This window comes from Anser cygnoides, chromosome 2 (genome assembly GCF_040182565.1).
Source record: "Anser cygnoides isolate HZ-2024a breed goose chromosome 2, Taihu_goose_T2T_genome, whole genome shotgun sequence".
Taxonomy (NCBI): domain Eukaryota; kingdom Metazoa; phylum Chordata; class Aves; order Anseriformes; family Anatidae; genus Anser; species Anser cygnoides.
This window is the reverse complement of record NC_089874.1, coordinates 19,459,106-19,727,402: the sequence shown is the minus strand read 5'-3', so window position 1 is coordinate 19,727,402 and position 268,297 is coordinate 19,459,106. Positions and strand designations below refer to the sequence as shown.

The following is a 268,297-nucleotide window of genomic DNA, read 5'->3' as shown; positions in this document are numbered from 1 at the left end:
AATTTGCATAAGTTATCTTCGAGATGGTAATTTTTTAGAATTTGAGTTGAACTAAAAACCAGTGGATTCTGTGAGTTTCCTCATCTGACACAATTTGAAGGAATCTTAGAGAAAGAGGAAATTACAATGTCTCTCATGACTGTACTAAAACTGTTGATGTCATTTTTGTATAATACTTAACTGTTAATATTGATATTACTGTGCTGCATTCTGCAGTCAGCTCTATAATTTAGCTAGTGAAAATACTAATTACATTATTACCGCTGTACTGTATTTCTAGATACTGCAAAAAAGACTGAATTAGAAAATACATACAGGCAATGCTAAAGCATAATTTGGTGAGTATAATGCCTTTTAAACCAAGTTATTTCGATGTGTTACCTTTCACAAGAAGTTACACTTACTTAGGTTAAACGTTTCTTAGCTGTTGGTGTTCCCTCTCCCGCAGAGGTCCGATGGTGAGGCTGGCTGAGTGCTCAGCACGGTGCTGAGGGCCATCTAGCCTGTTGTCTGGAGTAGAAACCAGTTGTGTTCCCTGTGATGCATCAGCAGGCTGGGGAGAGGAACAGTGCGGATATGTTAATGCCATCATCCGAACGGATTTCCAAGAGATTTTGATAGCTTGCTTTTTCTCCATAAAAATACACTTGTTCCTGCTAATTCCTGTCTCCAAGCTGAGTTAAAGGATAGGTACCTGCCTCAGCTTGGGTTGTTCTACGTTTTATTCCTTCTAACACAAACCCAACATTTTAGGGTGGGGAAAAGTATGCTAATGTCATTCTCTAAATCAAAGCTCTTGATTATTTTGGTGTCAAAATAGGTGATAGGACTCCTCATGACCTTGTGACAAGATCCGTGCCCTTTGCTCCCCGAGGAAAGTTTTGTCTTTGTTGCTGCAGCCTAATGGTGTGTTTTACCACTGTTGTCTTATAATTAGGTCCGATGTCCGCTGTGCACATTCACCTTTCAATATTAGGTCAGTGTTAAAGCTATTATCAATCTAAAAGGTCAGATTAGTACCAAGATTTGGCTTTTGTTACCCCCACAGTGCTATAGTTATATTACAGTCTATTGTTAAAAATTAATAGTATGCAGCATAGAGGCCTGATGGAATCATGTTAATGAGAGCACTGAAGCTTCATTGACTTGCAATATCATTAGAGCTCCGAGACAGGTTTATAGCCTTGTGCAAAGTATATTTGTGTTGCTTTAGACACAATATTTATTTGGTCACACCCAGCCAAATGTTTCCTTACTAAATTAAAATAAATGCTGGCTAGTTCTCTGAGCTACAAAGATATATAGTGTAATTTCAGGTTCTCAAGTCACAGAAAATGAGCCCCAACAATGGAAATCAGTAGAGGATCAAAAATGATGGATATACTAGAGTGAGTAAGAGCAAAGAGGAAAGGGAGTTTACAGAGTTGAAAGAAGTTGATTTTGTGTGACTCAAGCAATGTATATAATTTGGAAGGAACAGCTCCCATTTGTAGGCTGTTTCTGATGTTTATGTAACCCCTCCCCATATACACACAATACACATTTGCAAGCATAGTTAATAGAAATGTGATTGTTACAGTTTCTGTCTTTGCTTTCACAAGACTCGCCTCTGTAAAGCATCTGTAGTGGCTGGGGGAGAATTCACTGGCAGGCCCCCTGAGGGCTTGGAGCACACCAGAGGCAGTGACATTTGGCAGTGGGAGGCTTTCCAGGGTTCAAGGCATCGTGCCTGTGCTCCTTGTATACCATCACAGGCAGGGAGATGGAGCTGAAGGATACATCAGTCTGTTCTGACAGCATGTACCCATAGGGATGAGGGGAAGTATGGATCCCTCTCCTCTATCTCCTCCTCCTCTTCCTCCTTCCTCTCCATTTCCTCCTCCTCAGGGTGTCCCAGGGTGTTGCGGGAGGCTTCAGTAGTGCTCTGAGGTTGAGAACTGGTGTGAGTGCTAAGTGTTATTACTGTTTACTGATGTGATTAATGTGTAGATGACCTTAATTCATTTTCTTGTGGTAATTCCCTTGGTTAAAGCAGAGAAAATGAAAATGTATTTTAAGAAGCTGTCATCGCAGAAGACACAGCTATGCCTGACATACCTCGTCCTGTCTGACAGCAAGGGCGTGAAACCTGGCTTTCACCATGAGATGTGGGCTGCAGTTGGACCATCTCCCCGTATTTATACATCTTTTTATATCAGGCATGATTTACTATTAACAAAATCTGTTCAAATTTTGCCATTGGCTCAGTTTATCATGAGGTCATGAATCATTATTTTAGGTCTAACCTTTCCCCCCCAAGTGTTTTTAAAATCCCGATTTTGTGTTTATGCTGGTGCAGTCATGCAATGGGAATGTTTGGTAAACTCGCTGTTTAATTTACAGTGCTCTAGCAGCTGCTTTATAACAGTTGAACTACTCTGACTTAAATGACTGTTCTTAAGAGATTAAAAACTAATTGAAAAGGTGAAAAAGTCCAGGACTGTCTTTTCTCTCTCTCTCTCTCTCTTTGCATTTCATGTGTTTATTTTTAAAAACATCTTTGAAACTGCTTTATAAACGATTTGAGTTCCTCTGCATAATTTAGATGGGAGAGGAAGGAATGCCAGTTTGCCGGGACTTGTTCTCTGACCACCTGAGAAAAAAAAAGAGTTTTTCATCCTCTTGAACATCATCTGGAGTTACAATAAAATGGGCTCTCAGCTGGATTCCTTCTGTGTGCAGATAGACAGAGCTACATCACTGCACACCTAAAGCAAGGACACGAAACTACAAAAGCAATCTGAAGTCTGGAGCTTGCCTGCTCCTCAGAGACCACAAGCAGTTTTCTGTAATCTCACCAAAAATGATTTGAATCTTGAAGGAGAGATGTAGTTCTCCCCCCACCCCAACCTGAGCAGTCCGAAGGACCAGAGCTGGAGATCCTTTTGTATGTAGGAAAGTCACCTGTCTGGGCCAGTGTGAAAAACCCTTGCAGTAGTTATTGGAGGAAATTAAAAATCCACAAAACTAAAAAGTAATTTAGAAAAATTCAATAGTAGGATCTTATTAAAAAACAAACAAACAAACAAACGAAAAACACCAAGCTAATTAAATTTCTGTTGAATTTTCACCCCAATCTGTGGCAGATGACTGAAACGTGCTGCTCGTTGTTGGTTGAATCCCAGGGCGAGAGGCACATGAAGGATCCGCACAAGATGGCTGTGAGTTAGCTGGTGCTGCATGCTGCTTGTATGGGGAGCTGATCCCGCAAGCCCTCAGCCAGGAAAAGCTTTTGTTGCTGCGAGGGTGTTTGGTGCTGTGAAGGGAAGGTTCCCGGGCATATGGCTATCAGATGAGGGCGGCGCGGCTCCCGCGATGTTCGGGGCTGCTGGAATGGCTGGATGACAGAGCTGTGCAGCTTCACGCAGGCACGATGTAATCTGAAGCCGTTCTGCAGGGAAACTGTAGGCAGCAAGTACAATTCTGAAGCCTGATATAAATTCCTTCCTGTTCAGCTGCCAGCAGGTCTACTGCTGCACATTAGCAAACCATTGTTCCATAATGTAATTGAAAAGTTCCTCGTTAGAGGAGCATTTTCCATAGCCCCAAACGCACAGTGGTAAGGTCTTGGCTGTCTTCTCTTGCCATATTGTTGTGCCCCGAGCTGGTCCATTTGCTCCATTCCCTTTCTTCTGCTGAATGAAATGATGGTTCCACCACTTTCTTCTGGATTTCCTCCATCTTGCCTCCCATCTTTTTTTTTTTTTTTTTTTTTTTTCCCTTAAATAGTATTATTTTAGTTAGTTAATTTGCTTTAACTCAAATTCATTGATATATCCATCTACTACGTGACTTTATCTGTGGAAGAGATGGAATTCTCGCCTTTAGCTCCTTCATGATGCTTTTCTAGACCTCAGGAAGAAAAAAAAAACGAACTCTCTGTTCCTTTCTTCAGAAAATGTTCTTGCATGTTTCCAGGTTGTGATGCGTTTTAATAGTTTGCCTTGTGTTTTTGTTTATTTGGCTAATTGCTCTTCAGATTTTCTTTAGCCCTCCTAAACTACCACTCCATGTATTGCTTGTCATAGTTCATGCTCCTTTTAATTGACCTTGCTTTTTCTAAGGCTAGTTGCTGAGTCTTGGCAGAATAGTTAGAGCCTCTCATCAACAGCCAGTTTTTGCTGTGACAATAGGCTGATGTGTGCCTTGAAAGCAAGCACATACAACTGCATATTAAATGCTAACAGTGTAGTGACAAGCACAAACACTTTTTGGAAATCCTTAAAAAAAAAAAAAGAAAAGAAAAAGAAAAAGTCATATATATATATAATATATATATATATAATATATATGTATAATATATATATATATATAAAGGAAATTATTGAAAAGCCACATTCCCAAACTGAGGAGCATGCGTGCTTGAGATGGGCCACACAATTTAATCAGCTCTGTGTAAAATCTCGAAGAAAATCTCTTGCAGTGAAAGACTTCAAGAGCAGAGGAAAGCATTTTGGGCCCCACGATGCCCTGTGCATAGGAAATGTTGCATGTGGGTGCCTGCAAGATCTCTGCTGGTTTGCATCCCAGTAAAGGATTCACGGAGCAAATGTAGCTCCCCTTCCCCAGCAAGGCAGGGTGTTCTTACTTTGAGAATTTATTCATTGCTTCAGATATGCTTTTATCAGACAATGTCATCAGGATCCCTGTGTGTGTTTTTTTTATGACTGCTTTGTTTCAAAGCTGTGTGGAGCCAGCTACTGCCTTCGCCTTTCTCCCTCCTCTCCTTCTCTCTCCTCCACCTTTCCACTACTCCTCCCCGCTACCTTCGGTGCAGGCCGTGAGGTACATCTGTCGGTGGGGATTTACTTTCCCAGCTTTTCTCTGCAGCCGTGTGTCTGTAAATGGCAGGCAGCATCACTCCTAATTACACGTTGCCCCCAGATGCTCCGTGGGTGATGCTGATGGATGGCTGTGTGGGTGGTGCTGGAGGGGAGGGGGAAGGGGCCTGGGACGCAGCTCCTGCAGCGGTAGCAGAGGGCTCTCTTTGGGCTGGCTTCGTCTGTCCTCCCTCAGCAGAGGAGCCCAGGAGCCTCCCAAGTCCGCTGCTGGGCATTGGCAAAGGGGACACGAGGCAGGGAGGGCTTTGGGATACAGCCCAAACCGAGAGGGAAGCAGGAGCAGCTGGGACAGACTTTACCCATTTACCTTTTACCCGTCACTGTGGAAACGACACAGCATGCAGGGCTGAGGAGCTGCCATGGACTACAAGAGCTGCTAAACCCCTTCCATCTCTTGATTTCAGTCCCCCCATAGTCCTGGCTTCTGAGGGCCTGTCCTGCTGGCTGCATGGGCCCTGCTTCATTTAACGAATGATATTTCTGACAGCAACCTTCTGCACGGATTAAGGTGTCATGGAAGAGGTCAGGCTGTGCTTTGGAACCGCATCGGGCCATTTCTGGGTACCAAAAGCACGGCTGGGTATCTGGCGGGCTGAGCCACTGCCTTCCACCAGCCGCTGGCTCCAGGGCTGGTCTGTGGGGGCTGTGGGTGGAGGAGAGGCAGGAGCGAGCATCAGCAGAGCCTGCCCGTGAAAGACCTTCCTGCACCATGGGGATGGACGTGCCTGTGTGACTGGAGGAGGAATGGAAAGCCGGGTGATCCCGCACCTTGAAAGGATGCCCTCTGCACACCGCAGAAATCCCAGGAAAGGTGAGGAGGTGGAAGCGGGAATGTCCAAGCCATCGTTTCGTACACATCTTGACTCTTCAGGGGCTGCTGATGGAGGAGGAGGAAGTGAGAGCGTGCACGTGTGAAAGCGCATCTGCAAAGGCTGGTTCCTCCTCTCTAACTGTCCTGCGGTCCCCGAAGGGTGTTATTTCTTCATGTGCCCAGAAGGTCAGCCTGACGGTGGGTAAGCTACTGGCAAGACGTGGGTGGAGGCAGGCAGCACTGGCTTTGGGAACTGAAGCAGACGGGCTGTGTGGGTTTTTATGCCTCAAGCTTAGTGCCAGCCTGGGAATTCAATCCCCAGAGTGTGCGCTGAAACTAGAAGGCGTCTTGGGACGGTGTGCGGAAGTTCATTTAAAACCGAGGACGTGAAGTGCAGTGTCAGACCGATGGTCCCTCCAGCCCGGGGTCTGTCCCCAACAGGATGACCCTAACCGCAGGCACAGCAAGCACAGGAACCCGGTCGTGTCCTGCTGTCCCATCGCCAGCCCCGCAGCAGGAACACCTTTCTGCTGCTTGTCCTCCACTCTGAGAAGTGACTGTGGAGCCTTACCTTTTGCTCAGGGAGCTGCCTGCCGTTCTCTAAGTGTCTTTCCTCCCATCCTGTGGCAAACTATTTTCCTGGATAACCCTTGGTGTGGAACCCTGTCAAAGCCTTTTGCAAAACCAGACCGCCCCGTGCCTGCTGGATCCCCTCTCCATGCCCTCACAGGAGCACGCCAGGACCCTGGTGGGTCGGTGAGGCAGGGTTTCTCCTTGCAGAAGCCATGCTGTGTCTTTTCCAACAGATCGAGCATATCCTGGCTCCAGGGGCTTTATTTTTACAGACCCTACTGCCTTTAGCAAGGATGGGCTTCAGACTTCCTGGGCTGTAGCTCCCAGGATCCTTTCTGCCAACCTGTTTGTGACTTGGAGATGCAAGGGCAGCTTGGCAGCCCCCTGGCAGCCCTCTGCTTGCAGTGGTGCTGGGCGGCCTTCCTCATCCCACCGACGGCAGGGCTGAGGGGTGAGGATGAACAGCAGCCAGGGAGTGAGTGGGGCTTTACTCAGGAGTGGAAACCACCACCAGGAGAAATGCTGGTAGCTCATTGTTTTGCTTCGAAACACACTTGCTCAGTTTCTGAAGTGAGCGGTTGTTCCCCCCTGCCCTTCTCTCCATGGGGACGCGGCGTTTTGCACGGCTTCTCGTCCCACAGCCCGCAAAGTGCAGGGAGTGCGTACACAGGTAAGGCGATAACATCGCTGCTGTCACAGTTCTCATGTGTCGTAGCTCTTTGTTTGTACATTGCGGGTAATTGATGGGGATATTTCCTGCAGCGTGAGGAGATGTCTGCATCGACAGCACACTGGGGTAAAGGGGGAGAGGGAGACTGCAACTCGATGCTGAAATCATACGGATTAATGGGAGAAGTGAGCACAAAAGTGAAGAACGTAGCTAAATACAGGCCCTTTGGGCTAAAGAAACATAACAATGAGAAGTTTTTAGCCCAGCTATTAAACACGGATATTTCTTACATGCCATCCGATGAGTGACGGATGCTGCTAAGGACACTTGAGGACCCAGCTGGGCAAGGAGGCTGGGAGGCAGCTGAGCCCCCCCTGTGCCCGCAGCACGGTTCTGCAGGTGATGTTCTTTGCCTACTACCAAGATGGCCAGAAAGGAATAGGCAGAATCAAAAATAATAACAGTGAACAGTAAATAAAAATACAGGAGGCAGCAGCAAAAGATTTCATTTTTTTCTTGGGCTGGATGTGGCCGCAGAGGCAGCTTTGTTCTGGGAAGAGAAAGTCCTGCAGCACGACAAGCGCACCTGGCTTGGGCGGCCTGTCCTATCTGTCATCATTACGAGCACGGACAGATGATGATGATCTCCCCATTCTGTTTCTGCTTTCCCTCGGTCTCCAGAGATGCTCATCCAGCTGTTTTCACCACAAAATTTATTTGGCTAATCTGTCCATTTTCCTTCCTTGCTTCCTTGCAGTGCTTCGTACCTTTATCAAGCTGTTGCTGCCCTCTCTGTACCCCCTGCTGCTCTCAGCCCTTACCGTTCGTGTTAACATCAGTGCTGGATGGTGTCTTGCTGTCTTCCTCCCGCCCTGATGTCCAGCTCCCCGTCCCTGCCCCATGCAGCATCCCGCGCTGCACGAGGTGGGTGCGAGGCGAGGGAGGAACAGGGGCTCTGCTTTTTGGTGGGACCCTTCTCATGAATACAGGCTCTCCACACGTGGCTCCATCCCTGCACCCATGTTTATTTTCAGGGCCTCAGCCGTGCAGCTAAAGCCAGGCAGCCAGTTCACCTGCTGCCGTGAGAGTGCGGAGACCAGCAGGTTTCACAAGGCTGCAGCGCTCACCTGCAGTGCCTTAAAACGATGACAGTCACCTGGGGAGCCACGCTGAGGGCAGGCAGCCCTCCTGGCCGGGCTGTCCTTACCTGCTCACCTGCAGAACAAACGCCCAGCAGCGCGATGAAAGCAGGGGCGTGATGGATGCTTTCCAGGTGTGACCTCTCGCCTCTTACGGTAGCCAAAAACCTTTGTGGGAAAGGCGCGTGATAGAAGATTACGGGACAATAAAATAAAAGATCAATCAGGTGAAGGATTCTGTTGTTAAGAACGTATTAACTGTTTGTAAAACACACAGCCACCCGACAGGCCGGGCCACACCTGGAGGGGCTCGTGATAAAGCCACTGGTGGCTGAAGTGGCTTGGTCCAAAGGGCAGCCCGGTCTGGAGGCGTACACGGAGCGTATCTGCTGCAAGTGCTACGGTGCGTGCAAGGAACCGAGCACGCGGCCCTTTAGCAAATGCCTAGTGGAAACGTGGCACTGCAGCAATGCGACACAGTTGTTTTTCCAGAGGCATGGGACTAAAATGCCCCTCTGCCGTACCTGACCCAGTGCCATCCGTGTCCGGCCAAAACGAAAGGGGAAGGGCGTGATTTTGGTGTCTGCTCTCGGCCTTGCTATTTGTAGCGCCACTAAGGAGAGGGCGCTTCTTTTTTAGAGAATGTAACAAAGCCCATGAGTCTTAGAATAAAAATATAATCACGAAGGACAGCATCTCTGCTGTTTCTTTGGTACCGTATCTCTGATAGCCGCTGTGCATCCCTCGCATTGCCTGGAACCAGAAGCAGCCGTCACTGGCATTACGAAACCTCTAGCTGCTGCAAACCCACAAAGCCTCCCAGGGTTTCTGTAGCCAAAATAAATACTGCCCAGGAATGAGAGCTTCTTAATCCATCCCCATCGCTTACAGAAGACAACGTCTCTAGTCAAATTTCCATGCCACGTGCAAGAGGTGTTGAATCACGATTTTGGAACCGGTTGTGTCTCTGTTTTGTGCTGCCACCTTCCGCAGCTGTGGTAGTCTGTAAAATACAGATTCAAATACGTCAGAAAAAAAGTGGAGGAAGGGTTATGTTGTCATTCCTTTTCTCTGGATGCTGCCTTCTAAGAACTGCATGCATTCACATCCCCTCTCCCCGCGGTACAGCTGCCATAACGTGCCTTGCGCCTTTAAATGTGCGAAGCACCATGTCTGTCTTGCAGGGCCGTCAGATTCAAGATGGGGGAGAGACAGGCTTTGTTTTCTCTCTTATGGAGATTTCGCATTTGTTCCTCCTTCACCACTACCTTGGCTTGCGGAGCGGGTTAGTAAACAATGCCATCCTGCTTGCCGGTGTCTTTATATTTTCTGCACGCAGGAAGCGAAATGCACATTTTCCCTCTGCACAGGAGAACGAGAGGGAAGGAAGACGTACAAAGCTCTCTCAGGGAAGCAGTGTCTCCTGCTGCAGAGCCTTCTTGCAGCAGACAGGCAGCCCGAGCTCTCTCCCTTGAAACTGCAAAGTGCAGAAAATAAACAAGCAGCTGCATATTCTTGAGTGCCTGCTGACTATTTCTGTCCTTACCTCTACTGTCATTTCATTTTCAGGTTGTTTCATATTTTTTTTTTTTTTTTTGCCCAGCTCACCCCTATTATAGAGTGCAAGACACCATTGGAGGTTGTTCTTCACCCGTGGTAGGTGCCTGGTTGAATTAAGCAAAGGTCTGGCTCTGAACCCCATCACGGGTGGGCACAAGAGCCCGATGCCATCAGCGGGGAGGGGAGTGGGCACCTGGAGGCTCCCTGGGGAGCCAACTTTGGGGGGCTGAGCCCGGATCCCCTCAGAGGAAGGCGGGTTTCCACGCAGTGTGGTGACTCGGTGCCAAGAGGAGGTGCTTTGTGCGGTCCAAGGTGCCGGCAAGGCAAAGCGAGTGGAGCCACGTTAGCATTAGAGCTTGTCTGCATGCTCAGAGGTTTACCTGTGCTGTCGGTCCCGAGGAATTCATGGGGCTGTCTGACAATTTGTGGGGAGGCCTCCAGGTTTTCTGTGGCCAGAGCTGTGTCCTTTTTCCCCCCAGTGCGTGTGACCTCCTGGGGGAAAAAAAAAAAAGTTATGTCAGGAGGGTGCTCCCTATTCATTAAATAGGGATGCAGCTGCCGTGTGTGTGGACGTGTGTGTACGTGTGCAAGCAGAATGGCGGCTCCTGTACCAACATCCTCCTTCACGAATCCCATTGCAGGAGGATGGTTATACATAACTCTTCGGCCTCTATGATTGCTCAGCCGGGACAAGCTGCCAGAGCAGCGCACCGACTCAGCACGTGCCCGCACAAGAGCCTCTCCCCGGCAGTGCCTCCCACTGCAGGCACCTCCCCGACACGTCCTGGGTGCCTGGTGGGGTGGCCGGCCCCGTCCTGCTGCCGAAGCCAGGCTGAATCAGATTAAAAGCAATGCTTAGGTGTTTTTTCAGTACCCCTGGTTATAATTCCGACTGCCGCAAGTGCTGTGTGTGCCTTTCCCAGCAGTGATTCTCTTGGTGTTTCTCCTAGAAAAACATGCGTTGTTCTTCTTGCATCTTCACTGATCCAAGTGAGATGGTCTGGTATCAGCGGGTGGGACAAAATTGTCCCCCGTGTTACTGTTCTTAAGCAAATCTGCTGCTATGGTGGTTCTTACACCTCTTCTTCCTGACGTAATCCTGCCAAGAAAACTGCCTTGCCCAGTACCAGGTAGGAGGCTACAGTCCGACTTCTTGCTGCCACTCCTCAGACATATGTGTATATATATGTATATACATATTGCATCATAGACATTATATATACAATTATATAGCCTTTTAAAAATTATTTTATTTTAAAGTTACCTTAAAATAATAATTAGGAAGCTGTTGTTGTACTTTCATTCCAAAGCAGGTTCCACATGGATTAAAGAACCTGAACACGTGATTTGCTGTTTAGCACTTAGAGCACCAAAATGGCTATAAATAAATTCAAATGTAATTTTCTTGAGAAAATAATTCCTCTGTTATACAGACCCTATCTGCTATATTCTTCAGAGCCTGTTTTACCTATGTAATTTGAAATTATTCAGGAAAAAACTACCTTTTTTTTGATGCAAATCTGTTTTGTTCTGCTAAATCTCAGTCTCGAAGATGGCTTTTTCTACTGTTATTAATTCCCACAAGTAATTGGAAAAGGCTTCTATCTTCAGAACGCCACTTCAACCTTCCAAGAACCTATCTGCACATACACACCGTGTTCCTTTAACTACCTGGCTCCGTTTAAAGCAGTGCACTTGCTAGCTAGATGCGCATGTATGCTAGTATGCTGTTCCTATATTGCTGCATCTCTTGCTTGAAATGGAGATGGCATCATGCATACTAACGCATCAAACATTGATATGAGTGGAACTGCATGTGCAGTAAATGTTTTACCAGTATAACCACCTTGGTAAAATAAAATTATACCCCTGCCTAATTATAATGAAATAAAAGCAGGCTGTAGACCAAGACACAGTGGTTAATTCATTATTACGGCATGTTTCCAGCTGCAACAGAATATAAATATCACCTTTTCCCATGTGGGTTATTTTAATTTTTTTTCCATAATGTCAAGGATTTCTTATTTCTAAATGCAATCACGACATCAGCTACAATGGGAACATTTTTATCTTTGCCCTGTGTGCCGTATAGACAAACCTCTGTAAGGCAAACAGCAAGCTTGCAAAAACGAGCTTATCTCCGAGGTTAAACAAGGTGTGGCTACACCGACGTGGGTCTCCCACACCATGGGAAAGTCATTTTTCCAGCCCCTAAGAGTGGTCCTCAGCCTATAACGTGAAGAAAGTTTTATAACTCTATATTTACACGTTTTTAGCACCATCGTATACTTTGTTTTCAAAAGAGACGTTATATTTAGAAGTTGCTCAAAATGTGGAGCATGTGTTAAATTTCTTGTGCGTAATCTGTCAAGACTAATTTGATTCGAGACCAGTGCCTCTTTTCCCCCCATCTGTTTGGAAAAGTGCAGTTGTAGAGACATCAGTCATGTAACACTTTCCGTGGAACAGCTTTACTGACAGTTGGGAGTTGTCAGTAACCATGTGCATTTCAAGCTCTCAGTCTGGCTACGAGAAGAAAAAACCCTCTGACACATAATTTCCAGGGAGCAGCAGAATTTAAGGCCGGAAGGACCCGGCGCTATCGTCTGAGTGACCTCCTGCCTCGCCACGCACGGAGGAACTCATGTTTCAAGCCTAATAGCCGCAGAAAACACCCGTGTTTAGGCCAAACACACACCCCACTTAACAGCGTTCGCTCACCAGTCACTAGTAATTTATTTCACTAGTTAGCCACCATCGTTCAGCTCGCGTTGTGTACATAACTGGGCCTTGCTTCCTGTTTAAACTGATGGAGCTTCAACTCCCAAGCTCTGCGAAAGCTTTAAGAGGTGTTGGATCTCTGTTCCTCGTCCCAACACGGGGAGACCAAGGCCTGCGGTGGGTAGGAAGATGCTGGAAGATGCAAATAGTTGGAAGGAGCAAAATAGACCCGTGGAGGGAAAACCACGAGCCTGGGGCCGGTGCCCGCAGCCCTGCTTTGAGGTTGCTCCTCCAGCACCGGGGCAGAGCCAGGAGCAGGGCTGGCAGGGCTCGGCAGGGCTCCCTGTGCTGCCTGCCAAGGGACGTGGAGGAAGGGGCACAGAGGTGCCTCTGGAAGCTCTTCGGTTTTCAACGAGGAAGCAGCAAACTCGGGTCTTGTCCCTGAGCTGCTGAGAAATTTGGAGTTGTTTCTCTTGGAAACAGTGAAGGAATGGTCATCGTGTTAACCTTCGGAAAGCTAACATGCTGAAGGGTTTCTCTCTCACAATAAGACATTTTCTATCCTCTAGGACTCTTTTTTCTCTTCATTTATATCCTGGGCCAAAGGAGGCCAAGTCAGAATAGCTACCATATCCTACTCGGCATTTCCTTTTATCCATTCTGGTGTGCACCAATCTTTATATTTTATCTCCTTTTGTGACGACAACGTGTTCTGCAAATTCAGATTCATTTACTGCACTCTCCAAGTCTTTTCCCTGAGCAACCAGCTCTGGGTGGCCCTGCTCGAGCAGGGGGTTGGACCAGATGGACCCAGAGGTGCCTTCCAACCCCAGTCATTTTGTGATTCTCTGGTACCCTAACCTCTACAGATCAGGACGGCGTCTCTGCTGGTGAAAATCTTTAACACTTTTAAATATTTGAGCTTGCTTTTAGCTGCCTTGGAAAGGTTATGGTTTCACTATGCCCCTGCAAATGTTGATGTTGACTCTTTGGGTGTATAGTCTTTCCTTCTGGTTATTTACTCTCCCCCTGACCTCTGAGATTTTTTAAAATGTTGCTCGGGAATAGCTGTATAGGTTCTTCCAATGCAGTGCAAAAATATGAACTAGAACATTTACAGTTACCTTTTTCCTGCAAATTGGATATAAATCTGCTTAATCGTATTTATATTTTATTATAATTTTCATACAGTTCTTATTTCAATTAGTTAACCGCTGAATCAAAGGCCCTCTGGAATTCACCCAGTCTAACACTCTGCTTGCAGGGGGCTATCACCAACAGCGGGTGAGGCCAGCCATGGTCCAGCTAAATCCTGAAACATCTCCAGGAGCAGAAGTTCCACGGCCTCTCTGGGTGACCTGTTATGCTCCCTTCCAGGTGAACATTTCTTCTCAAGTCCAGCCATCAGGTTGTGGCCACCATCCCCTCGTACAGCCTCACGCACTACGAAGATGAGTGGCTCATCCCGTGCACTAAGAAGATGAATGGCTCCTGTCTGCATAGCCACGCTTCAAAACGCTACGGGCAGCTGTTCCAGCAGCTATTAGCCTTCCCTTGATTAGATAAAATTAGCACAGCTCCCTCAGTCTCCCTCAGTCCATGCCTCTGACCATCCCAGCAACCTTCCACTGGACCCTTTACAGTTTCTCCACGCCCCTTTTGGACAGCAGGACCCCCAAATGGGTGCAAAACTGAATAGATCTGGCCACTGCCCTCATGTAGCCCGGTTTGTGGTTTGCCCTGCTCAGATGAGGACATGCTGGTGATTCATGCTCAGCCTCATGCTCCGTGTAGCCTCATCTCCTTTTCACCAGGATGACTTTTCAGTGAGGTGCTTCCCAGCCTGTCGCTGATGCACGGGGTCTTTCTGCCTGATGTGCACAGTTTGCAGGTTTCCTTGTCGAACCTCTTGAGGTGTCCATTGGCCCAGATCTCAAGTTTATCAAGGAGCCCCTGCTCTGAAGCTTTGCCCTTTGTTCTGTCAGTCCAAATAGTTGAGTGTCATCAACGCATATGACTGTGCCACCATCGAAGTTGTCGATGAAGACATTGAACAATGCGGATCTCAGTACTGACCCCTTGGGTGATCCTCTGGACACTGGTGACCACCACACATGGAGCCATTGATCACCACCCTTTGAACCTGGTGTTTCTGCCAGTTTCCAGCCCTTCGTACAGCCTGTCCTCACAGCCCACACACTGAGCTTCCAAATGACGATGTTGTGGTGAGATGATGTCAAAACCCTACTGAAGTCGGGGTAGATGACACGCAGAACTTTCATCTTCTTCACGCATTCAGTCATTTCCTCTTAGAAAGCACGCGGGTTGGTTGAGTTCAGTTTGCCTTCAGTAAATCCATACTTACTGTTCCCAAGTCCTTCTTGTCCTTTATGGCCTTGGAAGTGGATCCCAGGAGGGATATGCTCCATGATCTTCTAGTGACTGAAATGATGCTCATCAGCAAATAGTTCCGCAGTTTCCTTTCCTGTGTTTCTAAAGGCAGATGAAGTTTTAGACCTTTTCAGCTATCAGGGACTTCCCCAGTCACCACAGTTGTTACAGACAGCAGGCAGCAGTCTCACAACCACCCTGACCAGCTCTTGCAGGAAATTAAATGTGTCCATCTCTGGTATGCTCCCTTTCTGCATTTTGCACCATCAAGAAGATGCTCATGTAGCCAGTCAGGTCTTCTGCCACAATTCCATCTTTGCGCAGAACCGGGTTGTTTTTTTTTTTGCTGAGCTCTTGGTAAATTTTCTTTAAAAATCATTCAGATCCTCTGGGCATATTTCCACTTCATGGTTGCATCCCAGGAGACTGTATTTAGCGAGTCCCTGAGAAAACTGCAGTTTGTTTTCCTGAAGTCCAGAGCCTTTGTTGCTTACCTTCCCAGCCTTTTTCTACACCCTGGATTCAGTTCTGGTCTCCTAGGACAGATCCTGACACAGTGACCACATTTGCCACCAGCAAGTCACCAGCACATAACCCCTGGCTCTCCCCTTCTGCTTTCACGGTAAGAAATGATCACCAGCACAGTGTAAGAGGCCCCTGGATTGCCTGCTCATGTTGTGTTCCCTTCCAGCACATGCCTGGATGGGTGAAACCCTCCGTTAGGATCAGGAGATTTCTGCCCATCGTCTCTAGAAAGCCCTGTGCATGGGATCCTCCTGGGTGGGTGCTCTGTGAGCGGCAGCCCCCTCTCCACTGGGACTGTCCCTCTGCTCTTCGCCCAGGGACTCCCCTGCTCTCAGCTTTCTTGCTGGAGCTTTCTTGCTGTTGGGGGGCTCCTTAACAGCGAGCACAATTCATATCATTCGTGTTTGATTCACGGTGACTCACATCACCTCGACTCATTCTGAATCTCTTGATTCACGTCATTCTTGTTTCCTAATCAAGGTGCCACCAATTTCCAACCTTACAGTCAAATGCAGTTGAATCTCAGAAATCTAATTCCTTTCCTTATTATCTGGGCTCTGTGTAGAACTGTAATAATAATAATAATGACATATATTTCTTTATCCTCAAGCTCTTTCAACCTGACCTGCACAAAATCTAGCATTCTCTGACATACACACTGTGACAAACTGACCATAGATAGCTGCATTTGCACCCTAGCACGTGGCAGCTGTGAAGGTGGGGGCTATCAGAGGGCGATGTGAGCTACACTTTGCACTGATGAAAGTACAACACCAACGTTAACACCAGGCTGAACAGGCAGAATTTTATTCCTTTATTGGTTAATCCCCCAAAGCCCCAAACAATCATGCAAAGAATAGACTCTTTTGAATGAAAGTCACATATTAACTTTATATTTTGCTTGCCCTCCAGTTGAGTGCATTTTTTTCCTCCCTCTCCCACTCATTCATCTGACCAGGACTGTATATACAAGAAGAACAGAAGCGAAGCTCACAAGTCCTTGTTTTAAAGCAAAAATCCTGATGCAGAGCTTGGGCTGCTCCTGCTGCCAGCAGGTAGTGCAGCCTGGCTCTACGGTGACTCATGGCCCTGTGCCACATCGCAAATAATGCTGGTATTAATCTCCCCTTGCTTTGTTCTGCCCCCCTCCTCCCGGTGTCTGATTTCATGGGGCGGCATAGCCAAAGGTCAGATAAACTACATGATGGCCAGAGCTGCTACTGAAGGAAGAAATCGGAAATGCCTCTCCCAGCATTTTCAGCAACAGGGATGGAGAGAAAATAAAATTTATTTTGCTATCAACCTGCCTGATTTGTCATCTCTTGTTGCTGTTTCAGTACAGAAAGCTGTGGTACAGCCAAGGGGAAGTGGCCAAGACCAGCTCTGTTAAAAATGTTTCTGGGTCTGCCTGGCTCAGTACATTTTTTCCTCAAAATGTTCTTTCTCTGGGTGTTTGATCATTTGCAACAAATGACAGTCCCAAGCTGAAAAAGATGCTGAGCTTTGCCTATGAGCTGGTTTTACCGACTGATTCATTAATTACCCACTTTTCCCCAGGTTTGATTCAACGTGCTGTTCACAAAAAGATAACTAGCCACGAATTAGTCAAGCTGAAGTTTGATGCGCTTTGCTACAGGGCAAATTTTTTTTTTTTGTTACCAGTTTCAGATGACTGATTGCTCCTGTGAAACTCGCAAGTGCTTCTTGCATGTTGTTTCTTTTCCTCCATGACTACCAAAAGGGCTTTTATTCAAATGAGGCAGAGCCCACAAGCACGGGGCACTTTGTGAGCAGCTAGCAAGGATGGCGGCTCAAATGGGTGTGCTTTGGTTGCACGTTTTTCCTCGCTTTCCTTTGAACCAAGCTGCCTGGTGGTTTCCGACGACGGCTGGCTCTCCGCTACAGGCACTGGGTAGTGCTGACACATACAGGACTTAGCTGGAAAGAGAGAGAAGAGCAGAAGACAGAAATCACTTCCTGTGCACGCAGGCTTGTCTTTTTCTGTCTAATGTCAGGAACCCGTCAAAGCTCCTTCCCAGAGAAACTCCCCGGGTCGTGTCTGAGCGACTTCGGGGGTGAGACAAGTCGCCTGCGGTTAGGGAGATGCAGAGAGCAGTGGGTTCGTTCTTCAAAAGCTTCACAAAATCATGGGCAGGCATTTCAGCTCCAGCCTTGCCTTGTGACCTTCAAGACCACACGTAAGCAAGCCTGCAGCGTGCAGGGCTTTTTCTTGCAGCCGGGCTCTTGCTGTGCACATGGGCATTAGACTGCTGTCGGCCGGAGCAGGCAGCGTTTCATTCCCAGCTTTCGCAGGTGTGTAAGTACCGGCACAAAGCACACAAAGGAGGAGGGATGGATCCAGGCAGTCCACTTTTAGCTTGGCCTCTATGGCAGTCGGCACCAGGCATGGCACTGCAGTGAGCAGGGCTTGTTCTGCTCGCGAGGGGAAGGTCCCCGATCTCACTGCCCCCTGCCCCAGCAGCCAGCAGCTGCCCCGGCCGAGGCTCGGCAGGACCCCACCCCACTGCTCACCCCGGGCAGTCTCCTGTCAACCCCGTGGCTGGATGGTGGAAAAACTGTGTGGGAGCCCTTCTCTCTTTGGTTAGCTTACCCAGGGGGTGTTACTTTGTGGAGAGGGGTTATTACCGCTCCACTTTTGTTCTTTGTCATTGGTTCTGCCTTATTTTTACGTGGATTAACTGTTAATAATAATGGGGAGCGTTAAGCTTTAGCAAACAGCTGAGCTCTGCACAAATCCAAGAAAAATGCAGCCGTGGCCATGCAGGAGCCCCAGCGAGCCAAGCCCCTGGCCGGATCCACCACAAGAGGTGCAAAGAGCAGGCAAGCACGTGCAAGCTCTTCGTGGGCCTGGGCATCCCCCAGTGCTGTCCTGTGGGCTTCTTCCATCCCCCCCTGCCCCTCACCATTGCCCAGGGAGGCCGGATCCTGCCCGGTGCGGAGGGAGGGGGAGAAGCACGAGGAGAGCTGGCCTTGGCCGTGGATGCGGCCGCGGAGGGAGGCACCGGCATGGGAATGTGGACGGACAGGCGGAGGTGATTAATGGTGATATGTGTTATTTTAATTGAGTCATGTTTGGCTTCTCGCTTTTGTCAGCACTCTATTTTTTGCTGTTGTGGTGGTGTGAATTTGGAATTAATGTAAAGTATAACAAGTGTCCCTCAGCTGGCAAACATGGCTGAGACTGAAAATTAAAATGCTATGTAAATCTCACAAGATTAGGGCATAAACTGCGGCAGGCGGTGGAATGGCTGAAGCCTGAAGATGCTGGAAAGCTTCTCTCTACATTAGTCCTGATAATACAAAATCAATTTACATTGAATACATTTTTCTCAAATAACCATTCACCCTGTGCTATTTGATGTTACTAATGAATGCAGGAATTGGATCTTAATATGTTCCATGGAAATATTCTGCGGAGGTTTTATTAGTTCTAAAAATACTTTGTGGAATCGCCGTACTTTGTCATTAAAATTGCCAGGTTCTGTGATACAGATATACTGGAATTGTAATTAAAATGCTGCGGCACTGGCGGCGGCATCATCATTCTGAATTGAAATCCCGGGTCCTTTCCGAGGGCTTTTGAAGCACCGTTTATAAGACCCTACTGCTCTCCTGCTTTATCCCCCGTGGTATTTATTACAGTGTAGGAATTGAATAGACCCCCGTGAGGCAGGGTGGTGATGGTACCCGGGGAGGTGTCGGGCAGAGTCGCACAGGGAGCTGAACTAACACATGACAGTTGTCCGTGAGGTGCCTCCTCCTTTCCTGGTGCCCACGGAAAGACAACCACAGCCAACTACACCCCTGGGATGGCGAGGAGATTTGGGGCCGTGACCTGCGGGCGAGCGGCGGGTCCCGTGTGTTGGGTGGCCGCGTGCGCCGGCAGCCCACAACTCCCCAGGGAAGAAGGGAGGCAGTCCATGGACATGGGGGCACGTCGTGCGTGGACGGTGAGGGACCCCACCGGGCCCGGTGGCGAGAGGCAACCTCCAGCGCCGCAGCACGCCTGCCGCTCGCGATCCCTGTGACAAGCGGGATGGCTGCTGAGATTAAAACCTTCTGGCAGGGCGACCGGGCTGCACGGGAGTTCCGTACAACGATACAGAGCCCTCTGCTTGTAGGTCACCAGCTTAAATCTGCCTTCAGTTAGGAGGAGGTGGAAGTCCCTGCTCTTTGACAGTTGCTTGGAGCTCCATCTGCAGCACTGTTGGGGAAAATATCATTTCTCCTGCGCCGAAGCAAAGCTGCAAACTCTTCTGCTGGGGACGGGTTCGGTGCTCGGCAGAATACGGCCGCGCTGCGGGGCCGGAAGCAGGGCCCCGCTGTGTCCCGCGGGGCCGAGCAGGGCCGGGGCTCTCTCTGGCTCACCCAAAGGTGCTTCCATTGCTTCGGGGCCCCGTTGGTGGGCCTTGGGACACCCTCCTCGCCTGCCCGAGCCAGCTGCATGGCCTCATGAGCTGGGCGATTGCCGCTGCCCTCAGGACCCCGGGGGCCAGAGCGGCCGAACAAAGCTGCGGGAGAGGGCCGCACGTGGCTCTGCTTCCCGTCAACATTCCCCTTCTTCGACTTTCTACCCATAAAAGTGAAGGGAACTGAATGTGAGGCACCTAGAAGAGAAAAATCCCGTGGGATCTCAACGGGACTTTATTTGTGCAGAGCTCTCTACTGTCTTTAAATATGTTGTTATGCATATAGGCAAGCACCCCAGGCTCTGGCCCAGCTGAAGATTAAGAGTCCCAAAACAAAGACTGTCAGAGCAAAAGTGGGGAGATGACTTACAACAGCAGCATTAATATTTTTCAAATCCTTTTCAGCCATGCTTACTGCTCCCGTTTATTCTGTCACTGATTAATTTGATCAAACATCGTGAACAAATAATTTGTATTAAAAATCATGCAAGTTCCACCCTTCGCGTAGTTCACTTTGGGCAGGTATTTATTGGATAACATAGTCTCAGACTAGTGAATGTTGACATTTAATTAATACAGAAGCTTAGCACTGTGAATATGAAGAATAGAAAAAGGCCCAAGAAAATCCTGTGATAATGAAAGGAGATGACAACCAGGTTCTGCTAGTCAGACATTTCTGTTGACATTGAAGGGTCAAATGTAGATATCTGGTGGAGGGCTGCAAATAACACACTGCAGGTCAGGGTTTGCATGTACAAATAGTTTCGTATGACGCCTGACTTATACCTGCTTAAGCTGTTTGCACTTACACTGGCAGTGCTATGCTGGGTATTTTTGTCATGCCTATACACGGAAGATGCTACCAAAACAGGGGTGTGCGTGGTATCACGTGCCAAGACAGCACTGTGGCTGTGAATGTGCACCACACAGCTATGGAATTGTTTTCCAGAAACTATCCTGGTGAAAAAGCAAAATTAGGCGAGGAAAACTGCATCTATATTAGGGGATTAGCTATCATGACCTACATACCTATGCTGGCAGAACTCTGTAGTAGCTCATAAGCACTTGTGTGCTGTCTAAATTGTGACGGGTAACATCCGCCCACGCAAAAAGCAAACAAACTGAAAGAACTTGATTGTAATAAAGGGAAAGCATTTTATCATAGAAATCTACGGGAACGGTTTCTCTTGTCATGCATAAATCAGGAGCATGAGCTTGTCTGAATTTTCCATTCCATTAACTCCGTAGTTCTTGAGTTTAGATGAAAATAGTTTCGGAGAAAGGAAACAGAAAGAGCTATTCTGTGCTGCACGCTGATGGTACAGCAAGACATGCTAAATTGCCCAGCCACTTTGTTGGGCATAAACCTACCACCACGTTCTGTTCAGTCTGTGGCTCACCTTAAAACAGTAATTGTGTTCAGGATACAGTTTATTGTGTGTGCAGGAAGTATACTATTTTTTCCTTAGATTATTGGGCTTTATAGCTACATCCCTATTCTTTCATCCATTTCATGCTGAAATTTGACAGGGGAAAAAAAAAAAAAAAAAAAGATGTGTCTTCTTCTCTGTGTCACATTGAGATTCGACAGAGAGGTTTCTACTGAGTGGAAACAGATATTCCATTAAAAGTCCACTGCTGCTGTATAATTTAAATGCTTTTTCAACACCACAAACTACCTCAAGCCAAACAGCTGGTGTTGACTAAGAACAGTATTTCAGACTGTTACATGCTGTGATTATTACTTCCCAAACAAGAGTTTATACTTCATTTTCAGTGAAGATTAAATTAATTAGGGTGGCAATGTGATATGGGAATAAGAAGGTGAGTGAAATTAACAGTTTTCACCTACTCTGAGGTTTGTTTAATTAACTATTTCCATTTGGAAGTGTTCTTCTGGGACTGCATTTTAGCAATCATACCTCTTTTTGAGCAAATAGACTTCGCAGGTCCCCCACAAAAATACACAAGCTCATCAGAAAGAGTTACTTCTATTTTGACTACATGTGACATAGTAAAAGAAAAACGTCATATTGAACAGACTTGCAAACACTGTCTTTTCGTAGCATGTATTGGAAAGTGGTAGTACACTCCTGCTAAGTGGGAAGAATGGTGATATACGGAGAAATTGTATTCTGTTCCTTTATTATATTTGAGGAAAATCTTTTCTCATGTTGCAGGAAAATTGTCACACTACAGAGGGCTACTAATTCCTCTTTTTCTGATTAAAATGCAGTGGATATTATCCTAAACCATCAATACTGTTCGGAATGCTTCTCTCTGCACAGACTAAGGATTATTCCTCCACCATCAATAATGGAGTTTAATGTTTAAAAGCTTAGTTCTGCATTCATAACACACTGTTGATATAACAAATCTTCACTACTTTTACTGTTGTCTCAGTATTCCATAAGTCGTTTAAAAATGACATAAACATGAAAAACTTCTGCTTTAGAGACCATCCCCTAAGAACGTGATTCTACAAAAACGCTGGTTGCCCTCACATGCCCTTAATGACCACTTATTGGCAGTAACATAACTTAAGGATTGAATTGATGCTCAACCAGGCTTTTGACTTCACAATAGCATTTGTAAAAAAATCTAATTATCATGATACAGTAGAAATTAGAAAGCAATTTGTAAATCTTTTGGTCAATGTGGTTAATACAGTAACACTAGAGCAGCCTAAACATGCATGTAGCTTTACTGGTGGGAGTAGTCTGCATCTAAGAGGACTATCTAAAAATATAATTGCAGATTCAGAGGTAAAACAGCATCGGTCTGACCGGGTTTTCATTACCACAGAAATGTGTTATACAATATAACCTATATTCCATCAATTCTGTAAGCATAGTTTGTATTCTACCAATTATATAAACAAAATTAATCTATTTTCCTATCTGAATGATAACTGTGAATACATATAGAGATCTGAATATATATTTCTTATTTAAAATCATATAAATAGTACAGAATGACTACATCTTAGTTTACAGTTTCTTCTCAAGAAGTTTTTGATGACCATTTAGACATTTGAGCTGTTTGGACTGGACCCCAAGGAATGTTTCTTTCCCCTGAAACAGGCTGGAACCGGAGTTTCCACCATTCATGGCAGTAAAATCCAGACTCATTTTTTTCTGAGTATTTTTCTATTTTTGGTTAAAAACGACTGTATCAGTGACAGTCTCGCAGGAACTGGGCAATATTTTGTCCCTCTGAAGTACATTTGAAAACACTGGATACAAAAAGCATACAAACAGAGTGAAAACAAATGAATGAGAGAGCAGAATTTTTTTGAAGCATTATTCTAACACAGCGGCCGCCTGTACTCCCAGTGCTCTGCTTTAATACCCGCCGTCTCAAAAAAGAGCAATTCAGGGGATGCATGTGCTATTTCAAACAAGTTAGAAAATCTTTAACCGTGCTTTGCTTATATATGTACAGTTCCTTAAAAAATCATCACTTCGCATTCACTGACCAGGGTTATTTTTGCTCATCTGCCAAACTGCGCTCATTCTACGCAAAAGCCAGCCATTAGCATTGCGCAGCAGCGGAGGACCGGTGTTTAAAATCAAGCTTTTTGACAGGATTCTTTTAAAAATTAGTTTCCTTTTGTGATTTGGATACAAGCTGAGCCACCTATATTTCATAGAGACAGAGAGGACAGAAGCATTTTGTTTCTGTGCAGCACGGAGTACCTGTTTTGAGTTAGCTCTGGCTCGTCTGACTCCCCTGAATGATTCTATTGATTTCAAGGGGTCTCCTCGCCTGAGAAAAGAGAGCAGCAGAGACTGGATGCTAGTTTTATTGTTTCATCCAACGCAGATTCATTTTCTGGGATCAGTTATTCTGCTTGATGAATGGGAAGTGCAACTAAAAAATTGAGCCTAGAAACCTAATGTTAGCGGAGACCCTATGAAAGTCTGATTGTGAAATATGATCCAGAAGGCATTTACTAACAGACAAAATTTGAGAATCATTTCTCACACAGGCAAGACTGTTAAAGTCAGTAATACTTTGCTTTTCCATTACAGCCAACAGGAATCCTGCTGCACAAAGGCTGACCAAAGCAAAGACAGAAAGATCTGGTGCTCGGAGCAGCAACACTTTCATTTACTGAAACCTCGTGCGTGCAGAAGGTGGAATTAATTTAATTGCAAATAAATGTCAAGAAATAAATTAACGGAACAGTGCTAAATTTTGCATCAACGATACGTTATGGGTAAGATATTCTTTTGTGTCAGTCATCTTAAAGAGAGTGAGACAAAGGAAACAGGGTAGGGGGAAAAAGGCTGTACTGAAAGCACATAGAGAAATCAAACACAGGAAAACTGTTGGGGACTTAATAGTGCTAGAGGTAAATTGGCCACTATTCTTTCTATCAGAAAGAGATGAGAGTATTTGATTAAGTTAAACAGGAGCCATTTCTTTGTTCCTGAGAACAGAGAAAGAAGCATTTCAACCAGACAACTGAGACAGGGAATCCAGGAAAAAAAATCTATTAAAGGGATAACAAAAGAGAAAAACAGTTACACTAATTCTGTCAAAATTCATAAAGCATCCTGAGAGGCTTATAAAGGTGGTATTCACCTCAGGCACACAGAGACTAGACCACAGCAGAATATTTGAGGTAGGTCCAAAGGACTAGTGATTTCTTGGCATTTTTAAAAGTTGAAGGCCTTGTAATGCCTAAGAAATAAGCTACGCAACTAAATCTTCTGAAGACCAATAAAAAGGCACAGCTGTGTGGATCTGAAATTAAATGTTACAAAGACAAAAGAACTCCACCTCCATAATATTTCAAATTATTTCACGGGGTAGTGTAGAAAGGCCGGCCAGCAGATCTGCTGAATGTTTTATCTATTTCACCTGGCACAGGCAGCTCGCACATTCTAACGAAGGTCCCAGCACCAGCAGCATTATAAACAAGAGCGTAAAAAGCCGTAATTTCTTGAAATCAGTCATGTCACATCAGTAGCCTTTTACCTCCACGATAATTTATAATATTTACTGATCAGATTGTAAAATAAAGCAAAACCTTTGCCTGCACCTATATTCACCTAAATCACTGTTCAACTTCAAGCAAAAAACAATTCCAGCCATCGTCTGTTATTTATTCTTTAGAATTTCATAAGTGTTGAAATCGTCAGTTATAGTTAAAAAAAAAAAAAGTCTAATTCTTCTACTTCTGATAAATTCATGCAGAATGTATTTTACAGCAATCTGCATACTGAACACATTTGGTGCTTGATCTTACTGGGACTAATTTAGGATAGATAGTGTTTTAAGAGCAAAATATAGCCCACCAGCTTCCATATTTAGGTTAAATGCAAAGATTTATTAGTCCTCTAGGTAAACATTGACCTTGGCTTCACCTTGGTCAATATTTACTTCTCAGGTTAATAAATCTTTATATTAACTGCAATTGAAGTCACTCTCTGCTTAAGAGATAAAGACTAAACAGGACCTCATATGAAGACAGCATTCATCAGATAAACTCTGCAGCTTGATTTATCTTCTTGCCCACTTGTCTTAAAAAATGCTAATCCACAGATAGTGAAAGATATTTCTCTTCTAGAGGGGTAGCTTTTTGTTTTTACCTGTAGTTTTGTGCACTTCACCTACATTTTAAAGTAAAGAGACAGCTTCGTGTCTCTTGCGCTTAGGAATGGCAAGTGTTTCCAGGAACATATCCTCATCACTATATCACTTTGTTGTCTGGTTATCTATGGACAAAACATAGACTATTTTATCCAGTGATGAGCCCTCTTGAGTTGGTTGCTATTCAGTTCGAATAAGGTGGCAGGTCTGACGTTTTGGAATACATAATTATTTTGGAAACAAGGTGCTGAGTGGTGAGAATGACTGCAATCAAACAGCAATAATAAATGAACAAACTAATGGGTGATGACCTTGAAAAACTGGAAATATTGAACTTACCAGAAGAGAAGACACATCAAAAATGACTTAACCCAACTACCAGGAATGGAGATCTCCATTCCTGTACAGGAAATTGTCATGAGAAGCAGCTTGAGAAGTAGAGGATGAAGTTACAGTTAGAGATTCCCTTGAAATTAACAGTGAAAAGGAAAACCAGAAAAGAACAGGTTTATATGTCTTCTCTTTCCACAATGTCAAACACCATTGCACTGATTAAAATCTCACCATGATGTTTTCTCCACGTTTAAGATGTACTTAAAGAAAAAAACAACAAACAACATATGTTTTTTCCATGGATCTGATTGAATCCAGACTAGATTGTACCTTATTTCAATTTAAGTGGATTCTGTACAGTATGAAGTATTTCTGCTTAACTGTTGCCCAAAAATTGAGGAGTTGTAGAAAGATAATTACTCAGATTATGGAGATATTAAAAATGACACTTTCTGAGAAACAGAATCAAAGCAGCATTAACCTTAGAACCGAAATGGCCAAGCAGTGGATTCCATTTTTTTTAAATGGATCTCACTTAAATAAACATCAACCACTTTACTCATGCAAGATTCCCTTTGAAGTCAATGGGATTAGCAATGGATAAAATTCAGCCTAAATTCTGTGTAGAAAGGCAGGTACAAAGTCAGTGAATCATTTAAATCCCACAGATTCTCAGCATTAGGCTTAAAAGCTGCAGAAGTCCGTGTTTGTCCTTTGCACTGGGTATTTCATTATCCACAAACAGGGGTGCAGGATGTGTCCTCTCTGAAATACACTTAACGTTAGGAATCTCCACCTACGTTCCTCTCTTCCATCGAGGTGTGTTTTCAGGATCCCATTGTTTTTCTCCACGCAATGCTGATGAGTTTACAATGATGTCTCGATGCCTTTCTGCGGGCAGTGCAGGGAAATGTCGTGCAAACTCCATTAATAAATCATTCTATTGGCATAAAGTGTTTGAATGGCACAGCCAGCTCTTCTAGCCAGACAATGTATTTTCATGGCTACGTGTGGGTAAGTGTGGGTGTGCAAAAACTACACAAATATATATACTCATCTTCCAAGCCCCAAATAAACTGATCTGCATATCTTTTTTCTTTTCTTTTTTTTTTCTTTTTCCTTCGCTGAAAAGAGCAGCTTATTCACCAAATGACAAGGCATACAAAAGGATACGAGCTGCATAAAGCCAGTGGTGGCTGGTATAATACACCTCTGACTTTCATTGTAAGTGACGGCGCAGTAACCATTCATAGCTGTATTCTCCCTGCACTTTCTTATTTCCAGTTCATGAAAATAAAACGTAGGTAGGAATTCAACATGGCTGCAAAATCAGCCGAGACTTTAAGAGAATTCTTTCTAGGATAAGCATCAATAAATAAAGACGGTTTTCCTCGATTCACTGCCGCCTGAACCCCGGGACGCGAATTTAACTGTTTGAAGCCTACACCGCGGCTAAAGGGGAGCCCCGAGAGAGGGAAAAGCAAACAAACTCCGGCTGCCGGCTCCCAATATCCCGCTTTCAGTGCCGGGGGGCGTCTCGGGAGCCGGAGGGGAGCCCCCTCCAGGGGCACCGAGGGGGCGGCGGGGACGAGCGGGGCGCCGCAGACCCCGACCCGGGCTCCCCGGGGCCGGCAGCCGCTTACCCGGGCGGCCGACGGAGGGGGAGCGGACCCCGGGCCCGCCGGGGTTGGGGGGTCGAGGGGGAGCCCCGACGGCCCCGGGGGGGGGGTTTAAGCCCCTTTCTTGCCCCCCCCCCCCCGAGCCCTCTCCCCACCCCAAAGCGGCGGCCGCCCTACCGCACCGCCTGCCTGGGGAGCCGGGCGCGCGGGGCGGTCAAAGGCGCGTTTGTGTAATTAATAAAGTAAATTAAAGGGTTTTAAAAATTAATTCTACTCATTTAGCCGCCAATCTGTTAATGAGGCATGGAAACCCCCGGGGATCGATAGTCGGGAGTAAAAACGAAGTAGGTGAAGGAGGTGCCTGCTGAATGGTAAAAGGTTTATAGAGGAAGTATCCGTATCTCGGGCGATATAAATATATATAAAAGGATCCGTATAAATCTTTTCCTGCTCCGGCGGGGTCTGTTTTCCATCAGCGCTATGGAGGCAGCCGCGGTCTTCCTGTTTTATGGGGCTCCAAACTTTCCCCTCCCGCGGACCGCGGGGCTCCGGCCCCGCCCGGCCGCATCCTCGGGGCCGCCCCATAAATATTAATACCCTGCGCGAGGCGTAATTATCTCCCCCTAATTGCGAATGCAACCAAAAATTGAGCCTGCTGTCATTCAGGCACCTCTAAATTATCGTAATTAGGGTGGTTTCTTTTTTCTTTTTTTTTTTTTTTTTTATTTTTAATGTCAAGTGAATCCCGACGCTGAGCGCGAGTCCTTGTGTGCAGCGGTGCAAGGGCTGAGCCGTACGCCGTGCCGAGCCGAGCCGTGCCGGGCGAAGCCGCCCCCGGGCCCAGGCTCGGCTCGAAGCGAGCGACGGGCCCGGCGCCGCGACATGGCGGGGACCGCCCGGCCGGGAGAGCAGCAGCGCCCCGGCGAGGCCATCCCCGGAGCCCCGCCGCGGCGCCTCGCTCCCGTTCGCCCGCCCCGAACACGGCGGCGGGGCCGGGCCCACCCGGGGGCCGAGCCCACGCCGAGGCGGCGGCGCGGAGCCCCCGGAGCCGGGCAGGAGGCGCCGCGTGTGCCCGGAGCCCCGGCGGTGTGCTCGGGGCCCGCTTCCCGCCTCCCGCCCCTTTGTCTGCCGCCCTCAGGCGACGGCCGCCATGGCCGCCGGGCGGGGCTCGGCCCCGCGACGGGGTGGCGGGGAGGGTTAGGACCGAGGAGGGGTTGGGGAGCCCCCCCCCCGACAGCCCAGGTGGCGAGGGAAGGTCCTCACCGTGTGAATTGAGGGAGCAGGGTGGCCTTTGAGCCCACCGGGCAGCCCGGAGAGGCACCAGTGCCTTCGTGAGGTGTTGAAGCATGGCTGGCGTTTAGCGCTGATAGGGAAAGTGGCACCTGCAGGTGCTCTCCAGACTGCTTTCTGTAATATTTTGGGATAGGGGAGTTACTCAGTCCCCTACATAAATCCTTTGAGGTGTCAGATACGGCGTAGCTGAGGCTGACCTCAGCCCAGTGTGGTGCTGAGGTGTGTGAAGAACCACGGTAGTTGTGCTTCTCGCCTTGGCAGCTCCCCAAAAACCAGAGCTCTTGATGAGGAATTGGGCACCCGGGCTCTGGGTCCTCCTTCAGGCTGATGGAATTAAGCCCCATCCTCGCCAGACCCAGGCTAAGGAGGGCACTGGTGCTGCCGAAGGAGGTGCACCCCTCTGGGTGAGGGAGATGGTTTGGTGGGTGACATTGGTATTACGGGGATGGTTGGACCAGATGATCCTGAAGGTCTTTTCCGACCTTAATGATTCTATGATTCTAAAGGGATACCAGGTTTGTGAGGCTGGTAAGACGGGAAACAAGAAGGGAGTGCGCAGTCCATGCTGAGGACCTTCTGCCAGAGCTGAGGGAGCCTGCGATGCTGTCCCCAGCCAGACCTCAGCCCTCCATGCAGTGATTCTCACACCAAATGAGCCTGCCCAGGTGCAGAGGTGCAGTCTGCTGAGGCTGCCGTCTGTGAGATCTTAATGCAGGCTGAAAGCGAGAGAACTCGTGTTTTGTGTGGTGTGTTGTTTCTAAGTGGGAAATGGGGCATCAAGCTATCGGAAAAGCTTGAAAACACAAGGTTAGTTCGTACATTCATCCTCGGGAAGCAATCTGTCACAGTGCCAAATATAAGAGCCATGGGAGCACACCGTTTTGCTAGCCAGAAAGGAGATGCCCCTCGCTCTGCGTCTGCTCTCACTTTTGGTGGAAAGACTTTGTAAGGAACTCTTCCCTTATCTCTGGTTTATTCATTCCTGCCCTTGTGCTGCCAGCTGTGCCGTGCTTACGGAGCTGTTTGGCCATGAGTGATGCAGACTGAAGAATTGTTATGGCTGTTTGCTAATTTTCCTGCCAAATCAAATAACTGAATTCTACTGGAAAATTGTGCACCCCTCTTTCCTAGGCACACCCCTGCTCCGTCTCTTCATTAACAGAGGTCACACACGACCCACCTGCAGCTTCTGATGTCCCAAGGCAAATGGAGTATGGGACAGGTAGAATTATAATCAATAAAGAGCTTATTTTCTCAAATACTGTCAAAAGAATAAGTGTATAAAAAGAAGCATTCAGAAATTAGGGAATGCAGGATGAAGCTTTTCTGTGCAAATTAATGCAGCCTTACTCTAACGAGCTTTTGGTCCACTTTGATTCTGAGAGTTGACATCATCTCTGCTACAAGACTCCGTCATTAATGCTGAAGATAGACCGTGTCCTTCAAGTGAATCGGGCTGTACTTAAATCACTGTCCTTGTAAGCCCGGTGTTCGTGCAGGCTGCAGTGTTGTGTGGTTTGCAGGACAGAGCGGCGTGGGAGGAGCAGCACTGTGGGCAGCAGAGCAGTGCTCCTTAGCAGGCAGCTGCAGGTCTCTGCTGCCTGTCACTTGGGCAGGTTCCTTCAGGGAAGTCTCCTGAGATGGCCATTTCGTGTCGTTCTTGGTCCTGGTGCTCAGGGGGCACCTGAGACCTGAGCCAAAGGGGGTCTGATTTGGGAAAAGTATGGGGCTACCTTAGCTTCCAAGTAGTCGAGGGCTATTCCTTGAACACACGAAGCCCTACAGGACATTGAGACTTCACAAGAGCCCAGCTTACAGTGCTAAGGTCCAAAACTGATCCCAGCCTGGGGCCATCAGTCCCTGCCCCACTGCTGCAGTAGGATGCTGGTCTCCAGCTCCCCACAGCCCCGTGCTGCCTGGATGTGGCAGGTTGTGGACCCGTGGGCTGACTTCCCAGACCTGCCTCGCCTCTGTGGGCCTGATCAGCAACGGCTGATCTCAGTTACCCTCATAAGGCCTGGTCTGGATTTGCTGGCTTGCACTTCTGGCTTTACCTGGCTCATCACCGTGAATTTTCTGATGATCATGTTTGAACCTGTCTCCACGGCAGGGCTGCCCTGCATGCCTCTCTCGGGGCGGTGGGGCTGGCCACCTGCAGTGAGGTCCCTGCCCTGCTGGCCCTATCATCCCCCTTCCCAGCCCCACCAGCCCTTCTTGCGCCCTGACAAAAAACTGTTTGAGAAATCTAATGATTTGGCTTGAAATTTTGTGTTTCTAGGTCTTGTATGTACAAGAAGAGAACAATGCCATCTTGCCTCATAGTGATGTAGTGCAAATATTTCAGTATTTCTAATGAAATGAGCTAGCAAGGTGGGAAGACCAGAGAAAGACCCTCAGAGAAATGACTATGGCGGGCTGGAGAGCCTCTGCAGGAGCGTGGTAACAGCATGTCTCATCTTAGAGCAAACACATGGGAATGAAGAACTGTGTGTTTCTTTATTTTTTTTTTCCTCTTTGCTGTTTTCTTAACCAGCGAAACTGCTTAAAAAGAGGTCCTTCAAAAGTCACTAGGAGTGTCGGCTGTTTAAAATAATCCTACACAGGAATATTTTTCAGTATGTAGTCCGTTACATCCCTCTCCCCATATTCGGTTTGCTGGAGGAGGATGCAGTGGCAGGGATGACAATCTGGCCCCATGGAAGTCAACGGGAGTTTTCCACTGACTCCAGGAGAGTCAGCATTTCACTCGGGGCAAAAAAAAGTTCCACTCCTTTGCTTCCTTAAATTAAGCCAAGGTCAGTGCAAACTTGGTGAGCCCCAAGCGTTACAGAAAGCTGTTTTCTCAAGCCCGCAGACACTGTCCATGTTTTAAGTAAACCAGATTGTTTTAAATTCCAATTTCAGTAGAAAACACAGATGTGATAAATGCCACCTATGAGCAGGAAGCTGATTGTGTATACGGATCAACATGTTGCTTAGGCTTGGTCCAGAAAAGCATTTTGTTTATGTTACAGGAACCATAGTTTGTTTAGTAGGAAAGTTTGGTACTGTTTTTAGGTTAAATCTTAGTCTTTTAACAATAGGTATAGGCCAGTACTAGGAATGTGGGTATGACTATTCATAGTACTGGCCATATAAGACGGACAGATGAATACCATCTATGAATAGTGTTTTGCAGCTATTTGCAGCTACCATTTATTAGCACGTGGAGCTTGGTCAGAAAGCCTGGCTGTGCCTTGCCCTCGAGCTGAGCTGTGGCCCAGCAGCAGCATCACGTCCCAGCGAGCAGCGTGGCGGGAGGGCTCCTCGAGGAACCGTGCTGGCTCTGCGGTGCCTGGAGGCGGTCTAATGACATGTAAATGGCATGCAGGTGTCTCCCGCCTGCGTGGCGGTGGAGGAAGGAGTGAGGGTGAGCTTCCAGAGAAATGAGGACGCTTTCCCTGAAGGCACGGTTTTGCACTGGTAACGACTTTCCCCTGAGCACCTTCACCAGGAATGAAAAACAGTTAACGAGGTGCTGAGATGCTTTTTGCCCAAGCACCCACGTTGTGCTCATTGCCGGAATCCAGCCCTCACTCGCTGTGCTTATGAGCATCACCAAGTCTCAGCCCAGACTTTCTTTGGGTTGAAAAAAAAAAAAGCAATTTTTGTAACAAAGCCTTGTACCGTACCAGCTCAGAGCAGGAAGCCAGGGAGGGACCGTATCCCTTGGAAACTGCAGGGGGCACAGTGTCATTACTGGAGTTGCGTTGGGCCAGGATATCTCGCCTTCCTTAACGAAAAGCTAACATGGGATATTTAGTGTCAGAAAATCAAGTCCCGGGCTTGGTGAGTCATACAGATGCCGACATCTGACGCTGGTTTGGTGCTTCAGCTCATCGCCAGCCAAAAAAGCCATACCTGTTGGAACACCTTTTTCCCTTTCAGCAGCAGCAGGTCATCCGAGGAGCTCGTTTGTCCAGGCAATCCTTTGACCTCACCCTGTGTAGCACAAGGTGGTACAACTGCAGGTGTGCTCGCAGCTACAGCACCGTAGCAGGCCTCGAAGCGGCGGTCAGCGCGGGCAGACAGCGCTGCTAAATCAGCACGGCGCGGTTCCTCCAGCAGCTGGGCCTGGTGAGGAGCCAAGAGGCAGCTCCGCAGGCACCAACGCAAACTGACGGTGCGGCCTGTCGAGGAGCCCCGTGTCACATCAGGGACAGAGCTGCTGTCATCCTGTAACGCGGCATTTGTTCTGGGCTCGTCAGAAGGAGAACGCGATGCAGAGGGATTTGCTGAACACCCAGCATGAGGGATTTGAGGGAACAGGTGCACTTCTCCTTTTCAGAATGGTCAAAAGCACTTTGCATTGAATATATAAAAAAATATTATTAATCGTAATACTTTCTGCTAATAAACAATACTTTGAAATATGTTAGTTTGGAAGCTGAATATATTCCATGTTACCTTGGGTGCCTGCTTCTTACATGCAGCTGTGGGAATCACATCCCTCTCACCTGCTCTGGTACAGAAGTATGAGGGATTTGAGTATGCTTTCATTGTGTGGACATAGATGTGGTCATTCAAATGTTTGTTTTTTTTTCCCTCTTTTTTTTTTTTTCCCTGCAGAAATGCCTTGTAGAGCTGACATCACCAGTTCAGCAATCTACAGTGCTGAATAATCGTAAACATGTTTGTCCTACTTATTCCCCTGGAGGATTTTTCCACTTAAAATATTTAAAGGAATACGTACTTGCTGTGACATAGGTATATTTCAGAAATATTGTAAGATTATACTAATTCTAAATTTCATAGATTTAACAAAGACTTTTCCACAATTAAAATCCAGCAGGTTTTGCCTGTAGATAAAGAACTCTTTACTACTTCAAAATGTTATAATTGTCCAAGCAAAAAACATTTGTTTTATTTATAGGAAATCATCATGTGGCATTAAATACATATGTGTTAAGAGACTGTTTTATGATCTTCAAACTGATAAATTACCTCTAGAAACACTGGCTTCTTGGCGGGTTATCTCTGCGAAGTACAGCTAGGTGAATAAAGAGTTTGGTTTTGCTTGAGAGCTTGCTTTTGCCATGCACTTGTGATAGTTTTAGGTTATGCAAACCTTTCACCTCTAACTAATAATTGTCTGAAGGGATCAGAACAGAAAATACAGACTTTTTTTTTTAAAGGTTTCTATGAAAAGGAAAGTTAACAAGAGAAAATCACTAACAGTTTTGAATAACAGTACAAGGATTGCGTGCTCTTGTGTAAGCTTAATGTTTATCCTTTGGCGTAGAGAAGAAAAGAGAGAGAGACTGGGGAAATGGTGTTTCCAGAGCTGCTGGGAAGCACTCTTAATAGCTTCATACAATTTGTTGTAATACGTGTTAGCATTTCAACACAAATGTTAAGAAAAATATAAAGGCAGAGTTAACTTCTTATTTTTTGTTGGATACTAGTGTTGTTTGCAGCTTATCAGTCAAATAAATATCCCGAGAATGTCACGATTTATTCAGATACTTTTCTGCAAAGGTAGTTCATTAAGAAAGTTCATTAAATAATATCTGAAAAATAGTACCGTTTTGTACCAGCACAGTGCTTGGGATTGTATACCCTCCTAGTCCAAAAAATGGGATTTTTTTGCATTTATCTTGCCCATCTGTAATAGTTTAGTTTACAACAGAAGGATACATTTCAGTCGGTAGAAATTCCACCTATATTTAGGTGACTACATTTTCAGATAGCAAACTGGTCAGATCGAGCAGAAACTGCCGGGTACTTTTCATAGGTGGAGTGACTGAGAATCTGGTTTCAAACCAGACAGGCTCCCAGGATGACAGGGACCTGGTTAGGGAAACTATGTGGTGCTGACTCCTGCAGGTGAATTGCAGTTTAGGATTTAGAGATCAAGCCTCCCCAAGGTCTCTCCCCTCTGACTTGAAAGAAATACCTTACCCCAGCTCGGGCAAGCATTGTAACCATAAGCGTTTGAGCAGCTGCACCAGGCAGAGACCTGAGGGGATTCTTTGTTCCACCTCAGTTCTGTGCTGTCAGCACCTTTCTGCAGCTGGGGCCAATCTCTGGTATTCCTGAGGCAAACCAAAACAAATAATTCCGTTAATCTGACTTCACCAGCTCCAGCACTTTCTGCAGATCTATGTTTTGTGATTGATTTCGAGCTCTGCGTGAAGCTTTGCTGTGATTAGGATATTCTTATTGTGCCTTGCCTATTAGGGACTAATATCTCGAAGGCTCGAACTTCAACTTCCCCTAGTGTGGGGTGCTTACGGAGTCCCCCTTTTCTACCTGAACACCTGTTTCAAAGAAAATGTGCAGCAACTCTGTAGCTGAAAGTAATCTGTACTCCTCTGTCAAATTTGGTTAAAGCTGGCCAGAAGATTTGGATGATTACCGGCTCGTACACATACAGAGACACATGGTGCCTGTACGTCTCTGCTTCCTTAGGAAACGAAGCTGCAAATGACATCCGTATCTTTTCCTAAGATCAGAAGCCAAATTATTACATCTGTGTGCGTGGGGAAATCCTTCCTTTATGGCTCCTGTACTTAGTGGCAGAAAGCTTGAACACAAAACTTGAAAAAAGAATTGCTGTCTTAGAGGAAAGCTGCAAAACTTATGAACCTGGCCAGTGTCCATAAAGGAGCTGGGCTGAAAACAAATTCCAGGGTCAGACAGGACAGTGGCTATCCAGCCCAGCCTAGCTGTGCATTTGTTCCTTGGCTTGGGTTTTTACAGCTTGTTTTCCAGATTTTTATTACTTTTATGGAGCTGTCTGTAAGGAAGATGAGAGGTTTTTGAGAAGTGGACATCGGGACTGAGCATAGCAGCGGTCTCAGGAATGCATTGCACTGTAGCAAATTAATTCCTATCACTCAGCATTTCCATTTTCACCCTGTGCTGCAAGCCTGTGTTCTGGTGCTTGTTTGAACTGACCTCTGCTTGGCTCTGAGAAGCTGATTCTCAAAGTAGTTCTCTCCTTCCAGCATCACCTGCATTTCTGATCACCCTGTGGCTGTTCCAGAACATCCTGCTGGGCTATGGCCGCTCAGCACAGCTTGGAAGAGTAATGTTACCTTCATTGCTCTCTGCAGCCCTTAGTGCCATGTGCTGACCAAAATCATTGTGTGGATCATTGCCGACTACATTAAAAAGCAGTAGATCTCTGGTTCCTCAATCTCACACTTCTGTTGCAATCACCAAATACCAAATAGCTGAGAAGGTTTCTGGCGAGGTGTGTCTTTCGTTCCCTTCCAGTGTTGGTCCATGCAGATATAAAAACCTACTCTTGCTGCCAGTCACTTTCTTACCCTAGGTTAGTTTGTGGTGGATCTAAGGATGTCAGCCTCAGTGGTGAGCCCTGTGGATCAGCGTGAGTCCATGTGATACGATCATTTTTTTTTTTAATTTTTATTTTTTAATTAAGAAATATCAAGCATAAAGCATGTATGAAAAACTATTACTAAAAGTGCAAAGTCAAGCCATGGAAAAAATTCTGTAACCTCAGAAATGAGACTAACTGGAGGATTTTAACTGGGCACTTGTGGGTCATTCCCTGGGTATGGATTTTGATTCCACGTTCATGATGTTTTCCTGGATCCTCGTTGAGCAAGGTGCCTCCTGTAGAGAGTATTCAATGACACACATTGAAATAGGCAATGGACTGTAGTCTGATTTCTTCATTTGTTATAGAGGTGATAAAAGCATTGTTAATGATTACGGCAGTTGAATGATATTCTGGAGAACTGGAGTCCATCCTTGCCATTGCTGCAGGACTCTTCATTTTCCTGGACGTATTATTTTAACAAAATCTACAGGTAATCACTGTTTTCATGTTTGTGAAGTAGGACTTGTGGGAGTGCTAGACACTCAAAGGTGAAGGTGGCCTAATGAGAGCTGTGCTTTGAATCTGTGAAGTCCTATGTAACATCAAATACTTTGAAAAAGCAGGCTGCTGGCATCTCCAATTATTATTTATATTTTCCCCTGAATCTGTCTCTAGTTCAGTTCATGTTCTGTAAAATGGGAGTGATAGTACTGGTTCCCATAAAAATATGCAACAGAAAAATAGCAACATATTAGAGAAATGTTCCGATATAGCAATAAATGCTCATGAAGAAATGACTGATTCCTTTCTTGATAGTAGAGTTTAAATAGCGTGTAAAAATAATGCTTTGGGTTATACCTTGAATAACAGGAAGAAAACAAAACGCTAAGCTTCTGTTCATTAAATTAACGCTGTTTTATCTGCACTGAGTAATGTAGAGATCTTGTGGAAGAACACTGTGCAATTGTGTAACCAGAAATCATATACGAAAATCTGATGAATATTTATGATTCTGGAGGCAAATCAAAATTGTACAGATATTTAGTTCTATTTTTTTCCCAAATTCAGTGGCAGTAATCCACTAACATATCAACTATTTTTTTTTTTTTCAGGAAACAGCATGAAAGATTATTTATCAGGAAAACAATGTAAGGAACATCACCAGGCATTGTGTGTCCATTTCCATGTACTCCCTCCCTGCCTGTTGCCATATACATATCGTAAATCCTCTACATTGTTGCCCTCTAAGGAACTGTGCAACTGCTTCATTGTTCGCATGTCAGTTTGCATATGCAAATGACACGATGCCATACATTTCCGCAGCAGAAAAAGCTGTTTCTATAATCAGGAAAACTAGCAATTAATGAGCTGGGAGTAGGAGCAGATCCTGCTACAGGCAGGAACAGCGGGCTTTTGTGCCCTCTCTTCTATGACTTGTTGTATATCTGCTCGGTTTTTCAAACTGTTACACGGCTGAGACAGCCCCTGGTTGTCTTTCTGGTTAATTCTGCCTTCTGAGGACTCGGCGCTGTGTAAACACGCAATTGAAAGCTCATTGACTCCGAAAAGGAATTTAAAGGTGGGGGGACTTGATGTGAAAAAGTACATAACAGAACAGCGAGCTTTCAGAAACCTGATTTCCTCAGCAGATGTGTTGCTCTCCAGGCTGTCTTACAGCTGAAGGAAGGAAAATAGGAAAGCAGCAACAATTGAGGCAAACTTTCACCAGTGGCGAGCACGTGTATGAGCTGGGAGATGCTGCATAGAGAGAACATTAAGAGGAGGCATTGCCTGCTGGAAGCTTGCTCTGCCATACTTTCCGTATATACTTCCACATAATCCCTCTATTCTGCCACTTTTATCTAATAGCAGCCTACTCTGGTACAAACGAACAAATTTTACAAATGCTTTTGGATTGTAGCATGGTATTTAAAAGGAAACACAGATGTTAGTGAACAATTCAGAGAGGAAATGAAAAGAGGAAGAGCATCTGGAGGCTTGAGTCTGGGCTGGAGCTCTGTTTGTTGGTTGATTTAGTACTCCTTGGCCTTTGCAATCAGATCTGGCCTTTGTGATTTTGAGTAGGTGCCCCGAAGTATTGCACAGCATATCTGCCTCTGCTCTGCTCTGGGCATGCTGCTGTGCACAATGCTAATTCAAGGGCTTGGAAGAAGGACAGCTGGATTTCTTCGGCATCAACTCCAGTTGCAACAGTCACAGCCACGAGTTTTACATCCCTCGCAGTTCTCATCGACCTCCTGGTAATGCTGATGCCCAGAGGCAGCTGTCCGCAGTTAGAGAAGTTTGGCAAAGGACAGTCCTCCAAAGGAAAGGGGGTCTGGGGACTCTCGTCTACCCCAAGGGCTTTGTGTTTCAGCCATTGCTCTGGGTTCAGGTGAAGGTGGTAAACCTGTTCCTTTTATAGATTTAATGGAAAGGTTTGCGAGTGTCTGCAAAACAAACTGTTACACCACCTGTGGTGATAATAAATATTTTACGCTCTGCAGAAGTGAATTTGTCTTAACAAAGCTCTTGGTTACAGTTACCTGCGTGTTTCTGTTTTGCTCGTGCATGTTTACTGCATCTGCACATCTGAACAGCACTGACAGAAATTTCTTGCCTGCATTCAGCTCCCCTCAGACAGACGAATACAGGGTTTGGAAGCAGCTGTATGTTGGGCACAAAGTAGTGCAACGTTATCACAATTCCTCGATATTTCTTTGCTTAACCTCCCAGTACCCCTCTACTTGCTCTCCCTCAGCCTCTTTGTCCTCGGTGAAATGTGAGAATCAATGCGCAATAAGGCTTACATACAGGGTGAGCCTCGCTTTGGATCTAAATTTTACTATTTAAAGAAACAGTTTTCTATTTTACACTCTTCCGTTGGCTTTGTCAACGTGTCCTGGAAATACTGAGTTATCTTTTGCTATCAGGGATGTAGTTCATGTCTCCTAATAAGTGATATAGGCGTTATCTGTGTTTAATGTAGAAATGTCTGCCTTTCCTTGAGCCTTGGTGCTGTATATTGTATGCTATCTAGATGTAGTCAAACTTAAAAACAACGTAAAAGACATTTGACAGAGATCAGCCTGAAGGTCAGTTCTTTGTTGCCTTTGGAGCTTGACATGAATAGTTGGAAGGAGAGGGTACAATCGGTGAGATGGGAAGGGGCATGGATTTTTTTTCAGATTTTTTTCCCCCAATTTATATTTAAAATGATAAAAAGCCTCATTAATATAAACTATAAAAACAAAAAATTCCTCCCCTTCCCCCTTTTTAATGTAGTGATTTCTTCTTCTCTCTCTCTCTCTCTTTTTTTTTTTTTAATTTATTGTTATTATTTGAGGGGCATTTTATTCTTCTCTGGGGTATTGATGGTTCTAATCCTCAAAACACACTATTCAAACCTCCTGGAGGTTTCTGCCAGTACAGCTAATTTGGGCTTCTAGGGCTGCAGGGGGAGGAAAGTATTTAGAATAGATGCAACACTTGTGGAGGCCAAAGGTATGAGAGGGTTCAGGGAGGGGTAGGTCCACCGAGGGCTATTAAACGTAATGGTCCAGATGCAGTTGTGTTGTGAGTGGAGATGTGGCCTCTAAATGCAAACTGCTTGGTTAGATCAGAAGATTTTGAAGTATTCTGTATCTGTGTTTGAAGATGGTTTTATTTAGCATGTGGCTGTTTTCTAGATGGCAAAATTGTATACGAACATTGTAAACATACTAGTTTTTTTCCTTCCTCAAAATACGGAAAATAAATTGTGCCGAGCTGTTTATGCCCTTTATGAAGCTTCCTCTAAATAATATATAAAAGAGTATAATAGCTTCAGGTTTAGGCAATGCAGACAATGTTCTTTTTTGAGTGACCTTTTCTGTTCTTTTTGGAAATCTAGTAGAGTCTTAGCAACACGAGTAGGATTGAGCCTTAAATGCTTAAAAATTAGCAATGTGCAATACATTAATTTAGGTAGTCACACTTCCATACAGTAACAAAAGAGAACCGAGTATTGCTAGCAGAACAAGTAAAGGAGTGTACATATGGGTTATGGTGAGTTTCAGTATTTAGAGGAAAAATGATGAAAAGAAAGAAGAAAAGCAAGCTGCTTATGGAAATCATTTTCTAGCTATCCTGAGTCATAAATAATTTGTGCCAAAACATGAAGAACTAAAAATATTTCTTCAATACAGGTTTGGCTTTTCTTGTATTGGACCAGGCAGCTGAGTTTGAACAACTGCTGTGTGCATATACATATTTTTAATTATAACAATTAATTATACTATCCCCTAAGGTCTAATGGAATATCTATCAACTAGGCCACAGATACAAGTCTAGAGCTTTAACATTTTATGAAAGAAAAAAGGAACTGCACACGTACACAAAAAAAAATAATTTCTTTATAAAACCAAATCACACCATTGTTGACTATACACGAACATGTGCTGTTGTTGTTCTTTTAACCCGTATTCATTCTCTTTTAAAGATAATGCAAGTTTTGACGGTGCCTTTATGTGCCATCGTTCTCTTCATAATGTGAAAAATGCTTTCATGTTTCTGATAATTTGCAATCTTGAAGAGATTGTCACATAAAGGAGATTGCATGTACTGAACTGCATGTGCTACACAGATGAGGTAATGTCTGTGGTGCACGCTTCAGATTAACCTGGTTGGAGCACTGAATGCCATTTTAATGATGAATTAAAAAACAAAGGGGCGTGTGTGTGTGAACATATTACTTTGGGCAAAAAGGTGAAGTCCTTCTCAGGGAAGGTTAAATGTGAGAGAAGGAAGCTATGCTGCAGAAATGAGCCGGGGAATTAATGCGTTGTCAGGGGGAGTTTGGAGAAAAAGAGTATCGTCCCGAGTTGACATATGACTTAATGAGGGGCTAAAGAAATGTAGTGGAGGTGTAGAGGGGAAACAGATAAAAATAATTCTAGTTTCCTCTTACCATCAGAAAGCCAGGTGTTATATGTTTTCTTTGCCTCTTGAGTCTAATAAAAGACTTGTGGGAGTCAATGAAAATATTTTTGTCTCTGTGTTCTATTTTCCCCCAATAATAGAAATTTTGAGAAAAAAAAATGAAACACCGTTGTAGTCCTTAAGGCATTTCTTTAGATGATGCAGATTGCAAATTATTTCCTTACTGGGCAAACAGTACAATCCTAGATCATAGCTCAGCTTTTAAACAAGTTTTGATTTATTTTCACAAAACAAAGACTTAAGAAATTTAATTGCCAGACGTTTCCAAAATCTACTTACTATCGCACGTGCTAAGTTCTGTTGAAACATACCCTTTCAAGAATAATTTAGGCACAGTGGAAATACTACCTGAAATAAACTGCTTAATGTACAAAGTGGGGGAAGAGCACGTTTCATAGATTACTGCACCGAGGCTTTAGAAATGCGGCACAGTACTGAATATCTATATCATTTTTAGCAAACGCTGAGACTTTGTAGCTTAATGATTGAGAGTATTTACATTTTCCAGATGGTAGGAATTTCGGGCTCTGTTGTGCAGAAAAACTTTTTGCTTTAATTATATATATTTCTTTTAAACTGAAATCATAAGCTGTTTCACTGACATGCTCCATTTATCATAGGGGTCCACCTTCAAAAATAGATTTTTCATAACTGCAGAAGTGGAAAGAAAAGCTGAAAGATCAGCCTTTATTAATTAAAGTCAGTCAGTCTTGATGGTAAACTTGTGTGGATAAACACAAGTGAGCAAACCCTCGCTTGCCTGCTGATGTGCCGTTACCAGGAGTTATGATGAGATACATTTATATTAACAGTCTGAACGTTTATGTTAATATTATAAAAGTCTTTAAATAAATGTTTATAATCGACTATCATTCTCAATAGCCAAGTGGCTATTAAACAACTGTATTTAATGTCAGTAGTTTTATGCCAGTTGATGTAAATCCTTTCCTCCAGGAACACAGCTGGGAATACAGAGAAAAGCACGATTCGGGACTCCACCGCAAGGATTTTTCCTTGAAGTTAAGCTGCAACTGCGCATGAAAAGTGATTTCCATTAATGCCCCTTCCTGCACAAAGCCTAGAGAAGTGAGAGCAAGGAGGCAGTGCTCCGTGTTGTGCTCCACGTTACACAGAATACGGGTGGTTCTCCTCGTCTCTCCCAGGCCCAACACCATCAGCAAAGCAGCTGCCATTACGTGTTTCATTTTGGCTGCTGACTTAAGGCTACCACCACATCTTTCGTGTGCAGGGGATTTCCCAGGCAGAAATCTCTACACTTGCACAGCGCAGAGCATGTGCGATGAGCCTGGGGCTGCTGGGAAGCATTGGAGTTACTGTAAATGTGCAATAAATTTGGCACTCGGGGGGTGTTTTGGCCTTAACTGTGAATGTGTGAATCAGCCATGCGGCGTATTAATGGCAAATCCGAAGCTTCCAGGCAGTGTCTGACTTGGCGCCTGTGCACGTACAGATGATCTGGACAAGAGCTTCGGCAATGCCTTGCCTTCCCAAACGACAAGTAGCTGGAGGAAGGGGACACGGCTGGGGGGATTCTTGCAGAGCAAGTCGGTGCCTTCCAGCCACCGGCATGCTTCGGGCTTGTCTTACGCTTGTGGTTCCCTACAGTGAAAACCGTGGGGCAAGGCCGCATGAAAGTCAGAAAGAAAGTTTCGCCTGTTTTGATAAATCAGCTGGGAATTGATTATTTTAATTTGTTTTATTTATTTTATCTGGTTGGGAATTATTTTGCCCAGTCTCGAACCTGGAAGCTATTTTTAATTTTGAGAGGAGTTCTCCCTTGATGAGGTGATAACCTGCAGTGGTATAGGAAGATCTGGTGCAAAATGTTTTCATTCACAGCCTCTGTTTTGTGAAAAGTCGGCTTCGTCAAGCCTACTGGCAGAAAAAGGAAGCTTGAAAAGAAATTCTGAACTTTATAGATCTAAGGATGTGCTCACTTCTCTGCGTACGTGTGTATATACAATTCTGAACATTACACTACAAATTATATGGTTAATTATTAATTAAATGCTTGATCTCATGCTGTCCTTCAGGGTTATAGGTTTTCGGAACCTTATTAAATATGGAGAAATACACATACTGCATAAAGGGCACCTCGGGGAAAAAACTAGGAAAAACTGCCCAGCAGAGCACAGAGGATGCTGAGGAGGGACTCCTAACAAGCCACTGAAGGAGATTGGCACTAATTACAAGACTGAGGCACAAACAAAAGCAGGAGGGCAGAAGGAATGTCACCACGTTTGGAAATACGCACTGACAGCTAATGCTGCTGCTGCGGCTGGACGTGCCTGCACAATAGCTGGTGCCTGCCCCCAGTCGGGGTTTCTGCCCTGCACGCAGCTGGCCGTGGGTGGTGGAACTGCTGCCCTGCAGTCACGTCGGTCCTCTGCCGTCCCGTTTCCTTCCCGTTAATATTATAATAATAATGAATAGAGATTACTATTTCTCTCTAGAATGATGGTGACTTCCCGAGACATCCTTGATAATGTTTCTTTGGCACGTGCACAGAAGTTATCTCAGATTTTTTTTTTCACTTTGTTTCGAGATGAGCTGCCCACTTCTTTCTGTTTGCAGCCCCCCCCATCCCAAGGACATGAGACCAGGCTGAGAGCTTCTGAGTCAAGGATCGGTCCCTTAACTGCCCTAAAAAGGAAAAAAAAAAAAGAAAAAGCCAACCTCAGTGAACTTTGGCATATTTTTCTAATTGATGTGAATGAGATGAAAGGGAGAGCTGACTCCTGTGACCTCTGCAAGATAATTGTGTATCATGTGTTGCGTGAATAAAGGGGTGTGCCATAGCTGCAAAAATGTGAACTGACACCGTTCTCCCCTCCAACAGCACCCTTCGGTGTGTGTCCTCAGAGCAAATTAACAGCTGTCGCCCTTCGTTTCTCTTCTGCTCACCTCCCACATACTTTGGTCATTTGCATGATGCAACTTGGTGCGTTAAAAAATGTAATGCTTCGAATTACCAAGGTTCTCGTTCCAATTTATTTTCATTTATGTAAGTGTAATTATTATTATGCTGGTTCTCCATCTGTACCAGAGCAAGACATCAGGACGGATTTGGCAGAACACCTGGGCAGGTTCTTACTTGCTTTGTGCTACTGTAATCTGTAGGAGGAACACACGGACATGGGTCTGTAACAGTTAAAAACTTACCAAAGGAATCGGTTCTTCAGCGGTGCAAGCTGCCATATACAGTTAGGTTTGAGATCTGCTCTCCATTTTTTTTTTTCCCAATAACATCCTTTTGAGCTGATTTTTTTTTTGTATTTCTTAATCAAAAATGAGTAAGATTGAAAAGGCATAACTGCATAACTGGTTTTACATTATACGTTTGTGAAAGAATTATGCTTCCCATGTTTTGATTTCATGAAAGCTTTTGTGTCTGGCTCTAAACCAAGCTTCTGCTCTATCTTTCTCCTCATTGAAGGTTTTGGAGCAAGCCAAGCTGAAGTGCATCCTCTTACTACACTGCTTCAGTCAATTCAAAGTTGAAATGCTCGTGCTTATGTTTTAAATTACATATTTAAGCCTCTTTCTTCTGGAATTGAGAAGGTCTATCACAGATTGTATGAACTCGCTTTCCTTGCCCTCGGTTAGGATAAAGAGTTATCCTGTTGCATAGAGAAGCTGTATGGTACTAATTATGCTATAGGAAATCTAGCACATATTGTATGTGTGTGCTGGAGCCTGATTTGTTCTGCTCTCATCTGGTCTGTGGGAATTTATTTTACAGTTCAAGGGATGTTTGAGCTGGCTGTTAAGTACTGTGGGAGCATTAGACAAATGGGACTGAAGATACCATTCAGGGGAAGGTCTGTCCAAACATCTGTCTTGCTAACTGATTGTACTTAATATAGTTATACTCAATTAAACCTTTTGGTGAGTTTTGACTCTCGGTTTGCAGCTGCAGTTATGCTGTGGAACTCCAGAAAAGATGCACTCATTCTGTGCAAAGCAGGCTGCACTTCAGTAAGCATCCTAAATAGATATTGAAATATGTCAGTGCTTTCGCCATGAGGTATCTGGATCCATAATAAGAGAAACTGGAAATATGAGTTTATGCCGGCATTGTTAAAACAGCAACACCTTCTAGTTTAGCAAGGACAAATTGCTGTGAGTTACTGATGATGAAAATGTTATGCTTGAAGAATCTGGTTCAATACCTATTGTATTTAGAGGGAGCCTTTCCTGGGCTTTGGATCGAATTTTAATTTCTAACTAAAGGCAGTTGTAAGTTAGAAGATATTTCAAGTGCCTTTGGATTTCTTTTGATGTGTCAAATGTGTTATAAAGTAAACAATAGCTTGAAGGAAGGGCTTGTACATGGCAGAATGGACTTCCAGCTTTAGAAATAGTACAACTTACTTCTTAACACTGCAAATCTTGGCTACAGGGTGTTAGTTAAAGCAAAACCCGGCTGTGGCTATAGGGTGGTCAGTGCAAGGGAAGTAGGTGAGAACTACTACCACAGTGATTAAAGACCAGAGCAGTGCACTCAGGGCTGTGAATTGGTTTGGAAAGGTAACAGTACAAGTTGTGGGAGAAGCAAGAATAGGCGAAAGCACTTATTGCGAGCAGCTGGCTTAAACACAAAATTAAGCTACATGGGAGGTCTGTTTAAAACCACTTTGTTTAGCAGAAAAGGAACAATTAAGATTAAAAACAGTTTGCTTGCTAACATCCAGAATTAATTTCCTGGCTGTGACTTCATGTTAATATCTGTATCATATGAAAGACTTGAAACCATACTTTGGTTGAACATGCAGAAAGTATCCAGAAATGTCTTTGTATTAGATGCCTGGCCAGTTTCTTTGAACTCATTGAAGTTTTCCACCTTTCATTTTTGGGATAGGCTGTGAAATGTAGCCCTCCAGTTATGCCTGGCTGTGAAATTACTTTTTCTACTTGCTGAAAAGTCCTCTAAGTGTGCAGACCCTCTTCTTTAGTTGCTCCATGTAATGAGAGAATGCATTTTTTTGGAAACGTGATAGCAGGTTAAGTCTCTTGTGACCACTACTTTCCCCCCTGACATCTCAGATGCTGCTCATAGGGTTTTATTCTAGAGCACAGCCCCCGTCTTTATTTTGTTGGTCTGTGGCTACCTTGCAGGAGTTGCACGTGCCCTGGTGCTCACGAGGCTCAGTGAGTTTAATTTTCTCTTGGCAGGGCTTTCGGCAGGGTGCCTGTCCTGGTCACAGCTTCTGCAGAGCGCAGGGACTCCCTGACTCCCTGCGTTACTGCCATCCTATGACATCCGCTTTCCTCACATTGGCTGCACATAAAGCATGGATTAATTTGAACTGATAGTTTTGGTTTTAAAGCACGTAATGGCAACAAAGCTTGGCTGTTTGAAGAGCATCTTCAGCTTTCACCTTATGGGCACCTGTGGTTGGCTCTTTGCTTAATGTTTCCCACCTTTTTGCACCAAACACTCATCTTCACTAGGGTGCAACTTGCTTTGTCTCTCACCTTGCTGAAACAGCTTCTTTTATTTTTAGTATGCGATGGGATTTGATTACTGATTATTAATTACTAGCTCTGTACCTTTTTCCCCTCCTTCTTTTGAGCCTTGTTGGACAGGAATCGAACAAATGCTGTCTTGGTGTTCTTGCTGATAAATCTTGCAGTTGCTCAGAGGTAATTTAGAGCGCTAAAGGAGAGGGTTTGGACAATGAGCCCCGATCATGAGAACATAAGGGAGAGCGGCTCTTTTCTGGGTGTTCATGAGTGCAGGGACTCCAGCACAGGGGAGCATTTTGTGCTTAAACCATTTGTATTCTGATCTTCTAGAGTAGCCACACGTTGGAGGCCTGAGCTTGCCCCGGGTACATAGAGGCCAGGTCGGGTGACTTCCCGGCCACCAGCCGCGGCCTGCTCCCTCGCTGCAGTGGCGGTTGTTGCATCTAGAGGCCTGGTGAGGTGGCTGACGCCCCTTCCCCAAGAAGAAGGCCAGTCAGGGGGATCCCAGTGCCTGAGAAGGAATGGGATGCTTCATTGTGGACCTTAGGAGACTGACAATCCTTTCACATCCATCTTCTAATCTGAAAAGCTCGTTTCTTTAGAGATTAGCCCCACCTTGCCAAAATGTGCCTGTGGAACCCATCACCTGCTTTAGGCCAGACACTTCGGTCCTCCGAGTGAGGCCAAAAAGCGTGGCTGTGGGGAGCATGCTTGATGGAGGGTCAAGAAGGGGGTAGATCAGCAGGCATGAGGGCATATTTCTGGTCTGTCAGAAGAAAATCCCATCCAAATAAGCAGTGCTTCCACAGACGCGTTTGGTTTATTGAAACGGCTGACAGCTGAAATTAGTGGCAACACTCAGAGAAACCCCTCAAGGCAGGGAATATTTTGTTGCTGTTACGTGGTTACAGGGTACAAAGGAAGACAGGGCCGGGCCCAGAGCGTGAAGTCCATCTGAGCACCATGTGCCTAGTTAAGGCTGGCACTAATTAGTCACACCTACTGGGGCAGAAAGGATCCTCAGGCACCACTTGAGCCCTAGCAGTTGGGCTAAGCAGGTGCATCTCGGGGGGCACGGGACTTTTCCCCAGCCAGAGTCCAACGCGAGCCTTTCATCCACAGCTGGGGGAATGCAAACTTAATTTCTGTCAGCACAGAAGGCAGCTGGCCCTTGTGTTGGGTTTTGTATGCCAAATAGGCTGGGGACAGAAGAGTGTCTGAGATTCTCTTATAATGAAATGTTTTTTACGGATCCACTTAAAAGTACATAAAAAGGAAAAGAAAGTAAAGAGCTTTGGCCTTGGGCTACTTACGCAGAGGCAAGGGGAAAGAGTGGGAATGGAGACAGGCAATGAGTTAAATCACGTCCCTGTCCTGTATGGCATTGTCAAACTGCTGCAGAACATGAGGATTTCACAAACTCCATTTACTCCAGTAGGATACACCACGCAGCTACATCAAACAAGCCAGTATGAATTAATCAGGCTGACTGGGAGCAAAGCAGGAACCCTTTATATAAACTCAAGGCACACTGGGCAATAACTAAAATGTCCAAAAATTAGTCTGAGCACTGGGCAAGTGTAAATTTATGCCAGCTCACAAAGAAGTATTTTTCATATCTTAATTATCTATGACCAGATAATTATTTCATATCGTATCACTGACAGAGGTGAGACTAGAAGCTTGGAGAATGGGGAATATCATTAGGAAAACAAAGATCGTGGTATCATTTGCTTTGGTAAAAAAGGAAGTAGTTGGTATTTTATTGCAGTTGTAGCAACAGCTACAGCCAAGCAGTATCTGTGTGCTCCTTTTGAGATTGTGTTCTGTTCAAACAGCAATCATCACAGTTTTGGGATTAGACAGTACATGGATTACTAGGAAAATCTCAAAATACATATTTGTAAATCTATTTATAAAATGTGACTGACAATTGAGAAGCACCATTTTATTTATTTATTTATTTTTAATTGGGCATTAAGACGGAATAGGTCATTCTGTCTGGCTCAAACTATTTTGATTATTTTGTTAAATAAGGAAAGGAAATATTCAATTTAATATGTGCCAAAGCTAATATTTGCATTGTTCAGTATATAAAGGCAGGATCGTATTAAGAGAGACTGAAAGAGGAAGAGAATAAACTGTTCTCAGGGCCTGCTGTAGATAGAACAAATATTAATGGGCTTAAATTGTAGTAATGTAGAGTCAGGAAAGATATTAGAAAGAAGTCTATCTAATGTTATAGCTAGTGAGGCCTGGGAAAGGCTAGCAGAGGGAAGCCATGGACCTGCCCTCACTGGTAAAGATTAAACCACTTCTTGCTATTGTTTATCTGCAGCTGGACTGCTCTGGGACAGACCATAACTCTTTCTTCAAGTCCTTGCCGGTTCTAATTTCCAATGCTTTTAATAAGGTTACTGTTAGATTGTGATTCTTAATCTCACACAAACCATCTTCACCACTTGAAGCTGCGGCTCTCAAGCTCTTTCTATCACTCGTCCATGCACATTCCCTTGTAGCACGGCACTGGATCTCTGATCCCTCGTGCAGCAGCCTACCATTACTGGCCGCACGAGCCCGGAGCCAGCACTGCTGCAGCTGCGCAGCGCCTGCTCTTTGCTACGGCACCGCATTGTAGGGGGTGTGCTGGTTTCCTGAAACAACAGCTGGCACAGAGAAATTAAGATGGAAAGGAAGGAGTGAAGCAGATTTTTTCTCTAAGTTAACTGCTTTGTTTTTGTTTCTGTTCCCATTACGTGAGAAGTGTGAAAGTTTGAAAGAAACCAAGAAGCAGGGGACAGCACACACAGAACAGACACTGAGTAACGGAGCACAAGAACATCAGAATGACACGATTCCCTGTGCTGCGGTACTTGCTAACCTGTACTGCACTGGGAAAGGAGATGTAAGCACAAGGGAGTAAGCTGGAAGTTCAGATTATACGTTTACATTATATAGTTTATCCAGAAAAATTGTTTCCATGAAATTTTAATTTAAACATCTCTTTTGCTGCAGTCCCTGCATTAACGTGACGGTTGGCTCTCATACCTTGAATATCATCAGTGCTTTCAGGTTTTCTTCAGGTGAGAGAGAAAACATTTCATCAGAAAAGCTATTCTCTTCCTATGTGTTGTCATATGCACACCTTTCCTGAAGACAAGGGCCTTCAACTGCTTGCTGGAGCCAGCAGCCCCTGTCAAACACTGCTTGCCCTGTGGCAACCTCCCCTGAAGAGATTAGCAATCAGTCACCCCTGGTGATGCAGACCAGGCAGGAGGGGGATGACCGTGTGCTGGGAGGCTGGGATGGGATGGGCAGGATGGCCACAGGTAGCTGCAGCCTTGTGAATCTCAGCTCTGTAACCACACGGAGACAACCGAGTGTCAGCAAGGGGACAGTGCTGTACCAACAGGAGCAGTTCCTCACTAAGAACCATCGCTTCAAAGGATGGGCTAGCTTAAAATTTAAATGTGCTTACTGCAAAGTGAAATTTAAGCATGTCCAGAAGTCTTAGGAAAAAAAAAGAGGAGAGCTCGACATGCTGTAAACAAGCAGTAACACCTCAGCTGCTGAGCAGTTTGTTGGAGCACGGCTGGAGCACGTTCTATCCCACTGTGCTGGGTTTGTATATTAGAAACTTTTATTGTATGAGCATCCATATTATAAAACCAGCACAGGAGTGTGGCAGCCCGGTCAGAGGATACTGCAGGTTTTTAAGTGACAAACACAGGGAACTGGCCTGGGAGCTTGCTATCCACCTCTAGCACATCCAAGTAACGCACGCAGCAGTCCTTGAGCACCATGGTCATACTGAAGCCTAAACAGCTAGAACAGCTGTGTGATGTGCAGGCTTAGATTAATACTGGAGACATCATTAAATGAGTAATTAAGAAGATTCTCTCCCCTCCCTATCACTTCACCCGCTTTTAATAGAATAGCTCCTCAACAGCCTTCCCTGTGGGGAACATCAGCTTTATCATTAAGTCTGTCAGGTGTATTTTATAGGTAAAAGTATTTCTGAAAACATTGTCTTGCTACGTCTGTGCCATAAACCAAAAAGAAGTAAAAAATGAGAAATGCATTAAGAGAATTAAAAGTCCGTCAGGATAAAGAAAAAAGGCACTTTTCTGCCATTTGCCTGGGCTGTGCGGTGCAGGCTGCGTCATGTGCCAGAAGCCCTGACAAGCAAAGCCCTGAAATGCCCGGACATAAAGCCCTCCTTCCTCCCTGTGAATTATCCAGGCTTGTTCCCAAGTATTTTTTAAATAATTTGTTTAGCTTAAGGTCTTACACACATTAGCAAAGTTCTGCCAATCTTTATATCAATTAACTGTTGTGGGCCATCTTCCTTTTTCTGTAGCAATGCTAGGATTTAATGCATCGCACCGTCACTCACAAACCTCTGTATTTGTTCCTGGAGCACAGCCTAAACACAAAAAAGCAGAGGCTAAACATTTCAAGCCACTTAAGTAAGCATGGAAGGAGCAAGGTAAAATGTAATGCAAAAGTTTAAAGTGTCTTCTTACGTTTTCTTTACGATATAGTCTACACGCTCATTTTAACATCCCAAGTTCATCTGTAAGTGATCAGAAATGTAGTTGAAACACAAGAACAGAAGATTTACCTAGTGAGTCATCAGAGTGCTTTATTTTATAAAGCCTTGCTCATGTTTGGAGTGTAATCTAAGCACTAACATACAATAATGAGTCTTCTTTGCCCTGTCCAAATAAACAGTTTATCAACAATAATGAGTGACAAAACTGCTACACAGACAAAAAGAATGCTTTGTTGTAAATTTCTAAAATTGTCTAAAAATGTACACTAATTGGCCGCAATTAAATATTTACTCAAAGTACGTGTACCTCATTTTTAGTTCAGGGTCTCGCTGTGGCCTCACGCTTTAAGAAGCCGCAGCGTACTTCAGGAAATGAAACACGGGTGATAAATGTAGACAACCGGGGTGTACAGGGAGAGAACAAAAAAAATACCAAGCCACAGTACCAACTTATTTAAATACATACAATACAAAAGTATACACATACATTACAGTGCTGCAGACATCACTAAGTCAAATGTAACAAAAAAAAAAAATCCTGAAGGAAAGGTAGGGGAAAGGAGAATAAAATTAGTACACAGCAACAGGGATAGTATTGCCTTTGGCCACTGAAGAGAGTGTAATGGGTTGCTATTGTATAGGCTCCTCTGCAGTAAAACACTACATACATTATGCACAGTTGCAGGCTTAACAGCACTGACATTAGTTATGGAGAAGGCATGCTGGCACTCCTGATTTGAGTTAGAAATGATGATGGGGAGGGTTTGACTTCTTTTAAATTGCCTATAAAATCTAACAATTTCAATAAAGAAATTTCAAAGGCACAGCTTTAGCACAGTGTATAAGTAGATAAACTTTAAGCATATGTAAATTTGTCTTTCAAGCATGGAGTCTTTCAGGGAAAAATACAAGAGAAGAAATACAATGTCGTGTTTTAAAAATTTTAAACAAGTTAAACATGATCAGCACAGTTTTAGGCAACGTACTATACAATCAAATTTGAGTAGATGGTAGGACAGGCCATTTTGTTGACGAAAGACGACCTTGGGAAGAATCCCTCTGCAATAACCTTTCTCTTTTTATTGTAAAAGAGTCTATCACGGAAGTGAGCGAAACATTCACTTTAGTACACTACTGCACGTTACACCTTGGAAGATGACAAACATTACTTCATTTGTACTGCAAAATAACTTTACATGTAAACTCAAAAATCATATATTGTACACAAGTCTGAAATTCAGAAATATCCCTGCTTTCCTAATAATGTAAACAGTAAAATTCAGGGTTATTTTTTAGAGGGATAATCTATAATAAAATACCACTGTTTAAACAGTACAACATAAGCATTTAAACTTCAAATTCCCATTAAATTACAAGAGAATGGAGTTTCTATCAGTATGCACATCTCTCGTGGGTGAAAGATGTAGCTACTATTGCCCAAAACTATGCGCTTCTTCAAATAAGCTTTTTTCCACTTGTAACATTATTAGTTCCTATATTGCAAGAATATAAAACAAATGAAAACTTCAGGTAACAAGTAAAAGAAGCAAGGTTTTTCCCTTAACATAAGTTTACTGTAGCAAAAATGTACACACAGCATGAATTACATGTTAGCTCTTCGTAAGATAAGAGACATCAGCTCTCAGGTGTCTGAAAGCCTGAACTTCCTGATGCAATGTGCTGAAAAAAAAAGGGAAAAAAAAGGGAGACAGAGGGAAAAAAAAAAGGAAAAAAAAAAAAAGAAAAAATCCAACTGCAGTGAACCTGATGGGAAAAGCCTCCGGCACCAAGGGCTTACTGTTGCAGCTGTTTTTTAAGGAGTGCCAGTGTGCATGGTGTAAGTGTAACATTCGCAGTAAGGTTTTTATTATTATCATCATCATCATGAATACTGTCATGTATCTTTTAGTTCAAAAAATAAACTGATCCACAGTTTACAATTTGATATCAATATTGTAGATTTAACATGCATTTACTCTTCCCCACCCCCACCCCACACCTCTTTGCTCATTTATTCCGTTTCAGCTGGTAGCATCAGAGTATGACTGTCACAGTGCACTCTGAGTAAGCTGTTCTATTTATTTAATTTAATTATTATTATTATTTTTTTTTTTGCACACACAAAAGAGTCAGAAATAGCTAGAACTATGCTGGGAATATCAGGCAGCTGTTAAAGCGAGTATTCCACCCCACTTCAGTCATCTTTGCCAGCAGATGTAAACAAAGGGGTTGCTTTCTGCAAGATGAGCACTTCTCTGAGTTCCTTTTTTCCGTACACTTGTAGCCACTGCTGTTGTCCCCAGGTCTTGTGTCTGTCCCATGTAACATGATAGGTTACGTCAAGATGTTAGCAATAAAGTCCAAGAAGCGCTTTGAATACTGTTCAGGATTAACGGTTGAAATTTCTGCACCAGCCTACGGGGAGAATTGGGAGGGAAGAGGAAAGAAGGAAGAACAAGTGTTTCATTTGATGCTTTGTCACGGACAGTGTTACTTAACGCACTTCATTTGCAGTCTCAGGACCAGGTACTACACATACAAAATCTAATAACCCCGGCAAGCAGAATCTTAAGGATGCTCTCCAGGCTCCATGCCAGGACAGGGACGCTAGTATGGTGGTTGGTGCTCACCACCATAACCCTACAATATCCACCTTCCATTTCTGAATAGCATTCTTTGCTCCTCTTTATTTTCACTGTACTTCAGTCTCCTGCATAATATCTACCACACTCATTTAACCACGTTATCCACAGATTCTGGTCTCTTGAGCAGCGGTGTCTTCATGGTGAGAAGACTGAACTACTGTAGTCAGATCTGGTGTGTCACTACTTGCTTAATGTGTATTGCTATCTGAATACTAATTTACCTGCTTTGGAATACATGCTAACAACAAGTAACTTTTTTTTTTTTTTTAACATATATTAATCTAAACCTGCACTCCCTGAAGAAGCTGTACAATTGCTACTTCAATGAGGTCATAGTTTCATTCGTATTTTTTATTGGACATTTTCAGAGAATTAGTCATTTATATTAGTCATTAGTCCTTTATATTTATAGTTCCTCATTTCACAAAAGGGAAAAAATGCATGCATGCAATTACTGAACAAACTTCAGTGTCAGGTGGCTGAGGATGTAGACAGTGAAAGAAACAAAATGTTTACACGAAAGTAATGTTCTGTAGTAAGTTCTAATCACAGTCAGCTTCCACGATCATAGCTGCTATTTACAATATTACTTTATCCCTTATTTAAGCCAGAAGCATGATTTTTTAAGTCTGCTACATTCAACGTTAATTAGTAATTGCCAGATAATGGTCCGTGTCAACTTTCATCTGCTTTGAGAGCACAGAGATTAATGAACACATTGTTTTGGAGAGACAAAAAACACCTTCTGCAAGCCTGTCCAGGGCTTATTGCTAAGTGTTCTAAATCACCTTCTGCTGGAAACTGAAAAGCTCTGAACTCTTTGGTTAAACCCCCCCACAGTGCCCTGATCCTTAGATACTTAGACAGAGGGGCTTTGGCCTCATAGATGATAAAGTTCTTTTTAAAGAGTTTATGAAATTTGAACATTAAATCACTATATGGTGATAATGGAAGATACCAATCTTAATTCTGTAAGACTGGGCTGCTTCACCACGATTCTTTGGTGTCTGCTGCTGGACAGCAATTTCAGTCAAAAATAAATTAATGGTAGTCAAACAGGAGCCTTCATTGAATAGTATCCAAGTATTTGATATGTACATTTTATACTTAATTTTGCAAAGTGGACTTTTTAAAATATATTTTAAATATATATTTTTAATGAAACCTTGTAAAGTGAGCCACATTATATGCTGAGGAATTAACTTTCAGCAGGCTATACCCAATAATGAAACCATCACTAGGGAACTGCATCTAGAATAAGATTCACAACAGCTTTCACAGAACTGTATACTACTACAAGTGCCTGGTGAACAGCTTTGATTGCAATAATAAGGTGCATCACACAAATATAGTACAAAGTCCTAAATAGGCAGCATCTCATTAGTCTTCATTATTGGTAAGAAATATGTGTACAGCTGAAATGGGACTTTTACTTGTAGTATGTGATGTGTAGCAGTTACTCTGTACTTTTGTATTACTTATGAAACCAGGAATAAACAATTTCCCCTTTCCACAGATCTCCTAGACTGTGTACTAAACAACAAAAATGCAGAACTATAAATGGTACCAGACAAAAAATATAACAACAGATACTTACCCCATGCTTTACCGTTTTTGCAGCATGAGCAGCTTTCTTTTTTGCATCATAATGAGTAAGAATGTCAATAATGGCCATAAAGTATATTTCCTTCCTAGGTGCATCTGCAAAGGGCAAGTACGTGACAGTAAGAATGACTTTTGAGACATCTTAGTCATGAGTCCTCCTTCTAACAAAGGAGACTTGGTAAAGATCAGTCAGCAGCTCAGGCAGGTTAATGTCAGTCAGAATCACAGTTTTATAAAGACCACAGGCCCAAGATGTTCTTAATTGAGACTTTAACTGCACTCGAACATGAGTCAACCCCCCCCCCAAATGAGTGCAAAATAAAACACCAGCATACAGAAATAGGAATTATTGCTCACTTAATGTGGATTTCAAGTTCCTTCATAGTTATGTAAACAAGTAGGGAAAAACTAAGTTTTTTTATGAAAGGTAGTGCTTCTGAGTCAAGAAGAACATACATACTTTATTTATAAATAAGAACACGTATTTATTAAATGCTGATGAAAAAATAAACAACTTTCCTGTCTTGAACAGCTGCTGAGAACTGCAGTGTCTGAACAGGTAAGCCAGTATATGGGTTGATTGTGCAGTAGGTGAACTACTTGACTGCATCCCCACACATCACAATATCTAAGAAATACGTTCAGTACCAAAGCTGAGCATTACAGATGTCTTCTGCTTTCGCCAAACAGCTTGGTGAAAAAGTTTGATGTTTGCTTACACCAAACAGCTATCAATTTCCTCTCCTACAGAGTGAATTTATATTGTGCAACGTAACTTTGCTTTTACGTGGTTGTGAGATGTTAGGATTCTGGTGCAAGAATCAAAATATCTTAACATCCAAATGTTTATTACTGCTTACTTTCATGGGATTTTATTCCATAAACATCAATAGCTGGATCAAACTCCCCTGGAGCCAAAGGCAACGAGCTGTTCAGCGTATTTCCTGGGCTGTCCGGAGGAGTTCCAATAGGGTGGGTCCCATCACTTTCACCTTCGTCTTCTCCATCGTTCTCTTCACACTCTACTTCTTCTTGTTCAGCTCTTTCAACATCATGAATTCCAACCAGCAAGCTGTAGTCCATGAGTTTTAGCTGAGCAAGGAACTAGGAAGTGATAATAAGCAATTTATCAATACCACAGAAAAACGTAAGATCAGCTTTCAAATACGAGAAGTTACACAATGCCATCAGTCGAGGACATCGGTGCTTCTGAGAGGAGCAAAATGGAGGATTAAGTGATAAAGCTAGTAAAAAGATACTTGAATTTATTAAGATATACTAACAGCACACAGGTCACTTGCAACTTATATTGAAAACAGCTGTAGGACACTCTCCCAAAATCCTCAGGGAAAAGTAATTTTTCGTGTGGTGAAGACCAGTGTCTGTCATTCCAATCTGGTGTTTTAATTAGGGCTACTCTGCTAACCACTCGGTGCCACACCAGCCTCCATGCATCAGGCTCATGGGCTGCTAGAGCTGGTGCTACGTCTGCCTCCTCACGCCCTTTCCAGCCTTGTTAAAGAATCAAGCCAAAATGTTTAAATATTCCTGCACTGGAAATGTAGTGAAGGTTTACATCAAGAAGAAACGGAGCAGTGCTATATTCTCTTCAGAATGAAAGGCTCCCAGTGTTAAGTCACATAAGCAAAATGTGAATGTGAATGAAAGGGTATTTTTGAATAAAGGTGAGTTTGAAGAAAACTAGAAAATGAATACATTTGCCATATAGACAAATTGTTATTTCAATTGACTGGAACAGAATAAGGCAGGAAGTTAAGAGAGGGAGATGGAAATAAGAGATGTATAAAAGCAAGAAGAAGGGATAAACAGTTCAAGGGGTGAGGGGCAGGCAGGGCAGCGCCGTGCTGCAGCTTCAAAGCGATCCTGGGATTTTGAACTTGCCATAGGATGACCCGTGGAGCCTCTGCTTACGATATGCACAAAGAGAGCCTGAAAATACAAATTGATTCAGCTTTTAGAAGCTCTAAAGGGCTACAAAACAGAAGTTAGAGCAGACCAGAGGAGAAGGGATTTAAGCCAGACTTTGGAATAGCAGCAAGGATAAATGAGTATAAAAACATGGGGAAATAAGAAACGACAGTCAAAATCCTGATTCTGAGGAGAGAGGAATCAGAGATAACAACGTGACTCTGAATTCAAGTGCCAGAAATATATTACAAAGAGTGAGATTGAGAAGAGGTTTTAAGAAGAAAGAAGAAATTGGTTTCTAACCATTTCAGTATAATAATGCAGAAGATTGTTCACAAGACTAGAAGAGATCTGAGCTGGAAGAGATGATATACAATGATATACAAGAAGAACAGATGAGATTGGCCAAAGGCGATGGAGTGGAAAGTGAAGGAGTGGAAAGACTCCAGGCACATCATTAGGTACTTGATAAATATCAAGAGAGAGAGGAGAAAAATCTACCAATAACCATAAAAAATAGCATGAAAGAGAACAGACCCTTGGGAAGAAGAGTGAACTGCAAATTAGAAGAAAATGGGTCTTCGGGAAAAAAAAAAGTGTGCTGCTGATGACAGCAAAAAGATTTAGGAAGATCAGCACAAAGAAAAGATCATCTGATTTAAAGTGGAAAAAATACCCTGATGTGCTTTTTCTCAGGACAGTTTCAGTGGAATGAGACAGCAGGAAAATGAAGCAGGAACAAACTGAGAAAAGTCACGGACAAGAAGCCATCAAAACAGCAGCAATGTGCCTGTTTGAACACAAGAAAGAGATGTAAGAATCGATTATGAGAGAAATACAGTACAACAAAAATATTTAATGACAAAAAAGAATGGATACAAAGTCATATACTTAAAAAAACTACTCCATAGTATGTTTAACAGGAAATAGTGGTCCATGAGATACTCATATGCTAAGTGTTGTGCATTTTTTTTTCATTGTGGTAAAATCTGAGTGCCTAATATTAGGTACAAAGTGCATGCTATTAGTCGTCTAGCAAGGGCAGAAGGACCAGTAAAAGCAAAACAAGGCTGAGGAATAGGTTGCTGTTGTTAAAATCAGGTGTCAGATCACTTCACACTAGTGGTGCACATTATGTTTAACTATACTCTGTATAAATTTCAAAACCATAAAACACAGCCTCTCAAGACATTATCTGGAATCTGCCATTGTATTTACAATCCAGTAAATGATGTAGAAGATAGCACACACAGTCCACATTCTGCAACAATGAAGTATCTTCTCTATTCCTTGCACATGTTTAAGATCTTGTCTGCAACCTGCTTAATGTAAAAGCTTTAGTCAGCAACTGCAGTACGTTAAAAGGGCACAAAAGTTTAGCTCAAATATACCTATCTCTAGAGCTGTGACATTGACAGCAGTTTTCTAGCGCAATGCTCCAAATATAAAATAAGCACGTATCGATATTTCACAAAATACTTACGTTTTCATAATTATCATCATCATACATTTCTCATCATTATGATAATGGGAAATCAGATTTCTTCAAAAGCAAATGATTGTGAATTCTAAAGTTCCAGTATTGTGTTCAACTATTGAGCTTTTAACAACACTCAGACACAGATCTGAAGAACTACACCAGTCAATTCACAGAGCCGTTCTGATAAAAACAGCTGAAAGCATTATTAAGTCACAGAAACATCTTACTATCAGGTCTCTTCCAACAAGGCAAACAGATCTTAGGCTTTGAGTATAGGGACTGCAAAACACTGTGCTTAGTGATAATATTTTGACTTATGGAAACTGAAGCCAAGTTATATGAAGTAGACAACCCAAAATTTAGTTTACTTGCTGAGTAGCTAAATCAGTTATAATAAATATTACATTAAATTCATATAGTAACACTTTTCTATTAACTACTGACTACATTCAGCCAATTACAAATTTATGATATGACTGCACTATGATAATGAGTCCACCTGCTGTACACAAACTTCTGAGGCACTCTGTTCTGGTGATATAAAAGAAGATTTAAAACTGGATTACTAATATAAAGCAAATAGAGCATCACAACTGTAAGCAGGGGAAGCTACATTCTCTGCTACAGACTACAGTCCATTTATGGATCCAGCTTAAGTCAGGTAGTCTTGGTGTACCTCCACCTGTAAAATACAACCAGCAATACTCACCAGGGGCATTTGGAGGTACTATGCTTTTAAAGCACTTATGTACCAAGTAGTACCATCAGTTTAACATCGCATCATCAAGGCAGGGACAAAGTATGGCCATCAGCTATGCCATCAAGCCATTTATCACATCAGCAAAAGCAGTGATCAACTCCTGAAAGTTTAAATTATGTTTCATTTTAAACAGTCAGTGCTTATAGTCTTGCAAACAAGAGCTTTCATTTATGAATTACAGGTATGGTTTCCTGGGCTAGCTGTAATTTGGCACGTATTTTTACTACATATGAACAGGTGTACTCTTACCTCAACGTCCTTTTTGAGCTTCTCAAGGAACATCTTTTTGTTATTTTCATCAATGTGAATCTTTTGGCCATCATTAATAAAATCATTGTCTTTGAATGTCGGCAACTCTTTGGCCTAAAATAAACAAAAACTACTGTAAGAGTCAGAATGCAAACAGAAGCACATTGAAGTTGCTGGTTCAGCATGGGTACAGAGCAAAAGCTTCCCCAACCCCACCAGAGCTAAACCTTCAAGCCTTCCAAAGTTCAAAAGGCTCTCCAAGGCCCAAAAGAGGGCATTAGCGAGCTGTCACAGCTGAAGGCCCCACCACTGCTTCTGCAGTTGAAGCAAACACACCTCCACTGCATGCAGCTGTTCATAACTGCAAACAGAAACCCGTTTCCTTGGTTTATCAATGCCGTGAATAGCCTAGAAGGTGTATGTTTACTGGGAATGATGTAAATTTTAGTGAGACAAAATATCAAACTCAGCACTTCATTTGCATCTAACCTTCAAGTCCATGCTTCTTCCAAGATGTCATTTGTCAAAGTGACTGACAATAAGTGAAGTCGAAACACAATCTGTACCTCATAACAAAGCACTTCTGCACCAGATCTTATAGATTTAGCTGGATTGGATTACATTTTATGTAGCCACCTCAACGTTTGTAAGTGCCTAATACCAAATAACTGTTTATAAAGTATCAAGTGAACATGAATTATGTAATGCTGCTTAGAAGTGGTGAATGTCAGAGAAGATCGCTGCCTTTTAAATATGTAATTAAATATTCTTGTGATGGGAGCATTAGTTGAATATCTTCATCTTTAACTCTCCCACGAAGCGATTTGCAACAGCATTAAGGAAAGCCAGAAACTCTCACATGAGCACTGCAGATACAGTAACCACTGGTTTTAGCACTAAGACCCTCAAGTGGGCTCTGTTTTCAGAGGGCAATGACTGAAAGCTCACTTTCAAGAAACAGCAAACCAACATAACAAGGAAAAACCCAGTTTCTCTGGGGTATTTGGTCAAGCAACCCAGAAGTAATAGTAACTTCTGCAATCAGAGCCTTGAAAAAATTTGCCCATTAAGACTGATGAACAGCCTTTCTCCCTGCCCTCACCTTTAATAAACATTAGAGAAGAAAAGGGTTGGTTTACGCAGTAAATGTTGCAGAACACCTCAGTGTTAGTCTTCATATGCAAGTCTTTCCACTAGGAATGGAAAGCAGCTAGCAGCAGCCTGCTGGAATGGCCTCCAGGAGTTTAATCAGTAAGACACTGCTTGCAAATTTAACATGGACAATAATTTTTCTTTATAAGTTTATTTTCTTTCTACAACACAGTAAGGAAAAGCATCACCAAGGTACTTTTCTCCCAAACATATGTCTTGGATTGCACTGCCTTAAAATGTGAGTATCAGAGCAGACCCTGCAATGCCTTTCTGCATCTTCCCAATGGGTAAAAGTTCCTTCTGCTGTTGGGCTGTGCACACAGGTGGCTCAGTTCCCTGACTGTCCGAAATTATTTTCTTGGACCTGGAATTCATGAATTGCTGAAGATCCCACCATACTCCATTTGTTTAGAGAAGTGACGCTTCTCTTTCAATAACTGCCCCAAACATTTAAACAGTTGCATAAGATTTTAGTAGTTATGAATCCACGTTAAATCCATTGCACCTACGAACTTTGCAAAAAACTAAGGTCCGTGCCTCACTGCTCTGACTCGTTACCGCGTCGCGTCAGGAATTTTATGATGTATTAGAATACCCTCTAGTGTTGCTCCAGAGACTCCGTCTATTTTAGCTGAAAAATAAGAGGAAAACCCCGCCTCAGGCAGCTGAGATGGAAGCACAGCCGTGCGTCCAGCCCACACGGCTTCCCTGCACGAGTCGCTCTGAAGCGCGCGGCTGCTTTGCTCGCAGGCACCGTTAGGTGCTCCTTAAAGCAAACAGCGGATTGTTTACTGCTCTACGACAGCACGGTGGGCATCGATTTTCCTTCTGGCCTACACAGTAAGTGGTTTAGGACGAAGAAGAGTGGAGGAAATATCAGATAAGCATTCTGGACTGGCAGCTGCAGGGATTATCATACGCGACTGAGCAAACTGCCCCACAGACGAGGGCTAACTCCGCAGAGGCGGGGCTGAGGATCCAGGGATGCTGCCAAGGCCAGGGGATGGAATCCAACGCGTGGGATGCTTAAGAATGGAGAGGAGATTTGGATGAATTAATTTAGGCTGGAACAATAATGAAAAGAATGCAGGAAACCAAGCGCCCTTCCCTTTTAGCACCAAAATCACTGAAACGTCCTTATCTTAGATTATCTTTGCACCTAGTATATCCCACTAGGCAGAGGTTAAAGTGAAACAAGCCCATCGATTCTGAAAAAAACCCTATTAATGCTGTTTAAAACTGGGGGAGGCAAGGAGGAAGGATGTGCCTGTGGTTAAGACACTGACATGTAGGTTCAGCGCCAGGCCCTGCCGCAGACTTCCTGCACAACGCCGGAGCAGCTGATGAGACCCTGCTGGGGTGGGAGGGGAGGCGTGCTTTTCCTCTGAGGGCAGGCCTGCCTTCAGTAAAAATAAACCTAAATTGCAAACAGCGTTTTGGGAAGATATTATGATCCAGTAGCGCAGGTACCACACGCCACCCTCACCTTGCCAGTAAGCTATTTTTAATAAAACTGAGCTACCAAATCTGACACAGCTGCATCTTTTGCCTGTCATCACAAGGCATGGGGCGCTCCCAAGGACGTTCAGGGCAGTGAATCAGCTCTCCCAAAAGCTGGACTCTTACCAGCCTTGTAGCCTCCCCCATCCTCAGTAATCGCCCTGAGGATTTTTATCTGAGGTCATGTTTCTTCACCTTCATTCTTCAAATGCCCAGAGCAGTGAAGACTTGGCAAATACGGACCAGAAGAAATCAAAAAGCCAAAACTGACGCATGGAAACAAAAGGGAGGAAGTAAAAGCAGCAGGTACAACATAAGAAACAGGAGCTAAAAAGCTATGTGTCGGTGGATGCTCTCTCACCACGTCACTTGTATGATGCCTCCCAGCCTGGTCTATTCCTTTACTAGACAAAGATATTTTTTTTCTTTTTCTTTTTTTCCTGTGCTAGGCAATATAACTCCACATTTACTTAAACCTTAATAGCCCTAGGGTACCGTTGCAATACCAAATAGTACTCCTGACAGCCAGCACAAGTAGCAATTCTAGTAGCACTTATGCTGAAATTAATGGCTTAAAGTTAATTTGTGAATTTAGGAATTAACGCCCATGAAATATGCAACCAGGAGGGGCTCTAGTATTTATTTAAAATTCTTAATGTATGTATTCTTACTGAAAAATTCAAACACGGACATTTTCCTCTTATGCACTTGAATAAATACAAAGAAAACCACATTGTGGCAGTTTGAAACACTATCTGAACGAAAAAACTGAGACTTTGCTTTAATGAAATAATTGATATGATCAATTTTTAATGAAGTCTCAAATATTTCCAATGAAGCAAAATCCTTGTTGGAAAAAGATTCTCCTAGAATGTAATTCATTATAATGAACATATTACTATCATTAAAGAACTAAATATTTTAAGAGCTGCACAGGAGATGAACATCTAACTACTTCCACTAAATTAATAATAGATTTTCTTTCTGAACCACCTCCATCATTTTTAATCCCCTACTTAAAGATGCAAGGAAGGCATACATAGACAAACATAGATTTTACAAATACGAAGTATTTATTTACTAAAAAAGCACGCTACCAACACACTTCAGGTTTGCATTCTAAAGTTTGCCATGGTCACAGACAGTTTTAATGACAGGAAAGTTTTACTGTCTTTCAAAAGGCTGAAAAGCAATAAAGGTTTATTTGACTAAGAAGACAGAATATGTAAAGCCAGATACAAAAACTAAAATTACTGTGAAACAGTCCACTGACTTAATGTTTTTGTAAAAAAAAATATTGAAAGGTAAGAACCAGAGGTAAGGTTTAATTTCAGTGTGAACAAGGATCTAGTTTTTGCAGATTTCTTATAGGTCTCAATTCAGCATATTAAATATTAATATCCCAATATTAAAATGAAGATTTTTTTTTCCAAAGGGATTTTTGTACATCATGACCTCGAATAATGATCCTGGCTAGTATTAATGCTGGTATTTTGGAAGAAGTTTGCTAAAATAGCTGTGGGACAGCTAAGTTTGAGAGTCTTTGACTGGAGAAGAAGAAAAGACTAACTTCACAACCTGGCAGCAATTCCTCACCTAGCAAAAGCAAAGATTAGATTACAGGAGAAATGTTGCATGGCAATCCTTTTTGTTTGGAACTAGTCGCCAGCTAAGCTATTCACACAGGTAATAACTGACAAAATTGGGCTGATAGTTTATAACTTTTGGAAGTGGTATAGAACATCTGCCAGGAGCGATGTTCCACACCCTAGGCTTCCTTTCACAGTGAATGGCTCCCACGCACTTAAAAAAAATATTTTATATTTAGTAAGTTAGATTAACTTTAAATTTACCGTGCTTACCAGCATACACAGCATTTTAAAAAGGATATTATGCTACATATAGTTTGCAACAATTTGGCACAGGTAGTTTTGAACTGAGACAAAAGTCTGAGGTCACCAGATCCGCAAGAAGAATAACTAGAGCCTCCTATGGAAGTCTGCAGCATTTGGCGTCACAGGATTGCAAATGGCAAAGGAAATAGAGATGTAACCCCAAAAATGGGATTTGAGAGGGAACACTGGAATAGTTTTAAAAGCTACCAGAGAGGTTTTTGTAGGACAAAAGATTGTGCAATAAGTTGGATTAGGAATTCAAGCATGTACCAGAATAGTAGCTATACAGCTTTTAAATGCTCAGGAAAATGCATGCACAATTATCCCTAAAGTTAATGTTTTCCTACTGCAAAACAAACATGCAACATATAATGCAAGACAAATCTGTTGTTTTTATTTTATTTTATTTTTTTAAATATATGGAAAACAGACTTTTAAAAAAATAAACAAACAAAACCCCAAAACCAACCTAACAAAGGGAAAATAATGACTTGTTTTGAAAAACAGCAAGGGTTAGTGTCATGTGAAGGCTGAACACTGAAAAAGGAATCTGAACTCTGAATGTTTATTGCTGTCTTTGCAATGTATTGCAGTGTGAAGTTATAAACTCTGTATATGCCCACTTTAGATTCATTTCACAGAGAAGACATGCTTCACGCCTGTTGTGTGAGATTGGCATATGAAGCAGATTGAAATCATTAAAAGAAGTAAGTAAAAAATGCTGTTCTGGCATTAGCAAATTTTAAATTAGCACGAAAAAAAAAGCTCAGTTTTGAGGATGATCTACCTTGGATCAAGTTTTACCTATTGACATCAGAAGAAAAAGGGTAAGCTTGTAAACAAGTAAACTTGTTGCTATGCTCCTGTGCCAAAATCCTAAAAGAAAAATTGTCCTCTCAGAAATCAGGTAAGTTAAGTACAATATGTTGTAATGTTAAGATACAAAGTTAAGATAAGAAGTGGCTTGTTTTATCTAGCAGCATCTCCCAATCTAATTACCAAAACTATGTATTTTGCATACAATTCAACTAAAACGTAACATAATAGCTGTTAACTATAGCATTTTTTTCCAAAAGGAAACTTAATTAGAAAATTCTTTGTTCAGATATATTTTCTGTCATTTTTATGCATTTATGTGTTATGAAAAAATATACCACAGAGGTGGCAATGCAACCAATTTTACATTAATTTAAAGACATACAATTACCAGTCTATGACATTCACCAAGAAAGATGAAATAGGGTAGGCTTCACATCAGTTAGGTTTTATTTTTCTTATTCAAATTTCCTTCTGACTTGCTCACTCACTAGCAACATCCTAAAGTTCTTTGTAAGTACAAGTATACTCAGCTGTAACTGCTAATTTGATGTCATACTGAAAGTGCAGCATAATTATGGACAGACCACCAGGGGAGATCTGCATTATCCTTGTTTCACTTAAGAGGGCAAAATTGTCCCAGGAATGAATAGAAAATGCCCACTACTAAAAAAAAAAAAAAGAGTGAGAGAGACAACTAAAGACTAAAAAAATAAAGGAGCAGCTGTCAGAACTTGACAACTGTTGAAGCATACTGTTCTTTTTAAATTCAAGACATCTGTAAGTGCATGTTATGATACTTGTTGCCAAGAAAGTGATGCCTTTATTATTAAAAATATCACTTATAATGCAAATGAGAGGAATCGTGTGTTAAGGTGAAATCTTGGGGATGGAGCTTGTCTCCACACTGATTATCATAAAATATTGAAATGACAGTTTCAGAGTTTATCATCAATATGTTGGAATGTTAAACAGTTGAAAGCAGTCAAAAAGAGGATAAACTGCGAACAGGACCGAAAGTAACATTCTCAGAGTCATTCCAGTCAGCTTTTCTTCCTAAAAACTGATTAAAATGTTTGAATCTTAATACCTATTTTACGCTACAAAACTAAAATAGAGAAATACTTTTTTTTTTCTGATTGCTTACTTTATGGTCCATTATTTTTTTCTGCATAATTGACCGCCTCATATTTATTAACTAAGTAACAAAGAGTAGCTTGATGGGAAAAAGATTCGAGAACATCAAAATTTTAGCCTTTTCAAAGTAATTTATTTAAAATTTGCTATCTGTTAGAAAATGACTGAAAGACTGCATTGCACAGCTGTAAAGGAAGCCAACTTACTATACTCAATATTCTGAAAACCTTTTGATTACTTGAATACTGGTATTTCAAATTACTTAAGAGCCCATTAAAAACTACAGCATTGGCAGACATTTTTAGCCCTATATTTTAGCACCAAAAGCTTCCCGTCTTTTATTACTTTTTTGTTATTCAGATGTGAAGAGCAACGGCTATCTTTATAATATGTAATTAATTAATGCTGCCATTAATTGGATTTCTATTGTTATTTATGTCATTTCAGGGCAACATTAATAAATTGATGATTTAATTTGCCTCTGGCTAAAAGTTTGCTAATAAGCTGCTACACCAGATAGATATTTGAGAATTTTTTTTTCTAGAAGAACAATTGAAGAGCAGTTTCTTCCAACTTAGGAGATTTCAACACAATCCTCAAAGTCTTCAATGTAGTGACACGCAAAAACACATCTCCTGATGGCAGGTCTTAGCACTGCTTTAGAGCTTCAAAAACCAAGCTTTCTTTGTCTGTTCATATCACTAAACAAAAACTTTTTTATTTAATCTTAAAAACTGCTCTTTAGAAATACTTGAAGTAGTTTATGTGAGTAAACTAGTGCCTATTGCAGGAGAGATTCAGATCACAATGATAATGACTGTTCCAAACATCTACAATGAAGACACTTGATGGTGCATTCTTCTCACCCTTTCTAGATCAAAAGATAGATTCAAAAATTTACACAGAAAACATGTAATAAGCAAAATATTAGTTTTTCCTTTGCTTGGAATAATCTGCAAGATTCTTTCTGAATGTATTTGTAAAATTTTGTTCCCCCTATGATGTTAGCAGTCTGCCCAGTTCATTCTCTTGCTCTGAAATGTTTGTTCTGATCGGTAGCTTGTCGCCTTCTTGCTGCGCTGTATTGACATTTGAGGGGAATAATGAGTAATAAAAATCTGTTCTAGCAGCCTGAGACTGTTTGCTTACAGCTTTGATAGGCTTAACATACTTCTGCCTCCAAGAAATCAAATTCCTTTGAAAAGAAAATGATGTCTGAAACTTAAACTATCTGGAGAATTTTGGGGGAGCAATTTTTGATATATCTTTCATACAAATATGCAAAACGGAAGAGGAGGCTCTAGACATATTGAATTTCATAGGAATTTTGTCACTGACCTCACTAAAGTTAGAATTTCATATTACATATGGAGAATAATTTTTCTGTATAGTTATACAAAACTATACAGCTTAGTTTCAACTTTGCTATCAACTCCAATAGTAATTTTGCCATGGACTTGAATGGGAACAGACTTAAGGCAGTGTTTCTTTCAGGTTCTCACTCAGTTTACTAAGTGACATTATATCACTTAGTATTACTATATAATATCTGTGTATTATTATTTATGATTATGAGACATATTCCTAAAACTCCTCAAAATATCTGTACAGTATCACCTCTTGTATAGCTGAAAATGTGTAATATTGTTAAATTTTACATTATTATTCCAAGTATTAATTATAATCTGAAGTAGTCCCATCCAAATAATTTGCCCTCCTCATTTATACCGGATTATTTTAGTACTACCAGCAGAGGTTTTCAATGACAGTAGGTATCACTTGCAAGACACTGAAGGGTTAATCTCTTTGCTTCAAAAACACTGGAGTTGTGCTATTAAACAAGAACAAAAACAGACCACAAGAAAAGAATGAAGACCATTCAAGACATGATCTTGAGGGCCTAGTACAGCAAAGGAGACCTAATGCAGATTACTGCAACTGCAATTGGCATTTGGCACATGTTAGTTGTGTAATGCTGGAAGAAGAATTTAAGTGTTGAGTCATACCTTAGGAGGAAGTGGAAAAACTTAGCACAGAGTTTTTCTTGCAGCTAGAACTGCAGCACTGACAGCTATTGCATGCCCCTTACCCCTTTCTGTAGTTGTGTGATTCACAGAAGAGTTAAAGAGGCTGGTATGGTATGACTAATGCTTAGGATAAAAACAAGTGATCAGAATGGAATTTTGGGACAAACCAAAATGAAGTCTTTTAAGCAAATTGCTGAATGATCTTATGCAACAGCATAATTCAGACGGAATATGGAAAACTTAAGAAAACTAGTGGTATGGGTTCCTAGACTTCACTCAAAATTTGGAAATCTAAGAAGTCTTACAGAACAGGGACTATATCCCACCTTCAATTATCTGCAGAATCTTTAGACAAACCTCTCCTCAAGTGCCATTGGTGTATTTCACTGGAACCTCAGATAAATGTCTGTTTTGAGAATGTTCAATTTTCCAAATGAGCTGAAGTTGGAGATGGAGACAAACAAGGCGACCAACTTCCTTTTAGAGCAAAGTTCCAGCTACAGAATTTGAAGGAGAATTGCTCTCATTATAGATACATATACATCTAAGTCTGTCAGTTGTTGGCTTGTTTATACGACCTTTATATAGCAAATGGTTCTCACAATTCAAGGTTTGATTCAACTTTGCATTCACATTAGAAGTGGTGCCATGTCACATCTTTCCATTAAGTGACATGGAGTGTCCATAAATCTCTACATTAAAGAGCAAGAAAAAGAAGATGAAGAAGCAAGAAGAAAGAGAATGAAGTTCTTGATGTTTTCCTACCACAGGGCAGGCCCTGAAGAAACTAAGAAGAGAAGAGAAAAAAGGAAAAGGAGGAGGTAGAGGAGTGGCTCACTTACCTCTGAAATTTCAACACCATTGCAAACCAATAGTCAAAGGTCTGCAGTAAATATGGGAAAGATAAAGGAGGGAATAAGGTAGAACTCAAGAGGGGAGAATATGACAGAAAACAGAAAAGGGGCAGAACAGCACTGATTATGCTTGTCCTGACACTAGCTAGCAGTTTAGATAACTGAATAGTAAACAGAAATGCACCATACCTTTTCTTTGTCACTGGCTTCTCGAGCCACAGTAGAGCCCTGAAACAGAAAAAATGGATCTAAAAATGTGCATATGTCAGAAACTAATTTGAAATCGTTACGATAACAGGTCAAAAAGTGGATGAACTGCATCTTCTGAACTTGAGAGCTGTTTTAAAGAAAGGTGATACAGGAGGTAGAATGTCCATAGCACTGAACTTCTGCCATCACTTGAAGAAGATGTATCATGAGAGAAGAAAGATGGATTAAACCCTCAAATGCTCTACATCTATTGTTCCCCTGACTGTTGGGTTTTCTTCCTCACCTCTCATCCTAATTTTGAGACAACTTTGGAAGTTCAGTTGGCTTGCAGACTTCTGATCTTTTTGTGCCAATTTAGCTGTATAGCTGTGGAATAGCCTATTTTATATAACTACTTGGACATATGTAATACACATTTGAAAAGGATGTCACAATATAAATACATACAAATATTTAAAAAGATCATAAAGTACAAACAAGAACAATGTACCTCAGTGCGATATGAAGTCAAAAGAAGAGATGAGATCAACCGTGGTTTCACAAGATTTACAGTGTTTGCCAATGGCATCTTGGATATTTAAAAATACTAGTTATAATCATTAAAAAATTATGTAAGTTATATGGCGCTTTATGAATAAGCTTTAAGTGACCAAAAAATGGCTGTATATATTTCCTCAATTTTTTTGGAGCAGGACCACACCTTTAAGTACCCAGAGTTTATCTATCATAATAGCAGTGCAAGAAATAATAACTATAGTTATATCTTCATTAACACAGTAACATGATAACCATTGGATATTGAAAGATGGGTAGATCAGCTCTCTCTTGTTGGAAAGTATGCACTGTGTAAAGAAATGCTGGAGTGGAGTTGCACTAGTTTAAAGAATGTGAGGATTCCCAACCACACCTTTTCATACCCTGCTTGTTCTGTTTGCAGAGACAAACTTAGAAAACTCAGAAAGGATGGAGAGAAAAGATAAATATGACAGTACACCCTCAGTATTTTGTATGGACCAGAAAGCAGGGATTTCATTTCATTATATATTTATCTGATAAAACAAAACAAACAAACAAACAAAAAACTAGTGAAAGTCTATGATATTTTGGTTTAGTGATGATACATCTTTTACATTGTGTTCTGTGCTCCACCTGCATAACTATTGGGCCTGGACAAAGGTGAGCAGAAAACCAAACTGGAGAAAAAAAGAGGATTTACAATAGTAGAAATTATGGAGGTTGTCAAATGCTAAGAATGCTATTTATATTTCTTTTTGTTGTGCTTTTGTCCTAGTTTTTTAATGCCTCTGGACATTATGATGCTCTAAAACACATGCAGTTCTCTCAAATTTTTGGAAGTTACTCATCTCCAATTCAAGTATGAGATCGGTCACTCCTTCTTAGTGGCACTTTTGAAGAAAATCCTCCAAAAGAAGCCAAGTTATGACTGAATAGTTGATTTCTGCCCCTCTACTAGTCATGTCACTCATCAACTGGTTAATTTCAAATGAAAAACTGCTTAAGCCTGTGAGGGTAAATTAAAAAAAGAGCAAAAACAAAATGAAAAATATCTTTCTCTGGTACGCTCTGCTGAACACTGAAAACCAAAAAGTCAACAGTCAGGAAATCAGTTCTTGCAAACCAGGTTCAGTCAACTATCTAACCAATTTCTAGGTAAATACCTGACAGTAAGGAAGGATGGTGCAATATGTCTCTTAATATACAATGCTGAGAAAATATCTTAAAATAAGTTTGCAGATGCACTTAGTGGTTCAACACAGAAATTAAATGCATTAGAAAGAAGTAGATTTCTCAGGGAAACTGTATGGTGGAAATAAAAAACCAATCCCTTAGAGACAGGAAGACTAAGACAATTTTTTGGGCATTCATTTTAAGGGCCTTATATTAAATATTGAGAAAAATTACATTGTGGAGCAAAACTAAAACACACCTTATGAGAAAAGCAACAGAAATTCCGTACTAAGAACCATTCTCTTTTTACTTGAATTATTTTTAAAACACAAAATGAAATATGAAGCTTCCATAGTAGTGACGTACTTAGTAGCATAACTACTTTTTTAGTAGTTGGTTTATTAATAACATTATGACATTACGCATTCATTTTATAAGTCTTCTGCAGAATCAGCTGTGGCTTTCCATAATGTTGATAAAAGCCTATAGTAAGCAGAATTGTTATTTTACTTGTGTAAAGTGTTTTACCCGTAGACATTTAGTTATATTTAACAAACATATTTGGGTAAATTGCTCCATTTAAAACATGCACAGTACAGATAAATTTTTACAATTTCTATGAAATCATTTTTCAGCTTTTCTAAACTTAGATACAGAAATAAACCAGCAAATGCTGGGTGTAACGTAACACAGTTTAAAATTAATTACAATTTTGAGCAATCTTCAAGCATCAGCAGAATATAGTATTTATATTAAAGGTTTTCAGACACTTTGTCAGTTATATTATCAGCAGTTATGTCTCACCTTTAGATCATATTTTCTATAAACAGATAAACGATGGCTGAACACATTTCTTGTAACAATCATATATATTTCAACTCCATCGACAGTGAGCCGGTACATGCCCAAAAACTGGGGAAGAAGTGTATTCCCATGACACTCCACAATAAACTGCAGAAGCAAAATAAAAAACAGGAATGAGGATGGGTATACTTTATATAAATATATATTTACACATTTTTAAAGATGAAACAACAAGAAAGAATATATCTATTTACTGAATACATATTTGTGTGGAGACAAACCTTTGAAAACTCATGCCAGAAACAAACACTTCAGCAGGAGGCTATTCTGCTTTTAAGCCAGTGTTTAAAAAATAAAATCTTGAACTGCAAGTTACAAGTTAAACTCATAACTCTCAACTTTTACAGATGATGTTATTGAAAGAGCAGGCTCCATGTGGCAGATCTGTCCACTTTTATGGTCCAAAAGTGCACCTAATGAAGATAGCATATCTGGTAGTGACATCACAAAACAGAAATACTTTTCAAACATCACAATGCTGTATTTTGTACTGTGTTGTCCCCTATTTAATTTGTATATTTCTCTGTTCTTAGTATTTGCTTATTATGATGACCATTTACAGTGCTGTCACCAGCAAGGCGTATCATTTATTATCAGCAGCTATCTGCAGTTCCCACGTGATGGCTGCATTTCAGGGTTAATAGAGTTGAGCAGAGAAATGAAAGATCTCTGTATTCTTTTCTTATTTTTTTAAGAATCATTTCACACCCTTAAGGTTGCCATATTGAAATACAAACGTGCTACCAATATTGGAAAGTTTGGTCAACTGTACCTGAAGCCCGACTTAATATATATATATAGATATTTATTTAAATCACCTGTCTTACAAATATTAGTTCACTACTATTTAACAACCACTGGAGGAAGCAGAAAAAGTACAGACTACATTGATGATGAGAACTATTTAAGGATGAATATTTATTCCTACAGTAGGAATGTCCATACTATATTAATCCTAAAACCAACTTGCATATATCCACTGTTAAGTCACAATGATGCAGAACCCAAAAGCAATCAACAGCTTTGTTCTTTCTGTTATTACCAAGTCTCAAACAGAGGAACTTGGAGAAAATTTAAAAATAATTTTCTTAATAGGAAGCAAGAAAACTAACCAACAGTCAGCTTTCAAAGCCCACCAGATTTTAAATATTTGTTGAATAGTGAAACCTCTGTTTCTTTTGTGCCAAAGTGACCTGGTTATTAGAAACACATTAAAACACAAGAGACTTCAGAACAAATTGACAGAATAAGCAATTTGAATTGTTTAACAAAGATACTTTGCTTGATGACAAATTATCTAACAGAGCTCTTGGAACTATGAAGATGTAATTTTTTGTTATTTATCTGACTGTAATTTTTGGCTGTGCTAGTTTTAAGGAATTTCACTAACTTTATTCTGGAATCTGCGCATGCCAAATACAGACTCTCCTTTTTTAAATGACAAAATCAAAATAGCTTTTAATAAAGATTTAAGAGTCCTGAAAACAATCCTATCCGCCATGAACCAAAGTGAACGAACACAAAAGCCTGAAACTGTTGATGGTGTATTGAACAAAATTTTGGCTAACAACTCTGACACACAAGCTCTTGAGGCTACAACTGTTTAGGCTGTGACATTTTCTGTCTGCCCTGCAGCTTTACTGGAGGTTGCAACACCACAGAGATGCCACACATGCTCCAGTCTAGCATTTTAAGCTCAAACTGCCTATGAATGGGCAAAACACCCTAAGCCACAACAGAGTCTCAGCAAAAGCAAATCAGAACCTCAGTAAAGAAAGACGTATCCCCCCCGAATGTAAGCAGCTTGGCAGCCAAAAGGCCACAAAGGCAATTTCAGTACTGAAGAGTACACAAAGATTGATCGCTTTGCATCTGAGAAGCGCTTCTGGTTTTACCAGATGTGGAAGCGCAGTTGTTGAATTAAAGGCTTTTTGCTCACAGGACTGTTATCAACCTCACAAAGCAGTTACAACGTGTTCCAGGACACATAGCTCATTTTGACTGTCAGCAATTTCTCCTAAAGATCTGATCATAAAGTGAAATTACAACTATTAACGCTAAGGTTACAGAAAACCTATTTAAAACAGTAATTCCTGTTATTCAGGCTGCATTGATTATGCTGTTATAAACATCTAGTACATGGTATATATTCTAAAGGCAAATGTCTTTCTAATCCTTTAAAAGGTGGGAAGGATTGTTCTCACAGCAACATTCACTGGATGATTCCTTCTATAAGATCTTTAGTTTCTGTGACAAATCTAGCTTCCAAGAAGAGCTCCGTGCCACTGAATTTCAGGCCACTCAACTGCATAAAGGATCCATCCATTTCTAATATTACAGCTCTTACTTTAGAAAGTTTGAGTTCCCATGCTGTAAAAGAAACACTATTATTCTAGATTTCCAGAAGGGGAACTGAGATGCAGAGGAAACAGGGAGTTTGTGCCTCTCGAACAAACGGACCGGGACATGTCAAGTACCAGGCTAATCCCTGTCTCCCCTGCTGCCTTTCCTCCAGCTGCCAGGGCACAGTTTTGACACATTTAAAATCATCTCTTCAACCCCAGCTATCGCCAGCTCTCTGATTTTAACCTTTCTGGCCCTGAGAGTCCCCATCTGTAAAACAGCAATGCCATTAACACAGAACACGTACAAAATACCCGCCGTAACAGCATAAAATAAACCCTTTGGTTGGCAGTATACAGCCATCTCCCAAACTGTTCTGTGTTATGTGCCATGGGAAAAGGCAACTAATGAGAGTAGCTTAAGTCCTACTTGAAAGTTGGAGTCAGTCATTTGCTAACGTGGTCGTTTCATTTTAATACATTTGCTAACGTGGTTGTTTCATTTTAATATTTTGCTAACATGTCTTCTGAAAAGCCCATGTCACTAGCATGGAGCACAGGACATCTGATAAAAAGGGATTTGGCTGTATGACTGTGGACTGCTAGGAGAACTTCCTTCCCAAAACAGATCAGGTACTGCAACCATTGTTTCCTACTTGCTGTTGACTGTGCAGACTTGTGCCACTGCAAGTTAAAGAAAAGCCCCTAAAATTATTTCAGTGCTTTCCATGACAGCATTTCTTATCCTGATGGGGAGACAAAGGAAAGAGGGAGGAATGCTGCTTGCTTCCAGAATCTACAAGGTTGGTCTAGAACTTCCTACCTTTGAAACTATCAATCCCCCATATCTGCATCACAGAGGAGGCAAAACGTGTCATCTGTTTGGGTGGGAGTCCAGCAGGACTTGCACTGGTGACTGTGGTTGGTAGATTTTCAATTTGTCCATCTTGATATAAATGAAGTAGCAATTTAGTCACCCCAAGGTGCTTTTTAGGAATGATTTCCTGAAGTTTCCCACTCACAGCTGGAATAAAAGTGAGCCTAGAAAATAAGCCAGTACATGCTTAACAGGACTGCTAAATTTCAGTGAAAGAAAAGACCTTCACTCCTTTTTGTTAATTCTTTCCAAAAAGAACATTAAAACAATTCTATCAAGCACCCTTGCTAAACAATTCTATAACACTTAGCTAATACATTTACAAGTCCTTCTATGTAGTAACAAAATCCATTTTTTAAAGAGTGTTCCAATAAACACCCTATCATTTTTTCTTATTAATTCAGACAATTTTCATTTTTCTGCACAGCATGAAGACAGTATTACCATTAACAAAATAAAGTATGATCAGCATGTTGACACATTTTATCAGCTGTGCAGCATATAGTTTTTAAATATGTAATTTTCTGAGCTCTCTTGAATCCCATGCTTAAAGCTGAAAATGAGTAAGAAATTCTTTATGACCTTATATCCTCATTATTCTTTGTATAAATACAGCCTCAAAATTCCTTAATAAGAACAGAACTTATCCTATCTCATTTTACATGAAAAATACGACTCTTAGCTTCTTACTTCCCCTTGGTAATGCTAGAAAGCTATCAGGAAGACTAAAAGATAACATGGTGCACATAATTGTATTGGCAAATATACTATGCCATTTTTGGCTCATAAAAAAAAAAAAAGGGTAAAATTCCCGTTTTTGCTATTTCTCCTCTTCTCCTTGAAAATAATCTGGGGAATGAGCTTGACATCAGTGAGGACTAACTCCTGAAGTAGAGCTATCTCATTTCTTATGTGAAAAATCAACATTGCTGTTTCTGACAGGTAGCTATCTGGAAACGTTAATTCAGAAACATACAACACGCTCATTCTCTGTTACCCCTTTATGTATTATCTTCAAGATTTCCCACAACTTGATAAAGGGAACACTGCGCTTATCAACTACTTAGATGACAAGTCTATAAATTCACTAGGACACTTTCATTAATTGAACTGAATGGTAAGCAATACGTAACTATTTACAAATGTTTTGGACACTGAAAGACAATACTCCTTTTTTGGGCTCAACTTTCACATCCTCTTGCCCACAATCAGAAAATATCTTCCAGCAATATGTTGTGTGTACATGCATCTGCATGTGGGATCAGCTCCCAGAAAGGAGGTTGAAGAGTTGTCCAAAGAGTTATATCAAGTTTCAGAATATTCAGATTATTGCTATTTACTTGAACCCTGCTAATTTCACAGAAACTTATGCATTGGGTACATATGTCACCCACTGAAAGAATTAATTAGGTGAATTACAACACACAACAGGAAGTAATAACGACATTAGATGTAGATTTTCACAATATATAAACTTGTTTTACTCTAGTAAATTATCTAAGAAAGTAATTTTATTTCAGGAAGTGTTCAATAAATAAACAAGTTTTAGCATACAAGCCCTGTGATTCACAGCCTTATATTTCATGTTGATTCAGACTCGGCCCAGAGTTTAATTTACTGTCAAGTGCAACGTAATCTGAACATGACCAACACCTGTGATTATCTAGGCTGTATATCCGCTACCAGGAACATTAGTCTTGATAATGCTACGATCAAACGAGTCAATTGCTGGTGTCTTCTGAAAGTGCTCTGCACAGCATCAAGAGCAGAATACTAAATATACTGAATATACAAGGAACAGCTGCTGGTGAAATCCGGGCCTCAACAGAGACAGTTGAAAAACCTCACTGAAAGATGGGATATCTACCTATGAAATATCCCATCTTTCAGTGAGGTGTTTTTCAGTAACAATTCCAGTCCATGGTGGTCTGGCCCATTTGCATAGGTTGAATTCCATCCAATGCCCTTGCTAACAAATTTCTTACCTTTGTGGTCACTTCTACTATAGGAAACGGTGGGCCTAGTGACGGAGGTGAAATGTAGTCTGTTTGGATGAGAACATTTCTATTCCTATCTCTATTTTTTATGCTTCTCCTGGTTTTTTGTATCAAAGCTGCTTTATAAGATGGTTATCGTGTCACAGGGCAGAAGACCATGTTCCATACAGCTTCTTGATTCACACCAAGAGCTAGCAGAACGGCTTTTCCAAAGCATGCTTTTAAGCAAAACCCCCATAAATCCTACCCTCTTACTACACTGGGGGACACATAGAGTCAGGGTCACTGTTAGATGGAACGTATCCTTCTTCATAAAGGTTTGCATTTAAATAATAGCACATCATACCGCATTGCTTTGCCTTTTTACTGACTCTTCCCCTTCTTTTTGTCATACATACAGATGTAACTCAGGAAGAAAAAGGGAGGAAAAACAAAACCCTAGCAATTGACAACCCATGCAAGTAATGACATGGATGGAGGATGACACAAACTTAAACATAGCTCTGCCTTAGCAAGCTACTGGCTTGATGCTAGGTTACCTCAGCATGAATTACTAAATACCTCGTCCCTACCTGCTTTTCTGGGATATTCCCCAGCCTAGGCTGTCACCACTTTCGTGACAAAACTGCTTTTAGCCTGCAGTAATGATTCTCCATCTATTTATGATTATCATGTTTTCACTTACCTCCCACTCAATAACCTTGCGCTATTCCTCGATTTGTGAGCAGCCCTGAACCATGCACTCTTGGTACATTTTCTCCGTTTTTCACATTATTGTCTATGATTTTTCCTTTCAATTTTTTTCCTGTTTCTTTCACATTTTTTCCTCTGCAGAAGTTAAGGTCGTATTTTTTCTGCTTTTATTTTCTCCTTTATGCTGTTGTCTTTCCCTTTTAGCTCCTTCGATCCTCTCCTTTCTTTTCATTCACTTCCAGATCACTCCCCTGTTCCCTGCCTCCAGTAAACGGGCACTTTCTCTCCTTTACCAGTGTGCTGCATCTACTATTCACTTCTGCAGGTTGCCATAGAAACAGGCAGGCAGTGCAATAGGTATCAGTTCTGCATGCAATTACCTGTGCATGGAAGAGAACATGCAGTCAGCAGCCAGCTACGGAAAACCTGAAGGATACCTACACTCGTTATTAGTTTTATACTCAGAAGATTGTATGCTAACAATGCCCTCTTGTTCACTTGGTTTGAGATGGCTTCTCAATTTCTTTTTCCTTGCAAAAACAGTTAAATCATCTGGGTGTCAGCAGTGAGGAATAGTGCATCCCTTCTGAAGTCCGTTTTAATGAAAAAAGGTGTGCAAAAGGTGTTGGTTTTTATGATAAACAACCTAAGTTGTTTTCATTTTATTTTTAAAAATATCCATCCTGTCCTTCATCTATTCTCGAAGAGGACATTGATTTACACCAATTTAATCTTTAAAGCAAGTTTAGCTTGCTGGGAAGGACAGCATGTCTTGATTCAGACAGTTCAAAAACAACATCTTTCTACGGAATTTTGTTCAACTGACACTGATTGTCTTTGAAAATATTTGTAGTTTATAAAATATCTACACTAGCATATTCTGTATTTTACGTAAATGACTTGATAATTTTTTTGCACAGGGCAATACATCCAAAGGAAACATATAAACATAGCTCGAATGTGTACTTAAATTAAATTTTTTCTTTAAGGAAGACACAGGATATACCTGTTCTTATACACAGGTTGAAATCCTGGCAATGCACTTATCACAGCAGACTTTGCTGAGCTCTCCTTTAACAGTGACAAAAGGAGCTGTAGTCTAAACTCCAGTTTTCTGATCTGTGCTTTTGGCGTCTGAAGCATAGGTTTTAAACAAAACATCACTAGCTTTGAAGGCATTTCAAATGAATATTTGTTTTTGCCCTCAAAAACTATTTAAGTATTTAACGTTAACATGCTTGATGAACTTACACAATTTTAAGTTGTTGAACCACTAAATGTAAATAAGGCCCACACAGCGAGGACTTTTCCAGTATGTCGAAGTCTGACCCACTTGACCATATTACAATGGTTCTAGCATATTTGACAGGTAAGTGATGTTCAGCTGAAATAGTGCCTGAAGAGCAGCTAGGAGAGTTCTACTAATAACTGATAGCATACCAATATTCTAAGCAGCCCAAACTAAATACGACTAAAAGCAGTATTTCACGCTATGTGTCAGAAAATACTATAGTAGTTAAAAACTGGCTAGCAAGGAAATTCATAGCAGAAGAACTTAACATGTGATACATGTCTACATTTACCATTGTGCTTAGAAATCTAGCTGGTTCACAGTCTAGGCCACTTGGTTTCTAAATGTAGATGGAAAGCTGGACGTGGACTTTACACTTGTTATAAATGTCAGCATCTTTTGCAACTTCAAGCATAGAGAAAGGCTTTAATCCCCCTATTTGTTTAGGCCAGAAGTGGTGGGCTTAGTTGTTTATTTTTTCCCCTGGATTTTCTTTTTTCAGATTTGCAAGAAAAAAAATAATGAGCTCTAGTGTTCTGACTCAGTGCTGAAAGCATCAGACTCATCTGATGAGTAGACAGTAAGTGTGTTTAGACTGAAGTGTTCACCATCTGTCTGAGGTTGTAGGCCTGACTGCCACTAACAAAAAACCAGGCGTCATGTCAGATGGGGTGAACATATGAATGCAACTCACAATTCTGGACAGTAACTATAATTTAAAATTGTAAGAACTATTATTTACAATTCAACAGTTTTAATTTGGGTTTGCCATATATACTTATATGCTGTTTCTATAGTAACTTCTCCTGATACCCCTTCAAGCCTGGTTCAGTTTTAGTTATTTACCAATTTCTAGTATGTAGCCTTAGGCTTGGAGTTCAATCATTTCATTTTTAATATTGTTAAAGTTTTTATTATTATTATTTTAAATTTTAAATAATAGTAGTAGCAATACTGTAACTTGGGAGGCATCTAACTTGACTACTTTTGAAAAACACCACCCAACATTGCATTAGAGCCTCTACCCAGAAAGGAGAAAGCTGTTAACTCAAACTCACATATTTTATTTTCACTCTTAACAAGTCACTAGCCATTCTGTTTCATGGAAATAGCCCAATTTCTCTAAGTTGTCCAGTCGTGTCGGTTATAAGTTTGGTTCATTAAATACCAGGCACTCTACACTGGATAGTGGCAGTCTACATGTCTATTTTTGATCTTTTGGTGATTTAAAAAAAATCACTGTTAGTTGGAGGTGGATTTCAGAGATGTTCATGGGAAAACTGCCCTGCTGCACTTCTCTGCTGACCCCACTATCTCCCAGATACCTCACTGGTAGCTCAGTAATTCAAAAAGGTACAAGTGGAATGACAGCTATTTTGTAAGCGCCAGGGATAACGACTATTTTCATGAATGAAGAACATATACAGTCTCTCACACCTCTTGACTTACCTTGACATAATCCACTCCCTAGTTCTCTTTGGTTAAAGATAGCTACCCAACTGTATTTATTTTTCAGAAATTCAGGAAATCTTGGAAACCATTTGGTAAGGCTTATTTGGTTCTAAGCAAGGATGGCATTACTTCCAAGGCCTAGAACGATTCTGTCAGCTTGGAGCTGTTAGCACGAATAAGAAAACAGATGAGTAAATGTTATGGTTTACATGAAACTCATTCAGAGTTTCAACCTGTGGAAGAAACCTGAAGTGAGTCCACAGAGGTGGGAAAAAAAGGACTGAAAAAGAGATAGGAAAGAGATGATCTGTCACAAATAGTATGCATTTCAATCATAATCATGTCAGAAGTAACTGGAAAATAATTACTGCCTTCCTGGACAGGTGGAAGAGGGTGCAAGACACAAAGTGTTTAAAAGTTACTGTTCATAATGGACAGATGACCTAACGTCAGGCCCCTTGGAGGTACCAATATGACATGAGAGACTTGGGAACATGGAAAACATCCACCTGAATCATGAAATTCACATGAATCACCTCCCTAGTCTTCATGCACCCAAGAAAGATTACTCCTCCTGGGAGAATCCCTGCACTACATAACTGGGTCTCAACATGTCTGCATGCTCCTCTCCTAGGAAGACTGAGTGTCCAAACACAGCTCTGCTCTGAGAGCCACCTGGCACGGGGTCTCGTGTGAGGCCATGCCACATCACACTTGGGCTGTGGAGCAAACTGGGTCAGAAATTTTCACATAAGAGGTGAGTGTTGCTGGCAATCAGTGAACTGAAAATGGAGGAAAGCTAACGAGCAGACTTTTCCCTAAAAATGGGATACTTTTGGGTGCAATTACAATTAGCCTCTTCAGCTGTAGCAATGATTACAGTTCAGGAAGATACTGGGCAGTAAGTATGTAAATCAGTAGATTATATATATATATATTTACTCTACTGGCAGAAGAGAGTAGGTCAAAATAAAACAGAGCTCAAGAGAACTTGTTTTATTGACAAGGATTTCCACAAGGGTAGCAGTGCAGTATGTGAAGAGTCCTGCACTACTGCAACGAAGCCATCTGACAGAACCTGAAGGTACATCCATCTGTCCCCGTGAGAAATGGACAGACCATGGACTGCGCTCTGGAATCGATTCTAGCTGGGATGGAAGAACTTGCATCCAAATAATGAAATCCTTCCCTAAAACAGGATGGCCATGTTCAAACTCCAAAGTAGGAATAGCAACTGGCCTAAGTTAACACCACTGAATAGTTTGCTAGTACAGAAGCAGCCTAAGGCCCACCTGTGTTGGATGACTTGGTCAGCCACAACTATTTGAAGACCTGCTCACCAGGACAATGGGTTCTCTGGATTTTGTCAAGCATGCTAAGTTATACTTCCCTTGTCTGAAAAATGTGCAGAGAAATGAGTGGACAAGATGCTGTACTTAATGATACCGAGCTTGTAATTACCAGCAGCAAAACACAGGACATGGTATCAGTCACCTCACCAGAATTAGTGGGATTTAATTTAGATTTTCTTTAATTAATTAGAACAATTTTGTTCTTTCAACAGCACATTACTGAAGACATTGAAATTAATTTATTTCATTAAAAGTCCAATTATTAAATTGCCTCTGTACTTGAGTTCCTTGGCATTTGTAAAGTGCTCTCAAGTTCTGAGACAAAAAGAAATATCAGTTGTATCTTTATGAATCTTTTGGAGGCAACACTGAAAGCTTTCAGACTCAAGCTATTTAAGATACATAATGATGTGTAAGATGTTACTAATACTACATAAGCACATGCTTCCATTCATATATGGACGTTTGCCAGTAAAAAATCAAATCAGACGCCTGGTACAGATAACTTGCAAATCATCATTACTTGTAACCTAGCCTATTGTGAACCCTGATGTTTTGAAAGCATTAATGAATAAATATTACAATAATGGTTAATTCACGTTAGCACTGCCTTCATAGACACACTCTTGAAAGGATGTGACTGTTTTGAAAAGTAATATGACTTCTCAGCTGGATTAACGGTCTCAAAAATCTGGATCATTACTATTAGTTACTAATGCCAAACATGAAATGGACTAAAACTTTTAAATTTCCCGCACTGCTTCAGAAGTGAAAAAATGTTTTCGATTAAAGCTAAAATTGTAACTTTGAACATTCTAATAGGCAATAACCCCAAAATTACAATTAAATAATAGTTTACATTTCTGGTTAGTAAAATAGTAATTAAAAGATGGTCTTCTGAAGATTTCTGATAGGGACAATATTTGTCTGTTAAAATAAATACATGCTTGTCTTACATTTTATTTAAACAGAATAACAACATGCAGAGAAGAAGGAGTTAACATCTATCTCACTGAAGGCTTCACAGCCACTCTGGGCTTGCATGGGACTCACAGATCTTACTTGAACACAACAAAAGTGGAGAGGGGGGCAGATGGAAGAAGCACTGCAAGGATGGCTAGCAATTCCTTGCACCCCAAAATCATGCCTTTTTCTCTCTTCTTCCTCAAAAGATGGCTTTAAAACTGGTTTTACACGAGTAACAGTATAAAAAAATAGTCAAGCTGGGTACTTTATATTCACTCAGTGTTGCATTCAAAATGGAGTTTGTGATTTCTATTACAGTTGCTGAAACTATCAGAAAATGACTGAACATCACCACAAGACAAGATAAGAAAAAACAACAAAAAAACTGATTGTCCTTAAGTCTTTACCTGGAATCCCAACCCACGGAAGTGAGCAGGAAAGTGGAAAGAAGGGAAAAAAAACACCTTCTTTTGTAGGTTTATATGATAGTTTATATGATTTTTAGTGTCTTTCCTGGTTTATGCAGCTTTAGAGCTTATTCAAACAGATCTGGGACTAAGTATGTTAGTACTGATTTTTATTAAGTCTTCTTCTGTTTCCCAACTTTTGCTCCCTTCTGTACCATCCACAGAAATCATACACTGGCACAGTACCAAAACCGCCTGCGGTGATTTGAGGGATCTCCTCACTTTAAAGCAATTTATAGAAACGCACATGGGCAAAACCTGTTTTTTTTTTAATAGCAATAATTTTACATTAATTATACCGTTTTTAATTTCTCATACAATATAACATTTATTATTTGACATCTGGTGTTAGTGTAACACATTCAGTGATTAGACCAGGAAGAAAGAAGTCATCTGCAGCATTCATACACTTCTACACAGAGACCTCCAAGCTAGCCCAGAATAAAGTAGCTTCAAGACTGGAACGCAAAGAAAGAGCATCTTCCTAGTAAGGAAAAGGAGCTTACTCATTTAAAACTTTTAACACTCTAAAAAAAAGATTGGTGTTGTAATATATAAGAAGAGTTCACACACCCTGACAATAAATAGTGTATTACCTGATGGTATTTCTTCAGTATGTTGTGCATTTCTGCTACATCTTCACTTGTTATAGTTTTGATGATATATCTTTTGTCATAGGATGTATGAAACCGGGCACCACTGCGTGCTTGGGAATCATTGGCAAGCGGTGCACTTCTTGTCAATGAGTTCTGTCAATCGATTAAAAAACACACATAATCAGACAAAAATATGCAAGTTTTAATTAAATGAAATATAAAACATTTATATTTATTTCAAAATCTTTTTCAATATGCATCAAGCTGAATTCGGCAAAGCATGTAATTATATTGCATTACCTTGACAAATCATTTTAAAAATATTTTGAGAACAAGAGTGTTTGGGGAAATGTACTGACCATCACCAATTTAGAAGTCAATGAAAATTTACTGCCCTTTGTTATGGATATGTTATTAACATTTTGGAAGAAAACATATACTCCTTAAAATCCAAAAGAACCACTTTACTACACCATAGTAAGTATATACAGAGGATTCATCTCTAATAACACGATCATTTTACAACCGAGCAGGACCTGTTCTTGAGCCAGTGCGATCTGGTACATAACAAGAGTTAGATTTCCAAGTTCTAGTAACAGAGCTATTCCAATGATTTCCTAACTAGTATTAAGCAAGCGATATTATTGTATTTTTCTTCTTTTGGCAAAATAGACACATCCATCTTCCCACAGGCTCAGGAGGGGAAGATCAGTTAATGACTGTGCATAGCAGTCAGAAGAAAAGACAGTTGGAGGTTAGTGACCATTTTTGGACTGAAGCTTGAGACGTGTGCTTCAACAGCAGCAAAATCTGCTGCATTTTTTTTTCAGAAAGTAAGCAGTATTCAGATCAGAATTTTTATAATTAAAAATCACAATATTAAAAAAAATAAGTAGTAAGAGCAGTAGCACAGCCATGAGAAAACACATGCTTACACCCTACGTGTATTTCCTTAAACATGGCCCATACTCTGTAAAGATTAAACAAGTTAATTACAGCCTGCTGGAATATAGTCAGGGACTGTAGTATTTCTATGCTTATGCAATATACCTGCAGTAAGCCCATTTGGTATATCACTCCTGGTAAAAAGAAAATCCAGTTCCTGCTATCATTTCTCATTGTACCACACCGCACCAACAGCTGTTGCTAAACTGAAACACACTTCCCACCTTCCACACTCAGATGAAATAATGTTTTCCCTCCAAGAAGAAAAGCCATTTTCGCAGAAAGAGGATGTAATTAAATTTTGTATGCAAGTGGAAACTTTGCAACAGATTTTACAGATTCCTAAATATCAGAATTTCAATTCCAGCAGCTACAGAACACTATATGTTCTTGGGGTTTGATAAGGCACCGTGAATCAAGTCACAAAATACTTACAAAGTAATTACAAATAGTCTCTCCCCACCACCACCTGGCACCCAAACCACCAGAGTTTTTTTATTATAGGAGCTGTATCTTCTTTGGAAGGAAGATTTATGCTTTCATTCCAGCAATGCAGGAATCCGCGATCATGAGCTCTAGGAGCTTCAGCAGGAGCTGCACATGCAAAAGTGTCCAACCACAGTGCCAGGAGGTCAGCACAGGTGCCAATTATTATTAAGTAGTAACCTCAACCGTGAGATGAGGGCAACTATAGCCCCAATTTAAGTAGGCACTTGAACACACGCAATTACAACTCCGTATTTCTAATTGTGTACAGGAATCCCATTGGCCTCAATAGGCCTTCAGAATATTTAAGTCCTGTCCCAAATGTGGGATGCTTTCTTAAATCAATTTAACATGAGGTAAGAACATTTTCCCACAAGCTTACTTTGTTCAGCTGAAATACTCAGGAGTAGTAGGAATAACATTAAATCACCTAAAAGCACACAGCTCTATGAGGCCTTATGAAAATGAAAAGCTTCGTTATGACACGTAGGAGAAATAAATCTTTGCATACTTCTCCCTTCATACTTCTAGACTTGCTCAATGAATTAGTCATTACTAATATCTGTGACAAAACGTGATGCTTTCCTCTGTAACCCTCTCTGTCCACTAAAGAAGAAAAGTATGTTAATGCTTCCCTAATGCTTATTATAAATAAACAATTTCTCTAAACTGAACAGAGCTTTTGGGACAACCACTGAAGACTCAGTTCGTGCTCTGCACTGGCCTTTGATAGCCTCTTTCAACAGATGCAAGCCCTGATACACTGAAGATACTAGATATGGGAATTTAAGCATTACTGTAGTTTTCCATACCTGCTTTCAGATGTTCCTTATTCAAATTCATTTCCCACCACTCCATCACTGAAATGTTTTTATGTACAGACAATGTCTACTCAAGAGAACACGTACTATAAATTGACTGAATTTTCTTAGTACTACACTTGATGTCAGTACTCCATTAATTTTAAAATTGAATCATAAATCGAGCTAGTCTTAGAAACCACCCTCTGTTGAAACCTTCTATGTTCTGGAGTCAGAACTTGGCTTTATTTCCAGGGCTTATATTTAATTGTTTTAAATGTCAAATTGATAATAGTGGTGTTTTTTTTCAAATACTATGCAAATACAGTTACTTTCATCACCAACTCTGGAAAATACGATGAAACATAATAATTATTCTTAGTTTTGAAAAAAGCTAAAGCATGGGTAATCATCAGCGTATATAATGAATTGAACTACTGCTAAATTATTAGGCTATAATTCAGTTAGCAATAATAAAGGCTACTGGGTAATTATTTGTTATTGTTCCCAGAAGAAAAAGGTGCATTATTCTGAGGTTAACTGTTGCAATAAAGCTAAACTACTTGTCAGTAACCACAGTTTTCTGAACGTATTGCTCCCAGAGAATCCTACCCTTTAAACTGTAAGCCATGTGGTATAAATCTTGAAAGCAATTAACCTAGGGGGAGCCTTAAGTTGTTTTGCTATAAAAAGTTGCAAAATAGTATACCTGCCAGTCTGCCAAGGAACCTCAGAAGGAGGAGGGAAAGAGGGAAGACAATAAGGAGAACATGGACTAGCATTATTGTCCAAAATTTCAAGTACTCTTAAGGTATATTCCAACATTCTTCACCAAAAAGCATGTCAGATTTGAGTGAAAGAAAGATCTGGGAGTACTCACTATGAGAGGAAAAAAGGAGTGGTTTCATTACGAGTAGAGGCACCCTGCATCCAAAAGTCTCTCTGAATCTCAGTACTGCTGGTAACATCGTGGCTGAGATGCAGCCCACAGAAGATGCTGCTTCTCTGGACTTTTCAACTGCTGAAGCTCAGTCAACAATTCTGTGCCCAGAATGGGACAAAAATAAACCATTTTTACTACAAACCACCTCACTGCTATTCCTATAACCCTTCACTCCTTTAGAATCTGTCACCTTTGGTCTTCACAAGCACTAATTGCACTCTTCAAAGTGTTAGGCCTTAAAATAGTTCTTCCTGCTTTTCAGGTACAGTGTTCCTGCAAACACAACCTCCTTTCATATCATTATTAACCAGGAATATATAGTATATATTTATGTATCAACCCATCAAAACCAACACATATATATTCTCACTCTTATTATTATTATTTTTTAATATTTCCTGTTGGAATATGGTACTCAACACATTTAAAAATGCAGACAGTGTAAGCAGTAAGACATTCTAACTTAAAAAGAGTGACAGCCGTAAAAATAAGAGAATGAATTATCTACTATTCCTTTTATCATGCTTCTTTCATTACAATTCAAGCCAGACATAAAAAATAGAAACTAGTCAGATTCAAATAGAAATTAATAAATTTAGTCATATTCTAAATCAACTGGACAAAACCTCATTAAGTCACTTAGTTTTCACTGATTCTTGTCTTCTCCTGCAATAGCTGTTTTTTCTAATGGAAATGAATTCCGCCTGATTGCTAACTGCAATGACAAGTTAATTTGCAAATACAACTATCATACCGAACACATTTCTAACAATAGAATATAATACATCTGTAGATAATTATTTAGCGTAGAATTTACTGCTTCTTAATGTTTTAATAGATTAGAAATGGCGAGGCATTTATTTTTGAGTAGATGGCTATTTTATTATTAGTTATCTATATCAAGTTTAATTAAGAATGCATGTAACTATCATTTTACCACGTACATAATTAAGTTATTAGAATAAACCAAACAACATTGTGCTAAGCAGCACCACTATATACAAGCACAGGTAACCTGACTGCCTTCTCTACAATACTCTGACTCTAGTAATAAATTAAAGATCAGATGTTTAAACATTAAACATGTTGAAGATAAGAAAACCCCTCTAATTAAATTGTTGACACTTTGTTTTTACTAACTCTCCATTCCTGTAATAACTCTTTCAATACAATGCTCTCTTCAGAGGCAGACTACAGCTCCTTTGAACACTGAAAGGAGGTGGAAAATGAAGGATATTTAAGATCAATGATAACTGCTGTGCTTTCTTTTGATACTTGTGTAAGTTTAATTAATAAGTATGTTTTAAAAAGATGAAAAATTAAAACTAATGCCATCATATTGGGCTTATTACTAGTCATTGTATTATCACTTTCCTCTGCTGATTATGCATGGCTCAGCATTGTCTGTGGACAGTTTTCCTTGTCATGTTTCACACTCACTTCTGTGAACAGAGAAAAGTTCTAATTCCTCTAAAGCTGCTATGTACCATGCAAAATATCCTACCTTTCAAATATACTGATCATATTCCTTTATAACTAAAAATCAGTGCAAAATTTCCTACCTTTCAAATATATTGATTATGTTCCTTTATAATTAGAAATCAGTCTTCAGTAAAATACATGTCATTGTTGCATGATCATTGCAACAATGTATCTTTAAAAAATCACAAAAATTGGTTTGCACTTGACAAATCATTATTAGCAAGTAAATCAATGAACAAAGTGGAAACAATATGGCTACGTAAAAATATCTTAAAAACACCCAGGTTGAATGGGGCTTTGAGCAACCTGATTTAGTGGGAGGTGTCCCTGCCAATGGCAGGAGGTTGGAATTAGATGATCTTTAAGGTCCCTTCCGACCCAAACCATTCTATGATTCTATAACACTAAGATCCTCCAATTTTGAGGTAAGTGTATTTAATTTACCTGTTTGACCCAAAACTGTTAAGTGTAAATCAAAGCATTTTGCACCCCACTCACCCTGACAAACAAATCTGCTATACTACACCAACAAATAAATAGTACATATATTAGACATGGAAGAGATTCTTTGCCGGAAAATACAAAGTCTCTTCTAAGTTAGCACATAAAGTGTCCAAGGAGGTCCTGCTAAAGTCTCTTTCATGCACAGACACTCGTAAAGCCGAAACTGGTAAGACATCCCTGACAGAAATATCAGTAACACCCCGTGTGGTGTCTAATATGCACAGTTTACCACACAAAGCGTGGAAAGTTTGTGGAATTTTCTCATTTAAAATTACATATTACCCCAAAAGACATATCTAGATGAGGACATAACAGTAGAGCAGAGCAGAGCAGAGCAGAAGAGAAAAGAGAAGAGAAGAGAAGAGAAGAGAAGAGAAGAGAAGAGAAGAGAAGAGAAGAGAAGAGAAGAGAAGAGAAGAGAAGAGAAGAGAAGAGTAAAATAGTAAGTTAAGCATCTCCTTTTTCCAAATGGAAAATAGGAGCAGGTCTGAGGGAGGGAGGGGGAAGGAGAAGCAGGAAGAGACAGATGATGGTTAATGCCAGACTGAGTTCCCTCAGGCTCTGCTTCTTAATTAGGGGAAGACCAAGCGGAATATGAGCAGATAGGACAGGGGCCTCTCCTCACTTAGAACAGATCTGTGAGCCGCAAAGAGAACAGGGAGGATAACCTTCAGGCATAGGAAAAAAACCTTCTGAGTTTCATCCTCTAAAGGTACAGGTTCGACGTCCTAACAACCCTTTTACCATCACTCACTGCTGCTACCTACCTAACTCTTGCATACTGCGTGAGGAGACAGAGGAGTAGCCGTACAATACCTGAGCACTAGTCAGAACAAGGTAATAAAAATCACCTGCTTACACTATATCTTCAGTGAGCAGAAAACTCAGAGAAAACAGGGTCACAGTCCCCAGTTCATGTTTTCTCAGCTGTCTCAGCCTCTGCCTCAGCGTGCCTCGGTCCTCGCCCTCACGACTCCAACATCTGCCAGCCACACGCACCCTGCTCCACTTAACAGCTTCACTTAGCAGCTCTCCTGAAGCCTACTGCTCTGAGTGGCGGTGCTCTGCCAATTCCCCATTCACCTCTAATTTGTGAAGTTTTAATCTTGTGCCTGCTGGCTTTTGGTCTCAAGAGAATGGAAAGGTTTTGTACTTCTGAAGTGTGAATACTTTTATGAGGTCATTTAAAGACTACGCTAAATTACTTGTGTAATTACTTATACAACTGAAGACACATTTAGCGTGCCAAGTTCAGAGATACCTCTAGCAGATACATTTCTCTTTTGCATACCTCCCCCTCTCTCCCAGATAGTTTCCCTCTGAGAAACAACTGCCTGAAAGTCTCACTGCCCTTACATAAATCAATATAAAAACTATCAGCTATATTGCACTGAATAGCAGGCAACCAGAAATATTCATCTGGTCTTCCAGTAGTACTAACAGGCTACAAATAACAAAGAACTTGTCCCATATCACAGAATTAATTTCTGATGAAATAATCTAAGTACAGCTTTAAATATATGAATATATAAATAAATGAGTAAGAGCTACACCACTCACTAGTATGTCATTTCCCAAAGAGTTCTTGATACAGAAAGTTAGTCAGCACACCTAAATTATATCATAATTCCACCTAAGAATAGCTTATTCTTTAACAAGTTAATTAAAAGTTCATTTCTTTTTACTATAGATCCCTTCTCTTCCCTCAGCATCTCTGTCAGCGTAGAATTTTATCTTACTTGCTACAGTGAAAGTGCATTAGTTAAGGAAAATGTGTTTTCTAGAGGTGCTCTTGGCACCTGATCCAAAATCCTTTGAAGCTCAGAGGAGCTCCTCTGGAGCCTTCCACAGAATTTCACAAACTAGAATCCAACACAAATGCTACACATCACAAGCCATTTCATATCACCCAGCTTCTCTTAAATTGAACTCCAATCTTGGCTTTTGGTCAAAGCACAACTTCGAGAAAGACAGTCTTGATTTTCCAACTTCAAAAGGCAAAGATTCACCACTACAGTTGTTCTAGTACTTAATCATTTATATTGCTGAAAAGATGAGTTTAATTCTGAATTTGAATGATTTTCAGTTCCAGTCATTCTTAGTTATCTAGTATCTAGAATTGTTTCTCTGCAAGTATACTCACATGCTACTAACTTCTCTCTCATTTTTACAAATGAGGCAGGTCAAGCTCTGTCACTCCCATCACAAGGCATTCTCTATGTTCTTAAATTCCTTTGATGCCATTTTCCCATATTTCTTTTATATCCAAAATGTCAACATTCTTTTTTTTTAGATGACTAGCACCAAAACTATATACAGTATTAACTTCAAGAATAAAACAAATAGATGTTCAAGAAAGTTATAGTGCTTCCTGGTCTTATTTTACATCCTCCAGTATATCCACCCAAGGGAGCAGTTATTCCTTCTCATCAGGAGCTCACACTAGTGCTAAATTCTTGTCCTCTTTGACCTTTTGTTCCTTTTCAGAGCTACTACCTCCTCAAATGCAGCCTTCCCCTCTGTAGTTCTGCTTTCCCTTTTATTCATATAATTATTCATCTGACTGTATTAAAAGGCATAACGTTTGGACAGGCTCAGAATGCCCGGTGATCCAAGTTGTTTTGTATGAAATCCTTGTCTTTATCACGCTTTGCCATTTGGACAGATTTTGCGTCTTCTTCAGGTTTTCACTACATGAAATGTCAATTGCTCATTGACAATTAAATTTTGATTGTTGTCATTTAATCATCTATTATTCACGTAATTTTTACTTTTTGATTACAACTCCCCCCCAAATAATTAGCATTTTAGAAAATAACCAAGTCACAAAATATCAAGCCAAACACTTTGTAAGAGGCATCCTCAGTCTACTTTTACCTTGCACATTGGTCAATAAAAATAGCAGCCTACTGTAACTAAGAAATTAATGTGTAATTGATAATGCTGGTTATACCAACACTAGGTAGCAAAAAAGGTAGCCCGATTTACAGAGATGTTGGTTGCTTCTATCAGCAGCAAGTAAAGCTGCTTGGAGCTGTATGTTCCAAATGAAACAATTTTTGTGAGAAAGCACGTAGGGCAGAGCCATAGGCCCTGCCACTGGATTACAGGAAAGGTTTGCCTCCCCGTCCATAATTGCAAGCTGTATTTATAACTGGCAAAGCAGTGCCCCCATCTTCAAAGACGAACTGCTGGTGAGGCTCTTCCTCCTCTGCCCACTTTGCTTGAAGCGTTCACAGCAAGGATATTTATCTCCACAGTGGGAGGCCAAGGATTAGCCATGGCCTCTGAGAGGGTGGGGAGATTTAAAGGTCAATTTAATTAGCTCATTCTAATCTTTTACACATCTAATGGAAATGTCATTGTTTTTTAACTACTGCTTTAGCAGACGAGATTATATTTTAGAAACTTTGAACGTGTGAACTATGTTTCGGATGTAATACAAATACTTCATGTAACTAATCTAAAAAGAGAGCCTAATAGAAATCGTCATTGAGACAGAGCTTTTCATAAAATGAGAAAAAGGGCAATAGGAAAATTCTGGTGATAAAGCTTGGAGAGATTTAGAGGAACAGCAATTTTTCTAACTGACTGGCTTAACAGCTTCTCATTGATTTAAATCTTTCCCATCTTGCGACGTCTGGACAAAAGGAAAACAACAGCTTCTGGTACTGTGATCTCATTCAGAAGTCGTGGGATGCTAAAACAAGCGTCACAAGACATTCCCCTACTATTTCAACCACATACCCCAAAGACAAATCAGATCAAATCCCAAGCTATTTACGAGCGCCTCTGGGCAAGCTTTGCATGAACGAATAGGCAAAAACAAGTGCACAGATGATGCTCTGTGATGACTGAAATCATAGGTCAGTGGGAAAGCCTGGCAGGGGTTCGCTGCTGTTAGGGGAATTACGTACACAGGATCTGGCTGCTCTTCTGTGACACTGCCTGAGCCATGCCCAGGTTCTTACGAAGACAAGCTCGCAGCTTTCCCCAACCTTTCTTCATTTCATTTTTAAAAGACCTTGGGAATCATTGATGTGGATGAAGTAGACCTGGATTACTGATTAAGAAGCATATCAGACAGAAACAGCGTCATGCAACTGGATGTAGAGCCTCCGAGGCTCGTAATTTGAGTTGTAATTTGAGTTATAACACCAGAAGCATCAAACCCAGAGGTGTATGGTTTTGTCACACAACGAAGGGTAGGGAAGACTTTGGGGTTTACTTTGAGTGTTGGCACCACGCATTCTACCATTGCTGTTGAGCACATTCATATCTGCAGTAGGATAGTACAATGGAAAATACTTCACAGTAACTTCTTTTTTTTTTCCTTTAGAAGAATAGCTTTAAAGGAAGACATTTCTCTCCTAACATATAAGTTGTCATGTTAGGAGGTGGGAAAATTGCTTTTGCTAGAGCCTGTGCTGATAAATTTTCTGGAAAGGACATTCCATTATATCTGCAGGTTGAATCTGTCCGTCAGTCTATCAAGAAACACTGATCTCTGACACCGACATATGTCTACGAAGTCTAGCATGTAGCAATGTATACCTGACCACTAACATATCCTGCAAACACACTCAGTGTGTTTGACCTCCCCTTACCTTTGGCTGATGTATAGGTAACACTACACTACGATTTCTTGTCAGCTCAAAAGCAGGGCTCCGAAGAGCTATGGTGAATGTCATGGAGGCTCCGAAAGAGAAAAACAAGCCACTCTGGTCCTAGATTCACGTGTCAGAAATATCAAGTACCTTATATGGTCTCATTCAGATGTGGATGTACACGTTCTGAACATCTATGAACATTCAAAAGCAAATTGCATTCAGGGAGTCATTACTGTGGTGAAAGACATGAAAATCTTGAACAGACAAAGGTGAAACACAAACTTTTTCTTCTTTTTAGCACTGAGCTATTGCTTTGTGAGCAAGGTCATGGGTTCTTTGACTTGGTCTAATGAGAGCATAATCAAAAAAATACGAGATTCTTTCCTAAATCAAGTTACCCTATTCAGACTGTCTGGATATGGAGCTGCCAGTTTAAGGCATGCACTTGCTTTGGAAAGGGTTAGGGATCTTTATTTATGAGCCTTTCTCCTTCAGCCCTGCAAAGCTTGGCTTGGTGCCTCATTTTCAAGGGCTGCCTCTATAATTGCTCAGGGTGCTCCTATTTTTTGCTCTATTTTTTGATGTTGCCCACACATGCTAAATTACTTTTTTTCTAATTTGAATACCTAGTTGTGAATGATATTTAGTTTAGGCAAGACACTGCTGAAGACAAGGCAATATAATTGTTTGCTCCAGGGAAGACTAAGAGAAAGCAGAGGTTAAAATATCTGTAGAGTTGTCATACCTACTAATGTTCAGTCCCATAGTCCCTAAATCTCTATTTGGACTCACACTTGAGGCACCAACTCCTAGAACATCATATTCACATTGCGTACTTTTTCACATGCTAGAAAGACTAGAAACACCACAGTTTTTGTTAGTACAACTGGCTCAACACCTTACTACCACTACCACACGTGCCCATGTCAAACAAGATGTCGGCAGCTCTGACCGTCTTAGTGCCAATGTCAGTTTTGGATACACAGACTGATGCTCTGCTGCAGGTCCCTCATTTGGCAGATGAACTCAAGAACTTTCCATGCACAGATTTAGCATGCTAAAATGACCAGCACAGAAATTTTCTTTCAGAAGCTTCTTGCTTCCAGGACTATTTATGCATTTTATTAAATAGTCAGTGAAAGGATATTGTCTTAGGAAAAAGATCCGACTCTAAACGTAGTTGTTGCAAAGACATTTATTGCTGACCTTGTTGCCTGTAGTTTGGTGTTAGAGGCATCTTGTCCCTTCCCAAACCAAGGGCTGATAAATGAAGGAATCTCAGTGCAGACGCATGAGCAAAGAGCTCTATTTTAAGCCTTCTAAGGAAATGAATTGGACATGGGAAACCTAAAAGACACGCATTCGTCTGGATCATTCTGCCATTTACAGCCCCCCTCTCTCATGCAGGAGAAATACGAAATTACTAAAATGTACCTTGGACACTCCCAGCTGATTCAATCACAGAGTCACAGAATGGCTGAGGTTGGAAGGGGTCTCTGAAGGTCACCTCCCTCATCAATCTAGCCATCTAAGACCTAGCAAGACTTTCACAGCTCATTTTCATGAGTGGGAGACATTTAAGATCACTCCTCACTGTGCATTTTGTTTTGAAAAAACAGCAGCTGATTAAAACAGTGGCACTACTGAGTAACACTTAATCACTGATGGCACCAGCTGTACACATCATCCAGAGGTGTTGTGAGGAATCTCAAATTACTTACGACATAGGGGCTGACACTTCTGTTGAGGGGTAGGTCTCTATAAGAGGATTATATGCACAACTTTTGCATGGATTTTTTTTTTTTAAATACATCTAATTAAAGACTGTAGTTACAACAGATGAATATTAATAATTCACTTTTCCTAACTGTAATAGGTAAGTTGTGCCTCCCTTTCAAGGACTGGGGAGCACAGACACTTCAGAGAACCATTAATAGCCGTGGGGAGTCTAAAGAAACCAAAACTCTCCTTTATGCCTTCATCTGTGGTGAGCAGCCAGCTCAGGACACTGCCTAAACAGCAACCACTGCTCAGAACAGCCTGGCTTTCTGTGCATTGAGCACACAGCCATGCGCTGAAACTTGTTTGACATAATTGACTATGCAGACAGATGTGGCAGGTTGACCCTGACCAGCAGCCAAGCACCCACACAGCCGCTCACTTATGGTCGAGAGCAGATCCAAAACACAGCACCATACACGCTGCTATGAAGAAAGTTAAATCCATCTCAGCCAGACCAGCAAGGCACTATCCTGTTCCAAAAAGGTGCACCACCGCTGATGGATGTTTTTGTTCCAACAAACACATCATATTAGACTGTAAAATAGTTTGTAAACTCCTAATATGTTATCTTGGAATTGGATAAGTCACACAAAATGAGCAAAAATGTTCATGGGTTGACAAGAATCTTGGTGATTTGAAATTTAAGTACCTCAGAAGGAAATGAAATTAAAGGATAACTTCTGAAAAATTAACCTAGAATTTGCAGTATTTACCTGATGCCATGCTACAGTCTCGACTACAAACTACTTCAAGAAATTCTTCTGTATAGAAAGCTGTGAGAGATACTGAAACTTAAGGAGAGATTCACATCAGGAGAAGTGAAGGATACTGAGTTCATATGGTTTTTATTATTAAGGCAATCTCAATTTTCATTTTTGGATTTTAAGCTTTTATATGAAAAAATGCACATGCAGAAATAACAAGGAGCTCTACACTAAAATGAACTTATGGACCATCTACAAGTGCTTTATGAATTGTTTATCTTGCACAGACAGCCTCTACAAATTGCTCCTGCAGACAGGCAAAGCGAGAAGTGAACATGTCTCCTATTACACTAAGTAATAAAACTTTAAGGAAAATCAGTTGCCCTCTCCCCCATCCCCAGCAGAAGGATCATTAGGTACAGCAGGACATCAGTGCCCTCTGGTATGAGAAATTCTATTTTATAGGGCAAGAACCCTCTTTTGCCTAGTGGAATCCAGATGTAGGATTCAGCAAGAACTTTAAACAAGAACAGATGTGTGAGAGGACAGTACATTAAGTTTTTTTTTTTTTTATTTTAAAAAAGCAACAGAAGCAGAAACACTTGCAACAGTAGTAGACCCTCTTTTTCTGGAGTTGGTTGGAGGAGGTGTCAGTTAGCTGCTAGCTTGCTTATCTGTCATAATTTTACAGTTTCCAGAAGCCAGTCCTACAATTCTTGACAGAATTGTTTTAATGGATTTTGTTAGGTAAGAAATTATGTCAAACAAGTTGAAAATAAACTCCAAGGTTACCTCAGTGACTCCATACATTTTGGGAAAAAGGCATTTTTGCACAATAACTTTTGCAAAACCAATATCTGAAGCTAAGGGGGAATGCAGAAATTAGAAATTAATTTAGGACCGTAGTGAGTGATTTCCTTTACTGATTTTTTTTTTTCCCCTGCTAGGAACAGTTAATGTTCTCAAATATTTTCCTGTCAATGTTATGACAATCTTTAGAGTTATGGATTCCTCTTCAATGAAATAGAAGACACTAACAAAAACAATAGCTCAAGATAATTTACCCTATCAAGGCAAAATTTGCCACTATTTAATGCTCTGGGTTGTGGAATTTCTTTGACACTTAGAAATTATCTTCAGTATGAGATCTAAATCACACAACAGCACAAAATCTCCTTCACTTTGATAATTTATCGTCTATATAAGTGGTTAAAATGGTTTTAAAGGTTTTACAGTACTCAAACGCAATTTTGATTCACACTAACTAATCATCGCCTGTGTTCCCTTTTACAAGAAAAACAGCCAGACAATTTTTATTTGATGCAATAAATACCCTAGTAAGAGGTGATCAACAAAAAGGAAGGTCATGGTCCAATAAAGCAATTTTTGACATACGAACAAAGTTTCTTAGCTTAGGTTAAGGACGTAATATGTCATAAAAAGTTTGTAATCTGTCATAACAAAGGCAAACTTTGAATAAAACCCAATGTTTAACTTCGTACTATATTCTCCACATTGCTGTCCATAATAAAGAATGAATCACACGTGTCTCTAGGAAACTAATCCTACCTCAGTACTAATCAAAACATCTCTCAGAGATGCCCAACTAGCTATGAAAGGGAGACAGATGTAGGATAGGTTACCAAAGATGCTTCAACAAAAGAAGTAGCTTTTCATCATGTGAAAGGTGGGAGCCCATTACAGGAACTGTAATCGTCGTGACTAGAAATGGCTTCCTGCAGGGCAGGAACTATGTTAGTTCTCCTGACTCTGAAGTTGGATTGAATGCAGGGAAAAAACGGTACTTGATAAGACTTAAATCCCTCTTCAGGGTTAAGAGATCTCTGCGGGGAAATCTCTGTATTAATCACTCTGAATGCGAACGAAGTCTGTCTGCGTGTTAAGCATTCCACCAAACTACTGTACAAAGTAAATAACACAATGTCAAGAATTAAAATGAGTATGGCCTAATAACTAGATCATACACTAACAAATTCTTTTCATGAGGTAGGGTTTTTGCTGTTGTTGTTAATCTTTCCTTATGAGTTAGCACTATCTGCCCCCTGGAACAACTCATCAAGGAGATCTGCAGAACACTTCGAAAACAAAAAGGTTTAAAAGGAGTGTTCTGCCTAATTTATACTGATGTGTCTGATTAATGAAGATGGTAAATGGCTTTATTTATCTACACCAGTCCTGTCTTGCTCAATAACGGGAATGACATTGTTCATAATTGATTGAGACTCCTTTCCTGAAATCATTTTGTAAGAAACACACTATGTAGAGAAAGTTATGTGCTATCTCTTCCCTAAACTACCTCTCAGTTCAATATTGTGTTTTTCCATACCATGTTTGGTTTCTGAGTATAAGTCAATCATTTTAATCAACATTCATTGGAATAACTTCCTGAACACAAATATTATCTGAAAATATATATATACATATACAGTCAGCTCCCTTTGTCAAATTAGATTCCTTTTCTATATCACAGGAAATGTAGCATTAAAATGAAAGCAACTTCTACTTTTAATGGGGGTAATCCCTTTTTTACATACAAGGCCAGGGTGACATGAATTTTCATTTATGTGTATTCCTGTAAAAATAATTTAAGTTTAAAAATGTGTTCAAAACATATTACTACTCTGAGTATTTTTATTTTATTAGAACAGTCCAGTAGAATGAAAATTCAGTGATAAACTGCTTGGGTTGAGAAACAAAAAAAAAAAAGAATAGTGAATGCAGATATTGTCTTCCCTTTGGTCAAAATTATATTAACTAATCTTCTCTTTTATGTTAGATATACTTGAAATACTAAATAGCACTGAAGATGTTTTTTGCAACTAACACATAAGTGTTGAATCAAAAAACAGGATGTGGTTGTACTTTCTTCTTTTGTATTGTTGTTTGGCTACATTGTCATAAAAACTCAAAACACATAACTAAAAAATACTTTATTTTTAATCTGAAAATTAGGACATTTTATTTAGTTACAATTAATAAATCCAATCAGTAGTAGTTACAACACAGGAATTCCAGATTTGGCTAGAATAGTACTAGAGATGAAAACAGCCCACAATACTGTGGTATGCACAATTTTTTATTATGCTAATTTTACTAGCTTTAACTAATGACAGCATCTTCTAATAAATATTTACTGAAACATTAATATATATTTACTGAAATACAACTTTGCCTACTGTCATTAGCCCATCTTCTCAAAGGTACCAAGCATGAGCTGACATCATAATTTCAAGGTTAGGACCAATCACATCATCCTCTCTGACACACTGATCCTTGCCCTTTATCAAGAAAAAGGAAAACCTTCATATAAAAGGATCGTATCTTCCCTAACAAAGCACATCTCTTTGGTCCACCAGGAAAATTGTACCAGGAATGCAACCTGATATTTTTGCAACAGCCCCAGCTGTTTCAGCTGTTGGCCAAGTCTTGGTGTATTTCCCCTTAAGCAGTTCTTCAGTGAACAGGACAGTGAGGAATCATGCAATAGGCTCATGACAGCTTTACCAAAAGAAAATGGAAAAGGAAAAGGAAAAGGAAAAGGAAAAGGAAAAGGAAAAGGAAAAGGAAAAGGAAAAGGAAAAGGAAAAGGAAAAGGAAAAGGAAAAGGAAAAGGAAAAGGAAAAGGAAAAGGAAAAGGAAAAGGAAAAGGAAAAGGAAAAGGAAAAGGAAAAGGAAAAGGAAAAGGAAAAGGAAAAGGAAAAGGAAAAGGAAAAGGAAAAGGAAAAGGAAAAGGAAAAGGAAAAGGAAAAGGAAAAGGAAAGGAAAGGAAAGGAAAGGAAAGGAAAGGAAAGGAAAGGAAAGGAAAGGAAAGGAAAGGAAAGGAAAGGAAAGGAAAGGAAAGGAAAGGAAAGGAAAGGAAAGGAAAGGAAAGGAAAGGAAAGGAAAGGAAAGGAAAGGAAAGGAAAGGAAAGGAAAGGAAAGGAAAGGAAAAAGAACCCCCCTTCTCCACCTGCTGGCAAAGTTAGTGGTTATATAGTGAGATTCATACCCTAATTTCTACCTGCATTTGTGCAAGCATATATTGACCAATGTATGCATTTTAACACATTGCTTCATATTGAGAAAGGGGAAAATCAGTGAAGAGGACAGCTGAAAGAATTAGATAGAGATTTGGGCTGCAGCATTCAGTCTGCTCTATGTAGCATGAATGGGAGTGTTATCACAAATGGAATTTTTACAAATTTTTTAGCTGCTCAAAACCTTTTACAAAATTTATTATTTATTAAATATCTTCTCAAATATTTTAGTGACAGGCTAAGAGACAACTGTAACCCATAACAAAATAGCTTAAAAGAGCAAAAGAACAGGACAAGAAGCAGACAGTGGGTCACACTGCGAGTGCTATGTAGGACAGGCTGTCTAGCAGTGTGATTGCAGAAGGAATTATCCCTATGACGGAAATGATGTGCATTAGGAACAGTTAATGGAAAAGGGAATGTCAGTGAGTATTGGCAAATCTGACTGAAGCAGAGTTCAAGAACTTTCCTTTGCAAAGACTGAAAGAGGCTTTGACTGCAAGAAACAACGCTGCCAAATGTAGAGCAATTTCTTGTTTTGCTCTATCTGCTCTTAGCAAGCTATTTGTTTCCAGACCCTTTTAAAAAAGGGAAAAATGAAGTGTAATGAAGCAGTATGAAATTGCCTGGCCACAGATCACCCTTTTCTAAACAACAACAAAAAAAAAAGCATGAAGGAAACAGACATGGTGGTTTCTGAAACCACATCTCACATACACATATCCCTAACGCGACTGTTATCAGAGTGACTCAGCTGAATACAGCATCTCTTGTCAGCAGCGTCCAGAGATTGTTTCTTCTTCCTCCTGCAAGAGGTATCACCCCTCAGTTTTAATGACTCGGAGATACCGGGAAACAAGGAGGGCGGAAGATAGCAGAAGGCTGCCAGAAGACAGCCAGGGGAGGCAAACAAATAAGCCAGAAATGTTCTGGCTGCAGGTGGGGGGAGGAATAGAGAGGAATATTCTTTTTCTCTTAGTTTTTCTCCAAAGTGTTTCAGCACTTCGTCCTGTTAGCAACTGCAGCTTTATGAACCTTTAAACCCTGTATATATCCCTGATTTAAGAGTTTTGAAAGTGAACTTACCTGAAAGTCTTGATCATCAATTCCAAACCTCTCTCTTAGATTACGGAAAACCATTGGACAATATTCCTTAAATTTGAAATGACTTGGCATGTTTTCTCTGAAAGAATACAAAACCAAATCAACTTCATTCACCTGCATATGTAATTAAGTAACTCGAGAGTATTCTGTTCATGCAAAGCAGGAAATAAGGAGATTTACAATCTCCCCTCTAGAGCCTTCTCTTTTTGAACAAGATTTGGTCTCATCATGTTCTTTCCTTTACCATGTTTAATAAATTTATATATATTTGTCTCTAACAAGCTGAACCTGGACTCAAAAGCAGAAAAGAATGTTTTGTCATTGCCCTTAAATTATTTCAAAAGTGAAACCTTAGATTGCATTATACAAGAATTAATATACCTTTGGTGACACTAGGAAATACTGACAGTGCCAAACTTCAAGAAAATTGGACTTACTGAGTACAGAGCTAGTTTTAATATTCAGTTGTTCATTTCATACTTATACTTGAGAAAAGTAACTTTGAACTTTGTCACAGAGTAAAAAAGACCCAAAATAGCAGAATTACTCCTTTTTCCAAATATTCTTAAATGGGTTGTACACAAAGCATCATTAATAGTTTTGTATGTTTGCACATCCTGTTCATGTAGCATCACTTTTAAGAGATGTGGATATTACATTAAATGATCTTAATATGTTTGGAACTTTGATTGATATAATATCCTATTATGAATTATTAAAAGTTGCACATTATTAAGCTTTGAAATGTTTTACATTCTCATTCTTATTCAAATATTTAATTTAAAATACTAAATGTATACGCCCCCAAATTTGTTTTAAAAAATACTCAAATCAATGTTTATATCAGCCATAAATAAACACACCGAGAGAGGATCATCTTCAATATATAAGATATCCATAAGGCAATAATAAACCATATGGAAGAAGAATACTACCCAGCAGCCCCTGCTGTTACTTTTTGGAACAGCACAGATGGTTATGTTTATCACAGGATTAACTTAATCATCAAAACTTCAGTCACATCAACTGAAAAATAACAGAGTTCATAGTACTTCATAAAATATCACTGCCACTATCCCCCTCTACAAAGAATTGTTACTTGTACTTACTTGTTGAAAAGGTGATTGTCCACCTTAATCTTCGAGTATGCTTTGAAATCATCTGGCATCAACATAACAGGGATTTGAACGTGGCTCAGTTCATTGATCTAGAGGAAAAAGAATACATTTAGTTGCTGATATCTTTGCAAAGATTCTGCATATGTCTTAATTAAAAAAAAAAAAAAAGTTATTTGGCCTATGGTTTCTTGTGTATGTATCCTAGGAATGAAAATAAGTGAAAGAAAAATGCAAAACCAGATTTATTCTTTCCAGATTAGATGCATTGACAAGGTAGACACTTTGGAAAAGAAGAAAGAGCATTCCATATTTATACTAGTTGTAGAAAAAAAGTGCTTCAAAGCACACCTGGAGTGTGCTCTTTAAGGAAGGTCAGTGAGGATGCCAGCAAAATAGTCTTTAATGCTAACACACTGTTCTTGTTTATCCAACTGAGCTACATTTTCCAAAGATAATTCAAATTTTTTATTTCAAATGACTATTTGTCTTTGCAGCTTATGAACTAGTCTTACCCGTCTATGTCTTGAAAAAAATCCCCAAATTTTACTTACATATGAAGGCGCACACTTTGGACTCAGTAAGAAGCGGCTTGTTTAGTACAATAGTGCAGACCCCAGCCAAGTTTTTGCAGTTACAGCATTCAGGCATGTTTTTGATTACTCAAGTTTGACAAACTACTTAAATATTCAAATTTGTGCTTAGAAATAGATGGAGAAGTTCTAAGGTTTTCCTTATTTTATTATACTTATGGGTACCATCTGCTCTTTCTAGTTTTGCAATAAATATTGCCAGTCTCCTCACTATCATATACTGAGTATTTAATATGTAATATTCCTATATATTTGGAATTTCAGAAATATCAACTTCTGGCCATATCTTTATGATAAAATGTAGACAACTTCACAGTTACTTAGTTTGTAGGCATGTTTTTATAATTGCATGTATTAATCTACTGTTATTTTAATAAATTTTAAATAAAAGCATGATAAACATAACAGAATATTGTTAACTTGCAACAGCTCTTTCAAATCATTAATAAAATAACTTTCCATTTCCATGATCAAATCTTTCTGCACAGTACATTTTGCTTCAGCAGCTTTCTACGGAGTGTAGGGGGAGAACTCTTTATATGACAGTACAAACACTCAGTAGAGGTGGATGTAACAAAATAGGGGTGACCTGTGCTCTTAGCATTGGTTTTGCTTATCCAAAAATGTTTTCCAACTGGGAAGCTGTTAGTTCCCTGTAGATGCTATCCTGCTTAAGGGAGGCTTTCTGAGAAGCCTCCACTGAAGCAGCCGTGGGTTATAAATACTGGAGGATAAAAACCACTCACTGCAAGTATAACCTCCTGCAGAACTGAACTTAAACAAAACGTGAAAGCAGTGAGGACCCTTTTTGCTCTTAAACAGAGGAAAGAAACCAATGCAATCAGGCAGGTCAGACAGCCTCATCACTCTTCGGTCTTTTTAAGTCACGGTAATGTGTCTTGCCATGTCTCATTTTCATTATACAGACCCCTGCAGCCCACAGGAAAACTGATAAATATCAGTTGAATTTACTTTACAGCATGCTTCCTTGGAAAGCCCTGAAACGCTATAGATCGAGGCACCATAGTTGCAGAGCGGAGCAAAGAAATGGAAAGGTGTCTGGGATGGGTGAACGTCAGCTGCTCCTTGGAGTCCCAGGGAGAATGCTCTTTCCTCCTTCCAAAGTGGGAGAAAGAAGAAACTCTAGCAAATTTTTGAAAACACAGCTGTGCAAACCTAATAAATCATGCTGACACCTCATTAGCTATGACATAAAATAACAGCACATTGATGGAACATCGCAACATCTACCATACAAGCTCTTTACTACACTTGATATCGCTGCACATCAATCTCACCCTGAAACCACAGGGCAGCTTCACGAGCCTGCAGAACTAGTCTAGCCCTTGTACAAATAAAACTAGGGACGAGTAGATAGATTATACTCAGTAATGAAACTTTAGGTTTGCTTATAAAAAATTAGCTACTCTCTTAGATTGCCAGGTTGTACAACAAATACCGTGCTTGAAAATGGGATAACAGAGACCTACATGCCAGCCAAAAGTGATCCCGCGACCATTTTCAGTTGAATACCATTAAATACGCTGAATTCACACATCTTAAAATGACCCATCTAAAACAACAGCAAGTTCACTTGCAAATTAGGGGGGTTAGATTATCAAAATTGCATCAATCAAATTTTCACATGCATTCACTTTCTTAATTTGCTAATGTACAGTGTTTCTGAATACATGTATAGACTCGCTTTCATGCTGCACAGATTTAAATTTGTGCTATAGCGGCACAGTTTTAATTGTGCCTGTAGGCCTTACAAACATCATCTCCATAGCGGAATAACGCAGCCACGTGTAATTCTATTTGCATACTTCAGAGCTTGTTGTATTCTAACCAGGAATTCCAAAACAGTTCTCCCAGGAAGTTCTCTACAAGATGTGAATGTACATACGTGCCCTCCTCACAGAAACAAAGAAACAAAACGCAGTTTAACACAGGGTTACTTTTTTTTTTTATTTTCCCCTGAAATTCTTGCTTTAAAGGAGATTCACTAACTCTGAGGTCCGTAAATACAATTTCTCTAATATTTTAGGGAATTCCTCTCTAGCAGGAGAGAAGAAAAAGCAGGTGATGAACATACAGTAGGAGTGACCTTTGGTATAGCACACCAGCTGAGTAATGGCATGTCCCAGTGGCACAGGCCATTAATTAATTTAAACCCTTCAAGTATAATAAGGTCTGCTTCTTTGTGCAGTAGTGCATTTTTCGGATGGATTGGATGAGGCCACATTGAAAGTGAACACCACAGAGGAAGGAATAGCTGTGACATTACATCTTGGTGCAAACTGGAACCACACTGGGGGAAAGAAACAAGATCCAGAACTCCCCCAGAAACGGGCCTTGGGAAACTGAAAGGAGAGGGAAAGGTCAGAGGGACCGATCCTGCACTTTGCTATCCCTGTGTGAAGAAACAGCCACGCTTGAAACAGACCAAATCTGAAACACATGGAGGACACTTTCAGCCTTCCAACTCATCTCAGACAGTATTTTTGTAAAATAGTTCTAGTTCTGCCACTTACATCCTTTAACTGCACTGTGGTTTTTTTTTCTTTTCATTTTTTTTGCCAATGCAAAATTTTGCTGTGGTTCCTCATGTTATTTGCAACAGACTGCTTACTACATCTTTGAGGAATTTAAATCCCATATAATAGCCTTGGAGAATAGATTATTTTAAAAGATGAATGACTAGGATTTTAGCTGCACAGTAACCACGCATATTATGTGGAAATACCTCATGTCTATTAATAACATGTGCAAATTCATGAACACAAGATACTAATAAGTGACCCGGAAACCTCTCTTTAAGTAATTTATTCAAATATCTTCTGTGATATCGGTACAAAACCTGCCGGTTATGTGAGACAGAGACATCCCCCATGACTACCAAGCTTTAAAGAACACACTTTTAAAAGCTTTAGATGGCATTGTCCCTTTAAATATTCGGTACAAAAAAAAATGTATCTGGCTGTAGGGATCTGCTCAGCCCCGTGGTTCAGCGATGGCAGGTGGGAGGGGGCGAAGGGGAAGGAGGCTTTCAGGCAAAAACCTACTGATTGCAACTCATTTTGCTCCTGCAGGTTCAGGATTGAATTCACACTGTCAGGAAAACAGAGGTTGTAATTAAACTGCAAATAAGGGAATAATAAAAGCTACTGGACATTGAATAAATAGTAAGACTCAGCTGGTAATGATTCTGAAATTAGCACACAGAGAGGTGTTCCCAGAAAGCCATCTTATATTGGTGACATTTCAAATAAGCTTCTCTAATTTATATGATTTGAAATCAAGCAATGAATATATCATAAATTGTTAGGCATTATTAATGACCCTTATTTAATTCAGATACATTCACCCTAAACACCACATTACTAGGGCAATGCATAATTAAACATTAGTTTTCATCCTGTCAGAACATAAGCAGCAATAAATTGCTTGTATGCAAAGCAGACAATGAGATATTTAAGCAGCATACAATAAAGGCAATTTACAGCATATATTGCATGTTTAGCTGGAGGAGCCAGAACAATGATCCTGTTCTCCAGCAGACACGGTCTGATGCCTATCAGTACGATGCTGCAGTGAGAAACCTGTGTAACACACCACAGCTGGTGTTATTGGTAAAAAAGAAATTGGAATAAGCAAGGTACACCCCTGCCCAAAATTTCATTCCAAGCATTTCACAAATCACATGCGGGCTACTTAGCAGTGCCTAGTGGCTGCTTCTGAAACTCTCTTCCTTTGTAAAGCCTTTATTCTGTATGTGGTTTATTGTATTTAATATCTCAGCTTTAACACACAGCACATACACTGCTTCCTTTTAATTTAATGTATCAGCCAACCAGACTTAAGATGAACCTACGGAAGGATTAGGTATTTCCACACCCAACAGCTTGATAAAACACCTTAATCACAGTTCTGGCTTTTGACAGTTTCACAAATGGAAACCCCCCCGCTCCTTCCGATGATGCATGTGGCTGAAGTTGTGGAAGCTTCTCCTTCCCTCTTCTCTGTTCATCTCCCAACTCGCTTTCTCAGTTGAAACCCAACTCCGGGCAGTCTGATCTACTGAGACGAACAAGCTACAATTGCTTTGTTAGTCTGAGATAAATTCAAGTGCATTTTTCTCTAATTTATGTATTTTTAAACACAGATTTTGGAAGAAGTGGGAGTGGAAGAGAGTTTGGAAGAAAGAAATCATTGAGGTCTAAAAATAGAATTGAACTTTTAACACCAGCAGCAGTTCTGGGATTTTGATGTTCATCATATTTTTTTCTTTCTGCATTTCAGTTTCTTCTCTGGCAAGGAAACTCGTACAGAGCTCTGAAAATAAAAATGTTAGACGACAGTTTTCGTTAAGTTACAGGGCCACCATTTTGATGCATCAATCCAGGCACACTTCTTCAAAGGTGCAGTTAATTCATTTACTTGGAGGAGAATGTTTACAAGAGCAAGCTCATTGGAGTTGCCCTTACCAAGCAAGGCTACAGAGCTGGAGAGTAAGAATGCAGCAGGGGAAACCAGCTGAGGGCCTAAAATGTTATGTTTAGGAGACTCATCTTTCTTCTGTCACCTTTTTGATAACTGAACACTCTACAGGTCTTAGGAAACAGAGCACTTTCCTACTTACTAGAGCGTACTCATCCAGAAGATAAGGATTCGTAACGTAATTCATCCGATTATCCTGCAAAAAGCCATTTCTAAAGCTGCTCCTGTCTTGCTGCAGCCTGGCTAGAGGCACAATGGGCCCCGTGGTGTCGGGCGCGGGCAGGCAGGCTTTTGAGCAGCCCCCTGCCAGATGGGAGCACGCTGCAGCATCGCTACCGGGACAGTAACCGCCTTCTGCCGAAGTATAAACTGAACCTGAAGTGATTACTTTACGGCTCTTTGAAATCTACCTTGAAGGGTCTGAAAAGGGTGGAGGAGGTCAGCAGCTAATCAATTTTGTGGAAGACATTTGCCTGTTACAGGGCAAAATCATCATTTGATAAATGTCATTTGACAGTTTAAATTACACTCAAAGCCATTCTTGCAAGAGAAATAAAAGGTTAAGCTAAGTTCTGCTGTAGAGAAATAAATCAGTTCGGCAAAATACTCCTTAATTTGTTTTAAATGAGGTTTTCATCATTTCAATCACACAAATCCATCTTTTTTTTTTCCTAAAAGCACAGGGTAAAAAGTATCTACCCAGACATTTTTTATTAACTACACAATGTACTAGGAGTTTAAATGCCATAGGAGACTTCTCCAATATAAGTAATTTCTAGTTACTTATTCAGAAACAAGTCCTGAAATTAAACCAATGATATGATTAAGAGAAAAACACAGGGTAAAGTATTTAATTTTCTCTGAATCTTTAGGATCATTTTCATTTCATGTATATGAAGGGAAAAAACCAAACCAAACCAATATAAAAGCCCAGCCAGCAGCCAGAGAAATATGTGTTGAAGTTTTACATGTCTCAAAACATCTACCAGTAATTACTATAGAGCAGCTTCATGTTTTTACAGTTGAGGTGATACCTGTCATTAGATTTTTGGCTTTCAATGAAACTGAATAATCTAGTGCTGGAAAAGCAGACCCAGTTGAGCCAAATGTTTTTCAAATTGTCTTAATGCAGAAAGACATACTTTCCCCTAAGAACTAAAACACAGAATATTTGAATTACTTAGCAAAACCATTAAATACACTTTATGCATTTAGAAATTCTGAGAAATGAACACTTCAATTAAAGATGATTTCTTTTTTATAAAAAAATGACTTTCTGAAGTCTTATGGTCTTTGAATTAAAACAAATAAAAAACAAAGTTTCATAGGAAAACACAGATGTTTTCATGAAACTTTAGTTGTTGTTCTCAATGTTACAATGCTATCGTTGGGCAGGGATGTATGTAGTTCATGCATCCACTGGAAAACAGAATATCGTGACATACCTGAGAAAGCCCCAAAGAAGATATTGTGACATACTGAAGAAAGTCCCAAAGCAGAGGAAAAAATGGTTTAGAAGAGCATTCATTTCTTGATGTTTATCTTTAAATTTGGAAAACCAAGGCGCAAAATTCAAACAGAGGATTTCATAGCTTGGTTATCACTCATGTTCAGATAGTGTTTAAAGAGCCTACAGCAAAAGCGTCAAAATCACAAAATCTTGCATCAAAACATTTGTAAAGAGAGTGTAAGTCTTTCAAGTCTCTTGGACATTTCCACAGTGCAGAGAATCCAGAACATCTGCTGTATACTGTCAGACAAGTGCAAAGCCATATTTCTACAGATTTGGTTAAACTTCCTGTGCATCTGCTTACACCTTTCAAGGAGTGCAAAAATTAACACCTTATAATGTGCCAAATAATCAAAGACCTAATTTGAATTAAGAAGCTCAGATATAGTGACTGTCATGATAACCCCCCCCATATTCCTAAAAAACTAGGAGAAATGCAATTGTGTACAAAGATACTACTGTACATCAATTAAATGGAAAATAAAGTAATGGGAATGTGAGTTAGAGTGGTGATTTTGTCACACAGAACAGTTTGAGTAGCAAATGGCATACAAAAATAAAATGCAGTCTTGGTCCAAAAGGAAACTGTAAAGCAATGAAAGTCCTTCAGATCTGGATGAGATGTGCTGCACACAATACAGATGAGCTCATCCTTGTTTGCTAATGCCACAGTCAGAAGGAAAACAAGACAAGGCATACAGCTCAGACAGCAATTTGCAAGATACTAGCCAGTGGGCTTAGCACAAAATTGATACAATAATATTTTATTTTTTCAGCAGAAATATCTCAAGTAATCTTTCTTGAACTTCAACTTGTGTGTTGGGAAGTTGATGCAGTTTAATATAATCTTTGACAGAACAGGAATCTTCAGCTGTTTTTTGAAATACTGATTTAAAATAGACATACTTGTCAGAAGGACTGATAGCAATCTGGTTTGTATTTTTCTAATTAAAGAACAAAACTCTTATTTGGCAAGGGATAAACTTTACTTCACTTGGCTGTGTTCTCAAAGCTTCACAAGAGAATATCTAAAAGGAGGAGGATGCTATGAGGCAGCAATCATTTATTTATACCACAGATGTAAAAAAAAAGGTTGAATTCTATATATGAAGTGATACACAACTCAGATAAATGTTCTGCTGATTTCCTAAATGATCTATTGTGGATTCTGGAAGAAGAATTCAACATGCAGGAACAAAATGAAATAAAATTATACTTATATTCCATGAATCATGTTACTCAGATTTGGAAAACAAACAAACCAAAAAAACCCACAACCAAACAAACCAGGCTTAAAAGAGTCTATTAAATAACGATCATCTCTCATAACAGATTTTAAGATCATATTTGTCAAGTATAACTTTTCTGAACAGGAAAAATGAGTTCATGCAGTTAAATGTAATATTCCAGTAAACCACTGAACAGATATGGAGATGCTGTAGTCTTACCTGAGTACGATAACCACAGAATGAAATTCAAGAGAAAAAAAAATCTATTCAACAGAGAAAAGCAAATTGTAATGGGAAAAGAAACTTAAGGAACCATTTCACATATAACACATACAACTCAGCTGCTTATTCAAGAGGAAGGTTTCAAGAGCATCCTGCCTCAGAATGACAGGATGGAGCGGCTGCAGAACGAAGACCATAAAGCAACACTCTGTTGTGTCAGATGGGCACCATTACTGTCCAGAAGCAGTAACAAATGTAGAAAAGCCATATATATATATATATATTTACAATGGCATAAAGGAGCTTATGTACTGCATATTATTATTATTATTATCATTATCTTTATTTTCTTTTTAGGGAGGATAGGTAACACACTTTAACATGCTGTCACACATACCATCCTCATAAATATGCTGTTATTAAGGAAATTTTTGACTTGTGGAAAGATGACATTAAAACATAATTCCTTTTGGTCATTTCTGGCTATTGATCAGGTGAAGGCTGAAGCAAATTTTCAGAAAACCAGAAGCATCTAATTTATGAAGCAAAATAACTGAACATGAGTGACACCAGAGACAAGTTAGCCTACAGCTACAACTTTTTGTTAGCACTCGACCAGTATCCTCCAGTCAAAGTAACATTTATCTGTGCAGCACCAGACAAAAACCTGTACTGTAAGTCCAAATGGATGAGAAGCACTGCATTTTCTCTGTGTACTGAACACCCTTAATTTATCTCCCTGAGGCATCTTGGTTGCACAGTATTCCTCCTGAATTTACATTGTTTTTACTTCTAAGTATTGTAATGCCTTGCCAACAGTTGAGGTCAGGCTAACGGCACGATAAATTAAAAATACACGGTCGCTCATATGTATACTCTGCAGCTTCTTGCTACAGAAGCCATGATTTTACGTGCCGGTTGTTTAGGATTTGGGAAAGAACAGTGTCCTGTTGCGTTTACTGGAACACAATGAACTGGGTTTTACTTCTCCTCTAGATATCCTTTTTCCACACTGAATTCCAGTTTATTTTGGCAGTAACGCTATATACAAAATTTCACAGATTTATTGTCATTTCTTATTGGATATTAACCACCACAGAGTTCATTTTGCTGCAGGCTGAGTGTGTACATCACGATATGGTGTTTCATGACTGGAGAAAGCCTCCCCGGCCCGCAGAGCCGCAGGCCCGTGGGGCGGTTCGGAGGAGTTGATGGGCACTGAGGCACAGCTTGGGACTCACCGATCACAAGCCCCATCACTCTGCAATTCTGATTAAGCTGGAAATTGAAATGCTTAAACTCAAGGCAAACATATTTTTATCCCTTGATATGAAGCAAGGTAAAATTTGTTAAAAGCAATATAATTGCATGACCTTTTTCCTCAGTTTACAGGTCAGACTTTCGTTACCTGAAGATTTCACGAGCTTATGGGCACAACAGGACACATTCAATAGGCAAGAGGATATAAATCCTCTTTCGATTTCTATTAGTCACAGTCCATAAATAAAAAGCAACTCCAGTGGTTTTAGTGCTGTTTATCTGAACACGCACTGGTGTTGCAGTGCTTCTTTGAAGGGCGATCAGACAGAAACGCCCAAACTTTGTCATTCAGCAAGCACAGCAACAACAAAACATTACTTTTACCATAAAGCTAAAGACAAAGATGCACTGTAAAGATACGGTATTTTAAGCATCGTACTTCACAGCTGAGCCCCTTCACTGAGCGCCAGAGCCTGGCACACAGAAGGCCCAGCTCTGTCCCACAGGCCAGGCCTTAGCCATCATCCAGCCACAGCAAGGTACACCCACTGTGTAACTACCAGGGTATGGCCCTGAAAAATTGCCAGAGAAGTGGATTTAATGACAGAGAACCAAATAAAAAACTGTATGGAAACTTCTTTGGTAGCCAGAACCCCAGGTGCCTTCCACGTGCTGGGAACACACACTTGTTAGACACAAAGTACACAACACACTACTAACAAGCGCGCGGAGAAGTTAGATGAAAATTTTTACTTTTGGTGAAAGTTATTTGGTTCATAGACTGGGTATACTCTGAATTAATTAAGATGACGATGACAGCAGCACGTTGGTTTCTACTACACTATCCATGGCAGCACTGACTGGGTTGCTTCAAACCCAGTCAAAAACACTTTCCCTTGATTTCATGGTTGATGCTACTATTTGATCAGCCCCCACTCATTCCTAATCCTGAACTTCAGGATCACATTTCTAAGACTACAAAATAACCTACAAAAATGCTCTCTCATCACTGACATTCATTTAAGGTTATGTATTGCTGATGAACATTCTGAGAAAGGAAATCTGGCTATCTTTTTGATTAACTCCGTACTTGAAAATCAAAATTAAAAACATTTAACAGATTTAATTTATCCCCTAAGCAAGAATTTCATATACAGATATACATATTTTATACACACAAATATACATATAAATTAAAAAAGCAAAAAAAAAGAAAAAAGCCCGTGGCTACTGAGCTACCAACACACATTTCAACCATTAGTGCTAATCGTAGCATACAGAATTCTCCAACACAAATTAAAAAAGCACAACAGCACAATCATTTAAGAGTTTTGAATAATGCACCCACAGAAAGCAAAACACCGCATTTCTGAAGATTTGAAGCCAGGCAGTATCAAGCCAAGCACTATGTTTGGGAGCAGAGGCATCAGGGGCACGGGCCGGTTAACGCGGCTCCCAGCTGCTCGGCATCGCCGCACCAGCGGCAGCGCTCAGGAATGTGCACTCGTGTGCCCTCCGCATTCCTCTCTGCGCACACACTCACTTTTCCATCTTCAGTCTTACATAAAAAATATTTTTGAAAAACTACGTTAAAAAGGAAACGCCAGCCTTAGTAATAATTTGAATATAAACCAAAAGAACTGAAAAAAAGATTTTTTTTCAGAGAACTTTGCAGTGAAATATACCACCATCATATATTTTACCTCAGGGAGGCTGAGACCAAAAGCTGCTGTTGTTAGAGACAGACATTAATTTCTGCTGTTCCCAGTGGGAGAAAAGTGGCTGAAGGGTAAGTTGGTGGCCCTCCAAGCCACAGGAATCAGAGGGAAGCATGCACAGAACAAGTGAAGAAATGTGCTTGTCGTTCTTCCACCATCAGGAAAGATATGAAAATTAGGGTGGATTGAGAGTATTTACTTCAAGCTTGAAAGCTCAGGCCTTTTTTCTTGTAAATATTTTTCCCAATTATTTATGTAATCATGTATGATCTTATACAACTTTTGACCTAAAATGCACAATTAAGACCAGAGCAGTTTTCAGGGAAGCTAGAAGGGATGCCTCTGCCTAGCTGCAAGAAAGATCTTGAGAAGAAAGTAGGTTGAGTGAACCACAGATGTTTTCAGAACACACGAAGGCCTCTGCTTTAAACAAGTCAGCGTTACCAACAGCACCGCCTGAAGCTGCACTTCCAATCCTCCCCAGTTTCACCTGCTTTTGCACCATCACTTCTCTTCTAACATACACGGTATGGGGTTGTCAAGTGATGAACCCAAGCTAAAAACCAACACAGCTGTAAACAAACCTGCTACCAAGAATTTTTTCTCATTTGGGTCAGCTTGCCAATATCGCCCACTCTGAGGTCACACGAGAGGACAAATATGTTTCTTTCTTCAAGTTGTTGGCTTAAAATATTCAGACTACAAGCTAAAAAACCTTAAGTTGGAAGTGCTGTGTGCAGTTCTAGATTTAATTATTAAAAGGTGAATAAGGAATCATCATAAAATGTATTTTTGAAATTTAAATAAGTTTTAACCTCAATACTTTGTAAAAAGTACTGCAAAATAACAGTAACCTGCACTAATGACTGGACTTACTGCACACAAAGCAACTTTGATATTAGCCTTTGCTGCTAGCATTTAAGTGCATTAAAAACAAACAAAAAAAACAATAACCAGAGATTGCTGAACTACAAAACCAGCTTTGGGTAACTAACTTCCTTTTTAGGTGCAGGCAAAATATTTTATTCGTTTCTGTTCATTCAACTAACATTTGCTGAATGGATAGGTCCTTCAGACTTGAAGAACCAACTGCGAGTCAAAAAGGCAAGAAGACTTGGTTGTTTGTTTTTTTTTTTTTCTGTTCCAGTAATAAAAATGTTACAGAAGATGAGATCTGGTTTTGAAATACTGAGGCACAGTTGCGAGTTGAATTGATTATAGTCTCCAGATAATACCTGATTTGCTTAAAAAATACTACTGTGTCAAGTATACAACTTCCTTTGATTAAATTATTTTCCACTTTATGTACCCAGAATATTTTAAGACTGCTTTATTTAACTTAGGAAAAAGAATGACTGTTTCAATGCAAGTGCATTGATTCTCAATTTATCAGAGTTTGACAAAAGTGATTTACAAGAGGATCCTTTTGTGAAAAAATAAACTTTGCCTGCCACCCTACTATCAAGAATCTTCAGAGGAGATGGGGATACGTTGTTCTTTCTACTCAGAAAGACAATAATCACTTCATTAATTACAAATGCAAAACAGAATTAAAATCAGCTTCTTGTCTATTAATTTAAATTATCACTTAAATGACATTTCTATTTAAATCATTACATCCAAATTCATAGTTTGAAATGTAGAAGTAGAATTTGGAAACAGATGTAAGCAGATTTATCTTCTGCTTTCACAGATTACCAAAAATGGAGATTCAAGTTCAGTGAACTATAAAAAAAAAAAAACAAACACAACAAAATCAATCAGACAAGCAAACACCAAAAAGAAAAAGCACACAGCAGCCCACCATCCACCAAACACATGCATGTAAGTACTTCAATTTAGGATTGCATTTTTCAATTCTGATCCAAAAGTCTGCCTTAAAATTCACTAGAGAATTCAGGCTCAGCTCTACAGATTCACATAAAGAGAGCTTTGACATAATATTGTCTTATGCTACCTTTTGGTCTTGAAGATCAAGATTTCTTTAATTCCCAAGGAAACATAATTTTATCTATTCACAGCAAGAATACATACAACTGCTAAGCAGTACTGAAAAAAGCCTAAATAATCCCAAATACTTGGCTAGGAACTGCCATGACTAAGCCTGAGCAAGAGTGAAGAAGTATATATCCTAAAAAAGAAAAGCAATTAGATTTCTTTTTATGTCTTAAAATACTGTCATTCTCCAATTCCGTGTACCACACACTCTAAAAATGTCACACACTCTTCCCAAGCATATTTACTGCCTCAACAGAAAGGAACACTCATACCAAGTTTTGTATTAGTTATCACAGAACCACGGAATAGTTTGTGTTGGAAGGGACCTTAAAGATCATCCAGTTCTAACCCCCCTGCCATGGGCAGGGACACCTCCCACCAGACCAGGTTGCCCAAAGCCCCGTCCTTCTCTGGGCAACCTGTTAAATCAAATTCAAAACAGAAGTATCCTGTTTGGACACAAAGATATAAGAAAAAAAAGAAAAAACACAAAAAAAAACACAAACAGTTCAGTGACTCCAAGTATATATAGAAAAAAACAGACCATTTAATACTAGGGTTGTAGAATTTCGAAGTTGGAAGCAATCCATTTTGAAGTGCACTCTACCTCTGCCTACGCTTCCACTTGCAGTTAGGTATGACCTTCAGATCATCAGTAAGCTCTTTATCAGCCAGCCCTTTAGACTGCAAACTCCAAAACTTGAATTCAAGTAGCAATGAAACTAAAAGCCCTGCTGAACTTCTGGTTAGGATTATCTTTCCAATGCTCATCTCTGTTTTCCTTCCTTAGACAAAAGACTTCTTTGCAGGCTTCAAACACAGGAAGCCTGCCAGCAGTGTGCTAATTTCTTCTTGTCTCCAGGCCTTCTGTATTGTCTCCCTCCCACTTCTACTGCCTAGTAGTAGATAAGCCCAGAAGGTAAGGCAGATCAACGAAAGCCAATTTTCAGGAGAGGTGCACTTGGCACAACACGAGGAATATGTTGTTTTTCTAGGGTCATACTCCAGGAAAAAAAAAAAAAAGAAAAAAAAAGAGGTAAAAAGAAATGCTTTAGACCACAGTGTGTAAACTCAATGGGATAAAGATGACTCATATGGCCCTGGCTGGTTGAAGTGACCTCAAATACTAACACAGACGCCATTAAAGAAAAATCTAAATAAATACACATTCTAAAATCCCATACCATCTACCCGTCAGTGCTAAAAATGGCCTCACATTAATCTCTGATAAAATACTGACTGATGGATAAACAAATGCTGTTGTAACTGTAACCTCAGCAGTGAATGTGCCAATACCCAGGACTGAAAGATCTAGAAGCAAGAATTAGTATTTTGTTTCACGTCTGTACACCACCGAGGAGAGGAAAGGTCCTCCCTTTCTTTCAAGGCAAGGACCGCCACGCATCACCTGCTGTGCAAACAGGCATAAGCTAAAGATGTACCAGCTTTCAGGTACACACAAAGAACTGAGATAATTTATCCCTTTCTGTAGAAGCAGTTTTGTTTCTCATTGATGAAGCAAAATATTTCCAGGAGAACTGAATATAACAAGCTCAGAAGAATCCCACATGGAAAGTAGCCAAGTTTCCTCAACAGTGTGGTGGAATTAAGGACAAGTATCACCCAAGAAAGACATCTGAGATATTTCTTTTCAGGCTTTAGTACACGTGAGCATGCTATATACAGAATGCTGTATTCTCATATTTCACTTTGTTATCCGGAAATCATTAGTTTTATTCAGGTTATAATGAAGTTAGAAGCTTGCTTCGCACATGAAAAGTATCACCATTAAACCACAACTTAGGACAAATATGTGCCAGGAAAAATTTGCACTTTTGCCATTGTAGCTTACTTCATCTCTTGTGAGCCAGAGACGCTTGCACAAGCTGTTTTGGAAAGAGCACGGTTTTGTAAGCACACTGAAAACACGCAGCAGTGTTTCATCAACCTGTCTTTATCCTGGCTTATCAACCGTGCCTGTCAGAAATCAGTTCCCTTTAGAAGCATGGCTTCACACTTGTGACTTCAGCACCCAACCTTGCACTGATTTTTGGGTGCTCACTTTAAAGTGCTCCTGGTCCGATTTTCAGAAGTGCCCAACGCTGTTCCCACTGACTTCTGTTCAGTGTGGGAAGTCTATACTCCAAGAGCTAGTCAGAAGATGTTTCTGACTGGGGCTTGAATAGGAAGGCAAACATCACCACAGCCACCGCTGGAGATTTATTTAGGACAAAGTTTTCAAACTGAAGTAGCATTATTTGCTGTTGAGACCTCTTCCCCATGCAAACTCTGTCAGTTACAGTAAAAATAAGAATCCACAACAGATGTACTAGCCAAAGACTTATGTAAATAAGTTAGCATTAAGTGGTGAATTTGTTGTTGTCTAGTGGTACCCTGTAAGCCAACAATCTTGTTTTCACATAAAACATACAGGTCAAAGATTTACAGCCAAAGAAAAGTATTAAAAAGCCAGTGACAGAAAACTGGCTTTAATGCTTTATGAAAGCACGAATATTGATATTTAAGGAATGTTCTGCTAGAACAAATGCTGAAGATAGCAGAATAATTACATTAAAAACACTGTTGCCCAATTTTCCTTTCAGAACCTCTAACCCACAAACTGTCACCAGCTGCAAGTTTTATTTTTTCTGAAAAAGGGAACAATTTGCTAAAACTGACATCACTACAATAATCTCTCGTTCAGTTTATGAGACCATCTCAGCAAACCAGACATTTGAACTCTGGTTTAATGAGTACTCTGCAGGAAGTGAAAATTCCAGACCACGAGAAAGACTTAATGTGCCACTCAGAAAAAGAGAAGAAATGTATTTGCAGTGAAATTACTGAAATACGTATGTGACTCTTTAACAGCATCTATGCTGTCTTTATAAAAACTGGTCATTAATTATTTTTTAATAGATTCTTTGAAAGGAGAGTGCTTAAAGGAAAAATGTTTCAGAGTTCATAAATTACTGCATTGATTGCTTTATAAAAGCTAGGGACAATTACAAGCGTAATTATTCTTAAAACATCCACTTCATTGTTAACACCTTAAAAGTATAGTGAAAGAGTTTGGTGCAATAAAGAGGAAAAATATCTGAAACATTAAGCAAATTGTGATGACAAACAAATTTACATCACTTGCAACATTCTTTCTTACCTTACTACTAATTACAGCTTGCCTTCTTGCCTTAGGCTACTGATGTATCTGAACAGCAGCCTGAATTTGGCAACAAAATACTTTTGAACCGTATGCTCCAGTATCCTGCTTACATTATTGTCTCCGGGCAAGCAATAAAACCAAAATCAAACCTGGCATTCACTGCATGTGATGGGGTTGGTGAGCAGGGGACTTCCAAAACAGTTACCTTGTGTGTTTTTACTAAAAAACAAAAAACAACAACAAAAAAAAAAACACAAAAAAACCCAACAAACAACAACAACAACAAAACACTACCAGACAACAAGGAGACGTGGAAGCTGGCATCTACCTACCTCTCAAGTTGGTTGCTGTTTCAGCTGCTATCAAACAGCTCCCAATTCCCAATCACAAGCAGACTGTTAAATAACAACCAGGATCTAAAACACTGGAGTCTCTTAGCAGCTCAGTTACCAGAAGCACCTCAAGTTTTCTTACTGAGCCATCGCTAGTCTCTTCGCCTCCTCTCTTCTTAACCCATTTCTGCCAAAATGAGCCTTTAGCAAGTCCCAGTTTGCAGGAGACAGGTAGACACCTAAGTCTGTTCTCACCTCCTCCACTTTCTTTCCTCCAAATTTGGTCTTCCCCATGCAGAAATTACATCCACTGAAGAATCCAGCTTTAGGTTGCATTAAGATTTAATGCAATCATCAAAGCTGTAAATAGCTTTTGCAACTATTAATAACACACCAGAGCAGCAATGCACAAAGCAGAATTCAACTGACTACCGACAAGTTGTGAGCTGAGGCATAAGGCTCAGCTGGGCTTATCTTCAGTGAGGAGTTCAGATCAGTTCTGTCATGGTCAAGTGTTTGAAACAGGTCATAAGATAATGACCTTAAAGCACCTTTTTCTCTCCATTAGTTCCAAATGCAGCCTGGGGTGCCCAGTTCAGTTCTAGATGCCTGTTACTGTACAGGCAGGGTTGACTTCACTTACAATTCTTTCACTACTCCACTCACCAAATATTTGCAAAGTACCTACTTACTGAGAACTATTATGTAGTAGGAACAGTTTTTGGAGACTGAAGGATAAAGACTGTTGACTTCTAAGCAAAATACTTTCTACCTAGCAGAGGATATAAATACAGACAGGCACGTGAGCAGCTATCAAATAGCATGTGTAAAGGCGCTGGAAGCACAAAAACCACCCAGCAATGCTGGAAATACACACAGTAAGCAGAAGACCTGTGAGCAGCTGCTCATTTTGTGAGAACTAAACCTATGCAAGCGAGGTGAACCAGTAGCAACACTCACTGCAGGCAACTTTCATACATAAGCACTTATCTGTTAACACACTTCAACATGAAAAATGTTTTTCATGAAATATAAAATCTTTTCTGTTTCATGCACTAATTCAAACCTACTTCTACTGTAATTGTAGAAAGCTCAGAAATATTTAAAAATAAAATCCTGGATGCATAATTTAACCTAGAAGCACATCATCAAGTTTGATTTAGTGAGATTTTGTGTTCATTTGGTTTTCTTATCTACCACAGTCTGGATGAAAATATTTGTTTGTAGCAGGAGCACTACCCATAAGAGACGGTGAGTGAACTGAAGGAGCTTAACAATATCTTTAGGGAGAATTTGACAGGACTTAGGCCAACTCTTGCAAAAAGCAACACACACATACTCTAAGAGCAGAGAGGCAAGAACCTGCTGCCACATTCATGAGGAACTGTTTAGCAACAAGGTGATGAACAGCAAACTGGAAAGCAGACTTGTGCTAAAAATAACCAACCTTTTCCTTTTCTGGAGCAGGGTACCTTAACAGAAAAGAAAGCATGTAACAATGATAAAGTCTGAAAAATTGGTTCTATGTGTATGTAAGTAATTAACTGGTTAACTGTTGGATTTGCTCTTTGAAAAGTCAGGAGCAATCCGGGCTCCAGATCCTAGCGCACAGGCACTCATCTCACAGCATCACAGCTCCAGAAAAGGTGGCTGCCCTTGGACAAAGTAGGATTCAGGTCCAGATACTTCGATTTCCTTCTCCTACTGCCTCCCAGATTGTGTCCTGGGAGTTGTAGTGGACTGGGTGTGATGCGAAACTTTGTGGTTGTGGGCATAATCAAGATCAGAGCAACACTATGGAAAGCACGCACAAGTCTACAGTCAGAAGAAGGGTTCCTCACAGACACTTTCTGACATTCAAGAATGGTGACTAATCTCGATGGTGTCTTTTTCAAATGTGTGTCAGTGTCTTCTGAAATAATCTCTCGGTTTTCCGCTGAACTAACAATAATCAAGAGAAGCAGAACAAATTAAACCAGCGTCACAACAGCTTCTTTGTGGGCGGCCTTCCCCTCTCTCTTACACGCCACCCTAAGATGTCGAATGTAAGATAAAAATAAAAAGAAGCCAGAGCTGTTAGAGCAGTAAGAAAATAAGAAAACAATGTATATTATCTATCAGAAAATGACTGTTTTTTTGCACAACAGAATTGATGCTGATTTCAACATTCAATTTCAAGACAAACCAGTACCATGCAAGACGTACAATGCACGGCATGTTATTATAAAGACAGGAATTTCCACATGAAGGTGCCTTTGGACGGAATCTGATGTGAGGTACTGAGGCATGCGACAGTGATGAAGGCCCCTGTGGTGTTTCTGAATGTGAAGTAACTACACCCACAAGTGTCTCGACCAAAATGTAGCAGACTATTGTGTCCTTTGAACAGGTGAGGAAGTATTTTAAACATCAGCTATGCTACCATAACAGTACTTCTTCATAAACAATTCTCAAAGTCGATCCTCGAGTGATCTGCAAAGCCTTTATGCTGTCTTTTATCTAATGTTTTCTCATGGAAATGCGAAAAACAAAGTGTACACTGAAAAGAATTTTAAAACCTTTTAAATGACAACCTCTTACAACACAGGGGAATATGATAGGAATGATTTTGGAGCAGGCAGAAACACAGAAGTTGGACGATCTATTTGGTATGCAGCCAACAACCTACACCCATGGAGAAAAGGGCTACATGAAATAAGAAGGTGGACTACAAGAGGTGAAGGACATGGAAAGGTTTGCCACGTCTCCTGATAGCACGCAGGATGCACAGTCATTATGCTATAAGCTTCTGCTGAGATTCACAGAGCTTGACTGTCCTCTCACTCGGAAGGCCATGAATCAAAAATATCTGTGCTAACGTCTACGGAGCTCCTTTATAAAACCACTGAAATAAAATGGTGAGTCAGACCGGCTCTGTTTATCTTCCCTGTATCCAAAAGAATAGGGCCTGGGCTGCAGTATTCAAACTACTGTAATTTAATGGCAATTCCTACTGACTTTGACAGGTTAACTGAAAGAAAAGTCAAGAACTGTAGGAAGAAGCTAAATGAAGGAGAGAGAAACTCAGCAATAGGAAGGAAGCTAGCCAAAAAGCAATCCAGGCAAAAAAACAAGGTATCAGCGTGACACTCAATCTAAAACATCTATTTTTGGAGTTACAAGTTGTTCTGGGCACCACATCTGCCCAAGTATCTTTGCAGTTGTACACGTTTCTAAATAAATAAATAGAAAAAGCTTACCTGGCCTTTCACACACAGCGATTTGGAAAGGAAACAAAAGGAGACTGAGCAACAATACGGGCAAAATGACAATTCTGGATTGTAAATAAAGCAGTGCAAATTCAACAGAAAAGAACACTATTCTTGTTCCAATCTTTTCTGACCTAAATCTTGTTATTGCAAGGAACAGCTAAGTCAGCTGCTTTCTGAATTAAATTTAACTGCTTTCTATAAACCGAACAACAAAAATCCTAAACCCCGAGCATGAAGAAATGGCAAAGGGCCCTCGCAATGGCCTTTCCTATTCTCCTGAAAACCACTTTACGTGTAAGTGGTTTGTTACACTCATTACTGATGGATATTTGGGTCCGATGCTGACTGCAGTGGGCCATCCCAGACAGCCTCCGTTCCGCTGCATCCCCTTCCTTTCCCCTCACCCCCAGCCAGTCCCCAGCGTGTGCTTGCTCCTGCTGAACCACAGGGAACACTACGGTGGTTCGCAGCTCTCCTTGCAGCAAGTTAGCACTCCGAAATGGCTCATCCCCGGGCCAGCACGAGGCAGCAGGAGGGGGGATGCAGGGCACGGCAGCGAGCAGCAAGCCAGGTGGATCAAACACTGCCCTGTCACACAGTATTTCATCCCCAGCAGCCCGCACCATGGCTACGGTAATCCTTCTTCCCACATCAAGGCTTTTCATTTATTTCTTTCTGGTGCCATCAGTTGATGGCACGAAGCCACCAACTGGATCTAAACAAGCAGCGTCTTGCCTCAAATTTAAGGGGACTCTCAGGAGACCGATGGGACAGGACTGGAACAGTTTGACTTGTAGCGCTACGGCTATAAAAAAAAAGAAATGACACGACATACTCCACATAATTTTCTGAAGCTCCAGAAGTTTGCTGTGATCTACTTCTAGGTTTCAAACACTGGATGCACAAAGCTAATCCTTCTCATACAATCCTGAAAATCTCAGCTGGAAAAGAACACTGGCAGTAGGTTCTCGTATCTGATTTATTCTGGGATATCTTTGGTTAACCAGGAAATGCAGGGATGCTTTCCCTCCAAATAAACAAACAAATTTTAAAAAGAAACAAAAAATATGTGTTTGTACCAAATCATTCTATAACCTGCTTAAAGAGGGGTATTTAGTGTTCTCGATGGGATACATTCAACTTTTTGTTTTACCTCTCTGTATAAGTTATGTTTATTTGAAAAGCTGTAAAATAAAAATGCTGTGAACCACCACATTTGCTGGTTGGCACTAAGCTCACGTAGAGGCTCCCATTATGCTACCTACAAGATAACTATAATGCATGGTTAGTACTAGGAAAACCACATTTTATTACACAGTTATGTCTCAGTGCCTGATAGGAAGTTCTGCTTTTTAAGATAGCAAAACACCAGCAGTATGGCACTGCAAACTCTGTAGAGGCAAGCCACCCCTATTTCCCTGGAGAATACAATGAAAGCAGGGAGTCTCACGAAAAACACAGGGATTCAATTAGAGTGCTAATCTTCCTGAAAACTAATGGATGCATTTAGAAATAACAGCCCCCAAAACCTGGAAATATAAAATGCTTTAAAAGCCCCCCCAGCTGGGTCGGATCCCATAAATCAACCAAAGCAGGTCTTCGACGAGACACGAGAAGGCAAGGCAAGTTTTTCAGGTTTCCTCCGGTACTTGGGAAGCAAGTCACACAGCTGAGAACAGAGAGGCAAACCTGACGTTATCAGACCCGAGGTTTTGCTTGTGTCTAGACAGCTCCAAGAGGAGCCCACACAGGCACATGCAATCAGGCGAGGCGCGCAGAGCAGCGAGCGCTGCCCACCGAGCGCCTGCACGCCTTGCTCTCCTCTCCCGGCACGCACGCAGGTCCGTGCTGCTCCTGCAGCTGCCCCAGCCCACGGCTGCTACACCAGCCCAAGTGACAACCAGGAGAGAGAGGCACCCACGCCCAGGACGGTGCCAGAATCCCCCATCCGAGCAAGCAGCCGTCAGGCTGGAAGCCACCTTCTGCTGCCGGGGTGATCAAAGCGAAAGCATCAGGACAAAAATACCGGTGTCTCATGACTTCAGCAAATCATAAATCCAAACGCCTCAAGAACTTGAAGGTGCACAGAATTTTTGCTCTCATCATACATATTTATCACTGCATACGGGTACAAGAATCTTGCAGTGGGTTTTTCTAACAAGTTCCTTTTATTCTCAACCTTGCTTTGCCTTTTCGATAGGAGGTTCCCGTGGATACAAATACTATCAAATTCTTTGGAGATCCATGGACAAAGTAGCCTGAATTCAAGACCAACATTTTTGCAGAATTGCTAAAGAAGATAACAATCTCCTTTGTGGTTGTGAAAGACTATGGAGCACTTTGGTACACGCTGTGCGAAATCCTGACTTTCAGCATCCCTACTGTGGGTTTAGAGAACTACAGGTGCTGCAGCAAAACATCTGCCACGACTGAATTAAAGGTTTAAAGGCTTTTTCTTAGAAAAGAACAAATGCCAAGCTTTGTTAATTATCCTGAAGGTTTCAAAGTAACAAAGATCTAAAAATATGGGCAGTAAAATCTCACCAGAAAATATTCTTCCTGTGTCCTTGCCTGCAGATGGGGACCAGAGTAGCTATAGGTGAGGAAGGGGAGGCTGACTGTGTTTCACTTACTATACTCTTCCAAACCAGGGCCCGATAAACAGGAAACAGAAAATCTAGAAAACCTGTATTTTACAGCCTTTAATATCTTCACAGCAGAGTGCAGCGTATGAAATTCAGAGCAGGCAATATAGCAAACTACCAGACCCATTTTTGTCCCGTCCTACCAAGTACCTGTTGAATAAAGTAACGCAGCTTATGAAACTCCATACCATTTCTGCCTGATACAGAAAACCAGGCACATCAGAAGGAGAAGGACGGCTGTTTGTTCCGATGACCGCTTCCACGCGGAGGAAATCCCTTCCCTACCTCCTCAGTGCACTCCGTGCCCCGGCTGCGTGTCCCAGGCGGGTACCCTGGAGCCCGCACTCGCTGGAAGCTCCCACAAAGCATGACACACGAGCTGGATGTGTAGGAGCCCAGTTTCACTGTAAGCAATGGTTATTTTTTGTAAAGCACCAGTGATCAGCACGGGCTAATGGAAGCAGCCTGTGCTGCAGGCCTGCTACGATCGGGTGCTGCAGGACGCCAGGACAAAGGACGCTTCTCTGCCCCTCGCTGCCGGGATCACACAGCACCGCAGAAATCCCGGCTCTGCCTCACGCCAGCCATCACCACCCGACCACAAGACAGAAACCAAAGGAGCCATTTAATTGCTAACCACTTGTCAGATCAGATGTAGATGCTTCTCCAACAAGGGTGTGCATAATTTAAGAGACAAAGATAACACAACAGGAATGACTTGATATTTCTTGGGACGATGATGGTGCTTGCAGAGCACTTTTTCATTAATGCTACTGAAATCGCTATTATTGTTCCACGTTTGGCTTGCAGCCCGCAAAGACAAAGGTGTATTCTGTGTGATCTGACGCTTAATCAAACCACCAAATTTACCAAACAGTTCTATAGAAAAGTGCAGAACTACCATTTTGAGGAGTCTTGCCTGTTTTTCCTTAAAACTTTATAGCAGCGGTCTGACAACAGGGTCCTTGTGGGCCAGTGTTCTGCCTACACTGAGGATGCTCTGCTGATGCTCTACAACCAGATGACTGCAGAAATCTCTTTACTGGCTCTTTGGATCATATAAAGAAGCCAAGTTTTATAGACTGCAATGCAAGCGTATGGCAGACTACACAGCAGATGACAAGCAACTGAGGGCTGAACCTCCTGAGCTATACCTGCTTTGAGTTATAACTCCACGTTATCTCAAACGCTTCATAGAGTACAAAGAAGGAGAAACCTTACAGAGGATTAATCAGGTGAAGGTATAAAGATTTGGCTGTGGGGCAATGGAACACCTCCTACCGAAACACAGACTACCCTTACCTAGTTCCTTCTCAGGAAAGCCCACTCACTCCTAAAACAGCTACTGCTAGTAATGGGAAAGGTATCCTATTCCATTCACGTCTTCTTTCTCATTATTTTTAGGCAGAACAGTTGACTAAATGTGTCTCTGAGATCTGGCAGCTTTCTTGTGGAAGCTCTGAAGCGCCTTTACTCCTTCAACACAGCTACTGCACTGATGCTAAGACCTAACTTAATTGGGCTCACAGAACTTGAAGGTTCATAAATAACTGTCCAACTATTCCATATAACTTTTTTTTTTTTTCCAAATAACTTTTCCAACTTTTTCCAACTTTTCAAGCCAATATAAAGTAACATCTATTTTACACCTGTGAATGCAAACCAATCAAAAAGTGTTAAGAAAATGGAAGGGGGCACTGAAGCCACGGAAGTATATAAGTAATGCAGGGAAGGAATTAAAAGGGGGAAGCGTGGTGAACACACTCCTCTATCCCTCATTGCATCCCACGTTTTATTATCTAGCTGGTGAGATGTGGTGAGTAAGGAGGAAATGAAGAAAGAAAAGGTATTTACAGAAGGAAGGAGACCCATCAGTTATGCTTCTTCTGATACAAACTATTGTTAGCACAGCAGTAAAATTCAGTCAAACAGGTTAATGGACTGAATTTCTTTTCTGACATCACACAAAAAGGAAAAACTGTTACACTCCTCACTGATAAAGCTTTATAAGGAAGGAAAAAACCAGCACAGATAACGTCATTATTGCAACATACTATCTGAGTCATTAACACTTTTAACCCTTAAGGAAGCAGTAAAAATGGGAATTGCATGCCTTTTCAAGCAGTAAGTTTCTCTCAGGTGTTTGTTGCTATATGATCTCTTTTTCCAAGAAGGAGGTGCTTTAAAAAGTGTGAGAAAACCTCCTTGTAGAGGTAATTCATCATAGAGGTAGTTCGGAAGCTAAGAGATAGCCACAACCAGGTATCAGAGCAATTATTAACATCCTTTATTATTCTAATTTTTAAAATAAGAATAGATATTTAGGAGGGTGAGCATAAACTCAATCCGTTACTAGCACGAACCAGGACTGCACACTTATTTACACACTGGGACATGTCGTGTAAGCAAGGACTATTTGATAAAGGAAGGTTTGCACAGCAAGTTTCTCATCTGGCAACAGTTTGTTTCTGGAGGTGTTTGAAGGGCCAGATGGGGCAGGGAAACTGATGTGATCGCATCTTGCACAGAGAAGAAATCTTTACCTGCACTCCCATACATGCTGTCATAGCAGTATCAATTCCTGCCGCAAGCATCCGTGCTATTTACTACAGAAACAGATCCCCTCGAGGACAAAATCCAGTCTCTAACCAGACAGTAAGTGGTGTCCTCTCCAGCTCCTTGGAGACTCCAAGTCTCCACAAGCTATTTAACTCCAAAGTCTGCATTCCCTATGTCTCCGGGTTTAAGTTTCCACAGAAACTTGTGAACAAATCATTATATTTGAAAAAAACAATTAACTTACTGAGTAAAGATTACGCTACAGCTGGCTCGTTATTGTTCCCTCTGTGGCTTCAATATTTAGGGTTTGAAACGAGATTTCAATGGAAATTATTGTCAGTTTGAACTCCTTAATGAAAAGCTTCAATTGCCTCCTCACACAAGGATGTTTTTTCATTGTAACGGGATCTGTACTAGCCATTGCCATCTCGGGAGGAACACGGTGTCATTAGCTGTCACACACAGCACTCTGAGGCTGCAGAAACACAGTCTTGCTTGTCCAGCTCCTGCTTTTTCCATCATTACAGAAGCAACTCTGGGATCTGGGCTAATTTAGGTGTTAAAATATTTAAGTGCTGCTCTGTAAACTAGATGTCTTCCAGTCCTATTACAGAAGGATATTTTCCAAAATATTAATCACTTGCAAAAAGCACTTAAAAACGAGGCACAAGGAATTTGTTGAAGGTGTTATTTATTCCCCATGGCATTGTCCACTGTAAGAAAAATGGCTCAAAAACATGTACTATAAACAAACAGTAACAAATTTAGACTAAAATGCTTTATGGGCACACATACAGAACTGTAATCCTCCAGTCCAAAATGGCAAATTCCAGTGTAAAGTGATTACAATCGTAAACACAACCACGGTACAGTCTGACCCCTTTCTACTTACAGGAAAAAAAGCCAACCCAAACGTTGAGTCAGAAGCTGTCTTAAGAACTATCCTGCCCGGGGAAGAATTTTGCAGTAGGACTCAGCTGAGAAAATAAAACAGAATTTGATGCTGGTGTTATAGTGTAAGGTTTCTACTCAGAAACACCTGGTCCGTGAGAGCTGCCAAAATGACTTACACCTTTTTGGGTTCTAATCCATGTGGATTCAAACATACGGCTTGTAGGAAGTTAAGATCCTGACTCCATCACCACTAAGCAGCCTGCACCAAGGGAGAAGTTCCTTCCCCCTAGGCAGAGTACAAGGGGCTAACCAAGGCTCCTGCAGCAGCCCCTGAGCTGGTTAGCAGAAGTCCAGCTTCACCTTTAGACCACACATTTGTACGGAGCGAGCATTAGCATGAGTTCTCTTTCCACGGAGGTAGCAAGTCTTAAGCCTGTTGCGGGTAGTTCGATAAACCAGCCCTGGGGTCTCTCAGATTTTTTTTTTTTACAATACTTTATTAATATGAAGAAATGGAAAGTAAAGCTTTTCTAATCAGCTACCCTGGGGTATTACAGAACAATGTTCAATTGTTTTGTTAGAGAAGTTTGGCTATTTCTCCCTTCCTTTCTCAGTCATAAAGTTGATATAAAAATAAGAATTAGCTGTGTCTCTCAATATTTCTGATTTTCTGCAGAAAATGAGAAAATATTTCTGAGAAGATGGAAGAGCCCTCCTATACTTGGCTGCAAATTTTTTCTTAGAGTTCAGAAACTAGCTTAAGATACTTACTATCCTGCTGTTTTAAGATGAGCATTTTTGGTTCCACAGAAGTACCAAATATTGGTCAGTGCTGATGTAGATTTGACTTAATGCAGTCCCTTTCAGCAAGAAGAAAAGGTTACTGCCTAGAAAGAAATACAGCTTTCTTTTCTCCCTGTTTTTGCCCATATTCCAATGTCCTTACATTAGAAATGCAGGCCCACAGTTTGTGTTTGTTCACTAGCCCATCAAGAACATCTCTTCCTCTTCTCCCACAAATCGAAGCACTTTTGGAAATTGAAGGTTTTAAAAGTCCTGTGTTTAACTACTTGAGTTTAATGTGTCGGCTTCACACACCAATACACCTGGTACGCCTGTTACACCACGCAGTGCTGCTAATTGCTTTTAGCAGGCTCGTGTAATGCTACAACCACAAGGGCCAAAGTATACCACTTAAAGACGATGCAAGAGCCCTGAAATGCTTTACTGCAAATTGTTCTCCAGAGATCTTTCAGAACCAGCAAATTCAGGCAAGAGCCGAGACGCTCTTAACCTCAGCTTATCATCGTAAGTGCTGCTAGGAGAAATTCTGAAAGTTTAACAAGATTCACCAGGAGCATCAGAATAGCCCATCCCTAGATGAGGAGAGCAGAGATGGTGTGACATGAAGGATGAGGGTCATGAATACTCAATGTTATCAGCAGGAGTAACTTAAGTCCCAGAGGAAATGCCAGCCTCTCCTACAGGACACACTTCCCTGCAATAAGTACTATCAGCATGACAAAGAACCCAAAATGTAAGATCATTTCCTTTTTTGTGTAATAAAGTCCACAGAGTTCTTATATACCCTCCTGTATGCCTACCTCCCTGCTTGCAGAAAGTTGGTTTTTTAAGTAGAGACTTGATACTGTTTTTCTCTTCACAAGGATGGGGGTCTCGACCTATTTTTAACAAACGAATTTCCCTGACTACGTCAGCTGTCAACAATAATAAAACGGAAGCAAGTTACATATTCACCATCCTCAAGAAAGCTTTTGTAGGGAAACCAGTGTGCTACAAAAAGAAATCTCTCTCTATACACATCAGCAAGTTGATTTTACGGCTCCCCACTCTGGGATTACACTCACTCACTCCCACGTACCCGAGTACCATGATGTTGCATCCAACACAGCTTTGCCAACAGGGAGAAACCTGCCTCTCTTGGCTTCCTGACATTGCTGGGGTTTTGGTTGGTGATAAAAACCTGAATTTTTAGACGGATCTCTTATATCCTTTAGGAGTTAGTAATTGATACGGGGTGGTCCTTTGTCTCAAAATCCCTTTGATTTCAGTTTCCGTTAAGTGTTAGGTCAGGTTGTATGACAATTATCTGTTTTTCCTCATTTGCAATATACGTTTGTTTTCCCCCAGAGCCAACGGGAAATGAACAGCACAGGGGATACGCTGCCACTTCATTACAATTCTCCGGGTGTTAGGATGCAGTCTGCTGGCAACCAGTCGTCAGAGCCTTCCTTTTAGCCTTTTGGTCCCGACATAAACAACGCATTCCTCGGCTTTTACAGCTAGGAATGGTGCTCTTGGTTATCAACACAGCCCAGCTTTTAACCCTTTGTTCTGCTGTTTTCTCCGTCCTTACCACACATTTCTATTCATACTGCATTTGTATCAATCGCAGGATTTCTGTTACAGATCTCCACAATTCCACAGCTTTTTCAAATGATTAAAGAGTTCATACCTAGATGAGCTTAAAGGCTTAAGACCCTAAGATATCTTCAAGCTTTTATCTAGTCTAGTTCTTTGCTATAGGAAGAGGATAGAAAACAAAACACCTTGGTTTTTATCCTCTCGCCTCTGCCTCTAAATCCCCCACAGTATATACACACTACTTCAATCTGAAAAACTTACTGGGGATTGGTAAAGAATAACATACCAGAAGATGAACCCGTCTCAGAACAGGAGACAGGGTGGGCAAAATTTAAATAAACAAATAAAACAATAAAACAGATATAAAAAATAAAACAAACAATAAAACGGATCACAAGCGTAACATGAAGGGATGCATCCACCGATGTAAAAAATCCCTTGATTTACACAATACATATTCATCTTACTTGATGTTTGAACTTTAACTGTTATTTTCATTTACCCGCAGCTAAATATACTCTCCACTAAGTTAAAGATTTTTTTTTCTGTATAATAGGGCGCATGCAGACACACGCATAAACTTAGGAAGCACAAGGAAATTAAAGACTTCCTTGGCTTTTTAGAATATTAGAAAACAACAGCTGATGATTATTTACAAAGCAGATTTTTTTTTAATTCAGAATTGAATAATACTGAAGCATTACATAGTTTAAAAGTGGGTACCAACTAAAGATAACACCTTAAACAGATTTGACTGTACTTTAATGACAGAAAAATAAGCTTTGCTCAAGTTACCTGTCCTTTGCTATCCAATACAATTACTTTTAACTCACTATCTCTCAAGACTTTTGAGATAATACACTTTACTGTCTCATACCTCATTTTTATACATATATGAAGCAAGAAAGGAAAAGAAAACTAAACTTTAACTTGTTGAATCAGCTTAAATTATAAAAAGGTCCTCTTAATACCTACAAAATGGGCTTCTGCCAGGCAAAACTATCAGTCTAAAGTTTGGATCAAAAGATTTATTGTAGGTGAGCTCTTCTTCCAGTTGAGTACCACGATTTTTAAAATTTAAGGAAACAAATATATAATACTTTCAAATTACAACTACTGTAGCTACCAGCACTAAGACTTCCTGTTTCAGAAAAAAGGCAGTGCCTATGCTGCCTACTAAGACAATCACTAAAAAAAAAACTGTTTAAAATGGATTTTTAACCGTACTGTGTGGGAGATGACTGCCTGCTTGAGTGACTGACATGGGTGAAGGCATTAGGTGATGCCTGCATTGGCATCTCCTTCTGAGGAAGTGTCTGACTCCTCCAAAAATCAGTATTTTTAAAGCAAAATCTGTTGCTTTCTAATTCAGCCATACACTTCACCTCCTGCAGTACTGCAAGAAAACCTCATGCCTGTATTTACATCCAGTAACGGTGAACACGTGTCAAATGGGAGCCTAACTTTATCAGAGAAAGCAAGACATACTTATGTTCTAACAACGCTTTTCATTCTCCTGCTCAAACATGAAGACACACGACCATTTACATACTCAAGAACGTTTCAGTCTCGATATCACACCTTTATTACTACGGGCTTAGATCCTTGAGCTGCACTTTGAAGCTGTTGGTGACTTGCTAGAAAGACACAAGGCAGCAGCACAAATTGGGCCAATGCACACATGCACCAACCCTGGTGAGCTCCAGCATGCACGGAAGACAGCAATGGCTTGCTGCATTTCACTGCCCTGTTGTTTTACAGCAAGTGCTGCCCCCACCATCTGTTTCATGCAATTGTCTCTTGACACACAGGTAGCTAAAATGGTATATTGCAAGAATTGAAAAGAGTTACACCGTGGGAAGGAAAGAATGACTTCTTTTTTTCCCTTCAGGATGACAAAATAAACTACTACTACTGTTACAGAAATCTAAAGAAAGAACCCACAATTGTTACACGTACTTCATAAAATCCTTTTTTACTCCAACAAGGTATGAAGAACTGTTACTACTGAATTTTAAAGCAGAAACACTGGTTTAAAGTTACTAACTTGTGCTATTTCACAAGAAGTCTTATTGTAAAGGAAAGTCCCTGTTTCCAGAATCACTGTTAGCGTCTGTTTTTATATCAGAGCAAAGTTAAAAACATCTAGCCCACACAATTGCAGACAGAAATCCAGGCATATAATCCATAGAGGCCTGAAGCTAACAAAAATAATCTGTGAATGAGTTTTTAATTTTTTCCCCATGTCTTATTTTCATGTGTCTGGGAACACGTATGTTGCTCATACTGATGTTTAGTTTTCAGATTTTTCAGAGTGAACCAGGCAGTCGAGGCTGCTTCATAGGTAGTAAGAACCTGAAGTGAATAGGATGATGATTTTCTCCCATGTTTTAAGGCATCACTTGCTTAAAATGGCCCATTTAACTTTTCAAACAGCCCCTTTTATCTTTGCAACCTAGCCTTTCCCAGCGATCTAAGCCTCAGGCCACATTTGCCTTGTGCTTTCAATAATTTGCTGGATACAAGAGGATTAAGTTTGATCCTTAAAACAACACAAGTAGGTATGAATAGGTTTACTACTTTCTAGTTTTAGGGATGTCTGCAAGAGAAACCCCCAGCCCCATGCAGCTTCATGAGAAATCACTCATGGTTCTTCAAATCACTCCTCAGAAATACGTGGGGCAGGGGGACTGGGTTGGTTTTGTTTGTTTAAGGAGAGCAGGGAGGAGGAAGCAAAGGGCAGGAGAAAGGAAGGTGTCTGGCTTGCTGGCTTTTAAATCAGCCAACACTTCTGCTGGGCAACTCCTTGTGTGGCTACAAGCAGCACGGGGCAGATGAGACCTTTGAATGTATTTCCTCATTCTATATACTTAAAACCTCTATGCTATGAACAGTGCGACTACGTAAACGTTTCCTAAACGTATTGCATATGACCTCCAAAAACTGAAATGAACTATCTGAATGCCCAATCCATCCAGAAAATGGAACGGGCACGTTCTGGTCAGGTAAGAGGTGTGGAACCCAGAACCTGCTCTTCGAGAGCTTGCGAGGCTGGCCTTTAAACGAGCTCCTCGGGTACCACTGAGGTACGTGTACCAGCAGCCACCTGGTTCCTGCAGCAGCCTCTCAAATGCAGAAGGAGCATCAGACAACTTTACGTAGCAGAAATGAAAAAAACTCACAACACACTGAGAGCAAACAACAAAAAACAGCAAAAAGGGCAGAGGGAGCTGAACCAGAGCTTTATTGTGAGCGTTGCATGCTCCAAATCCGTAAATACAATCTAAATTGCTTGACTTAATCCTGTTATCCACTAGAGCCAATCAAATACAATTGATGAGCATTTTGTTTCTTTTCAACACAAAAATGGCTTCCATACCCAATATCCAAGTGACGGGGACAGTAAGAGGTTAATGCTAGCAACCAAGAGTAAATTTATTTATTTACACAATCTCTTTTCAACTCTTTCTACTGGCAGTATAATTTTTCACTAAAAATGGGCTAAGCAATCTGGTTCACACAGCTACCTGTGTGAATGCACTACATCGTTCTTACTGGGACACGCCACTGGAAAGCATTGTTTTTTTTAAAAATGCTGGTATTTTCTTCACACTTCGGTTTGCTTGCTGCATTAAAATCTGTAAAATACAAATATCCCAATTAAAAAAAATATTTTAGTGGCATATTTAGTACTTACTACTTATTATAGGTATTTCAGTGAATAGCTAGAGAGAACAAAATGGCAAACAACTGCAGTGCCAAAAGTTTGTCTGCCCTGGACAGGGGAGCTGATGTACCTTGAAACCGTGCTGTTCCCAGTTCCAACAGAAGGGGTAAGGCAGCCATCCCCCTCCTGCTCCCCGAAACACCCCACTTGCATTAGTTTACAGGGCTGTGCTGAAACAAAATAGCATTTAGCATTTATTAGGATGAGAGCACAGTGCCTTTGCAACTTTGTGGTAGCTTGCATTCACATGTATCCGTGAGCTGTGGAAGGACCTATCACTGCTATTTCACCACTCAACTCAAAATACCACTCAAAACAGAATACTGATACTGTTTTGACGTCTAAACTCCCATTAGCAGCAATTTCCCATCTCTGCCACAAGAGTTGGCTTTCTCGAAGGCTGAAGGCAAAAGTGAGTTTGAGAAAGAAAATTTATCTAACTTTATATATTAATAAAATTATTAAGAACTAAAAGTTCCAAGGCATTACCAAGCTCTTACATTTTGTTTTATTTCTGTAGACTTAGTTTTTCCGTCTCAGCAAAGCATAAGTGTTTTTCTTTCGGGGGGGTCACTTCCAGCTATTACTGCTCTGTTTAGGCTGCAAAACATTCAGGGAAATGTTCCCATCTTTATTTTAAAGATGGGTGTCTGTTTCTGAATTTTAGCAACAGTTTAAGTTCAGACTTCAGAAGGTGCCAAATTCCTTAAAATCCACGTGGATTTGAAGAGCATGGCTCATTGCATTTTATGGAGCCTATATAACAGCTCAAAGAGTGCCCAAAGGGGACGATCTTGCTCCCTCCCACACAAGCCTGCTCCCTGCAACTTGCAAAGGGGGAGGAGGAACAGGACAGTTTTCCGCTATGATAAGGAGTTAAATCAACTTATGGGATCCCTTTTAAGTACAATCCAGCCTGAAATCACTTGTGTGCTCCCATACAGTGGATGTTGCAGTATTGAGGTATTCTGCCTATCAGTTTGCAGATTACTTCCATGACACAAACATCGACTGTGAAGTCTAAATATACTTCTGTGTGTGGAAAGTCCCAACAGATTCCTCTTAGCCTTAAGAGAAGCTTAAGAAAAACATCATTAAGACATTTTATTAAAATACCACTGTCTGATGTCTTTTAAAAATTAAGATTTACTATGATGTAATTTTGAGTACAAGACTCAAGACAGAAAAATAAAGCTATACGCATTCACAATTTGGGGATCACCAGCGGAATGTGTATGTGGACAAGAAACAATCAGAGGTTAATAAAAAAAAGGGTAAGAGGTATTCCATATTAGAGCAAAAGACAAATACGGGTAGGAGGGTAGGCTGGGATATCAGTGCTTACTGGTTTCGGCCTGCTCTCCTGCACCTACTGGCACCCAAGGGTGAAGACAGCCTGGCTTCCCTTCAGTGTTACTGCACAGCCAGCTCCAGCCACCACTGGCTTCACAGCACATCCTCAAAAGAGACTCAAAAGATGAGAGTTAACTGCCCCATCTCTCCCAGAAAAGGTTTTCCTCCATCAGACTCAGCGATATACAGATCTCTCAGGTTTTGAGAGTGACCATTACAGTCTTAATTCAAGAATAACTGAGTTAAGCTGTGCAACAAATGCTACCTTCTTTTTAAAGGTGTTACAGACCGATGCTAACAACCCCTTAAAGTGAACAAGGTCAAATATTCATTGCCCTAAGAAACACAGGAAGAGGGAGAAGTTAGCACACACAGGAAAACAAAACATATTTCCATCCTCTCCCAAGCATAGCAACTAGTGACTGACTTACACGGAAGGTTATTTATTACTGGTACCACATATGGAAATAGTAGGGAGGTTTAAGAGGTTTTATACTGGAAAGTATATCTTTAATGTTTTTCAAGTCATCTTTTCCCATAAGCTCAATTTGACTGAGCAGCTTTAAGGACGAAGTCTCACGGAGCGTGTAAGATGTGCTTTATGGCACAGAGCGCAACAGAACCTGGTCACAAACAACCTGGATGCCTCAAGTCCACCAGAAAACGTTATGCTGAATATAAACAAGTAACCTTTATGCTGTCATAAGAGATTCTATTTTGATTATTAAAATACTTTATAATGAAAACTTTCATATAAATAATACGAGCACGCTAACCAGGAAGCCTTTAACTGCACATATTACACATTACACAGAAGTAATCGTTATTTTCGTTTAATGCTTTAATGTTTATGTCACAAAAATCAGATTAGTAACTCTGCCCAGATCCTGTTAAAGCCCAAGCAAAGCATCAAAGCAGTTTTATTGTTTTTGTTAGATACTGTAAAGAGATTACACAGTGTCCATCTCTGACCATTCGTTGTAATTCCTTTATTTCACTTCAGCCTTACATTTTTTCCATTAAGTCTCAAATGGAACAAGCGGCGGCTTTGGACTTTGATAAAAGGTCACGTCTCATAACTTTGTACTTTATTCATCTCCTCAGCTAAAAGTTTTAGGAAAAAAAAATAAATAGCAGCTCATTCTCAGCCATCCCTTAACACAAAGCAAACGATGGTGGTATTATTCCATGCAAGACTAGACTTCAGTTACCATTTCAGAAAAAAGTGAGAGGGAACTAACACAGCACCAGAAATAAATTTATGCCAATGGAAGCCAGTGGGCCATAAAAACAAGCACTCAGTCACTGCTGGATGATGCAGCACTTGAGGTAAAGGCTTGAAAGTTGACCGTAAAATTCCTGTGTTTGAAAAAAGCTATTAACCTAGCTGCTGCTGCTATTACTTGAATCAAGGAAGCAATCTTTAATTTTAGCTGAGGTGGTGCATTGAGGACAAGGGCAAGATTTACTTCTTACAATAAACTACTCAGCAGAGCTTTCCCTCTACCCGTCCTTTTACAAGGGAAAGTAAGGTTCAGCATTTCGATTATCTAGGTGGGCAACTGAAAGCACGAAGATTAGATGGTAAAGCAAGAACCGAACACAGGTGGTCATTATCAGTTGCCTCCCTTACCCACACTTATGAACCTTTTGTACAGTATCTAACATAAAATTGATTGAAGTCTCCCAGGTTAAACCAATGAAGGGAACGTTAAGTTGTATCAGAGCAGCACCTCCTGTGTGAGCTCATACCAGTAACTACACATTGCAACATCTCCTGATCGGAAACATTTTTATTTAGACTATTTTAGTAACAAATATGAAATACATAACCAAACTTCAGAGAATTTGCCAGCAAGCCTTCAGAGCAAGCAAAAAACAAACAAACAAAAAAAACACAGTACTAGTATTTTAAGTTTCAAATTTACTACAGCAAGATCATTAGAATTCAATTAAGTTTCTACTGTGCTGAAAAAAGTTTAAGAAATAATACAGAAAATATACATAAATTATGAACTGGAGTAACAATAACTTGTCACTGACAAAGCAGATGTCCGTCACCTTGACAGTTTAAAATTCAGTGCTCTTCTTGCAATGTAGACAGCAATGAAGCCTACAGTATATCACAGTGATTTGTGATCAAAGATTAAAGATAGCTTATATTATCTAAAACCTCAAATTTGCAACTATCTTAAAACCATAGGAATAGCATCATATTTAATAGATAAATTTTAGACAAACTTGGGATATGTAATGCAAAGGCACAAAATTCCATAAAAATTCTTCTGCATCCACCTTTTAAAGAGAAGCAAAACCATCAAAATAACAACCTTAAACTACTGGACTTTCAAAGACATGACCCCCAGGTGTCCCTAGCAGCCCTGTATGAGATATAGCACAAGGTCACAGTGCAACAACAGCACATGAGCAGATGCTTTGCAACTGAAAGCCCACCCAGCCCAGTCTTCTCCATGACAGCACCTATAAATAAATACCCCGGAGAACAGTATAAGAAGTGAACACACATGAAATTTTCCCTGGCTTCCACATAGCACAGAATGTAGTTTCTATTTAGCATGACTCAATGTCTTAGTTTTATAAAAACTCATCGACTATGACCCACGTAAAGTTTTAGCATCCACAATATGCTTTAGCAACGAGTTTGACTCCTTGCTGCAAGAACCACCACTTATTTGCAATTTGAACCTGGCTTCCATATCTTGCATGGCAAAAGGCAGAAGTTGCTTCTTACCCAATCCTCAGCTTAACTCTTGATTTTTAAGACTTATTACATATCCATCAGTCATCTTTTTCCAAGCAAAAGAGTCTTGACTTATTATAGAGGTGTTTTTTTTTTCTTCAGAGCTGTTCCAAGTTTTTGACCATTGCTGTTGCCATCATCTGAGCTTTAAGCTCTACTATATTTCTTGGCAGGAGGAGAGGACTGTAGCGTTCAGGATGTGGCTGCAAGCTAGATTTACACAGTGCCATGGCAACCTTGTCTGGTTTACTCTTTGTTCCTCTTCTACTAATTCACAACAATTGCTTGTTGGATTCCCATCGCATGGTGGCATAACACCAAGATCTCACTTCTGAATGGTTATGGTCAGCTTTGATACAATCTTCATGTCCTATATCTGTCTCCTTGTCACACTGAGAGATCTAGGTCGTATGAGCTGTCTAGTTATTTTCTTCATAAAGTGGTTTACTTTTTTTTTCCACCTCCATTTTTTAACAGCATCTATTTGAATGAGATGGACTTCGGTATTGTATTTGATATTGTATTTGATGATGTACACATTAGAAATGCTTAAATCTTTCTTCAAAAAAAATCAATGTAGTATACTCTCACCTACCATTTATTTGAGCCATTCTCTCTGATGACAAATGTATAGTAAGCACAACTGGTCCACAAGACTGTTGTGACACAAGCAGACACTTCCAGTGATCCTTAAATTATACACCTCAGCTCCTTTAAAAAAAGGGGTTGAAAAAATCCAGAGACAGAAGCATGGACTTGATAAAGTTGGATTTACGTCTGTTTCTCTCAAAAAAATTATAATATCTGGCAGCAATTTAAGTGGTAGCTGAACATTTGTTGGCCAGCTCCTCCTCTCGCTGCAAAAAAAAACAGCTTCCACATAAGTAGTTTATATTTGAATTTAAAAAAACCTTACTCCCCTCCCCAGAAGCTTCATCATCTAGACAGTGCAGCAGCTCGCTGGAAGTCAGTCCATTCAGAGACTGATGTACTCTGATAGGCAGGGTCCATGCAGATTTTTTGACAAACTACACAAACTCATTCACAAACTCACCATATTTTGTTTATAAACCCAAACTACTACCACAAAACAACTGCACAGCAGCAGCTTGCTACTTGTGAACTACTCTCAGCAGAGTGCCTTTACACCAGCCACACATACTGCACCAGTAACTCCAGGTATAGAAGGCTTCAAAAGGGTTTATACAGAAACAAGATTGATCTGGGAAACACGTTTTCAAATGAGATGACGTGTAAAAACAGTACATTTATGCTCACAGACGTGATTAGTTGCAATCATTAGCATTACCCATGTATCTCACTGCTACATCACGCTTATGTTGCTTGCAGATGGGCTAACTACATGTCTTTTCACATACTGGTACATTACACTTGTGGGATAAGCTATAGAAACACCACCATCTGTTCTCATTTAATGACTTGGATCTATAGCAGCGCAGGAGTTCAGGGACAAGGGGAGATGGAATCCCTTTGCGGGGAAGTGAAGGGATTCATCTGGAAGAGCATACAGGTAGGTTAGCAGTTCAGAAACACAGGGTGCTGCACTCCGATGTGCAACAAAGAGGAACAGGTCAGGTTTTACGTTAATCCCATCGGTTGCTCCCTAGGCAAGCAATCAAGCCACCTATTTTCATTAAAGATGCCACTTGCCAATGCTTGGCTCCCCAGCAGAAGCAGAGCCTGGACAGGAACATAGCCAATGAGGATCTGTCCTCATGTACAGAGTTTCACAGATAGAAAGTATGTGGCTTCGGGGTGGGGAGGCTGCAGTCAGGCTCTTGCTTGTTTTCTGCCTTCGGGAAAAGTTCCTGCATAGCCAGAAGAGCTTTAAAGTACAATCAAAGATTTCTGAGAAATGCAGTGAAAAAGCAGGTGAACAGAGCCGCTCTCTCCCACCTTCTGAAACGGAGACGTGAAAAATACCTCCATCACCCTTTCTGAGAACTGCTGCATCTGAACTCCAGTTAGAAACAAAAAAACAACACACATACAATACCACAAGAAACAAAAAAAGCCCCGCAGGCTGCAACACAGCATGCAGACATCTGAGCTCGTGCTAAACCAACAGCTTGCACTAGAAGCTGTCAGTGCACAGCACCTCAAGCTTAGGTGAGCTGCTTCCATTAACCACCACGCCCAGCACACTGCAGTTCCCAAGACCCAGATCAGCTCTCTGCCACTATGAGAATCTCATTTTCCTTCCAAGATCAGTCTAGCTCTTAATGTCATTCCTACCATTGATCAGTGCCACACATCCCGAAAGGGCAGCACTGTTCTTTATTTTGCAGCCATGCATTCATTAGCCGAGCCTCAAACAGAGAAGACTCAGCATTGTACAACAGCAGGTAATTGGTCTTTAAAAAAAAAAAAAAAAGTCAATTCAGGATCCTGAGAAATATGAGAAAACATGAGAAATCTGGGGGGAGTAGCCTAAGATCATTTCCAGCAGACATTTGCCGTTTTTAACTCTGAAGATCAGATTTATACAGATTTTGAACTGAAGCATTTCCTACAGGAATTAGTAACTGCTCATCTTTAACCTGATCCTTTAATATGGAGTGCTCCCCTTACACAATTTTGCAGTTGAGGCCCTCATGCACCTCGGGAACTTTTGCTAAGAACACTGAAAATGGATTACTTGATAAGTTTGAAACAGTTACGTAAATCAGTAATTTAAAACAGCCTCATCTTGTTTACTTACAACTTAAGTTGAGGAAATGCACGTTATTTAACTTCTTTGGTTTGGTCAGATACTTGCACTGAATGACTGGATGTGCATGACAGGAACTAAATGTAGTGGATATAGGTGGTGCACTTCATCAAAATAAAAACTTTATCAAAAATAAAACACGTATTTTAACTCCTGAGAAACATTAGTTAAATCCAGAATTTCAAAACCAGAAAAAATACCATCCTAACTATCAGATATACATTAAGAAGCTGTACTGGGTTATAAAGCACCAGATGACCCTAAATACACGCTTGCTGCTCCTTCACAACACCAGCTTGGCACAGAAGTGCTTTGTGCTATCCACTCTGTGACCTGCTGGGTTCTTCCAACACATCAAAGTAGCTTTAAGGAGATGGGTTCTGTGTTGACATATAGGAGAAATTCCCCTCTAAAAACTACACAGCAGCTACATACAGGAACAATTGTTCTTCCCACCCTGTATCAGGTATTTCTTCATATGTATCATGCAACCACCTTGTAGCAACAACTTACTGTCAACTTTTGTACAGAGGCTCCTACAGGAGGAAGGAAAACTATAAAGTTACATTCAAACCAAAAAACGTGCACTGAGTAATAGTTAAAGACTGTGCATCAGTTCCTAAACAAAACAGATATAAATATGTAATGTCACGGAGTAAGTTATACTTGCAATAGCTATAGAATTAATTTTCTCATCAGTTTCTAGAATACTTACTATAAGGATAGCACATTTCAGAACAGTTTCTTAGAGATTCAGAGTTTAAAGGCAGGGCACTGCTTTACCCACAGTGCACAAAAGATTTGCAAATACTCAAAACAAATATGAGTTTTCAGTCTTCTCTCCCAGAAAAAAAAGTGCTTAAAATAAGATTTTTAATAATTGGCACATTTAATATACAAACAAAATGCATGCTTGGCTTCCAAGTACCCAATATTTCTTTAGTCTTTAAAACATACTGAAATAAACATATATAACATGCCCAGCACATCAGCGTAACGTAGTCACTTAGCTGTATGTTTTTCAGTGACGGATAGAATGAAGCTCCCTAGTTTTACCTCCCTTAGCTTTAGCCTCCAGATAATTTTTCTAACCCCTCTGCACAATATACATTCCCATTTCTTTAACAGCCAGCATGTTGTTTTGCACACAATAGCCTCCCGTCATTATACAGCCTTGATTCATCTCTACAACATCAAAAATGCTGAGCAAAGACACAGGAGTCTTGTTTAAAGATGTGCTAAATATTGCTGCAGTCTTATCAGATACATGGTGAAGCTTAGCATGAGCTGAGAAGCCTGGCTACACAAACACCTGCCTATTCAAGTACAACATTATTTGCAATCCAACTTGAAAATTAATTTTACTAACCAGCGCAAGGATCAGAAGAAAAATGCAATAACGAATCAGACCTTTTTAATGAATAAAAGAAGTCATGATTTAAAGATCAGACCTCTACAATAAGATATCGTAGCATATCTAATGGTGCACTAAGACACTGCAAATTTTATTGCAGAATTTAAGACTGATGGAATGACAAGGGCAGTTCAATGATGTTAGAAACGTCTCTATATAATACAGTGACATAACTGCAGTGACAATGCAATTATATACTAGTAACTGGGAACAAAAACCAACTTAGCGAGGATTAAGAACCTAAATAACTACTCAACTCCTTCAGTTAGGCAACCTTTATTTCTTTGGAAGACACCTTATCTGAAGGCTTCTCAAACACTTGTCTTTACAAGAAGTTTACTGATGCACACTCATTCACTTGGTAAACACGCAGTTACAGTTTGCATCAGTTGTCCAGAATATTTTCCGGGGAAAGCGTTATTTCACTTTTCTTGCTCCTGAATTCAATTAGACTGACTTCTTGACCTGACAATCCCTTAATGCAAGCAACTCCTAATACACTTCTACAGAGAAGAGCTGAACTAATCCCACATCCAGTCACCTGCTCCCATGATCACACCAGCACTCCTGCAAATACTACAGTAATCTACTTCCCCCTTCTCCCAAGCTAGTTAAAGCATCAAAGATACATAGATTTGTAAGTGTTTTAACAGGAATCCACTCGTATAGCTACCTTTATCTTTGATACCAGCCTAGCAAATCTTACATATTTATTCTTCAGGGTCTGAAATTTGAGAAATTTTCAAATTTTTCAAAATTAAAGGAAAAGAACCACCTCATTCTGCCACCTCGCTTTAATATGTTCTTCCCTACACTGACACATCCCGAAGCATGACGGTTTGTCCTATCATTCCATTTCTTTGGACCAGGGAGGTGATCGTTCCCCTGTACTCTGCTCTGGTGAGGCCGCACCTCGAGTGCTGTGTTCAGCTTTGGGCCCCTCCCTACAAGAAAGTCACCGAGGCCCTGGAGCGTGTCCAGAGAAGGGCCACGAAGCTGCTGAAGGGCCTGGAGCACAAGTCCTGTGAGGAGCGGCTGAGGGAGCTGGGGTTGTTTAGTCTGGAGAGAGGAGGCTCAGGGGAGACCTCCTTGTACTTTACAGTTACCACAAAGGAGGTTGCAGCAGGGTGGGAGTCGGTCTCTTCTCCCAAGCAAGAGTAGATACAAAAGGAAATGGCCTCAATGAGAGGTTTAATTTGGATATTAGGAAAGATTTATCCACTGAAGGGGTTGTGCAGCATTGGAGCACGCTGTCCAGTGGTTGAGTCACCATCCCTGGAGGTACTCAGATGTTTAGATGTGGTGCTTAGGGACATGGCTTTGTGGTAGACTTGGCAGTGCTAGGTTAATGGTTGCACTTGATGATCTTGGAGGTCTTTTCCAACCTAAATGATTCTGTGATTTGCAACCATTTCACCAATAGAAGAATGGACAGGCAGATAACTGATCCAGCAGGCCTGTGGCCAACCTACAAGCCTGAAGCCTTGTCAAAGGCCCCATCCACTACACCACAATTCTGCTACGGTGGATTTTTTTGTTTAAATAGTTCATTACACCAGCAATAAAACAGACTTCATAACAAATGCAGCAATGTTTCTTGGGAGGATCTGAGGCTGCTGACAAATATTTTGAAGTTTTTGAAATGCCTAGGCATTTTTTTTGAGTGTGTATGGAACCCTAGGAAATGTAACGCAGTGGACTACATACTCCCATAACACTGATATTTCAGCCCTTATTGTGCTTGACATAGGGAAGAACTATGTCATGAGGATACCGGATATCTGATCATTTGAGTATTAAAACAGATTTTTAAATGAAATAATATTTAGAACATTCATTTTAACACATACAGAAATATGAAGACCGAGATTCAATGTCCATAGTTAAATTTAATCAAAATACACTATTAGCACCTGGAAATTTTCCAGGAGCCTTCTGTGTCCTTGGCCATCTGCCAAGACAGCTGATTACATTTTAAGTCTGCTGAAATTACAAGGATGTATTTCAGTATGCCATTCTCCACTTTTGGTAAGGTATTTACATTTTTTTTGTTGTACACATAAAAAGTAGCTAACAATATTTCATTTCCACTTTACAGACACAGCCAGACATACTTGGTGTCACCTAGATTTCAGATATGTTTGGTTCATTTCATCAAGCAGATACTAACCATTACACTTCCAAGTTTCTTCAGCCATAGGAAAGCAAGGAACTAGTGACAGCTTACACGAACAAACTATAGCTAGCACCAAGATTTGAATCCATGTATGAAACACGATCTATGGAGACAAAACTATAGTTCAAGCATTGGGCAATGTTTTCTACAAGTATGCTAGAGCCAAGCATCAAAATTCTTGGTTCAAAAGCCTCACTCAAGTTCACTGCTAAGCACGGTCAGGGTATGCAGCAACAGATAGCTCTTACAATAGCATTGTGCAGAAAATGCTGAAAAGGGGAGGAAGCATGGAAAGCAATCACACTAACAAAGTCTTTACAACACATCATCAAAATGAGCTAAGGTAGCTTGTCCATGTCCCAAGAACACTGGGGAGTATTACACCTCCTAAGAATATCTGCATATGCATGCAGTCACAATTCTTTCTGGATACCTTCAGACAACAGCATTATTGATTTAAGATATCAGAGAATATCCAGGATACAAAATATTCTAAAGGTAGACAGCCATGACTCATATAGCTCGTATAAGAACAGTAGAAAATTAGCAGAAACAAACAAACAAAAAACCAACAACAAACAAACAAACAAAAAACAGCATCCTGGTCCTGAATACTTTAGAAGTATTCAATGCACAAGACTTATTCAGAGTTACTTCAGCTCAGAAGATTCCTCAGGCCCAAAGTAGGGCTTGCTGTCACTAAAAAAGGAAGAGCTAGAACACTTGCACAAGGCGGATGCATCATAACTCATGCACAGCCTGAAATCTGGTGTTGAAAGCACACTAACACCTTAAGTATTGCCAAGTATCAGATCTGACGTATGGAAGCCTAAGAGAGTAAGAAATTGAAAATGCTCATTGTCAGACCAATTCATCATCAGAAGAACGACAAACTCAGAAGACTTTACCATACAACACAGTACTACAGAGTTCATTTTGTTCATCCACTGCTCTGGCTGCAGCTCCACGGCCATCTATGCCAGCGCGAGCACTGGATCCAGCACTCCTACCCCCTGGCATTTGACGTGCCTTTTGTTGAGCTCAGTTAGTGGAGACTGACCTGAGCAGCAGCCAGCAGTTAGATCAGCTTAGGCTGTGGTTTTGCAGCCTTTTGCTTCATGGCTGAGCTGAATCACACAGCTTGCCACTTGGCAAGTGGGAGCAGCCTTCCTTCCCCTGCCCCCCTCTCCACTAACACCATTTTATAAGAAGGCAAGCTGGTCCAATGATCCCAGGAAAAGCAAGAAGGAAAAAAAAAAAAAAAGCCAAATTTCTGGTCTTTTAGCAAGCTGAATTGATTTACTGGATGATCAGACAAATACTAGAGCCAGCATAAACTAAGCAGGAGGCACTGGGCCTCCTGTTATTAAAACCAGATGCAGCTGGGAAGGGCTTGACCAGAATCATTCATCCCTTTACCTTATACCACAGGTAGTGCTACTGATCGGATGTGACTTGTATGGACTGGATGTGGTTTAGTACAAAGACTGCCTAAGAAAAGGCTAGCTACAAACAGCTCTCTCGGGAGAGAAGTCTCTTGAATTTGAAGCATGTCTTTTGTTGGAGTGGCAGAGAGAAGAGACTTAAGAGAGTCTCAAAAATACATCTTAAAATGTTGTGTTGGACAGCAATAGATAAAGTTTTCAGTAAGCTAGTTACCTCTCATAAAGCCCATGGTAATGCGTGGCAACTTCACAGAAAAATGTCATTTCAAGCAAAGTCCTCTTACACTTTTTGCCCATGTAAATATTACACATGCTTGCTTGAGACAACTATAAAGTAATACTGCCATGAGATTTTTCAAGTACAATATGAGTGAGGTTAAAATCTCAAAGAACAAGGCTGAAGGGACACACGACCCTGAGCCAAGCACCTGCTCCCCTCGTGAGGGGGACAGACCAGACTGCAGCCACCCCTTGCAGCCCATGGGGCAATCCTGCCCCTGCCTTGGGCCCTGCTACTTGCCAGACCCCACCAGAAATAATCACTTGTTTTCCTAAAAGTAACTCCTCCTTCCCAAAAGGTTTTTTCCTGTTGAATCATTTGAACAGCCAAGCTAACAGTAAGTTAAGGGTGACAAAAAATAGGGCTAAGAGCAACAACTCATGCTGCTGGTAGGAAGTAAAAGTGAAGCAACATATCACAGCTGAACCACAAGTTAAAGTTACCCACTCCAGGACTCCTATATGCACTCAGATTCTCACAGCACACGTAGATGCAAGTTATTTGTTGATCTGGCAAATTGCTCCTCGGCGTAAGCATGAACTGTCCTCACAGGAGGGATTTACTAAGACAGTCACAGACAGAAAGGGGGACAGGCACAGAAATGGAAGCAATGCACATTCAAAACTAGAAGGCAAGAGATCCTATTAGCACGGAGGAAGTATGTGATTTCTTTTCTGTACTGAAGACCTCCTTACATAATGTCAGGAAGGAGTCTCAGATCAGAGGACTAACTGAAAAAATAGAAGCATTTTCCGATTTCTGGACAAGGATGCTGGCGAACAGGCAAAGGTTTCTGTGCTACTTGCTGCAGAAAAAAAGCCCACAGCATTAAATGCCAAATTCTAAAATGGACGAAGTCTAACACATTAATTTCTAGGTTCAACAATAGCCTTAGGCTTGGTGTTGGTGTCTCTCACTGGTACAAGCAGAAGTGTTTCCAAGATCCAAAAAAAGTTACTATGGATTTGGACTGTCTGTACTCCAATTTAAAAATAAGAGACTGCACCTCCATTTCCTCTACACTTTAGTTTGGTTGGCATTTGCAGTGAAGAAAAAAACCTTCTGCAGAAAGGAGTAACACAGCCCAACTCTCAGCATGTTCTCCCGCCCACTAATTGCTACCACCAGTGCTTAAAAAGGCCACGAGGAGAATTAAGTAATTTTGGTAGTTATTTTAGATTAAAGCAACTCACATCACATCCTTGTCCTCCCTGCTCCCCCCACACAAAGTTAATTTTCCGTGGGGCACCGCTGAGGTGACAGCGCTGGGTTTTAGCTGGTAGTACCCCTTTCCTCTCACTTTGTCTCACCAGGACTACAAAACCATGCCTTTACTGCACATCTCAGCCAGAAACTGGAGAAGCACGACTGTCCCAAAACACAAGGCCCCAAACGCAGCTCCTCCACCCTAGGTTATGCCCCCTTCCCAACAAGGACAGGGGAGATGCAGTGCCAGCTTTAAGCAGCTGGAAGTCTCTTGGAGCAAAGTGATTGCACTGCAGCTTTACTGGCTTCAGGTTAGTTATTTTGTGCTTCCTGAACTTAAGCACTCCTTGGAGGAAAAAAAAAGATAAATAATTGAAGCAGTTCATTAGTAAATCACCATGCAAAGTTAACAAGATTAATTAAATGCCTTCAGTTTCACAGTGCTGGAGTTAAATGACAAGGAAAATGTCACTGTTATGTAAATTGTTTATATTCACACAGGAAGTATTTTATATTTCCAATAAAGCAATGCAACTACTCTGCAATCATAGCCTGGATAGTTAAAGATGATTAACGATGCTGCGGAGAATTTGTATTGTTAGCTTAACTCAGCTTTGATGCAATCTTTAATCCAAAAACTCAAGACATCTACCTAAAGCATCTAATTAATCACCTCGTACACTTCAGAGTGGATTTCACTGCCCTGAACCCGAGCCAGCGTGACCTGCCTAGGTGGGGAGATCTCCACTGGGTTTGGTTGCTTATCTAGCACAGTGTCATCTAACACACCTTTCCTTTCCAGCACAGCTGCAGAGCTGCCTGCTCAGAGAGGGGCAAATATATGTAAACGGACTGGATCAAGGCTTCAGGAAACACTTCACAAAGTGGTAGGTTAATCAGGCAGAAAATCAGCTGTTCTGTCTTGGAAGTCATAGCAAAATTCAACAATACCAACCTTTTGACTAGTCCGTTTCTAAAAAAAAAAAAGAAACAGAAAATTGCAAGCTGCCCTCAGTTATGCAGTGGCAGTGCTGTGACTCATAGCACATTGTTTATTTTATGCTTAAGGAGTCTAAAAGCTGAGCATTTCTGTTCCTGGTTTGTCAGGGTTGCTGTAAAAAAAATAAATAAATCTCTGAAGCCTCAGTCATGAAGAGCCACTGCAGTGACACAGCTCCCAAACCATGTCCAACACGGGAGGTGAGACTGTATGCTCCTGTCCACCCTACCCTGAGCTCTAGGCTGCTGTGTATGTCTGAAAACTTGTCCAATACTGGCAGGAGTTTTAAAAACATTCACATCTCTTACAGAAGCCTGATCGAGAAGTTTGGCACAAATCTTACCAGCAGACTGTATGGCACAACTGCATCAACAGCTCTAGGGCAGGTTTAGCTTTCCTGAACGCATTTCAGCAAGCAAGAGATCATTTTCATCAACTAAGTATATAAGGTTACAGCCTATATATAACTAACCTATATGGTTACAGCCTGTAGAACTTTAAATAAAACATTTGGCACATCAAGCACACAAGGAGAGGGAAAAAAATGACTACCTGGGCAAATGCCATCAGCCCACATTTGAGCCTGGTAAGAAAAATAGGGTGCACCAGAAGCACAGCACAAAGCTCTGGATATTCGCTGTGGTGCCTGGAAAGTGAGATACAATATCAAGCTTCATTCTGAGGCAAACTTTGTTTTTCTGTTCAGTGAAATGGGATTATAAAAATGGGAAAGTTTTCATCAGCATTTCATAAATACATGAGTTAGCAGAGAAATAGTGGAGGAAGTTTGTGTCAGGAGACTTGCATGCTTGGGGTGTGGGTATTATGGACTGATCAGCCTCTAACGAGCGTGTCAATCCCAACACAAATAAAATGCAGAATAGAAAGCTGTGGGAGAAGGCAGCTGTGGCAGTATCTTGATCATAGAGTCCATCTTCTGTAGAATTTCTACCTAGCCTTCCAGGTTCACATTGTTATTTATGGAATACCTGAACAGACTTTTTAGAAGTCCAGAAATATGTTTTTGGACAAGTAAATTGCAGAATTACAGTAAGGTTTTTCCCCTTTCCCTAATTTCTGTTTACAGGCCCAGCTCACTTTAACAGTTTAAATGACTTTTTTCATAAGAGTCAAACAAGACTTCCATTTCTAACAGAATGTTTTCCCTCTTTACTTGTTAGGATTAGATCCTTGGTATTATTTCCTTACACACTTTGCCCGATTACCAATGCTGTTCTTGGGATGGCAAGGTTCTTGAGGGATCTTTACAATAGCACATGCAAAACTCTTAAAGCTTTCTTCAAAGTATTTGGAGAATGAAGCTGCCAAGACTTCAACATACTTTGAGAAATGGACATAAAAAAATTAAGTTAGGGTTCAATTCTTTAGTCTATCAAATAGAGAAGACGACCAAACAGCTGGAAGGAATCTGACAAGCCAATTCTGAGCTCAGACAAACTTGTCAGCTAGGAAGGTAAGGTAAATAATGGAGAACTTGTAGCTTGACGCTTTACTAACTCAGTCCTGTTACTTGTTCCACCTACCCGAAGGTGTAGTACTAAATTTCTTCCAAGTGACGAACTAGCATCAACATTTGAACTGGTTTTCAGCAACAGGAAAAGAAAAGCAGAAAAGGTGTTGCAGTGAAAAAAACTTGTCCAGGTGAGTAGTTATACAACTTTCATCTTGAAAAATATGCAACCAAATCTATATCCTTCCTTTAAATAGCCTATGTTGGTATTTTTGTGCTTGCCATGTCAGAAACAAATTAATCTCCCAAGTTAACTCTTTTCAAATAATTTGATCTGCAAATCCACCATATCTATTAAACACAGGTGACTGCTGTACCTGGGGGGCAAAAAAGTGGCAGAAAAGGGAAAAAAAATCCTTCCTATTCCCACCAGGAAAAAAGGCTTGGAGCACTCCAAGATTCAAGATCCTGATACTGTTTTGCTTTGACATGCAGCAGTGGAGCACTGAAGAGGGAAGAGTGCAGGACTCCGCTAGCCAAGAGACATCTGAACCCTATTAACATCCCCAAGCCAACGCAGCCTGAGGGCATAGCTCATTCCAATGAAATAACCAGCTACAACTGCCTGCAGCTGTAGGTAGGAAAGAGAAAGCAGCATTGTTGAATCAGCTGAAGACCAAAATAACAGCTGGGGAAACTGCTACATCAGGAACTCAGGCACCTATAGGAATGGGCAAAGGCTTCTGAGAACAGGTCACGAGGCTTTGTGTGTGCGTGCGTGTGTCAACATACCAAGATTTTGTTCCCGTAAATTATTTTTCCCCCCAGTTTATAGAAGACAAGTGGTAATATCCAGAAAGTGTTGGTTTTTTTTGTTGTTAATTTGGTCCTGCCCACTGTGCAAGAGCAGCAGGCTGGCTTGCTTACCACAGACTGCAAGTGCAGCATGAGTCAGACCAAAAACTCACCGATTTGATCATTCTGCTTAGGCCCAGAAAGCACAGCTAGGCCAGAGAATCTCTTCAGCTCTCCCCCAGCCTTACCACCACGAGAGGGGTAAAAAGCAGCGAGCATCGGGAGCAGCAAGCCCCCATCCACAGGGGCCACCAGCTGCTGCCCCTCAGCCCCGTCAGTCATCTCTTCGGCCTCCATGGGAAGTCTGCGGTGGCTGAGGAGGAGGAGGCCGGGTATGGGCTTTTCCAGTGAAGTCAGAGTGTTTTTGGCTGCTATCTTTCCCAGAAATACGACCAAGTCTTTTGAATAGCCAACTGAGAATAGGTTTAATAAGTACTTCCTCCCAGAAGCCTTACCGTAAAAATTTAATTTCAAGTGCAAGCTTTTAAATGCTGTCACTTCTTGTACCAGACAGTCTATACATCTTACACATCGAGAACTGATTTGCATACCATCTTAAAAACTGAAGTTGTACATCTTTATATAGGCTTCTTAAGCAAGTCTGGAATAGATGACATGATTTTCTTTCACAATTGGGAAAGGCACAGAAAACCCCTAGAAACAGAACAGCACATGACAAGCAGAAACTCCAGAGAAGGAATTTACCTGGACAGGATCTGAGTGATTTTTTTTTTTATCATTTGCAGAAGAAAAATCACACAATACTTCATGAAAAAGGGGATGTTTATTAATGAGTCATAAGTTTTACAACCAACACCCTGAACGCAAGTGTTTGTTCTGCTGTTCTCAAAACTATACAGAAGCCAAAAAGTAACCTTGCTCACCATTAGGCATTTACCAAAAAAAGGAATTATTAGGATCACAACTTCAAAGTCTTTAAAGAAAGTCCCATTCCTCATCCAATTGCCCTCTCAGTTTTTGTTAGTTTACAACTTGGTCTTTCAGAACTGGCTGAAGATTTAGATGAAAATACGGGAAGTTAGACTGAAGCAAGAAGCTTAGAATTTAGCAACCCTGCTTTTGTTATGCAAATCTACTGATTTTTGCTCAGCTACATGCAACTATACTATGTCAGATTTACACACTATGAAGTGCCCTGACAATTGCATACCTAATGAACACTGAGCTCCTCTAGGAAGTTTTCTGTCATCATCATCCAGGACCCAGCCCATGAGCCCATGCTACAGCAGAATACCAATAAATCCCCTCTAACTACAGACAGCTTGCAGCGTTGGGAGTGAAAAACAGTATGCAGAACAAACAGAAACACAGCCAGCAGCTAAACAATGTTTTGGTACCTAAATGATCTAGCAAGGATCTACGATGCGCTGGGCAACATGATCAAAGCAAGAACTCAAACTCTGCAGAACAGCTTTGAGCCTACCTCGCACCAGGACATGCCTCCCGCAGACGAAGGGCACCACAGCATAATTACTAGTTTGGTAACAGAATTAGTGAGGCTTGGCACCAAGCTAATCAAATATTGCTCGGTTTCAGCTCTGTATAATAAAATTCTTATTAAGCTGTTTTCTTCTGACTGGTCTCACGTTAACCAAGTTGGATATTTTCCTCTCTCCCCTCCAGAAAAAGTCCCTGACTGCTATAACCACAGGCTTGATATTCTACAGGAGAACCTTTAAGGCAGGACTCCAGAAATATTGTTTAGGTGGTCTCCCAAACGTTGCCACTTACTTTTAAGAGCAACTTCAAAAGTTGCAGCCCATAGGAAGCCACTGCAACTCTTCTGAAGACACCCATCTTCTACCCGGATATGCAAACTAAAAGGTTAAATGTTTTAGCATCTTCCTCAAGGCCACGGTGGGAGAGATGACAGGAAACTGGCAGGTATAACAGACAGCTGTGCCTCATACAAAATACGTGCCTATTTCAAAAGGTTAAAATAATTGGAAAGGCCTCTGCTCTAAGAGCTCCCATTTTTTTATTTTTTATTTTTACAAGGGGCAACAGTTCAACTCCAAATGTGAAATCAAACTGCCGACAGGAAACCACTCATCAGCTGAAGAGCACAAACCAGAGCTAACACAGTCCCTCTAACTGTCCTAAGCAGCCATAAAAATGTACCTTGTAGCACATCATGCCAGCCTCTTCCCTCCCCTAAATTTTGCATCTCCCCAAAAGAAGTCACCACTGGATCAGTTTTGTACCAGAAAAAAGGGAGGAAACAAGCCCAGCAGTCCTCACTTTGGCTGGCTCAAGTGTTACAGAGGTTGTGGTGTGACTAACTTTATGCTGGTATAAACTGGCACCTCCTTACAAAGAAGCTGTTTTGCCCCACCTTCTCTGCTTTTCCCCATTTTTGTACTAGCACACCTGTCTCTGTGGCTGGATGAGGAACACCAGTGAGCTGCGGTACATCCAAAAATTCAGAGCATATCAGTTCTGCTGGATTATTAGTTTGGGGCTGGGTAATTACTGATCAGGAAAAGCAGATACGGCTGAGTTTGTTAACCAGAAAGACTGGAATGGCAAAGACTCGATTGATAAGATGCAAACACAGAACAGCAGACCTGCAAGAGGTGGTACAGCACATAACTGCAGAGGGTCACTGGGAAAAGTGAGGGATTAAACCAGTTAGCATAGGTGGCAGCAAGGTGGTTCTGCAATCCCAGCCTCACCGAGCAGCTCCACAGGCTTTCTAATAATGCTTCAGAAAGAAATTTGCTTTTTTCCTGTTTTTTCGTAGAATCTAAGAGGACCACTCATATACTCACAGCCACATTCACGATATTAAGGTTGCCTTGGGAACTTAAAATGCACTCAAAAGAGCTGGATTAGTCTAATTACCTTGTCTCAGTACACGAGGTGGTAGTTCACCAAGTCTGATGAAAAATAAGTACTCTAAAAGGTGTATGGCCGTATGTATTTGTACTGCAAGTGAATCAGACCTGCTCTTTGAAGATAAAGCTAATGTTTTCTTTTCAGTTTGTGAAATCCATCACTGCAGCATTCAGCTACTTCAAACAATTTTCACAACATCACTATCAACCCATCTCAGCACAAAACTAATTAACTTATTGTAGAACCCAGGCTCTACAGGGAGATCATAAAACAGATGTTCACAGAGCAAGCCACATACCTGAGGTTACCATCCCAACAACTCAAAACCAGCCCGTTTCACCACAGCACCTGGCTGCAGTCCGTGGAAGCTACCAAGGTTTGTCATTACCATCCCAGAGAGGCAGCAATTTTCTTGAGACTGGTGCAGCCCTTTTGCAAGGTAAGATGTGTTTCGCTGTCAGTGAGAAGGGAAGAGAAGCCAGGAGCTGGTAAGACATCTAAATAGCAAGCATCAAGTGTAAGAAGCCAAAAAACATGGAAATAGGACCTAGGAGTAAACATAAATTAGTAAATTCGCACTGAGACTGTTTTCCACAACAGCACTCAATCACCTGGAGTTCAGAAGAAAATGAAGATGAATGCTTACTTCTTTCAACTCTTTAAAATGTCATCATTCAACAAAGACTAACCTTTCAACAAGTCAAGATACCTTTCAGCCAACATGCCTACAACTCTAATTGAGTGCTTAGGCAAGATTAAACTGAAGATCAATAAATAATAGGTAGTTCCATCTTACTCCAAGGGTCTGACGAAGCTGCATGACACATGGAGAGCCTATGGAAGTGAGAACGCCACGAGGCGTTCTCCCAGAAGAGCAGAGACCAGGATCATTCACCAGGAGAGGCATAATGGGGTGGGACAGTTATACTAAACAAAGCTTGTAATTATAGAATCGGGCTCAAAAAAAACAACTACCAGTCTCTAGCCAACGGGCATAATGTAAGTGTCTGCATTATTGACCAAGGAGTTTTAAAATAATCCACTACAGAATTTCTTTTAAGGCATCTGGTGCAGGATACTCAAATAAGATGACAAAGTTGATTCAGAAAAACAAATTTACGTTGCCTGTTCGCTTCGCTGAGCATTGTCCAGCCCTCCCTGCTGCGGTTAATGAAATTCGGTTTCAAAACCCTATAGGCAAAATAACCTAGCCTTTGCAGCACTGTATTTTGTAGAGGGGAAGAAACAGAAAGTAGCTTTGCGACTGCTGTGAGATTTTTGTTCATAGCTCTTCCTGTCTCATCCCTAACAGAAGCTATTGTACATTTCCTTTCGATAGTTCAAAGAAGAACACCCACATGAGACATCACTCCCAATTTTATTTCATGTAAGAACATTTACTACCTTTATTCCAACCACAGTAAACATTTGCAATGTCTATTTGTACTAGAGTGTGTCCACTGAGATGCAAAAGCATTATCAAGTGAATTTCTGCAGCAACACAGAGCTTGACACCCAAAAAAGAACCAAGTTTTCAGTAAATAGCTTTTCCTGTTCTACTTCCTTCTACATACAAACATCTGGGCTGAGTGCCCAGATAACTTTCAAAAATAGTTTTAATTGCTTTATTATCTGTTATGCTGTAATCAATGCTTTTTAATACGGTGTTGCTTCCTGCTTCTTCGAAAGAGCCTTCTCCCATGCAATCTACCACCATTGCCATTAAACAATTAATAAGGAGGGTTTTTCTCCAAGCTCACACTTACAAATCTGGAGTTCATTCTAAAACCAATAACTTGCATTTTACTTTGAAAAAGCCCTATTGGAGCACATTTGCAGTAGTGATGCTCTGCATTAACATAAACACTAGCAACACAGCTGACAATATAACTGATGAGCAGCCCTGCCCTTCTCAATTTCCCACCAGTCTGCTGTGCTGACAGCTGATGCCATGAATCAACACTATAGTTCCATATCCTCAGGGTTTAACTAGTCTCACTATCATTTAAAAGTACATAAAAATATGGACCCAGAAGTTATCAAGTCCTGTAACTTATGAACATGTACGGCTAGTAGTAAGTGCTGCCTTTTTTTTTTTTATTAAGAAACTGCTGATAAACATAAGCCAATAGTTTTTACTCCAGAGGGCTTAACCAAGCTTTAATTATTCTGTATTTCTGTAGAACTACAGAAGGTTTCCTAACGCGATCAAATATATCCCAGTATACACAAGGGGGAAAGCTGCATTTACTTGTCCCACTGGCTTTCTTCTCCCCACGTCTAACTATAGTGGTGAAGACACTGCACTGGCAGACAGAGTTCCATAGCTTTCACCCTTTTATTACGCTGTCCTTGTGTTGTTGTTCCACTTTTCTTAAAAAGATCAAGCCAGATTACAGCTGAGAGTGCAACAGTAGCATCAGGCCTCGCAATGCCTCATGTAACCAGCCGAAGGCGATTCTGGAGTTTATTATCTGTTGAATTCTTCACCCATAGGAAGTACACGCTTTCTGATGTACTCTGTAAATACACTGGAGGAGAAAAAAAAGGCATTTGATCCATGCATTCGTATTGTTTCACTCGCTTATCAGGCAGCAAATGCCACTGTGAAGTCAGGCACTGGTAAATTTTTAGATCAGCTTGTAATCATCCCGAAACAGATGGCGATTACAGATTCTAGGGGCTGAGGGCTTTTTTTTCCCCTCTATAAACTCAACATTATGCTCAGGAACTTCATTAGGCATTCATTCTCTTCTGTGTTAACCATTAAATGCAGTCAGAAGCGAGGTCTCCAGCATTCCATTCTTCACCTCAAAATCAGTTACAAAAAAAATCCACTTCTGTGATCTTCTGTATTTGTGGAGGACCTAGGCCCAGTCCCCTACAAATTCCCAGCCTTCCTAACAAGCTTCCGACAGAAGCAGACAGCCAACACAGGAGAGAGCAGACTCACCATGACTGGGCCCGGACAACTGTAATATCCTGCAGAAAAAGCAGAATATGTACGCCTGCCTTCCATATTTGGCACAGAATGAAAGAAGGGAAGCATGACTTCCCAAAGCATTGGACAAAAACTTACGTGCCACCTTCCTGCTCCCTCCCCCGGTTGCTGGAAGTCTGCCAGTGGTGACAGTATGAAGGTGAGAATGTCATTTACTACGCCACTGGTAAATGAAATTTTCTTACAACTATACTAGTTAGAAATGTAGCTCTAAGTCATATTAACTGCTGAGTTTAAACAACTGTTTCAGCAGTGCAGCCAGATTATCTTTGACACAACGTAAAAGACCAAGATAAGATCAATTCTTAATGATGCAGATGCCCAGAAGATCCGAGCACACCAACAATTAGCCTTTGATGCTACAACAGCCGCCAGTATCACAATCGCTCCTACGGACTGGGACAGGGTTGCTTTCCTTTTCACGTGGTGGAAAGTTTCATTCAACAGCATATTTCAGCACACCAAAAAGTGAATTTATCGCTCTGAATGTGAGCACATTTCCATGCTGTTAAGATCTTTGGGTACTGTTTACACATCGTTTTCCCCCACGCGCCCTTCTAAATTACTGAATTTGACTGCGTTCCCAATTAGGATTTCGCATTTGGTATCTCTCTACCTAAACAACAACCTGGGCCGCCGAAACAATTTTCTAACAGCTTGAGGAGGGAAGAAGTTTTCGCTTGTTTTAAGAGCCTTAGGTAACAGGCACCTCCCTGCAGGTTTTTTCCTGATTAGGAATTCACACATTCGCTATTAGCCCCGTTGCTTTGTGATGCTGATGCACTACACCTCCCTTTTTACAGCCGTATTTCCTTCTAGGATAGGAGAGTTAAGAAAACAGATCTTGTAACTTTCTCTTTATACGGGTCACCTTTACACATTCAATTTAAAATCCAAGGATCCCTCTAAACTCAGTTGTCACATTATAGCAGTACTCTGGGCCTACACTCCAAGTTGAAAAGCCTACAGAAAAGCCCATTTTTCACATTTTATCTTCACCAAGTGCTTCCTTCCAGCGTGTACCACATTCTGTCAGAAACATGGGAACTGCATCTCAGACGCACCACTTCAATGCATCCTTCCTCCCAAATCTGTTATAAGACACGGGGACTGTTACTGTCCCATTAATTGCTTCACACAGCAGTGGAAGCAAGTCTTAAGTAAGATTTTTCAGATGAGTAATATGTTCTAAGTTTATTTAATTACTATCATCATAAACTATGAATTATGCTCATTTCCTAGACTAACCTTTTATTATGGGTTTCTGTTTGTTTTGCTAAGAAACTTAAGTATCCTTAATTCCTGTTTCTAATGAACCCACATAGGTACTCTGTATTTTGTCTGCAAGAAATTCTTATTTGTGATAACAGAGCCTGCTCCAATCACACTAAAGACTCATTTTCACTTGTCAGACTAAGCCACATCAGGCAGTACAAACCAACGGGGTGAGCATCTAACAACAGAGGATCCTGCAACGCTTCGATGCTACGTTCTTGGCTAAGAAGAGATATTTAGATTTGGACACAAATTATTTTTCATACTCTAATTTAGAAGGATTTTCTTTCCACGGGGCCCAAAGTATTATTCACGATTACGCCTTGCAGCAGCAGGGTGAGGAACCAGAATATCTGCAGCACACGGCAGATGCTCAAGCCCACAGCCATGCCTTCTCACAAGCACAGGGGTGCACTTCTCCAAGTTTGCCGTATTCCCGAGCTTGCTCTTTGCGCCCACCCTCCCCAGCTAAAGGATTCCAATTTGCAGTTTTTAGCTTTGCATGCACGAAGCAGTACGCCCCTATTGCTTCTTCCACTTGGCACAGCTACGCGCTCCCTGGTAGCACATGATGGTAGGAGTCATGTACACTATTGTGTTTGTCGCTATTTACTTTGCTATTCGGCACGGCACTGGGGAGGGCAGAGCCTCTGAAAGCACTGGTATTTCCAGAACAGACACGTGTAGCAACAACTACGGCCAGGTCTCTGCTCTTGCCCAGGGAGACCCCAGAAGTGCCTCACTCACCCCACCACCACCAGCTTGCCTGCTTTCCTTGGCGCTGCCTGCCTTGGAGCTGTACAAAAAGATAGCCACTAGGAGCGAGAGCAACTCGTGCACGTAAGCCTAATTCTGGCAAGCGGCACGCTGCGCACTTCCACAACCAGAGGGTTTTTTGCTGAGCAGACAGCTGTCTAGTTCCTGATCGGTTCGTGATGTAGGGTGTCACTGCTCACAGCCGACCGAGGGACAGCTCGAAGCCCTTCACCCCCAGCTCCTGCCGGCTCGCAGGGCCACCCTCCGGGGACCGTTCGGCCTCACCCCGCTCCCCTCCCGCCCTCCGTGCCTCGCCGGCACCCAGGGGTCCCCAGCACATCCCCGCCACCCCTGTGGGATGCCCAGCTTCGTGCCCGAGCTGGTAAACCACACACAAAGGAAACGACACGGGTTCGGATGTGCGGGAAACAAAGGGACAACCTTTACAAGCCTGCTGCAAAGCCGCCCGCTGACCGCCGGCAGCGAGCGGCACCGGGAGCGGCGGCACCGCGCCAGGGAGGCAGCAGGAGTTTTCGGCCCAGCGGCCCCGACGGCTGATTTTTTTATATATTTTTATTTTTTTGGTGATCTTTGGGTGGGTGCCGTGCTCGCAACCCGCCGCGGCGGCTATTTAAAGCTGCAAAGCTGCGCCCTGAGCCCCGTAATGCCCGGCCATGTGACAGCCTCCTCGGCAGGCTGCTCGGTTTAAACGCCCGGCACCGGCACCGGCACCCCCGATGCAAACGGCGCAGGAGGCAGCCGTGAACTTGAGCAGCTCGGCTCTAAGAGCAGAGCTTTTGGGGGCTTTTTATCGCCTCCCCCCCCCCCAAAGGATGGAAGCAGGGGGCACCGCGGCACGTCCTCGCAGCGCTGCGGGGGGGGGGGGGGGGGGGACACGACCCCACCCGGGGCCGTGGGGGGTGGGGGGGGGGCACAGCGGCCGACCGTCCCTCCCTCCCTCCTCCTCCTCTTCCTCCCCGCCGCTTACCGAGTGGTTGACCCCCCACATGAGGACGCTGAGCAGCGGGTCGCTGGCCCGGAACAACTTCACTTTCTGCGCCACGAAGTGCTTCTTCTTCGTCTTGGTTTTACTCGCCAGGGCGGGGGCGATGGTGCTGGGGGCCGCCATGGCGCGGCGGCGGCGGCGGCCGGCGGGAGGGGCGGGAGGCAGGGAGGGAGGGAGGGAAGGAAGGAGGGATGGAGGAGGAGGAGGAGGAGGGGAGGCGGCGGTGCTCAGCGCCGCGGCCGGGCGGGCGGCGGGGCGGGCAGGGTGCCGCGGGGCGCCGCGCGCATCCCGGCCTGCAGCCGCGCGCCGAAATGGCCCCGCTCGCGCGCCGCGGCCACGCCCCCTCTGCCCGCCCCGCAGCGGGGGGGGGGGGGGGGGAAGCTGCCGCCGCCACCGCCCCCCCCCCCCCCCCCGTTCCAAGCCGGCGCGGGAGTTTCGGTTCCTGCCGCCGCAGCGCGCATGCCCCGCGGGCGCGCGCGCAGGCGTCATGGCGGCCGGGCGGCCGGCTGAGGGGAAGGGGAGAGAGGCGGGTGGGTGTCCTGAGGGGCGGGGGACCGCTCCCCCGGTGGTGAAGCGAACCCAAATCGCACCAAGACAGCTAAATACACGCCGCTCTGCGCGGTTCTCATGTTCGCTCCCACCTCTCCCCTCCAAATAAACACACCTGAGGAGACACCTTGGGCAAGGGGACACTGACCGATGTCCTCCTTGGACAGGACGACATCGCCAGCCCCCTCCTGACCTAGCTCCTGCCTGTGAGCGGAGCTGTCACAGCCAGCATACAGCAAACACCAAGGAACAGCCTGCAGGCACCATGCAGGGGTTTCACTGTGCCGTGAAGGCACTGCACCCCTGTAACATGCGCTTACCCAATCGTACTCACAGCAAAAGTGTTAAAAAATGTTTAAAAAGTGTTTCTAAACTCCCTCTGTGACCACAGAGGATGTGGTCAATGGTAGATGACATCCTGCAAAGGCACAGCTGCCCAACTCAGAAGTGTTGTACACAAAATACGCTTTCCTTCCTTGCACAATGGAAGTCCTCCTGGCAGCACTGCCCCTTCCCAAGGGCCAGCACATCCAGCACACTTAGGCTAAGCCACCCATTGACTTCCAAGGCACACAGAGGGATGTGCCCATTGCAGGTCCCACTTTGTGCATTGGCCGCTTGTTCAGCAAGGTCACCAGGTCCACGGGGAACAGCGATAGCATGGCTGCCCCATGGGGTGGACAAACCAGGAGCCAAGGGTTGTCCCAGTTCAGGCAGCACCCTCACCAGTGGGGCCCAGTATGCAGCAGCAGTCCCAGAGAAGCCAGGTTCACCTGGGAAGGCTCAGCATAGGCACAAGGTCCATCCAGGAGGCCAGGCTAGAAGGAGCCAGAGGCTTGGAGGCAAGCTACCACTGGTATAGCCCCAAGGCATATCGAGAAGGCAAGACTATAGACAAACATACCTACAGCATAGCTCAGGCAAAAACCCAACTCCTGCTCATCCCTGAACTTAAATAGAGGTCCTCGGCAGAGGGTGGGGGTGGACCTCCCAGCTGAGGCTGTTCAGGGCCGTTAAGGTCTACAGGTGTGTTCATGGGACTGACTTACACAGGTGCTCATAAATTTAAAACCTCGTTGCCCCAAACTCAGTTGGTCAAGTGTCTCATCCTTTCCATTTCTCTTTTGCCTTTGTGATCTCAATAGCAAAGTTATCCAAGCAAATAATTTTATCTCTCTCCAGCATTGAAACAGTTACTGGGGATTATTATATGGCCTCTTTTCTGCATCTTATTGAGGGTAGGAGAGAACAGAGATGCTATATTTCATTATTGTTATTATTATTTAAGAGTAAAAAGTTATTAGGAATTACAGATGGATTCCAAATTCTAAAATTTCTTGAAAAAAAATCTTACAACAGCAAAAATCCCTGATGTTTCTACTGCAGTCAATGGAAGCAGTTGAATAGTCAGCACCTCTGAATAAAAGCAGGTTACTTAGATGCCTAAATATAGATTTGAAGTCAGATTTTTAAAAGAGTTCGGTACCCATTTTATTCCTTACATTTTGCTTAGAACATGACATCTGAGCATTGTGCAATGCTGCACACATCAACGTGACTAACATCTGTCACATATTTGTCTTTCATCTTCTTTCCAGAATAAATCCATAAAATCCATACAGTGAAGCATTTTGGTTTTTAAGCGTGTAATATACAACAAACATTTTGTTAGGTTTATTATAGGAAAGGAAAGGCTGGGGAAGGAAGTTTTTTTTTTCTTTTTTTTTTTTTCTTCTTTTTCCAGGAGACTTTCCTGTCATCTTGGCCTAGATTCTGAAGAGTTCCTTCCTGCAGATGTGAATCCTTACCAAGGAAGGTTGTGTGTTATCAGAGGAACAAAAGATGTTGACCATAATCTTTACATCAGAATTTGGATAAATCAAGTGCCTGGACTACTTAGATGAGGCCTAAGGCACAAGTTTGTGTTCTCCAGTTTCAGGCGCCAAGAACAGGATGGTTACTTACACCTGTCTGTCTTGTTGGGATGACACAGGTCCACCACCTGTGCCATGATATACCTGGAGCTGGACACGGGCATCACTTGAAGAGGTAAAACCCAGTCACACTTGCAGCCTATGCTTTTCTTTTGCATCTCTTTCTGGCTGTGCATCAGCTAGAGCTCCAGTCTCTTTCTTTCCTTCAACTGTAACCCTAACCTTATCTCTTAAAATAAACCTAGCCAGAGGCTGAGCCTGGGACTGGATTACCCAGCCAATTCCTAAGGCAAAATTTTCCCCCTGCCAAGTTCTTGCAGCCTAGACTTCTCTTTAAACCCTTTTTAGCTCCCCTCCAGCTGGAGCTCTGGGCTCTCTCTTTCTCCAAGCTCTAACCCTGAGAGTAACCCTAGTCTTATGCTAAGCCTCAGCCCTGGGGCCCCAGCCAGTGCCCACACCAAAACCTTCTCAAAGGCATGTTTTCTTTGCAGCCCACCTTTCCTTTGGCATGTTCTCTTTCATGTTCCCCTCCAGCTGCAGCTTTAGGCTGTCTCTGCCCAGATACTAACCTTAATGCAGATCCTTAGACCAGGACTCCCAGCCACTGCCCACATTTTTTTTTTTTTTGGCCACATTTTCTCTACACCGTTTTTTCTTCAGAGCTCCTCTCTAGCTCCAGTCCAGCTGCAGCTCCAAGCTCTCTCTTTCTCTCAGCCCTAATCTTAATGCTTGCTCAGACCATGTGCTTTGGGCATGGCCCTTGTCCAGTGCCCACACCAGGAAGTTCTTGCAGCCGAGTTCTCCTTGCGGCCTACATGGCCTACACTTCCCTGTGACAGCCACTTTCTAGCCCTGAGCCAGCTGCAGCTCTTGGCTCTCTCTTTCTGTCAGCCATAACCTCAGACCTATCCCTACGCCTGACAGTACTGAGCCTTAGACCAAGCCCACAGCCAGTGCACACACCTAAAAGATCTTACAGACGAGTTATCTTTGTGTCCCAGCCTTTCTTCTAACAACTGCTTTCAAGCCCTCCTGCAGCTGGAGCTCTGGGCTCTCTCTTTCTCCCAAAGTTAATGCTAACCCGCACACTAGCTGTATGCTGAGCCTCAGACCAGGACGCCAAGCAGTAAAACAAAAACACAACAGTAAAAGCAACCAAGATCTTCCTGCACCCAGCGCTTCCTAGGCCCATTCTAATTGTAGCATCAGGCTCTCTCTTGCTGACAAATCTAACCCTAACTCCAACCCTAGGAGGAGGCTGAGCCTCAGACCAAGCAGCCCTGCCACATTCTCCTTGCAGCCTAAAGTTCCCCTTCAAAGCGCCTTTCTAGCTCCCTTTCAGCTGGAGCTGTCTCTCTCTTTCTTCCAGCCCTAACTCTAACTCTGAAATAAACCTAACCATAAGCCGAGCCTTGCCACTGCCCCCATTTTGGTGCCCACACCAGAAGGATCTCCCAGACAAGTTCTTCTTGCATCCCACCCTTTCTTTGGGCAAGTCCTTTCTACCCCAGTCCCACTGCACCTGTAGGTTATCTTTTTCTCTCAGCCCTAATACTAACCCTAGCCATATCAATAAACTCAAACAAAAGCCAAGCCTTGCACTAGAACACCCAAGGCCAAACCAAAATGTTCTGGCAACCGTATTCTTGCAGCCTACACTTCCCATTACCAGTTCCTTCCCAGTCCCTCTGCAGCTGGAGCTCTCATCTCTCTCGAGCGTAACCCTGGCTTTAAGCCCAGCTGTATGCTGACCCATTGACCAGGCCTCCCAGCCAATGCCCGCACCAAATTTCTCTTAGACATGTTCTCTTTGCAGCCCACCATTTCCTCTGGCGGCCTCTTTCCCATCTCCCTGCAACTGGGGCTCTTGGCTTTCTCTTTTCCTCATCCCTAACCATGACCACAGGGTGAACCTCAGACCAAGACACCCAGCAAGTGCCCCCGCCAAACATTCTCCCCTTCCAAGTTTTCTCTGCACCCCACTGTTTCTTTCTGAAACTCCTTTCCAACCCCAATCCACCTGCAGCAGTAGGCTCTTGTCCCTGACCCTAACCATAGTCCTGATGCTTGCTGGAGGCTGAGCCTTGGACACGGGCCCCTTCCAGCACTGACACCAGAAAGCTCTCTCCGTAGCCATGTCACCTTGGCAGCCTCTGGGGAGTTCTCCCCACCCTAGCACAGGCTGACTGTCTCTGGGGAGAGAGAGCCTGCAGCCCAGGTCTGCTCTTTGTTCCCTTGTGGCTTACGGACGTTTTTGTGCATGTGTGAGGTGGTTTTTACACATACTGCCTGGTACAACACTTGTACTTCGGTCCATTGATAGATTTTTTTATAGCATGACACTGATCAGAGTTGCTGATCAGAGTTTGTGGTGCATATACAGAATTGGAAGAGGAAGTATTGGAAGGCCTGGGAGAGGATTGAAAAACTTCAGAGCTAAACCCAAACCTGGTACAACACTGCCTGTAGTGCCTGTGGGGACATATTTCTTGCTCGGCGTATCTCCACAAGAGCATTCGTGAGCCATTGTAAGCGAAACAGCTTGTTTCACTTCGCAGATAACCTGTGAGCAAGCTAACGTAAATGTTGAGATGATGGCCCAGGAACTGACAGAAGACTGAAGGGCTGAATTATGACAGTACAACCTCTTCTGAGGTAGCGGTTGGTCTTTAGCTGGCTTTTAGAAGACTGTTTGGGATCTGTATCTTCCAGTGTTGGTAAGAACAGTTTTTGGGAATAGGAGATTCATGCTCTGAGTTACCGCACATTCCAACAATGGAGTGGCACTTCCTACTTGACTTTAAAGAAATCCACCCCCCGTGGATTTACAAGTGTTAGAGACTCCTTTAGAGCATCCAGAACTTTTTGATGGCTGAATATAAAGCTTTTGAACTGCCTGAGGACTGAATAGGAGGGCACGGCCAGGGTCAATTCACAGTGCTTGGGAACTTTATTAAGTGTGTGATATCACCAGTGGACTAAGCTGGTCAGAACGTGCTCAGTCTCTGATGAAGTAGTTTACTATCCTTATTAGCACCGAACAGTATTTAGAAGCTCCAGGGGAGATGAAACTATTTTGTTTTGTCATATCTGCATCAATTTTTTTCTGTCATTGGTACTAAAATTTTTCTGTTCCTTCCTGTGTCTGTACCAGATGCTCAGTTGGGAGCTGGTGGAGAGGGGTGAGGGAAGGAGACAATAAGCTAGCAAGACTGCGCTAATGACTGGTTGCCCTTGACTAACTTCATCAATGCTTTGCATAAATTAAAACCAGGGTGCAGGCTCTCACCTTGGCATTATTTAAGTAAAGCCTGGGACTAGCAAGCCCACCATTAAAGTCCCTTTGCTCTAATTGATGCTTGCAGCAAAGTTTTGCTTAGCCTTACTATTTAAACATAACACTTTCTAAGGTAATACTTTATCCCAGCACATATAGGAATGACTTGCTTTTTGTTTCACTGATCATCGAGAGCAATTCTGGTGAGTTAGGGTCTCTACTTTTGAGAAAAGGGACATCATACACTTTGTAAGTGAAGCTTTGCCTAGCTACTGGAAGGTAATACTGCCCTTTACAATTATTTTCTGCAGCTGCAAAGAACAGAAGGCCCACAGAGTATCCCTGGGCCAACTGCCATAGAAACTAATTTCAGCTAGGGCAGACTCATAAATTGTTCCATTACTCTATAAATTGGTCTGGGTACATGTCACTTCAAGCCAAGCTGGGTTACTTTAAATCCAGCCCATAGTTCTAAAATATTGCTGTTTTTTAAAAGAATTCATCTTAAAGACATGATGAAAATAAATACCTGAAATAAATTAACCTTCTACAAGAGCATAAAACCCACAAGGATGTCAAGTTATTTACCAATTTATTGGAAATACAGAAAGAACAGTCCAAATATTTTGAAGACAAAGCATTTCCTTCATTTGTAAAACTGAAAAACAGAAATAGAAAACCAGTAAGTATAAACTTCTTTTAAATGCAGGCTCCTTAATTGCTCTGCTTTCAGAAGAACAAATGCAATTTGTGTGTGGAAATGATTACTGGCTATATGTGTTTACAGGCAGAAAGCATCGCCTGCCAGTCGTCAGATGTGCCATCAAGAGTCGCCGGGTTCACAGAATTTCACATCATTGCAGAGGATTTCAAACAAACTCTGGAACATAATTTAAAATGCAAAACCAGAATTATTAAAATTAATTTACAGAGATCAATGCAGCAATTCCTTAAGCACAAAGGAGTCTTACATTTCATTTTAAGCATTACCAATTTCCTTTTGTTCCCCAACACACAGCATAGCACATAACCAAGGACCTATGAAGGGGGCTATCAGCCTCAATTAGAAGTCAGGCATCTATCCCAAGTGATGTTTTACTTTCTTTTTACTTATGGTGAAAAAAATAGACAACCTACTTTAGCCTAGGCTTAGGAAATTATTACAGCCAGGGGTAGCTCCTTTAGCCACCTCCCTAAGTGCAATGGAAGCCAGGACAGCTTCTTCTCACCTTGTTCAACTCTCCATAAACAAACCAACTGAAAGCCTTACTGTGATCGGTGTCTCACAGTAGCCATGTCCATTTTAGTTCAAACAAAGTAAAATTCCCCCTAGCCAGAGAAACACTAGAAGCCCAGCTATCCCACTCCCTCAGGGGCCCTCTGCTTCCCTTTTATGACTTCCCCCACTTAGGCAGCACAGCTGTCAGTTCCACCTCCCAGCAGTTTAACAAGCCACAACTGCCAGGTTTTGCAGCTTATATAGTCTTTAAGGGCTAACCTCTTCCTTCTTCTGAAGCAAAGGGTTTTAACCCTTTCTAGGTTCACAGTGACTACAGTTCAGCTGGTGAGTTGTTTACATGCAGCTTCCTGGGATTTTCTGGTGTCTCTTTACTGATCCAAGCTCCTTTTTTATCAGGTGTAGTCAGCTACGGAGTTGCAGACTTGCTCCTGGGTACTGTTGCTCCAGCTTGGGGGTTGAGAATCTAAACCTTAAACAACATATAAACCTTTGGGTCGTTTTGTTTTGTTTCAGCAAAATGATCTAAATTGATAGCTTTCAGTACTAAAATTGTGGTATCTAATGAGCAGTATCAAAAACATGTAAATTCAATAAGAACATTCTGTATATGCTTCTTGTTTGTTCTTCAACCTGCAAGGTATCTTGATCAACATCAGATGATAAATGTCACTTTGAATAATCCATTAATCATGTTTGTGTCTGTCTAAAACCTGATTTCTTTCAAAATATACTCTTTTTCTGATTGAAAAGATTTTGACCTTCCTCTATCTGTTTTTAAAGGTAATTAAACATAAAATTACACACTTTAAAAATAGTCTAAGAAATAAAATGTAGCATTTACTTCCTATAATTGCACATACTGTAATAGAAACTGCTTGGTGCAGAGCTCATCTTACTTGGTAAAGCCAGTAAGTTCCATTTTCATCTAGCTCTATTTTTCATAATTGTTTCTGAGAATTTTCCTTCCTGCTACAGCACTCGAGCAACCTTTTCAATTTCTAGCCCAGAAATACAGCTTCCTTAGCATGTACCATTTCAGAGTTTCTCGCTTGCTGTGGTTAATCACAGGAACTACTGTAGCTGATGAACTGTTAAAGAGCTGCAGTAGTTCCTGCATGCTCTAATTTAGATGGTTGCCACTGTTACTAAGGATTTTGTTTTAAGAGAAGGTTGTTTGTCTCTTTCAAAGTTCCTAAACAACTCTCTAGCGTTTTTCTTCTGGAGACATTGAAAAGCTCCACTAATGCCAATAGTGGAGAAATAGCCCTTAAAAAAGTCCTTGTGAAACTCATGGAAAAGTAGAGTACGTAGCTTTCAAAGCTCAAATTCCAAAAAAAAACAACAACCACCTTTAATACTGGATGCCTCTCTTTTGGATAGAAAACACCAGATACCAAGAACCTGAGCACTGACAACACCAACTGAATCCTGAAGCTGCAGTGGTACAGCACTTGTGAGAAGCAGGTCTCTCATGCGTGGTATCTAAATAAAGTAATGTTTTTAAAAAATCTGGCCTTACCTGCATTTAAAGAATTTACAATGGCTTTTACAAGCATTTCACCACACATTGGCTTGCTCCAGACCATGTCCGTTCATGTTCTGAATTCTCCAAGGAAGGAAATCCTGTGACTTTTCCAGCATTTTGCCACCTCCACATTTTTTTCTATATGTCCACTGGGAATTCTCCATGCTCCAGCTTGTGTCTGTTGATTCTTGCCTTATCACTGGACACCTTCGAGAAGAGCCTGATTCTGTCTTTTTTGTGCTCTTCTGTTAGGTATCTGGAGGCAGCAGTAAGCCCGCCTCGTTGCCTTCACTTCTTACTGTGGAACAAAACCAGGTCTCCCAGGCTGTTCTCACGTAGGATGTGGTCCAGCCCCAAAGCTATCCTGGTGGTCCTCCACAGGGCTTGCTCCAGTATGGCAATGCCTTTCTTGGCCTGGGTACCCCAAAACTGGACTCAGCACTCCAGGTACAGGCTTAGAAGTGAATAGAGGGGGATAAACACTTTTCTCAACCAGCCGGCTATACTCTTGCTAATACAGCTCATTTATTCTGTCTCAAATGCAAGATCCTAGATCCCACTTGCCTTTGCTGGACTTCAGGAGGTTTCTGTCAGACCACAACCCCAGTCTGTCCAGGTGCCTGTGCACAGCAGCCCTGTTCTCCTAGCGTAACAGCTGCTCCCTCCAATGGCATATTGTCTACAAACTTGCTGAGAGTACGCTCCATCCCATCATCCAGGTCATGAATAAAGATATTAAACGGTATTATCTCCGCTATGAATCCTTGAGGGATGCCACTTGTACAACCGGTCGCCAGTTCTGCTTCATATTGTTGATTACCACCCTTCGAGCCCAGTGGCTCAGCTGATTTTCTGCCCATGTTATCATCCACTTACACAGTCCATACCTCACTAATTTGGCTCTAAGGAGATAATGGGAGACTGTATCAAAGGCCTTGCTGGAATCAAAGCATACGACAGTCAGTGCTCCTCCCTCCATGACAGAGCAAGTCATCTCATCACAGAAGGCAATCAGGTTGCTCAGGCATAATTTGCCCTTGATAATTCTCTGCTGGCTATTCCCAATCACCTTCTTATCCTTCTTGTGCTTGGAAATGGCTTAGAGGAGAATTCAGTCCATAACCCTTCCAGGGAGTGCGGTTAAGCTGTCTGGTCTGTATTTCCCCAGATTCTCCTTTTTGTCCGTCTTCAAGATGGACATGAGTTTGCATCGTTTCTTCTTTATGGCTCAGTTGTAATATATTATTATTTCAATCAATATGTAATTGACAGTGAGACCCAAATATGCTATTAGAAGGTTATAGTCTATCACATCTATCCTTTTAAGGATATTTTATATTTCTAAAGTAAATAACTTGCAATATTTAGGTTTTCAGTAAATTATATGTTTCTGCTAAAGAAGTTTTTATCCTAGCCAAAACCAATCTCACCTCGAGTTCTTTTGGTTTACATAACAAATACATGTTTTCCAAGAAATATTCTATAAAAAAATGGAAATGGGAAAAATTCACTTCCTTAAACCTATTTTAAATACTGAAAAACTTTCTTGATGTCAACAGATACGTAAAGTTTTTATTTTGTATAAAATAAATGCAAATAATCAGCATGACAAACATCAGAATAAGAAAGGAGAAAATGATAGGAAGAAAAATGTGCACATCTTAATTACTTTGTAATTACTGTGTGAAACTTCAAGGAGCTGAAGAGAAAACGAAACTCAGCTCCCACGAGAGCAGAAGTGAAAATGCCGTAGAAGCTGGTTAGACACAAGACCAAAAGAGATTCTAGTGAAATCTCCAAGCAACAGCATAAAGTGTTGTAGAGATGGATAACGAGATAGGCTTTGAGTGTGTGGTAACGTGTTCTAAACCCCTGACAGGCCCCATCTCTGACAGGCTGACGTGGCCGCAAGCCCCTAGAGCACCACCATTTCACGGGAGGCAGTGCTCATGGTGGGGCTTGGTGTACTAAGGCTCTTTCCTCTCGGGCATGTCTGTTTCAAAATACATGCGCTTGAGGCCTGATCTACACAGATTTTTGTTCATGTAAGTAAATGAGGGCGGTAATTTTAAACAGAAATATACAAGTGCGGAGGTGCTTACAGTAAATGGCCGTACCAGCCCGGGTGGGTTATTTCCTGTTCGTAGGAGAAGCCACGCCACGAGAGCACGCACAACGACATCCTCCAGCCATAAGAGATAGCAGTGCTTTGCCTACTCTGGTGTTGAAAAGTAGGCTAAGCAAAGCAACCATAGCTATTCCAGGTGTGAGGAGGGGCCTCTTCGCCCAAACCTTCCTCCTTGGCCCACATGGGGGTGGCGTTTCCTGGTGATCCTGGGGGTGACAGGGTGCTGCTGCCTCTGCACAGGTGGTCTGGTGCCAGGGACCAGAGTCCTGGTACAAAATGAGTTGCCAGGGATTATCAGTGTTGTTAAAACAATCTGACCTGTGGGCAGACAAAGCTTTGATCATTATATACTGCCGCTGAAAACGTTATGGCAGCCTTCAGCAACACATCTCCCAGGCTTGTTGTCAGAGCCAGCAGGCTCGAGGCTCTCTCAGTTTCACTAGGGAAGCGTGAGCATTTCTAGGAATTCAACTTTGGAGAAATCCAATGGTCCCAAAGTGAAAAAAGAGCCATTCTAGGTGTTAACTGAACTAATAGGTTATTGGTGTATTCTACTTTTTTTTTTTATCTACTTTTTGTTTGAAAACAAGTAAGAAATGTTCAAAAAATTCAGTTCATATTTATTTTGAACAAGAACAAAATCCAGCAGGGAATGATTGGCACAACACGGATGAAGGCAGGGTATAGAGTTATCCATGTGAGTTACTATAGGCAGGAAAATGACTTACTGTATGTCCCTTTCCAAGCACAAAACACCTTAGCCCCAGCTAGCTAGTTCCAGCTAACAGGCACAGTTCTTTTAAAATCAAAAAATGTATACAAGTTAACATCAGGAGAACGTCTTGTCTGTGATTATAAATAAAGTAAGCTTGGAGATTAATTCATTAATGAGAAAAAAAAAGGACAAAAATAATAGATAAACGATTGATATACGCCCAAAGCTCGCTACAGTGTACAGTTTCACACATGTGAGGTGTGCAGAATAAGTGTGGCGGAAAATTGAAGCACAAGAAGAAATACTGCAAAACCACAGCTTTTTGACGCTGTCACCGTTTCTACATTTGCAAATGAAGTTGCTACCATGTTTGCTCTGCCAGGCAGGCAGAAAGGACTGCTTAGCAGCTTGCAGACTGCAGAGTAAGCGCAGCGGAGCAAGAGCTTTCGTGTTGATGTAAACGGCAATTCTTTGATGTTAGGTACAGCACGGTCCCACAGAAATTAAGAGTTTCCATTCTATGTGGAAGAATAAAGCAAGAAAGCCAAGAAGTTTTGCTCTTCTTTGAAGCAAAGATGAATAAAGACTCTTTGTGAATGAAATATTCATGTGTTCCAGTGTGCTTTTTAGTTCCTTGAACATCTATATTCCGCATTGAGTTTGAGCTTAAGAATGTCTTAAACTTCTACTGCACAGTGGGAAAGGGCTTCAAGACCTAGAGGCTGTGCTGGATAGAGTCAAAGTGTTGGTGGCTCTGAACCAACACCAGGCTGACTGTTACAGGCCCCGCTTTTCAGTTCAGAACCAGTATTTACTCACAGAAAAGCGTCAACACAAAAATAAAACCCAGACACACTTAAAGATGTATGAGGGGGAAGGAAACCATCTCCATGCTGCTCCCAGCTTGCAGACCACAGGGTTTCTGTTCGGGTTCCTGCGGGGAGCGTGGGTGAGGAAAGAAAACCTGTGGCAGATTGCGGGGCTCCTCTGTTTCCAAAGCAGAGAAAACTGCAGTAAACACAACCGCATAATCTGGTATTTGTGTGCGCTTTTCCCTATTATTTTGGGTGCTGATTATTGCAAAGCAGAGAGTTTAGCCATTCTTACATGTGGCAAACAGGTCGGTTCTTTCGTCTAACTGACAGACAGAACCGACTTTTTAGCATCGCTATCTGGCTACCAAAAAATAGCATGAAGACAGCATTAAATATATGTGTGTACATATATATATATAAGAAAATATTATTCCTTGTCCCTTACTGGTTGTGCAAATATGCAGACCTGCATACACAGATGCACCAGCCAGAAAGAAGAGGGACTGGCACAGAAAAGAGCTGACAAAAATGGAAATGGAGAAGAGAGTCTGAGAAACAAGTAAATAATCGAATGAAAAGGAAGGGAGGAAGCAGCAGGGGTTTTCTTTCCTCTTCTGCATAGTCTTTGTGACAAGAAAATTACTTGTGGGTTCAGACATCAGATAGATGTTTAAAAAGGAATGGCAGAGAAAGCTTGAATGAGACTGATCTTTTGAAACAAACATTTCCTTATAAATGAAATCAAATAGCTTCTGCTGGGACAGCAGGTCTCAGGAAGACTGCCATCAAAGTGACCTGCTCTGTCAGATACTGTCATGTTTCCCCTTTCACTCAGAGCAAAGAAACAATTTGTATGACTTATCACTTCATTATTTTATTCGTTTGCTTCTTCATCCATTGCTGGGATGTTTTCTGTCAGTTACCAGGCTTCTCTCAGCTCTGTCTTTAGTCATGTTCCTTGGCAGAAAACACTATTAGCCTGAAACAAATCTCTCAAGGAGAAAGATGTAATTCTCTAGGCATTCCAGTAAGTCTGAAATATTGTTGCTTCTAACAGCCTCTAAGGAAAAGTAGGAAAAAAAGCCAAATCTAAGTAACTTTTGCACGAGGAACCATTTAAAAATGTGTAATTTTTTCTTGATATATTAATCTGTATATTAATAATTAATTATATTAATCATTTTTTGTATATTAATCAATAATATTTGAGTACCAGAGTGCACTGGATATGGTAAAGTAATGGACTGTGTTGTGGTTAGCCCTAACAAACTGGACAGGGAAATGCAGTCGTCCCCCCCCTCCCATGCATGGAAAGCTACACTGATCATCTCTTCACCATATTTTAGGAGTATCGCAGGCATCATCCCCAAGGCACCATCCCTGCTGCCTGGCTTTAGACTGTCCCAGCTGGTACACAAGAAAATTATATTCCATTAAGTTCTTAATGTTCTTCCAACTAGCATACCACTTGTTAATTAACAATAGCAGTCATACTTCAATAATAATTACTAATATAGTAATATTGAAAATAACAATAAAAATCCTTACAAATGCAGTTAGCAGTTTATAGAAAAAAGGAAGCAATTTTGCTGTACTGCAACTCAGAGATTATTGTTATATATAACTGTTTTAAGAACCATGCCTTAACAATTTGAGGCAACAGACTAGCAAAGCGGATAGATGAAGTAATATGAATATAGGATGTAGGTGAAAATTTGCAGCCATCTATTATATTCTAACACATGAAGATAAGTGGTTTAAGGTTGGTGGCTGAACCTACTAATAGCTCCAGTTTTACTGGGCCTGGAGTGCTCCAGAACTAATTTCCACAGGCGCACAGTGACTACATTTTGGGTTTTAAAATCTCACCCTGAAAATTGTCCACAAATATGCAGTCCTTTTTTTCTATGACTTCCAGATGAAATTTGTCAAGTTTACAAATAATGATCAATCTCAGGATTTAGCCTTGAATCTGAGTGTTTTTCTTTATTTATTTTTATTTTTCACCTATCATCTTTGGTGCTAAAAGTTCAGCAGCATGATAGGCTCATTGATTTCACTTGGACACCTGACTGGGTTGGGCTTCAGCAAAGAGTTGTGGCCACACACGGAGTCCTTCAGAAAGATCAGCTATGCAGCACAGGTAGTAGTGAAGCACTGCAACCGTATTTTAAGCACTTGAGTAAAGAGTCACTGTGCCAAGCATACACACAAAGCCAGGAGTTAAGGAGTAGGAAAGGATATATTTATCACCAGATTAGAAGTACACTTGGAAAACATTCAGATAAAAAGAACTACCTGCAAAGTAGCTGTCCTACAGTAAAACTGCTTCCAGCTGGTGTCTAGAGAGAAGAAAGCGTGAACAACTACTTATAACTGAGGGCTGCTTCTTTGGATTTCCATTCAGTAGCACAACTTATTGAAGAGAATTTCACTTAAAGAAGCATGAGACTGCTTGGGTGAGTTGGGATCTGCCTATACAGGCCTTGCTAAAAACATTTTTGGCTTGGAAATGAAGATGAATTGTATAAAGGAAAGGCCCAGAAGGAAGGGAGTCCAGGAACCAGTATGGAGCCAGGCAGAGCTGGACCTCGGGGCTCAGCAGATCCGTGCACCTCAGATAAGCTAAGCCTAAAAACTACTGTTTGGGGCATTCTTAGCTCCTTGGTAGGACAAAATTTCCAACATCTTTGGCCTTTTCCAAATTGGACATTTTCTCTCCAGGACCGTGCAATGCTGAGAGAAATCTGAAGTTTTAGCTAAGAGGACACATATTTCCTTTTCTAGGCACAAAGTGTTATTTCAGGAGAAGTTTTATGAAGTATCCCAAAGGAAGTTCCTGGTATTATCTGACACTTATATATCATACGAGCTTTTTAAAGCACATAACAAATTACAGTTGACTTGTTAATTAACTGATTTTCAGCAGATGGGGAAACACAGACATTGAGAGGCTAGAATAAATTGGCCGTATGAGTTAATGGCAGTCAGGAACATGAATCAATATCTCCTGGCAAACAGGGCACGAATCTTTGCCAACTGTGCCACTGTGACAATATGGGCTTATCTGGTATCATGTGCTCTCTCTCCCCACGTTTGCCTCCTGCCAGAGGCACTGTGTAAGGCCTGCCAGGAGATCCCTCATGTTGGCGTGATGTAACATGGTCTAGCCATAGTCGCTGTCCTGTCCCAGCCCTCTTTCCGCAGTGAAGGACTCTATTTTTCATGCACAGAAAAGCTCTAACTGTTGGCTTTTCATGGCTTAAGTTCAAGCGTCTTTCTGCATGTCATTGTCAAGTCTTGCAGACTTGATCCACAGCAATTAGGCTTACAATTAGCCATTAGGCATTTTAATCCTCAACCCTTTTAGTCACTTTCTAAAAAGTCATCCAATTTACGAGATGATCTATGTGATTCAAATTACTTATTTTTTGAGGTCTCTGAATTTCAGTCAGGCATTCCAGGTATGATGGAGAACAGAAGTTCAATACAAACTTCTGCAGTAGTTTAGAATCTATGACCTGGTCTGCCGTACTTTTGTTAAAAACTGTCAACTCTTCCACTTTCAGTCAGGAATCAGAGAATTAATTTTGCACATCTCTGTGAATGATGCACAGCCTTTAAGAAGAGTTTAAGAAACCCTCTCTGGGGCACTCCCCTACTCTGTAGAGAGGCTCGCTTCATCGATGTCTGTGGGTGACAACTCTGCGACTTATCCCACCTCCTAGGAGGGCTGCTGTTCTGCCAGGTCGGCCCCTTGGGCTTCATTTCTGCCCAGCCAACAGCAGGGCTTAATTGCACCTACAGGGACAGATGCTGGTGGTAGAGAAGGACTTGATTTAGGGTGCCTGAGCATCTATGTCTGGGTTATAATCTAGATCCTCAGAAACATTTACTGAACTGAAACTGGAGTACTGGGAAGCATTTCTCTTAAGACCAGTTGGCCATACTCATCCTTTTCTGGGAAGCAACTTACCATACGTATGTTGCTTCACATGAGTTTGGTTTACCACTAGAAAGCTTAAAATGAAAATAACAATTTTATTCTTGATATAGTTACAAAAGAAAAGCCATTTGCAAGTATAAAATATACCACTACCAATCCTTTGTCTCAGCTTTTGCTTATGCTGTGGTTTCATCACACTTCACTTGCTCTTCACCTTTCAGCCCTCCCTGCCTGTTCCTCTTTCCCTCCCTTGTGCTGCCACTGGTGCATGTCTCAACCCAGGGTGATCCAGTTCAAGAAAATAATATTTTTTTTGCTTGTTTAAGCCCACAAACTGATATGCTGTGGATCAGATGAGCACAAATGCCAGCATAAGATAGGGGAGAGAAGGCAAGCCTGACGCAGAGCCAAATTAGGTTTAATCTATCTGGGAATCACAGCCTTAGGCATGCTTTGAAGTATCTTTTGGCCACAGTAACCAGGAGCCAACTCATCAGCACATGCCTCTGAAACGCTGTCCTTATGTGTGGGTGCCCTTGCAGGATACCTGTATTCCACTTGGAGGTTTTCTGGTTGCCCTGGACATATGGAGAGCTTCAAAGAACCTTCTTTTTCTCTAGGAATGCTATATTTCTCTGCCTCCTGGTATTTATCATTGTGCTGTGATAAAGACATGGATCTCTTGCTCAGCATCTGTAAGAATGAAATGGAATAACCTCAGTTCTGCTTGAGACTGCCCCTCCTGTGAAGTGCAGAGTTCTGGTTCTTCCCTTATTTTGTCTTAGTAATTGAAATTTGTGCTTATTTTATTCTAGTTTCACTAACTGAAAATTACACATCACTAAAGTGTTCTTACCTCGTGGAAATTTCAGCCACATTTTGGGATCACTGGTATCTTATAGATGCCATGTACACCATGAAAATACCCCCCTATTTTTAGTTTCAGTGGCCACTGAGCTGCTCTGCCTGTCTCACACATATTTGAAACAGTGCTGCTTTTTTTTTTTTCTTTTTCACTTTCAGAGGGAGGCTTGAATGCATCCCTCCCCTGCAAAGAGCCAAACTTTGACTCCTCCCTCTCCAAAAGAGGAGTAATTTATTGCTATTAAAATCAAAATGCCTAGATAAGACACTACTGGTTATTGGTAAATGAAAGAGAAGATAGCCCCCAGTTCTTTGAACAGAGGAGCCTGCTGCAGTGTTGGCTACAAAGATGTCAAAATAAAAGATACCCAGAAAACCAAGAATTGTGCTGGTACATAGCTAATCAGAATTGCCCTTACCCACAACAGCACAAAGTAGCTTTTTATGTCTTGTTTTAAATGGAATAGAGAACCACAAATACCCCCTTCCCCACCACACACACAGTAATATTAATAGTGTTACCATTAAATGCTTTACCCTTTCTGAACATTTTGCAAAAACAAAGAAACAAACAAAAAAAGCCAACAGTGAACAATCCAGAACTAACTGCCCTGCCAGCAATGCGTATTGCTATTGAAATGGCAGTTTGCAGAGCAGATATTCAGACAAGCAACGGCACTGGGGAGTTACTCACACACTAACTGTGTTTTTGCCTTCGTATTATCCTCTACGCCAGTCTCCAGCACTTAAATCATACTTCATCCTTTTGCTCTATTCAAGTCTGACCCCAGTTTTTAAATGGAAAAATATATTAAGAGAGTCATAATCATAATGCTCCCTCTGGTTCCATTAGCTTCAGAAGAACTGCGTTTCGTACATTATATGTGACCAAATTAAAAAGCCCAACTTTATTCTGTGCAATTCCGGGCTTATAGAGGCTGGATATAATTACTTCTGCTAGAGTATTGCATTATACTATAATTTGCACAATGGTCCAAAAGCCTTCCAATGTGCCAGCAGAGTCAAAATCTCCACCACTTTACAGTCAAGTGCAGTGCTGCTGCTTTGCTCGTTTCAGCATGGGTAGACAATTAGGTAATTAGGGTAGAATTAACCCCCTCATCCCCAAATTAGGGGTTGCACTGAACTATAAAAAGAAATGCTGAGTTTAGAATATAAACATATTGATCTCATTTCATCAAAAGTCACAACCATAATATTAAGGTACATATAAAATAATTATTTTTAAGTGTGCAACTTGAAAGGCTGAAGAGGTTCTACATAAAATCTTCATACTGAGATTCATAGAGCTGTTTCTTCTGCAACCTTTAACGCAGAAGGCATCCTTCCTATTCCTCTGCATATGTAAAATTATGCACCATTGAGTTGCGGCTGTCTCAATGAATGGAAACAATTTTTATTATGACCAAAAGCACCCTCATACAGAGCATTTCAGGAATGTCACCATTTCAGATTCAGCTTGACTGAACAGAGGCATTTATAAGGTGCCTTCAGTGACATTTCTGCAATTTGACTCACTAATGAACCTGAATAATCAGCTGATGATAGCTGAGATCGAACCCAAACACCTGAAGCACATCTTCAATTTACACTTATGTTAGGAATTGCTACGAAAGTTTGATTCTAAGTAGTTTTGTGGTCTGTTTAGATCTTGACTGAAAAATGGATATTACAAAAGCAAAAATGAGCAAGGAAAACTCATATAAAAGCACTGCAGAATTGGTGCACCTGGGCTCACCATTCACTTCTTACAGAATGGGGGTATCTTGTTCTTCACCCCACTAGCATTTCTGAATAGCTTACAGTAAAGTTCTCTGGTTTCTCTGCTTCCACACTAAATCGTCCTTTCTTCAGATTGGATGAATTCAGTGAATTGCCATTTTCGAGAGATTGGTTGAAATGGAAAAGATTTTGACAGATAACTATTATGAAATAGTATCAAAAAAAAAAACACAAAGTTTAACTTTTTTTTTTTTTTGAATTCTCAAACCAATTATCTAAGCTCTCATTTCAGGATTTTTTAATGCAATTTCAGTTTCCCAAGATATTCAGAAATTGATGCCAATTATTCCGCATTATTACGTTTTGTTGAATGTGGAAAGTAAATGCTCTGTGAGTTATATCTTCATATTTCATATCTTGAAATACATAATTTCATTGATATTTCCTATTAGCGTTACAATTTCAAATAGAACTTACTCTGCTAGTATCATTTTAAGCATGTCCTGACATGGAAAATTAAAACACATCACTTTAATGAGTTGCTGTCACTCATTCTTTCTCTTGTTATAACATGGCTAACATCAGCACTACAGCTTGTTACATCTGTACATCTGTACTCTTAAGAATGTTTATTCAGAGATATCCCCACACATACCCCTTTGGAAGTGTTGAAAGCTAAACGTATCACTTACTGTTACGATCTTTAAAGAAATGCAATCACTTTTGACAGTTCAAAGAAACTGGATATCTCTTCAGTACTTGCCTCGAGGTTTCCTTTTGGTTTCTCTTTTTTTTTTTTTTTTTTTTTTTTTAAATTTGGAAGATTTTAGTTCCCTAAAAACTTTTGTGCTTAGAAGCAAATAGTTTCTAAAATCTGTAGAATTGCAAGGAACGGGGAGATCTTCATCTCAGAAAAGTTCTTTTCAACTCATAAGGGTTGTCTTTTTCACCTGAACTAGTCATCTGGACTCCCTTCTAAGCATCGAACAGCCAGTCGCCACATCCTGGATCAGGACGGGCGAACCATGACCTGAAGGTGTCCGCTTCCTCTCAGCTGAAGATAAAAGGAGCCTGGGATGAGTCGGTCTGCCAGACAGCTCCTGCTGTGGCCATTCAAGGCTGGGGGAGATGAACCCCACACGAAGTCCCTACCTGTATATGAGTTGTGATAAAGCCACTGAAAACTGTCAGCTGGTGATATGAGGAAAGATCGGCCTGCTTAAAAAATACACGGGGAAGTATTTGGTTCTGATGAGGTGGCCCAGAAACAGCAATGCTATCAGGCATCTGGCATTTGGTTCCTATTCCAGGGAACGGTAAGGACAGGTCAACACTACAACCAAGAGAAATTAATTTCCTTACAGGAACTGTACTGGCTGTCTTCTTAATTGCTTCTGTTTCAAATGCTTTCATTTTATGACTTTGAAAATACACACTTCATTTTTATACTTCAGTGGATGATCGTGCACCTCTCTAGACTGGTAACTAAAGTGCTATCTAGAGTGTTTGCTCAGGAGGAAAGAAACCCCAAGGCATTTTGGTAAACTGAAAGCTTAATTGGTATTTTGGTCCATACTGTCATTCTATAGAATAGTCTTTATTGGCACAGAATTCAGGGGAGCACCCCCAGCCCAATTTGGATGGCTATACTGGAATAAAGATGCTTTTATGTAGCCACCTTTGTTCTTCTTGTACCTTAGTTTGTCCCAAAGAAACTGCCTTATCCTACCAGAAATACCCAGACAGAAATAAGTCCTTGAGATTGAAAATCTTTTATTCGTTTCTGGTCTCTGAAAAGGAAGTGTCACTTAACTGAAACAGATTCTTCTCCCTATTGCTCTCAGGCCTGAACCCTTTCCTACAGTCCCTTCTGCCTGTTCTTACCCCAGCCCTCCTCTCCACTTCTGGCCCATCACCATCTCATACACCTCTACAAGTCACTGCTCTGCAGGCTTCAGAAGGTCTTTCTCCATTAAATTTTTGTGACACTGTGCCTTTCATTATCTGCGGGACAAGTGCCTGGTATGCACGAGGCAAACTTGTGGGTTTGCTTCCCAATAAAATACTCCTAGCACTCTGTGCTTTGCAGCCTAGAAATCCAGCTGTCTTCTTATTTATTAGGTGTCAGTGGGTTTCACATAGGACAGGATCAGCTTCAGGGTCAGCCTCACCTCCATCCAAAGTGCGCATCAGCCGTGACAAGGAAAGTTCAGCTTTATCCCTGCATCCTCAGGTTGGAAAGAAGTTGCTCACTTATTTTGTGGAGATAGCTCTTGTGAAGTCTTGGCAATCCTAGGAACTGTCAGAGACTCAAGCACGCAAGGGAAAGTAGAATCTTCACATTTTTAGTTTTAAAATGCAAATTTCCCTGCTGAGCATGAGCAATCGCAGATTGCTCAGTCTTATAAGAGGGAAAAAATGACTAGCTGAATCTTTTCATCTGTGCAAGACGGACAGTTTCAGCCTTGATTGCCAAAGATATGCATAGCTAAAATAACTGGAAAAAAAAATCTTTAATGGAAATTATCAGCTGAACCTAATAACAGTACTGTTCTCTACCCTAACTCACAGTCACCTACCGACTTACAGGCACAGTACCTGTAGCACAATGAATTAGATACCCGTGTGTTCCCACAGGTATTTAAAATATTGTACGTTTGCTATAGACAAAACCAACAGTCTACCGCTACACTAGGAACACGGATGACTCGACTTCCTTCTCTTGACACTATGCATGCTGTATGAGCACAAAATGAGCTTGATTTCCACCTGCCACCCCCTGGGATCTCCCTTCAAACCACTCCGGTCACTCAAAGCTCAGGAACGACACAAATTCATTTTATCGGGGACTTAAGGCACCAAGCCCCATCCTTGAGTTTGTGACATACAAGGCACAAGATCTGGTCAAAGTGGTTTTGCATCCCGGCCTGTCTGGCTGCTGGGATGTGACACCTAGCTCTGTGCTCCTGCGAAGCACCATCTGCTGAGGCTGGGGCTGAAACGGCATCAGCCTCGAAACCAAGGAGCTTCACCAAATACAGCAACCCACAACCTAGGTCACTTGGGCCTCCTAGAGCACTAATGAGAAATGTAGACACAAATAGGCTGTGCTGGTGTTTCTGCTGATATATTGAAGCAGCATAATGCGTTCATCTTGAGGAAAAAAATTACAACTAATAGTTGATAATGTCTTCTGGGGAAAAACAAACAAATTAACCTTTCAATAATGCCTTTCATCAAAAATTCCCAACTTTATTCTCCTAGTTTTCTGAAGAGATTTTTTCTAACTTGTTCTTGTCCTTCACATCCCTGCATTAGCTCACGTAGTCTTTTTGTAAAGCCTCTATTTTCAAGAAAACTCTGTTTCCACCAGTTTGCCATGTGCTAGTGTTTATTGCAACCTGCATATCAGAACCACAGAGCTAACAGAACACTGTACTCGCTTTTAGCCCTCCTCCCGTAGACATGACTGCATGTGGAGAAGCAGTCATCTAAAGACACAATGGACTTCTGTCTACTTCTACAGAAGGCCGCACAACTAGCTCGTAAATGGAAAGCTTTAATTCATGCATGGTTTGTTTAAAAGCATCACTCTGGTAGTCCTTAGGACGTATGTTTATCATAACGCAAAATCAAAGTAAATTGCTAACAATATGAAGCCTTGTAGTCCATGGTCTGATAATATTTTATTTGGTTTTAAAAAATAAATAAACCACCTCCAAAGACTAAGCCAAATTCACCCAATAGCTCGGTGGGTCTCAACTTCAGACTTAGACTCAGTTTGTTCAGATTTGGACAGTGATGGCTTACCACATTTATGAATAATTCCTTACAGTTTTTTATCACTTTCTACTCCAGAAGCTAAATGAGTTTTATAACTATTAATTGAATTGTCCAACTTCACTACGCTCTGTGAGATAGAAAGGATTATTAACTCCACTTTACAGATAAGGAAACCAAGACAGGGAGTGGAAACAATTAGCTGGAGGTCACACAGGGAATCAGAGACAGATAAATCCCAGATCTCTCAATCCAATGCATTAAGTGTTGAACACTGTTCCTTCTCCACACAAACAGCCACCAGAAATGAGACACATTCCAAACACAAGCAATTAAAGCAACATTTCATTAAAGATAAAAGCTTCTGAAATTCATCCTATGCTGGCGATCCCAAACATTGTTTTCTTTTGTCTCTGTCACATTGTTTTAAGTGCAGATTACTCCTGCTTCCTTCCTTCCTACACCATCAGAGCAGCATGTGCAGCACATGCTCTCACATCGCTTGGCACAGTCATGCAGCCCTCCTGAAAATATCTGCCCTAACAGCACGCTGTACGCTGTTTTGTATGCATGCCATCATGATTTCCATTGTAATATATACAAATCCTGACCATTCCTTGGCATTCACGGTATGCGAAGTATATAGCTCTCTAAAGAGACCAGTCTCTACATTACACAGACATAGCACATTTTTTCTTTTAAGAAGTTATTGGACAAGTTCACAAACACACCGTGCAAGGTTCAACTCTCTGAGAGCACGGGGGAAGTAACAATAGAGCAAATACTTCATACTTTTAAGGTCTGTTTGGCTTGACCATGCTCACGCTCAGGGTGTTTAGGAAGGCTCTAGCACACTCACCTTGTACAGCACACTTACAGGTTCAGCTATCACCACTCTGAATAATGTGTTTGATTAAGCCACTTAGAGTGGTGTTTATTAGCTGACAGCCATTAGTAAGTGAGCTGGTTAAACACTTGCCACAGAGTATCAATAAACAGACTAGAATTTTCTTTGTTTTGCTTTAAATCGATATGTTTGTTATAATTATCTCAGCACCTAGATCTAATCATGGATTTCTTTAAATCAACAGATGTTCTGCCATTAATTTCCACAGAAGAAATATCAGGATCTCTATGAAAAACATTTTACATAACACTCTACGCGAACAAATCAGGGCTCTGTATGAGTCCAGTTCTGAAGAAGCTTTAGTTTCTGACTTCAGCATTTCTATCTGTTCTTTCTCCACTGAGTAGCTGTGCACAATCATTTGCTCCATTTCTAACAGTGAATGAAGTCTCATGACTGTTTGATGGGACGGATATATACTACTATGGAAGAAAATGGAATTATTACAGAGCAAATATTGGGGCAGAAATGCAGATTAGTACAAAACAAAGCAAAATGCTTCAAAAGGTGGCATTAGCTATTGCAAAATCTTGTTTGAGTGACATTTTCACAGTTAAAACTGTTAAAAGTTAAAAAGTAAAAAGTTCTCTTGAGCAAATTTGTAAAATAAAGTGTATCTAAACTCTTTGGATCAAAAGCAGCATGGACCAAAATCAATATATTTTAAAAATGGGTATTACAGACTGCTAATACAGTATAGAATTTTAGATTTTAAAAAAGTTAAATAAACTATGTTTTTCTAGCTTGGTTTCAGTGGAATCACTGGGAATATGATCTGTAGGATTTTATTAGAGGTATTCAAAGCGTAGAGCTTCAGCAAACAACCTGGAATTCAAAAAAATGTAATTAAATAAAATCAAAAAGACTTACTAATCATTACTGACACTATTGCTGTTGTCTCTGCCCATTGCTGTCTATATTTACACATGGTTTTCTATGTGATAGTCCCAATCACTCTTACCTAGAATAAGGCCTAGAATATGAACGCATTCTCATGTACCTGTGACTTTCCTGAGCTAAATGTCATAATGAGTTAAACATTAATATTTATTCTAGTTCCAGGCAAAGTATTTATTGTGCTTGTGAGAGCAATACTCCTCTTATTTAGTTAGACTTGTTCTTGGGGCCATTTATATTTTGGTGAAACAAACTTATCGTGTAAAGAATGATAGATGAATATTTGAAAAACAGTCAGAGATCCTTCCCAATTTCCCTGCCACATTACAACAAAAGTTTAATTTATGACTTTTTTAGAATTTCTAAGAAACAGATTTTATAAGTCTCCTGTCTTGTCAATAACATCTGTAACAGCCTTTCTTAAACCCCAAACCACGTGTTTAAAACTACAGCTGTAGGCCATTAAACACCTGTGACCTTCTCCCATGAGCTGCCGAACATCCTTGGAAAGGACACTACCTAATGGCAACTGTGCAGTCAAAAAAGAAAAAAAAAAAAAAGAAAAGAAAAAAGAAAGAAAGAAACAGCCCTAAGACTCTGTAATGAAGCACTGCCCCCCTTTTTGACCTCTTCTTCCAGGCTGGCAAGGGTAACGCTGGCTCAGGAGCCCAGGGAAGTTCTTCTGCCAGAGGTGTTCTACAGAGGACAAATGTGCTTGGGTTATGATGTTTTTAAATGCCTTGGGCTGTGTAAGGGAATGGGATTGTCAGTGACACTTGGATTGCCATGTCTGCGCACAGATTAATTTTCAAACCATCCTATCTAATATTCATTGTTGCCTCCCGAGACGCAGTGCGGAGGCTCGGTCTGCTTCAGCCCCATTTTGGATGCCAAGCAGAACCGAATGTTCTGCCACAAAATCCAGACTACAGCTACGTCTATATTAGCGTTTTGTTTTGAGGCAATGCAAATCCCAGCAGTCCTCATTTACTGCAGATCGGTGCAGTCTGCGGAGCAGTGCTCGCAGGCACTAACTAGGTTTCCTTTCCGAGGAACCTAACCTGATGTCTGTGCTCCATATGGCCACCAATTGCATTTCAGTCCCGTATGGGGACACGTGGGCCTGTGACAGCGCTTGCTGCTTCAGGGTATGTCTACATTACTGCTCGTCAGCTCAGATCACAAACGGGCATTTGAAGCCTATCTCCTGGCTGCCTGACCTGCTCCTCGGTTCACACTGCAGAGAAGTCTCAGGGAGCCTGAACTGGAGCAGGTGAAACTAAACTGGAAAATGCTTTCCAAGAGTTCCTCCGAATGTGCCGCAGTTAGTAATGGACACTGAGCACGTAGGCCAAGCTCTAATTTGCAGTAAACCTTCTGAAGCACACATTGTGGACGTTAGGTTCTCAGCACCAGCTGTTTCGCTCTGCAGATCTGTTTTCCTCCCAGCCCACCACTTGCTAACCTAAACACAGCCTCAGATAGCTTCAAACCACATGTGCAGCGGTGATGGTGGTGGTTCAGGGGACCAAATTAAACCCAGTCCAAAATAAAGCCCCTGCACAGAATGTAGACGTGCAGGCCTCAGTACTGATTACTGCACTGACTGGTGATTTTGTTGCACCAAATCGCTTGCCAGTGTGGGTACAGCCTACTGCTCTTTGCCTTCAGACAGTGACCTCTGATGCTGAGGCATGCCGAGCAGAAAACGGATATTCTAGCCCCTTTAAAAAAATATAGTTTTACCACATTTTGACACCTGAACATTTATGCTCATCTCTCGGATGCTTTTACTCTGTGGCGTTACTGAGGCTGCAAGCAGGGAGAGGTTAGGTACGTGCCACCACGAAGATCCTGCAATGGGCTGAGAAGAGCTGCTGGCTTTCATTGTTCTGCTCAGTGAAGATTTAAATTCCATCATACAGCTCTTACTGATGGTTTATTTAAATCCTGCAAATGCAGTTTTATTCTATTAATGTACTCTACATCCGATTAAATTTTGTATATATATATTTTTTTATCTCTGCATATCACCTAGCATTAGAAGTAGGCTCACTGAAATATAAATAAATACATAAGTGAACTCAAATCCACCATAATTCTGCTGGGTCTGATTCTGATTTCATGCTAGCATTAATCAGAACTAAAATCACCAAAAATATCAGAGCCATTTAGTTGCAGAGTTTGTGTTAGTGCACTTGATAGATGGTATCAGAAGGTAGGCAGCCAACTGCACAGCAACTTCTGCTGTTGCAGATTGTAAATACTACACGAAAGAGTATATCGTGATAGAGCCTAAAATTAATCTAATGCAAAGCCCAAGATATATCCTCCATGGTCCTTGTGAAAAGGGAACATGAAAGATTTGACCAAGTGTTATTGATCAGAATTTAAAAAGTGGAAATGAAGGTTTCCACGTATCTCTAACTTCTGCCTTGCGATTTCAGCCTGCAATAGAATTAACCTACAAAAGAAAATAAATTGTGGCAGGACTACAGATACAGATCAAGGCTGTTTTAGATTAAGTTCTCTGTATATATCATGGTTCTGTACCATCTGTTTTGTATCGAAAAAGAATAATACTTAAGGCACATTTATTACAGTAAGAATCTTAAGAGCTCTCATACTCCTTTAAAATATATACTGAAATTAAAGACAAAGTCCTACATGGGAAACTGAAGGTCCTCAGCATCTTTCAAGAGACCGTCAATGATTCTATGATAACACTGTAAATAAAAAACATCCCTAATGTACATGATTCTTGCCTGCATCCTGTAAAAATCATCACCATTACTCATATTGCGCTACTCATATTTTACACACATATTCTGTAAGTTACACAGAATAAACTTCAATCATGATACTCACTGACAAATTTCTGTTACACAACTATATTTATGGAGAATTTTATGAAAAGAATGCATTTGCTTCCTTCTAGCCGTGCATGGATCTACTTAATTTTCCTATACTAGACTTCAGATAAACTGGATTTAAAATGCATACAGCTTGTTATTTATGCGCTGCATATGAAATTCATGCACAATGTTTTTGTTGGTGTTGTATAACTTTCCTCTCACCATTCTGATTTCACAACGTCCTCAGTGAATTCATTATTTTTGTTAGCAAATAAAATCTTGATGAATAACCACATGCTATCCTTGAGCACTGCAGTTGTGTGTTCCTCCAAACAATTTCAGCCACTCACCCATGCTAGGAGAACTCACAGTTGTCGGTTTAAATGAGTTATCCGACTTCATGATAGACCCAGAAGGGCCCTAGAGGGATTTGGGATTTTTTAACGATTCCTAGAATTTGGAGTTAAAAGACCACTTCCCCGCAGACTCCCTGGCTCTGGAAATCGCAGCAGCAGCAGCATTAGCTGCACGCTGGGCTGCACTAGCCGCAGCGTAGCCAGCTGGCTGACAGAAGCGACTACTCCCCTCACTTCGGCGCTCACGGCCAGTTTTGGCAGCCCCAGCACAAGGAAGACATGGACGTACCGGAGCGAGTCTGGCAGACAGCTGTCAGGGTGTCTAAGGGACCAGAGCACCTAACACACACGGAGAAGGTGAGGTACCTGGGGCTGGTCGGCCTGGAGAAGAGGCGGCTAAGTTGGAAGCCAGCTGCTGCTTTGAACTGCCTAGTCAGGGCTTATGGACAGGCTGCAGCCAGACTTACCTCAGAGCTGCACAGGGTAAACTGGCAAGAGTCAGGCTGCAACAAAGGACTTTCTGAGTGAACGCAGAAAGAAAGAAAAAAAAAGTCCTCTCTGAAGGTGTTTAAGCACAGAAACAGGTTGCCCCAAGGGCATAGGGATCCATCCTTGAAGACACTCAGAATTCATGTCGACAAGGCCCACCGCAACTTAAAAGCTCTGCCCTGCCTTGAGCAAGGGGATGGATTTGATAACCTCCAGAAGTCCCTTCCAAGTAAATTCCAAGCCTATGTGCATGGGTTGCTACTCCTTCCACTGTAATACTTCTCCTATCTAGTTTCTCACCATCAATACACTAAATCTGTCATCTGTATCCTCATAATCTTGCATCCTGATTAATTCAAAACTGCTGTTTTCAGGCCATCTGTTATGCATATCCCCCCCTCAACCAAGTATATACAAAATACAGTGGCTATGATATTCCCTGACCACAATTTTGATGTTACTGCCTTTTTGTGTCTCATCACACCACCGCTTATCTCCCCCCACAGCGCGGTGGATTTGTTTGCCAATTTGTCAGATTCTGCCACCGGGATCTGCCTGTGTTGGCAGATCCGCACGGCAAATCACACACCGTGACTACTGCTTCTGAGCTGGTGCATAAACACCTTCCAGCCTTCCCCTTCTCCCACACAGAGTTCATTTACTGCGATTTTTTCCCAAGAAGCTGTCAGATGATGTCTACCGAGAAGGGTCACGGTGTCTGTCAATCTCTTTCTTTAAAATGATTGCATATTCTACGCGTTCCTCAATACTTTCAGTGTGGTATGTCTTCAATTTCTTAGCAAACCTCAGAAATTATTCACCTTCTGTTAAATAATTAGAGCAGTTTTCCAGAGTACATAGATTCCCAAAGACTCTAAGGGACATGTTTTTTTAATAAATGCCTAATCAGGGTAAATGCCTCATTTCCAGAAATACCAGAGAGAGGCAGGTGTGCCCTTTTTCAGCATATTTATCCTGCCTAGGTATTTTTCAAAGTCCCACCAGGCAGAAGGCTGCAGATTTAGCTATGCAAGTCTTGAAAATTTGGTTCACAACATGACACAAGAACAATAGCAACAATAAAAATACTGCAAAGGATCGTGATTGATCTCCAAGCTGTTTTACAGTCCAGTATTCCTTAGGGTTTCCTCTGAATATGAAAATTAAAGTGAAAACAGAAAAGAAACTTCTGAAATTTATACAGGCTGTTTTTATGCTCCTGACTGTTTCTTTGATGTATGTTCAACTGCAGTGGAAATCTGTAGTTGAAGTGGAAGAGAACACACTGCAGAAGGGCAGCAGTAAACTGGGAAGTAACCAGGAGCAGTTGTGAGTAGTGGGGGTGAATTAATTCCTAACAAAACAAGCCTTGAAACAAACAACAAACTACACCTTGAAAATACAAGTAAATTGCATGTATACAACATATACAAACATAGCCAAGCAGGTGTAATCATCACAGGACTGTATGCTTATTTTCACCAGACTGCTCTGCCATGGCTTTGATATTAGAAATGGAGCCGTTGAGTAGCTGTCTTGTCTCGAGTGGGATGGAGGTTAAATCCATTAGGCCCCCTAAGGTTTAGTGAGTACGGGAATCCCTTATCACTGTAAGAAGCTGCATTTCAGGGACAGACTTAAAAAATAATTTGTATCACACAGCTTCCCAAGCCCCAGCTAGGGACAGTGACAGAGACAGGTTCCTCCACTGGGCATTTCAGAGCAGGAGCCAAACTGTAGATCTTTGTAGTGTCCCCTGATGTCACAGAATCACAGAATGGTTTGGGTTGGAAGGGACCTTCAAGATCACCCAGTTCCAACCCCCCTGCCACGGGCAGGGACACCAAAGACCATCCAGTTCCAACCCCCCTGCCATGGCAGGTTGCCCAAAGCCCCATCCAGCCTGGCCTTGAACACCTCCAGGGATGGGGCATCCACAGCTTCTCTGGGTAGCCTGTGCCGGTGCCTCATCAGGCTCTAACTGAAGAATTTATTCCTTATATTCAACCTAAATATACCCTCTCCTAGTTTAAAACTGTTTCTCCTTGTCCTGTCACTACAGGTCCTCGTAAAGTCTCTTTCCATCTTTTTTATAAGCTCCCCTATAAGTACTGAAAGGACTAGAAATAGACCATGAACACAAGGGTGAAACTCAGCCTGCATATCAATACACATAAATTTGAGTATATGCATGTAAATATCCACATGTTATTCAGGTGCCTAAGCTCCCATTTTGTCATGGTATTACAGTCACTCCAGCCATGGAGTCTGTAAAACTGTGCCAACTGAGTAAACAGGCATGTACGATTGTTTATACCTTCATCGTGCTGCTGGACGGATTCACCTGGCAGCATGACGGATGACACAGGGTGTTGTTCTGGCCTCCTGCTGCCGTTCCAGAAAAACACTGGTCTCCCACAAATCTGGCTTCAGATCTGCCGGCCGTAGGTGAATACTGCAGGGCGTCTCAGATGATGCTAGATACCTCTATCAGGGGACGTGAATTGGCTCTAGGTGTTTGTGCTGGCATGAGCTCAGTTTTGTTCTAGCTTCCACTCGGTGTACAGGCTAGATTGCCACCGAGTATAACTCCGCTGAGTACAGTAACACGTGCAGATTGCTCTGTGTAGACACATAAATCTGCTAACACAGGTCATTCCCAAAGGTCTGATTCGCATACACAGGTACCTGTGGTTGCATCTGAGATGCCCTAGCGTCCTGTGTACCTCCCATGGTCTCCAGCAGGTCACTACAAAAAGAGAACTGGTCTTAAGACACATTTGGCAGCTACCTGAAGGTGTCTCAGGTTCTCAATCATAGAATCATAGAAACATTAAGGTTGGAAAAGACCTTCATGATCATCTGGTCCAACCATCCCCCTACCACCAGTCACCCACTAAATCATGTCCCTAAGCACCACGTCCAACCTTTCCTTGAACACCCCCAGGGACGGTGACTCCACCACCTCCCTGGGCAACCTGTCCCAATGCCTGACAGCTCTTTCTGAGAAGAAATGTCTCCTAATTGTTTTAATTGTTGAAGAGTAGGGGCATGACGTTTCAATTTTTCCACTCACCAGGGACATCACCTGACTGCCAGGACTTTTCAGCTATGATGGAGAGAGGCTTGGCAACTCCATCAGCCAGTTCCCTCAGGACCCTGGGATTCATGTCATCAGGTCCCATAGACCTGTATCTGTTTACATTCACCATGTGGTCTCAAACCTGCTCTTCACTTACAGTGAGTAGGACTTTGCTCCCCCAGCCTCCATCTATGGGTTCAGGGAAATGAAAGACTTGAGAAGCCTGTCTACCAGTGCAGATGGAGGCAAAGAAGTTGCTGAGTACCTCAGCCTTCTCCACGTCTGTCGTTAACAATTACTCAGCTATAGAAACTTACTCTAAGAAATCAGCCACCTATAATCACTCACACGTTAGTATTTTCACCCCTCAGTCTATTTTAACAAATGTTAAAGGCGCATGGTGGCCCTCGGGGACTCCTCCTGTCACCCCAATGCAGCAGCCCGAAGGGAGCTGGGTCCTCTCTTGTGCTCATCCTCGAGGCTCTGTGCAGAAGGGATGCCACCTCCCACACAAGGGCTGGCGGATGGGAAAGAAGCACTCTCGCAACCCCTGAGAATCAGCAAGAGTTCTTTATTGCTGGGACATCCTGCAGGTGAGCCTGCAGTGTGTCCGTGGTGTTTGGTGGCTCCAAGCTAATGCTTGGGATGGACCCTGAGCGACAACGAGTAGGGAGCTCTCCAGGCCCTGCTGCGAAGCTGTTGGTGTTCTGTGATGGCACAGAGCAAAGACATGCCGGGGTAGTCCCAGGTCTGATGTGGCCAAGGTGGATCCACTTCCATTGGCTCTTCCGCCTCTTCTTGTGGACCCAGCTCCATGGGCTCCACGGTGTTAGGCAGGAGGACAAGCCAGTCCTTGCCCGGGACTGCCCACACAGGATGCCTTCCATCAGGAATATTTTCAGGCCAGGGTGCTGAACCAGGGGGTCGTCCAGTTCCATGCCTTGGTCCCATGCCACTCTCCGCTTGATTTTCATGCATGGGTTTGATGCTGCCGTCTATTTTACGGCCATGGCTGGGTCCCACGCTGAGTTCTGGCCTATAGGCACGCCTCTGCTCCCCACGGCTGTCTGCCTCATGCTCCCGCCTTCGCTCCACGCCACCACTGCACCACCGGTTAGGCCCAGGCCCCCTGTAGCTGTATGTTTGAGGGGCCGGCCTGTTCCCCGCATCGCTGCGGTGCCAATGACACCGCTGATACGTGTCTCTGGGCTGGGCACCAGACGTCCCCCGGGCACTGGTGTCTTTTGTGCCGCAGGCGCTGTCCCTTTGCCCATGACACATCTTCTTCTCATTAGCTGCCATCCTTCTCGGTGCTTCCTCGGACCTCATCGCTGTCCTCACACCGAGAAGGGCTGCCGCTCGCCTTGCTCTTTCTGGCCTTCTTCCTGCCGTACAAACTGGCTCTCAGAGGACCGAGTAGCTGAGCAAGTGGTGGGCCACGTGCAGGGGTCCTCTTTTATAGGGCCCGGGGCAAAGGCGGGGCAGTGGTGGCCACTGTGACCTCAGCAAGCCTCTGTGATGGAGTGGCCCACGCATGGCCAAAGGCGGCTGTGTTGGGAGAGGCCTATGATGTCTGAAAAGACATGTGGTACCTTTCTGTGCAGGAAACTAAGTCCCTGGCTTATACATATCTTTTAAATTAATATATTAACAATAAAAAAATAAACTAATATATAAAATACACTGAAATGATTAAAAGAAAATTGTAAGAAATCCAGAGGAATGAAAAAGAAATTGTCACCAGGAATTCAATTTCATACATTAGGTGAATCAGTACTTGGCACATGGGAGCGGAAAGGGCTTCCAGGATTAGTGAGTCCAGTTTCTGCCACCTTTGGCACAACATCCCGTGATACTCTCCAAAAACACAAGTTCTGTCCTTGAGCAGATATCACCTACTGCTCTTCCAAGTAACAACCAAATGTGTTAATCAGTTATAGCTCCCAGAAATATGTGATAGTCAGACATATGCGGTGCATTTCACTGGAAAGACCCACACTTTGATTGTTTCTCGTGCTCTTTCCATTATTTTGGAACATGTTTAGACCATGATATCACTCAAGCTGGATATCAAGCTGCAAATTACAGGGTATCTGTTTTCAACTATCTGTCCACAACTTTGTTAGAGAAAGCAGAAGCACTTACTAGACAAAAACTCTGCATTTTTCATGTCTTCAGAATAAAAACTGCAAATAATGATATCATCCTTTCACTACCTCTGTCCATTTTGGACTAACAATCATCTGTATAAAACCTGATGTTTTGGTCTATCTTATGCCAAACCAAAAAGGGAAGAAATAAATTCCCTACTGATATATCAACACAGAAAATTACTCTTTTTCAAAGTGGTCTGACAAATAAAGATACAGTAAGGAAAGAGTAGTTACATAACCAGTAAATTAGCTTTGTACTGGATTGTCTGTGTAATGGGACATCAGAAATGTCTGTGGCTGGACTCCAGGCTACACAGTCAACAGATATTAAACTCACTGACCAGAACTGAGATGAGGATTTGGTTCTAATTTCAAAAGAAGTAAGCACTGGTCACTTCCTATATCTTAGTTCATTTTGGGCTTGAAAATCTTTAGTGGAAAATTCAAAAAAAGAAATAGGAGGAAGGATATGAATGCTAACTTGGTGCTAAAATTTCTGTGGAATGTGTTTGAAAAAAATGAAATCAGTGTACATCAAAATTATAGAAAACTTTGCCTTCTGGAAGATTAAGAGGTGCTAGATTATAAATAACTGCATTAAATTATAAAAAACTGTGAATATAACCACTGGCAAAATCTTAAATAATACTGTCTATATCAGCCCAAACATTCATGTACTGAACTCACCAGAATATCCCCAATGCATCCACATCATCATTATTTAGCACAACATATTAATTACAGTTTGAACTTGACAGCCATGACCAGCTTATAAAAGCACTCCAAAATAAAGTTCAACCCGTGACCGTACTTATAATAAAGGCTTCTTTTCTGTTTTTAGATCATTTGTTATAACAGTCGGTATTTTTGCTTTAATGTTATTACAATATTCTGTCCTTCTTCAGTAGAGAATTTGAAAATATCTGACTTGTTTTCTTGCTATCTGTTGCTCCGGGAAGCTCAGTGTGGGTATAGCCTTCTATCTTTTCCATCTGAGAGATCTGAGTGATTGTGCAGGATGTGACTGTGGCAATCGGGTTTGCAGCATCACTGAATTTAGACTTCAGACCTGCCAAGTATTTCACACTGCTTGCAGGACTCATGCAGTTAGCTCCCGCCTGGCATTTTCTTGCAGCTGGGGATCCAACACACACATTTATTCAGCATTTACACAGATCTTTTGCTTTGGTGCATGAAATCACGGAGCAGGAATGAAGCTGTTGCATGCCCATGGTGTCCTAAAAGAGCCTTCTGCTCGCAGAGGTCTTGCTGAGGGGTGCACTCTCTGGATGCAGCCCAGCTCCGTGTTAGCCCACCACTCAGTGCTCCCTCTGTCCCCTGACCTAGCACAGCATTCTCACAGGTACCAAAATAAACAGGACCTGAGAGCACTGATACCTGATGCCATACAATGCACAGAACTTGGAGTTTAGAATAAAGCAGACCGTGCAATAAATCCCCCAGTATTATATTTAGTAATGGTATCATTTGTGTCATTCGGGAAAGTGATCTTGATTTGTAAAACCCCACAGCCCTGAATAAATCACTTCCACAGTGAAGTATTTGACTGATGAGACACTAACTGTCCTATAGTGAGAAAATTATTCAGGCTGGGAAGATGACAGGTTCAGAGCACGAGAAACAATAAGCCATAGAGAAGCTGGAAAGAACAGCATGTACAAAAGACCAAAGGGCAATTGTCACTATCCCTGAGTAATGACCATAACAACAGGTGCTAAAACATACAATACAGCTATATAGCACTAGCCAATTCCTAGACTGGCAGAAAGTTCAATAGCCAAGTGAAACCCTTTATAACTGAGAGAGTCTCATTACCACAATGAAAGGGACAAATAAAAATTGGTAGAACCCATTACAGTTGCCTGCAGTGTGAAAAAGCCTCCTGTTTTCTATTTCCATTTGATCTCCCTACGCTATAGCTAATATAATAGTTGCCAAGTGGAAAAATAAGTAGAATCTTCAGTTAAAATTGACTACAGCTTTAAAATTGTTATAATTTCTTTCTTCATCTTTCGTTCCAACAAGATTCCTGTCTTACCAAGTACAGTATATAATTATTCCAGGTTTTACTCATGAAGATATGTACCCTTTCTTATCTAGCCTGCCTGTCATATCTTGTTATAGCTTACAGAAATCTGAAATATGCTGTTCTGACAAACCTGTCAGAATAATAAGAGAAATATGTATAGTTAATAATTGTGATAGGGTTTCCACATTATTCTGAGATCAATAGAAGTGAATATTGTGAATAACACTCTAAATGTAATTTATAAAAATGTATAAATCCTTGCCAGTCATTTCAGTTTACTAACACTCTTGAAATCTTATCACGTATTAATTGCTAATAAGCATGATTCACTACGACTTACTTGCACTGATTTACTGCTCTCAGTAGTGAAGTAAGCAAACAGAAACTGGCATGGAGCACTCCTGAAAATGGAAAAAAAAAAAGTTTTGGTTATCTATAGGCCTGCCAAGTATGAAGTAATATTTGTTCTAAAGCACATCAGTATTTCTGTGTTGGTCTGCAGTACCGATGTTACTCTGAGCCCTTTTTCGTGTATAAATTCACAAACACTTTACAAAAGAGAAGGAACTCTGCTGTAACACTGTGCAGCAGAGCTGAGCTAGCTAGAGATACGAAGTGTTATCAAACTGTCAGCTGGGGAAATGCTGCATCCAGATTCATTAGGTCCAGCCAGGGAGACCTGAAGGGATATTTAGCTGAATCTTCTCCTGTATAATTGCTAATGACTTCAATGTTAACTTCAAGAGGTCTGAGAACAGAAAGCATAAGCCCCAGAGAATGATTTTTTTGTCTGAAAGGCACATTAGCTTTAATCCTAAGCATATGTCCCTGCCTCCTTCATGAATACAGGGAAATCCAACAGAATAAGCAATACTGTCCTTTGATTTGTTTCTCCGACTGCTTATGCTTCAGCTTTGTCATCAAGTGATCCATTTCAGCCTCATCTGTGCACCCCTCATCCCTTTTATTTCTGCTCTTTCTCATTGCAGTTCTTCTTGCTGCTGCCGCCTCCCCAGTCATGCACACGGAGATCTTGGCATGAACATTTAATGACGAAGGCCTTTGGAAATTAGAGAACTAATTTTTAAAAAATTGTTTTGTCTAGTTGATAGCTTGCAGCACCAAGCCAAACAAAACCATTAAATGCTTCAATGGGCTAAGATCAAAGACGGACACCTGCGAGCAGAATCCTCTGTTATCCTTTCACTGTCAAAAGTAATTGTTGCTAATTGAACAAGTTTGTTTAATACTAAAACAGCCCAAGAGACAATATTCTGAGCTGCTGAAAATAGAGCTGGTTCTGCTGAAGTCAGCTATGCTAATCCATACCAACTGAGGAACTGACACAAGGAGAGAAACAGTTAACCCTTTGCTTAAATCCATGGGCTGCACGACCAGCTCTTGCAACTGAAATACGTGTCTTAAAGCTTGGTCTGATAAAGAAAAAAAAAAAAAAAAAAAGTTTTCTTGGCTACTTTTATCTGAGAAGCTATTAAGTGCACAGTTTCATATAAGGAGTCTAGAAGATGTCCAACAGGACTTGATGAAGGTAAAAATTAAAACTTTGGAAGGACTGCAAGAAGAAACTAGCCAGCTTTAAAAACTGGTTTTCCTCTGCAAGGAAGCAAGCTCCTCTCCTCTGTAACCAAATTTAACACGTAACTACAATCAACCAGCAAGCAGCGAAAAACACAGTTTTAGCATATAGATTTAAATGTTTAGAAAGTAAACAATCACAAATCCAGCATATCTTCAAATCAGGCATCTTATAAAAAGAACTTGAAATAAAGTTTGGTTCTATTAGTCTCATGTTAAATCCTGGCACAGTGAATGGAAAAAAAAAAAACAAACAACAACCCAACAAAACCAAGCAATCATCACAATGACTTCCTGTAATATCAAATGAGATAGAGGTTTAAGATATAGGTCTGTTAAACACATCACACCGCCCTGATCATCAACAGCAAAATTATATACAAGCAACGTTTTCTGAGGTAGCAGCGCACATTAGAATTGACAGAATGTAATTTAGGGAGATATTAAAAAACAATTGTGATTGTAAACATAAAGAGTATTTATTTCAGAATCAGAGCTGGCTCCTCCACTCAGCTAAGTGAAGAGAGCCTACAAATACCTCCAGTAAAAGCTCAGCTTATCCTACCTTTCTACCCGGCACTCATGTGCTCCTGTTTTATTAGAGCCTGCCTGGATTGCCCGTGCAGTGCTGAGCTGCTGTGCCAACAGCCAAGTAAATCTCAGAGTCGAAAAGACTCCGCATTATCGAGGCTGTTGCTGGCGCAGTCTGCAGAGAGGTAGATGGGTGCAGCTACATGGATAAACACAAACAGATGCATGCTGCATCTTGTGGTGCTCAGCAGCAGGCTGAATTCCTCTGAGCCCCAGTGCTGACCCCAATGCTATTTACTCACAGTGCTCTTTTACTGCTATTATTGGTTTGCTTCTCTCTTATATTCTATCCTTTCACTTTTTACCTTTACCATTACCTTTTGCTCTTGTTACATTGCACTTACACCATTAATAAACGAATAAATCACTGAAGAAACTAAAACATTGTGAAGAGAGCTTGCTAAAACTCATTCATGTAAGCACACGGGCATGACAGCGGTGATCTTTTCAGCATGCATGTAAGAAGTCCCCCTTTTTTTGGTCTAAGTGGCTTTCAAAAACCAAGAAACAGTAAGAGCCGCTGCCCAAAATTCAGGGTGCAGCTAGATCCTACCCATGACTGAGCTAGGTGAGAACCTGGCACTGGGACCTGGAAGTCGGTGCCAACCCCAGGGGATATGCAACACGCAGCAAGTAGTAATGTAGGCTTGGCATCAACAGTTTTCGGGAGAGGGCTGTCTGGAAAGAGGCTTGGAACTATGAGCAAAGAAATGTCTGTGGATGTGCAAGGAGGACATTACTTAAATTATCTCTAAATAAACAAGATTATATTTTAATGATGTGTCTCTAGCTTGATTCCAGACTACAGAGCCTCACTATTAGCTAATTGCGCGTGTTACAAGGGAAGAACATACAGAAAGTATACAAACAATATACAAAACAGGTATTTAAACACTGCTTAGCAATTCTACATTGTCTGTGATAGTGTCTCTGACTTCAGGGTAACCACAATGAAAAAGGAGACAGTACCATCTGGCCTAAAAAAAAAGCTTTTAGATGCACCACTTGCTGGTGGCTTCCTAGATTGGTTAGTGAAGACATGAGGTTCCATATATTATGGAAATATATACAGTTACCACAATTATCTTTTTTATTTATCTCAGATAACTTGCAAAAGCTTACAGGCTGAGATGCAATGCCGTGACATCGTGTTGTGTGCTGCAATGCATTACCTGTAAAGGCCAATCTATTAAGAGCACACGTCATGTAAAGAAATTGTTCTAAATGATCACCAAAACACAGAGACATGAAGTTAGCAGGTAACTTTTCAGATCCTGATCTGTATTACTGTAAAAGAAAGCTGCCCGACACCAAACTCTCCAGAACAAAAGTCTTGGGAATCCGACAAGAAGCAAACCTGCACTAGCTGAAAACTGTGAGTCCAGGGCTGCTGGTTTTCGTGTGCTCAGCTGCATGCATCCTGTATCAGAGACCAAAACCTATGAGCTCTCCAGTTTGCATCTTTCCTCTTTTCATCCCCCGCTTTGGTTTCTGCAAGAAGGTCCCTGAATCTGGACAGTGAAGAAAACAAGATCCCAGGGTACACAAAAGCAGCTCTCATTCAGTCTGAGTACAGTCATTCGTGTGTTTACCTAATTATAAGGAAGGGAACCAAAACACCATTATATACTCTAAAAGCCTGTTTCAATACCCTCTGCATTAGAAACCATGCCTTGACGTTGCTGTCCAGGGGTCTGTCCATGTCTGGAAAGTTTTTTCTGTGTTCATATTATCTGTCAATATAAGGCAACAGAACACAAATTTTTACTACTCTGGACATCAATGATTTTGCAAAACCACACAACATGTAGTCTCATTCTGATTTAAGCTTAGTGAAAAATGCTAAGCTATGGTTTCTGAGTATGTATCGACTCAGAAATCAGGACTAGGCAAGTACAGAATGTGTACTTACACTAAAGGCAAAGGGAGTGCAAGATCCAACAAGCTCTACTGGAACAGAAAAAGCAGAAGACAAAGGAGGGCTGTGTTGCACAACATGTTAGTTGTTCAGCATCCTAAACTAAACACAGCTCTGTAACATTCAGTGCAGATGCCCTAGCAAATGCTCCTGAATGCACTCTGCCAAATACCTCAAATGACTGGGCTGATGACCAAATTTTTAATATCCAGAAATAGGTAACATTTTGGTAGGCTGACAACATGCCAAGAGAGTTTTCAATACAAACAATGCCAAAAAAAAAAAAAAAAAAAGAATCGGATAGTAATCAAGCTAGGAAATGTGGATGAAATTAAAAATAATGTAAAGTTAAAACAAGAGCCTCAGTGCCACACGGTTTCGGGGTGACTGTCCTAAAGCACAGCTAGTTTCCCTTCATGCCCTCATCTTTCGCTTTGCTTAGCTTTTATAGGAGCAAAAATATAAAAGCTTGGCTAGTCTAAATCTATATTCAAGCTGTGAATTACATTATTCTGACAATAGGACCTGGCACCACAAACAGGCTTTGGAGACAGCACTGCTGGCATCTTTCAAGTTACCCATGGGCTCATTAAGTGGTTGGCCAGGAAGATGCTGGATTCTCATCTCCAGGCTGAGTCTGGCAAAAACACTCCAAAACAAGTGTTTCCTTAAAGATTAGTTGGGTGTGGGAGTAAGTAGATGCTCTGACTTTTACAAAAATTCCTGACTATGAAGGGGAAAGAGAGGAAAACAGTTTGAAGATACTTTGATATCTCTAAATATGTGTATCTGACTTAAAAATATTTCAGAAATAACATGAGGTTTACACACTCTTACAGCTAAACATCAGATAGCACAAGAGATAGAGGTATCCCAGCTAAAATTAAGGAATGTGATAAATAATATTTAACATAATTTATATATGAAGTAATAATCTCAATAACCAGAGATTTTTTAATCTCTGAACTAATTTTCTAAACCTAAAGAGCATTTACAGTGAATAAAACCACAGCTTTCATTGAAACTACAACCTTTTTCAGCAAACATTATTTGTATAACTTTTCTTTGCATAACTTCAAACTTAGAAATGTTTGATTCTTTTTGGATTTCCAAACTCAGAAGAAAAATCCCCACATGAAAGACTTGTTGTCCCTCCCTCAGCTGCAGACCTATTTTGCCTCAACTTTATAAAAGTTACATAGTAAGCAAAAGGAAAATTAAAATGGCATTCTGTACTCTAGACTGTTTTCGGAGTTGAGAAAGTTATGTAAATTACAGAGTAGATTAATGAAGAGGAACTAAAGAAAAGCAAAAAAAAAAAAATAAAAATTGCTCAATTTCCCCTCCAAACAAGAAACAAAGGGAGGAACACAAAAGAAGCAAAACATCAAAATGATGAATGAGAAATGAGAATTCTAAATCTATAATTAAAAGAGCAGACTTTGACCAAGAAAATTTTCTGTTTTGAATACTACAGTAGTGAAACAAGTTAAAAATATTCATTAAACTATCTTCTATATTTTGCAAGTCTAGCCTTCAAAGCCAAGATAAGAACAGAGTTGTCATTCCTTGTCGAAACACAGCCTTTGGCAAGGCTTACCGGGAACAGTGCTGTTATAAGAATGGAAATGATACGGCATAATTTGTCCTGAGGATACTAGAGTGCTTTATTTCTGAAGGCTCAAGTTGTAAACTGAAATTTGGGCAAAAAAAAAAACTCTTTAGTAAAACATAGTCTCTGCGTTCCTTCATCAGGACAAGAGATAAAGGCCTCTGAGAACACCTGATGTCAATCCTAGGATGTCCAGGATGACACTTAGCAGTATGCTGGAGAATTGATTCAGTTTAGCTTTAAAAAGGATCTATGTATTTGAAAACAAGTGACGCTTTAAAATACCTTTGCTAACATGCTGTGAAAACATTTAGGCAGAATTATCTGATGTTTTAGACGTATGGTCAAAAAGGTGATTCCTTCTGTCATCCCTTCCTTCAATCATTCCTTACAGTCATCACTTAACATCTCCGACAACATACACAGTTTTCAAACACCACCTTACATAGCAGACTTCTACATGTCCATTTATGTCAGCTAACCTATTGGGTTTTATAAACAAAAAAATATGATCGGCAAGGTGACTTAAAACACAGTCTCATTTTCTCAAGATACATATGCCCTAAGAAACAAGTGTGCCACCTACTGATTCACCAGATATCACTGAGGCATACCCTTCCTAATTTTGTATTGCTTCTGTGCTGCAGCAACTGTATTTGAGGACATTAATGAACTTCAGCTCAAAACACTCTGCATGATAGTGTCCTGTCACTCAGGACACTTGTCCTGTTTCATAGCCAGAATTTCAACTATAGAAATGCTAAGGTATTTTCAAATGTATTTAGTAATTTCAGTTAAACAAGCAAATTGGTTTCACTTTATGAGCTTATTCAGGGTCATACAGGAAGTCTAGGGCAGAGCTGAGGTCTCAGCTCCAAGATGAAAAGTTTCACTGCTGAACCACCTGGAATGTCGTATCGAAGGAAAACCTACCAGAAAATACTACTGCAGTGGGAGGGCATTTTTCAGTAGTCCCAATCCATACACTTGGTGAAGGCAGGGTGCCTGCAGAAAATGAAGACTTACAAATCTCACTTGCAAGCCAAAAGAATGAAAGGCTTGTTCATTTTTTTGATTTCCTTTTTTTTTTTTTTTTCCTAGAGAAAGAGGTCAATTTACATTGATATTGGGTATTTTAATGTGAGAAGTAATATACCAAACTGAAATGAGAAGATGATATGTTGTAAATTCATTATTCCCAAAGCCAGCTGCTTCTTGTCAGAGAAGGAAAGCTCCTTTTAAGTGTCTTCTGAGACTGATATAAAGCAAGCTATATGACAAGACCGTATGTACTGTATGTCATCATGCATTTCTCAAAGCATAAAATATGAGTGATTTTTTTTTTGTTTTAAATGGAAAAAAGAATTATTTCAGACAAGCAATCCAGCAAATAATAATTCCACTTCTGATGTTTCAGGAAATGAGAAACAACTCCCCCAGTGGTGCTTTCAGTAACACTAGAAAGATAATTTGAAACACCTCAACATGCAAATTTCCAACACTTAAATTCAAAAAATACTTTGATTTAGCAGTAGCTTATGTGCTTAAAGCCCTTATGAAATTAAATATTAAAAATGTTGTTCCATAATATTCTTTCAAATATGTTTTTAATCCACACTTTATTTTTGCAGAAGCCTTAATTTAATCAAATTGATAGGACATTTGGCGCTGTTCCTTCATAGGAAAGCAGACAAACTCTATAGTGGTTTTGTCATAAGCTAAATCATCAGAAGAAATTTCATTAAAATGTGTAGTTAATAAAGTCCTTATTCACTCTATTAGGTATTTAGTTTCTAGAAAACTCTTTAATTTCATAATCTCCTATCAAATGCAATTTGTATTATCCTCTTTTGTGTATATTTTTTAGTGCTAGAACAAATTATATTTCAATAAAACATTTCTGTCATTTGTGAATATCGGTCAAAGTTGTGAATTCTCATGACATTTTGTAACAGTTCTCATTAGTTGTCTTCCTTTGCTTCCTTATTAGTATGTTGTTACTAAATGACACTGTCGGAATATTTTCACAACATTAAATTAAAAAATGTTTTCCTTGATATATTTGCAGAATTGTGACAAAACATAATAAAAATACTGCAATTATATGGCTGTCATGCAGTGCTTGATTGCCTCTACCCATGGTAAACACAGATAGAAATAAAGACAGAAAAGATAACCTCTGCAAAATTCATTTCCATGGCACGACAATACCACATTTATTTAGACTGTGGAGTAGGTAAAGTGCCCGCAATGTGTTCATAGTCTTTAACTTCCAGTCACACAACTGAATAGAAATCAACACTGGACTAAGGAACACAGAAGGGATATGCTCAAATCTTACCTGGCGTGGAGTCAAAATGCCACAAGATCACACACCTGGAGGTTCTTCAGGGTCCTGGAGGTTAGACCCATAAACATGGCATGAATAACAGAGCTGAGGAGAAAAAAAGCATGCTCGTCTTTCTCCAGGTCATCTGTTGTTGTTCTTGCTGTTGTCTGTACGCCTTTCTACTTCACAATAATGATGCATGCTCTTCATAGAGTTTGTGAGACCGTGCTGACTGTTTCCGATCTGCATGAAGCACTTTAATCTTCAGGTAACTAAACCCTTCGTTCCAGGACTGTCTTGAAACACACTGTGATCGTGCACCTGATTACCACATCCCTCTTTCACCTGGATTCTGCATCGTCAAAAGTTTATGGGACAGTTTATATGGAAATAAAGAAAAGATGTAACTAAGTGGAGATTGGCTAGAATTATGTTTGAAATAGCCATAAGAACAATCACCACTGAAGATATGTAAAAGAAAAGCTATTGTCATGGAGACCATTGAGTTTCTGGTCAGTTTATCCCAGCCAGCAACTATGCATCCACCAGCTACTTGCTCACTATTCACACCCAGTGGGATGGGAGAAAGAATTGGAAAAGTAAAAGCGAGAAAACAAAATGTGGGTCAAGATAAAGATAGCGCAATAAGTGAAGGACGAAAAAGGGAAAATAAGTGATGTAAAGACACCATCTCTGACAAGCAGACCGACACCCGGCCAGTTTCCAGGCAAAGGCTACTTTGGTGAGACTACCCCCCAGTTTTTATTGCTGAGCCTGACCTAATTCAGTATAGAAAAACCCCTTGCTCAGTTGGGGTCAGCTGTCCCAGCCCAGCCTCTTGCCCACCCCCAGCCTCCTCACTGTGGGGGCAGTGTGAGAAAGAGAAGGCCTTGATGCTGTGCAAGCACTGCACAGCAACAGCTGAAACACGGGGGTGTTATCAGCAGTGTTTTAGCCACAGATCTACAACACAGCAACGTACTAGCGGCCGTGAAGAAAGCTAGCTCCGTCTCAGCCAGACCCAGCGCAGGGTTTAAACCAAAATCTTTGCCTTCAGTAGTTACATTCATCTCTCCTTACATTTGTCATCTGCAGTGCCTGTTTCGAAAAATAAAGACCCACAAGAAGTTTGTGAAGCAGGTGACTTGCCTCTCTCTATCAAGCAGCTACATTTTTTTTCCCCTTCTTTCCCTGTCTTTAATATCCATTGTAACTATAAAAGATCAGCAAGACGTCATGGAGAGTCAGTCAGTCTGAGACTGGCCTTAGAACTTCAGTGTGATTTCTCCAGTTAGATACGGATCAGTATAAATGGCTCTGACTTGTTATCGCAGCTGTTTCTAGTGAAGGTGATCGTAAATCCATATACATTTTCTACGGGAGTGGTGATGGTAAAAGTGGAATGAGACACCATCACGTATGGGGCTTGTTTACAACTAAAAATGACCCACCTGCTACAACTGTAATCACATTTATCACAGAATAAACCAACAAGGACTGGACCTATTTGTGCTACAATCTCTACAGATTGATATGGCTTATAAAAATAGAACTGAATTTATACTTGCAGTGCAATGTAATAAAAAATCTGGGGAGAAAGCAATGAGATTTGTGATAAAAGAGAGATCACAGGAGAGAGTTAATAGTAGCTGTAATGTCTTTACCTATTATTACCTGACTTTGAGGTCCAAAAATGATTATATTTGCCTGTTCCCATTTGCTTCTGCAGTTACTGATGGCAATTAAACTGCAATTTGAAGTTAGAAAATGTTATTCGATTTCAGAATTTGGCTTAGTATTCACTCCAAAACAGCCTTAGCTGGCAAAAGAGAATACGACAATGAATTCTTGTTCTGAAAATAGCACAACTATCTGGCATGGCTTTCTCCATCATCAGCCCAAAGCTGATAATAGAAAGGAGATAACTCTTCTGGTCCTCTACCAAAGCTCTCTGATGATGTCTTAACTGCGGGGCCACAACACATGATGCTCTAACAGAGATTTGCCTGTGCCTTGCTCTGCGTTGCATAACTGTTTTATCTGCTTGCTCCCAAGAATCGGCGGCTTCTTCTTTTCCCACAAATGCTCTGCTGACATTGAAACAAGAATAACATGAGCCAAAAAAGAAAGGAAGGAAGGAAGAAAGAAAGAATATGATGGAAGGATGCACAGGGCAACTTTGATTTTTTAAACACATGGTATATATTTATTAATTCTCATACATATCCAGTATTACTTGCGTGAGGAACTGGCATTTTTCTTTCATTTAGGTAAGTTATAGATTTAGTTTTTCATCAGTACCCCAGCCCACCTGTATTAAAGACTTAGTCCTCCCCTAAAAGGATTGCCACTTGCACTCCTGAGTGGGGATAAATTGCAAAGCGTATTCAAGCGTGTACCATTATTTGCCATTTTCCCCTCTCCCACGGCTGCTTACAGTAAAACCTAGGGCAAGGAGCAGGATCTCAGCTTCCCCTCCCGCTGTCCCTGTCCCACTTCCCTCTGCCCTGTACCCTCAGCTCCCCCCTCCAAATCCCTCCCTGAACTCCTGCCCCGCCACACTGCGGCCAAAAACAAGCAAAAAGCCGCGTTTCCAACAGGCGGGGCGCGGCCTGGCGGGGAGAAGGGGACAGCACAGCGCCCTGTAGTGACACGGGGAGGGCTCCAGGCGGCGGCAGGGCCCCGGGGAGCCCGCTTGGACCCGCCGCCGGGCGGCTGAGGGAGCTGAGGGAAGGCGCAGGGGCCGCCATCCCGGGCTCCCCTCAGCGGGGCCCGACCGCGGGCGCCACCTTCCCGCCCGCCGCCCCGCGCATGCGCCGCAGCCGCCACCTAGCAACAGGGAAACAGCGGCGCCATCGCCCCCGGGCGGGTCGGGGAGCGGGGCCGGGGGGCTGAGGGGAGAGCCGGTGGTGGGGGAATAACGCCCAGTTTGCGTTTTATTTCTTAAAGTTTCCTTCAGCCGCAGCCAGCCCAGCGAGCGCCTTACTGCCTGCGCGGTAGCAGCGTCTACACCAGTAAGGAAAGCGGTGCAGTCTCAAGGTTATAATAAAGCTGTGAGATTTGTCTGCAGAGTTTATGTGGAATAGTAACGTGAGAGGTACGAGACCTAAAGCTGTGTAGATAATAGACGAGAGGGGAAAAAATGAGAGAGAGGATAAAGCCTTAAATACAGAAGTTTTACCCTAAATACCACTAACAGGTGGTTGGGCTGCGAGGGAGCAAATCTCACCGAATTTTTGATGTTTCAAAGGTTGGGGACGTCTGCAGGCAGGGTTTTCAACACAAAATATGGATTTGCTGGCAGAGGAGCATCATCTGCAGAGCAGAACTATTCTTTTGTAGTCTTATTACAAACCTGAATTGGTCATCTATATAACATACTCCAATACTGTATTCTCTTAACCATTTTTAGGATTTTCATCATTGTTGCCATTTTCTGATTATCTGATGTGCTGCCACAATGAATACTAAAATGGGCTTCAATGACCTTTAGTTCCTATTTCTGTCTGCAAACCTGCTATCTGTACTTCTACACCGTAACTTTTTTTTTTTAATTGTGAACATATTAAAGGCTAATAAATGAGGAGTTAAATAATAGGTCTACCCTTGTAACCATAACAATCATGAATGTGATAGTGACACACTTGAGGTGTTTCCAATAGTATAAATATTTAGTGTAAGTAATATATTTTGACATGTGCCGGTAAAGGAGTAATTGACAAAGTAATTGACAAAAGCTCAAACACAATACGAATACAATAAACTGGTCATGAATAAATGGACGCTGAAAATTAAAAAAAGGTCTCTGGTTGTCAGAGCAATCAGCTCATGCAACAGCTTTTCAGTGAGAGGAGTGGAAACAGAATACCTACTGTTTTGTGTTTTTTTTTTAAGGTAGAGCATTAGAGTTATCTGGTGGGATTAATGGGACGTGGTGCATGTGACAGGCAGGAATGAATCTGATCATTCAGAACGTCACGTTCAGCCCCATGTCCTTACAAAGCTGGCAGATGGAAGCATTCATTTTGAGACACGTACATTGGCATAACTGCTTAAAAACTTCAGTACGTCTTTAATTTTTACTTGTCTTTAAAATGTGCTTCTTCCTAAGGCAGACCAGCTTTGAATTCTATATGAGAAATGTCCTGCTATTATTCTTCAGGAAAAGGTTGCAAAACTTCTCTCTCTCTCTCTCTCTCTGTTTTTTTTAGATTAAGCCAATTTTTCTTAGACTCTTTCTCATGGGAGGTGGGTTTTCACTGTGTCTCAGTGAGACATTTAAAATCACACACATAATTTCTAAAAATCGTCTTCATTTGGATTGTCACAGCCTGGATTCTCCAAGGATAGATCCTAGGTTTGATGTTATTTAATATATTCATTATAATTTGGAAATGAACAATAACATAGAGAAATCAGAATTTTCTACTGAGATGAAATAGTTTGTATTAATTAAGACTAAAGAAGATTGTTAGAAACATCTGAGAGCTATCCTGATTCTGCTATCATGGTGTATCTGGTAAGACCGTGATAAATAAAATTAATTGGTGGTGAATGGAATATAGTTTACGCTCCCGGGAATATTTGGAACACTGTACTCTTCAGTAGTGAACCTGAGTTAACTGTAACCTACTGGGGAAATGACCTGTTTACCATATGTGGATGGCTTAGTGAAAATCTTCGCTGAAGAAATTGGCTAAAAATTAATCCTCCAAAAGATGTAATGTCACTGTAATAAATCAGTAGTGCTCTAGAACTGATTATGGTATTCAGGGTTAGGTTATTCATATCTGAGAAAGATTTAACAGTCACAGAGGGGCTCTGAGACAAGAAACATATATGTCTGGAAAAGCTATATGGAAAAAATAATTAAGACCATTTAGAAAGGTGATAAATCAGAATGTACAGGAAATTATTAAAGAAAGTAGAAAGGATCAAGTCAGGGTATCTTTTAACTAAATTTGTAGTACAAGAACAAGGGAATGTTGTATTGAATTGAATAAACTGTTTACATATTTTTTAAATCTAAGGATTAGTTGCTTGTAAAGTACACTTGACAATTGGACCTGTGCCATAACGTGTCATAGAATGAAGAGTAAAGGGATTAAGCATTTATGTGGACAGTAAAAATAGCTACTATTGTGAGAAAGAACATAAAAACTTCAAGAGATCTAAACCTCTGTACTTCAGGGAAATAAAAAACCTGTAACAGATGGAGGAAAACTGACTTTTGGGATTGGTTTCATGCATTTATCAGAAGCATTTGTCTCTTATCACCGGAGGCAGGATACCAGTCTGCCATGGAAGACTGTTCTTATTCAGTGGAGGAGGGTTTTCTGAGCTGAGGCCTCTCAGTTGCTCTGTAGTTTGTAAAGAATGCTGTCGTGTTTGTTAATTCCTGTTCATTTTAGGAACGTTCATACACCTTCTTTCATACTGTACAAATTGGAAAGTAAAGTGTGTCTCTATAGCTTAGAATCTTAGTTTAAGGAGTGAGATGCTCCTTAGTTAGTGCACCTCTTACTAGGTGTGCCAAGAAGTTCAGCTTCAGAAAACAGTGAAGTGTGGTCCTTGGGCAGCATGAAAGAGGCGCTGCTACCAGAAACTATTGTATCAAAATTTTATTGCAAATTTTGCATATTTTTACAACATCTTTTCATGGAATCAAATAAATATCTGATAATCTTGGCTTATGTTCAAAATCTAAGCATCTACCTTTGGAATTTTGAAAGTAACACTCAGCTGAATGTTAATATGATACCAAAATGCGAATAAGAAGTACTATTACATCCTGAAAGTTCTGAGGTTTTAAATAAGTAATTGTATTATTCTTTAGCTCACCTAAAATCTCCCTTCTCTCCCTCCCCCCTTCTTTCTCTCAGCTATTTGGTCAACCTGATACCTAACTGCAAACTCATTTTGTGTTTAAGGGTATGCCTATGGAGTACTCCACGCTGCATCTCTCACGTTAATTGTTTTGTGATTCCTTTGCTCTGTGTATAGTTTAGAAACAGATCATTAAAAAAAAAAAAAAAGGAATCTATAAGTGAACTCTCAGAATGACCAGAGCGTATTTATTCTTTTTTTTTTTTTTTTTTTCTGGGGTCGATTGACTTTTTTCAGCTGAATCAAAATGAAAGATACTATCTTGTATCTACGAACAGATTCTAGTTAAGTTGGCCTAGTTAACATCTGTTGCATGGTAGCTAATTCTTCTCTTGATCCCAATCATTTCTTGCCTAATATACGTGTAGGCACAGATAAAACAGCAAGTGGATTCAAAGGTGTTGGCTTAATCGGTCTCATATGTAATGTATCTTCTGGAACCGAATATTAAATTTGACCTGGTATCTCTCTTTAACTCTTCTTCTCTGAAGCCAAGTTTCCCCAATGTATTGATGTTTGTAGACTTTATAGAAGAACAGAACGCTGGGTAGTTTGGATAAGGAGAAAGGGGAATCTTTTGGTCCATAATTAAGGAGTAGGAAGAAGTAGGAGTAGGACAGATGGAAGCCAGAAGAAGAATTTGGGAGAAAGAAGTATGCAAATTTCAAGATAATTACATAACAATATGTAATGGTGACAAAGTTGGCAGAGAATGATGAGGAAGATGAAGATGTTTAAGCTAGAACACAGAAGACGTTTGTATGTAGTTCATGGATTCAGGAAAGGTGTGAGATTGTCTGCTAATGCTGTGATTATAAATTTATCATCTTGCTTTTGATTGCACCGGAAGGCAGCAGATCTAGCATGTCCACACAGAAATCAATTGAAATAATCAATGAGGTGGACCAGTTTGTAGGCGGTTTCCACTGTTAGCAAAGAAAAAGATTTGAATGTCTGAGACAAGAAAAAACAGCAAGACTTCCCTTACAGTGGCTAGACAAATTGACATAAGTTAATTATCCCTTGGTTGTTCTAAAGAGTCTTGCATGTTCGTCATTCTTGGGGAGGAAATTGACAATCATGAGCTAGCAATGTGTCGTTGCAGCAAAGAAGGCTACCTCTGTCCTGGGCTGCTTTATGCCAAGTATTGCCAGTAGGTGGAGGGATGCGGTCCTTCTCCTCTCTTTGGCACCGATGAGACCACACCTGGAGTAATGTGTCCAGTTCTGGCCTTGGCAGTACAAGGGAGACATGGACATACTGGAAAGAGTCGAGTGTTGTAGGGCCATGAAGATGATGAAGGGACTGGAGTGTGTCTCCTATGAGGAAAGGCAGAGAGAGCTGGGACTCTTCATGGAAGAGAAGGCTCAGCAAGGATCTTATCGGTAAAGATTCTCCATGTATAAATACCTGAAGGGGGGGGGGTGCAAACAAGACAGACCCAGGAACTTTTCAGTGGTGCCCAGTGATGGGACAAGGGGCAGTGGGCACAAACTGAAACACAGGAGGTCCTGTCTGGAGGTCAGAAAGCACTTCTTTACTGTGCGAGTGACAGAGCACTGGCACAGGTTTCGCAGAGACGTTGCGGAGATCTTCAAAAGCTGCCTGGAGATGATCCCAGGCAACCAGACGTAGGTGGCTCTGCTAGCAGGGGGTTGGACCAGATGGCCTCCAGAGGTCCCTTCCAACCTTAGCTGCGCTATGATTCTGTGATCATGGTCAGGTTGTAATAACACAGCTTCAGACTTTCTTACAGCATGATACTGTCAGATCCCAAAGGGGATTTTGTAATAAGTAACTTATTAGAAGCCTTTCTTAAATCCTTCTTTGCCCTGCTTTTCCATAGGAATAATTGTTCTCAGGAGGGACTTCTGAGTCCTTGACATAGAGGTAAGTTCTACAGTTGTCTGTGTCTTTGACTTACACTTGCACGTTACCTCATGTCTCACTAACATTCAGTATGTGCAGGGTCTTAGGTTATCGTGTCAGTTATTTAAGGGTTTAGAAAACAGAAGATGCAAATGGAACAGGTAGTTATTTTGTAAATGCATTGTATAAATTAAAAACAAAATAGTATGGCCTCTAAGTGTATGCAACAGGACTCTGATAGTGTCAATATACAGTCCATACTGTAAAGGAAGTATTTATAAAATCTCAGTATTTTGACCAGTACAACCACCATAAAACTTTCCTCATTTATATTATAAAATACATATTTTGTTAATTATCTTTTTTAAAATTAATGCTCATTTGCTAGCCATTATCTTATATTTAAAAAATAGTAATAATAAACTCTGTGCACACTCGTTAGTGAGCAAGTGTATTGCCGAAAAAGATGTTGAAAATCTGGTGATAGTTTTTTTTTTTTTTAAATTTAAAAAAGTAGGCTGTCATAGAACATAAAACTAATACTTGGCTAAACCAATAAAGCATTTAGTCATCTATAGTTAAAAGCAACAATATTTAATGTCTCCCAGCTTCTAACCAGTGAGGTCGAAAGCCTGATTTATTTATTTATTTTGGTATACTGGCTAGAAATATGTGGCTATCTCAGATTTGCAATGTAGGAACTGGTTCACACTGCAGAGAAGTTTCTAGAGCAAACCGATAAAATAAGTAAAGGAATCATGGCCATCATTATCTGCAGATCTAGTGCTTAGAATCTGCTCCACTGGGCAGGCATCTGCAAGAAATCTTTCATAAACTAAATACATTTTTCTTATTTTATTTGGAGTTGCAATAATGCCAGGTCATGATACAACAGCCGAAAGGTTAGAGAGTTCTACTTTTGAACTAAAAAGTCCACATTCGTGACCTTCTTTAAAGTCATTTTCCATTTACAGGCAAAATGTTCTAGTCACGGAGGTGTTACTGGAGATGGGCCTGTTCCTTCAGCCCCCTTAAAAAAGACAAGGTGGCTGTGTTAGGTCATGCGCTTAGTCCTGCTAATGCTCAGTCTGCTGTGATAGCATCAGCCAGACATAGCCTGGCACGTGGATTCATGTGGAGAAACAGGGTAATATATTTATGTCACTAATTTTAGTCAATGTATGAGCTAGCAACTCTAGACTCTGGTTTTGGCCAGAGGAAAAAATGGTCATTTTTCAAGGTGCAATTCACCTGATCAGTTTTAGATACATACTTTGGGTTGAGCTGCCTTAAAAGCTGTTGAACATACTGAGTTGACTTCCACTGACTGTAAAGGAGAGTGACTAATTTAAGTACCGATGCTTGATCCCAGAGTTTCTGGATACTGAATGAACTTAAGCGGAACGGGTTGCTCAGGCTGGGGTAGTTCTGGTCCCATAGAAAACCAGGAGGTCCTTATGAAGTTCAGGGTGAAAGAGGGAAATGCCACAGCTGAGGGAGAGCTTTGGGGGCTGTAGTTTATGTATGAATGAGGATGTAGTTAGACCTAACAACTGTCCTTCTGGCTGGGGGACAACACCTGATCATATCACCCCACTGGAACTGGGAGGGAGCAGCGTAAAACAGGCTAATTTATCTACCACAGAAATCAGTAAATTCCAGGTGGAGGACAGGAAGTAGCATAGAATGATAACTTCATAGATTGCTTGACCATGCATTGGCTACATCTGTTTTGTCAAAGTCCTTTATTACCTCTAGCTCTACGTGATTTAAGCAATCAACCCTTTAATCTCAAGACATATGTGAAGAATTACGATCCTTCTAGAAACTTAAAAAACACAAAGTAGAAAATATCACTTAAATAAGAATCTTCTTTGTCATAAAGATTTAATTACATTTAATCACTAGTGAATAGAGTTTTAGTTTTTAAAATAAGATTTTCAGGTAGCATAGACCCAGCATTTAATTACATTGAAAAATATAAATCCCATTAAAAATTTGTCTAAATTCAGAATATTTAGAATACTAAACTGAGAATCAAAGATACACATTCTGTAGGTCTACTTAGAAGAAGACAATACACAGTTATGGAGAGAGAGGAGTTTTGAGTAAGAAGTTGAGTTATGGGCCAGTAGCTTTTCAATACCTGAACTCATTGATTGTTTGAGATAATAAAAATTGAATCCAGAAGACACATTTTTAATTTTCAGTAAGTCAAAGAGTTCCACGTGCATCATAGCGTTATTCTCCGACTCGAGGCAGGATAGAGAGAGCTTTATAGGGACCAAGCTAACACCAACATCTGATGGCAGAATGCATTGAAATCCAGAATAAAAATTGCAGTAAGAAACAGACTGAAGGGCATAATCCACGGTAATTATCTAATTCTCTGTGATTTTTGCTGCAGATGATACCACTTTTTTAATATTTACAAGGAACCAAATGTTTCCGAACATGGAGAAAAACTCAAGTTCCCTGAAAATGTTCTTGGACGTTATATACATTTATATAAGTGTGAAGAAATATTTACAACTAAAAGCTTTAGTTATTCACAGTGTTGGACTACACATAATTATTTGAATCTGTGAACATTAAAAGAAAGTGGTGCACAATTATATGTTAATTGGTCCCTAACCAAAGCTGTGCTCTTTGAAACACTGAATTGTAGTGTGTGTATTCATACATGTGCCTGTATATATGCACAAGGGTAAAGCAGGTTGGAGCTGAAGAATCTTTGGTTATATGGATCTTCCTCTCAAAGCCATAATTCGTGACCTGCCTATGAAGTTCTAAATTTCAGATTTCTAAATTCAGTTCTAAATTTCAGATTTCTAAATTCAGTTCTAAATTTCAGAATTTTCGGACGTGCTTATCAGCTGGTATCGCTACTGCTGTGTTGTAGTTTATTTGGGAGGCTAGTAAAGGAACAATACCTGAAAAAGTTCAGAGGATTCAAGAAAAGCTCCAGATTTTTAGTGAACGTAATAAATTATAGCAGTGTTTTGTAATCAGCCAGGCTACAGCTTGTATTGCAAGAGATAATAATCTCATATACCACAGGAAAGCTGTCAGGGTAGTCTTGGCTGAGGGTGAAGGTGTGGTTTCCCCTTGAGAACTAACCAGGGAGTTACTAGGGGGTACTGTGTGCACATTTTACTTTTACAGAGTGTTAAAACAAACCTAAGTTTGGCATAACTTGGTCTATGTTCTGTGCATAGCTAGTGCTAGTGGGTCATGTTGTTCTTTACTTTTTGCCCGTAGCTTAACTGAAAGGCTCTCAGCTGAAGTTTTGCAAGCCATGTGAAATTAGGTCCACATGGGGTTATTACATCCATATGCTTCAGAAGCTGCTATTAGATGCAGCTGAGAAGGTCTTCCAGGTTCACTTGCACATGTGCTAATACAAAAAAAAAAAAAAAGCAGAAGACAGAAGTTGGACTTGGTGTAAATAATGTAACTTTTAAATAATCAGTGAAATTTTTACTGTGCAAAACTGTTTCTTAATAACTGCAGACCTGATTTTTGTCTTCTGTAAAATATGGGCAGAGAATTTGAATTGAATTTGAACCCCATTTTTAAGGCAGAACTTATTTGTACGTTCTGCAGCTGTATAGAATGTTTGCCACCATATATAGATGAACATGGAGAAATAGGTCCCCTAGCAGGACCTTCATGTTCACGTACAATTTGTAGATGTAGACAAAACTAACTTACGAAAGTGCATGCCATATGTATTTGTACCACATTACAGCTTGAGCCTGTGATGTCTTGCATCTCTCTTCTTAGTTATGTTTAGTTGATGGATGTATTTTACCAAATGCATTCAAGTGTTAAAAAGCTTGTTGTTTTGGAACAAAAGAAACCTTACTGTTTAAAATGGATGTCTTCGTGCGTAGGAATTATGATGTCAAAGAATTCCTCAAATTGATTAGATGCATCAAATGAATGCTAACATCTGTCCTAAAAGCTTTCCTAAATCACTGGTAAGCTGATTCTTAAGACATAGAAGGGAGTTTGTTTGTCTGCTTTTATTTTTTGTTTTTATTTTCAGAATGGGTAAAAAAGTGAAGAAGGAAGTAGAGCCTCCACCCAAGGATGTGGTAAGTTTATAAACTGCTATGTGCTATAAAATAAACATTACACAATTATAGACCCAGCTCTACCATCCTTACATAGTTCCTTACTATGGAACTCACACACATTATTCTAAAAATGTCTTTTAAAGATGATTCTGTTTCTGCTTTTTTTGGACAGCATACAAACCAGAGTGACTGGGCATGTGTAGTTCTTTGTGAAGATTGTTGTCTTTGGCAAGCTGCGCAAGTAGTAATGTATGAAACAATCCAGGCTTCTTTTTGTTTGAAGAGCTATATTAGCTTTCCATTTGTAAAAATCAAAGGACAAAGCAGCAGAGACCTGAAATCTGCCCCTCTTTTGAACTGTGGAGACATTGCCTAGGATGAAAGAGTTAAAAGCCTAGATGAATCTGTGGAGTTTTTTACTGAATACAAAAGTTTTACAGATATTTTGAATTACAGTACTATGTGTTCTAGATCTTTTGCAAAGATATACAGTCTCTAGCAGCAGTTTAAGTTTTTCTGGTATCATTGGAAGTGCAACAGTGAGAAGTACTACAGCTGAAGCCAAATATGGAATAATTAGCTCTTTTGAGCCAAGAGTATTCAACTCTTGAAAATAAATAAATAAATAAGTGGAGTTTATAAGTCTGACAGTAGCTTATACACACTTTTTGAGATTTTCTGTAAAAAAAAAAAAGGTTCAAGATACAGGTTTAAAATCCTACTGGTTTATTCAGAAAGAAGTAGAAGAAATAAGACTGAAACGCTAAACAAAGTATAATACAAATTCTGCAACAGATAATGAGTAAGTTAATGAAGAATTGGGACCTCAGCTAATCCCAGAAAGAACACAAAATTAAATTCAAAGTTTACTATGTTGGTTTTTTTTAAAAGGTTTTATGTCTGTTAAGAGCAACGGTACTGCAAGATCTTTTTCAAAGGTCATAGAAAAGTCGATCAGCAAAATTTACATCATGATTTCATTATTTTAGATAAACATAAATAATTTTAACGAAGACAATGACAGAAGTCATTATGGCTGAACTCACATACCCAACGCCATGATGTCACTGAGGCTTAGCAGTTGTCACTTCTTGCACAACTGTTCTTTGGAAAGGTGAATATTACAAATGTAATTGAAAAGCTACAATCAATAATAAATCATTATAAAAGGAGACTTGAGATAAAACTTTAACATGAGAGAGTTAACCGATATAAAGACATTTCTAATTGGAATAACCCAAACAACAAGGAGGAGACACAAAGAAGGTACATGTGAATCAGACTAAAACAGACCTGAAGAATTAAAATTTTGCAATCTAAGAAAAAAATGAAAAGACACAATAATAGATTTATGGCAAACAGATAAGCTAACCCCCTCCAAAGTAATAAGAGACTATTTTAGTAAATATCTAGAAAATCAATTTAAACAGCATCACAGTTTCTAGATTCAGAAGCCACCATTTGAGTTTCTGGAGAAAAGTATAGTATAGCCTTCTACCTACTACAATAAACTGTGAATAATGTCAGACAAAATAATCAACGTTTGAAAAAAATAAACTTATGAAAGAGGTTAATAAAATAATTAAAACCAAAAACATTGGAAAGAGTGAACTCCAGATGGCATCTGCGGTTTTTGGCTTAGACACTTACCCTTATTGTACTTCAGGCTAGCATATCTCTTCTAGCAGCCCTATCAGGAAAAAATAACGGAATGTTGCATAGCAAAACAGTATTAAATATGAAAATAGATCCTTGATTAGTTCTTACTATCAACCAAGAAAATCTTCTAGCTGTGAGAATATTGTTAACACTGATCATGTAAAATCAATTTTCAAACCTTTAAATTTCACCTGGATATTTCAGATGGCAGGAAATGAGATGCAGACAAAATACCTGATATATTAGCTTTTATCTTCTGATTGATAAGCTGCTTATGAAAATGTCAAGTCCAAGAAAAGAAGCCTTGAGATAATGTGGACAGATTCATATAAGAGGGCTTTTGTGCATGTGGAATTCTCTGAGAATATATGATAGTGCAGATGACCACTGTTTTTTTATAGTTTTCTAGGAACAGGTGGAAAACACATATCCTAGACCAGCCACAGTTTATATGCTTCAGAGAGTATTCCTGAGGACCCTGTTTTCACCAACGTCCATTATTTATTTAATTTTTAACTATTATATGTTCTGAGGGCTGGTCTTCTCCAGAAAAAAAATACTCATTTGAGTTTCTTTCTCTATATGGATTACCTTAAGAGTATATTTCAGGCAGATAAAGTATGTTAGCTTTGACATAGGTCAATAGGAACTTTTCGTATGATATCTTCCCTAAGTTTGGTCTGGACAATATTACTGTTTGGTCATCAGTTAGGACACAGGCATTAGAAGGGAAGCTTAACGTTACCACTGGAGAAAGTACTGAGTCATTATGCATGAAAGAAAGCCGTAGTCCCTGAGTATTTTTGAAAATGGCTTCACTCACAACAGTCATGTTACAAGTGAAAGTTCCGAGGAACAGAAGTGGCACTGTCAACTCCTGAAATTCAGACTCCACAGAAACACCTTCTTTTGAGCAATCGATAAGCAACCTAAATATTAATTTGACTTCAGTAAGGCTTTCAACACTGTCTTTCATTACATCCTGATAGACAAACGGATGAAGTATGGATAAGATAAATAGACAACGAGGTGAATTGAAAACGAGCTGAGCTGCTGGGCTCAAAGAGTTGTGATCAGCAGCATGAAGCCCAGCTGGAGGCCAGTCACTACTATTGTGCCCAGGGGTTAACCTCTTCATTAGTGACCTGACTGATGGGACAGAGTGCATCCTCAGCAAGTTCACAGACGGTACGAAATTGCAAGGAGTGGTTGTTACACCGAATGGTTGTGCTGCCATTCAAAGGGACTTTGACAGACTAGGGAAATGGAGAAAATATGAATTTCGATAAGTTCATTAAGGGGAAGTGCAAAGTCCTGCACCTGGGTGAGTAATAACCAGTACAGACTGGTTGATGACCAGCCAGAAAGCAGCTTTGCAAGAAATGACCTGGTGGTCTGAGTGTACAGTAAGTTGAATATGCACTAGCAGTGTCCACTTGTGGCAAAGGAGGCCAACAACATCCCAGGGCACATTAAACAGTGTTGCCACAGCAGTTTCAGTGAGATGACTAAAGTCTTTCACTCAACTTTGGTGAGACCAAATCTGGAGTGCGATGTCCAATTCTGGGTTCCCCAGAAGAAGAGAGACGTGGACTCGCTGGAGTGAGTCTGGCAAAGGGCCACAAAGATGCCAAAAGACTTAGAACATTTGTCATGTGAGGAGAGGCTGAGAGCTGAAGAGTCTGTTCACTCCTGAGAGAAGGCTCGGAGGGGTCTTGTCAATGTGTACAAATACCTGGTGGGAGAGAGTGAAGAAGTCAGAGCCAGACTTCTCAGTGGTGCCCAATGAACATATGAGAGGCAAGAGGTACAAACCGCAACACAGGAGGTTCCATTTAAACATAAGTGGAGAAAAAAAAATTCTTTTGCTGACAGATGATGGAACATGGGTTCCCCAGCGAGGTTGTGAATGGAGTCTTCATCCATGGAGGTATTCAAAATCAGACTGTGCCTAGTCCTGAGCTCTAGTTGACCCTGCTTTGAGCTAGATGATCTCCAGAGGTGCATGTCGTTGTCAACTATTCAATGATTCAATGGAATATGTCAGTTTTGTATCGTTAGTATTGGAGATTATACTTGGACAGAAGTGAAATAGATAGCATGAGCAGGTATATGTTAACTCCATTTTTTTCTAGGCAAAAGATAAGGGATTGAGGATTATGAAAGATATTAGTAATTCTTCTAAAGAGTCTGTGAAAGCTGTAAGGATAAAGCAGACCTTTAGTCATTTAGTTCAGAAGGGGCTTTTAAAGGATCTTTAAAAAAACAATAGAATGATTAAACAATAGAATAATAGGAGATAGATACATCCTTCAAAAAGTGGGATTTGCATCTAAATGGGAAAGCAAAACAGAAGAAACTTAAGCTCACAAATGAAAAGCAAAAGCACAATGACACGATGCACCAAAATATTTTGGGAGAGATCCATACAAAACCTCGCAGTAAAGCTTTTCCAAAATCGCAAGAAGCTTCTTAGAGGGGGACTACTGGGTGATTAAAGTCATAAACGAAAAGAAAAAGTAATTCTTTGTCAAGAAAAAAAAGCTGTGCAGCAAATAACTAAAATTAATGTGAATGAATTGTTCTAACTGTAAAATGACTAGAATATGAAATTGAGGTCCTCTTTCTTATGGTATTTAATGTGTACCCTTTGTACTAGAGGAGTGGAGAGCAGGAAAATTCATTTTCAGAAAGAAATACATTAGTAATTACAGGGCAGAAAGTTTGTCTACCACACAGGGTTAGTTAGTAGAACAGATTGCCCCCCCCCTCAGAAAAAAATTATATATATATATCTATATAGTTGCATGGGTAAATATGATAGTAATGGGAACCCATATTGCTTGTGTAGAGGAAAGCTTTGTCTCAGAAATCTATTTGAATTCTGTAGAGGGAGGAGTCAGTGTGCAAGTGGATCATGGTGGTCTGGTTGACACAGTTATTTAGATTTTTTTATTCACATAAACACTGACAGGTAAAAAGAAAGTCCTTCCCTGGCTACAACATCTGGTTAACAAAATAGAAAGCTAAGGTTAGAAAACAAAACACTGTTCTGGTTTCTTAATGAAAGAAGTTGCCAGTGGACTGTCATCGGGTTTTGTTCTGCAATCTGTGCCATCCAGCCTCTCAGCATTCACATGGATTCTTTCATGAAAATGGCAGCCAGTACTAAGTAGGTGAAAAATGAATAAATACGGTATTTCAAATTACAGAAAATAAAAGGCAAAACACCATATGACTAACAAATGCATGATACCTGTGTATGTTGAGTGCCATTAACAGTTCTGATTTTTCCATATCAAGAAAGGTACAGTTGAACTCTAAAAGTACTGAAAAAGATGACAAGAATAATCAGAGTGACTTCTGTATCAGGAAAGATCAAAGAGAGTAGGTTTCTTCATTCCTAAAAGGAAATGACTCTAAAGATGAATATCATAGATGCTTACAAAAATGTGAACATACAGAGAGGGGTGTTATTCATTTCATTGTTCCTCCACAGTGAATGAATTGTGGAGGACAAATAAAGCTGTCAGGTGATATTTTTAAAACAAAGAAAAGGCACAACTATTTGTCTAAGACTTAAACTCTGATACTTGTGTCTCAGAGTATTAAGGGTGGCCTAAATACAAATGGCTTCAAAACAATTTACCAGATAAACTGGTGGAAAATTTTTCTTTGACTTTTTGGACACATATAGATAAAATCACTAGCTCACCAGCTCTCTCTAGATTACAGAGTGCTGGAATCTGGGGGGGAATGTAAGTAAAGTTTAATAGTCTGCTTGCCCATGTGTTATAAGCCTGTCTCAGAGACAGGATGCTGGGCTAGATGGACCTTTAGTCTGACTGAAAACAAATATTATATTGCCTTCAATTTAGCATTTCAACTGAGTGAAGTTGATGGAAGGAAAAAAACCACTCTGCAATTTCTAATGGCTTCAAAGTCAAATGCACACAAACACCATGATCAGAGCTACAGTTTTTGAATTACAGCATTTTTTTCTCCCTTTCATTTGCTTTTTTCTCAGTACAAATCAAGTGCTGGGAATGTTGTTGCTTATAATCCAGATACGTGTGTTTATTTAATTCAATGTCATATGTCACTTCAGGCATATTGTTCTAGCATTTAGGTTGTCCTGTATGTGTCATTCAAGAAAGAGCCTGCAATGATGTATGAAGATTTAGGAGCAAGTTGTGATAGCAAAAAAGGGAACTCTAGCTATGCTGCCATTATGATAAGGAAAGGTCACATCCATTTCTATGATGTTTTTGACTGAGAATGTTACTTCCAGCAAATCACTGGCCTGCTCAGGCTGCTGACTTCTTAAATGTATATAAATATTGGTGACTCTTCTTATTGTGTTTTCAGCCAAAAGTGATTCGAACAGGAAGGTGCCTGTTGCATATTTCACAGAGTAGTAGTAAATCAAGTATGTATAGAAATGGGTAGAGATTAGACCAATTTCACTCTGCTCATAAGCTAACTTGTGATTAAAGTCTAGGAATTATCAGTGAATTGTAGTTTATACAATTACCTGTGAACATGAGAGGCAAAGAAAATGGAGCAACATAATAGCATTTTTGTTATTAGATCAATGTAAATAAATAACTGAGGTTTAAAACTCTTATTTCATATTTCATTTCTTATTAACCTTTATCTGAGATCAATCTCCGTGTTTGATTTATGTTTCTCTGAAGCACTAACGTCCTTTACTAAAAATTACTGTTTCATCCCATTGCCACGTGTTTGGCCAGACTCAGCCCTGCAGATGCCAATGAAGTTTCTACAGGGTTGGATTTGACTCTGCCTCTCTATATATCACCTTTCATTCAAAGCCTAATGTAATTAAAATGTCTGCAATTGCTTGGGACAGCTATTAGGAATCCATTTTGAATTGCTGTAGAGAAAATGTAGATTGTAATTTATTCTTTTATTATTTATATTTTTACCTTATAGCAGAATGTATTATTGATGGAGCCCTACAGCCAATAGGGATAAAGAACATTTTCAGGGTTGTGTGGAAGGAGGACATAGGAGGTGTGGAAAGTGTTCTGATCTGCTGCAGGGTCTTTTGTGGATGTCCAGGTCATTGCTTCAGAACACGAGGTGGGCTGTACCAGAGGTGTACCCCTGTGGAGCAGCTGCAAGGAAACGGAAAATTGTAGTCAGGAAAAACCTTTCACTAGAATAAAAAAGTGCTCTAACAAGCTTATATTCCATACCTACATAAGGATTATTGACAATGTATCTTTGTTGGTCATAGAGGAGTAATCAGCCAAGCTGAACAAACATGACTTTAGCATCAAAGGGTTATCATCTGTTTGGTCTCTTTTAGCTGTTTTCTTGTGTCAGAAGGAAGTTCTGTTCCACAGGTTTAACAATATCCATGTGAGCTGCAATTTACAGGTAGAGTGTACCCATACTGATAAAGCAGTAAGAGTTTAGACATCATCCAAATTTTCTCTACTAATGAAAAATCTAAATGCACAATTTCAATCTAGATGTGTCGACACAATTTTCCCCCTTTTGTACAGAAGAGCAGAGCTACCTGCTCACGAAGGGAGGTGCATGCTGGCTGCAGCCCATAAGGAACGGTCGGTCATAAATGGTTTCCTTTTCTCCCTGCCAAAGTCTTTTATTTTTTTTTTATCTATCTTGCTGTGTGCTATATACTAAAAGTCCTCAATTTGCAAAAGATTTGGAAGGTAGCATGTGTACATCTGGGTTTGGTTAATGACTCTGCCACATCTGTTAGTATTCATATAATACTAATGGTAATCATTTAAATTTACAGTATGTAAGAATCTGAACTTGTTACCTGAAGCATCATGACCTGTTTACAAGCTGAAGTACAAATATGTATTTTGAATAACATCTCTTCTATTTGTCATTGTTTCAAAGGAGTGGGTTCAGTAATAGGCTAGAATGGACTCAAACACCTTTTTTCCCAGAAAAGTGTTATGTCTCTGCGTACATCCTAGTGCTTACCTGAAGGATCATGTTCTCTTCCTCCAAGGAACACGTGTGCAGAAGTAGAGATGTGTGAGGCTGGCTGAAGGGAGTTCCAGGCATCTGTTAATTCTCCTATATGCCTCTCATATGGCTAGGGTGAATCAGTAAAGAAAGTTGTTGGAATAAGCCGAACTTTTTGCCTCCTTACAATGTAAAAAGAAGATTCCCAAATACATTCCTTTGTTTTAGGCCCATCATTAAGATGTAACTTGGACCACCGTGCCACTGTTTGGTTTAAATCTTGTTGCCAAGTCATTACTGAGTACAATGACTTCTGGTGCAATAAGATGATTATAGAAAAGGAGCTTTGTTCCACAAGTTGTCCCTTGCCTCCAGCTTGTCTCAACAAGCATGAAGTTGGACAGGTCTTCAGGTTTTCAGACCTGCTTGAAGGTAGGGAGAGCAGTTAAACACATTAGCCAAGCAACCTCTGAGCTGTTAGGGAAACCTGGATCTTGATCTTGCAGACTTAATTTGTGTGATGTGCCTTGTAGAAGAGGATGAAAATATTTGGATTTAAGAACCTACCAAAAATAAGGATTTAGAAGTCCATATCATATTTTGCCTTATTTCGGAACAAGTCTGGGTGAGCTGAAAAAAACCTTCATTTTTCTTCATTTTCCTTCTAGCACACTCATAACTTTGTTGAAGATTTGCTCCAAACAATTTCCTTGATTGACAAGTGACATGTATATATATCCATGCCCTTGATATTCAGCAACATGTGCTTCTAATGTAGCTATTAAAATGTTTTAAAATGAAGTAAAACAAATTATAGACATTTTAAGATACACACAACATAAATATACATTGTAATAGTATATTGCTATCCTAAATGATTGATGAGCTGTATTTTAAAGATAGATACACTGATATTGAGTGATTCTGCACTCCAGTATCTAGTAGCTTCTGTATGCAAAACAGATATTCTATAGGTCTAAAGCATTGGGACATATGAGAGTTTTTGCATATATAAATCTGTATTTTAAATCCAAATTAGCTTAAAACTTTTTAATGGGTAAATTTCTTGGAAATGCTTGAGTTGTGCTAAAGAACAAAAAGCTTTTTCAGAAGAGTTCCTTTTCTCAAGAGATGTTATTCCTAAAGTCTATCAAGAAGGTGAAAGCAGACAGATTTGTTGGATTTTTTTTTTTTGTATGAGAGAGATCAGAAATGGAAATGAACACTGCATCATTTCTAGCTCACTGAGCATGGATTATCATAGAAATACTTCAGCTAGTATACAGGATCGTGATAAACTAGTGTTTGACAAGTGAACTGAGTTGCTGAAGGCAAAGGAAGGGTCATTTATTTTTTAAAAATCCCATCAAATGGTAGTGCCACGGAATAACCAAATCCTATTCCTTATACAACATACAAGTTCATAGTTTCTGTGCACAGCAGCTCATAAAATATCTCATCCCATGTTTGATTCGGAAGCTGCAGGATGCTCTTTCACGTGTAACAGAGTTAAATAGTCTGTTGCCTTCAAAACTTCCTGGATGTACAGTGAACTGTCAAGTTTTTTCCAAAATCTTCATACTAGATGAAATCATGATTGTATTAAGTCAATTATTCTTTCTTACTTTTCAACATCTCAAATTGTTATCGAAAACTGAATTTCTTCAAGTAAATAACAACTTGTTAATATTTCTAATTCATTGTAGATCTCAAATTTGTGGTTTTTTTTTTGTTTTTTGTTTTTTTAAATGTAGTATGGGAGTCTATTGCAGCGCACAGTAAGGCTCAGTATAAATAAGCTTTTCTTCCTTTTTTTTTTTTTTTTTTCCTAGTTTGATCCTCTATTGATTGAAAGCAAAACAGCAGCAACGGTCGTGCTAATGCTTAGTTCACCTGAAGAGGAAGTTTTGGCCAAAGCATGTGATGCTATATATAAATTTGCATCAAAAGGTTAGTCCTTTTGCAATAAGCTTTCCTTTGACTTGCTTATGTTTTGATAGTCGTTCAGAATTTTTTAGTTTCCTAGCAATAAAGTCTTCATTTCATTTAAAAAAACCTCTGTCAAGATTTTGTGTTGTGTTTTTTTTTCCTGAAATATCTGTCACTCCTGTATTTGAAGTTATAAAAAACTCCTTTGATTTACATGTAGATTTTTAGCATTTTATTGTAGAAAATTATATTATCTTTTCAATAGAGCTTGGTTTAGATATAACCCGTACCTGTTTCGTTAGGAGCAACAGACGTGCATCTGGGAAAAGATTCCTTGTTTCAAGGCTCTTATATCTCAGTGAGCTGTCTACTGTGAATGAAAATTACTTTTTAGCCTGCTTCTGTTACTTTTGCATATATCCATATGACAGTACTGGGACAGATGATTTACTGGAGATCTCTCAGCCTCCTTTATCAAGCTTATTTCTGTATGTATTGGGAATCTAACAAGCCTCCAAGATTCCACATGTTCCAAAGGTCCTTGCATTATATATAACCAAGCATCATATTCTGGGTGCCCAGTAGACAACTGTTTAAGAAAGGTTCAAAATGATGTAGCACATAATTTGCTGAGTTTCCTACTTGTTCATCATTTCCGAAGTTGCCTACTCATGCAATGCCAGCCACTCAAATCGGTATACATTGGTAGAATTTTTGGTATAGTTAATCTTCTTTATATATAAGTTTCCATTTATTTTATTTTCTTAAAAAATGTATTCATATGCTGATTATTGTGGTGATGGCAATTATCAACACAGCTGAATTTATGAGAGGAAATCTGAAGGCTCTGACAGTTGGTTAGGAATCCCTAGATTTTGGAAGATGTTTACATTCAGCCGACAGTGGCAAACTTGGCTGAGGACATGCAACCAAATTTTTAGTATGTAAAGAGAGAATTTGAAATGTTGGGAAGCAGCTACGAACTGCGTACCATAAACGCTTGCTGGCTTCTTCCCTGCTGTCCACAGTAACCTATGGTATGCTGCAAGAGGATGGAAATTTAATTTTTCTGTGTCTTCTAAATGAACAGTCATTTCAATTGTTCATGTAGAAATTATTGTATTCTTTGTGAAGACTTGACCATAATTTTCCAATGTGGCAAAAAAGAAGGGTTGTTTTCACATTGAAATTAGTTTATTTCTTAAATCATGTTAGTAATTTAAGTTCCATCCCTCAATAAAAGTTAGTTCTTGTGTTTTAATTGTGTTTTGGCTTGAGAATGAGCACAGTTCTCCAGTTTCTTCTCACACTGCTGTCTTGTAGCCAGGAAGGATAGGCAGCTTTTCCCACAGTTCATTGTAAAATTAATTACAAAAGTAGTGTGGGAACTGAAAATAGGAGTAGGGTTTGTTGTTGTTTTGTTTTGTTTTGTTTTTTTGAGCAGGGAACAGAAGGCTGTAATCATACAAAACATGCCTGTTGGTAAAAATCTCAGGTTAGATTTAATGAGCCAAATCCTGGTAGTTGCTTTAGGAAAGTAAATTTAGGATGCAAGAAAACAGGAAAATAAAATGAGGTTCATAACAATATCAGTCACCTGTACTTAACCAAATAGGAAGCTATCCTTTGTACTATTGTGGTAGTCTCTAATAAATGAGTTGGCTGTCCAACAGACAGAAGCATCCTTTGCTTTAAAAATACTAATTAATCCTAGAGAACTGATACACAAATCCTAAGGAAATGTTAATGTGTAATGTTGTTAAAGACTAGCCACTGTGCACATTAAGAAGGCATACTTTAGTTTGAATAGTCAACTTTAGTACTGGAACTTCTGGCTTCTGAATACTTTTTCTTTTTTTAACGTTTCTTAAAGTAATTATTTTTATCGTGTGTGTGTGTATATATATGTATATATATATATATATATAGATTGAGATGAACCCTGTTGTAACCAGTAGCTTTATCCAAAAACAGTTTAAAAGACATATCAGAGACATATCCAAAAACAAGTTAAAAGAATCAATGACCCTTGATAACATGATGATGACAAATCAGCCTATATCCTTCCCCACCACTTGGCACAGGACTGACAGGTTCTTCCTTACTTCTCTTCAGAGGCGTATGGGATCATCCTTTCCCCTGGTGATCTGTTGTGTAGTAATATGTTATCCATACAGTTACCGTGCCAGTGAAATGCCTACCTTTCAGGGCAATTGTTTTGGATTATCTGTAAACTCAGTTAGCAGTGGGTGTCACCACATCTCTTACCTGGTTCCCAGGTAAGTTCGTGTTCCCAGGTAGCACCAAGGGCCAACTGCTCCACAAGGGATGGGAACCAGCAGTCAGGGTGACAGCAGAGCAGGTGAGGGACCATGACCTCAGGGGCAAGAGCACAGCCCCACGCTGCCTGAGCAAGGAGAGCAGAACAGGTCCCGTGATGGTAAGAGCAAGGCTTTTTCCTGCTCTGTCTTGAACAGGAGTTCCCAGGGTCCTGTCCAGTCTTTTTTTTTTCCTTTGTTTCTGTGGTCTGGTAAAAAATGGTAGCTATTTTACTTTGTTATATTAGAACTATGAGCTTGTTACATTTCTTACTTTTAACCTAATTACTCTTTAGGTGATGAAAACAAAGTGACACTTCTTGGTCTTGGAGCAGTGGAACGTCTGTATAAACTCATCTCACATGAAGATCCAATTGTACGCAGAAATGCCATCATGGTGTTTGGTATCATGGCTTCTAATCGTAAGAGTCTCAATTTTTTAACATTTTTCAGTGTGTGTGGTTGTGGTCGTCAAAGCAATAGGTGGCTCGTGATTTATTTTTTTTTTGTATATTAGTGACTCAAAACAAAGGAACTAGTTTTGCTAGAGAGAACTCAACTGATTTGGGGAAAAAAAAGAATACAAGAGAAGTGAATTTTCCTCCAGTCATTAGTTTTGTTTTGACAGGGACAAATTGAAAGAGTTTAGTACTGGAATTCTCTATCAGAGAAAGCCGGACTACATAAGATGCCCAACAAATGTTGAAATGACACACTCTCCTCTTTTACAAAAATTGGAAGAGAAGGATAAAGTGGTATATATCATGTACATGAAAAAAGGTGTGGTTAAATATCAGTTTATGCACATTTACACAGCTTCTTTGGCAGGTCAGTGCTGCTGTGTAGGTATTTGTTACTTGTATCTGAGCTAGTGATATTCAACCTATCCTGAATATCTCTCAGAGACATTTCAGTCATGGCAAGCCAGTGTATCTTGTGTAGCCATTACCAATGTTAGATGAGTTAACCACAGTATATGCAGATTTTCTTGTACCTTTTTCTAAAGTGAGTATGTATGACATCCGTGCTGGGTAGCTGAGTGCCAGATGATCAAGCCTCAGTAAGCAGAGTGTAAGCATACCTGAAGAAGATGAAAACCTAAGTGACATAAGGTTGAGTTTCAGTGGCAGTTATTTTAGCATCGCTTTGTAAACTTATACCCAATCAATATAATGAATCAGGTCTTATTTTGGAAGATGATCTGCCCAGTTGTCTTTCATGATGATATCCTAACCACTATTTATATCTTTTACCAACTGCTATCTGCTTTTCATGTTGCATTAGATCTTATGCTCTTTAACTTACTTTCAACTCCATGCTAACCTACAGTTATTCCCTTCAGACCTTGGCTTCCTGCACAAACATGGATTTGCATGGCTGAAGATCTTCCACTTATATTCACATATATATATATTTTTTTTTTATAAGTACATTTTTCATGTACCATTTCTCTTACATTTCAGCACTGCAATGTGTTGATAGTAACAACACAGCTCTGTAAGATCACATGAAGTCTGTCCCAAATGTTTTTTGTTTGTTCTGTCTAGTGGTTGTAGTTTGGCTAGTTTGCCATTAACAAGAAAAATGCTTCTGAAAGTCTTTCTTGTGATTTTAATAAGACCTGTATAATTAATGTTTTCAATTTGCAAAGTGGGCTCTGTTATCAGAAAATTAGAAAGTGAAGGCTTGAAAATTAAATAAAGGGAGGATTGGTTTTAGTTTGATTATTTTAAGTACAAATAGTTTTAACAGTTGGAGTATGACTTCTTTGACAACTAAAACTGTGCAACATGCAATAAGAACCTACTAGAGACAAGTATTTTGAATGAAGTTTCAATGAAGTATAGAGAAAATTTCTATTTATGAAATGGCAAAGAATGTTGTCTTGTACTTGAAAATCTTCTGTACATTTTCTGGGCCCGTTATGATCTTGGTATAACTTAGTCAATTCTTTTTGGCACTCAGAGAGTAACCTTAAGTACATTCCCCTTGGAGCAGAATCTGTTTCTTTACCCAGTCCAGCTTGCCAAATAAAAGACTTCATGTGTGCATTTATTTCATTGTAGATGATGTCAAGAAGTTACTGAGGGAACTGGATGTCACAAATGCACTTTTATCCCACCTGGTGCCAGAAGGTAGCTTACAATATTCCTTGTGCAAAAATACTCTCAAAAATAATTTTCTATTGTCATTTGATCAGACAATTTAATAAAACCCTTCGTGTAACTTATGATTTTTCATAATATATGTTAAATAGGTAATCACTTGTATAGCTCATTTTTTCACTGAGTAATGTTTTATGCTGTACAGATGGAGCAACATGTTTATGAAGAAATAAGGTATGATTAACAGCTAATGTTTATTTACTTTCAAAAATGTTTTAAACCACCAGATTAGTGAGCATATACTGTGCTGAATAAACTTGATCAAAATATTTCTTCTTTTTTTTTCTCCTATAGAAGATGTGGTTATTCATGAATTTGCTACTCTGTGTCTGGCACAAATGGCTGTTGAATATACTACTAAAGTACAAATATTTGAGCAAGGTGGATTAGAACCACTTATCAGACTACTAGATAGTCCTGATCCTGATGTTAAGAAGAATTCAGTTGAATGTATCTATCTCCTGGTACAGGTGAAGTTTACTCTTGTTTTAAATTACAGAGACAGATAAACATTCTCAATGGGGTTAATAATTTTAAAATATTTGCTTCCTTTACTCTTCAGCACTTATCAATGTATTTGAAAACATTAGATGTCACACCTGGAACAGATTGCCCAGAGAAGCTGTGGATGCCCCATCCCTGGAGGTGTTCAAGGCCAGGCTGGATGGGGCTTTGGGCAACCTGGTCTGGTGGGAGGTGTCCCTGCCCATGGCAGGGGGTTGGGACTGGATGTTCTTAAAGATCCCTTCCAACCCAAACCATTCCATAATTCTATGATTAACTGAATATCGCTGAGTTGACTGTACTTCTATTCAACTTAATGCAATTATCCGTGCGGTACGGCAGTGTGAGACCAGAATTGGATTCAGATGCGTTTTAAATTAAGTAGGAATATGTTTTCTTATTTGGAAAATATTAGTCTTGGTAATGAGAGTTATAACCTGTGTATCTAAAAGGCTGGAATAATTCTAGAACTATAGTAGTAATTGCATTGTGCCTTGTCTTGGCCAGCAAGTCCATAGTCCCAGTTTTTGACCGTCTTCCTAATGATAGGTGACTGCTGTCAACAGCTACTTTCCATACTGAAGGAATAGATTTGTTATTGGCTACTTTCACACTAAGCACTATTGTCATCCATATGCTGCTTAGCAAAAGAATGGTGCATTTGTATGTCAGTTCTCTTCCAAGGCTTAAGCGAATCAATTCAGTAATGAATTCAGTTTATAACTCTATCTCTTTTGGGGCATCAGAGCATGTCTATTCAGAATCACATTTTACTCTTTCTCCTCTTTTACTATCTCGCTGTCTTTGTTGCAGGGTATATCTGGATAACTGCACCTGGTGCTTGCTTATATTGATAAGGATAATTGCATGCTGCACATGTGCAATAAGCTATTTAAAAGCAAATTGTAATTTATTTATATTTTTTTCTATTTTAATATAATCTACTACTGTCTTTTTATTAAGCAGTATATACATTGTTTAAAGTTGAAAATTTTAATCATTATTTTATAATTACTGAAACAAAAGAAGAAGTAACCAGGCAACCACGGTGTGCTGTTAAAACTATTTTCTCCCCCACTGAGATGAGTAAAAATGATGAAACAAAATTTTTAAAACTTTCTCAAAAAATGTGTGTATTGAGACAAACATGGCAAAACCAAGAGTAAACAGACTTCTTTAACCAGAGCTAGATACTGTAGGGTATACCTCACTAATGCAAAAAATTTGTATTTTAAGGTTAGGGGGGAGGTTGATCATACTCAGTTTGATTCTTAGCTAAGAAAAATGAAATCTTCAGAAATTGATGTTCCTGTGTATTGGCTCATTTTTGTATGTTTGAAATCAGATTTTTGGTGTTCTTTCTGTAAAGTTAGGAATTGCTGTACTGCTGTATTTTCTATCACTAACATTCTTTGTCGAATGTTTTGCTACAGGATTTTCAAAGCCGTGCTGCAGTTTGCGAACTGAATGTAATTCCACCCTTGCTGGAACTACTGAAATCTGAATATCCAGTTATTCAGTTGTTAGCCCTTAAAACCTTGGAAGTAATTAGCAGAGACAGAGGAACCAGGATAATACTGGGAGAAAATCAAGGCTTAGATTGTCTTCTGAAGATACTGGAAACCAATGTACAGTTTACTTGCCTTAAGAATTTTTCGTTCTTGCCGCTAATGTTTGTATGACTAATGAGAAATATTGTTTGTGTTATAGAAGAGTGGTAACAGAAGAAATAGCTCCTTACTTGGAGCTAACTCTGATAGAAACAGGATAAGCTAGGATACCTAATTCAGCAGAAGAGGTAGCAAAGGGATTAAAATCAAATGTTTACATTTGTTTTATTGCATTGTCACCATATTGTTTTGCATTTGCCGTCCATTTCTCAAACTACTGTAAATGTAAGAAACATTCACCATGTATCTTTTTATATTATGTTTTCCCAAAAATTTTTATTAGATGGTGAACTCTGGTACTGGTTCACAGTTTGAATACTGATCTTGTTTTCTGAATTTCCTTTGATATTCATGGCTTTAAATATAATTTCCTACCTTGGGAATTTCATTGTTTATGTTATTATGAGACTCACTTTAGTGCTTCTTGACTTCAGATGTCACCTAGGGAAATATAATGCATAGAGAAATTTGTGATATTTTTGAAATTCTAAGATGACAGGTCCTTTCTGAATACCTGCCTAACACATTCAGATATAAATGAGACACTTTATTTTTTTCTTTTTTTAATTGTTTTTAGTAAGTTGTGTTCAGTCCTAAGGCACATCAAGGAAAGTATGCGACTAATATAAATATGAAAATATGTATTTTGTAATATAAACAAAATGTCCTAAAGAAAGTTATAACCATTATCCTACAAAGTTAAAAGCCTGAGATATTTTAATCCCGATTTTAAGGTTGTTTTTGTATGGGCTTTTTTCCTTTTTAGGAATTTAACGATCTACATGTGGAAGCTCTTGCTGTGTTGGGAAATTGTCTTGAAGATGTGCATGCTATGCAATTGATTCAGCAGACAGGAGGCCTTAAAAAGCTACTTTCATTTGTAGGAGACTCTACTGTTCCTGATATTCAGAAGAATGCAGCAAAGGCAATTGCCAAAGCAGCTTATGATTGTATGTGACTTTTTAAAAATCTGTGTATGTGAATTTGTTTGTGAAGTAAATTTTCATCCAGAATGAGGCTGTCTTATCTGGTTGAGGATAGTACTTGTGTTGAGGAAAACATTGGCAAGAAAGAATTACAATGATGAATCTTGGCAATCAGAGCACAATTGGGAAATACATGTATATGAATAGTTTAAGATTTTGCCTTAACTTATTTTTAAATATAATAGATTCTTACAAAATGCTGACTTCCTGAAGAAAAACAGCCCTCTGAAAATATGACCTTTTAATTTTGTTTATTGATGCCAGGTAACTACCATCTTAAACTGTCACCTCTGCTGGCACAATTTCTCATCAATATCAGTTAAGACTTAATCAGAAGCTTAGTTCCTTTTGCATACAACTGCTCATCTAAATGTCAGGCAATTTCAAATACAAATTCCTTTAACAGGGACATGAAAAAAGCCTTTCAAATGGCTTGCAGATTAATATTCCCAGTGGAGTTAAATAGTTTCATTGTCATCTTTTTATAATTATTCATCCTATGGTTCTTTTTATAGACTTTTCTATAATTCACCAAGGAATTCTGAATTAGGCAGAACATACTCATCACTTTTGCCCACGAGGATGATCTTTAAATAAATCTACATTTGAAATTCCTTCCATACATTGGTTTCTGAGTTGCAACATATGCCTAGTACTGCTATATAACCAAATGCAATGTAAGAAATAATATACTTCTGTCTATAGAAGATTTTGGTTCTGTTGAGGGGTTTTGATGACAGTAACTATGACAGCAGAGCTTAAATATTTTGTTCATATTTCTGTCATCTCATGGTTGAGTCATGTCTTTAATTTAGGTTTATTTTACAAATATGCTGTCTAATTTAATGCATGGCTAAAACAATCTATCCTTCCTACAGTATTTCAGACCTCCTTTCTTCTTTCCCCGTTTTATCTTTCTACTTCTTTTCTCACTTCCTTAGTTTGACTTTCTATTTGTAATTATTTTGTTTGTAAATGATATATTAAAATAATAGAATCTACCTTTCCTAGTATTCTGTGTTTCTGTATGCTTTTATCATTCTGTGTTGGAAGCTTTGCAAATCACAGAAAATTATTTTCATTTATGTTTAGATATCAGAGCTGGAAGGAACCTTCTTATGCCAGTGTTTTCTTTGTGTATTTTTCCTGCATTGTTATTTTATTATGCTACTTAGGACTGTCAGTATCATTTTTATAGTCCTGTGACAGGCTTGTAAGTAGTATGCTAAGTAGATTTATATTTGCTCCTACTACTTTCTATTGCATCTTCATCCTTTTTCATATTTATTTTCAAATAAGCATAGCCTGCTTTCCCTCTTTCACTCCTTTTTTCAGTTTTGTGACCTAATATTTTAGCAGCTGTTAGTAGAAGCATGTCTGAACACAACATTTGTAAAGCGCGGTGGCAAGAAGTACACGTAATATATTGCAGTACGGCATATGATCTTATATCATTGAATGTTACCATCAGTGAAGATGCATCTTCTTGTCATATATCTTTACAAATGGAGTCAATGTGGTTTCATTATAAAGGTTTGCTCTCTTCTTCAGCCTATGACAGTTGGTATGGATGGAGCAAGATGGGGAAAATAGATCAGAAGATTTAAAATATTTGCTCCCAAGCTGTAGAATTTTGGTGACAACCAGTTAGATAAAGGGCAACGTGTTGTTGTGGTGCAGTAGAAACACAGTCCGGGTGCTGCTCAGCATGGCCCCCAGAAGTACTGAATTTATTACACATACCAAGAGCTACTGGTCTAAAGTCAGGCTTCCAGTGGAAAGAGAAGTGGCGTTGGGGCCATTTTAAGGAATAGTCCAAAGGCAATGAGATAACAGAAATATTTGCCACGACATGCAGTTGTTGTTGTTGTTTTTTGTTTTGTTTTGTTTTGTTCTGTTTGGATCCTGGTTGTAAATACACCAAACAGCCTGTTGTGGTGGTTTTATCCAGCTGGGCCTCTGAGCTCCACCACAACTGCTCTCTCACTCCCCCTCCTTGGAAGAAGAGGAGGAGAAGAAAGTACACTGGGAAGAAAAGAAAAGGCTCATGGGTTGAGATAAGGATAATTTAATTAAAGGGAAAAGGAAGGGGGGGGGGGGTAGAAAAAAAAAGCAAAGGCCATATAGAAGCACAGAGAGAGGGGAAAAAATATTCTCTACTTCCCATCAATGAGCAATATTCAGGCATGTGCTGGGAAGCAGGGTCTCGGTATGTGGACTGGCTGTTTGGGAGGACAGACGTCTTCATAATGAGAGCCCCCCTTTTCCCACCTTTTATTGTTGAGTGTGACACCGTATATCCCTTCAATCAGTTTAGGTCAGCTGCCCTGGTGATGTCCCCTCCCCAGCTCTTGCCCACCCCCAGCCTACTGGATTTTGGGGGTTTGGAGGGAGTCCTGATGCTGTGCCAGTATTGTGCAGCAATAGACACAACATTGCTGTGGTATCAGTGCTGTTCTAGCTACAAGCTACTGCAGGGAAAGTTAACTCCATCCCAGCCAGACCAGTAATCCTGTCCAAACTGCAACTCTAATGCTTACTATGCCAATACCTGACTCTGTGTAAGTCCAATATAACACAACACAGCCTGAAGTTCTTATATGGCTTTTCATTAAATTTGCAATAGCCATAAGGTCGCCCACATTCGTCAGGTTTGATAATCATGGTTGTATTTTATGAACATTTCCTGCATGCATAGGAAAAAAGTATTGTATTTCCTTAAATGAAATATTCTACTTCTGCTATGATAGAACGTGTATGTCTTTTTTAATCCTGTTAGGCAGGTATACTGCAGTGTCTGTTTTTGAAATGATTACTGTTTTTTTTCGTGATGTTATCATGACAAACAGTTTTGTTTTATGCCCCTCTGAGCCCTTTAGAAAGGACTCCAGTAACTTTTTGTTGTTGTTTTATGTTATAAGACAAACTTAACCCTTAAGAGCTATTCTCAATATCAGAATAACTTGTGTGGCACAAACACTATATTCAATTTTAAATAGCATCTTCAGGATGCTACTCTATTCAAGTAAGTTAAAATTGATCAAATTTCTGTAATCATTATCCTTTTGACACTGGAAATCTGTTTTGTTCTGTAACATAATTTTGAATTTAATATATTAATCTATCAGTAGTTCTATTAGTGTTGAATTTTATTGTGATTCCTTCCTTGCACAGCAAGTAATGCAATCACCTCAGAATGCAAAATATAATTTAAAGCTGTCAATTTTTGAATATCTGTGAGTGGATTATCCTGACTGTTGTTTAAGGAGGGCCTGACTTTCCTCTGCCAATACTAGATGCACCACAACAGCAAAATGCTGTGGAATGGAATGTATATGGAGAAAGTGATGATCATGCTCACTCAAGTTTGGCTTCGCTCTGCCAAAATTCTGGATTCAAGCTCTCTGAGTTCTTTACATGTATCTAAATGCAAATCTTTTCAAAAGAGAGCATACTAAATATGCTCTGTAACTTGATTAACATCTGCTTTTTTACAATACAAGTTTTTATTTACTTGGGTTATCTCAAGATCAGTGGAAGTTTATGATACTATTTAGCTATAACATTTTTTTCATTTGAAATTGGTATAAATAATTCCATAAACTGACATCAATGAGCTGAATGTATGATCAGTAGAACTCTTTGATCACAATTTTAGGGTAAGAAGGCGAAACAGGAAAACACACTGAAAAACAAAGGTTAGCTTGTGGTGGTGCCAATTCATGAAACACTGGACAGAAGTGTTAGTACTCCAGACTCTTTTGGTTGGGTATTTTATCCAACCTGAGTATCTTACTTAGTGTTAAATCAATGTATTCAAATGACTTAGGGGTCAAGAAATTCATCACTGTAAATATGGTGTTGGCACTGAACATGAGAATTGCTTTAACACAAAGGAAGCCTTTCAACTCTGAATTCTTTCTTTTCTTTGTAAAAACCAAAGGGAACAACTTGTACAAACATAGAAAGGATTAGCAGAAAATATTCCTCCCTTAAATAGAATTGGTACCTGGATCTTAAAATGTTAATAATTTTCTGTTTATCTAGCTAGCTATATATAGGTGCATACTGCTTACAGTAGATTCAAAATCTGTTTTTCCACATTATTGAAAAATTCTTCATTCTGTTTAAGATACTTTAAATCACTATTTTTACTCATTCAAAAATTATTCATATTATTATAATGATTATTCTGACTTCATACAGGCATAAATTATCTTTTAAATTATCTTTAAAATGACAGTGTAAACAATGTTTATCATCATAACTGTCTTTAAAAACAAGAACAATTTTAAAGAAAATCCGTATAGTACTAAGTAACTTGCTGTATAAGAACCAAATTACTGAGGCATGAAGAACCTCTAGAGATCATTATTAGGGATTATGGACTACTTTGGCAAGCAACAGGCCAGGGGCATACTTGATTACTTGTCAAAACGGTCTGTAATCCCAATTAAGGCCTTCTCTTGAGAGCTGGCTGATACACATCAAGGTTGTGGCCAAGGTTCTGCTGATGCTTAAAATCCTCCCTGTTTTATCTGGTGCGTGTTTTACTTTCAGATTTCAGTTGCGTATCTCCTATGATTATAAAAGCAGTTAAAACTGAGCTAGCGAGGACAAAACAACTAGCTTCTTGTGTATATGCATTGAGTCCTTTTTTTTTTTTTCTTTTTTTTTGGTCATGCCTAGGTTTTCAATCAAATTGTCTTTTCTATGGCTTTGTGGACTTACATTTCTTTACTTCTATTCACCATAGATTCAGTTTTATTTAAAATGATACTTGCACTGTTTTTCTTTTCTTTCTTTCTTTCTTTCTTAATTGATTAGACAACTGACCACATCAGGCATTGATCCATGAAAGCATTAGCAAGTATTAGTAAAATTTCCAAACGTGCCAAAGTCTTGCGGACTTCTTGGTTCCCGAATTTCTTTGATACATTTGAAAGTTTTACCATGTAGATATAAATTCAAACATGTAATTAATCCACTTCAAATTATGCATATAGTTAAATTCATTTTGCTTGACTCTTAACTGTACAATTTATATGCTGTGCAGTGTCTTTCTGGCTAAGAAAGTTTGACTTAGAGCAGTTTCTAACAAATACCTGCACACTGGGAGAGGAGAGAGTTTGGACACATCCTCCAGACTTCTGATCTAATCCATTTGGGCCTAAGTGAAGTTGTAAGCATACTTGTCAGACTCCTGTAGGTACTTTGCAGAGACTCTCTGTTGTTACTTATGTAGAGGAACATCTGTGGCGTTTCTCAGCTGCTGCATATAGTTGGTCATCAGTGAACCCTGCGTGACCAGGTAAAAATACGAAATTGAAATTCTCTGCACAGTGTGCTCTAATGAAGGACTGCAAGCTGTACAGAATTTAAAATTCGATTTTAACTCCCCCTGCCTTTTTTTTGGCTATGAGAGTATGCTAACTGGTGTTCCACTAAATTTAGTTATACATTTACTAGTATGTTCTTCAATTTTATAAATTTGAACTTTGTTAGCATAAACTGGAGTAAATCTGGTCCTGAGTATGATCTACTGAATGGAAAAATCTCTTTTCATCATGTCTGTCGACATTATGCGAATTTAAGTTTTAAAGTGCATTCTGTTGAGCTATGTGTGTTTAAAGCTGTATTTAATAGGCATCTTTTGGGCTTGATTCAGAGCTCAGTGAAGTCTAATGGGCTTTGGATCAGGTCCTTTGTGCACATTTCTTAATTGCTGGTGCCTCCTAGCAAAATGTTTTCATTTCCATGGTATCAAAAGCAAGTGTTACGTTAGAAACAAGTATATGAAATCAAATTCATGTCCTTTCACTGATTTGGAAAACAAATGCAGATTAATGCTATTGTTCTTTTTTGTTTAAAGCTGAAAATAGAAAAATATTAAACGAGGAAGAGGTTGAGAACTGCCTCATAAACCTTTTGGAAATTGATAATGATGGAGTTAAAGTTGCTGCTTCCCAAGCGATTTCTGCCATGTGTGAGGATTTATCTAGCAAACGTGCGTTTGGACTCCAGGGTAAGTAAGGTGGGAAGGAACGAACTGACAGTCTGTGCTTTTCCTTCTGTAAGGAACATGTTACAATTTTGCAGATTGTCGTGGTTTATTTGAAGGTTCATGTATACAACTGTTTGTTTTAAAGGGATTCCCCAGCTGGTAGAGTTGCTAAGCAGTAACAATGAAGAGGTAAAAGAAGCTGCAGTCATAGCATTAGCTAATTTGACAACAGCCAGTCCTAGTAATTCAAGGTGAGTCTGCAATAATTAAATGATTATTTAAAACACTAATCTGAACACAGGTGATAATGTTTTGATTTTTAATGAATGCCTCATCTTGTCCTTATCATACAAGGATCTATTTCAATGTGTCTGTAAGCTCTTTTTGGTGCTTATGAGTCAGCTGGAATAGGTTGTTTCTCATCAGTGTTACAAGAGTTACACTATCTCCACTAACATTTGCTCTATCGGGGAAAGGTATGAAGCGGACGTAATGAAAACAGAGGTACAAATCATGTTTTGAAGAGAACATATGAGGAAAATATGCCTCATAATCTAAGACATTCAATGTGGGATTTTTAAATATATGTATTTTTTGAAAATTCAAAATCAGCAAGGTATCCTTTAAAATTTTATGGTTCCTGCAGCTTTTTTTTTTTTTGACTGATTTGAGACATTTAACACTCATATATTCTAAATATCAGCACCATCCTTCTTTCTCTTTTTGTTTCCCAAGTAATAGAGAATACTCATAGTGCATTCTCTAAAAGAAAAGAAATGTAACTTCAGTATCCAGAGTAATTAGCAAAGGTTGGTTAGCTGACTGTAAGTTCCAAAATAATTGTACCAACTAAATTCTACTGTCAGTTGGAGAGTTCTGCTATCCCAACTCTATTAAAAGTTCTGTTCAAGGAAAAGAAACAGAGCAGTCTGACGTATATGAGCAATCACATGTAACTAACAAACCATAAAATAAAATTCCTTAAAAGTTTCCTGGAATATACTCAAGGAAGTTGTAATCCATTCACAAGCATTCTTTGAAGTGAAAAAGTAAAATAACTCACCAAATAAATTATTTGTTTCAATTTATTGATCCAGCTCTAATAGTCACCAGTATTCACTTAATGTTACCAGATGGAGCCATAATTTGACACAAGAGAATAATACTCTGTTCTCAGATTCTCATAGGAGATTTTTTTTTGTCTGATTTTCTGCTCTCCTCATGTGCATGACTCTCCATTTGGTGTCAGTGGGAGTCATACACACATAAAAAGAGCACAGTACTGGAGTCTAGGGGTCAGACTCTCAGCCCCGCTACAGCTGGTTTTCGTAGCGCAGCCCTTTGAGGTTTTGCATTGTGAAAAGGGAGTCTCTGGAGAGTTTTGAGTTGGTATAGCAGCTTATGCCAACTCATTCAGTTTCTTTTGCCAAGGAGATAGTCAGGACATTGTTTAGCTCAACTGCTAGAACAATTCTCTGAGACCTCAGGCAGGGAAATAGCTGTCTCTGTTCCTCCGAATTATAATGGAGGCCGTATTTGTTTTTTGCTAGACAGAGTCAGGAAATTGTAAAGGTGGCTTGCATATACTTCTCTGTCTTTGCAATCCAGCTCCAACTACAATATGGAAGCACAAGATAATCTAATCACAGGTCTTCTGCGAAAATCAGGAAGCAATAATTTACATTAAATATGTATATTGGATGAATGCCATGTGACTATATAATTACTTCAAAGCTTCATTTCTAAATCAAAACCATTAATAAGTCATAGATGGCTCCAAGTGTGACTAGGATCTACAAATGAATATATAGAATTGGACCCTCGGCTGATACAAATTGGTATAGTTCCAGCCCACTGACTGACTATCTGGCCCATATGTATTCTACATTTGTGTAATTAAGAAAAAAAAATCAGTTTGGAAAAAATGAATCCCAGATTGAGTTACCATAATCATATTTCATTTTGGAGTATTTTGTGTGTATGCCTTGTAAACCACTGAAAATAAGTGTATATATAATGAAGATGCTGATATACTTTTATAATGATGTGACCTTGCTGTGTAATTATGTTGACAATATTCTGGGCCCAAATGGGACTAATGAGACTAGTGCCCTTTTATTGGCTATGTATTAGATTCTTGTTATAAACCCTCCAAGAATATTAAATCATAAAGTTAGTAGTATGAGGAAGGCCTTATATGGCAAGAACAAGAAAATGGCTATAGTAGAGGGGAAGACTTATTTACTATAAATATGTTTTCACTATTTACCAGCCAGCCAGAACACAAAATTCAATCTTGTTGAACTCATATGTGTTCTGCAATATTTCATTTTGTGCCTGTTTTTGCATGTGTTATATTGATTGAAGGATGAGTAGCTTGCCCTTTCATTGTGCACAGTATATATTACAGAATGTAAACGGGACAAAACTGCTATTTTTGCTGGAGATTTGTTGTTCTTAGGAATATTTGATCAAATAATGTTGCTTGCTTTTCATATAATATGGAAGAAAATACAGGTTAAAAGAAACGTGTAATTAAGGCTCCCACAACAGCCAGCTCATTAGGATAAAGTCTTCCATTGATTAATAACACAAGAACAGCACAGGCAATGGGCAATACTGCCCCCCACTAACGTATATTAACCTTGACCTCTAGGTGCTTCCCCACAGCAATGAAAGGCTAGTTCTGTACCCTTGCCCAATCAATCCTTTGTTTCTCAACTGAGACAGCTAATAAAGGTGTCAAATATGGTGGAGGTTTTGTAATTAGAACACCTGTTCACAATGTACGGGACAGAGACCAGCTTGTCATTTCACACCAGTCCCCAAGCAACTGTTATTTGGCAAAAGTAAATAAATTAATCAATGACTCCAGCCCTCGCAGTATTTTAACTAAAGGTCTAGAGCAGAAGAGAATATGAATCCAATACCAACAATTTGAGTTTTCAGGTTTACTGGAAAACATGGATTTTCTATATGATCTCTACCAGAATACATAAAAATTACTGCAAATAACTTTTAAAATATTCAATCATTTAAGCTTTTGTTGCATAACTGATGTGGTCATGCTTCAGCAGCACATAGAAAAAAATATAGTAGTAAAATACCCCCTGATGATGCTTTTATTTGAATTTTATCATAAAGTATGAGAGAATTGAAGTTGTTCTGTATACTGATAATAAAGTGTTAACCTGAAAATACTTGGGTAAATAAAAATAAAATTGTGAAGTATGCTGCAGTTTAGAATCCTGTGTACTTATTCTAACGGATGGTAAAGAAATGGTTTGGGGATGTTACTATGCGCATATCTCCGAGGCCATCCTTCAGATATGTGCTAGAATTTGTTTCTGTTTGCCTGCTTCTGGGAAGAAAAGAATTATATTCAGCTAGGTATTTGCATCCACTTTACATTTTTTAAATCCAGAACACTAACTTGCATTGTTGAAAACTGTATACAGTTATTTGGATGGCTGAATGCCATTTTATAGTCTATGAAATCTGTCCATTTTTGATATGTCCAGGCATCAGGAAATGTAGGCACAGTCACTCCAGTAATGTGCATTATGCACAAATTGAAGAATTAAATAAAGAAACAGCAGTGCCATCTATTGGACAGAAAAACAAGTTGTTCTCTGTTACGCAACTAGCTACAGAACAAACGTTTTACTTTTTCCTCTGCCGATATTTTCCTGTTTAAAGTATAACCAATTATTTTTGCTCACCGTGTATTTGGGGTAAGCTAATCATGTTAAATATAAATATGATGTTGGTTAGAAGTAACACATAGAAATAAGATCTCAAATATACTAGTTAGGCATTAGTTAATTTGGCCAACCATTTTCTTCAGTATGTCTTAGCACAAATGCCATTTCTAGTACCTGGCTTCATAAATTTGGCAGTGTCTGAATTGTGGGCATCTACTGGAGTTACTCCTAAAGAAAAACATATGAAAATTTGCAGCTTTATAATGAACATGAAAATTAATTATCAGCCTCAATAATATTTGTCTTAAATTGCTTATTTTAAGTGCAAAATTGATAGCATTCAGCTAGTTTGGTCTAGGGGAAGAAGGAAAGGGATGAATTTTGTTCATCTGTACTCAGTACTGCAGGAAATTGTGGTACCCGACAGACTGACGATCTGACAGAATATTTCTCCTGGGGTTTATAATTAGTGTCATGTTACATATTTCTAAGAATCCTATCCGGACTCAAGATAATAAAATATCATCCCAAAAATTGCAAAGTCAGCAAGCTTGATGTTTCTTAATTTTCTAATTCTTGAATTCTTCAGAGGAATCTCTGGACCTGTTTACAGCAGGAAAATTATGTCCGTATAGGCATTTATAGGCATTATTATAGCATCTGAATGTGTGCTTTGTGAGATGTATGAAGATTTCCAGGATTTGGAGTAGGCTTGGAACAGGAACATAGGTTGGGAACTCATTGCTTAGGGGCAGTGCCCAGTAAGGAGAAAACGAGTTTCTCCCTTGATTTCAGTGGGTTTTGCATCTATTCCAAACTGAAATTCCTATCCTGATCTAATGACCCAAAATACATCCTTAGTCTCTTATGAGCGGATAGGGCTCACCTGTAGTGAGAGTCTCTCACCTTGTTAGAGGGAGATTTTCATTATCCACAAGAGATTTTTTATTATTTTTGAGAAGGGTCTGGCTGTCAAGGACTAAATGTAAAGACTGTCCAGTTTCCTTACATTTCAGATGTTGATATTATCATTAAAAAGTAATGATTATTACTGTTAAGTAGTAATATCATTAGGCAGTAATCTTGCCTATTAGAAAATGGAAAACTTAATTATCAATTTTCTTTTTCAAGACTGTCATTGGAACCTAATTAACAAAAGTGGATGAAAATTGAAGAGTCAGTATTTCATGAATGTGTTAATTTATGAGAATATATAAAATTTCTAGCATGTGAGTGTTAAATTTAAAAACAGAAATAGGTAATAATCCATAATAGAGGTTTTGTCTTTTTTATGGTTCAACGTAAGTTTGTGTTCCTGAAGGAGGAAATCAACAATGGAATTCCTCTTAACTGTATTGAATAAAGGTAATATGTTTTAATACTGACCCCTAGTGACAGAATTACATTTTTGAGCTACTAATGAAAAGGGATTTTGTTGGGTTTTGTGGTTTGCGTTGTTGTTTTTACATTAGCACCCGTTCTGCAGAGCCCTATACAAATACATCCAGTTAACTCATGCCATGAATAGATTCCTGGTTTGACTTTCTCTTACCATATATCCATAGTGTGATAGGTACTTTCTAAACAGAAAAGACAGCATGGTCATTACCCAAGATCTCACAAGCTTCTCCTTACAAGCTACGTACTGACTTGATTGAAAACTGCAAGTGTTTTATGGTAGATTTCTCCCTTAGCATAAAAGCTGAATCAATGCCTGATGCTGCGATGTCATGCAGAAACGCATCAGATGACTGATGCACAACTTGTGGATAGTACCCTAAATCATCCCCCGCTGACAGGTGTTTCACTCAGCCAGCTGCTGTTCTCTCGTAGATTTGTGAAGGTGTGGGTATATGGTAACGTTCCTCTGAAGACTCAGACACTGCATTTTGTTCCTGGCACGACTCTTGTTTTATTTTTAACTGTGTTGCTATCAGGGGTTATATTGAAAACAGAGACCAATGTGGAGCGTTCGTCTCTAACACAAATCTCATGTCACATCATCCTGAGGCTTACGAGGTATCGGTTTCAGATAGTAAATAGAACACTTCTAAATTGCAGTAACTAAATAGAAGTTCTACCTTGTGGAATAGAACAAAATCTTTGAGGCTGTTTATGTTCTCCTACCCTCAAAGCCTTGCAATGTGATCCATTTTGTATTAGCTGCGGAAGTTTGGAGTTTCCTTCAGAGCATGTGTGTTTTCACCTGTAACTTCACAGGGTAGATTTCTGTGGGATCAAATGAGACTGGATCCCTCCTGGATGGAGACTCCTAAGCCTAGGGAAAACAAAACAAAACAAACAAAAAAAAAACAACCTAAGTTTTATGATGTGGTGCAAGTATGCTGATTTCTCTTGAGTGTGTACCCCTACGATGTCATTCAGTAGTACACACTGAGATGAATTATACTTTTTATGAATTAAAGGTGACAAGGGTTATCTTACATTTGAGTACATTTCTGGAAAGTCTACTGATGGTTTTGCATACACATTTTCTTTGTAGCTGTTTATATATTACAAATCTAAATACAAATTATTGAAGTATATGTTTTAACTTATTTTAGTCTAGTGTGAAATCATGGAATCGAGGATCAATCAAGGAAGTAGCAGGTCTGATCATGCAAACTTCTGTGTTGCTGTGAATTTAACCTGTGCACTGACTGTGGCATGTTATCTAATGCCCTTGTAATGTTTCAAATCCAAATTAGGTATACTGGAGTTTTGGAAGTGAGATCTTAATAACTCTGTCAGCTGAATTCAACAACAGACTTTAGAAAATATCGGTGTCTCTCTCAATGAGAGTCAGATATCACAGCCTCTGCTAGCCCAGGCAGTTTAAGGTTTGATTGCTTCCAGACCATGAGGTTTATTGAGTTTTAGGTTTGTTGATATTTTAACAAGGTACTTGCCATTAAAACATAGGAATGGAGGGCTCTGTTCCTGAAATGAAAAATGAATATTGTTTGCTGATATAATCAATATTTTCATTGTAGTACAAAGGGTCCCCAAATTGTAGATAAGATTCCCATGTGCTAGATTCTCTTACTTGGAATAAACATACTGACATTAGTTTCCCTTGAATAGTGAAGAAAGCAGAAGTAATGATAGTCATTAAATAAAATAAGAGTGACTATATAAAACAGTCGACTGCTTTGGAAAATATCTAAATTGCAAAGTGAAATTTTTGGTAAATGCAGAAGACATTTACTGTATGTGATTATTCTGATGGCATAAGAAGGTAAATAAAGAATTAACAAACTAATATGTTTAAGGAACAAAAAGGAATGTATTTCTTGAGTTTTTTTCAACTTCTGGTTGTCATGTTCTTTTTCAGCCTCTGAAGTTGCTTTACAGTCAGAAATTATGTAATAGAGCTGGATCAAAAATGTCTTGTGTGAAAAAGAAGTCATGCGATTTAACACAGAGTTGATTTAAAAAAATGTGTGTGTAATTAGATGCATAATTCTTATGCATAATTTACATGCAATTATGTATGAAAATGAGATATGCACATGCATAAATGGCTAGCTAAGCACCTCACACACAATCACAGTAATTTTGCACAGAAATTAAACATGCAGTTGCAAATGTATTCGGAAAATGAAGTCCATAAGGAGTCCAATGGCTTTTGTGAGGAGGAAAAATTTAATTCTTTTCTGAGCAAAAATTCTATTAAATCCTTCTTCAGTCAAGAAAGGGGGAAAGGAATAGAACAGAATCAAAAATAAAATTTAGTAGAAACCAATTTATGTTCAATAGTGGTAGAAGGAGCAGACATGAACACACTTTATCGTTTTTATGACTTGTCAATCTCACAAGTGTTAATTAAGCACAACCCAGAGCAAACAGTGATGTGAAGCTGCACCACATCTCTTCCCCTCTGTCTCTGCTCCATGTGAGGTTGCCTACTTTAGGGTTTGGAGGGGCGGTCTTGGTGGTTTCTGTCGGTTCTTTGAACATTATTCTCTCTCCGTTATGCTGAACCTTCTCTTCAGGAAGAAAAGCTGGCTGACCCGTCCCTGTGCACTGAGGAAGTCAATAATCTGTTACCTTTCTTGCCGTGGCTGGGGGGCTTAATCGGGGAGCAGAGCTATTAGGCTTGATGTGATGCTAACAAAGAGGTGGTTCTTGCCCCAGAGAGCTTGCTGTCCTAAAAAAATCTGGAGTTTTAGTCTGATTTTTACTGGTTGTTTACACAACCCTCTACCAATGCCTGAGCTTTCCTATTGCACCCCAGACAATTAAAACAATGAAATATTCAGTTAAGTGAAATTAATATGCATCTACAGCTTAACTGTTTAAAAACAGTTTGTATTGTGAACCTTTTGGTAACAATATTATTGTCTACTTTGAATTTAATTTTGCAGTAAAAACAGTGAACAAAACATTTGTTTTTCCCAAACTCTCAACATTTGTTCTTTGAGTCCTGAGAGATCTTTTAGAGAATTTTCAAGTAAATATATTAATAACTTATGCTATGATGTATATTAAAAATAATCATTTAAGTTAAATTTTTAGTATCTGAGTATATGTTTGCCTTTCCAATACCATGTGAGAAAAATATTTTAGCTATTCTTGTATGTAGTCATTTGAAACAATCCAAATGTAATCAGAATTGTACTGTACACCCTGGTTCAGGTTAATGCCTAACCCTGTTAGGTTAGGCACCCTAATGATCATAACCATGCATTTCTGTATCATAACATTCAAATTATTTTAACTTTAATTTAACCCTAGACCTATCTTGTCTGGGTTTCTTGTTTGCGATTCAGATAGTCACCTTCCACTTTTCAAAGAAACTGATGTTGCAAATGCGACATCCTTTTTTTTCCCCTTGTCACTGTCTTCTTTTCTTTTCCATGATTAGGAAATGTGATGTATTTTGGGTCTCTACACCACGCGGAAGAAAAAAAAAACAAAACTGAGGATTTATATAATTTACTCTTTTTCACATCAGAAAGAATTCCATTGCTATAGTAGAATACTTTCTATATAATTTATATAATAAGCACATTTATTTTTTTCAGCTGAACCACTGCTCACTTCATCCTTTGAAGATGTAGTCCTGTATTGGTAGCACTGATGAAGTGCGCCGTGCCAGCAGGATCTGTGTGAAGCAGAAGGAATGTGTTTTGCAGGCAGGGAGAGGCTACCACTACCTATGTTAGGCAAAGCCAGTGCTGGTAGAAGCTTCTTGCTCTGACTTTTCTTTCCTTGTAATAAAAAAACTACACAGTGCGTAACTGCCAAGATGGAAGGGAACAACCTCCATACTTTGGTCTTAATGTTGTAGTGTTTCAGCACCTTAAAAACTTATTTGTGTTAATTTGTTCGGTTCCCTTTGGAGGTCAGGCACTGCTGTCTCTTTAGCAGCTGGAGCTCCGTGGCCATGGGTGGCGGTGACCCAGTGTTTCCCTCAGGTGTTCCAGCCTCTCTTTAAATCATATCGCCAAAGGTATTGGTTACTTTCCCATCTTATTACCTGCTGTTGTCACTTCTAACAGGAATTCTTGTTGCCGTGTGATCCATTGTGCTACTTGATTAAACTGCAGCCACGAAGCTGTGATTCAGAATGAATCTGCGCGGAGGTAGAATGCAGGATTGAAATAAATATGTATGATCTTCGGAAGCAGTGCTTCTCAATCTTTCTGAAGTTGAGTGGCACTTGAGAAAATTGGCTGTGCTCTGTACCTCGCTGAGGTCAGCTCTGAACGCGCAAGGGGCTGGCACCTTGCTCTTTTGTTAAGTACCTGTGTACTCGCGGGCTTTATGCAGATTGTAGTAAATCTGCTTCTAATGTGATCGGCTGCACGGCCCCGTTCTGGGTGTCATCCTGGAAGCAGTGTGATAGGCACTGCGTGCTCAGTAGGATTTCCTGTGGGAGAATCCATGTGCTCTTGGGTGTGGTGCAGGAATAGTAGGTTGAGCCTTTGGAGGAGTGCTGGATGTGTTACACCTGTGAGATGTAAGGCTGCAATTCATGAGCAGCGCCTCTGTCCCATGCATCCTGGAAGTACTGCAATTTCTGTGCATCCACTGTACAGGAAAAACTGTTTGTTTGCTTGTTTTCTGGATAAGGTATGCGTGTATATACTGTGCAATGCTGTAAGTACGATAGCTTATGGCTGCGTGCATGTATGGTGAGTCTCTCCATCACTTTGCTGGTGCATACATCATGTCACTGATGCACATGCTCCAAATGTGATATTTTCCTGAAAACCTGTGGTCCAAGTGCTGTATAGCTGATCCTTACATGCAATCATGTACAGGATTTCTTCATATAAAGCAGCCTGGATAGAGCTGCAGAACTACTGGAGCTGGAAATCTGGATAAAATATTTTGGGGGAAGAAAAGACAATATGTAATAACAGGAAAACCTAGAAATGCTGTGGCCTTACCTAAGTAAAAAAACGTATATTTTCAGCTCTTCTTATCTGGTCAATTAGGGAATGAGAGGGAGGACACCCAGATAAGCGGCAATCCAGCTAACTATGAATGCTCTGAGGAGTGCAGAGCGCATCTGAAAACGTGGGATTCACTTCTGACCAGATCCTGAAGTGCTTGCATTAAAGTTACTGGTGCTCCAGGAGGATTAGTTAGCCAACACCAGACTGGCCATATACCTTTACGCTGCACCCCAGCTAATAATCCTACTCACTGTCAGTCCCTGGATTTCTGCTTTTTGCATATTTTTCAAACTGGGTACTGCCACTTGCCTGACAGCCTTCCTTACACACGCCCTCGAGCCCTGCCTGCAGCTGCCACCACCTTGTAGCCAAGGCTCAGAGATCAGCCCGACAAACCCTGCTGATCTGTACTGTTTCATTCCAGGTCTGTGCAGGAGTATTTGCATCCCCCCTCTCTGCAAGCATGGTTTGGAGATACTTACCCTAAGATCAGTTCACAGTAAGATCTGCATTATGTTGCCATGTAATGCGATTATATGGCAGGGCTTGCCATGTATTCTGCTTTGTATCTCCTTTGCAGAAGTGAGTGACCATCAGCATCCCTGAGGTGTTTTTGTTTTACCAATGCCTTGACGGTCTTTGAGAGTGTAACTGTTTCTTGCTTATGCTATACTTTTAAGCTTGTGTTTACTTTGTAATTGTAAAATTTACCTAAAGATTAATTAGATTTTTGGTAAGAAGCTGTTCCAGTAAAAGTACGATTTTTCACATCCAGATTTCTCCTCTTAATGTGTTGCCAGGAAGTCAGCAAAGCTTATAAAGACTGCGTGCTCTTCTGTGCTTCAAGTGCTCAGATATGCTTGGATAGAGGTGGGAGAGTTTGTTAAGTTTTTGATATAGAAGAAATGAACTAAAGAGGTGGTATAAAAAAAGCAGTTGCAAGGAAAATTCAAATTGCCATCTGTGCATTTCCTTTGCTAACAATATTGCCAACTTTTGTTTAACAAACAGATGAGCCCAATGTAAAATTACTAAGAGCAGACAGTAAATTCAACATATGCCTCAAATCATTTGATCAAATTTTATATACAAACCCAGAAGGAAGACAATTCAATTTTTGTAGCATGCTGGTTTATAGTGACATTGGAAAAAATACCCCTGAAATGAACGTAAGATGATATAGACGTAAGATGACGCAGACAAAGAAGTAAGTGCCTTTTCTTTAGCAGAAAGCAAAGCCTTGGCAAGAAGGTTAACAAGAGTCTGAATTTATGGAATATCTTACAGTGTTTGAAGAAAGTAAATTCTATTTGTATCAGTAGTCTCTTTTGCCTATGGCAGGGAATCCAAGGAATACATAATGAGGTGGTAACAGGAGCGTGTGCCTGTTCAGCATGGGAGATGCAGATTTGTCAGAGCATGCTAGTTTCCCCTCAGTCAAATCTGGGTTCTCTCTTCAGGCTCTGCATCAGTTGTAGTCAAGAATTTACTGTCATTATAAGCCACGCCACCAGCTGCTTTCGAATATAGTCTTTATCCTGGGTATTAAATATGAAGTTGATTTTCTTTTTTTAAAACAAGAAACCATTCAGGTGGCTGCCAGAAGCAGAATATCAGTGTAAAGATGAGGTGCTTATAGGCCAGTTCCCTCTGCTGGGCTGAGCTGTAGCCACACATGACAATTAGTTCTGCAGCACAGCACATTTAAGTCCTCCAGACGTGTCTTCCAGTAGTGCAGCTGCCTGCACCTTCTGCTGCCTCCTGCCTAAAGGTACCACTCCTCACTACTGCTGCTTCAACCTGGCTCTTCTCTAACCTAGCTCTATGAAGGGGTCCTTACAAAAAAAACCAGCATTCTTCCCCCTGTTTTATTTGCTGCTTAAAATGTGGCTGCGAAAGCAGCCTTCAGCCACGGGCCTCTGTGGTCATCTGGGAGCAGAGGGAATATTTCAGTTGGGTCTCCTGGTGATGTGGAACCACAGTCATAGCCAGCCCTCAGCTTGGTGCTAACGTGTCTGCTGTACTCCTGTCTAAATCAGCTTGTATAAAGCCAGCTCAGTAATTTCTACATTGCACTGAACTGCACCACGTAGACCTACTCAGTATGAGTGGCAGAAGCTTGCTATGCTGTGTTTATGCCACCCACACATCCTACCCTGGAAATTTAAGGACACACCAAAAAGAACAGCAATGTGATACTCTGTGCACTAAAATCCTCATTAGAAAATGTGCTAGAATTGTGATAAGGAAGGCTGATAAGACTCTGAAGAGGCATTTGGCTGGAACTAAAGATAGAGAATTTCAACATCTTTGAAAAGATGCAAGATTTATTTCCTTTATTCAAAACCTCAGAAAGAATCCATGTCCTGATAAGTTAAAGAATCCATAAGTGTGTGACTTGGTTTGCCTGCCTAGGTTGTGCCTCTTGAGCTTCACACTATGGGTCAGATCTAGGGAAGGCGTCAGAAGGAGGGCTTTCACAATTCAGTTTTTAGTTTCAATTTCAGATTGTAATTTAGATATAAACATCACTCTTTCAATTTATTGCAGGTAAGCAAAAATTTAAGTTCTTCTTGACACATAAGGCTAATTTAGTTGGTACACGTAACACAATAAGAGGAAAAAACGGTCCTAAAATAACCAACATCTTTTTCTTCTTTATTTTACTAGTGCTGTTGCTGAGGCGGAAGGAATTGAGCCACTAGTAAAAACCTTGAACGCTCAGAGGGATGGAGCCGTTGCTAATGCTGCTGCAGTGCTGACAAACATGGCCACGCAGGAACCCTTACGCCTAAGCGTTCAGAGCCACGGGGCCATGAGTGCACTCACGGAGCCGCTGCGCTCGACCAGCAGCCCAGTGCAAAGCAGAGCAGCGCTCGCCGTGGCTGCCTTGGGTTGTGATGCTGATGCCAGAGCTGAGGTAAAACTCCTCTTCAAGGCCATGGTTGTTTATAACAGTTCTGAATCCTGAGGTTTGTGTCGTACTTACCAAGCTTGCATAAATTCATGCCATACAGCTTTCCAGTGGAGCTTCAGCCATGGCTATATTTTAATCTATGAGCATTAAACATTAAGGTTTCTTTCAGCTGCAACTGCCGGCTGTATTTTGAAGATGAGAAGTTCTCTTTACTCTCTCTCAGTGTTTTATTGCTGTCCGCTTTCAAGGCCCAAATGGCAATGCCTGACTTTGATTTATGAGATACTGGATGCGCGTGAAGTAAATGTAATACAAACAAAATTCAAAATATAATTAATCCCTTGATCAGTAGCATCCAGCAAGTTGAACTTTTCACTGTTTATCAGTGGTCATATTATTTTCTTTTCATAAATAAGGATGGTGCTGTGTGCATTCATAGATCATAAGCTAGAGATTTCTCAAGGGTCAAAGCCGTTAATTAGGACATGAATAAAGGGCATAAATAATCAATCTACCTCTTTCACTGTTCTTAAAATGTTTTTCTCTTCAGAAATCCAAATGAGCAATATTTCCTCCAGCATGTATAGGAAAGATACTGTAGCACACAAGAGAATAGGATGTTAATCAGATTGTCATGCGCACAATACAATACAAATTCAAATATTTTGTGATGTAAATTAGTTGCTAGGAGGCAGCAGAATGCAGAAAAGAGCTGGATAACTCTCCATGGCAGTCTTGGGTTGCACAGTCTTTTCAGTTTCTGCACCTCAACCTAATAACTGAAAAGCAAGCCAGAGCCAGAAGAGATGTGTCTTGAACCACTCCGAAGCTCTCTTCAGCTCCAGCCTGCACAAAGTTCACAGAAGCAGAGAATCCCCATAAATGTCTTTCTGCCAGCCCAACCTCGCTTGTCTACAAGGCTTGAGTGCTTTGGATGGAGAATTTCATAGGCTCTTCTTGCTGGGATGGAATAGATGAGTTGTGTCAGCAGCAATGTCTTCGTGTTTTTATAGTTACGAAATGCAGGTGGACTGGGACCACTTGTTGACCTGCTGCATTCCAAAAACGAAGAAGTCAGAAGAAATGCCTGTTGGGCTGTTATGGTCTGTGCAAGTGATGAACTCACCGCTGTCGAACTGTGCAGGCTAGGGTGAGTAGAAATAGTATCAAGGGACAGAGGGAAGATTTTAATGAGAAAACTCTGTTAAGTTGGTCTTTATGCATTTATAGCAGAACAACAAAGTTAAGCTATGCTTTTTGGTAAGCAGAAACTACTTTTGTTCTACTGATGTTACAGGTGAAACGGCACTGATTTAAAGTAAGAGGAATCTTAAGAAAAAATGCAAGTCTGAAGAAAGAACCATCTGGAATTATAAGAATGTTTATTGTTCCTGTGACTGAGTTAGGCTTTATATCAAAGATGTGCTTATATCCGTCAAAATTAGGGACTACAAGTGCCTCATATATATGAAATTGGAATTAAGGTTTCAGGCTAAGTTCAGTGCACAGCGAATTGTACTCACTACGTGAGGGCTAAATTTTGTTTGTGAGCACTGGTTAGCTGCTGGCTTGCTGAACTGTCATGTAAAAGAGAATATGTTATATTCCTTCTTAGAAACTCCAATATATTCCATATATTGGAATATATTCAATATATTAATATCTGAATTAGAAAAGCTGTTTTAGCTGTAAGAATTGTCACAGGTCTCTTATACAGGCTCTTTTATTGTTAAATATATGTAATTGCCCTGCTCCCTCTGCTGGACACTCCTCTGGTTACGGCACAGATCCTTGCAACCCATCCATCAGGGAATTCTGCATTCACCTTAAAAATGCAGGTTTGGAGGGGACCTCAAAGGGGATATTCTCTGTGTGCCCCCTGTAACTGAGTCAGGTGCACTGGCATATTTTTGCTCGTTCAGTGTGACTGTAAATACCAATTGTGAAGGGGTTTCACAACTTCCTGAGGTAACCTGTTTGGGTGCTGAAGTATCCTTACAATTAGAAAGGTTTTTCAAATTCTGAATGTCCCTTACGGTAATTCCATCCAATTGCATCTTGTCCTAATTTCAGTGGGATTGAATAGCCACCTTTTTATAGCAGTTTGTTTGCTTTTTTAACTTACTGAATTTTCTCATGTTCCATTGCCCTTTCTCAATTTCCTTTTCATGACAAAGTAAAAACATTGAACATTGTTTTGAAATCTGGTATCATTTTGTCACACATCTCTGAATTTCCCTCATTTATTTATGCCATGTTGAAGTGCTGTCTCCCAGCCTGGATGAGGTACTTCAGCTGAGGTCATACCACCATCAAATAAAACTCAGTAATTATTTTCCCTATCTTGTGTAGAGCACTGTTCTTATTTAATCCTTTCTTTGTGACAGTATCAGAGTAGGACTCTAATTTATGTGTCCTTCCAGTTTGACAGCATATTATTGATAATAATACATTAAGCATAGTTTTTCAACCAGTCAGGCACTACTTCATGTTATTTTCATGTAGATCATATTTCCCTGACTTGCTCATGAGTATTCAAATAGGAATATTTGAAAAGACTTATTAAAGTCAAAACATATCTCAAAGTCAAGACATATCTTGCATCTACGTCTTGTGCCTATACATTGAGTCAGTTACCCCATCACAGAAAGGATTAGATTGACTTTACATGATTTGTTCTTGACAAATACATAATGGCTATTTCTTAACACCTTATCTCTTGCATGCTTGCAAACTGATTATTTAATAATTTGATATGGTGTCCTCTAGAGACTGAAATTTGGCTGAATGATCTCCATCATTTCCTTGGTCTTCATTTTTAAATCTAGATAGTGTCTTTGCCCTTCTCCACTCTTGTGGCTCCTAGCCTGTCCTCCCTAAATTTTCAGAGATAATTATAAAGAGCTCAGAGCTTGCTTTTGCTATTTCATAGTGTACTATGGGGTAAGTCTTCTCCCACACTACCAACTTTGTCTTCTCCGGCTTACTCTAGACATGCTAAGCCCACTGTTTTTACCTCCTTGTTAATATTGCTGCTAGGCATCTGCTTGCAACCATTATATCAAAACTGAAGCAAAAAAGGCAGCAGACACTTCAATCTTTTCTGTGCCATCTGTTATGAGTTTTCTTCCCACATTGAGTAATAAGCCTACATTTTCCTCTCTGACTCGTAGCATATGAACCATTTATTTTTGTTTCGGGTCCCTGAATAGTTGTATCTCAATTTGCCTGCGGGTTTTTTGGTTTTGCACCTTACTTTTTCTTCCCCGTTGGAAGTGTCCATGTTTCCATTTCTGCATGAGTCCTTTTTTGGTTTTCAGATTGTCACAGAATTTTTGGTGCTTCTATGCTTGTCCCTTTTTGTCTTCTCTTTCCTCCAGATGAGGCTAATGTGCAAATGTGTCTCTAAGGTCATGTCTTAGACACTGCTGTACTCATTAGACTTTTCTTTACCCTTTTTCCACTTGAAATTTCTTCCCTGCATTATCCTACTTGCTGATTACCTGATCTTGTTGAAATTTGTTTTATGACAAATAGCCTGGATGGTTGTTCCACGGTTTTCTCCCAGTGCTTTCTTCTAAAACAGACAGTTGTCACTTGCTTTGTCTACAAAACTTATCTCTGGATTTCTTTTGACGTACCTTCAGAAGTCTGCCTTGTAAAACATCTACAGCTGAGCTGTGTAGTTCAGAGAGAGAAATGAGCAGTCTAAATGTGGAGTTCATTTTATATAAAATTTATTCCTTTGGATATGAAGATTGTCTGCATGTGCATATAGGCACATGCATAGAAGTTTGAGTAAGTGCATACATGTGAATATATCTCCCTCTTTCCTCCATTATTTTTTCCTAAATACTTCCAAAACTGCACTATGTTATTTTCTCCTGATTCAGCTTCCTTTACCTTCCTAGTGAGCTTTTCCTAAGTTTCTCAGGTCAGAAGCTATCAGTCTGTGGGTTTCAGCACCAAGGAATGAATCGCTGTCCTCCAGCATCCCCCCGTGATTATTTGTTTCTATTCCCATGCTGCAAAAGCACTGCCAGCCTGGCTGTGCTGACACAACTGCTTGTGCTCACATGCTATACTGAGTTCAGCACATCTCTGCCTGCTTCCCCTTCCCCAGGCACAGGAACAGCCCTAAACCAGGATTCACTCCTTGCATAATACTGAACTGGAATCTGCCAATTTATTGTATCGTCAGCTCTGGATATTATTCCTTTTACTCTGCTTTGACATTTTTCTTTTTTTTCCAGTTCTCTGTGGTACCAAGCATCTTTCCAATAAAAGGTTGTGGCATCCTGTCAGCATTTCTTTATGTAACTGTTTAACTGCCAAAAGGAATCCCTTTTGCTTTTGGGCACCACAAGGCGTTTTTCTCCTCCGGAGGAAGAATTCAGTGTAGCACAGCCAGCTCTTTGCTGGCCCAGAGTGCACCAGGCTAGCAGTTGGAAATGAATCTGTACCTTAGCCTTAGTAATGCTGAAAACTAACTCAGAACTGTGTAATAGCAATTAATTGTTACTTAATGATGAGCTATTGTGTTTTGTTTAACAGTGCTTTAGACATCCTAGAAGAAATTAATCTGTCAACAGGGCGCAAAAATAAGTTTAGTGAAGCTGCTTTGGAAAAACTGCTTGATAACAATCTTTCCCAAAAGTACAGCCAGATGGGTTATTTATCATCAAGTAATGTCATTACTGATGGATTCTATGATTATGGTCAGGTAAGCTACTTTAAATTACTCTACTTAGGAAGAGTAAAATTGTCTTCTCAATTTATCAAAAGTAAGAGGACTGTAGCAAAAGCCAGAGTCTGTCTACCTAAAATACCTTGGTGTGTTTTCTTGTCCAGCAGTTTTCCAGCTTTTATACTAATTTCTTCTGATTATCTTTCCTCATGGGTGAAATCTCATCATCTTCATGCTATTCCCCAGTTGCAATCTTCTTCCCAATCCTGTGTAAGCTGTTTTCCTCCTAGTTCCTTTACAGAGCCTTTCTCAGACCTTAGTTCTTCTGGTCTCTTTCACTGCAGTCACTTAATACTAACCTGACACTGAATGACCCTGTAGACTTTTTGGTTATTTATTTTTACATGAAGAAGGGTTCATATTTTCACCTTGGTCATGACCCTTTCTTTCACAAAGCACTGTTTATATATAAAGACTGACCCCACTCTGTATCCCCAATTACTGCTCTATTCAGTTTAAATCAGAGAAATACTTCTCAAAATGCCCAGATGAATTAGAAGTACTAGTATTATTGAAAATCAGTGAAAGGCATGCTTCTAAAGCATTTGGTTGCTTTTGAAAATTCCATCGTAAATTGTAAAGTCTTCAGAGGCAGGAGTATTTCCTTACCCTAAATTTTACAATGATGTAATGACAATAATTACAAGTTAAATTACAAGTTAGCAATCTTTTCTAAGAAAATTGATGAAGTAAATGTGAATATGGAAGAAACTGATTTCAAATATTTTGAACAGGTTTTATAAGTTCTCATGTAACTGTTCTGTTAAAGATTGACTCTTTAGATACCTTTTTAAGATATTTTTTGTCTTCATCATTAACTGAGCAGAACACCTTGTCTTTTATCTTAATTTTCTTGTAGATAAAACCTGGAATTAAACTTTTATCTTTGGAGGAACTGAGTATGCAAGAACTTACTGACCGTAGGGCCATAATCTTCATTAATGCTAAACCACAAGAAGAGTAAGTCATGTTTGATCTACCAACATTTATTGCAATAACTCATTTTTCTATCATTTTTCTATCATTTCCACTGTTTCCAGTATGAAACTACGATATAGTTGGTATTGTGAGAGATATGTTTTAATCCTAGCACTGTGCTACATGTCCTAAAAGACAAAAGATTTGTATTTTATAAAATAAGTTTTTGGAAAATAACTTTTCTTCCCTCTAGATAGAAAAGATTCACTCTAGTCGGTCTATTTTTCGTCAGAAAACTTAGCCATGAAGACTCATTCATTTAACACCCTTTGATTTCTGATGATGGGACACCAGTTATTTTATTAGTTATAACAAAGCTTGTCATCTGCTGTAATAATTATGTCATTGAAGCTGAATGTCAAAAAACAGCAATGAAATCTATGATTTAATGGTCTCGTACAGACAAATGCATGGAATTTTAAGCGCAACGTCCCAAGAGGCCGCACAAAGCTTTCAGGATTGATAGAGAACCTATGTCTATTCCTTCTGTGTTTAAGTTGAAGCCAACCTAACAAATCTTCTTAGATTTGAATGCAGGAAGTTGGTATTGAGCTTGTTTAACTGGGAGTCATTTCCTATAAACAGTCTCAGAGATCAAAGAATGCTCTACCAGTATTTTGCAAGTCCAAAATCATCTTCTCTGTCAACACATCACATATTTGGTTTACAGTATCATTAGCTTTCCTTTTAAGCCCGTATATGACACCATAAAGATGTCTGAGAATATCTATGACAAATTAACCTTCCATGCTCTTTGTTGATCCCTAAGCTTGTCTTTAACTATCAGGTTTTCTTTCTTTGACTTGATACAGCTTATTGCCTTTGCACCTTGGCAGCAATCTTACTATCCAGTTACTTTTGTGTCTATCATTGGTATCCCATATTTCATTTCTGATCCCTGAATCAATATCAGGTTTATTAGTTCCTATGTTATTCCTTCCAGTTATATATTTCTTATGAATATATTTACCGTCCTTTAAAATCAAAGCTCTATTTTCGTAGCTTAACATGCTATACAATCTCTACAAATAATATGCAAAAACATCTTGCTCCATTTCAGTGTCCTTGCAGTAGAGGAAAAGCCACAAAATTCATCTTATGAACAGACTACCTTGTCACCTTCAGTTTCAAGAAAAAGCAGTAGAGAAAAATCAAGGTATGGTCTTAAGATTTACTAGTTGTCAATGTTCTACTATTGTGCTACGATTGGAAATGGAATTCTGATTGAAAATAGTGATAAACAGTTTCCTAACAGAGTACAATAGCTCAAATACAATGTTAAATATGTTTTTAGAGTCTTTCTTTCACATCCTAATTGCACTAATCTTCCTTTGTCTATCTTAGTAGTTACTTGTCCTCCCCATACTGTATTAGAACATCTCCCATTTATTTGGCTGTTTTTTCCTTTCAATATCCTTAAGAGACAGTGAAATGCAAATATGTTACAGCTTGACAGCCAGGACACTGGGAAACGAGGGTAGTTCTTTCTCAATTTAGAACCTACATCTACAAAAATTTCCTATACTGCCTACATCCAACCTTATTTCTAGGTAAAATGTCTTCCAGTGAAATTCCACAGATGACTAAAAGCAGAAAAGGATGTGTTCAATACTGTCCCAGTTTTGACAGCAGTGAGGCTAAAAATGCCTCACAGTTGCAAGGCTCCCTCTGATCCATACAATTCAGTAGGTACAGTCCTAGCAGGCTTTTTTGTGGGACTGATCTGGTGGGCATGTCTGCTGGTACCAAATAGATCTGAATCTCTAATGTTGTGGTAAATTTAATTTCCTTCCTGTACAGAAAGAGGATTTGAGCCTACACCTCCCACCTGCACACACATGATCATAGGGTACTTGGGGTTTAGCAGTCTTACTCTGTTTCGTTGTAGCTTCACTAATGATGAAGCATAATGAACAGAGCTTTCTACTTCAGCTGTTCGGGCATTTATCTGACAGAGCTGAGACCAAAGTTGTAGTCCCAGTCTTAATGACTTTTAATATAAAATACTTAACCCTGACCTTGTTCCTCTGGAAAAGAAAACTGAACCATGGTCTTCCAACTGAACCGGTGAGCTCTATGTAAAACAGCAGCACAGTCACCACTGCAAGGGTGCCTTTCAGAGAAGGCAGGAGTACACACCTAGTTCCAGAGGATTGTTCAGGATAGCAAAACCAGTCCAAATACAGCCTCCTTGCAAACAAAGGGATGGTATCTAATCCTTGATAGTAATGTGATGCAGCCTACAACTCTACTCAGCTTTCCTGTTAGCTCACTTAGGGAGCCAACCATGCATCATGCTGGTTTCTGTGGGACCCAGTCCTGACTTCCAAATTCTCCTTGTTTTGTGGTACAGGGGTTCTTGGCTATACCTCAGGGCTGTGAATTCTACAGAGTGATGGCATTACAAAATGCTATCTGCTGCAGGGTTTGAATAAAGAATGTCTGTCATAGGAACTGAGGTACTATGTTTGCAATTTTCAGCTTGAAGCTCATCTATGAACTATGATACGCTATTGTTTATACAGACCTTTAATTAATAGAGATAATTGTCGATTTCTTACACTGCTTATATATTTCTGTATATGTATATATGTGTGTGCTTGAGAGATGAAATCTGCAATAAGAAAGATGAGAGAAAATAGGAACTGACCTTGCTTTGTGTTCTGAATAGCTTAATGGTGTCCCCAGTAGAGGAAAAGCAGGAGCCACCTGGAAGGAGATCTTCGTTCAGTAAAAGCAGCAGTAAAGAAAAAGGCTTAAGGTATTACATTCTGAATTGTGTATGTATAGGTTCATTTAGAACTGCAATACAAATTTTTGACAGGTAATAGCTACTGAAGGTGAAGAGTTGAGGTTCTGACTTTGAACCAGGATCCAAATTGTGAGATTAATCTAGCCAAAAGTTACTGAGTTACAGGACAGACATTTACGTTTGGCTGGTTATTTGTGCTGCAAGCACTTCTGGAATTCAGTTTAAACAAGTTCTTATTAAATACCTGAAATGAATCACATTGTGGAAGGTTCCTGTTTCAGGATGCAAAAGAATAAATTCTGCATCTTGAGTGTCTAACTGGGCCTATTCTAACTTCTGCTCATTCAGAAGGTCCTCCTGATGCTCAGCATGTTTTGGCCATGACACACTAAGCATATGCCAGTTTACTTAAATACAGCAGGAGAGATGGGGAGATATCAAGCCAATGATATTTGCTGTGTACTTGTGGGGGATTTCTTCGTTTCAGAAGATGCTCTAGAGACTTAGACCGTTTTGCATAGTCTCAAAGTACAGAGACCTGTTCTGACAAGATCATGTGTTTGTTTATTATTGTGTAAGGTGAGGATACCCTTAGATAGTTGCTTTTTAATGTAATTTATGTCAATTACACAGTAAGTGACTGCATTGTTAGCGATCATAACTGTTCCAGAAAGCAAGAAAAAAAATAGGAAAAAACAAATGCCTGGCTCCATTTCCCCATAGTAAACTTGCAGGGATACAAAGCCTTCTTTCTTCAAGTATGAAATAATTGCTTTTGAATGTCATGATCAAGTTGTATGATTTATAACCCCATTGTCATTCATTTTGAATCCATAATTCATACACCATTATTACTATTAATTTGTGAGATATATGGGAGTTACTTGAAGGTCAATAGCTGACTCCAAGCCTCAAACATGCTTAGACTTTTTTCTAGATACTTTTTTCCTTTGATCATACATTTCTGTTCATCATTATTTTGCAAAGTACCACTGAACACAGCTTAAAACCATTGTTTTTGAAAAGTGATACTAGTTTATATAAACTGTAGTTGAAAGCTAAGAGAAAGGAGAGTTATAATTGTCTGCTGGAAGTGTTTGAATTAGATGTAGAGGAAGTGCCTAGTTGATAGTTTGACATGTATTTGCATAGACAGATAGCAACATTTTTGATCAAACAGTTGTGTATCTGATATACACAATGACTGGGCTAAAATGTTATCTTTAATGTAGACTGATATATATGTATTTCTTCCACGCTATGTTCTCGTAGAGCATTTAAGGAAATACTTTCCAATGCTCGTTTACTCCATTTTGAAAGAGAGATGAGAGATTAAATTATGCAAGAAAGGGAAGAAAATAGGTGTCATGGCTGTCTTTTGGTGGTAGGATGGTGCATTGGCTGCCGTCTTCCTCACACTGGTTCTCTGGTGTCGCAGGACATTTGTACTGAACTTACCGCAGGAATCCTAACAGCTTGGAGACTATTAATTGCCATTAGTTCTCCTTTTCTATGCTCCTCTGCATTTGCAAAGAGTGCAATCACTTAGCAGTGCAGTTTTCATAGGGAAGATAAAATATTGGGTCTACAAAAGGGAAGAGCAGGGGAGAAAGAGACGAGATGGTCAAGGAACAAGAATTATACTGTCTATAGAAGTCTGTTATTTTGAAAACTTATTAAATCAGACATCAGAGAGGTGGGAGTAGTTAATTTTGTTGTTGTTTTTAACAGGTTATTCTCAAGCATTATGCCTAACTCTTTAAGCGGACAAGTAGGTAGTGGTTTAATCTGCCATTATAAGGTTCCGTAGCTATAGTTAGCTAGAGTCAAATTAGATAAGGAAAACAGTTTGTCTGCTTTTTTAAGCATACGTGTAATTAATAACCAGAACAGTTTATTTAACAGGGTGGTGAATTTTCTATAATTTGAAGATTAAATCTTAATTGGTTGTCCTTCTAAAAAATGTGCATTATAAAATCTATGAAAAGGTCTTTTTGTGAATATGATGAATCTCAATAGGTAAAAGAAAAGTTTGAAAAGTAGTCTGAAGACAAATTGCTTGAATTAGACTACTGATAATGGTATATGCCTTTCTGCTTTGTACAATACCTTCTTAAGAGTGCTGTTCATTGTAAAAAAATCAAGAATAATTTGAAGACCATACAATAATGATATTGTGCCCTCAAGCACACTACTCTCTGGTGGCCCTTTATTTCTTTTCTTTTCCTTCCAAGAATACTGGAAATATTCTGTATTTTTTTTCTTTAAAAAAGCCAGTCCCGTTAAAGAAATAGAAGAAATTTTGTGAGATTTCCCAGTAGAATTTCTCAAGACCCATGTTGAAAAACGACATGATGCTTACAAAACACAAGTTCTACATGTTCCCAGAAATGAAAAATCCTAATCTAATTGTATAGATCTTAACAATACTCCTGGTAAGACACTGATTTTGGAGTTGCTGTGAAAGTTGTGAAATGAACAGTATTTTATCTAAGCAAAACAAGCATTTAATTTATACTTCTGCTATTTGGTTATGGTACCTGTTCAGGATTTGGACTTCAGAGGTTACAGTACTCTAAATAAATGTACGTTGTTTTCTATATAAGAAAAGGGAAGGGGAAAAAAGAAGAGGAAAAAATGATAGATGTTACTCAGATTATATCCAAAGTCCAGGATGAAATAAATCAAGAAAATGCACAATGGCAACCACCACCTGACTTCATTTTACTGGATTATATTAATGATGCTTCTAAAACAATCCTACCACTCACTACTACGCGGGACCAGGTTGTGGCTCTTGCACAGTGAGTACCAAATTATATTTCCATAAATAATGCTGATAAGTTCATTTGGTAAAATACTAGCTTTCTCATCACAGGACAACTTTTTTATTTTTCTCATCTTTACTTGGAATCAGCTTTGGCCCAGTGTTATTAGAGAGCTTGTTTCATGAACTAAGTCCACTTCCATTCCTCCTCACATTCCACCTATTTTGTGATAATTCAGATTGCCTTTATTCTTGGTTGTGATCTTGGCTGTGATAATGCCCTGAACATTGCTGAACAGCAATCAGACATTGGTAATTAATGCTTTCCCCCCAATCCCTAAATTTTAAAGCAAAGAACTAGAAGGAAGCACATAAAGCCATTCTTTTGTCACTGCTACTTGGGTATGGCCCAGCCCAAACAGGAGTGCCAGAGCATTTCTGTTGACTCCAATGAGTTTTGGATAAGGATTGAAAAACTGACCAAAATGCAAAAATTCAGTACTCTGCAGGAGAAAGTCCAGATTCCCAGGAGATGTCCTTTTAGTTCCTTGCACCTGGAACTTTGTACAGTTTGCATTTACTTTTAGTCAGCCATATGATTGTCAGGTGTTGAGAGGCCTTCGGGACCTTCTGCTGGACCTTCCCCAGACGGCTCTTTTTCTCTCCATTTCTTCCTTCCTATACCTTCACAGGCACTTCACAGCAGCACATGTAGGCCTTCCCAGTAGCCGAGACAGCACAGCAGCCGTTCACATCTGGGGAATGTGCCTGCCTTGCTGTAGCCCGTGGTGGGCAGAGGATGGAGGGCCCGGCTCTCCCGGGGCTTGGGCCCAGCTGGGGCCCACGGCAAAACTCTCTCTTTTTTTTTTTTTTTTGTTTTCTTTTTTTTTTTTTTTTTTTTTCTGAAAACCCAAAAGTACAAGACATTTTTAAATATAATTTTTAGGTGCTGCTGTAATGAACATCCTGGTGGTTAAGTAGCGCAAGAACATTGCACTGATGTGTGTACAGAGTGTTGTTATCAATGTGTGATTCATTAGTTACCCCGACTGCTCGGCCTGGGCACCAATCACTGTCATCTCCAAGCAGTGTGGCTGCTTTCATCTTCTCCTTAGTTTAACCTTTACTATCTTACCAGTTTCCTGGCTGCCTCCTGAATCTGGAGAGTTTGGCGTCAGATCCCGCTGAGTCTCACAAAATTTGTTTCTTCTACTAACCTTCATTTTTAATGAAGTGGTCTGCTATGATATGAGGAATGACTTTTCCGTTGATTGCAAAATTTGACAAGACAGGTATTCATCCTTAACTATCCAGCTGTGTATAAATTATGCTGCCTTTGTCAAGGTGGAATCTGTAAAATACTCTTTCAAATCCGCTCTTCACACACACCAATGAAATATTTGCAGATACACAGCCCAGTGAAAAAATCATCAGGAACCGAAGTAGTATATTTTCTGTGGGGATTTTTATACGCATGTGGCATTTTCGGTGGCTGCCTGGGTGGCGTGTGCTGAATGGGAAGGGCAGGAGGAGGCAGCTGACGAGCCCCCGGCAGCTTGGGCAGGGCTCCTGCTGTACTTGCCAGGAGGGAGCTGGCGTGGATTAGGGGACACACTGTGGTGCTGGCTGTGTCCTCTTAAACAAACGCAGTACGTCGTTGTGCATGCATGGGAGTGGTGTGCATGCAGGCTCGGGAAGCTTTGCTCCCTTTATTGAGGGCTGGCTGCAGGCACGAGCAGTGCAAATGAGTGCTTGGAGCCCCTCGCTTCCTCAGGCTCACCCAGTAATCCCTAGCTTCAGGATACCACATCCAGTCTGCTCAGCGATAACTCCCTGTGCCCATGCTGTTGGTACCAGCACCTCCATAGGCCCTAGATTTTCAGAAATAAGGCCCCTGCTAGTGCCTCGCATTTACTGAGACCAGAACCTGCTCACAGAGAGTTTATAATGGAGATGTGATGGTGCAGGTTTTCTCCCGGTCTGAGGCAGTGGCTTGTGATTCCTGTGTCAGCTCTGCGACACCCTGTCTGGAGTCGCAGCCCTCAGTAGTGCCCGTGCCTTTGGCTGAGGACACTGTGAGGAACAAAGGTCTGTACATACAGGGGCTGTGCAGGAGGGGGTGAAGGTGTGTGCAAGAGGAGCTAGCGACAACTGGGGGTTGATCCTATCTGTGCACGATCACCCCAAAGGCATGGTTTGGGCAGTGTTTGCACAGATTGTGGATTCTGATCTTCTCTTTCTTTGATGGAGCTATTCTCTTTTATGGATAAAGACAGCCCCCTGCCCCCAGATGTTGGCTTTGATGTAAGAAAACACATGTAGAGGTCGAAGTACCCTTTCTGGATATCATTGCTTTCCTCAGTTGGGATCATTACCTATGGCTTTATTTTTGTCATATATATTCTCATGTCTTTATTATTATTTCAAATGAATGCTAGGGTTAAGGATTGTAATATATAGCTCACATAATCCAGTAGCTGTGAAGATGAACATTAGTTTATGAACTACTTCCTCAGTAATTTCACTTTTATTGATGATTTTCTCTGAGTAGCTGGTTCCTACATTAGACATTTCTAGAATTGCTGCTGGCAGCTGCTGCACCTTGGCTTAGGTCTGTGACAAATGTGAATGACCTGAGTTAGGTTTATCTGGATTTAATAGTGAGCATATGTAAAATATCAGCTACTGAATTGAACAATTCAAGCACACGTAGACAGTCTTAAAGTTTTATATATCATTGTCTTACTGCTTCTGTACCTTTCATTTTGCTGATACGTTTTTGTAATAAGTTCAAGAGACATTATAGATTTAATTGTTGTAATTGTAAATTTGTTGCAGGTTTGTTGCAGACAAGATGGGTGGTGCAATTGAAAGAGACAAACTACATGACTTCAGCTGGGAACTTCATATAAGTGAAATAGAATATGAACTGAAATCCAATGTTGTGCCTATTGGGAAAGTTAAAAAAGGGACATTTTACCACAGGGCTTTACTTTTCAAGGTACATTAACATTTATTTTACAACATAGAGTTATTTCTGCTAAATGTATATTATAAACTAAAGTATACTTGCATCAGTATAATATAATATTTATATTAATGTAAAATCTTGTGTATATATTTAAGTCATTTTTTACTGGCAAAGTTGATTTCCCAGTGAATGAAAGCCAGCATCGCTTCATTCTGTAAACATTCTTGTTGTCATTAAATTGTCTTAAGTGATATCAGCAGAATACTTGATAAATGGCAAAAAGCCAAGTTATTTGAATGGTAGTCAAAACATTTTACATTTTCTGTAAACTGTAAAATATTGAATTATGCAGTTTCCTGATTTTTTTTTTCCCATGCTGTAAATGTAAGCTTCTCGGGACAATTTCTATTCAGTATCTGTCCAGTATTCTGTGACAGAACGTAACAGCTTTTATGCTCTAGTTTCATGGACTGGGAAGCTTCACTTCTTCTTCTGACTTTATGTATGCCTGCTTATCTGTCCAATCCTCCTTCCTTGGCTGCTGGTTAACTGGACTTTACTCCTTCTTGCATGGAAAGGAGAAGAGAAACAAAGGCCTAGGACACTAAGCCTGGGAGAAAGAGTACAATCTGAAATTTATGGTATACATGGGGAGAGAGCATTCCTGACGTATTTTGTGGAGGTCTGGGGGAATAAATTAATTGTGCTGAAGCAGCACTGGTGTTCTCTTACCCTCCACTGTTCTCTTACTGTGATGTTTACAAAGAAACCTTTGTAGGGACAGATCATCTCTCTTAGAGACACATCAGTCTAAGCACAGGATATCTGTGTCCATTTGTAAAAATGTAAAAATCTTTCAGGATTTCATTTCTTCACAGTGGATGCATTCTGAGAAAGCAGTTTTGTATCTGGAAGCCATCACAGCGCTCTCGGGGATGGTACAGCATTGAGGCAGTGCAGGCGTCCCATCCAGCTAGCGCTCGCCTCGCATTTCATTGATTTCCATGTTCATGGGGCTCAAAAGCAAGAAGTGTACTTCAAGGAGAAGCAGTAATCCTAAACTTACACTGATAAAAATGTTACATTTTTACCCTTAATTATTCGCACTGAGTGTATGTGTGCAAGGTACCTACACCTCATTGCTCGTGTAGACAGTTCTTCAGAATGTCGTGCAGAACCGAGTCTTCCAGATAGAAGAATACGTTGTGGGGACTATGGGTACTGCACTTTGTTTGAGATCTGAAGGACTGCCTGATATCTTTCCTGGTGTCACAAAAGAGAAAAAATATATATTTTTTATGTTGTGCACAGAATATGGTAGAAATAGTATTTATAAGCCTGCACTGTCTAAGCAGAACCAACAGTAAAGATCTGTAGTTCAGAACACCTTAGAGATTTACACAGTCTGTATCAAGAAAGCTCTTGGCCTTTGAAGTATTTCTTTTCTTTTTAAGCATCACTTGCTGTATATTGCACAAGCTAAGTGTGATTAACACCTTTTTCTTTCCTTTTTAGGTGATAGCAGACAGAATTGGCATTGGCTGTAGTTTAGTTCGTGGCGAGTATAACAGAGCTTGGAATGAAGTTAAATTGGTTGATGACTCTCCACAAGGAGTAACTGGGCTTCTGCTTCCTCCTCAAGAGTATATTGTAGATCTAATGTTTGAGCCAGGCTTTTTGATGAAACAGGGAAGTGCAGAGGCAGATCAGTACAAACGTATTTAATCATCCCCAGATTTCTCCAAAATAAGCATTTTAAAGATGATTGCAATGTTATTTCTTATGAAACAAAAGGGGCTTGCCATCCGGTTATCAAAAAGAAGCATATGTTTCTATAGTCATTTGCTGAAAGATGTTCTTTTTTCTGAGAACTCACTTCAGATATCTGCATCTGGTATATTGTCCTAAGCATTGAATTAAACATACTTTACATAGCCAATCTCAATTCTTAGATATTTGTGGAGCCTTGGGTGTGGGAGGTGGCACTATTTTAAGATGAAATTGTAAAACTATAGATTAAAATTTGGTAGATCAAGAATATTTGATATGTGTTAACATTATACTACTTATTAAATAGGTTTAAATTATTTCCAAAATACAGTATATTCTTTTGTTTGTTTCTTACATTCCTTCAACCCCCATGCACAGTTACAGGAATTATGTGTTCATAAAGCAAGAAAATGTGATGTCTGGTGAAATAACAAGTCGTCTAAAAACAATTGCACATATTTTTTTGTGTGTGTCCTGGTTTCAGTTAGGACAGAGTTAATTTTCCTCCTAGTAGCTGGTAGGGTGCTGTGTTTTGGATTAGGATGAGAAGAGCGCTGATAACATGCTGATGTTTTAATTGTTGCAGAGCGGTGTTTACACCAGGCCAAGGACTTCTCAGCTTCTCGCTCTGTCCTGCCAGCGAGCAGGCTGGGGGTGCAGCAGGAGCTGGGAGGGGACAGACCCAGGACAGCTGACCCAAACTGGCCAAAGGGGTATTCCATACCATCTGGCGTCATGCTAAACAATATATAGGGGTGGCTGGCCGGGGTGGGGGGGGCAGCTGCTCGGGGATAGGCTGGGCATCGGTCAGCGGGTGGTGAGCAATTGCATTGTGCATCACTTGTTTCTTACACATTATTATTATTAATACTATTATCATTATCACTATTATTATTATTGTTATTATTATATTCCTGTCTTAATAAACTGTCTTTATCTCAACTCACAGGCTTCATTTTCCCGTTTCTCTCCCCCATCCCAGAGAGGGAGGGGGGAGGGTGAGCGAACGGCTGTGTGGTGTTTAGCTGCCAGCCGGGTTAAACCACAACAGTGTG

General features: G+C 40.4%; 2 protein-coding genes and 3 long non-coding RNA genes across 19 annotated transcripts; 2 read left to right on the top strand and 3 right to left on the bottom strand.

The window, feature by feature from the left end:
* Positions 1 to 50,971: 50,971 nt before the first annotated feature.
* PIP4K2A (phosphatidylinositol-5-phosphate 4-kinase type 2 alpha) lies at positions 50,972 to 160,034 on the bottom strand. Of its 3 annotated transcripts, XM_066991613.1 has the most exons (10): positions 159,816 to 160,032; positions 102,253 to 102,350; positions 101,126 to 101,222; positions 83,747 to 83,899; positions 71,654 to 71,800; positions 69,140 to 69,178; positions 59,570 to 59,683; positions 56,012 to 56,255; positions 55,144 to 55,247; positions 50,972 to 53,316 (listed from the first exon to the last, which is right to left on the bottom strand). In XM_066991613.1, the coding sequence occupies exons 1-10, from the start codon at positions 159,954 to 159,956 to the stop codon at positions 53,236 to 53,238; spliced, it is 1,218 nt and encodes a 405-aa protein (XP_066847714.1). In that variant the 5' UTR covers positions 159,957 to 160,032; the 3' UTR covers positions 50,972 to 53,235. The 3 variants fall into 3 exon arrangements, with proteins under 3 accessions (XP_066847714.1, XP_066847715.1, XP_066847716.1); XM_066991614.1 differs by lacking the exon at positions 69,140 to 69,178 and having other exon boundaries at positions 159,816 to 160,034; XM_066991615.1 differs by lacking the exon at positions 83,747 to 83,899 and having other exon boundaries at positions 159,816 to 160,034.
* A 6,231-nt stretch (positions 160,035 to 166,265) lies between these two features.
* Positions 166,266 to 168,909, bottom strand: LOC125182533 (uncharacterized). 2 transcript variants are annotated; one of them, XR_007162523.2, is made up of 3 exons: positions 168,353 to 168,909; positions 166,823 to 167,302; positions 166,266 to 166,473 (listed from the first exon to the last, which is right to left on the bottom strand). It is a non-coding gene; the product is annotated as an uncharacterized lncRNA (long non-coding RNA). The 2 variants fall into 2 exon arrangements; XR_010829112.1 differs by having other exon boundaries at positions 167,092 to 167,302.
* LOC106030317 (uncharacterized) lies at positions 167,076 to 169,039 on the top strand. The gene is made up of 3 exons (XR_001203678.3): positions 167,076 to 167,157; positions 168,611 to 168,805; positions 168,905 to 169,039. It is a non-coding gene; the product is annotated as an uncharacterized lncRNA (long non-coding RNA).
* Positions 169,040 to 170,510: 1,471 nt separating this feature from the next.
* On the bottom strand, positions 170,511 to 203,888 carry LOC106030318 (uncharacterized). Of its 2 annotated transcripts, none has more exons than XR_001203680.3 (4): positions 203,197 to 203,888; positions 195,479 to 195,539; positions 176,510 to 176,655; positions 170,511 to 170,804 (listed from the first exon to the last, which is right to left on the bottom strand). It is a non-coding gene; the product is annotated as an uncharacterized lncRNA (long non-coding RNA). The 2 variants fall into 2 exon arrangements; XR_010829113.1 differs by lacking the exon at positions 203,197 to 203,888 and adding an exon at positions 198,683 to 199,009.
* A 2,127-nt stretch (positions 203,889 to 206,015) lies between these two features.
* Positions 206,016 to 267,994, top strand: ARMC3 (armadillo repeat containing 3). 11 transcript variants are annotated; one of them, XM_048061631.2, is made up of 21 exons: positions 206,016 to 206,198; positions 210,917 to 210,960; positions 214,991 to 215,039; positions 215,194 to 215,270; positions 224,486 to 224,603; positions 227,197 to 227,322; positions 228,967 to 229,035; positions 229,360 to 229,535; positions 231,003 to 231,197; positions 232,006 to 232,189; positions 238,098 to 238,250; positions 238,375 to 238,480; positions 251,011 to 251,260; positions 252,271 to 252,407; positions 255,812 to 255,980; positions 256,864 to 256,964; positions 258,043 to 258,138; positions 259,654 to 259,743; positions 262,341 to 262,538; positions 265,340 to 265,502; positions 266,988 to 267,994. In XM_048061631.2, the coding sequence occupies exons 5-21, from the start codon at positions 224,534 to 224,536 to the stop codon at positions 267,195 to 267,197; spliced, it is 2,493 nt and encodes an 830-aa protein (XP_047917588.2). In that variant the 5' UTR covers positions 206,016 to 206,198; positions 210,917 to 210,960; positions 214,991 to 215,039; positions 215,194 to 215,270; positions 224,486 to 224,533; the 3' UTR covers positions 267,198 to 267,994. The 11 variants fall into 11 exon arrangements, with proteins under 11 accessions (XP_047917588.2, XP_047917582.2, XP_047917584.2 ...); XM_048061625.2 differs by lacking the exon at positions 215,194 to 215,270 and adding an exon at positions 211,914 to 212,086; XM_048061627.2 differs by having other exon boundaries at positions 206,016 to 206,281.
* The last annotated feature ends 303 nt before the right edge of the window (positions 267,995 to 268,297 follow it).

What these genes read in the sequence shown, in the direction of transcription:
- PIP4K2A (XM_066991613.1), bottom strand. Translation starts at nt 159,956, where the DNA reads ATGGCGGCCCCCAGCACCATCGCCCCCGCCCTGGCGAGTAAAACCAAG. An exon ending in TGTGGGGGGTCAACCACTCG is followed by an intron (nt 102,351 to 159,815) that starts GTAAGCGGCGGG and finishes TTTTTCCTCTAG; the next exon opens with ATCAATGAACTGAGCCACGT. An exon ending in ATAGAAAATATGATCTAAAG is followed by an intron (nt 69,179 to 71,653) that starts GTGAGACATAAC and finishes TTTCTGTTTCAG; the next exon opens with GGCTCTACTGTGGCTCGAGA.
- ARMC3 (XM_013172060.3), top strand. Translation starts at nt 214,992, where the DNA reads ATGGGTAAAAAAGTGAAGAAGGAAGTAGAGCCTCCACCCAAGGATGTG. An exon ending in ACGTGCGTTTGGACTCCAGG is followed by an intron (nt 238,251 to 238,374) that starts GTAAGTAAGGTG and finishes TTTGTTTTAAAG; the next exon opens with GGATTCCCCAGCTGGTAGAG. An exon ending in AGTAAAGAAAAAGGCTTAAG is followed by an intron (nt 259,744 to 262,340) that starts GTATTACATTCT and finishes TTTCTATATAAG; the next exon opens with AAAAGGGAAGGGGAAAAAAG.